At 43.8% G+C, this 288,358-nt stretch overlaps 2 long non-coding RNA genes across 2 annotated transcripts; one reads left to right on the top strand and one right to left on the bottom strand.

Annotated features, from left to right (window-relative positions):
• Positions 1-203,434: 203,434 nt before the first annotated feature.
• On the top strand, positions 203,435-204,116 carry LOC311242552. The gene is made up of 3 exons (XR_014620617.1): positions 203,435-203,554; positions 203,684-203,832; positions 203,978-204,116. It is a non-coding gene; the product is annotated as an uncharacterized lncRNA (long non-coding RNA).
• Positions 203,829-204,665, bottom strand: LOC311242553. Its single transcript, XR_014620618.1, has 2 exons — positions 204,525-204,665; positions 203,829-204,299 (listed from the first exon to the last, which is right to left on the bottom strand). It is a non-coding gene; the product is annotated as an uncharacterized lncRNA (long non-coding RNA).
• Between the last annotated feature and the right edge of the window lie 83,693 nt (positions 204,666-288,358).

The following is a 288,358-nucleotide window of genomic DNA, read 5'->3' as shown; positions in this document are numbered from 1 at the left end:
TGTGTATATTTCTCTCCCACCCACCCACCCCCTCCTAATGTACAGTCTCATCCCCATCATATGTAAATACACTCTGTCAAGATCTATGGGTAACAGTACTGTATATTTGCATATCATATATGTCACAAATGTAACAGTACTGTATGTCATGACATTCATTTCAGATATCCACATTGATGGTGATAGGAGTGTCCGGGACTGCACCAATAAAATGATGGACAGGTATTATTATATTATACTATGATTCTACTGTCACCATGTATGCATATGCTCACTACATGTATGTATTGCTCCATCTCCGGTACAGTACGGTACATGGGTGTAAAAAGTACCCAGAAATTATACTTAAGTGAAAGTATGGGTACTGTCTCAAAATCTGACTAAAGTAAAAGTCAAAGTATCTGGCTAAAAACACACTTGAGTAAAAGTAAAAAAAAGTCCTACTTTTAAATGTACTAAAAAGTTAAAGTAGTTTTTTTTGGAAAGGAATAGACCAGGGGTCTCAAACTCATTCCATCATCGGCCAAGTTTTCATTTTAACTATACATTGCCAGGTGAGTTAGTTGAAGAGGTGAGCCAATTAGTGAAATCATCAGCTGGTGTTTAGGCAAGGCTGGAATGAAACCAAGCAGACACTCTGCCCACAATGGAACGTGTTCTGTGACAGATAGACCATGCTGAATTGAAAGAACAGAGGACACTTTTTTTGCATTAAAAATATTTAATGCACTTCTCCATTGAAGGTAAACTAACGTTCACATCACAGCATGAATAATATCACAAAGCAAGCCTAGTAATGGACACAATATTTCTGACACTGTGATTACGTTCCCTGATGTCCATAGATGTCCCTAGATACCAAGAATATGCAAATGGCCTTGTAGAAGTGGAGCAATATTTTATTTACCTAGGTATATATTTTAGGCGGATTTTCACCATGGGTTAGGGTTATTTGTCATTTGACCTTGTCCCAATTATTATTTATTTTTTATTTATTTATAAATGCGTATGCTCCAAGTGGGGCATACTAACGGAGACATGTCTCAAGGGGGGTGGGAGGGAGGGAGGGAGGGGGAAATTTTTTTTATTCATTGTAAACTGCTAATTATAATATATTGAAAAAAATAAAAGGTTCAAATGCTTCCTGTCTTGTATCTCATCCTGTATCCATACGCCTGCAGTAGTTCTATCTATTACTCAATTGCAAAATTCTTATATACTATGATTCTACTTTCACCATGTATGCATATGCTCACTACATGTATTTATTGCTCCATCTCCACCCACTACAAACATGGGAACTCTCTAACCCCCAACGCCCCCCATCTCTCTGAGTGCTCGTCTCTTAGTGCGGACCAAGGTGGTGGATGTCTGTCTCGGGGTCTTGGCCAAGATTGCAGTGACTGTTCTACGTGCACCACGAGGCAATGGATCGGCTTCTTACCGTCTTCTGTCCGTGGTTTCATTGCTGGGTTAAGTACTTCTATTCTATTCACATATATGCTTACTAGAGGTGTAACGGTACACAAAATCCACGGTTCGGTACGTACGATTTTCGGGGGGGGAATACAAAAAAGATTGCTTTATTTATTTAACTATTAAACAATATAAAACGAATTGGCCATAATTTACTGTGCAACCTAAGGCTTACTGCTGTACAGTGATGGGTATCGTTAGGATTTTATCGATACTACTACTCTTATTGATACTGCTTAACGGTTTGGTACTTTATCGATACTCTTATCGGTTCTTTTTGCTTATTTTTTTGCAAGAAAAAGACAATTATTTAAGAACAGAATCGACATTGCTTTATTATTTATACAACTTTAATACTTTATAAATAAGTATTATAAATATAATTTCTTCAGCAACAGCAGCAGCAATGTTCTTTTATATAACTTTATAAATAAATATAATAAATGAATATAATTTCTTCAGCAACAGCAGCAACAATGTTTTAAATGTGTCTGACTCTGAATTATTATTATTATAATAAACAACAAATGCAAAAGGCTAACAGAAGTTCAAACAAACAAGATTAAAGAACCTAGAAAATTATCCTAACAGTTCTTATGCAGAAAAAACAACATATCTGCCTTCTTTAGAACGCTTCGCTCTATCCGCCATCACGACTCAGTGCATGCAGACTCAGAGGCAGAGCTGTCTGTGTGCAGCGCGCTTCAGCACGGGGACAGCACTTTCATTAAGGAGTACCTGTATGTATAAGAAGTACCCGTATGTGTAGCGACTCGCGAGGAGTGTGTAATAATGACTCGCTGCGGCTCGCTTCTCGTGCAGAGACAGAGAGGAGAGATCGTTCACAAATTTTAAATAATAATAATAATTTATCTAGAGTATCGATAGCAGTACCGATGACGTCAGAGCTTATAAATACTCCGGTATTTTCTAATATAGTACCGGTTCCCATTTAGAACCGGGGTCCGGGGGTAATCCCTACTGCTGTAACCTACTAATGCTTACCACTTGTATCTATTGCTATGTCCGCCCATCACAATCACGTGAGCTGTATTAACGCCTGTCCCGTCTCCCTGTCTCCCTGTGAGTGGCTGTCCAGGAGTGTTGGACGTCCCGTGCTGAAGACCGGGAGGATGCGACCCCCTCTGCGCCTCTCCGGCTGTCTCGAAGTGCCGAAGACTGGGAGGATGCAACCCTCTCCGGCTGTCTCGAAGTGCTGAAGCTGAAGACTGGGAGGATGCGACCCTCTCTGCGCCGCCCCTTAGCTCAAATAGATCTGCTATCAGCTCTATCTTTAATCTTCAAAATGTTCAGTTGCTATGTATGTGTGTGTTGGGCCGGCCTTTAGTATTTTAAAATAAAAAAAAATCTAAAAACGGCTAACTTTTGACTATTCCATGTTATTGATGTGTTAATGTTTAAACAATGCATTTTCAACGCTCATGCTTTAATGTAAAGTTTGGTAGACGTCTATGTCATGACGTTGAAACAACATCTAAGCTTAGACGTTCAAAACACGTCTAAGCTTAGACGTTCAAAACACGTCTAGAATAGACGTCTCCCAAACTTTCACTTTTCACCCCATTCTAGACTGATTTTAGACGTCTGTCATGACGTTGAAACAACGTCTAAACATAGACGTTCAAAAAACGTCTAAGCTTAGACGTTGAAAACACGTCTAGAATAGACGTCTACCAAACTTTCACTTTTCACCCCATTCTAGACTGATTTTAGACGTCTATGTCATGACGTTGAAACAACGTCTAAGCTTAGACGTTCAAAACACGTCTGGAATAGACGTCTACCAAACTTTCACTTTTCACCCCATTCTAGACTGATTTTAGACGTCTATGTCATGACGTTGAAACAACGTCTAAACATAGACGTTCAAAAAACGTCTAAGCTTAGACGTTCAAAACACGTCTGGAATAGACGTCTACCAAACTTTCACTTTTCACACCATTATAGACTGATTTTAGACGTCTATGTGATGACGTTGAAACAACGTCTAAACAGACGTTCAAAAAACGTCTAAGCTTAGACGTTCAAAACACGTCTGGAATAGACGTCTACCAAACTTTCACTTTTCACCCCATTCTAGACTGATTTTAGACGTCTATGTCATGACGTTGAAACAACGTCTAAGCTTAGACGTTCAAAACACGTCTAAGCTTAGACGTTGAAAACACGTCTAGAATAGACGTCTACCAAACTTTCACTTTTCACCCCATTCTAGACCGAATTTAGCCTAGACGTCTATGGGCCATTTAGACGTCTTTTAAACGTCTATTCAACGTAAAATTGCTCAGAGGGTGGCCTCAGAACCACATATAAATTAAAGTAGATTTGATATATTTAAATTTTCCCAACAGGTAATTAATACTCAGGGTAAATGATAATCATATTAGTCAGCAGCATGTCCATTATTTCTTGTGTTTTACACTTATTGTAAACATTTCGTTAGTCTACTATATCTAACTGGTTTACTCATCTTTATCGTCCATGAATGATCTTAGGTCTGCGGCAGATAGTGACGTCATGGCTCCTTTCGTTCGCTGCTCTCGCCCTCTTCTTTGTGTTCGCCACCTGTCCCTTGTCAGGTCTCTTTGTAGCTTCTCTCTTTCGTCGATTTGGACATGAATTCCCAGTTCTTTCAGTGTGGGAATTGCATCCACCAGAGAATCAAACACCTTCGTTCCCGATTCTGTTGTCATCCTGACTCCTGAGTCGTGCCGGGTATGGGCAATTAGCGCGTATCCCTTTTTCCTTCAGCTGTTTGATGACGTGACGCACCTGACCCCTCTTCTTTTGCAGGTCTGGGGAGTAATCGTGGTCAAAATAGATCCTTTTCCCTTGAAATGTGACGGGTTGTCCCCATGCGAGCTGTAATACCTGTTCTTTGATATTGAAATCTAGAAAGCGCACAATGATAGAGCGCGGGGGGGCGCTAGAATCTCTCGGTTTGGCCATCAGTGATCTGTGCGCTCTTTCTATCTTAATCTCAGACTCAAGTTCAGGTGTTACTTTCATGGATGTTGTCAATAGCTGCTTCACAAACTCTTTAGTATCCTTGTCCTCGCTACCTTCAGGGACTTGGTAGATCCGGATATTGTTGCGTCTGAGTCTATTTTGCAATTCTTCACAAGTTGCCGTCATTTCTGCATCTCTTCTTACAAGGTATTTGAGCGCCCTCTGGTGTCTCATTCCACTATCATCCAGTTTCGTGATTTCTGTTTCAATGTCCGTAATTCTACCGTCTGTTTTGTCAATCCATTCGGTTACTTGCGACATAGATGTTTCAAGTTTGCTCACTGAAGACTGAGTGGCATTGTGTGCTTCTTTATTCTCTCTCCTTAGATCTTTTAATTCTTTTAGAATCGCGGATTCCTCTCTCTCTGTTTCCTCGTCGGTGTCGGAAGAGCTGGTTTGACAAGCCTGTTCATCTGTGACATCTTTCTCATTTCCAGCGTCGGTTTTGGTATTTCTTTTAGCCTTTCGTTTCTTCTGGCTCATCTTTAGACTTCTTACCGTCTCACTCGTTAAATGTTGCTGACAATATCTGTTTGTTGGGTCGTTTATCTCGGGGGTTCTGAGGAGCTAGAGACTCAAGCTGCTACCTCGGACATCACACAACCGGAAGTATATCCACAGCCCCATCTCAGTCATGTACCACAGCCCCCTCTGTCATGTACCAGCCCCATCTCAGTCATGTACCACAGCCACCTCTGTCATGTACAAGCCCCCTCTCAGTCATGTACCACAGCCCCCTCTGTCATGTACAAGCCCCCTCTCAGTCATGTACCACAGCCCCCTCTCAGTCATGTACCACAGCCCCCTCTCAGTCATGTACCAGCCCCCTCTCAGTCATGTACCACAGCCCCCTCTCAGTCATGTACCACAGCCCCATCTCAGTCATGTACCACAGCCCCATCTCAGTCATGTACCACAGCCCCCTCTGTCATGTACAAGCCCCCTCTCAGTCATGTACCACAGCCCCCTCTGTCATGTACCAGCCCCCTCTCAGTCATGTACCACAGCCCCCTCTCAGTCATGTACCAGCCCCCTCTCAGTCATGTACCACAGCCCCCTCTGTCATGTACCACAGCCCCCTCTCAGTCATGTACCAGCCCCCTCTCAGTCATGTACCAGCCCCCCTCTCAGTCATGTACCACAGCCCCCTCTCAGTCATGTACCACAGCCCCCTCTCAGTCATGTACCAGCCCCCTCTCAGTCATGTACCAGCCCCCTCTCAGTCATGTACCACAGCCCCCTCTCAGTCATGTACCACAGCCCCCCTCTCAGTCATGTACCAGCCCCCTCTCAGTCATGTACCAGCCCCCTCTCAGTCATGTACCACAGCCCCCTCTCAGTCATGTACCAGCCCCATCTCAGTCATGTACCAGCCCCCCTCCCATTTATGTACCTGCACGACTGGCGCGGGGGGGGGGGGGGGTGCTTAGTAAGAGGTGTGATTGGGCCAGCCCAGTGTCAGTCAGTACTGTACCAATGGGCCGCTGTCCCAGCCTAGTAGTGGGCCGGTCGTTGACCAAAACAATATTTTCTTTTTCTTTTTTTCAATAGTTACAAATAGTTACCGAGGTCCAGACCTCTGTGACCTCATAGCTGGCTATGGCCATGCTACTGACATTTTGGATTAGATGTTATTTTAGATGTTTCTGTTCAAGTAAAATTGTATGTCGAAACAAATGCATACAGTTACATTGTCCAATTACCTATATTTATTCGTTTTTGGGTGGGAGCGCGAGCGGGGGGATTTCTGGCTGGTGAAAATGCTGAGTGGCTAGTGACTTTGGAAAACCACTAGCCACAGTGGCTGGTGAGCCAAAAAGTGAATGTCAAGCCCTGCACATAACCCTTATGAAGCAGCTCATGAAGCCCTGTCCACATGTTTTGTAGTCAAATTATTAGACTTTGAGTCTAAAAGGCAGACAGTATATTAAGTAGCACAGCAATTGCTGACTCTGCAATCAGCAACAGAGAATGAGGTCAGAGTACAAAACATGAAATGGACTTTTCAGTCAGGACTGTGCTACTGGCAGTGCATGTACCTTGTATTGTTGACATTACTAACACCATTGATCCCAGTAACTATGATGAGAGTACTTCCAGGTGTCACATGATCAGCTGTGATTTTATGGATGTTGTCATGTCAACATTTCTGTGTTGCAGACTCTCCTCTGCCTGCTATCATCATCAGACATGTCGTGGTGCTGCTGGCTCTGGTGCTGTCCTACACTGCCCTCTATTGCTATTACAAGGTACTGCATATATCTTTATTCTACGGTATGAGGTCATTCTACAGTATGATGTGATTCTACTGTCTGTTCCTTCGTGCAGAGAGGGGTGTGGTCCAGTTAATGAGTCTCTGTTGCTGCTCTGTCTCTCCAGGCCGCCATGAGGATGATCCTAAGAAGAGAGGAGAGCATTGGGGTGGATTACTAGCTCACGGCTCAAGAGTAGGATGGTTAACGAGACGGATAACGGGAGTCTACCCACAATGGCTTATAGATGTAAACAAATTCCAAGAACACATTTAGCCATCTATAAGATTTCTGGTATGAGTTGCTATAACATAACTTGATTTAGCCTCTTATCTGATTCTTTATGAATGGAAAACCAAAACATTTTCACATACCCTTCACACAATTTCAGAATTGGGAAAAACATTTCTCAATGCTTCTATGATATCTTGTTATGTTGCTACCTTTTTTATTTAACAAAAGTATTTGACGATGTGCAACTATACCCTCTATAATGTCACCATGGTGAGATGGACAATATTCTAAAGACCAGAATCACTAGTTGCTGAGCAACAGGACTTTGTCCTCGTCCTGCTGCATGGTGTTGACACTTCCTTTGTCCTGTCTCTCTCCAGGTTGGGGCAGTGGACCTGTCCTGTCTCTCTCCAGGTTGGGGCAGTGGACCTGTCCTGTCTCTCTCCAGGTTGGGGCAGTGGACCTGTCCTGTCTCTCTCCAGGTTGGGGCAGTGGACCTGTCCTGTCTCTCTCCAGGTTGGGGCAGTGGACCTGTCCTGTCTCTCTCCAGGTTGGGGCAGTGGACCTGTCCTGTCTCTCTCCAGGTTGGGGCAGTGTACGGCTTCTGGAGGCCGGTTTGGACTGTCCCAAGATTTGACACGTGGTCCACAATGTGGTGTAGATGTCGGCCACATGTCCTAAGATGTCCGCCCTTGTTCTGCCCTGAAGAGCAGCTGTCAGAATCTGTTGGCCTTGTTTTAAATGATGCAGCTGTGGCTTTAATTTAATAAAGGCTTTAATTCATCCTTCCTGAAACTCTAGTGCCTGATCTCTTCTTGTTCCCGACTTCATGTATAAACTGTAGGCCTACTGTAAACTGTACTGTAAAGTTAACTAGATTTTAGTTTAAATACTTGCTTTACCTATTTTTCTTCTGTGCTACTCAAAGAATTTGGGCTACTTATTATTAAAAGATAAGACTGTTTGGGCATTAACTCTTTAGTTGGGTAGGAGTGAACCCATAGATTGTTAATCCTCAGTGGTTTTGTTTTGAGTTTGTGAATTAAACTAGGATTCTCCACAACAAACTGGTCCAGCTGTCTGCTTCCAAGTGAGCCCTGGTGCAGGAAAATACATTTGGCTCATATCAGATCCTCATGCATACGACTGGCTATTAACATTTTTATTTAGTTATGTTAAATGACATTAGTGGCAATATGAAACTTGGATTTTGATAATTCATCCATTATCATTGATCACATTTTGAAATCAAACTTGAAGAGAATCTATATAGACAGTACTGCTTTGATTTGGGTTAAACTGCCACATTGGGGAGATTTTCTGGTTGCAGTACTTTAATGATCCACAAGATGTCGCCACATGATGGTAAATAAATGCCTACTGCACTTGCAACGTTACCTAAGGTAGATTGATTGATTGATTGAAAACTTTATTAACAGATTGCAAAATGGGTACAATAGAGTACGGCTCAATACACACAATTGTTAAGGGGATGCAGACGAGAAAGACTTTCGTCTTGTTTACATCAGGGTTTACATCAGGGACAAAATGGCATCCAAGGTAATAAAAAATGTCAACCAACGAACTTGATTCTTGTACCGGATCTCCTCTCTGGTATTGATTGATTGATTGAAAACTTTATTAACAGATTGCAGAATGGGTACAATACAGTACAGCTCAATACACACAATTGTTAAGGGGATGCAGACCAGAGAAAGACTTTCGTCTTGTTTACATCAGGGTCCCCCATTTTCAATTCATCAGGAATGGTGAATTCCTGCTGATGATTTCACTAATTGATGATTTCACCACTTCAACTAACTCACCTGGTGCAATGTATAGTTAAAATGAAAACTTGGCCCACGATGGAATGAATTTGAGACCCCTGGGCCCTCATTCATCAACGTGTCTTACGCACAGATTTGTGCTTAACCCGTGCTTACGACCATTTCTAAGCAAAGAGTGGGATTCATCAATTTCAACTTGAACTTGACTTCGTGCTTATGTCTACGCACAGCTCGGAGCACACTTAGCTGACGCCCAGTGGTAGAATATATTATTACAACAAGGAAATGAGCTTCTGTGCATTAGTTTCAACACTGGTTCTGTATGAACCGTAATTCATTATAGTTCATTGTAAAATAGCAACAGTAGTGTAATTATGGTCAAAACCCTATAAATAGCATTTGGAATAATAGATCTTTCTCTCAGAATGAATGCAGCATGGTTCATATAGCGTTATCGGAATATACGGGGTGTACTATACGGGGTGTACTCCGCGTAGCTCAACTTGTTATTATTTTGCGCACAGACCGCAGAAACACGGGAACGTTTTGATTATATTTAAAAGGCTTTACGTTAAACGAAACAAGTGGAATTTCGAAGCTGTAAGCAGAATACAAGTCATATGAACACCCACGATATAGTGTTCTTCCCCCTTTTTACTGTATAAGAAAGAATAAAAAACGCATTGCAATGACACCAGATAGTGGACAGACTATGTATATGATGGGATTCAAGTTCGCGTTTTTGTTGATCATAGGCATGCTGTCAGAGTATGATATCTTAATCAAACATTCTAGAACATTTGTCGTCACAGATCATGTCCTAATAGAACATAGGCTATGGCATGGTCCATCGTGATATTGTGTGGACTGTTATTACTGTACCGGTACCACCCATTGTGACAACAGCCTTGTGAGTCCCGCACACAAACATGATGGAATTCAAGTTCATGTATTGAAAGGCAGGCTACATCATACATGCAGTGAGATTCATTGTTCTTGTATATGCTCTCGTATTATTGTTTATATAGGCTACCCAATACTGACATCAAAATAGATTGTAGTATGCCTCTAGAAATCATATGCAGCAGGTAGAAAATTGACGGAAAATCCATCGCGATTTGGAATAAAATTGAGGAGAACTTTAATCCCTGGGTATTAATCAAACAACACGGGAAAAGGCAGTCATATTCCAGCGCAGTCTTTATTAGTGTTTGCGCTGCCCAGGCAGCAATGGTTAATAGATATCATATCCGACATCACCGTTCTCATAACACGCTTCCCTCGGCTTAGTCCATTTTTCCACATTTCATGGGGGTATTCCATTACCGTATATGGTTAATCGGGGCGGTTCTGGTATGCAAATACTTAAAACAGTGCACGAGCTCAAACGTAGGATCAAAGTCATATTCATCATGACAGGTGTGCGTAGAACCTGCGTACGCACGTGTGGTGAATCCCGATTCTTCTGTGCGTGCACTGATTCTACATTCTGTGCTTACGTGTGGAAATAGAACACTTTCCACGCCACGTTGATGAATGAGGGCCCTGGTCTATCCATTTAAAAAAAAAATACTTTTACTTTTTAGTACTTAAGTACATTTAAAAGTAGGACTTTTTGACTTTTACTCAAGTGTGTTTTTAGCCAGATACTTTGACTTTTACTTGAGTCAGATTTTGAGACGGTACCCATACTTTCACTTAAGTATAATTTCTGGGTACTTTTTACACCCCTGATGTCATGTATGTCATATATGTTACGATTAATTGAAAATGGGGGACCCTGATGTAAACAAGACGAAAGTCTTTCTCTGGTCTGCATCCCCTTAACAATTGTATGTATTGAGAGCTGTACTGTACTGTACCCATTCTGCAATCTGTTAATAAAGTTTTCAATCAATCAATCAAGGTAGTTTGCAGGCTGTTCGACGCGGAAATGCAATAGTATCCAGCTGCAGACCTTCAGACCAGCGCTTACAAGCCCCGCACATACAAGCCCCGCACATAGCAACCCCTCGCTTCCATTGGCTGATTTTGGTGACGTGATTTTGGTTCACGTTGCACGTTGCACTGCGGGATTGATTGATTGATTGATTGAAAACTTTATGGTGACGTGATTTTGGGTCACGTTGCACGTTGCACTGCGGGATTGATTGATTGATTGATTGAAAACTTTATTAACAGATTGCCGTATGATTTGGGTCACGTTGCACTGCGGGATTGATTGATTGATTGATTCATTGATTCATTGATTGATTGATTGATTGATTGAAAACTTTATTAACAGATTGATTGATTGATTGAAAACTTTATTAACAGATTGCCGAATGGGTACACGTGACCACAGGCCCTGATTGACTGATTGAAAACTTTATTAACAGATTGCAGAATGCAGTACAGCTCAATACACACAATTGTTAAGGGGATGCAGACCATGCAGTACTGTTACATTTGTGACATACAGTAAATATATACAAGGGGGAGGGAACTGTACATTTATGATGAATTGAAAATGGGGGACCCTGATGTAAACAAGACGGAAGTCTTTCTCTGGTCTGCATCCCCTTAACAATTGTGTGTATTGAGCTGTACTGCAGATATATTTCAATTGCCTTACTTATTTACATAAGTATTATAGGCCTACAGCAGTATTGTACAGACAGTCTGTGTGAAGTCTGTGTGGTTATCCAGCTGCACAAAGGCAGAGCAAGAGGCTCTACAGAGGGTGGTGATGATAAAGCCATGATAAAGACCTTCAATCAGCTGAAGGGGAATCCCTCCAAGCTGCTGTCAGCGCTACACACCTTCGGCCGCTCTGGTATCAGCCATGCATCAAAACGTGCACACGCACTCAGGCGAGTCGCTAACCGTGCTGGGCCAAGTATAGCGGCTCAACCCACCTCTGTTGCCCGTCGTAAAATGAAGCTCGGGGGTCGACGACGGCTCGCTGCGGGGAGGCCGAAGAAAAGTGTGGTGAGCACAGACCATCGCTATAGTTTCCCAACAGGAGTAAAGTCTGGAACGCACCACAGCCTGTCACAAGCAGTAGAGATGTGTCGTAGCAATCCGAAGTGACATTGACCACCAATATAGCATGTACATAAAGACCCAGTGCCTCATCCGTAGCTAATATTGCACTACCACAGGACCTAGCATGTCCTACCATGCTCTGTAAATAACTTATGTACATATACCGATATGCCCTACTCTGTTTACTTGTTTTATTGCACAATGTCGTTCTATTGGATTCTATTATATGTTATTACTATTGTATTATGCACATCTTTGCGGGCACGACCACCCGCATTTCATTTTTTTTTTTTTTTTTGATATTTTTTGCACAAATCTCTCCAATATTCAAAACATCTCTTTCCACATCACCATATGCAACTTCCAAGATTTGCCTTTTTCTTTTTTGTAAGAACATACAAAACATGTAAAGGACTCATACAAATACATTAACAACTGACATGGAAAATAAAAAAGACTTACGAAAAAAAGAAAAATACTATACATTGTGCGTATACATCCCTGATATATATACTTTGCATGTAGACCGATCTACCTGCGAGCAGGTATGTGCTGCATCCTCTATCGGGATGCCACCCTTCTCCATATTGCATGTGAGAGAAAGCGTCCCAGACACATGTAGGTGTGCATGATAGCATGCATGCATGTGTGTCTCCAACATATGTATGTGGGTACGTGTATCACGTAAGCATGTGTACATGCCTCACATGTGTGTGTGTGTGCATCTTCCAGGTATGCGACTGTACTCCTATCTCTTGTGTGTGTCTCGTATCCATGTGTGCCTCCGCCCCCTATGTGAGTGTATATCTCAGGTGTGCATATATATGTGCGTCTCAGCTACGTATGTGTGTGTCTCCTATGTACATGTATATCCCCCATATGTGTCAGTGAGAGCCTATACCTCAACTATGTGTATATGTAGGTGTGTGTATGCCTATTTCCTATAAGTGAGTATGTGCATGTATGTGTGCCCCTGACATGTATAACTTAGCCTTGTGCATATGAGTGTGTGTAAACCTATTATGTACACATACGAATATGTGTATCCTAGATACTTGTATGCGGCTAAACATGCGCATATGAGAGTGTGATAGAGACAGTGACCATTCCATAGATATACCATCCGGACATAAAATCCATGTACATACATATATAACACATTATAAAGTACAAGTACCATCAGATCAGATCCCCTTTTTCATATTCATCCTTGATATCATTGTAACCCCACCTTAATCATTTGTCCCCAGACCGTTCAGTCAGGTGTAGAAAACTGTCCCATAAACGTGTATGCAAATAAACAACTTGTGACAAATAAAACTCTTGACTTGACCACCAGCCTCTCTATCTAAATGTTATATTGTTAACTGTCTAGTTAGGCATTAACTGTGTTAATCTAAATGTTATATTGTTAACTGTCTAGTTAAGGCATTAACTGGGTTAATTAATCTAAATGTTATATTGTTAACTGTCTAGTTAAGGCATTAACTGGGTTAAGTGGGGAGTGCGTCAAATGTACAGTGTAAAATGTGTGTGTGTCCCCTTCCCAACCCCCCCCCCCCCCCCCCCCCACCTCCAATGTACAGCCCTCACCCAACCCACCCAACCCCACCCCACCCAACCAACCTCCTCCAATGTACAGTTTCTATGCCAAATGTATATACACTCCTTTTCTGGACACTTTTGTATCACAAACAGTACTGTATTTGCAAATCTGATATGTCATAAATGTATAGATGTAGCAGTACTGTCTATCTGTATGTCATGTATGTCATATATGTTATGATGAATTGAAAATGGGGGACCCTGATGTAAACAAGTCGAAAGTCTTTCTCTGGTCTGCATCCCCTTAACAATTGTATGTATTGAGCTGTACTGTACTGTACCCATTCTACAATCTGTTAATAAACTTTTCAATCAATCAATCAATCAATCGTCATGGTACAGTTTCAGTAAGTGGGGAGTGTAAACAAGTTGAACGCGTCACGTGAAATAACGTTACGTGAATAAACATATAACGTTACAATGTACAGTTTCTGACAGCTGGCTGTGTTGTGAAATGTGCATAACGTTATGAATAAACCGCGAAGTCACGCGAAATAACGTTATAAACGCGAATCTGGTAGTATATTTATTTGTATCTTCTTGAGATGATAACATTACATCCGCATTTTACCGCATGGCGAGCTAAACCAATCAGAGAGGGGCTTCGCTCAACCAATCAAAGAGGGGGCTGCAGAAATGGAGCCCAACCAATCAGAGAGGCGTCTGCAGAACCTCAGCCATTGGGTGGGACCCAAATCACGTCACCAAAATCAGCCAATGGAAGCGAGGGGTTGCTATGTGCGGTGCTTGTATGTGCGGGGCTTGTAAGCGCTGGTCTGAAGGTCTGCAGCTGGAAGCATCTCCGGAAATGGGCAAAGACACAGCTCGTCACGCGATTGGGCGCACATGTCACATGACCAGAAACGTCAGTGGCCAATCAGAGAGCGTCTCCGCAAACTGCGGCTACGAAAAGAAATAGGTCTTGCTCCATAGCATTTCCTGATACGTGGAACGGTTCTGGAACCGTCGGCGCTGAGGCTTCAACGTCTTCCTGGATTCCTCCACGAACGCTTTGTGTGTTTACAGTGTAAAGATTATCTTATAGCAGAACTCTACTGGAGCAAGACTTCACATCTGGATCAAAACGTTCTTCCTGAGAAAACAGATGTGGTAAATATTGACGTTGAATTTCATAATTAATATGTGTGAATAAATTAGAGAACCATAAATGTAAAGCCAGATGTACCTTTCAATAGCAGAGTGGACTCAGTGGCTAAACAGTCTCAACTGTCAGTTGAGACAGCTGCATCAGATAACAGCTGCAACAGTTATTTCAACCCCCACTCAAGCAATGACTAAATTAGAGAACAAACGACACCTTCTCGAACTGACTGTATGTAAATGCTGATCAGAGACAGCTGGGTTGACCACAGGGCAGACCAGTTTAGACTTGTTGAAGCATGGACACTAACTCACAAACAAAGTAATCGATTAATCAACTGTTTAGTATCAAAAGGTCTCATATGATGTCTGGTATCAGTCTTAGAAAGCACTGACTGTACTTGGATGATATTAGACATCTATAGCCATACCAAAGGGTTAAAGCGATCATGTCACACCCCCCCTCGTGAGACAAGCCAGGTCCCTTCATCTCAGCAAAAGATCACACGGACGTGGGCCACCGAAGGGCCCCTTCTGTCTCTGTCCCATCAACGTCGCCACAACCCCAAGGGGGGGGCTGCCAGCGCCCACAAGGACACCCCCCACAAGAGATCAACCCCCACAAGAAGACGCTGGATTGGACCAGCCATATCTATTATTGGCTAGAAATTATAGTATATAGGAGGGCCCTAAATGATAATTCGGGAGCTCTCAGGCCGGAACCACCCAAAGGGGGTCTGGGGGCTCCCCCACCGCTTCGAAACCACCCAGAAACTACTGTGAGCTGATGCATTCTACGTGAGTAAATCATGGGAAACATCAATGGTTGTTTATAGATTAGAGTAATGTACAGATCCCTGATCTGTAGACCAGATTTACTCATGTATAATGTGTACAGTAAACCATGTATGTTCAAATTATGTTAACCAAGTGACTGTTTGATGTGCAGTATTTAGGTTTGAGATGCAAACCTGATTGTGATATTTCTGTACAACAGACAGCTGTTAATATTCTCTGATCATCTGTTGTATGTAGAAGTCAACCTTCTATTCACCTTGGACTCCTGGCTCTGATCAAATAAATCAGCTGAGTTGAACTACAATTCTGGTTTGTCTGGCGTACACGTTTTATTCTTCATCTGCATTAAGCCAGATGAGGAGACCAACCATTCTATCAAGTATGAATCTTTCCTCCTCCTTCCAGATAACCAATCTCATTGTATTGTGCTACAATAACCTCAAATTATTGTATAAAGTCTGTGGGAATTTACTACAGAAATGGTGCCGTGCTGCCCTACCCTTTGTGTCTCCCCCTGAAAAGGTACGGTAGGGTCTTGTTATATGTATCATATCTGGACCGTGCTGTAGGTTGGGGACGCGGGGCAAAGAAGCTGGGGGGTTGCTGCGTTTGAAGTGATTAACGGTGGGCTTGTTGTCTGAATGGAGGAGGGAGAGAGGAACAGAATGAAGGTTGGTTGTGTACGCCACTGTTTGGGGCCCACGGTGAATATGGCTTCGGCATGAGTGGGTTGGGGGTTGCGGTGTCTTAGCTTGTGTGTCCGGAGGTATGACGATCGCGCTTGTTGTGCAGTGAACATGCAAACGTAGGCTTTTTGTGTTTGTGTGTTCATTCAGACACAGGAGGCCGGTCTCGGCCCAGCGGGCCACGGGGGTTAGTTAACTCGTATGGAATGTACTTTATGAACTATACGGGGGAGTTGCACCAAGAAGGGTGGTGGCGCACAGACTATCTGGTCATGTTGTAAAGGAAGATAGCGTCGCATGACGGCAGGTAAAAGGCTTTTCTTGCTAGGAAGCACGGTTATTCTGTTGTATACGACAGGGGCGCGTTCTGAGTATGTAATTGCCCTAAAAATTATTCTCAGGAAGAGGGCGCAGGTAAGACGAGGAGATTTGACTGTTCTGAAATGGAAGGGGAGCTGGGTCCAAGGTGCATTGTGTCCCTGCTTGTAGCTACAGAATAGGCGGGACGGGGACCGTGAGTGGGTCAGTATGGGCATAAATGCATCGGGCTAAGGGTTCTGTTACTTTTTCAGAACATACGAGTCAAGTATGGTGAAAGGTTGTTAGACCCTGGCATGATCAGCGCAGGGGTCTGTGCGATTGCAGGATTAAAACGTAGTAATTAATGGAAATGTAGGGTGCCGGCGTGTTCAGGGTGCGTTGTACGTTCTATGGTAGGATTGTAGCACAAATTAAATGTAGATATATTTGCCGTCCTTAGGCATAGTATCCTTTTTAAGCTTGAGCGAAACCGGCCTGTTGATTAATTACGTTCGCTGTGATACAAAAACGATTCGGTCGAACTGACTGATAAGTACTTAATGGTTTTGTTATGATATTTTAATGACCAACGGACATATTATGTTTGAGGCGAGTCCCTGCTGTTGGTTGGGGCTAGCTGGCTAGCTCTGTGGAAAAGTCCGCTGTGAAGCTGGGGACGTTACGATGGCGTTATGAGAGAATTGATTAAACACTGTGGCGGCGATTACAAGTAAGAGGCGGTTGAGACGCAGGGTGGCAAAATTGTGGCCGTTTTGAGGGTTATTATTAATGCGGTAACGTGGTAAATGATATTAAGGATTCGCTGCTTGGTGACGTCATAGTGTTGTGGAGAGTATGTAACGTTCGCGGTGCTATGGAGTGAGGCGGAGAAGGTAGGAGAAAGGGTTCGTGTTGAACTATGTGTGCGGCGTTGGTTGGTGTAAATGTTTTAAAAATTATTTTCTATTAGAGTGGTTGGCTATTTGAAGCTTGTGTGAATTGTTTATGCTTTGGATGGTACTGAGCGTATTGCGTGGATGAACGGATCTTGAAAGGCACGGCTCCCGTGAGGGCCTTGAACGTCGCATTAGAGCTGGCTAAAGCTAGTTAGCTTGCATGCCGTTGTTTTGTGGCGTTTGGGGGGCGGCATATGTTACGTTTCGAGTTTTGAGAAAGATGTTGGGGAAGGGGTAAAGAAACGTGATAAATGTCGTGGCAGATTATGAATATCGTGGCAGGTTATTATGAATGTCGTGGCAATTTTTGGTTGTCGTAGGCAACGTTATAACAGCCGCATCGGTTGCCACTGCGCATGCGCGGTACAACGTGGATTGGGTCTATTCGAAGTAGTTCGCTCAGGGGATAGGAATGGCGGGTAAGAGGATGTTCTGCATTATGTGATATGACGGAGTTTGTATATTGTGCATTGTATTTTTGTGTAAGCAGGGGAAGAGGGGTAACATGTATAGGGATTGATTAGAAATATGTACAGCTCAATACACACAATTGTTGAGGGGATGCAGACCAGAGGAAGACTTTTGTCTTGTTTACATCAGGGTCCCCCAGTTTCAATTCATCAGATAGTCAGTCAGTACTGCTACAACTACATACCAGATTTGCAGATTCAGTCACCCGTGTTAAAATTGTGAGTAGCTATGGGCTGAATTTGGAAAATGGCTCTACACTAGAGTTACACAATGCTTGCAGTAAAATCAATTTATCACATGTGTATGAAGAAAGGAGCATTTAGGACTAACCACTACAAGAGTTATGCTGAGATGGAGGATGCCTACATGTATGATAATTAGAGTTGATGGACATTTCCAGTTTTTTAAATTTGTGTAACATGTACAATTGTATGCTTGGAATAATGATGCTTTGTTTTATGTAGCTTGTATTAAGATGCTTGTATGGAATGCATTGATGTTGGAATGTCAGAGGTTGATACTTGTTATAGCTTTAATAACACTGGAGATTTAAATAGGATAATGTTTATATTATTTACTAGATGTTTTTGTAGTGGAATTTGATACAAGCCCGGTTGTGAAGCAGGATAATTTACTGATGCTTGTTTTAGATTGTTAAATCTTTAATACACTGTTAATATGGTTAGGACATGTGTTTATGCTTGTTTTAGATTGTTAGAATCTTTGATACAGTGTTAAAGTGTTGACACAAGCCTCCGACTTGTAGGATAATTTATTGATGGAGGCTTGCTGAAGATGACAAATTTTGACATGATTGTTTTTATTAATCCTTAATAATTTTATACGCTGGGGAGGGGGTTGGACTTCTCCCTGGGAATGTGTGATTAATTCAAAAACCAGGGGACAGCTGCCCCTGGGGAATGAAATGTGTGAGTGTTACCCTTTTTGGTGTTTACAGGAGGGCCCAAGGGGGGTCGTGCATACAGCGGTTGTTTACAATGGCTGTTTGTTCTTTTATGACAGGATGGAGTGAGATTAGGTGCAGCAGGAGAGGGTCAGAGGTGAAGATGCAGGAGACAGTTGTAGAGTGAGAGAACAGTTGGCAGTTATTTTTATGACGGGGGAAATGTTGAGACAGGAAGAGCGCTAATACAGAACACAGCTGGGTGAGTGAGTGAGACAATCAGGGAGGTAGTCGTTCAATGGGATTATGACTTTTGGAGGGCTAGCTTTTTGGTTAGGGGGAATAGCGGTAGACTCTCAGGGTACTAGGACTGCTTTGAGGTTCTGTCGTTGAGGGAGAGTTCCTAGACTCTCTCTGGCAGTAGGTATGAGTGTAGAAATTAAGTGTGAATTGTATTAGCCAGGGATGAGTGTAGCCGGATGAGAGAGTAGAAGAGATGAGCGCAGGGGAACTAACCCATTGTCGGTCTGTGGTTGATTAACGAGTGTATGAGAGAGATATATGTTTATAATATGAATGATTACTGGAGCTCGTAATTTTGGTTGAGCTGGGACAGATGGTATTTTTTATTTAAATTTAATTTTTGTATGTATGTGTGAGATTGAGATGTCCTTTAGTGAATGATTGAGCGGGGGATGGACTTTCACTTAAGGTGAGACTAGTCTTAAAAATAACAAAATGTGTTTAGGTAAGGAGTGTATCGAACCACTTGGGTTATACCATTATCATTTGTTTCATATCATTTGTTTTACTGCATTTGATTTGATTTCTGTTGAATGTTTTGTAGGGATGAGGTATTGAATTTAAATTTTTAGATTTCTTTTCTATTTTTATCTATGATTGTGTGGCCTGAATGGGTGTGAATGGAGCCTGTAGAGGGTGACTGTGCTGGCTTGAAAGGTGTCAAAATCACAATGACAGATGTGATGAGGTTTGGATGTAGGGTTTTAGATTTCTTTTCTTTTCTTTTTTAATAACCATTGAGGTGGTCTACATGTGAGATCTGTTGGAATGTTTTTTTGATTATTTGCCTTTTGTTTGTTGTTTCTCTGTCATGATCTGGGGAGAGGACGGTTGGAGCGTGAGATACATTGGATCAGATCAATGGCAGTTAAGTGGTCCCATTACGTTTTGCATAATGATTAACCATTTGGCGTCTCTTGAGAAATATTTGACATATTGTATAAGGAAAATTTGTTCTGTGTTTTTGTTCCCTTGCAGTTCAGTCGGAGAGGGAGGATGGACCATCACAAGTGGGGGGATCATGGGGAAAATGTGTAGGAATACATTTCATTAGATTATGACACGATGGTGTGACCCGTTCAGTCAGTTCCTGTGGGAGATTGTTGGATTATGAAGAGAGGTCGCTTGGGACTCTACCCCTCCTTCAATATAGCCCCAAATACAAAGGCCGGAGGTTGAGACATACCTCCAGACTGACGGAGTCGTTCGTCTGTAGATCCATGGAAATACAGTCATGGGACAGAATATGACGAGGTCCAGGCCTAAAAACAGTGGCTTCAGCTGAGGCTGGCCGACATGGGGTGGAGGGGGGGGGGGCGAAAACGGTCGGAGACTGTGCAACCAAAGCGTTGAACAAGGGCCTCTGTGTGATTGATTGGTGTGTTGGACGGGAAGTGACTGAACGGTAACAACTGGTATAGATTATGACACAACGCAAGAGTACTAAACTAAACACATACACAGAGTAAAAAGTAAGGTGTAGGTTATGGCCGACATGGTGAAAATTTTTTTTTCCCTTGCGTGGTGCTCCGCCCTCCCTGTCCGTCTGTGCGCAGAGGTGGTAAGGTTTATGTCCATAGGGATGTTCATAAAAGGGGGGAGAGGTGAGAAGACCAACTGAGTTGATTGTGCAAAATGTGATTGGGCTGACTTGGAAAAAGAATTAACAGGAGAGGAGAAGCAAAATGTATGAAAGAATGAAGAATAATCTCTGTGTCTCCACAGATCATGTCAACGGATACCATAATTTAAAAAAAATTGTGTTTTACTTTAATGTGTAATGTTTAGATTACATTGTTTTAATTGTTTTCAACAAATAAGCCTCTGGCTGTGAGCCCAGAGGAACAAAGCCTGATGATAGTAGGTGGTAAACACTGTTTCATTAAGGCAGAATAGGTTAATTGGGGAGCTGGATGAATGGGTCACCAGGATTCCCCGGGAGGGGGCCATAGTCAGGGGAATGTGGGGGAGAAAAGAAGAAGACAAGAAAAAACTCATTGATGATATGTACCAAAGAATAATGGAAAAAGAAATGTGAGAAAAAAGAAAAAATTGAGAAATTTGAAAAAAAATGATTTTTATTATTATATTGTATGGTTGGTATGTATAGAAAATCAAGTCAATATACAGTATGTGACAATGAGAATTGTCAAAGTGGGGAAATGTGGTAAATATTGACGTTGAATTTCATAATTAATATGTGTGAATAAATTAGAGAACCATAAATGTAAAGCCAGATGTACCTTTCAATAGCAGAGTGGACTCAGTGGCTAAACAGTCTCAACTGTCAGTTGAGACAGCTGCATCAGATAACAGCTGCAACAGTTATTTCAACCCCCACTCAAGCAATGACTAAATTAGAGAACAAACGACACCTTCTCGAACTGACTGTATGTAAATGCTGATCAGAGACAGCTGGGTTGACCACAGGGCAGACCAGTTTAGACTTGTTGAAGCATGGACACTAACTCACAAACAAAGTAATCGATTAATCAACTGTTTAGTATCAAAAGGTCTCATATGATGTCTGGTATCAGTCTTGGAAAGCACTGACTGTACTTGGATGATATTAGACATCTATAGCCATACCAAAGGGTTAAAGCGATCATGTCACACCCCCCCTCGTGAGACAAGCCAGGTCCCTTCATCTCAGCAAAAGATCACACGGACGTGGGCCACCGATGGGCCCCTTCTGTCTCTGTCCCATCAACGTCGCCACAACCCCAAGGGGGGGGGCTGCCAGCGCCCACAAGGACACCCCCCACAAGAGATCAACCCCCACAAGAAGACGCTGGATTGGACCAGCCATATCTATTATTGGCTAGAAATTATAGTATATAGGAGGGCCCTAAATGATAATTCGGGAGCTCTCAGGCCGGAACCACCAAAAAGGGGTCTGGGGGCTCCCCCACCGCTTCGAAACCACCCAGAAACAACTGTGAGCTGATTGCATTTTACGTGAGTAAAATCATGGGAAACACCAAATGGTTGTTTATAGATTAGAGTAATGTTGTACAGATCCCTGATCTGTAAACCAGATTTACTCATGTATAATGTGTACAGTAAACCATGTATGTTCAAATTATGTTAACCAAGTGACTGTTTGATGTGCAGTATTTAGGTTTGAGATGCAAACCTGATTGTGATATTTCTGTACAACAGACAGCTGTTAATATTCTCTGATCATCTGTTGTATGTAGAAGTCAACCTTTTATTCACCCCTGGCTCTGATCAAATAAATCAGCTGAGTTGAACTACAATTCTGGTTTGTCTGGCGTACACGTTTTATTCTTCATCTGCATTAAGCCAGATGTGGAGACCAACCATTCTATCAAGTATGAATCTTTCCTCCTCCTTCCAGATAAATCAATCTCATTGTATTGTGCTACAATAACCTCAAATTATTGTAGGAAGTCTGTGGGATTTTACTACACAGACATCAGACTGTGGACACCACAACATCTGTAAGTACCATTATGTTTACATTGTGTTCCTCTTGTGCTGCTTCCTGCAGCAGCGGCTCGAAAGGAGCCTTGAAGTTGTACAATCACAGTTTAATTCAGAACAAATGTCTAATGTTTTACATGTGTAGTACTTTACCATCTCCATGGTCAACTAACTGCTAGCATCTGCAGAGACATAATTCTCTTCACAATAATTATTACATTTCTGCCGATACCGTTAGCTCTATCGTAGCTGTAGTTTCACGTTTATTTAATTGTATTTGTCACATATAAGGTACTTGTACATTACAGTGAAATGCTTGGTTCTGTGTGGCCCCTGAGATTGTGCTTCATACAGTAAAAATGAACCAAATCCAGCAACATTTGGACGGAGCCCCAGAGAGACAGAACACTGCGGCTCCATCTGGTTGACTTGTTGTTGTTCACTGTTCACTGTGTTCAGCCAGACCGACGTTACGGGGAGCTGCTGCCATTAGAGGTTAACTTTGACGTGATATTAACGTTAGTTCTATCCGACCATTCAAAGTGTATTACATGCCTCACCGGGTTGTATTGCTATTCAAACAGCGAGGCATCGAGCTAACGCGGCTAACAACAATGGACGTAGGACCCCCTCCCCACCTACCATCCCCCCTCCACACCTACCACCCCCCCTCCCCACCTACCATCCCCCCTCCCCACCTACCATCCCCCCTCCACACCTACCACCCCCCCTCCCCACCTACCATCCCCCCTCCCCACCTACCATCCCACCTACCATCCCCCCTCCCCACCTACCATCCCCCCTCCCCACCTACCACCCCCCCTCCCCAACTACCATGGGATCTTGTTAGAAAGGGCGAAATCTGTAGGCAATGGTATATATTCATAAAGATACCAAATTCATCAACCGTACTGACCTGAACCATGATGAAATTGAATGAATGAAAACTTTATTAACAGATTGCAGAATGGGTACAATACAGTACGGCTCAATACATACAATTGTTAAGGGGATGCAGACCTGAGAAAGACGTTTGTCTTGTTTCCATCAGGGTCCCCCATTTTCAATTCATATAGACATTTATGACATACACAACATACATGACATTTATGGCGTAGGGACATATAGGTATTTAGTACTGATACATTTGTGACATAGGCGGTATTCAAATATACAGTACTGTTACCCCTAGATCCTGACAGAGTATATACATATGATGGGGAGGGGACTGTACATTAGGAGGGGGTGGGTGGGTGGGAGAGAAATATACATACGGCGGGGAGGGAATATATACATGCGGTGGGGAGGAGACTGTCTATTAGGAGGTGGTGGGGGTTTTGGGCATTTACGGTGGCCAGTTTCGAATTGCAGCCTCCCGTAGGTGCTCTTTAAGAGCGGTTTTGAATGTGGGCAGGGATTCACATTCCTTTACAGCTTTGGGTAGGGCGTTCCACATTGTTGTGGCATAATTGCGAAACGTGTTTAGTCCCTTGTTTGAGCTGAATCTGGGTTTAACATGATTTGTTGAGCTTCCTCTGGTGTAGTGGTTGTGGTGTTCACTGACCTTTGGGAAGTATTTTGACATGCACATGGGCACCCCGGTCGTATAGTGTATCTTGTAGACCAGGCCCATTGCAAGTTGCTGTACTCTGTCGTCTACTCTAAGCCATCCTAGGTTGGCAAAGTGGGCAGGGGTGAGGTGGGTTCTGGGGTTCAGGTCAAGTAGTAGTCTGACCAGTTTGTTTTGTGATGTTTGTAATTTTGTTTTAAGCGCCTTTGAGGTGCTTTGGTACCATGAGGTGCACGCATAGTCATAGTACCCTTGAATGAGTGCTCCTGCCAGAGTCTTCAGGGTATTCTTGTTTACCAGAGAGGAGATCCGGTACAAGAATCTAGTTCGTTGGTTGACTTTTTTTATTACATTGGATGCCATTTTGTCTGCAAACTGTTTGGGAGTGGAGAGGTCAGATCTAGCCTGGAATAGAGAACAGAATGTTGATTTTGTGATGAGTAACTAGTACAGTGCAGGGGTGTCCAGGGCCCAGACAGAGTAGAGAGCTGTGTGAGAGTGGTACCCGGACAGCATCTGTGAGAGGATGACAATCCTTATCCCCATGTTCAAAAGTTGAGCTCTGCAGATTAGCCTGGGCCCACTTCTATCGAGAACAATATATAAGGGGACTGCATGTTGTTTATATTCACTGTGCTGTTTACCATGGCCTCTCATTCAATCATGATATATATATATATATATATATATTTTTTTTTAAATACCTGTATAAGTGCAGTTGCCACTCTGATAATGGTTCTGGATATGGAGCAGGGCCAGAGTCACCCCAAGAGCTCAATCTTTGAGCTTGCAAGAATACGATAGACCCCTACCCTATTACACGGCCCCTTATTGACGCGTGTTATGCGACGCTCTACAGCTCTTTCGCTCGCAGAACAGCTGTTTCCGTATTTATAATATTGGAAACGCCACGCTGTGAAGCACCTCTGTATTAACGTCTGCTGCTAACGTATTTATAATATTGGAAACGCCGCGCTGTGAGCGCTGTGAAGCACCTCTGTATTAACGTCTATCTGCTAATGTATAATATTGGAAACGCTGCGCTGTGATCGCTGTGAAGCACCTCTGTATTAAATGCCGACAGCACCTCTGTATTAAATGCCGACTCATCAATCAATCAATAACAACATTAACGATAACGCCAAGCTGTAATAATAATAACCGGTTTAAAATGGATGGTGATTACCTCACGTTGTGGCTATTCTACTAATGTCTAACTATGAATGAACACAACACTCTAACTTAACATCTTTAGATAATAAAGTACTCAACCTCTACTGTCTAAAAATTGTAAAGTCAATTAACGACTGATGGCTGTTTGTTGTAGAGTGCGCGGTGGCAGACTTTGTCTGATACAGAATCCAGGAAATTAAGTCTATGTAACTAAAGAAATCCTGATTATACGTGCCCCATGTAAAATATTTAAACAACCATTAAGCAGTGTTGGGCAAGTTACTCAGGAAGTATAGGAGTATTTTGTTTTTAACACCTTTGAGGTGCTTTGGTACCATGAGGTGCAAGCATAGTCATAGTACCCTTGAATGAGTGCTCCTGCCAGAGTCTTCAGGGTATTCTTGTTTACCAGAGAGGAGATCCGGTACAAGAATCATGTCAGTCTTGTGCTTTGCCACACCATTTAGAAAAGTGCAGAATAAAAGTATCGCTTTCCCCCAAAAATATACAAGATACAAGATACTTTAATGCCACACATTAAAGGGCTGCAACTAATGACTATTTTGGTAGTCGACTAATCTGTCGATTTATTTTTTCGAATAGTCGACTAATCGAAAAACAATTATATTAAAAAAAAATATATATATATATATATATTTTTTTCTCACTACCTATCTTTGTGAAAGTGGCTTCTCAGCTCTGGTCCAGCTGAAGACAGAGCAGAGGAACAGATTGGACATTGAGCATGACCTCAGAGTTGCTTTGAGACTCTTGTCAGGACCAAACAACATCCCCAGTTATCCCATTAGTTCCCCCAAACTTACTGTCGGTCTGTTATGTTAAGCTAAGAAGTCTTCAGCTGGCTGGACCAGAGCTGAGAAGCCACTTTCACAAAGATGGGTAGTGCAAAAAATATATATATATATATATATATATATATAATATATATATATTTTTTTAATGACTAATCGACGCAACAATATCTCGTCGACGATTTTTCATAATCAACGTTGTCGATTATGTCGACTAATCGTTGCAGCCCTAAATGTATCATTTAAAAATCATTCCGGATCCTAAATGAATGTTGTTGTTTACATGTTGTTGTGCATGTATCCCTTCCCTACTTCCCATTTCCCCACGTGGAACACACCTAATACTTAGGATAAATTACATGCTAGTGCTCTGGTGCAACATTGAGTAGCTGAATGTTATCTATAGCACATTTAAGTCCAAACCTAAGAAAACTCCCTTTCAGTGTCTCTTTTGACAATGATTCTTGTACCGGATCTCCTCTCTGGTAAACAAGAATACCCTGAAGACTCTGGCAGGAGCACTCATTCAAGGGTACTACGACTATGCTTGCACCTCATGGTACCAAAGCACCTCAAAGGCGCTAAAAACAAAATTACAAACATCTCAAAACAAACTGGTCAGACTACTGCTTGACCTTACTCCTAGAACCCACCTCACCCCTGCCCACTTTGACAACCTAGGATGGCTTAGAGTAGACAACAGAGTACAGCAACTTGCAATGGGCCTGGTCTACAAGATACACTACACGACCAAGGTACCCATGTACATGTCAAAATACTTCCCAAAGGTCAGTGAATACCACGACCACAACACCAGAGGAAGCTCAACAAATCATGTTATGTCATAAATGTATAGATGTAGCAGTACTGTCTATCTGTATGTCATGTATGTCATATATGTCCTGATGAATTGAAAATGGGGGACCCTGATGTAAACAAGACAAAAGTCTTTCTCTGGGCCCTGTTTCATGTACGTGGTTCAACTAAGTCGATCAACATGTCCATTATCCAGCTTCAGTTAACCCGATGTTCAAAGCCGGGATTTTCCTGTTTCACAAAGGAGGATTCAGTCTCGTTAACTCAAGCCAGACTTGAGAGTCAGGCTCAAGTCAGGCTAGATGCGCGCTCCCGTTTTAGGTGGAAAGCCAGCACGTATCGATGGCAGAGACCCTGATTCTCAACGGCATTGATTGATTAATTGATTTAAGACTTTATTGACAGATTGCAATAGGCTCAATCGCCTCGCCGACAAGTTAAATGCGTTATCTATAGGCTAATTCTAAGTCCCTCATTACCTCAATCAATCAGATTATATTTCTTTAAACTTGCCTGCTGGATTGAATAATCAAATGAGATCTTGCTAGCGAAAATAACTAGTTAACTGTTATACAGAATTACGAGACGGCTTTCTTGCCCATTGATTGATGTATAGTCAATATTTAACTTATCTCCAATGTGGTCCAACGGGTTGTTCTTTTGACTTCCACACGGACGACCCGGGTTCAAGACCGGGGTCCTTCTTTTTGCAATATAGGAATAATTCAATTTGGTGCACGTTGAGAGCTATATAAAGAATGACATCCTCAATGCATGTAGATTTATAATATTTTAACTTAAAACCAGGCTACTTTGGCGTATAATCATTAATATTATATTCAAAAAAATCATATTGGAAACACGGGGATTTGAACCCCGGTCGGTGGATTGGGAGGCTTGAGCACTACCGCTGGGCCACTGGGCCAGATGGGATAAATTCATTGTTTATACATTAATGAACGAGAGACCCGTGTTTAGAATATCCTTTGTTTTGAATGAAGTTTATCTCTTTATCCTCATTCATTAATGTGACGTCAACGGCTCATTCAATTTCTCAAATCCGTCAAACAGCGCATCTCATCAGACATCTTAATCCCAGTTACAATTAAAATAACCACATCATGTGTACATCGCACGAGCGAGCGCCACCGTCGCCACGGTATATATAACGTGCATTATTTAGGACAAAGTGAATTTAATATCAGCATTTTGGGTCTATTTTACATTTCAAAAGCCCCCTCTGGAAGAATGGAGCACAAAAACGTAATTCAGAATGGTATAATGCAGATCGTAGACTGTGGGAATAGTTTCAGGAAACGGGCTGTCACTTCTTTGCGGGGGCGTGGCGATAGTTCAGGCTAACTTGAACTTGAACTCTGCTTTCGACCAGGCTCAAACTTTTGGATATGTTGTCATGGTGATTTGGAAAATCCAGGTACATGAAATCGGAAAGTCCGGCTAACCCAGTTATCCAGCTAAAGTTATCCGGCTAACTCAGTTATCCAGGTACAAGAAACAGGGCCCTGGTCTGCATCCCCTTAACAATTGTGTGTATTGAGCTGTACTGTATTGTACCCATTCTGCAATCTGTTAATAAAGTTTTCAATCAATCAATCAGGTAATACTTTATCTCCGTTGTTGAGCATGTACAAAAGAACCACATGCAGTCAGTAGTAGGCTTGGATGGTATCATTTTCTTCATACCGTCATAAGCTGCTGACATAATACCCCGGTATACGGTATATGACTTTCATTTTCATCAGCGGGGGGGGGGGGGGGGCTAACAATATACTCGTTATCACCATACATAACGCTTATATTGAAACACGTTGACATTAGGGCTGTTCTTTCAACCTAAAAGTGCACTTTCTTCAACCTCGAACCTAAATTCCGAAATTCCGAAAACGTTAGCTCCCAGTCCCAGAACGATAGCCACGTAACCCTCTGCTGGCACGTGCTGTGCACTACAATCAACTCCGTGTCAGTGTAATAGCAGTCTGTGACGTCACGGTATTGAGAATCATACCGGCGGGATCTCGAAATATCCTGGTATACCGTCATACCGCCCAAGCCTAGTCAGTAGCGTAAATCACTCTAACGTCGTCAAACTCCCGCTCCCATATTCAGCTATGTTACCACACTGACGTACTGCAGGTTACCGTATTCACTCTAATACTCTGACATCTCCCCCTTTTAGTTAGTGGTTAATGTTACCACCTGGAACTCTTTTAACATTTTGTTATGTGGTTAATGTTACCACCTGGAACTCTTTTAACATTTTGTTATGTGGTTAACGTTACCACCTGGAACTCTTTTAACATTTTGTTATGTGGTTAACGTTACCACCTGGAACTCTTTTTTAACATTTTGTTATGTGGTTAACGTTACCACCTGGAACTCTTTTAACATTTTGTTATGTGGTTAACGTTACCACCTGGAACTCTTTTAACATTTTGTCATGTGGTTAACGTTACCACCTGGAACTCTTTTAACATTTTGTTATGTGGTTAACGTTACCACCTGGAACTCTTTTAACATTTTGTTATGTGGTTAACAATACCACCTGGAACTCTTTTGACATTTTGTTATGTGGTTAACGTTACCACCTGGAACTCTTTTAACATTTTGTTATGTGGTTAACGTTACCACCTGGAACTCTTTTAACATTTTGTTATGTGGTTAACGTTACCACCTGGAACTCTTTTAACATTTTGTTATGTGGTTAACGTTACCACCTGGAACTCTTTTAACATTTTGTTATGTGGTTAACGTTACCACCTGGAACTCTTTTAACATTTTGTTATGTGGTTAACGTTACCACCTGGAACTCTTTTAACATTTTGTTATGTGGTTAACAATACCACCTGGAACTCTTTTAACATTATGTTATGTTGTTCTGTTTCGTTATGGCTTCGCTCAGCACCAGTTGCATAATATCTCGCTTCAGTGGATATGCACTGAATACATTTCAAAATGTACCTTTACATACCAACATCCATTTGACCACACCCCCATCTGCTGCCTACATAAGCAGGGGTGGGGCCACACACTCATCTCCTTCTCAAATTTCATCCACAAGGAAGTGCCTGTATACACCACTTGACGTGGAGAAAATATTAGTCTGAGGAAAGGAAAACAAGAAGAACAAGAAGAACAAGGAGATACGTTGACATTATATCTTTATTTTCTCTCTCACTATTTTCGAGAAAATACGGCGATATTGTCTTCGTCACTGGAGTGTCTGGAAGATGATGATCATTCTGTGTGACCTCCACCGGCTTTTCGTATTAGGGGCTCACGCCGCTGACATGCTCCCCATCTACAGTCCTCCTTGCTACGGCTGGATGGGTTTGGCCCTCCGGCCACACAGCTGGACTGTGGGAAGCACCGACTGTTGTGAGAAGCGGTTGTTTCCAGGATGGGTACGTACTGTTTTGCTTGCGAGCTCTGGTTGTTGTTGATGCTGTGGGGGTTAGCTGACAATTTACGAAACGCCGACTCCAGGCTAGGGTCCTCTGCTCGGCTTAAACGGCGGTCGGAGGATCTTGGTCTGACGCCCATGATGGTCAATCTAGTGGGCCGCGACCAGGTCTTGGTGATCCAAGGATTCTCGAGCGGATGCTTCTCTGTCCCGTGCAGGCCCCACCTTTCATATAAAAATGAAAGTATACCCTAACGAGGAAATGTGGGCATAGGATCTTCTTTATCGGGAGTTCCTTGCTCAAAGTCGGCTGCAGCCCGAAATGGGAACTGTGCTGGCCCTGCTGTATGTCTGGATCACCGTTGTAAACTGTGTTCTGACATTCTTTTTCTTTTCCCTCTTAGGGGAGGGACTTGGACAGCGGCCTGTCTGAAGTGTGGCTTGTTATGTCATTGTGTACAGTTCAGGTGATAGCTGCTTAGCTGGCGTGCTAGTTTGTGGACTACTGTGTTAGCCAGTCAGCTGTTAGCTGCGGCGCTAGCCCGCTGTGTTACCAGGCTAGAAAACGTTAGCTTGTTGCTATCAGTCGGATAGCTGCTTAGCTGGCGTGCTAGTTGTGGCTTACTGTGTTAGCCAGTCAGCTGTTAGCTGCGGTGTTGGCTCGCTGTGTTTACCAGGCTAGTAAACGTTAGCTTGTTGCTATCAGTCGAACGGCTGTTAGCTTAATGCTACACTGTTGAACGTTTTCTATGACTATAACTATGGCTCTGACACCATCAACCTCTTCAAAACCAAGCTAAAAACCCACCTGTTCACACTTGCCTTCACGCAACACGGCCCCGCTCCCAAGTAGCCCACCCCTGACTCTTTTTAAGCCACAGATTCCGTTGTTTTGTTTTGTTTTGTTGTTTGTTTGTTTGTTAATTTTAACCACATCCAATTGGACAGAACTTGCCTCCTTTTTTTATTTATTTTTATCTCTTATCTTATTTGTTTTTCTTGTTGTTACTATACACAGATCTTTTATGTATTTTATTATATATATTTTTTCAATTTTATTACTTACTTTTATTTTTTTTCCATCCTTTCCTTGTACAGTGTCCTTGAGTCTGAGAAAGGCGCTTCTCTCTTAAAATTCAATCTATTATTATTATTATTATTATAACATGCCTTAAACACTCTGACTACGACGTCATCTTTGACAGAGGATGTTAGTCGAACCTACACCGGAGCCCTGCCAGCGAGGACTGCGTCAAACATGGAGAAACGTAGCAGCAGGGTGGCGCAACGACGTTACCCTCGTCGTCAACACAGGGATGCTGTGTTCAACTTTGGTGCCCCGTTAGCCAGATTGCAGTTCTCTTGGCCTGCGTTCAGGGTAGGAAGGTCCCGACCGGACCTTAAACACTTCTTCTTTCCTTCCCTTCTAAATGTTTTGTAATAACGATGTTTTCCAAAACGTGTGTTGCTGCAATACATTGAGGATACGACGCGTGTTGTGTGTGAATTGTCTTGTCACTGGTATAGCTTCTCTCTCCATAGAAATCGGGTTGTTGTTTACATGTGTAAAAATGATCTGGTTAGTTGTGATGAGAACATGTGTGTTCATGTAACGTGAACTCACAACTAAGGGGGTTAATTAACCTATAAAGCTATGCTTAGTGACATGTGATTGAGGAATGAATTCTTTTCTCAGCCTGTAATGACAATGAACAGTGTGTTCACATATTAACAGGGTTACCTGTTCAACTTGGTCGTATCAAGGGTAAGGAAGGAGGGGTGATCCCCCCCGGTTTCCCTGGGGCTTCCCCACCCTCCTTTCAGACATGTTGTTTACAATATATTGTGTCACTGTGTTTGTGGGGATACGATGTAACCCTCAGCTTGATTGCTGGGGTTGTGCTTTCCACTTGAGAAACTATTTTCCTAAAAGAAAAGATTGTTTGGTCACTTATCATGTGTGCTTAGCAAGGCCTGTGGCCAATACATAATCGAGGATTCTGTATTCTCTCGTTATGAAAAACGGCGTTCCTCTGTAGCAAGAGTGTACTTTTGCCATTTTTTGTTGTGATGAAGGGTTGTGTGTGTCTTGTGATCTACAACTGGGTTAGGTTTGGCCACAGAAGCACATGTGTAAGTCTGGTACCGGGGCTCTTAAGGGGGCCCTCTCTGTTCTGTGTTTTTTCCTTATTAAAAATCAGATAGCAGGTTAGCACATGAGCTATGTGAAGCTGTTAGATACTTCATGTAGCAGACTATGACTGTGTCATGCTCTATTTGTCATTACATCGTATCATGGGTGTGGGGTCGTAAAGGGGTGAACTGGTAATCCTTCCCTCCCCTTTTCTGATTGGTCAGGGGTTAAAACCTCCTGTCCTTCAAGGTTCCTGTCACGTTGCTGTTCGGCACGTTACAGGGTAAGAGGGGGGGGGGGGTTCCTGGTCCCACGCCCTGGAAGATTGGGCGTGTGCATAGAGCCATATGGAATCCGTTTTATTATTTTCCAAATTCCATTTTATTTTTTCCTAAATTCAATTTTTTCCGTTTTAATATTTCAGAATTCTGTATTTTGCCTTTTATGCTCATTTTACCATCAGAAATAGTGTCTAATAAGTGGGAATGAATAAATGTCCACAATTGAATAAGATATAACAGTCCATTTAATGTTTTTAAGTGCTTCAACTCAGAAATACAGTTCAATTTTATACAATATTTTTCAATTAATATTGTGACAAAATAAAAATATTTCAAGTGTAAACAATAGATACAGCTAGCTACTACTGACATTATCACAATCAGGGCCGCCTGGGAGAAATGCGAGGCCCTGTGCGAGATTTAACGCGAGGCCCCCCCCCCCCCCCCCCCCAAAGGTAAAAAAAAAAAAAAAAATAAAATATATATATATATATATATATATTTTTTTTTTTTTTTTTATATATACAGTCAACATATTCTTAAATAATAGCGCTGCCCGAGGCGGGGCATGATACAGTCAACATATAGCAAAAGAGAGAGCGAGAGAGAGCTCCCGTTCTACAGTCAATATACAGTGTACAGAGAGAGAGAGAACATGTGTTTGTCATGTGTGTGTGTGTTAGAGAGAGACTAGAGCATGTATGACAGATTCAAAAGGACAAAGATCAAAAGAGAGAGAGAGAGAGAGAGAGAGAGAGACACATTGGAAAGAAATTGAAATGCTATTTGGCCCTAAACAGAGAGTACACAGTGGCAGAATACCTGAGCACTGTGACTGAAGATCCTTGAGCACAGCCTAGCCATCGAGAAAGGCCGCCATAGGCAGACTGTGTGTGTTAGAAAGAGAGAGAGAGAGAGAGAGAGAACATGTGTGTTTGTCATGTGTGTGTGTGTTAGAGACTAGAGCATGTATGACAGATTCAAAAGGACAAAGATCAACACTTAAATCCAACAAGAAGAGCAGGGTATACCAGAGAAACCAAAGCAAGGAGCCAATGGCCGACATCAGCTAAATAGGCTAGCCAGGTACTCTGTGACACCAGGCCACACACAGCTTTGGCCAATGGCCCAACGCTACACAAGCTACACAAGCTACACAAGCTACACAAGCTACACAAGCTACACCATTCACACACAGCACATGTCGTATCTCCAAATGTTGTGAAGTAGCATATGTTTTGCCTGGAAAAAAACATTGTTATTAACAAAACATTCGGGAGGGGAAGGAAGTAAGAGTGGGGTAATGTCATGACATTTTCATTAATCTTAGTTACCTGCACGAGGGCGCAGGGCGAAAGGCCGCGCAACACAGGTCTCCACGTTGACGAAAGGCCTCAGCGCGCCTCCCTCCACCTTCGCTCCCCACCCCTCCCTCCTGGTATAGTACGGGGGGCCACGGCTCCGGCCGAGGAGACTGGGTGTGGGGAGGACGTGGTGGGCCGACAGCCAGCCAGCCAGCCCACACATGGCGTCTGGCTAACAGTTAGCTCAATCAGGCACGTGGCTCTATGTAGCTGCATACAGCCAGGTGCTCTCACCACCAGCAGGCACACACCGTTAGCGTTAGCTACTAGTAGTATTAGCTACAGTAGTCGACCAGTTTGGCTCCAGAGAGAGAAAGACAGATCCACGGCGGGTATATAATCATATGTTGACTCACGGTCACTCACCATAACGCAGTATCAACGTCACGTGGAAGGAGACTTTCTTGGCCCCACGGTGTAATTTCTTCTTCTTCTTCTTCGAGTACTTTCCGGCAGACTGGACACCTTTCGGCGTATTGCTTCTTTTGAAAAGACATCCACTCGCCTCGCCTCGCTCCTCTGGATAGGTTAGCCGTTAGCTAAGCTAGCTACTAGCCAGCGACAGCATCATGGCGACTTGGCCCACGGTGTAATTCTTCTTCTTCTTCTTCTTCGAGTACTTTCCGGCAGACTGGACACCTTTCGGCATATTGCTGCCTAACAGATTTATCTGCTCACAAGTTCTCTTCTCCTTCTTTTGAAAAGACATCCACTCGCCTCGCTCCTCTGAATAGCGCTGAATTATCTACCTCGTGTGTCTTCTTCTTCTATTTGGTATTACGGCGGTCGGCGGACGGGCCGGAAACACTATCCTAAAATCTGTAGAGCAGCAAATCCGCAGAAACCGGAAAACTGCAGTCTGCAGAGCCAGGAAGTCAGACACATTCTACAAACGTGTCTAATGTGAAATATATAAGCATATAAGCAAAACTAGATTTTAGGTCTGTGATGAAAAAGGGCCTCGCGGGAAGGGGGGCCTCGCAAAAAAATAAAAAAAAAATAAAAAAAAATAATAAAAAATAATAAAAAAAATAAATAAAAAATATTTTTTTTTTATTTTTTTTTTATTATTTTTTTGCGAGGCCCCCCTTCCCGCGAGGCCCTGTGCGACCGCACTGCTCGCACACCCCCTGAGGCGGCCCTGGATAGGGTAAATACACAGTACACACTGATTGCAATTCTCACTGGGACCTACAAATTTCACACGTCACACACATACATACACAATGAAAACTATTAGTGCAACTTAGTTTACATGAATCGAAAAAAGCTAGATCAATTTAGATATAAAATATTTTTCCTTTACCAAATGGTAAAATAACATGATTATTTTTTTTATCTCAAAGTATCTTTCATAAATAAAAATATTTAAAACAATAAAATAATAATATTAATTAACAGCAGCTGGTCTAAATAATTTAAAGAAAGTAAAACGACCTCCTTATAACTGACATGGGGGCAAATTGGAGGCGAGTGGTGTTTTCCATTTATACTACATTCCAGTCAATTCCCTTTTGTCTGTCGAGTCGTACTGTAGATCGCTGACGTCGCTTTAAACTTAAAACTTAAAATGGCGGCCTCCATCACAGCATTACGCTAACGACATTAGCTTAGCGAACTTGCCACTGCACTTCTATGTGCGTAAAGTGTGCTAATAGTAACAAAATATCACAGCCCCTAAGACTGGGAGCGTTCTAACTCTACTGAGCATGTACCCAACATTATATGAAAAATAAAAAGTCATTATGATGTTTTAGTGTGCTTAAAGCGCTAAAGGGATTCATTAACAACTTATACTAGTAGGGTCCATCTCACTCTGTGTTAGTACTCATCTGTTTCTTTTCTTTTCATACCAACATTACCTTTTTAAGTAAACGTGGTGTAGGGCCAATTTGCCTATCTAAGCCAGAATACGTCTTTAACGCGCTCACACCACTTTGACTTGGGCTGTCTTGTTACTCACTGTTTGATGTTGTTGATGGTTGCGTCTTGATGGGTTCGAACCGGTTGAGTTTTATGGAAGGAGTTGTCCAAAAGTTTAAAATAATAATGGGACAAACAACGAAACAAAACAGGCTCCAGACTTGAACTAAAAGGTTTCAAAACAAACAGGCGCAGCAAAAGGGGTTCAAATAAACTCTAAATGATTCTAAACAAAGTCTTTCATTCAATCTGCGCTGTGTGTGTAGCGAGCGAGCGGTTGAAAATCTGTTTCTCGTCTGGCGTGCGTCTACACACAGCTGGGTCCTAATTAATAGAGGACCATGGTGCCATTTTTCAAGGCGACCAGTGGCGGCGCCATTTAGTCAAAAACTATTAAATCAAATGAAATGGCTCCTACACGTGGTCTTGTCCTTGTTGTATCCATGTGTAATGTTGATAGTAGTGGGTGTACACAGACAAAAGAGTATCTACGGGGGAAAGCAAGTCTGTGTCTTGGATATAGGTTCCAGGCTAATAAATGAGCTGTTCTCGCAGCCTAGCCATCCTCTTTAGCCTCTGTTGTCTTAAATGCTATGTTCTTTTGGTAGAACTCTTCGGCTGCCGCAGGAGTGTTGAGAGAGTAGCGGATTCCGTTATTGGTAGGGGTGGGACGATACATCGATACAGATCGATCTATTATCAATGATCCAATAGGATCGATGCAACGTAAAAAGATCGGTTCATATTGCAATACTCTTATTTTGAAAATCCTGTGGCGAGTCGTATCCGCCCAACAGCACAGCAGTAGCATGTGAAACGCAGTGTAGACATTTCAGCAGAGCAGGGCTACAGAGTGCCTATTTTGCCACCCGAAATAAGTCCCTGCTGTTTTTTTCCGCAATGGGTCAAATGCATCTAACATGCTTGCATCCTCGCCATTCCTTTATGCCCACGTCGCGTTAAAGACTGAAATGAATGTTAGCGTAAGCTAACTAAGCTAAGCTAACCCTGATCAGAGCCATAGAGAGAATAGCAGAGGTCCATTATTGGGGAATGGGGGGAGGGGCATTCTCCATTTCTGTGTGTGCGTTTGGAAAGACCAGATGAAGTCAGAAGAGTATATTATATTGATAGTAAATTTACTGAGGATGGACAGATAATGTTGATATTTAAACATAAAAAATACAATACATAATAAATGTATCATGATCATCATGCAACATAAAACAATTGTAGGAGCGGTTTGGGAGAGGAAGGGGTTTTAGGTTGCATGTTGTTGGTTACATTTTTTTTTAACTTATATATATATATATATCTAGGGATGGGAATTGATAAGATTTTATCGATACGATTCCATTATCGATTCTGCTTATCGATACGATTCTTTATCGCTTCCCTTATCTATTCCTGATTAAAACTTGACATTTCTGTCATTTATTGTTGAGCCCCCACCAAAATGGTCGCAATTTCGAGCCCTTACAAATGTAGTGACTCTGTGACACTCGTTCACCTTTTCCTGAGTCAGTTTACCCCGCTGTGCTAGCGTGAAAGGATTTTCCTGAGGTGCGCGAGAACCACTAGCTGCAGCCTCAGTCTATTGTGATCATCTAAAATGGATGAAATGGGAGAATATTTATACAGTGAAAGCATTCGTTTTCATTTAGGTTTTCCTAGTCAAGGAATAAAATAGTCTGCTATGGCTGCATGCGTGGCGCTAACGTTATTGTTTTAAAATGCACAACTGTCCGAAAAACATGGCATCGATAAGAGGAATCGATAGTCACGGAGGCATGCGATTCCAGGAATCTGACAATTAGGAACCGGTTCCGGTTCTCGATTCCCATCCCTATATATATCAAAACGTGGCACTTTACAGTGAACAGGAGGTCTATTTGTATTAAAAACAATAGATTGTTTTTCATTTAAATGTCCGGAAGAGCTCAAAAATAAAAATGTCAAATGATATTTCCGTTTCCTTTTTTGAGTTTATCTAAATGTTACTGATTGTGTTAAATGGGCATATAATATCATCTCATATCGATCGCAGGCACCTGAATCGAATCGTATCGTATCATGGCAGTCTTTGTGATATAGGCAAATATTGTATCATTGTCCAAAGAATCAATATCGTATCGTATTGTGATTCCCACCCCTAGTTATTGGTATAAGCTGTAGTCAAGAGAGACCTGGGACGCGGTTTTTAGCCTCGCGTAGCTTGGCTTTTAGTGCGCCATAAGCGGTGCAGAGCTTAGCTATTGCCGGAAATGGAAATGAGAAATGCTGAAATAACGTGAATTATTCTAAAAGTTCAAATTATTTTGTCTCATCTTGTTTTAGTCAACATAAATTAAGAGAGAATTTGTCATGGTTTTTGTGTCCTCAGTTGTAATCAACAATATTGCATAAATTAATTAGTCATGTCAGTGTCACATGATCTACATTAACGTGACGTCACAATCTCCATATTTTGTCATAATTTTCGTTGACAAAATTAACACTGGATGTATGCCCCTCCTGCCATATATCCAATAAATTAAGATCTATAAGTTATTTTTAAATAAGGACCTTGGCCGCTGAGGTTAAAGGGTGGGGAAGGATTTATCCATTGTGGGGTCTAATACCCCCAATTATAAGCTCTGAGGGGGTGCATGTCACTTTAAGAAAAAGGTTCACATAGAAGTTAGGGTCATCTTGGTTTGGACCATATACATTATCTTAACTGGCACCGACCCGGCCCGGGACGTTTTAAGGATTCTGGACACATCAGTAAAACGGAGTAGGTGGATCACTATGGCTCAGGGGAGGCTGCCTTCATCTGGTCGGCGTTGGAGTGTATGGTGAGCCCGTTCGATCGCAATGGATACAGTATATTTTTACTGTATTTGTTTACTGTATATTTTATTCCATTTTATTCTATTTTATTCTACTCTTATCTTCTTATTCTTATTCGTGACCTGTTCTGTCTAAATGTTTAATGTTGAGCGATTTGCAGTATCAAAATTCCCTCGGGATAAGGTCTAGTATTTTGGGGAGCCATACTTGTAGGACAGCGATAGCGTTTTTACCCTCCACACCTTCTGGGAAGACTGCCAGTCTTAGGTTCCGTCTTCGCTCTCTGTTTTCCAAATCGCCAAGCTTTTCTTTCAGACCGCTGACGACTTCCTTTGTATTTTTATTATGTTCGCTGAGGTCTTGGTGTAGGGAGTTGAGGCTAGCACTATAGCTAGCATGCACTTATTCTATTTCCTTAACACGGTGCCCTAGCGCCCGGTTGTCACTGATAAGACTTTCTAGCGAGACATTTAGAGAGTTCAACTTGAGTTCCATCATGGTTTGTATTCTGTCAAATACTTTTCCCAGTTCCCCAAGAAACCATGCCGTCGGGGTTTCACTGCTAGCCTCGGTGTTAGCTAACGTATTAGCCAGAGAGTTAGCGCCACTGTTGGGCGATGCAGTCGGCTTTTTGCATTTATCTTCCTTCACTTCAGGTTTTTTGGGTGGCATTTCTTTGTTAGAGATGTGGTTAATAATATTCACCAGCGTGAGTTATCATATACTTACATTAGGGATGCACCGATATGAACATTTGCCACCGATACCGATACCCATTGTTCAACTAACACAATCGGCCGATACCGATACCGATATTTGTGGCAATTTTTTATTTATTTTTTTATTTAAATTTTTTTTGTAATGTTTTCTACAACAACAACAAAGCGCGGCCGACGTTTAGCTTTTAGCTCCGCAGGATGACTAAATGAGGCATAATGATTTTACTGCAACGAATGTTATAATAAAACAAAGTCTTTCTAGACATGTGTCTGATTGAAAACTTTATTAACATATTGCAGAATGGGTAAAACTCAGGGCTCTGTGAGCAACGGAAGGAACTGAGCTAGTATGAACGCTTGCTACGTTCGGGTAAATAATATGCAGATGTTAATGAATGTGTAACACTAACTATATAACGTTAATGCCACAAAACGAATGCATTTGTTAATAATAAGTAGTAACTTTGATGCAGTAGCTTGTGCGTGTGTGGGCCGGGGCGGCGTTGTGCAGGTTGCGACGCGACTGAACTTTTTTTGCCATTGATGCAATTTGCAATTTGCAATTGATGGATATTTATCGGCTACTGCCATCGGCACATTCGAGCTTATCGGCCGATAGGCTGATTGCAGTCAACAAGGCACTTATCGGCCGATACCGATACCCGACCGATACATCGGTGCACCCCTAACTTACGTTAAATGATACGTCAAAGTTTTGTGTAGGAGCCCGTTCCACTACGTCCTTCCTCTACGCCGCCATCTTCATTCACTTTTAAATCACATCAATAACTACATTTGGAGCATAAACATTTTTTAGAACTTGAGAACGAATGCAAAACGCACAAAGAATCTGAACTCTTAATTGGTGTACTTCTCTCTTCTCCAGGTACAATTGCTGCATTGCTCCCCAACAACAAGCAGAGATATGAATGAGTCAAGGCCTCACTTCTGTGACCAGTGTGGAAAGCGCTTCATCAAAAAGGCAGCTTTTCTAATACACCAGCGCATTCATACAGGAGAGAAGCCCTACCACTGTGACCAGTGTGAGAAGAGCTTCAGTCAATTTGCAAAATTAAAGATTCACCAGCGTATTCATACAGGAGAGAAGCCCTACCACTGTGACCAGTGTGGAACGTGCTTCAGTCAATCTGGAGACTTAAAGATTCACCAGCGCATTCATACAGGAGAGAAGCCCTACCACTGTGACCAGTGTGAGAAGAGCTTCAGGCAATCTGGAACCTTACAGATTCACCAGCGCATTCATACAGGAGAGAAGCCCTACCACTGTGACCAGTGTGAGAAGAGCTTCAGTACATTTACAAAATTAAAGATTCACCAGCGCATTCATACAGGAGAGAAGCCCTACCACTGTGACCAGTGTAAGAAGAGCTTCAGGCAATTTGGAACCTTACAGATTCACCAGCGCATTCATACAGGAGAGGAGCCCTACCACTGTGACCAGTGTGGGAAGAGCGTCAAGACCTCTGGAGAATTAAAGAGTCACCAGCGCATTCATACAGGAGAGAAGCCCTACCACTGTGACCAGTGTAAGAAGAGCTTCAGGCAATTTGGACACTTACAGATTCACCAGCGCATTCATACAGGAGAGAAGCCCTACCACTGTGACCAGTGTGGGAAGAGCGTCAAGACCTCTGGAGAATTAAAGAGTCACCAGCGCATTCATACAGGAGACAAGCCCTACCACTGTGACCAGTGTGAGAAGAGCTTCAGTAACTCTGGAAACTTACAGAAACACCAGCGCATTCATACAGGAGACAAGCCTTAACCTCTTAAGCCTGACGAGACCGGTACCCAAAAGCGTCTATTTTTTTCCCAAACGGTGCATGCGTTTTGCGAATCTGATTGGCCACTGACGTTTCTGGTCATGTGACATGTGCGCCCAATTGCGGGACGCGGCAATTTCCGGCCTGCAAACTACCTAACGCCTAGTTTATCACTGGTTAAGCTTAGGCGACTCTTTCGAAGTTGGTTATGGTTAGAGTTTGGAATCAGGGCTGGCGTTCTATCGCCCTGCTCTAACACAAACTCTAACCTTAACCAACTTCGAAAGAGTGCCTAAGCTTAACCGGCGAAGAACTTGCCGTCACACGATAAGTGCACCAATTGGCAGTGGCCAATCAGAGCGCTAAACGCGAATGCGGAAGCACGCACCGTTTGGGTAAAGATATGTGGCTCCCCAAAATGACATCACGTCATAAATCAACCTCTCCAGACTGTCTGACAAAAGTATAGTTTTTTTCTCTCAAACGTATTCAAGTATAAACATCATAACCATGCCACAACAGCAGTTATAATGTATATTATCATCAATATGTTAGTTTACAAATAGGTTAAAGTGTTATTAGATAGATATCCGTTTTTCTGTTTTTTAGTTAGCAAAAGTCAGCCATTTTGAAAAATTGACCGTCCGGAATTGTAGTTTTTTTTTTATGCCATTTTGAAGAGGACATCGAGAGCTATCAATGAGCATTGGACATTTTTTTTTATATATCTTGTTACTCGGGATAATAACTAACTGCGCTCCAATATATGCCAATAACGTTACGTTTTGTGGTGTATAATCCTAAAATTTCTTTTTATTCATACACAAGTAATTGCTTGCAGGAAGCTAGAATCCGTTGGGTAGTGTAGTTTTTCGAAATTCCAAAGTTCAAGTTTCAAGTTTCTTTAATAGTTGTCATACAGAAGTACAGAATACTTTTATACAAAATGCTTCTTACTGTTGCGCTCCAGAGACTGTGCAAGACAAGATAAGTATGAAATAAAATAACATAGTAAAATTAGAAGTAAAAAAATTAGGTCACAGTGTTCAGTTTAGACATATGTACAATGTTCGATGCAGAATAGACGTAGTTACCATACAATATACAATACTGTGCAGTGTACTAAGCTCATTGAGAGCTCTGGATGTCCTCTTCTCATAATGACTACACCGCTAATTCAAAATGGCGGATCTCCACGGAAAATTACAACACATTTCAAAGACAAAAACTTCACTAACTGTTTCAGCGCCAAGCACGAAAAAAGTCGGGTTAACTCGCCATCGCTTGAGCGCCAATCACGAGAAATGTTGAGTGTTAATCGTTATTTCTTTTATTTGCTATATCCATTCATTTTTCATCCATCCAGCCTGACGTTATCATTGGGAATGGGTCTGAGCTTGCAAAAGGCCAATACCGCCGCCTAACGCCTTGCGGCCGGTATTGCACATCATTGGAATCCCTCTGGCTGGGGCTGTGCATCGATCTAAGAAGTCCGGTCCAGGGCCCTCATTTATCAACAAAGAAAGTGTTCTATTTCCGTTCCTATGCATGGAATTTAGAATGTGTGTACGCACAGAAAAATTGGGATTTATCACACATGCGTACACAGGTCCTACGCACACCTGCAAGTACTCCGTGTTGATAAATGCCACTTGTTCTATGCTTCACGCTCGTGCACAATTTTAAGTATTTGCATATAGAACCGCCCGTAAATTAACCATATACGGTAATGAAACACCCCCATGAAATGTGGAAAAATGGACTAAACCGAGCGAACGCGTGTTATGGGAGAAATACGCGACAGGCTGACAGACGTGTACATGGTGATGTCGGATATGATATCTATTAACTTCCTAAAGACCATTGCTACCTGGGCAGCGCAAACACTAATAAAGACGTTAACCACTGTTTGATGTTGGTGTCATTAATAACCATGCTGGAATTTTTCGTTTAGTTCGATTAATACCCATGGATTAAAGTTCTCCGTCAATTTGATTCCAAATCGTGACAGATTTTCCGTAAATGTTCTACCTGCATATGATTGAGGCATACAATCTATTTTGATGTCGGTAGGTAGCCTATATAAATTATATATAATAGCATAGCCTACATTATGCAACAGTAATTTGCGCATAACGCAGCAAGGCACAGACACGTCACACGGAGACCCGTGAAGCCTGCATACAGTAAACTAACTTGATCGTTAATATAACTGTTGTCCTTGTATCTTTACGCTTATGAAAACATTTAATAATATTTATAGGCTATAGGCCCTCGTTTGGCCATAATAGCCTAATCTCAAATGGCTAAATCTCCTCGCTGACGGACCCAGTATAGCCTATATCAGGGCTATTCAACTAAATTGTTCAGGGGGCCACATTGTCAGAAACCCAAGGGGCCAGGGGCCGGACTGCCACGGCGCCTCCCCGTGCTATGAATATATGTACACTTGACACAACACGCAACCACATTTTCACAACTTTTATTTAAAGGGGAACTATTTTACTATTTCTTTCACTATTTGGGCACTTTTACACAATTCCTGTGGGTTTATGGAACACCTCTGTAATTTTTTTTTTTTTAATTCATTGTTTTGTATTTCTAATCAAGTACTCAAAACAGCATTTTTCTACCTCAAGATCTTAAGCCGTTTTGAGCCTGGGCTCCAACCACAGTGGGAACTGTGTGGGAACTCAGCTGATTATCATGCAGCGGTGTCTCTCTGACATCACAAATCAGCACATTTTCAGATGACTCAGTTCAGTGAGGGTGAATATTGTGAGAGGAGAATTGGAAGAATGCGCCAATATGAGAATTAGAGACATAGATCATATTAATATAAGTCCACATAGCTAGGAAACAATGCTAAACACTGAAAAAGGCCATTTATAATATAGTTCCCCTTTAACTACATTGCAAAAGTAGTATACTTTTCAAAAAAAGTGCTTCATTTATGTGCCACATCTGCAACATCTCCTGCAAAAAGTGCTTCATTTATGACTGTGCAACAACTGCAACATCTCCTCTTCAACATTTAAATATAAAAATAAAATAAAAAACAAACAAGTGCATGATGTGCATCTGAACATTCTAACATCAACACTTGAACAAAAAAACACATTTATTGTGCAGCTGAGCTTATGAAAAAGTGCTTCATGTCTGTGCAACAACAGCAAATCACAGCATCTTATTAGCACTTATTGTCGACTCTTAACTCTCAAACATCAGGGGGGTGGGGGGCAGACAGGCCTAGCCTACATACACACATCTAATGAGAGCGATTGCACTTCTTTGACTGGGCAATGGCAGAGAAAGAGGGTTCATAGGAAGTGAGGGCTACCCGCAAACAGTGATGCAAATGCTCATTTGTCAAGGAGGCATGGTTGCTTGTTTTAATGGCATTCATGTGAGAGAAACTGGATTCACAGGTGTATGTTGAGCCAAACATTGTTAGCACAGATATTGCCAGCGTTTTTATTTTGGGGAATGTCTTGACATGAATACACTTTATCCAAAATGTTGTGGTGGATTCATTCTCAAGTGCCTGCTTCAGAGCAGATGATGCTTGCATGTCAATTATTTCAAGTTGCAGGAGACCTTCATCAATGTGAAGTGATGCAAGGAACTCTTGTCCTTTTGTGGAAATAGCAGCTACATTGGCAAATGGGTTGCTCACAAAATGCATCAATTCTCTGGACATGTCAAATTCATCAAATCGACTTGCAAAGTTTTCCCTCAATTTATCAATGAAATCTGTCATTAATTGAGTGACTTTTGGCTCAATTGTGCGTGTTAACGTTGACATGAAAAGAAAAAAGTAATTTTTTTTTTTTTTTATTATTTTTTTTTTATTATGTAATCTTTGGCGGGGGCCGCCAGTTGAATAGCCCTGGCCTATATCATATATGTCTCCACGGAATCGTGGGGCTCTGGGGAAGAAAGGTTGGGAACCCCTGCTATAGCTTATATCCTTCAAATAATGTTATAGGCTATTTTATTTACAGTAGTCTATTTATGATTTTTTCCATAGCCGGTCTCAGTTATGCTGTGGCTGAGACGGATCGGGATTAATGAAGCTGATGGGAGACTGCTTCTCGGCTACAAATTAAAGCCACGACTGAAAATAATGTACTTCCTTTCTTGACACTAGCCTACTATAACAATAATACGAGAGCATACAAGAACAATGAATCTCACTGCCATGTAGCCTACGCCATGTGTAGCCTGCCTATATGTGATCAATACAAACTTGAACTTGAATTCCATCACGTCTGTGTGCACGAGCTCACAAGGCTGTTGTCACAATGTAAATAAAAATGTGCACTGAAAAGTTACAGTATGTAGATGGTTGATTATTTCTATGGCAGTCAGTCAACCCTTGCAAAAAGTATGAGTTTTATTTAATGAATTGCAAACATAGCATTGATATATGCAAAAGCAAACTGGCAATAGAAAATATGTTAAAAATAATCTAGTTCCCTTAAAACTATTAAATAAAAAATATACAGTTTAGGTTAAAATAAGAATATGACTTTGCCTGGAAAAAAAGCAAATTGCACGCTCCATGGTGACTCTTTCTTGTGCACGAGTGTGCCCGGTGTAGATGCGCTCCTGTTGGGGTTGATCAGAGGAGTCATCCATGGCTTTAGTAGATAGCCCCGATCTCCTGCATTTAAGTGATATTTTAATTACAGATACCCCAGTAATAACATTACAATTGAATTCAATACAATTAGGGGTGCACCGATATATCGGTCGGGTATCGGTATCGGCCGATAAGTGCCTTGTTGACTGCTATCGGCCTATCGGCCGATAAGCTCAAATGTGCCGATAGCAGTCGCCGATAAATACCCATCAATTTGTGTAGCGTCAAAAGGCAAAAAAAAAAAAGTTCACTCACGACCTACCTGCACAACGCCCGCCGTCCCCCACACACACACACAATCTACTGCATCAAAGTAACTACTTATGATTAACAAGGCATTCGTTTTGTGGCATTAGCGTTATATAGTTAGTGTTACACGGACAATAACATCAGCATATTATTATTACCCATAGCAGCAAGGCATTACTCCGAGTCCGTTCATTAGCTCGGTTCCATTCCGTTGCTCATTCCGTACCCAACTACACATTCTGCAATCTGTTAATAAAGTTTTCAACCAGACAAATGTATAGAAAGGCTTTGTTTTATTATAACATTTGTTGCAGTAAAATCATTATGTCTCATTTGGTCATGCGTGGAGCGCCGGGCAGCTAACGTAGCTACGTTATTAGCTATTAGATGCAAGACTAACGTTACTGGTGAAAATGTGATTTGCGTTGGAATACTCCTTTGTCAACTTGCTGTACTTTGCTTGCAGGTCTGCAGTCATTATTGCTGCATTAACTTTAGCCAAGGTAACGTTATGGCTAAACCTTTAACAATAGTTAACGCTAGCTTTCGGTTAGCTGTTCAATGCTATTAATAACACAACTCCCCGTCAACACCCTCTCTCGGGAAGATGGCATTTAAGAAAGTATCTGCTGTTAAAATGAAGTGTTACACGTTCAATAACAAGCATATTATTTACCCGAAGATAGCCGTAAACAAGGCATTACTCCGTTAGTCCGTTCATAGCTCGGTTCCATTCCGTTGCTCATTCCGTACCCAACTACACATTCTGCAATCTGTTAATAAAGTTTTCAACCAGACAAATGTATAGAAAGGCTTTGTTTTATTATAACATTTGTTGCAGTAAAATCATTATGTCTCATTTGGTCATGCGTGGAGCGCCGGTCGGCGGGCCGGGCAGCTAACGTAGCTACGTTAAGTGTGTTCTGTGCTCTCGCAAAACAGAACAATGGCGGCATGCCCGGAAGTAGAAAAAATTATAAACGCTTGCCGATTGGTGGTAAGGACAGCAGGAGGTGGGTGCTAGCGGTGTGGCGTAATTGGCCGAATCGACTGTCAATCAAAATGGTTCCATTGCATTGGTTGAAAGCTCTGGTTGAGAGAATAGTATCCCGCTGCAGGCCGCAAGAATGGTTCCATTGCATTGGTTGAAAGCTCTGGTTGAGAAAATAGTATCCCTCTGCAGGCCGCAAGACGATACTGGGAGAGAGATAGTGATACCATAAACATATTTCTTGATGTTTCCTTTTTTTAAGTAAGTAAAGAGGCCTACAAATACAAACATACACATACAAATATACAGTAGTTTCATAAAAAAAAATAAAAAAAAATAAAAAAAAAAATTTTTTTTTTACAAATACTTATATACAAATATCGGTATCGGTATCGGCCGATAGTGTTAGTTGAACAATCGGTATCGGCGGCCAATTTTCATATCGGTGCATCCCTAAATACAATGCGTGCCTTCCTCCCGGCATGCAGTAACGACATGTATCAGGCAAATGCGCATCGCAACATTGACTGAGTGGAATCCCTTTCTATTCACATAACTGAATTTGTGATGGAGCTTTGACAGCTACATGGGTGGTACATAGGGATGTCCCGATCACGTGATCGGGATCGGCGTCGATCACGTGCTTTTCAGAGGCTCGGGGATCGGGAAAAAATAATAATAAAAATTGGCAGTCAAAAAAAGAAAATTTTTATTCAACAAACATGACCATGTCCACGTCTTAAACTCATACGGAGGCCTTAGTTTTGGTTTTAAATTACATATAATATATCATCATTAATGTATTTATTGTCACACAGAGCAGAATAATTGTCCACAACAAACACATTCCCCTTTAATTTACACCGTTGCAACAAACACATTCCCTTTAATTTAGACCGGCTACACGCTCCACATCACAACAACAGTACAACACGTCGCTCCCGAAACACGGTTAATATCCACTGACTTGAGCAGCTAGACTTAATGTCAGAGGTTTGGAACTAAGCATTTTAAAATAGAAAGTCAAGCCAGTTGCAATGTTTGCAAGGAGGACAGGCTGGAGGCGAAGTTTTCAGACTAACTTTTCACCTGGATGATAACGTGACTGAGGATTATCGTCGGCGTTTCAGACCAGAATTGACCATTACCTAAGTCGAACACTGAATGTATACTAATGTGCAAACATATATTGAAACTTTTAATATTTCTCATATGAAGCAGAAGCACATTTCTCAGGGTGAATGTAATAACAAAAGCGCCCCGGACTATAGGCAACAGATGGGCTTGTCTCGCTCCGCCAGTTTCTGACAGAAATGCGTCAAAATTGATTACTAATGTGAAAGATCGGATCGGAAACGATCGGATCGATAGATATTTAAAATCACATGATCGGGATCGGATCGGAAGCAAAAAAAGGCGATCGGGACATCCCTAGTACAGTAACAGTCCATTATTCAATCCATCTCCAATATATCACAATGGACCGTGCCGGTGGCCAAAGACCCGAGGGTGGAGAGGACTTGAATGTGCACGGGGATGGCATTTGTGCATTTTGTTCCACGCTCCAATTTGGGTCCCAAATTGCGGTACAAATCAAGGAGGTGTCTTGGGTATAGCGGACTCTAGTTAATATTATGTTCTCTCTGCAATTAGACTGCCCCTCATTCATTCCTATCTGCTATCTCTGAAAACAGTTCCCCGCGGAGCGCAGTCAGTGCACCCCGTAGTATTCCGATAACGCTATATATCATCATCATCATTTATTTATTCGTACATGGAATTACCACAGTCCAACAGTACATATTCATATAATTCACCAAATCCCATGGCAGAAAGGAACAGGAAGAAGAAAAATTCTTATATATACCTGCCCCTACACACACAACACACCGATACTTATTGTGTAAAACCAAACAAAATATACCCATTTTGCAAAAATGGAAACATCAACACAACCAAATTAAATCAACATCAACATAAATAAACGCATTTTGTGTATCTATCAGTCAAACTACATATTTAGGTTCATTCATTTACACACACACACACACACACACACACACACACACACACACATAAACCATGCTGCATTCATTCGGAAAGAAAGACCTATTCCAAATGCTATATTTATAGGGTTTGACAATAATTACACTAATGTCGCTATTTTACAATGAACTATAATGAATTACGGATCATATGAACACGTCAGTGTTTAAAGTAAACGAATGAATGAAAGTCCGTCTCATGGTGCGTGCAGTCTTCATATTCGACCGCTAGGCGCCAGGTACGCATGGTCTGAGCTGTGCGTAGATATACGCACAAAGTCAAGCACACGTTCAAATTGATAAGTCCCACACTTTGCTTAGAAATTATCGTACGCACGGGTTACGCACATATCTGTGCGTACACACCATTGATAAATGAGGGCCCAGGTTTTCCTTCTCGGGCAAGAGTAACGTTATAACACACGGATTGGGGGACACTGGATCAGCATGGATTCATGTGTTTTGGTTGAGAAACGTTGGATCAATAAACACGATCAATATTTGGAATGGCGATCAGGAATTGGATTAATCTTTTTGCAGTACATCAGATGTGAGGTAAGGACTCTATGTTACCAATCTTGGGTTAATTCGATGTTTCTTTCGTAACGATCACAAGTGTCTGTTAAGGCTGTCAAAGTTAACACAGTATTAACGCGTTAACGCCCCATTCTATTAACGCCACTATTTCTTTTAACTCACGATAAATGTTTAAGAAAAAAAAGAAAACAAATTTGTTGATCTGTTTTTTGCATGTTGACCGGAAGAAACTCACTGACAATCAACATGTTTATTAGATCCATAGCTATAATATTTAATATAGTTTTAGCACTCGCAAACACCGGCATTATCCCATTGAACAGAGCGCTGTTTACCACAAGGTAAACGGCGACCTCTAGGCGCGGAATGAGCTAATAACACTTTAACATATTGGTAAACAAACGTATTGATACAAATATACACTAGTATGACTGTGTTTGTGACATGGTTAGGATGTTTACTATTGAATACGTTTGAAAAAAAAAAGATAATTATGTCAGACAGTCTAGAGAGAATGATTTATGACGTGATGTCATTTGCAGTCCGGTACCGGACCGCACGAGTGGAAGAGGTTAACCCTTTCTGTGCCAACCACATATTACGTTTTTGGATTGTTTTTCCTTTTTTGTCAGGGACCCGTATGTTGCCGTTAGAAGGCATACTGCGGCACCGAGGGTGCAGTACCAGCCAGATCCTCCCAGGGGCAGTATCGAGAGTGCAGTAAACCCTGTTCCAGACCCTGTGTTACACTTGAAGTTCTCCGGCGCAGTTTTTCTGGGTCAGGCAAGTGGAGCGGTTCTCTCTATTGCATTGAAGCGCATCAAATATCCCCAATCTATATGTTGTGGTGGGTTATGTCGTAGACCAGATGGACATGAGATGAACCAGATGGCGATCAAACAATTGGAATATTATTTTTGGAATACTCTCGATCACAGGTAAGGACTATCTGACGTCAATTCTAGCTTGATCGTGCAATGTTTTTATACCGATCGTTTTTAGTGTTCAATACGAATGCCGTTACTGGCAATCAAATAATCAGAAACGACCCCCCCCCCTTTCATGCATTCATGATGAAACATAATACCTATTATATACATTTGATTTGGGAATAGTAGCGTGTCCAGGCAAGAAACGGCAACGCTTATAGTAGAATTGATGTACAAGGCTATTACTCAGCCTTTTGGGAATGACCCCAGACCACTCTAAAACTATACTTATATTCACCACAGTATAACACGGGAACGTATGGATGAACAAATTTATTCTTTTTCACATATTGAACGATAGATAATTGATGTCAAATGGGCCATAGTATTGTATCCATAGCTATAATATAGAATATATATATAGCTCTACAAACAAGGTGACGCACTCCTATCTTTTAAGGTCAAGATCAACTTTATTTATATAGCACATTTAAAATCAACCGAAGTTGTACCAAAGTGCTGTACAATACAAAAACAGAAATACTAAAAGAAATATAAAATACAGTACACACACAAAGTCATATAACTACAATAAAGTTTAAAAAAAAAACAATCACGACACGACCAAGGGATGTGTGGCTTACCAAGCCTCAGAAAGCCAATAAAAACAGGTGAGTCTTCAGCTGTGCCTTAACACTCTGTAGGGTCTGGGCAGACCTAATTTACAGTGGAAGACTGTTCCATAACTTAGGGGCAGCCACTACAAAAGCTTGATCGCCTTTAGTCTTTAGCCTAGACCTCGGGACATCTGAGAGCAGTTTACTTGCTGACCTCAGTGCTCTAGCAGGGGTACAAAGATGGAGGAGTTCAGCTAGATACTGAGGGGCCAGACCATTTAAGGCCTTGAACACAAACATGGCAATTTTAAAATCAATTCTGAAACGGGAGCCAGTGCAGGGAAGCCAGTACTGGTCTGATGTGCTCACGCCTCTTTGTGCCAGCGCGGCATTGCTACAACGGGACCCGTCTAGTGCTTGGTACTGATTGAGTTAAGTAAAAAAAATTAAAAAAATTAAAAATCCTTTTCTGGCTGGTGGTAATTGCATTTTATTTTTAGAAAATGTATCAATTCTATCAAATATGTGCTAAATATAGATGCAACTATGCATTTTTATGTTTTGAAAGATTGCGTCCCTCCCAAATATTCTTTGACATCTGTAAGCTTTGCAACTGGACTCACTAGTAAATACTGCATGCGGTTTAGGAGGGGTGGCTCCTAGGTTGAGCAGGGCAGGACGCAGAAAGAGACTATATCTCCTCTTGTGTTTGAAATTGAAATTAAATGAATTAGGATCGATGGTATTCAATAAAGTGAAATAAGCAACCAACATTGCAATTTTTTTTATTTTACATTGTGAAACTACCGTAAATCCTCAAATATAGGACAGGTCTTGTATTTACCTCAGCTGCAAAGAGCACCAGGCCTTTATTAGAGAGAGGCTTATATAAGAGGCAGGCCTTCATTTGAAAAAATGACACTCATGGACATAATCCCTTCATTTTCAGACTTTTATTGCATTATTATTATTATAATTTTTTTTTAATACGTACATTGTCTACATTTATTTAGACTAGCATTGGTATTTAAATATTGAGTGCAGTTGAGTAATTGTGAGATTAACGTAATTTGGAACAGTATAGGTTACGGGGTCCGCACGGACCATTTTGCGTGTTGTACCTTCTCGACTACTACCTTGTTCATAACATGCAGGCAATAGCTTTAGCTACTAACGCTATCATAGCATCATGATCTGTAATGTGTCAACTGGACAACGCCAGCCTCGCCTGCCAACGCCATATATATAGCGAACATTAACGTTTGCAAACGAAGTCAACTTCATCCAGCTGACACCACAGATCTAGATATTATGACAATGTTAGCTAGCGCTAAAGCTAACGCCAACCAGAGGGAAACGTTAATGTACGGTAGTCAGTGTAGCGGGAGGCAGCACTTGATTTGCATTGGCAAGAGTTTATCTCATTCTATATCACGGCACGAAAAATAAAATAAATACTTTTTTTTGCGACCTTATATTAGAGACCGGCCTGTATTTGTCTGCATGCATCAAACCCCCGTCCATTATAAGAGGCCCGTCCTTTAATCGACTACCCTCCACTATTAGAGGATTTACGGTATATAAATGTTTTACAATCCAAAATGTTTGTATTACAGAATGAGATATTGTAGAAAAAATTTGAATTTTGCAGTATTAATTACTGCTACTACTAGATTTGTTCCAGACTAATAAGTTAAAACGCTATCGTTAAATGTAGAAAAATCTAATTTTATTGTATTTTGTAATAAAGGTAAAAGTTATTCGAAAAAGGAGGCAAAGCTATTAATCAGTGACACCGAAATCAAATAAGTAACTTCAACAAAGTGTTTAGGGATCTTATCTGATGATAAACTCAATTGTAAAAAACACATGGATCATGTTTGTAAAAAAGCAATGAAGTCAGTAGGTATAATTAGGAATAATATAATAATGCAGGACCTGCTCAGAGGTCTTTAATTGGCATGCAATTATCCTCAACACACACACACACCGGAACACACACGCATGCATTGTCTCTGTAGGATCGCCGATGCGATTCGTCTCTGCGAATAACCCATCCCGTCGTCCTTCCCCCCCAAGGGCAGCCGGGAGCAGACAGGCGTCAGCGTGAGCCGCGCCAGGGGACCAATCCAAGTGCTCCTGTCCGTCTTCGTCAAGGACGCCACAGCGTTAGCGATCTGTTGTTGTGCATGTTTTTCCATTGGGTTTATCTTATCGGGGGGGAAACCCTTGCGAGCACGGGGAGAACATGCAAACTCCACACAGAAAGGCCTGGGAGATACCCCACCTGGGTACCTGGCATCATGGAAACCTGGTCCCCAAGCGGGAATCGAACCCTGGACCTTCTTGCTGTGAGGCGACAGTGTTAACCACTACACCACCGTGCCGCCGTTCAGGAAGGTGTGTTCATTGATAAATATATCTTTTTTTTATCCTGTATTATAGTCTGATCTTTCCTTACATATCTTATTGTAACATAATATGGGCTAGCACTCATTAATCTCATCTTCAAAAAAATATTTTACTTCAAAAAAGATTTGTTAGGGCGTCCATACTGACACAATTGGCAGTGTCAGCGGGTGGGAAAGCCGGTGGGGTGGGTCTTGGTCGTTGTAAACAGCGACTCCTACAGTTCGGTCGGGGCGCCTGCACAGCGAGGGAAGGATCTCGGGAAGGTAGTGTGACCCTTCCACACCTTACACCCCCAGTGAGAGTCCGCGCTGCCAGGTCAAAAGAAGCGGTGGGCTGGCTACACATGTGTCGGAGGAAGCATGTGATGTCTCTGCCCTCCCAGACCGACGGTAGAAACTAAACATTCTGATTGAGGTTAATTATTTTAAGATATGTATATTTGTGTACAAATGCATTTATGATCATCACAATCTACCAAATGGTTTTAATTATTTTTTTTCTTTTAATTTGGATTTTCATTCATATGTTACACGTCAGTCCAGGGACCTGCATATACCTTATTGTGGTACTTCCCTTAGGCAGTTCTCAGTGAGGTATAGAGGGTCCAATCTTTGGAATGCAGCTGATCCTATGCTGAGGAAATCTCCATCTCTGCTTATTTTTAAAGCAAACTACAAAAGAATTCTCATATCCAAAAGTAGTAGATAGATAAATAGGTCATACATGTAGGTATGCATTTGGTTATGTGGGTGGGTATAGGTTTGTAGGCAGGTGGGTGGGTGGTTATGTATTATTATGTACGCAGTATACAGTATATGCATGTATGTACTGTGTGTATGTATGTTTGTGTTAACACATCTTTTGAATGTATTACTGGTATTTAAAAAATAATATGTATGTTTGATTTTACAAAACAGGGGAAGTTCTCGATAAGCCTCTAGGCTTCTAAACTTCTTCACAATATGGTTATTATGTTTTGTTTTTTGTTTTTTTTACTTTTGTTTAACTCTGTGTTAATAAATAAATACAAATACTCATGAACGGTTCATTTTGGATGACGAGCAAACAGTTCACATACAGCCCCTCTGATTACTGTGCAGGTTGTCAGGTGTGCAGGTTGTCAGGAGTCCAGTGCATGTGTGAAAGGGGCTTCAGTGTGTTTTGGGGGGACAAGCATGCCACAGATCTTTTCCCCTCAATTTACTATGTGTGTGCATATGTGTATATGTGTGTGCATGCGTGTATCTAGTAATTCATGCATGAAAATAATCTCTTAGTTATATCAAGATTGTGCCATGAAGGCACTGTTATGTGTATATGTGATGTATTTACAATGATTACATGTCTCTGCATTTATAGTTTCTCATTGGGCACCATTCACGAGAAAAGTTGGGTTAACTCGCCATTTTCTTGAGCGCCAATCATGAGAAAAGTCGTTATTTCTTTAATTCGCTATATCCATTCATTTTTCATCCGTCCAGCCTGATGTTATCATTGGGAATGGGTCTGTGCTCACAAAAGGCCAATACCGCCGCCTAACGCCTTCCGGTTTTCCTTCTCGGGCGTGCAGTATCATAATAACACATGGACTGGGGAGACTGGGAGCAGCATGGATTATGTGTTTTGGTGGAGAAACATTGAATCAATAAACGCGATCAATATTTGGAATGGATTGGATTATTCTTTTTGCAGTACATCAGGTGTGAGGTAAGGACTCTATGTTACCAATCTTGGGTTAATCCGATGTTTCTTTCGTAACGATCACGCATGTGTGTACTAAGGGTACTAATCTTGTAGTTCCACTTAGATGGAAAGACATGCAGGACACAACTGCCATAGAAAATATTGTATTATGTGATGGAAGAAACTTCTTGATTTAAAACAATACAGCACTTTGGCAGAACATTTTCAATCTTTAGCAATCAAATGTACTGCAGTTCAGAAAGAGTCAACTCTGGGAGTGGAGACCACTAGGCACCTCCACTAACTTGTGTTTCAGAAACCCTGTTTAAATATGCTGATACTAACACATATACATGTGAAAAAGTAGAGCCAGGTACTAATATTGAATTGTGTGGCCAGGTAAACGAGAAGCCATTCTTCCTGTTTTCAATGATCAATATTAAGATCTGGGGGAAAGTCCAATGCCAGTGATGTATACAGATATCCAGGAGAGGTCATATTCCAGGTCGAGTTAACTTTTTTTTTTTTTTTATATATACAGTCAACATATTCTTAAATAATAGCGCTGCCCGAGGCGGGGCATGATACAGTCAACATATAGCAAAAGAGAGAGCGAGAGAGAGCTCCCGTTCTACAGTCAATATACAGTGTACAGAGAGAGAGAGAACATGTGTTTGTCATGTGTGTGTGTGTTAGAGAGAGACTAGAGCATGTATGACAGATTCAAAAGGACAAAGATCAAAAGAGAGAGAGAGAGAGAGAGAGAGAGAGAGAGAGAGACACATTGGAAAGAAATTGAAATGCTATTTGGCCCTAAACAGAGAGTACACAGTGGCAGAATACCTGAGCACTGTGACTGAAGATCCTTGAGCACAGCCTAGCCATCGAGAAAGGCCGCCATAGGCAGACTGTGTGTGTTAGAAAGAGAGAGAGAGAGAGAACATGTGTGTTTGTCATGTGTGTGTGTGTTAGAGACTAGAGCATGTATGACAGATTCAAAAGGACAAAGATCAACACTTAAATCCAACAAGAAGAGCAGGGTATACCAGAGAAACCAAAGCAAGGAGCCAATGGCCGACATCAGCTAAATAGGCTAGCCAGGTACTCTGTGACACCAGGCCACACACAGCTTTGGCCAATGGCCCAACGCTACACAAGCTACACAAGCTACACCATTCACACACAGCACATGTCGTATCTCCAAATGTTGTGAAGTAGCATATGTTTTGCCTGGAAAAAAACATTGTTATTAACAAAACATTCGGGAGGGGAAGGAAGTAAGAGTGGGGTAATGTCATGACATTTTCATTAATCTTAGTTACCTGCACGAGGGCGCAGGGCGAAAGGCCGCGCAACACAGGTCTCCACGTTGACGAAAGGCCTCAGCGCGCCTCCCTCCACCTTCGCTCCCCACCCCTCCCTCCTGGTATAGTACGGGGGGCCACGGCTCCGGCCGAGGAGACTGGGTGTGGGGAGGACGTGGTGGGCCGACAGCCAGCCAGCCAGCCCACACATGGCGTCTGGCTAACAGTTAGCTCAATCAGGCACGTGGCTCTATGTAGCTGCATACAGCCAGGTGCTCTCACCACCAGCAGGCACACACCGTTAGCGTTAGCTACTAGTAGTATTAGCTACAGTAGTCGACCAGTTTGGCTCCAGAGAGAGAAAGACAGATCCACGGCGGGTATATAATCATATGTTGACTCACGGTCACTCACCATAACGCAGTATCAACGTCACGTGGAAGGAGACTTTCTTGGCCCCACGGTGTAATTTCTTCTTCTTCTTCTTCGAGTACTTTCCGGCAGACTGGACACCTTTCGGCGTATTGCTTCTTTTGAAAAGACATCCACTCGCCTCGCCTCGCTCCTCTGGATAGGTTAGCCGTTAGCTAAGCTAGCTACTAGCCGGCGACAGCATCATGGCGACTTGGCCCACGGTGTAATTCTTCTTCTTCTTCTTCTTCGAGTACTTTCCGGCAGACTGGACACCTTTCGGCATATTGCTGCCTAACAGATTTATCTGCTCACAAGTTCTCTTCTCCTTCTTTTGAAAAGACATCCACTCGCCTCGCTCCTCTGAATAGCGCTGAATTATCTACCTCGTGTGTCTTCTTCTTCTATTTGGTATTACGGCGGTCGGCGGACGGGCCGGAAACACTATCCTAAAATCTGTAGAGCAGCAAATCCGCAGAAACCGGAAAACTGCAGTCTGCAGAGCCAGGAAGTCAGACACATTCTACAAACGTGTCTAATGTGAAATATATAAGCATATAAGCAAAACTAGATTTTAGGTCTGTGATGAAAAAGGGCCTCGCGGGAAGGGGGAACCTGGTACCCAAGCGGGAATCGAACCCTGGACCTTCTAGCTGCGAGGCGACCATGTTAACCACTACTACACCATGCCGCCATAGAACAAATATTATTCACCTGATGGTTTTCACTTCGAATTGGAGGTAAACGGATGGACGGGACTGAATGTGTCATTAGGAAGTGGAAGGATTTCAGGTCTGAGACTTGAGTAACGATAATCAATAGTTTAACATCAAATTCCTCAATAGGTGCTTAATCATGATTATTATGCCCTCTAAAGTAATTGCTTAACATAGAAATCGTATACAATCCATAAAATAAATGCAACACAATAATTGAAATAGTAATAAAAACAATAAATAACTAGTGGTAATGAATTAGATCAAATAAAATGAGCATGGTGAGACACAGACCAGTGCAGCAGTAAAAAGGGTCAAATTAAAATGGAATGTAAAACAACCATTTCAAATGAGCAACTGGTTGGGCTGATCTAATCCCAGCAACTGGTTTGGTTGATCTAATCCCAGCAACTGGTTGGGTTGATCTAATCCCAGCAACTGGTTGGGTTGATCTAATCCCAGCAACTGGTTGGATTGATCTAATCCCAGCAACTGGTTGGGTTGATCTAATCCCAGCGACTGCAAATACAGTCACCTAAAAGGTGAAATTCTTCTCTGTGATATCAACAACTTCCACATGCCCAGCATCAGGAGACTAAATGCACCCATGGGGCCTGCAAGCCCAGTATATGTTTACATGTATTTAAACATTTTAGGGAGTGGATAGGGATATGAGAGTGTTTAAGGTTACTAGGTTAGGGTACACTGTGTAGGAGGTCATGCAGCAGGTGATGGCTGTTCACCAGCTAACAGGCAGGGGGCGCACATGATTCATTTACAGTACAGGGTGTCCCAGGTGGGAGGAAGTTACAGCTACCACCATCAGGCTTCACCAGCTCAGCTACCACCATCAGGCTTCACCTGCTCAGCTACCACCATCAGGCTTCACCTGCTCAGCTACCACCATCAGGCTTCACCTGCTCAGCTACCACCATCAGGCTTCACCAGCTCAGCTACCACCATCAGGCTTCACCTGCTCAGCTACCACCATCAGGCTTCACCTGCTCAGCTACCACCATCAGGCTTCACCTGCTCAGCTACCACCATCAGACTTCACCTGCTCAGCTACCACCATCAGGCTTCACCTGCTCAGCTACCACCATCAGGCTTCACCTGCTCAGCTACCACCATCAGGCTTCACCTGCTCAGCTACCACCATCAGGCTTCACCTGCTCAGCTACCACCATCAGGCTTCACCTGCTCAGCTACCACCATCAGGCTTCACCTGCTCAGCTACCACCATCAGACTTCACCTGCTCAGCTACCACCATCAGGCTTCACCTGCTCAGCTACCAATAATAATAATGGATCAAATTTATATAGCGCCTTTCATAGAACCCAAGGTCGCTTTACAATCAGGACAAAAAATAGGGCAAGGAAAGTAGGGGGGGGGGGGGGAAAGGGGATGAGGGAAAGTAGGGGATAATGGACCTAATTTAATCTAAAACTAACTGATGGGGAAAGCCTTGGTGAAGAGGTGTGTTTTTAGAGCGGATTTGAAGGTGTCCAGGGTTGGGGCGTTGCGGATTTCGGGGGGGAGAGAGTTCCAGAGGGTAGGGGACGCCACGCTGAAGGCTCTGTCCCCAAAAGTCCGTAACCTGGTGCGAGGGATGGAGAGGAGACCTAGATCAGAGGATCGTAGGTTCCTGGATGGAGTGTACTGGTGGAGGAGATCAGACAGGTACCGGGGGGCCAGGGCATGGAGGGACTTGTAGGTGAGGAGCAGGAGTTTGAAGGTGATGCGGAACCTGACTGGAAGCCAGTGGAGATGGATGAGGGTGGGGGTGATGTGCTGCCAGGGCTTGGTGTGAGTGAGAACCCTGGCAGCTGAGTTCTGGACATACTGGAGCCTGTCCAGGGCTTTGCTGGGTACCCCGAATAGGACTCCATTACAGTAGTCCAACCGGGAGGTGACAAATGAGTGGATCAGGGTCTCAGCCACAGAGTCTGAGAGTGAGGGTCGGAGACGGGAGATGTTCCTGAGGTGGTAGAAGGCAGACTTGGTGACAGATTTGATGTGGGAGTGAAATGAAAGTGTGGAGTCAAGGGTGACGCCCAGGTTACGGACTTCGAGAGACGGGGAGATGGAACAGCCGTCAACGTGGAGGAGGAGATCTCCAACCTTCCTGAGCAGTGCCTTGGGGGCCACAACCATGAGCTCTGTCTTTTTGCTGTTGAGTTTAAGTAATTTGGTTGCCATCCAGGTTTTTATAGCGTGGAGGCAGTTGACTACAGACTGTGGGGGGAGCTGGGAGGATGGTGAGGTGCTGATGTAGAGCTGAGTATCATCAGCATAACAGTGGAAGTTGAGTCCGTGGTGACGTATAATCTGACCGAGGGGGAGCATGTAAATGGTGAATAGTAGGGGACCCAGCACAGAGCCCTGGGGGACACCGTGGTTGACTGGGGCCGGGGAGGAGGATGATGAGCCGCTGACGCTGACAAACTGAGATCTATTAGTGAGATATGAATGAAACCATGACAGAGCTGTACCGGTGATGCCTAGGTTGTCGGAGAGGCATTTGAGGAGGACTGAGTGGGATATTGTGTCGAACGCCGCGGAGAGGTCGAGAAGGATGAGGAGGCTGATGTGTCCGGAGTCTGCAGCAAGGAGGAGGTCATTAGTGATCTTGATGAGGGCGGTCTCTGTGCTGTGATGTGCTCGGTAGGCTGACTGAAGGGGTTCGTAGAGCTCATGGTTGGACAGATGTTGATGAAGCTGGGCGGTGACTGCCCTTTCCAAGGTTTTGCTTAGGAAAGGAAGGTTGGAGATCGGCCGGTAGTTGTCCAGCACCTCAGGGTCCAAACCAGGCTTCTTTAGGATGGGAGTGATGGAGGCAGTTTTGAAACAGGAGGGAACTATTCCAGATGACAGAGAGGAGTTGATGATGTCCGTTATGATGGGGCAGAGGGTAGGAAGGCAGGCCTTGACCAGTACCGTAGGCATGGGGTCGAGGGAGCAGGTGGAAGCTTTGGCTCTGGTAACCAGCTTCATGACCAGCGGAACATCCACTGGGGAGAAGGAGAGAGAGCACTGGGGATGGAGGGATGTAGCTGGGAGCATGTAGTCCGGCGTCAGGGGTAAGTGAGGAGGGGAGGGGGCGGGCACCATGAGTTGTTGGTGGATGGAAGTCACTTTAGCTTGGAAAAAGTCCAGGAACTTAGAGCAGAGGTCAGGAGCATCAGTGTGGGAGGCAGTGAGAGGGCGGAGGAGACGATTTATGGTTGAGAAAAGCGATCTGGGGTTATTTTGCTGTGAGGTGATGAGGGTAGAGTAGTACGCGGTCCTAGTCTTGGAGAGAGCCTCTCTGTAGGACCTCACGTGGTCGACGAAGGCCAGACGGTGGACGGTGAGGCCAGATCGCCTGGAGAGTCGCTCTAGTCGTCGACCCACTCTTTTCATAGAGCGGAGGTCAGAGGTAAACCATGGGGCAGGGCGAGGAAAGGACACATTCCGGCTTCTGAGGGGCGCCAGAGAGTCCAGGCTGAGGGAGAGGGCGGCATTGTAACAGGCCGCTAAGGTGTCCGGGGAGGTATCGGAGGGAACCGGGGCCATGTGGGTAGTGATGAGGTCAGATAGGGCTGATGCACACACTGACTTGGTGTCCCTGAATGTGAGGGTGCGCGTTGGGCGCTGCCTGGGCGGGGGGATAGGGACAGTGAAAAGAATGGCATGGTGGTCAGATACCGCAAGGTCTAGACACTGCAGGTGGGAGGGGGGGTTACCGGTGGAGCAGACCAGATCCAGAGTGTGACCTTTGGAGTGGGTGGGGCCCTGGACATGCTGCGTGATGCTGAGGCAGTCCAGAAGCGACAGGAAATCAGCGGCAAAGTTACAGTTGGTGGAGTCAACATGAATGTTGAAATCTCCGAGCAGATAGGTGGTGAGGGACCTGGAGCAGAAGGAGGACAGGAGCTCGGTTAGCTCTGACAGGAAGGTGGTGGAGGCTTTGGGGGGGGGGGGGGGCGGTAAATCAGGGCGAATTGAGGTTGAGGTTCAGGAGATCCGGAGAGAGAGAATGTAATGCATTCGAATGATGTGAGATCAGGAGTGGGGATCTCCTTGACCTGGAAGTCTGTACGATGGATGACAGCCAGCCCGCCGCCACGGCCCGTGGAGCGCGGTTTCTGGAGGTAGATGTAACCGGGGGGTGTAGCTTGGTTTAGTGTGATGAAATCCTGTTTATTTTGCCATTGTTACAAAGGGTCAGATTAAACCGAATATATTTATTGCTTGAGATCCCATGTATAATATTTGTATATCGTTTGATATCCCTTGTATATTCTTTGTACATATACATGGAATATCCCTTTACCTAGGTACAGGCCAGACCATAATATTCGTTCTCCTATTGGACAGCGACCCCCCTAGGCGCCAACGGCCATACCCCCAATGTCTAGTTCAAAGCCACCGCTAAGACATGTCTCAACATGCCCAGGTTTGCGCAGTAATACGAGACAGAACTGAGGTTGGCACTAGATTATTCACCTTACGTATAAATACGTTGCAGGTGGATACAGCAGTTAGTTAACCCAACAAGTTGAAGCCTTCACCACGAGTCAACGACCAAGTGAAGTGAGCAACCTTGCGTCTAAATAGAGCACTTAGAACCGCGTGCGAATAAAATAGTAAAAGTGTCAGAGCTTAGTGAAATAACGTCAAGTTCGACATAGTTTAATGTGAAGTACCGTGCACAGGAGAATCTACACCGGCGAATGCAGAGCCTTTTCCGGCTGGATTATATTGCCTTTGGTACTGTGGCTGCTGGAGCAGAGAACCGTCTACCCCACTGCTGTGTGGGATCTACCCGTGAGGAGCATCACTCGAGCCCGTCTCTAGGAAGAGGCTGGCCGGCTTTCATCTATGCTGTCGCGCATACTTGGATTATAGCTGCTGCTTTTGTCTGCCGATTGAGGGGAGTATATGTACCGCCTCCCTTAGCTGGAGCTTATTGATTCCTCGTTGATCCAGACTTTTGCATTCGAACATTCCTCTCCCCTGCTGGCTTACAACCGGAGGGAACCCCCTTAGTATCTCCAGCTGACCTACGAGTGTGCCTTATATAATTCTTATGCTACAGGTGGTATTCAATTATACCCATCTTAATATGCTCATGGACTTACGCTCTTGACCTACTTAAGTGTTCTTCGCCATATAAAGTACATAACTAAGTAGTGGTTTAATAATACCATACTCTCAATACAGTCAGGGAATTGTACCCCTCAGTTACAGCCATGTTTCAGTCAAACATAAAAAAAATCCAGTTTTCTTTCAGTGATGATATCATGGATGAGTAGTGCCTTGTTATTGAGGGAGCGAGTATTGAGCAGCATGAACGTGGCTGTGGAGGAGATAGGCAGAGTGGGAGGGGTGCTACTGTCTGAGCAGACCAGGGGCTTCAGACAGCTGGTGCGCACGTGAGGTGTGTTGTGATGACGTTGATGAACAACACGGAAGCGCGGAGCAGATACTACCACTGGAATAGTGGAATCTGTGCAGATGAGTTTGTAGCGGGATGCTCGATGTATATAGCGGGGGCGTTGAAGGAGTCCGAGTGATCTGATGGTATCCAGCCAGATTGGCGCAGCTGCGTTGAAAAAGCTCCGAAGTTGGTGAGAGGAGTATGTCAGCATATCGACCGGAGCAGCTAACCGGCTAACGACCAGCCACACACAACGAATCCAGCCTCGGGCAACAGCACACTGCGGTGGAGTGATCAAAACTCACGAACAATCCAGGTACATGTAGAGAGTTAATCCAGTTGGGGAAAAACATGTGATGGAAAAAAGATGATCCAAACCGAAAACCCAGGAGTAGAGGGAAGCCGGCTGGCTAGTTTGACAACGGGGCTAACGATGCTAACAGCTGACGCTGACAGCGGGCAGGTAGCAAACACTAGCCCAGCTGATCAGCAGAGAGGGTGAGTAAACACAAAAACCGGATAAATGAAAATTATCACACTGTTATGGCAAAGTAAAAAAGATCTGAATCTAACGTTAGCAGCCCAGAAAAAAAAATTTAGTAAGGGAAGGAACGTTAACTCAGTTGAGCGACTGAGAAGCGGCGACATCAAACGCCAGCGTCCTCTCAGCACCAGCACCATACATCGACCACCATCAGACTTCACCTGCTCAGCTACCACCATCAGGCTTCACCAGCCCAGCTACCACCATCAGACCAACATCTAACCATGGCACGGAAAGGAGAGGACTACGTCAGCCTATCACAGGTGCGTGATCTGCTAAAACAACAACAAGATGCCTACGTGGAGTTACTAAAACAGCAAGAAAACAACTTTAAGAGCTTCCTCCAAATCCTGGTAGATTCCACTAACAAGTGAATGGACGGTATAATCAAAAAGGTCCAGGACCTAAAGAGCAATGAATGAATGAATGAAAACTTTATTTAACAGATTGCAGAATGGGTACAATACAGTACGGCTCAATACATACAATTGTTAAGGGGATGCAGACCTGAGAAAGACGTTTGTCTTGTTTCCATCAGGGTCCCCCATTTTCAATTGGAGTCTGCAGTTCTCCCAAAAAGAAGTGGATGAACTAAAAGAGACTGGCAAGGAGTTGACTAACAAGAGCAAAGAAGCACAGATATAAATACTGTGTGTGAATCAGTCTTTTTAACGATGAGTGGAAAAGCAGACTGTTACAGTACCTCGAGGGTCAATCTAAACGGAACAATATAATTATAGCCGGCATTCTTGAGTCCCCACAGGAGAGCTGGGAGGAATCAGAGGACAAGGTCCATGAGATGCTCACTGTAAAACTACAGATGGATGAGAGGAGGATCGAGGTGGAGCGGGAACCAAATTCCTACAATTCAAGAACAAGATGGCAGTCCTGGAAAGACGCCATAAACTGAAAGGATCTAACATCTTCCTTAACGAGGACTAGACTGAAGCTGTAGCCAAAAGAGAAAATAACTGATCCCAGCCATGAAGGCCGAAAGGAGTAAAGGGAACATTGCATACATCAGATACGACAGACTTATTGTCCACCCTCCCTCCCAAAAGACTGAGAGAATGGATCCAAGAGACATCATGTCTGTATCCCATAATTTGGTGTTTTCTGCCAGCTTGTCTCTGTATTATGTCTGTATCTGTCAAACGTCATAGGAAACGGCTAAAGATAGCACATGTTAATATATGTAGCCTTAGAAATAAGCTTCAGGGTATTAATAATTTGCTGATATCAGACAACATTCATATTCTGGCCATTTCTGAAACTCATTTGATGATGATGATTGAAAACTTTATTAACAGATTGCAGAAAGGCTAAAATACAGTACGGCTCAATACACACAATTGTTATGGGGATGCAGACCAGAGAAAGACTTTTGTCTTTAAACTTGTCATTTTGGTCATTTGATCAGCTGGTCTTGAATGTCTATAAGTATCAATGATATTGTGAAATGTCTTACTTCTTACTAGAATAAAGTACTAGATAATCTGATTAAGTCCAGCCTCAGCCCTCAGCCCTTGTGTGGGTGAATGTAACAAGTACCTAACGTTTTCATTCCCCTATTATTTCATGCAGACTTTATTCATTGTTTTAAATTATTATTTTCTTTTAAGTTATCACTCTGTTTTGAATTTGATGCAAATTTGCAATGCATGAGGGTCATCCTTTTGTGTTAAATGGCTGCATAAAGTAAGCATTTGTTGACTCATGTTGATAAGAGTATTACAACTTGAAAAAGATCAGTTTAAGGTAGATTTAGAACAGATAAGAAATATGCGATTCATTTGCGATTAATCGCGAGTTAACTATGGACAATCATGCGATTAATCAGATAAAATATTTTAGTCGATTGACAGCCTTATTATTAAACTAATCTTACGGTGTTTGTTAGCTAGCTAGCCACATTCATTTAACATTAAGAAGCATAAACATGACCATTTTAATAATCACATTATTACCATTGTTGGGTTATGATCTGCGTATAGTGTGCATGTAAACACACTGAGGGCTAGATCCACAAAGAATGGATTTCACGGAGCAAGTTGCACCCTTACTTACAATTCATTATGAATTGAAAATGGGGGACCCTGATGTAAACGAGACGAAAGTCTTTCTCTGGTCTGCATCCCCTTAACAATTGTGTGTATTGAGCCGTACTGTATTGTACCCATTCTGCAATCTGTTAATACAATTTTCAATCAATCAATCTGCACGGTGATTGATTGAATGAACATTTTATTAACAGATTGAAATGTAGAACACAATTCATGTTCTACATTGCTGAGGCTGAAAGGAAGAAACTTAAACAAACTATTGCCAGCACAAAGTTCCTCTCAGTCATGAGTGATGGTTCTACAGACAGTGCTGTGATGGAGGAGGAGCTGGTGGATGTGAGATGTGCAAGAGCAGGGAAGGTGGAAGTGTGCTTTGCTGGGATCCAGTCAGTTGACCAAGCAGATGCCACCCACATCGTGGAAGCCATATGTCTGCTGATGGAGACAGTGTCAGGGAGGAGGGAGCAGGATGCTACAGGGTGCTGATGGAGACAGTGTCAGGGAGGAGGGTGCTACAGGGTGCTGATGGAGACAGTGTCAGGGAGGAGGGTGCTACAGGGTGCTGATGGAGACAGTGTCAGGGAGCAGGGAGGAGGGTGCTACAGGGTGCTGATGGAGACAGTGTCAGGGAGCAGGGAGGAGGGTGCTACAGGGTGCTGATGGAGACAGTGTCAGGGAGGAGGGTGCTACAGGGTGCTGATGGAGACAGTGTCAGGGAGCAGGGAGGAGGGTGCTACAGGGTGCTGATGGAGACAGTGTCAGGGAGGAGGGTGCTACAGGGTGCTGATGGAGACAGTGTCAGGGAGGAGGATGCTACAGGGCAGTGGAAGGAGAAGTTAGTAGCTTGTGGCACAGACGGAGCAGCAGTCATGACAGGAGTGAAGAGGTGTCGTCAGCCAGCTGCGTGGAGAGAGGTCTTATATTTGAGGGATACACTGCATGTCTCACCGCCTCCAGTTGGCCTACTCTGATGCTGTCTCTAAGAATGCCCTAGCCAGGAAAGTTGACGACCTCCTGAGTGGCCTCTACAGCTTTTTTTATCACAAAAGTAGCTTGAACAGGTCAAACCTAAAACAGCTGTGGGGAGATTGGCCTGAAGCCTCTGATGCCTTCAAGAATAGGGGGAACTCGGTGGTTGGCACATTTCCTGTGAGCACTTGAGCTGAGAGGCTATGGGCTGCACCACCTAGAGCAGGTATAGCAGGCATTCAGGATTCATTTTATATACAAAGAAATTCATTTAAAAATGTAATTTCACACTAATGATATGTATTTGTTTCATGTCATACACCGTCATCAGAAGCAGATGGGAATGCAGTGCAGAAGGTAAAGGCCAGAGGATTCCTCCATATTGTTGGAGCAGTCATCACATTCTCCTGCTTCCTTCATGACATGCTGACTCAGCTCAGCAGTCTGTCCCTGACTCTGCAGAGGGTTAGTGTTAGTGGTCCATGACTCTGCAGAGGGTTAGTGTTAGTGGTCCATGACTCTGCAGAGGGTTAGTGTTAGTGGTCCATGACTCTGCAGAGGGTTAGTGTTAGTGGTCCATGACTCTGCAGAGGGTTAGTGTTAGTGGTCCATGACTCTGCAGAGGGTTAGTGTAAGTGGTCCATGACTCTGCAGAGGGTTAGTGTTAGTGGTCCATGACTCTGCAGAGGGTTAGTGTTAGTGGTCCATGACTCTGCAGAGGGTTAGTGGTCCATGACTCTGCAGAGGGTTAGTGTTAGTGGTCCATGACTCTGCAGAGGGTTAGTGGTCCATGACTCTGCAGAGGGTTAGTGTTAGTGGTCCATGACTCTGCAGAGGGTTAGTGTTAGTGGTCCATGACTCTGCAGAGGGTTAGTGTTAGTGGTCCATGACTCTGCAGAGGGTTAGGGTTAGTGGTCCCTGACTCTGCAGAGGGTTAGTGTTAGTGGTCCATGACTCTGCAGAGGGTTAGTGTTAGTGGTCCATGACTCTGCAGAGGGTTAGTGTTAGTGGTCCATGACTCTGCAGATGGTTAGTGTTAGTGGTCCATGACTCTGCAGAGGGTTAGTGGTCCATGACTCTGCAGAGGGTTAGTGTTAGTGGTCCATGACTCTGCAGAGGGTTAGTGTTAGTGGTCCCTGACTCTGCAGAGGGTTAGTGTTAGTGGTCCATGACTCTGCAGAGGGTTAGTGTTAGTGGTCCATGACTCTGCAGAGGGTTAGTGTTAGTGGTCCATGACTCTGCAGAGGGTTAGTGTTAGTGGTCCATGACTCTGCAGAGGGTTAGTGTTAGTGGTCCATGACTCTGCAGAGGGTTAGTGGCCGAGGTCCATGACTGTACATGTTTAATATTTAAACATAATGTGATCATAAGATTCAGTCACTTGAAGTAGTTCTGTTCTGTCTCTTTGATAATGTGTAGACCTGGGCCTATGCTGAAGACAGTGCTGGGAACAAACCACTATGAGGCTGTCAGCCTAACGCCATGTGACGACCGCTCCCTGAACCAGTCCAAAGAGCAGCTCATAGACCTGCTGTCAAAGAGAATGGATGACCGGTTTGGAGATGTGAGCCATGGCATCCTGCCTGCTGCGAATAACCCGCTTCCAATACTGGCCAGATGCAGACCGAAATGCTGGGGAGTGCTTTGTGTGTTTTATATACAGAATGCCCTGGTTATACACAACATTACAACTTACTCATCTTATCTCATTGTCATCTTCTAACACATCTTCTATCTTCTATTGTTGTAGATTCTGGTGAACTCATCACGCACTTCAAACCTCTACTCCTGACATCTGGGGTGAATGTGGAACAGATCCTGGACCAATGGACTGTTCTCAAGTCAAGGCTGTACCACTGCAGGATCCCAAGATTCTGCGCAACATCTCCTGGCCTGAAGTCAGTCTGTGACAGCTTGGCCAGGAGTGCCCTGACATCCTCCACCTGGTCCACCTCATCCTGTGCATCCCCGTTTCAACTGCTGATTGTGAGCGGGGATTCAGCGCCATGAAGCAGGTGAAGAGTGACTGGCGGTCATGTCTGAAGAGCCAGACCCTGTCAGACTTGCTGACTGTGCAGCTGTCCTCTGCTTCAATCAAGGACTTTGATCCAGTCCCAGCCATTGAATTGTGGCATTTGGATAGCATCCGGTCTCGAAGGCCAGAGTTGATGGACCAGAGAGACCAGCAGAGGAGGAATCGGCAGCAGGATGAAGATTCAGATGAAAGCTTGGAGGACATTTGATCATTTGATCCCTTGACCCCCCCCCCCCCCCCGCATTACACTTCCTTAACATTAACATTAACCCTAACTTTATTCCTAATCCTAACCCTGACCTTATTCCTAGGTATTGAGTCAATTCAATGCAGTAAGTACATTGCAACAATGAGTAAGTACAATACTTGTTATACTGTCATTACACAAATAGCTACACAGGAGCAGAGAATGTAAAGTGTGACCGTCTGGGTGGTGGGATGGACGGGTGGGGACAGATGTTATTGGATTCGATGTTATTTTATCACACACCACACTACTGACATTTTGGATTAGATGTTATTTTTTAGATGTTTCTGTTCAAGTAACATTTTATGTCCAAACAAATGCATGCAGTTACATTGTCCAATTACCTATATTTATTACTTTTTGGGTGGGAGCGCGAGGGGGGGGATTTCTGGCTAGTGAAAATGCTGAGTGGCTAGTGACTTTGGAAAACCACTAGCCACAGTGGCTGGTGAGCCAAAAAGTTAATGTCAAGCCCTGCACATAACCCTCATGAAGCAGCTCATGAAGCCCTGTCCACATGTTTTGTAGTCAAATTATTAGACTTTGAGTCTAAAAGGCAGACAGTATATTAAGTAACACAGCAAGTCCTGACTCTGCAATCAGCAACAGAGAATGAGGACAGAGTACAAAACATGAAATGGACTTTTCAGTCAGGACTGTGCTACTGGCAGTGCATGTACCTTGTATTGTTGACATTACTAACACCATTGATCCCAGTAATTATAAAGAGTTTAAAGACAAAGTATTTAATGTATTTTATTGTAAATTACTCTAACTTGATGAGAGTACTTCCAGGTGTCACATGATCAGCTGTGATTTTATGGATGTTGTCATGTCAACATTTCTGTGTTGCAGACTCTCCTCTGCCTGCTATCATCATCAGACATGTCGTGGTGCTGCTGGCTCTGGTGCAGTCCTACACTGCCCTCTATTGCTATTACAAGGTACTGCATATATCTTTATTCTACGGTATGAGGTCATTCTACAGTATGATGTGATTCTACTGTCTGTTCCTTCATGCAGAGAGGGGTGTGGTCCAGTTAATGAGTCTCTGTTGCTGCTCTGTCTCTCCAGGCCGCCATGAGGATGATCCTAAGAAGAGAGGAGAGCATTGGGGTGGATTACTAGCTCACGGCTCAAGAGTAGGATGGTTAACGAGACGGATAACGGGAGTCTACCCACAATGGCTTATAGATGTAAACAAATTCCAAGAACACATTTAGCCATCTATAAGATTTCTGGTATGAGTTGCTATAACATAACTTGATTTAGCCTCTTATCTGATTCTTTATGAATGGAAAACCAAAACATTTTCACATACCCTTCACACAATTTAAGAATTGGGAAAAACATTTCTCAATGCTTCTATGATATCTTGTTATGTTGCTACCTTTTTTATTTAACAAAAGTATTTGACGATGTGCAACTATACCCTCTATAATGTCACCATGGTGAGATGGACAATATTCTAAAGACCAGAATCACTAGTTGCTGAGCAACGGGACTTTGTCCTCGTCCTGCTGCATGGTGTTGACACTTCCTTTGTCCTGTCTATCTCCAGGTTGGGGCAGTGGACCTGTCCTGTCTCTCTCCAGGTTGGGGCAGTGGACCTGTCCTGTCTCTCTCCAGGTTGGGGCAGTGGACCTGTCCTGTCTCTCTCCAGGTTGGGGCAGTGGACCTGTCCTGTCTCTCTCCAGGTTGGGGCAGTGGACCTGTCCTGTCTCTCTCCAGGTTGGGGCAGTGGACCTGTCCTGTCTCTCTCCAGGTTGGGGCAGTGGACCTGTCCTGTCTCTCTCCAGGTTGGGGCAGTGGACCTGTCCTGTCTCTCTCCAGGTTGGGGCAGTGGACCTGTCCTGTCTCTCTCCAGGTTGGGGCAGTGGACCTGTCCTGTCTCTCTCCAGGTTGGGGCAGTGGACCTGTCCTGTCTCTCTCCAGGTTGGGGCAGTGTACGGCTTCTGGAGGCCGGTTTGGACTGTCCCAAGATTTGACACGTGGTCCACAATGTGGTGTAGATGTCGGCCACATGTCCTAAGATGTCCGCCCTTGTTCTGCCCTGAAGAGCAGCTGTCAGAATCTGTTGGCGTTGTTTTAAATGATGCAGCTGTGGCTTTAATTTAATAAAGGCTTTAATTCATCCTTCCTGAAACTCTAGTGCCTGATCTCTGCTTGTTCCCGACTTCATGTATAAACTGTAGGCCTACTGTATCTAAACTGTACTGTAAAGTTAACTAGATTTTAGTTAAAATACTTGCTTGCCTATTTTTCTTCTGTGCTACTCAAAGAATTTGGGCTACTTATTATTAAAAGATTAAGACTGTTTGGGCATTAACTCTTTAGTTGGGTAGGAGTGAACCCCTAGAGTGTTAATCCTCAGTGGTTTTGTTTTGAGTTTGTGAATTAAACTAGGATTCTCCACAACAAACTGGTCCAGCTGTCTGCTTCCAAGTGAGCCCTGGTGCAGGGAAATACATTTGGCTCATATCAGATCCTCATGCATATGACTGGCTATTAACATTTTTTATTTCGTTATGTAAAATGACTTTAGTGGCAATATGAAACTTGGATTTTGATAAGTCATCCATTATCATTGATCACATTTTGAAATCAAACTGGAAGAGAATCTATATAGACAGTACTGCTTTGATTTGGGTTAAACTGCCACATTGGGGAGATTTTCTGGTTGCAGTACTTTAATTATCCACATGATGTCGCCACAGGATGGTAAATAAATGCCTACTGCACTTGCAACGTTACCTAAGGTAGATTGATTGATTGATTGATTGAAAACTTTTAACAGATTGCAGAATGGCTACAATACAGTACGGCTCAATACACACAATTGTTAAGGGGATGCAGACCAGAGAAAGACTTTCATTTTCAATTCATAACATTTATGACATATATGACATACAGAAACAGTACTGTTACATCAAGACATTTATGACATAGAAGATATACAAATATACAGTACTGTTTAAGAGACAGTTTCTAAAAGAGAGTATATACATTTGAGGGGGAAGAAACTACATTGGAGGGGGTTGGGTGGAGGGGGGGGGGGGGGGGTTGGATGTTTACAGGGGCCAGTCTCGAGTTGCAGCCTCCCGTAGGTGCTCTTTGAGAGCGGTTTTCGTCTCGGTATTCGCTCAGTAGTCAACTCACTCTCCCGATGAATAAGACATTAATGCTTTATATCAGCTGTTAATATAATTATTTAGTTAACAATCTGGGTCATGTGGCCAACTGATTCAATCATCTGATTGGTAACAGCTGGATGGAAAGTGGAGCGTAGGAGATGAAAGTTGGAAAGATAAACAGAATATTAAAACCAACTTGCCTAGAAAGCAGATAAAATAAACAAAGAACAGTCCCAAGCCCCAAGCACGACTACAGCCAGACTCATGCAATCTTTTATTGACGCCTTTCACTACCACACTAAAGGTTAACCTTTCACTACCACACTACAGAAGGTTAACCTTTCACTACCACACTACAGAAGGTTAACCTTTCACTACCACACTACAGAAGGTTAACCTTTCACTACCACACTACAGAAGGTTAACCTTTCACTACCACACTACAGAAGGTTAACCTTTCACTACCACACTACAGAAGGTTAACCTTTCACTACCAGTTTATTTTTTATATAAATCTACCTCCATAACATCGGTCTCCATTGGCCAGCAGCGTGGGTGAGTCATCTAGTCTTTATATCTGTCCAGCACGCATGTATATTTCCCCTAACGGAGTTGCACTTCCGCGTTCGGTTTGCGCAATCTGATTGGCCACTGACTCTACGCCCAAACAGCGCGCTACGCTAGTTCTGCTAACAGCCTGCAGCCAGCAGAATCCAATTCATATCAATCGAAATAACGTATTGTTTTCATCTCTCTATATTAACGTGATTCCATCAACACAACATAAATGTTCAAAACAAGACAGTTTGCATCACTTCCCACGGTTCTCTGCACTTATTCTACCGGTAGTGCGGTAGTTGTTGCCACCAGGGATGCAGTCGTAATATCAGAACTGCCTGGACGCCACGTGCACGCGCGCTCCCGCGCATACATGTTCCCTCGCGGTCGCACAGAACAGATGATTATTATGCATAAATAGTAGGAAACATGTTTGTATAGGAAATTACTAGTTTTAGTTTCGTTTTTGTAAATATTGCCTTGAAATAAAGAGGCTGAAAAAGGTAGCAGGATGTAGCCTTCAATATATAAAGAAATTATATTGTCAACAGATATGGTTGAAAAACAAACAATGTTTTAAATGTAATTGTAGATACAATATTGTAGTTACAATTTCTTTAATTGAATTAACTTAAACTAGACAAGTAAATACAAACTAAATTAACAATGTAACTTACAGTTTATAGAAGGACAGTTTCCTTCTGAAGCACAACTTAATGCCTCATCCTTCCAGTCGGGACCATTTGTCACATAGTGAGAGTTCCACAGATCATCTCTTTCTTTGTTATGTTAGTATTGGTATCCTATAATTATGCAAAGTCTAGGTGATAGATAAGTGCCGGGTAGTTGAAGACACCTGACGACCTGCGCTATTGTTATAAGACTGTGGGTACTTAGTACTGAGTGGAGCGCATTTTTGTGTGCGCGCGCGTGCACATCCGTCCGCGACTGCGCGTACTTCTGCTCAGAAAACTGCTAGGACGGCGTGGTACCCCGTTGGACCACCACTGCATCGCTGGGTACAACTCTAAAACATTACAGTAGAGGTCTGAGCTGCCTGACAGTGAAGGTACAACTCTAAAACATACAGTAGAGGTCTGAGCTGCCTGACAGTGAAGGTACAACTCTAAAACATACAGTAGAGGTCTGAGCTGCCTGACAGTGAAGGTACAACTCTAAAACATACAGTAGATGAGCTGCCTGACAGTGAAGCATCTTCTGAGCATCTATACAGACCTGGTGCACTTTTATAGATACTACGGTAACAACAAACGTGTCTCTTCTCCTTCCCTCCTCTCATCTCTTCTCATCTCCTTCCCTCCTCTCATCTCTTCTCCTTCCCTCCTCTCCTCTCTTATCCTTCCCTCCTCTTCTCCTTCTCTTCTCCTTCCCTCCTTCTCTTCTTCTTCCCTCCTCTCCTCTCTTCTCCTTCCCTCCTCTCTTCTCCTCTCCTTCTCTTCTCCTTCCCTCCTCTCATCTCTTCTCCTTCTCCTTCCCTCCTCTCTTCTCCTCTCCTTCTCTTCTCCTTCCCTCCTCTCATCTCTTCTCCTTCCCTCCTCTCCTCTACTCTCTTCTCCTTCCCTCCTCTCTCTGGTAATAATCCTTGGGAAATGGAGTCATCCAACAGGTGAAATACTAAGATAATTGTATTTATGGAGATTATGTTACCAATTAACGCAAAGCAATAGAGTCTTTATTTTTTTTAAACAAGTCATAGATGCAAAGTTCTTTACACAAAGTATTTCCTGTGAGTCGCCACTAGGGAGCAGAGCAGCTCATCAGTTACTGATTAGAGTTAGTGAGATAGTGGCATCACTAGTGTACGTTTCATTCTGAATAACACACCTAAACACACTCTCCTCTCTCACACACTTACACACTCACACACACATTCACCCTCACACACATTGTGCATGGCAATGTCTAAAGGTTTAGTAATAAACGCCCCTTCTGATTCAATGAAGGATGGTGTTGAATTGGTTTTTCTGCCCATAATATTATTTAAAGTACCCCAGAGCTTTTTTCCATCATGCTTTATATTATTTATCTTAGTTTCATAATACATTTTCTTCTTTTTCCTATTCAGTTTAGTCACATTGTTCCTTATTCTACAATATGTCTACCATTCAAATGAACTGCCAGATTTAATTGCTGCCACTTTTGCTTTATCTCTCTCACCCATACATTTATTTAGCTCCTCATCAATCCACAGTGCACTAACAGTCCTGACAGTTAGCTTCCTGACAGGTGCATGTTTAAGCATTATACAACGGCATGCAAATTTCTCTATTCTGATTGGCTGAAACAGTCCATTTACACGTATGTATCCTTCATAATCCACGCTCCTGGTCCCAGGACCCGCCCACCACCGAATCACATCACTCCGCCGGATCACTCCGTCGGAAAAAACAAGATGGCGGACAATAATCTTTAACAAATGGATATGTTGATAGCGTCATAACGACTAAATATAAAGCGATTCTGTCAAGGGGAACGTGTTAGTATTTTAAACAATGTTGGATGATGTAATTGATGGGTCTTGACTCAATCTAGAACAAAAGAAAAATCGCGGATTGATTGATAGATTAATTGATTGATTTAAATTTCTTCCTTCCTACTTTCCGACTGCAGCGTTCTCTCTCCGACGCTGGCGTACCCACAAACACACACATACACACACACACACACACACACACACACACACACACACATACACACACACACGCACACACACACTGTGACACACACACACACACACACACACACGCACACACACACACACACACTCCTGTCTGCAACAGCGGGGCGGGGGAGTCAGACTGAGAGAGAAGCAGCGCTGTTTTAAGTGAGCATGGTCTATTGAATTGATTGATTGGTTGATTGCTAATTTTATTACTGTACCCCTGGTTTCCAACTGGTTAAGTTTAGGCTAAAAGAAATAAATAAAAAAATAGGGCGAAGAAAACGTTTTTTTCCTATAGGGCAAAGAAAACGTTTTAATAAATTTTCAATCAATCATTCCAATAATACACAGTTGGATGTGTTAGTTGGTTGGATGCACTTCAAGCTGCTTCCACATGAGGCAACTTCTCTCAATCATTCCAATAATACACAGTTGGATGTGTTAGTTTGGTTGGATGCACTTCAAGCTGCTTCCACATGGAGTTGTGGGAACTACTTTTTCTGGCGGATGGTTTTTTCAATAAATCTTCGATTAATGTGTGTTTATTGTATAGAAATAAGGTTGGATGAATCTGGCAGTTGTATAAAAGCTTTACACCACGTGCAGTCGTGATTTGTGACCAATAAACCATGCCTAGGGGGGTCTAACGACCCTCGGCTGCGCCTCGGGCCTAACAACCACCCCTAGGCATGGTTTATTGGTCACAAACCACTCCTGCGTGTGATGTAATGCTTAATTACATCACACGCAGGAGTGGGTTGTGACAATTAGACCATATGCCTAGGGGTGGTCGTTAGACCCCCCCTAGGCATGGTCTAATTGTCACAACCCACGACTACAAGTGGTGTAATGCTTTTATACAACTGGCACATTCATCCAACCTTATTGCTATACAATAAACACACATTAATTGAAGATTTATTGAAAAAACCATCCGCCAGAAAAAGTAGTTCCCACAACAAAAAAAAGAGAAGTTGCCTCCATGTGGAAGCAGCTCGGAAGTGCATCCAACTGTTCTCAGTAGGACATCCAACAAACTAACACATCCAACTGTCTTTCAACTAGGCATCCAACAAACTAAGACATCCAACTGTCTTTCACCTAGACATCCAATAAACTAACACATCCAACTTTTCTTTAGTTTTTAACCTACTTTCTATAGAACTTCATTCTTAGATGCTTTTATAGAAAGTAGGTAAAACAAATAAAAAAATAGTGTTCTTTGCCCTATAAGAGTTATTTTTTTTTAAACCTACTTTCTATAGAAGCAGCTGGGAGGTGCGCTGTTTTAAGTGAGCGTGGGTTATTGAATTGATTGATTGATTGATAGATTGCTAATTTTATTACTGTATACCTTGTTTCCAACTGGTTAAGTTTAGGCCCTCTTTCGAATTTGGTTAAGGTTAGAGTTTGGAATCAGGGCTGGTGGTCTATCGCCCTGCTCTAAAGACAAACTCTAACCTTAACCAACTTCGAAAGAGGGCCTAAACTTAACCAGTTGGAAACAAGGTGTACAGTAATAAAATTAGCAATCAATCAATCAATTCAATAGTCCACGCTCACTTAAAACAGCGCACCTCCCAGCTGCTTCTATAGAAAGTAGGTACAAAAAAAATTATAATAATAATTGGCAATTAATCAATCAATTCACGCGATTTTTATTTTGTTCCACAATGACTCATGACCCATCAATTACATCATCCAACATTGTTTAAGCAACTAAGACATTCACCGTGACAGAATCGTTTTTCATTTAGTCTTTATGACCCTATCAACATATCCTTTCGTAACGTTTCCTGTCCGGTTTGTCCGCCATCTTGCTTTAATTCCTAAAACCACGAACGTGCGTTGATAGTGATGCTGTTGTGGGCGGGTCCTGGGACCAAGAGCGTGGGTTATGAAAAATACCCATGTGTAAGTTGACTGTTTCAGCCAATCAGAATCGAGAAATGTGCATGCCGTTGTATAATTATCAATAACTGGAAGCAGCAATTTCATGAACACATCAAGTGCAGCATCTGGGTCCCTCTCTTTACACACATCTGACCAACACATGTTTTTAACATCATCCACATCTGAATCACAGCAGAATTACTTATATGATCTCTTAAACACTATATTAGGCCCAGCCTTTGGGACTTTGGCTTCCCTGGATATAGCTACTAGATTATGATCACTGAATCCAATAGGTACAGATACAGCTTCTGAGCACAGTTCCCCAGCGTTAGTATAAATGTGATCGATGCAGGTCGATGATGCGACTCCCTCCTATTAGTCATCACCAGGGGCATTTTTAGGGTTAGAAAACATTGGGGGCTTCAGCCCGGGGGGGTGGAGGGGGGGGTAACCCCCGCCCCCTTTTTTTTATTTTGTTTTTTTTAAACACACAAATACGCAATTTTAGAGTAATAAGAGATGAATACTGAATAACTAGAATCATTAGAGGTTCTCAAAGTGAGGTCCAGGTCCATGAGAGGGATCTGGGCAGTCCCCATAGAAAATTCAAAGTTAACAGGACCAAATCATCAGTTTCTTATTTATTTATTTAGCCAGATAAAACATTGATCTGGTCCAAGAAGCCCCAACAGGAGTACAAATATATATATATATATATATATATATATATACTGTACATACATACACATATACACCAATAACAAAATAAAAACACAGTTAAGAATCATACACATAAGCAAATAAACAAACAAACAAACAAACAAACAAACAAACATATGCACAGCCTATGTACAAAATAAATAAACAGTTCATCTCTAGTCTTTACAGTTTTCTTCAATTGCATAAACACTCAAATCAAAAGTATTACACAATTATCAAAACCTTACACTCAAGGAGCAAAATATAGGCCCAGAGTTGCACCCCTACAATGTCAGCCTCACTTTTTGCAAAACAATACACACAGTGATTTGCAAAACACTAAACACACTTGCATTACATTAGACACAGAATGTCAAATTACCACACATATGAGCCAATTGGTTAAACACAGCCATCAGATGCACAAACACACCATTGCTTAATTGTAGATACACCAATCAGGTTTAAGCACTATAAAAATGCAGCAGGTGAGTTCACCTGTCTTCAACCAAAATGGAAGGAGAGTGAAGTACTGTACACAGAGAACGTGAAAATATACAATACATTCACCAAACACTACACAAGACAACCAATGATGCAGACTGATGAAAATATACATTTTCTCCCATTTTCCCAAATCAATAAACATGTCAACATGGAGAATCACAACAAAAAATTATCTTGCCAGTCTTGCTTGTCTAGTATTTTCTGTTTAAATTTTTTTACTGTAATTTTAACCTGTACTGGATACAGTATTTTATGTTTGTCTGATATTTGCTGAGCTTACAGTGTTATGCACATAGTAGCATGAAAACTGGGACATGTATTGTTGTGATTCTCCATGTTGAAATGTTGACTGATTTGGTTATATGGAGAGAACATTTATATTTTCATCAGTCTGCATCATTGATTTGGGTATATGGAGAGAAAATGTTATTTTTTTCATCAGTCTGCATCATTGATTTGGGTATAATTATGTAGATAAATAAATTATATTTTCATCAGTCTACAGCATTGGTCTTGTGTAGTGTTTGGTGAATTTATTGTATATTTGCACATTCTCTGCGTACTTCACTTACAGTACTCTAATCACTGAGAAGTAGAATTGCTAAATGTGTTTTAGGTTAAGCACAGCAGTGTGTGTAACTGGTTCAAACAGAATTAAGTCATATGAAACGTGTGTTTCATAAGGTAACAAAGTGTAGTTTTTATAAATTAGTGTATGGTTTTGTAACCTACTGTAATTCAACACTATCAGTTCTTTCTGCAGTGGTACAACTATTAACTATAGGTTCAAGGAGACTGGCTCTAAGAAAAAATACACAGGCACTGTGATCTACGTTTTACCTTTTATATAACTTAAAAGGGTTCACCAGGTTCAGTACATATTACAACATCATAGCTTCCATGCAATGGTCCACATTTATAGAAAATAATAAATGAAATAAAAAGGGTACCCAATAAAGTCTGTTTTGAGTGCACTCAATTAAACAAAAAGGGAACGGTTATTCTGTTCCTACCACCAGGGGCCAAGTTAAAGTTCACCAGCCGACCGTTGGGTGATGGTGAGTGGAGAAGGTCAATGAAGAAGACCACTTCAGTTGATGCAGATCCGTGTTCACTGAAGGGGGTAGCAAAAACCAATCAGGATTCTTCCATTTGTTTATCAGTCTTTCAATTGGCAATGGTTTCTCCTCCAATTCGGTCTTCAAGTCAGCTAGTCTTTTCTTCTCTCTTCCTTGTCCAGTTCCAGCACTGTTATGTCAGTGAACAGAATCACTGTGTTAACATTCTCCTTTCATCCAATATCCTGACTGGTTTTTGATTACACACTGTAGCTCCATATTAGCAATGAGTAGGAAATGCTAGCTAGCATGAACACGGTATGACTCACCGGAATCCTCTCTTTATCCTCTATCTTTCATCTTCTGTCCAAGTAGTTCTTCTGTCCAAGTATACCGTTTTCTGTCACTTTTCTAATATTCTCCAACTGCTCCAATATTCTGTCTCTAGCTTGCAGCCAGGAACAGTTTTCAACACGCTGCTCACAAGCAGGCTGTACCACGTAAATCTCAGGGGAGCGTCAACAAATTACTCTCTTCCAGGGAGCGTCAACAAATTACTCTCTTCCAGGGAGCGTCAACAAATTACACTCTTCCAGGGAGCGTCACCCAATTCACAGTCCATAATGAATGTTTCAGCTAGACAAGAAAATAGCATGGGCTACATAGTGTTTGGTGAATTTATTGTATATTTGCACATTATCTGCGTACTTCACTTACAGTACTCTAATCACTGAGAAGTAGAATTGCTAAATGTGTTTTAGGTTAAGCACAGCAGTGTGTGTAACTGGTTCAAACAGAATTAAGTCATATGAAACGTGTGTTTCATATGGTAACAAAGTGTAGTTTTTATAAATTAGTGTATGGTTTTGACAAGTGTTTAATTTAGCAAAGGATCTGAGGTGTTCTGATAATTGTGTGTGTGGTTGTGCTAATTGTGTGTTTTGAAACACCGGGCCCCATTTTCAAAATCATGCTTAGGCAATCGAAAAAAAACTGTATTGTGTGTTTCATTATATACATATGTTTCAGTCTTCTCATAAAAGAAATATTAGATTTTTGGGTCTTTTCCTGCCTTTGGTCCGCTTTGCATTCACATCTCAAATGAACCGCAGCAGGGTTCACTTGCAAGAGTGAATGAACTTTCACACCACCCCAAACCAACCGGACTATCCGAGGTTCGATTAAAGCTTATTATAGGACACTGGACATGGGTATGGATGGCTCCAGGTGCTGCTGCGTTAAAGTGCACATCTTCAATATCTGTACTATTTAAAAGCACAGTGCAGGACACACTCAAAGGTTATCGCACCTCAGAGATGGCAGTGTACATGTATGGCAGGACAAAGGCCATATGTAATGGCCTTTGGATTGAGGAACATACTACCAGCCAAAGGAGGAAGCAGAAAAGGATGGACGAGTATGTAGTTGAGTCATCTTGTGGCACAAGCTCAGACCTCAGCTCAGGAGATCAGCTGAGACAGAGACTGTTCTATCCAGTCGTCGACAGAATGCTGCAAGAGCTTGAGAGCAGGTTCTCATGAGTTGGATAACAACTTATGAGAGGCATACAGGCATGTTATCCAGCCTCAGACCAGTTTCTCTCAGTGGAATTGCTGCAACCCCTCACCACACATTACAATATCCAACTATTGCCAGAGGAGATCACAGTTGCAAAGTGTTTCCTGGTCAGGACAGGCAGAGATGCAGTCCCTACTATCCAAAGTGTCTTTTCCCTCCTGGATGATAATAATAATAATAATAATAATGCATTTGATTTATAAGGCGCCTTTCAGGACACTAAAAAAAAAGTCCACAAATCGGTGAACTGTAAATTAATCATGAATAGCCATCACCTGCTGCACAACCTCCTACACAGTGTACCCTAACCTAGTAACCACCCTCATAACCCTATCCCTAACCACTCCCTAAAATGTTGGTGTAACCCTGGTAATATTAACTAACCCTGGTAATATTAACCCAGTGGTTATCCTGTTAATATAAACGAAGTTGTTGTCTTATATAAATATATGTTATTATTTTGTATTTTGTATATCTTATTTACCTCTGGGTAATATGTTCTACATATACCATTATTTCATGTATGGGTAATATGTAGAACTCCTGTCTATGTGAACTGGGAACTGTGGCTTGGCCAATCAGGAAAAAGGTCAGGGTTGATGGGACTGGGTTTAACCAGGTGTGGTGATTGAGCTCTCGAGGACCAGAAAGTGAGAGGGTGAGAGAAGCAGGTGGAAGAGTGTGCAAATGTTTGACACACCATTGCTAAGTTGTATCCAGTATAGTGTTATCAAGTGTTCTGGCCTAGGACACACGCTGAACATTATATGTGATGTCGGGGAATTGTGCATGTTAAATAGGCATGCCTAATCAATTGCTCCACATTGGACTGGGTGTTGTTGAGGCTAGCTGGCTAAGCTAGGTAAACAGTAGCAGGCCCCGGATAGCTAACCCGGAAACCCACTACATTCGAGAACAGGATAAGCGGTCTGTGCTACCAGGGCCTGTACAGACTTCGAGAACAGGATAAGCGGTCTGTGCTACCAGGGCCTGTACAGACTTCGAGAACAGGATAAGCGGTCTGTGCTACCAGGGCCTGTACAGACTTCGAGAACAGGATAAGCGGTCTGTGCTACCAGGGCCTGTACAGATTTCGGGAACCAGATAGCAGTCTGTGCTACCAAGGCCTGTACAGACTTCCTCTGGCAGCGTGGGAGGCGCACCAGGGCCCTCATTCATCAACGTGGCGTAGAAAATGTTCTATTTCCACACGTAAGCACAGAATGTAGAATCAGTGCACGCACAGAAAAAACGGGATTCACCACACGTGCGTACGTACCAAAACCGCCCCGATTAACCATATACGGTAATGGACACCCCCATGAAATGTGGAAGAATGGACTAAACCGAGGGTGTTGTACACTGTCGGATATTATATCTATTAACTTCCTAAAAGACCATTGCTGCCTGGACACCGCAAACACTAATAAAGACCATTAACCACTGTTTTGCCGTTGCCCGTTAGTGTCATTAATGCATGCTGGAATAAGAATGCCTTTCTTAATTTATTTTTAATATTAATAATTATTATAATACAATAAAAGACAGCTCCGTCTTTTAATACACATATTGTACAGTAACGTCAAATAAATACTACAGTCCCCGCTGAAATAAAGGTTCTGCACGCACATACCAGCAGTGATCTACAGCATAAAAGATAGCCACTTTATAATACTATTCTGAGTAGATAATTCATCTGTATCGCAACAGAGTCACGGATCTGGTCGGGGCAGGTAGCATTATGTCGGGAAAATCCTTATGAAATAAACAAAAGTGAATTAAAGAATTTAAAAACAAAGTTTAGCATATTAAATCTTTTATAAGCTTTCTGAGTAGATAATTCATCTGTATCGCAACAGAGTCACGGATCTGGTCGGGGCAGGTAGCATTATGTCAGGAAAATCTTTATGAAATAAACAAAAGTGAATTAAGGAATTTAAAACGAAGTTTAGCATATTAAATCGTTTTATAAGCTTATAGCTTTTTTCGTGCTGATTTCAGAAGGGTCCAGCTGCAGAGCCGGAGAGCAACTCTCAGGGCCAAGATAGCACTTATACTATTTTGAGAGAGACAGCAGAGAGACAGACAGCAGAGAGACAGACAGACACTGTTCCACAGTGTGTGTGTGTGTGTGTGTGTGTGTGTGTGTGTGTGTGTGTGTGTGTGTGTGTGTGCGTGTGTGTGACTACTAGTCTAATAGTAGAGACTCAGCCCCCCCCCCCCCCCTCTGGACCACCTCCTAGTAGAGACTTCTCTAGGAAGAAGACGAAGATGAGGATTAAGGCGAGACACTGCAGGTGAATAGGCAAATATACTTCTTTTGTTGATTTTGAGATTTTGTTATATTTTGCTTCCTAAACATGTCTTCTATGAAACTAGTGACAATAAAACGTCAATAACACACATTTAGTTGTTCATTTTGCCTTATTGCATCCATAAATGTCCACATATTTAATGGGGAAGTGCCTCATTTGCATATATAAACATACATTTCAGAAAACGTCTCTACTAGGAGGTGGTCCAGAGGGGGGGGGGGGGGGGGGGGGTCTCTACTGGGAGGTGGTCCAGAGGGGGGGGGGGTCTCTACTAGGAGACTAGTGGTCACACACACACACTGTGGAACAGTGTCTATCTGTCTGTCTGTCTGTCTCTCTGCTGTCTGTCTCTCCGGCTCTGCAGCTGGACCTTCTCAAATAAGCACGGAAAAGCTTTTAAGCTCATAGCTCCAATTTGGGTCCCAAATTGCGGTACAAATGAAGGAGGTGTCTCGGGTAGTGGACTCTAGTTAATATTATGTTCTCTCTGCAATTAGACTGCCCCTCATTCATCCCTATCTGATGCTATCTCTGAAAACAGTTCCTGCGAGCGCAGTCAGTGCACCCCATAACGCTATATATATAAACCTGCATTCATTCGGAGAGAAAGACCTATTCCACATGCTATTTAGGGTTTGACAATAATTACACTAATATCGCTATTTCACAATGAACTATAATGAATTACGGGGGTCATACAGAACACGCGCCAGTGTCTTTATTTCCGCCGTTGGAACGAATGCATGTACTGAGGAGCGCTTGTGCGTAGTAACGATATTCTACCACTGGGCGTCAGCTAAGTGTGCTCAGAGCTGTGCGTACACATAAGCACGAAGTCAAGTTCAAGTTGAAATTGATGAATCCCACTCTTTGCTTAGAAATGGTCGTACGCACAGGTTAAGCACATATCTGTGCGTAAGACACGTTGATGAATGAGGGCCCAGGACTTCACATTGCATCGTACTCAATCTCCACTTTCTCCTTTCCCCCCACCTGAACACTGACTCCGGACCGTGAGTACTTTGGCTCGTTAGAGCTGAAGATTAAATGGGATTGTGAGTTTCCCATCAATCAGGCCTGCAACGGGGGTTTTTGTTTGTTTGTTTTTGTTTATTAGATGCCGGCTTAGGTATATTAGTATATTGTACTATTGTACAGGATATTTCATTTGTAATTAGCTGTATCATTAATGCCATTTTGGATATAGGTTTTCATTTATATTTCCTTTTTTGATATTGAGCACATGGTGCCTTTGAGTTTGAACCTGAGTACAGAGTAACAGCTCTGTTATTTTGTTTTCCTTTTTTGATATTGAGCACATGGTGCCTTTGAGTGACAATACTCTATTTATTAACTAACTAACATTTTCTTTATTCGGTAATGTGTATATATATACACACGGTGTATGTAATATATAACACTATATGTTCAATACAGATTATTTTTATATTTAAAGTTAAGTGTCTGGCTTGATCATTTCTATTTCAAATGTATTGATGTTATATCCCAAACAGATATTCGTATATTTGTATTATTAGATTAGTAAGAGCTAGGTGTTACGAACCTAGGGCCCTGCCCTCTAAGTCAACTGGGGTAAAAGGGGCTACATAAATGGAGGTTCCGGTGAGAATCTGTTTGGGTTTATAACAAAATATAGGTTAGAAATCAAGCCAGTAGCACCATAAAAGGAATTGTTTAATTTACAAAAAGAAAATATATATATTGTTTAATTTGCAGAAAGAATATATATTGTTTAATTTACAAAAAGAAAATATATGTATTGTTTAATTTGCAAAAAGAAAATAGATATGTTGTTTAATTTGCAAAAAGAAAATATATATATATTGTTTAATTTGCAAAAAGAAAATAGATATATTGTTTAATTTGCAAAAAGAAAATATATATATTGTTTAATTTGCAAAAAGAAAATATATATATTGTTTAATTTGCAGAAAGAAAATATATATATTGTTTAATTTGCAGAAAGAAAATATATATATTGTTTAATTTGCAAAAAGAAAATATGTATATTGTTTAATTTGCAAAAAGAAAATATATATATTGTTTAAGTTGCTAAGAGCAAAAAGAAAAAAAAATCTATAAATGGATAAAATGGACACTCAAGCTGCGCTTGTGATGGAGCTTAAAGACTGGTGCCGTGGGGAGGGATTAAATGTGGCTCATACGCTTATGGTCCTCATTTCAGAAGATGTTGATGTCACCAACATAGAAAAGACCCTGGAGACAGTAAAATGTCTGGGGCGAGTGCGTGTCAGAGGCAGGTCGTTCAGTACACAGCAAAAAAAGTTTATGATCCCGTGTGAATGTCGGGAAAAGGTAACGGGTGAGAATGTTCCCCCTGAAGTTATGCCTACGGATGGTGGCGAGGCGTGGCCTATAATCATAGTAGGAGAGACCCCCTCAGCCCCTGTGGATGATGCTAAATTCTACGAGAAGTTAGCAGGACTACTGTCTGTTATCTGGGACCTTGCCCACTCCATCAGGTGAAGAACAGTTTGAACACTGGTTAGAGCAAGCACGACTCATGGTAGAAGAAAGTGATGGCTCTGATAAAGTTTCAAGTTTCAAGTTTCTTTAATAGTTGTCATACAGAAGTACAGAATACTTTTATACAAAATGCTTCTTACTGTTGCGCTCCAGAGACTGTGCAAGACAAGATAAGTATGAAATAAAATAACATAGTAAAATTAGAAGTAAAAAAATGAGGTCACAGTGTTCAGTTTAGAGTTGTTCGATGCAGAATAGACGTAGTTACCATACAATATACAATACTGTGCAGTGTACTAATATACAATACTATATAGTGCAAGGCAGAAATGGAGAAATGGGACGAGGTGCAATTTAGGTACAATTCACAGTAGGTGTACGAGTTGTAGTGCAAATCCTTTATCAATAAATATAAAGTGTAAGTGTGTTTGTGTGATCTAAAGTGTGGAGAGTGGGTGCTGCAGTGTGTTGTTTGTTTGAGTGAGTGTGTGCGTGTGTGTGGGTGTGTGTGCTGTGTGCATTTGATGGTTGTTGCATAGTGATTATTGTTCGTTTAGCGATTATTGTTTGTTTAGCAGCCTGATGGCCTGGGGATAGAAGCTTCTTCTGAGTCTTTCTGTGCTCGCCTTAAGACTCCGGTATCGCTTGCCTGACCGCAGCAGTTCAAAGAGGCAGTTGTTCGGGTGGCTCGAGTCCTTAATAATTCTCTTAGCCTTCCCCTTGCACCGCTTGTTGTAAATGTTCTGGAGGGTGGGAAGCCCCCCTCCAATTGTGCGTTCGGCTGAACGTGTCACTCTTTGTAGTCTGCTACGGTCTTGTGCAGTGCTATTCCCAAACCAGGAGGTGATGTTGCCGGTCAGGATGCTCTCTATTGTACATGAGTAGAAGTTCCTAAGGATCTTCTGACTGACTTGGAACTTCCTTAGGCGCCTGAGGAAGTAGAGGCGTTGTCGTGCCTTCTTCACAACACTGTCAATGTGTGTGGTCCATGTCAAGTCCTCGGATATGTGGGCTCCGAGGTACTTGAAACTGTTCACTCTCTCAACCGGTGCCCCGTCGATGCTGAGGGAAGAGGCGGAGGCTGATGGAAAATCTCAAAGGCTCTGCACTAGAAATAGTGAAATCTGCACGAGCCAGCAACCCTGATGTTAGTCCTGGAGAATGCCTGGAAGCCCTGTAACATGTGTTTGGAACTGTGCAGTCTGGAGAAGACTTGTACATCTCGTTCCGAATGATGCAGCAGCAGCCAGGTGAGAAACTCTCTGACTTTCTGAGGCGTCTGGAGCAGTCACTAGACAAAGTGAGCCAGCGAGGTGGTATTCTACCAACAAATGTGGACAGAGCACGGATAGAGCAGTTGTTGCGAGGTGCAGTGGCCTCTGATCTAATGCTCGTTAATCTCCGCCTAAGAGAGAGGAAAGCAGCACCGCCTACCTTTCTTCAGCTATTGAAGGATATACGCTCAGAGGAAGAGTATGAGGCCTCAAGGAAGAAACTCTTCCCCGCTGTGCAGTGTGTTCCGGTGATGACAGAAATTGACGGAAAACAGGCTGAAATACAGAGCCTGAAAGCCGAAGTAAAGGAGCTAAAGTCCTTAGTTGCTGCAGTGGCGACTAGGCCAGACCGAGGCAGGCAAGATACTGGGGAGAACATGGCTCTCAATGTAGCCACACCCAGTGAGCTTCGTCCTGACTCCGAGTTAGCGGCGTTGAGGAAACAGATGAAGCGACTCCAAAACAAAGTCGACCAAAGAGTGACTCCCAGAGAAACTGCGGCTGCAGTCTCGACGTTGGACGTGTCAAGACCTGTCTCCAGCTATCCCCGAAGATCGCCAAAGGGTGCAGAGGAGAAATTCTGCTACCGGTGTGGCGAGGGTGGCCATTTTGCAGGGAAGTGTCAAAACCCTGAGAACCAGGCTAAGGTTATCAAGAGACTAATTCATGCCCTGAGAGTAGCAAAAGACCAGCAGCAGACAGGTAGTGTCACCCATGGTAACAAGAACTGTGAAGTGAAAAAGAGTGCAGTTACCTTACAGAGTCCATCTATCCCTGAGGGTTTGGTAGGGCCACCTAGCCTTGTACAGTTGAAGGTTAGTGGACAACCTTGCACCGCCCTGTTAGACAGCGGCTCCCAGGTGACTATAATTTTTGCACCCTGGTATCAGAAGTACTTATCTCATGTCCCAATCCAGCCTGTCTCTGGGCTAGCCCTCTGGGGTCTAAGTGAATCCAATATGAGTTACCCCTACCTTGGCTATGTAGTCGTAGATGTAGAGTATCCAGCAGAGGTGGTAGGTACTAGTCAGACTATGACAGTCCTTGCACTCATCTGCCCGAGCCCTAAGACTGCAGACCAGACATCTGTCATTGTAGGGACCAATGCTAGTCATGTAAGACGATTGGTGAAGCAGTGCAGAGATGGTGGGATTGATGTGACTTCGACCTTAGGCGTCCAAGCTTGTGCTGTAGGAGACCAGGCTACTTTGAAGCGCTCAGATGAGATGGTGGAGGGAGAAGATAGAGTAGGCTCAGTGAGGTGGAAAGGACCAGGTCCGTTGACTCTACCCCCTGGTGGTGATGTGCAGGCTGTGTGCAAAGTTGAGCTAACACAGGCAGTAGGCCAGGAGATCCTAATGCTAGACGCCTCACCAATAGCCCCTCTCCCTGCTGGTGTGTCACTGCAGCCCATGGTAGTGTGTAGCCAGGCCATGGACATGAACAGTTTCAGAGTCCTACTCAAAAATGACTGAGAGAAACAAGCATAGCAGTGGGAACAGTGATTGGGTATCTGCACCTGGTGGATTCAGTCACTGTCATCCCGCCCAAAGAGACAACCTCATCAGAGTTTGATGAGAGCAGAATCAACTTTGGAGACTCGCCTATCTCAGAAGAGTGGAAATCCCGTCTTCGCCAAAAACTGTCGCAAAGATCTCATGTCTTCTCCATGGAAGAGTGGGATGTCGGACTAGCTAAAGGGGTAGAACACCAGATCCGTCTCTCTGATCCTCGCCCATTCCGTGAGCGTTCACGACGACTGGCACCTGCAGACATTGAGGACGTGCGAAAGCACCTACAAGAGCTCCTGCAAGCCGGGATCATAAGAGAGTCTCGGAGCCCCTATGCCTCACCAATCGTGGTTGTGAGGAAGAAAAATGGAACAGTCAGGATGTGCATCGATTACAGGTTGCTCAACAGTCGTACCATCCCAGACCAATACACAACCCCTTGCATTGATGATGCGCTGAATGCCCTGACAGGAAGTCAATGGTTCTCCGTCCTCGATTTCCGAAGCGGCTATTACCAGATCGCCATGTCGGAGGAAGACAGAGAGAAGACGGCGTTCATCTGCCCATTAGGGTTCTACGAGTTTGAGAGGATGCCACAGGGCATAAGTGGAGCCCCAGCAACCTTTCAGCGGTTAATGGAGAGAGCAGTAGGTGACATGAACTTACTCCAGGTGTTGGTGTACCTTGACGACCTGATTGTCTTCGGGAGGTCTCTAGAGGAGCACGAAGAAAGGCTGCTCAAGGTCCTGGATCGCCTCGGAGAAGTCGGACTGAAACTCTCCATAGACAAGTGTCAAATCTGCCTGCCGAGAGTGAAATACCTGGGTCACATTGTGTCCGCCGAGGGTGTCAAACCTGACCCGGAAAAGATAGAAGTGGTTACCAACTGGACTCGCCCGACGAACCTGAAGACCTTCCAATCCTTCTTAGGGTTCTGTGGCTACTATCGGCGTTTCATAGCCAATTACGCTGCCATTGTGCGACCACTGACGGAGCTGACAAAGGGTTATGCACCCACGCAGAAGAGCAGAAAGAACGCCCACGATAGGAGTAAGGCGTACATCAAAGAGTCAGAGCCTTTTGGAGAACGATGGGATCAGCCTTGCACAGATGCGTTTCACCAGATCATACACTGTCTGATGCATGCACCTGTGTTAGCATTTGCAAACCCCCAAAAGCCTTACATCCTACATGTTGACGCTAGCTTGAAGGGACTTGGAGCAGTGCTCTACCAAGAGTACACAGAGGGCCTGCGACCAGTGGCTTTCGCAAGCAGAAAAGTGAGTGCATCTGAGCAGAACTATCCAATCCACCAGTTGGAGTTCTTGGCGCTAAAGTGGTCTGTAGTAGACAAATTGCATGATTATTTCTACGGAGCCAGATTCACAGTACGTACGGATAACAATCCCCTTACCTACGTGCTCACCACAGCAAAGCTCAGTGCAGTAGGGCATCGATGGCTGGCTGCCCTGTCCACCTATGAATTTGATGTACAGTACCGCCCAGGCCGACACCATATAGATGCAGACCTACTAGTGTTGTCAAAAATATCGAAGTATCGATAAATATCGATACTGAATATTTAAAACAGTTACGATACTCATTTCCCGAAATACCGATACTTTCTGTAGTATCGGTACCCGCTGGCAGTGTTCTACCGGAAGTTTGTTGACACGCTGTTCAGAGCACGCTTGCCCCTCCAGCTGTTCAGAGCACGCTTCCCCCTCCAGCCCTCCCCCTCACAGAGCGAGCCGTCGGCGTCTTCACTCTTCAGTAAACATTTTAGCTGAGTGAACTAAGATGGCAGATGCAGCGCCTCCACAACTTAAAGATAAAGAAAACAGCAGAAGTGCTGTTTGGAAGTACTTCGGTTTTGAAGTAAACACAGAAGGGAAAGTTAAAGATGTCACAATGCCCATTTGCAAGCGGTGTTACAGGGCAGTGCCAACGAAAGGTGCCAACACCTCAAATATGGCAAAACACCTGAAGGACCGGCACGCGGATCTCCACAAAGAAATGAAAGAGGTTTGTGACTGAAGCATTAAACCACTAACTCTAGTTTAATACAAGATACGTTGTCTACTGATGGCGCATCATATCAACAGCTGATTCGTTGTACGTTACAGCTATTAGCTAACGTTAGATAGCTACTGCTAGTCGTTCCTCTGTTAGCTTATGCTAGCTAGCCGGCTACCGCATGGAAACGGAGTAAAATTACGTTTAAACGTTATGTCGAGGTCATACAATACTACACTCGACACGAGGTTGGTTAACGTTACCAGCCCCGGAGAAATATCTCTCTCTAATGAAAATTGTTGTAGTCATATATTTTAGTCTTATTAACTAAAATATTTTAACCAAATAAAAAGCAGCAGCACTATTGCATAACTAAGTCATGTTTGCTATGTATTTCTTTCTTTAGAGAGAAACAACGGGTTTTAAAAGTCTTATATTTCTCTTTTCTTATAGTACCAGAGAGAAGCTGAGGAGAATCGACCAGCAACAGCACAGCAGCCTACCCTACCAGCATTACTTGAACAACAAAGGAAGTATCATGCAAACTCAAAGGAAACCAAGAAACTTAACAGGGCTGTAGCAGAGTACATATGCATGGATCAGGTCCCTGTCTATACTGTTGAGAAACATGGGTTCAGACAACTGCTTGGACAGTTAAATAACAAGTATTCCCTTCCTTCACGGAACCACTTCATGTCAACTGAAATCCCTGCCCTATATAATGAAACAAAAGACAAAATCATGGAGAGCCTTAGGGGGAAACCCTTATTTTCATGCACCACTGACTTGTGGACCAGCAGGGCCACGTCCACATTCATGGCAGTAACTCTGCAGTTTATTACAGAATCCTGGGACATGCAGAGCTGGTGTTTGGGCTGTGTTGGGCTGCACTCAGAGCACACGGGGGACAGTTTGAGAGAGGCGTTGGAGGAGATGGTACATGAAACATGGAAGCTGGACATGTCAAATATGGCTGGCAGTGGCATCACCACTGATAATGCCTCAAATAACAAGAAAGCATTTAAGCAGGACTTCACATGGGTCCCCTGCTTTGGGCACAACCTTCACCTAGCCATTAGCAAGGGTCTGGATATAGGCCGTGTGTCTGCAGCACTGTCGAGGCTGAGAAAGACTGTCTGCCTTCAGCAGGTCACCAAAGATGTCCCGACAGCTGAAGCAGAAGCAAAAAGAGTTGCAACTGCCTGAACACAAACTGATCCATGATGAGCCGACACGCTGGGACTCAGCGTATCAAATGGTGGCGAGATTGCTGGAACAGCAGCAAGCGGTCTGTTCAGTTCTAGCCGACGATCGGAAGAAATGGCACCTCATGCCTAAAGATTCAGACATTACAATTCTTGAGACTGTAAAAGATATATTGAGCCCTGTCAGCTCTTTCACTGATGCCCTTAGTGGTGAAAAGCACACCACACTCTCCTCTGTCCTGCCCCTAATTTGGAAGTTATCTTCAACTTTGACCATTGAGGAAAATGACAGCCTCCTCAAATGTGAACTTAAAGAAAATATTGGTACAGATCTCAACGAACGATATAACGACGTCGACGGGGCTCTGCAGCTGGTGTTGAACACAGCCACGTTTCTCGACCCAAGGTTCAAGGACAGTTTTGTTATGTTAAGAGACGAGGTCAAACGAAATCTGATGGACACTCGCACTGAAACAGGAAGACAAACACCCGCTCCTCCTCCTCCATGTGCCACTGCCATGCAACCACTACCACTACCAGGCGTACCAGCGAAGAAAAGTAGAACGGATCTGAAGGGACTGTTAACCAGCATACAGGGGGAAAAGAAGGGTCAACATGGTGGTGGCGAGGATGCAGAGGACGCAGAGGCTGAACTAAAAAACGAGTTCACAATATATGAAAAGATGCCTGAACTCAGCGCAGGAGACGACCCACTCGCATGGTGGAGGACACATGAGAGAACTTTACCTCACCTTGCCCAGCTGGCGAAAAAGTATTTGTGCATCTCTGCTTCAAGCTCAGCTTCAGAACGTGTATTTAGTACGTCAGGGCTCATTTGCAGTCCAAGAAGGGCACGGCTTACAGAGGAGCACATTGACATGCTGGTGTTCCTAGCAAAAAATCTGAAAGTTGTAAAGAAACTTTAGGCTAGTACATTATTACACTACTTGCACCACCTTATGTGTGATTAGTCTGAGGCCGTTGCACTACCTATTTAAAAAGAATTTAACTTGAAAATGCACTTTTTTTTTGTACTTGCACTTTAGTGCCTTTTGAATGTGTGCTTAATGCAAAAAAGTTTGAATTATTGTTTTAGTCATTCTGCTGTCTAAATGCCCTACCTCAAGAAGAATATTGTTTCATTTGCTAGTTGCTGGCTGCTACTTGAAAATGCATAAGATTGCAGTTTTTTTTTTACTTGAGGCCTTTATATAAGGTATGATAAGGTATAAGTACTAAGTAGGTATTGTGCATCGTTCGGTTCGAGTCCTACAGTTATCAGTACCCCCATCGTTCCTGACGTTATCTGGACGCTTATCCAGGCTGGTCAGACCCCTAGTGGTGATTGCATCCGAGGAGCTCCGGGTCAAGAGCGACTGGACCTGTATATTGGATTACTCTACCCGACGACGGCGAGCCTTCCACGGCTCTTATGCTTTATGTGTATCACTAGGTAATGTAGAAGGTATGAGAAGGTGGTATGAGAAGGTATTAGAAGGTGGTATGAGAAGGTATTAGTAGGTGGTATGAAGGTATTAGAAGTTGGTATGAGAAGGTATTAGTAGGTGTAGGTGGTATGAGAAGGTATGAGAAGGTGGTATGAGAAGGTATTAGAAGGTGGTATGAGAAGGTATTAGTAGGTGGTATGAGAAGGTATGAGAAGGTGGTATGAGAAGGTATTAGTAGGTGTAATGAGAAGGTATTAGAAGGTATTAGAAGGTGGTATGAGAAGGTATTAGAAGGTGGTATGAGAAGGTATTAGTAGGTGTAATGAGAAGGTATTAGAAGGTGGTATGAGAAGGTATTAGTAGGTGGTATGAGAAGGTGGTATGAGAAGGTATTAGAAGGTTGTATGAGAAGGTATGAGAAGGTGGTATTAGTAGGTGTAATGGTATGAGAAGGTAATGCACTACCTAAGAAGAACTTGACTTGAAAATGCATAAGATTGCACTTTTTTCTTACCCTGCCTTTTGAATGTGTCCTTATTGTTTTCACTAATGCAAAAAAAAGTTTTAATTATTGTTTACTACTACTAGTACTAGTAATTTTGCTGTTGTGAAGTTATATATGTTACACATATAGCCCTCGCCCTGTTATCTTTATCAAAACTGTTACCAACTGTAATACAAACAGTTCAGTTTGTCAGGTACATGCAACACAGATTACAGTGAGTGTTTACATCTGTCTGCTTGAGAAAATACTATGTTCTAACTTCTGCATCTGCAATAAAAATGATTGAAGTGAGATGAACAGTTCTTTTTAAATGTGTGATCTAAAGATAAACAAAGGGTTTTAAAAGTGTTATATTTATCTTATCTTATAGTACCAGAGAGAAGCTGAGGAGAATCAACCAGCAACAAAAGCTAAATTTGTTTAAAAAAAAAAAAAAAAAAAAAAAAAATATATATAATTTTTTTTTTTTTTTTTTTTGATATCGAAATGGTATCGAAGTATCGATACTTTTCAAGGTATCGTATCGAAGTCGAAATTCCAGTATCGTGACAACACTAAGACCTACTGTCCGGGATCATGCCTGAGGAAGAAACCAGTAATGAATGGGTGACTATCACAGACTGGAGTAAAGGCCATCGGCCAGCGAATCTCTATCCCTGAGACTCACGGCTGCCCACAGAGGTGTGTCAACCAGTTGGGAGCTTCCCCTCAGTGCATCCCAGACATCTATGCGTTTCCAACCCACTTGGAATCTGAGTCGTTGAGACAGATGTCAAAGCAAGAGCTTAAGAGAGCTCAGGAAAAGGATTTCGATATAGGACCTGCTATCAAGGCCGTGAAGCAGGGGAAATGGCTTGAAGATGAGGATGCAAGTCCAGAACTCTCTAAGCTCAAACGAGAGATGGGAAAGTTGACCATGAAAGAAGGTATGTTGTATCGGTTGAGCAAGCGACCTTCTGGAGATGTTGTCACTCAACTTGTACTCCCAAAAGAGTTCAGAGAAATAGTGTTGAAGGCCATGCACAACGATTTAGGACACCTTGGCATTGAGAGAACTGTCGACCAACTGAGGAGCAGATTCTTCTGGCCGAAGATGTCTGTAGAAGTGGAACAGTACATTAAGAACTGTGGAGAGTGCATCACTCGTAAGTCCCTTCCTCAGCGAGCAGCTCCACTACACCAGATCGTGAGCAAAGGTCCAATGGATCTTGTGTGTATTGATTTTCTCTCAATGGAACCCGACAGTAAAGGCATAAGCAATGTGTTGGTGGTCACAGACCATTTTACTCGCTATGCTCAGGCTTTCCCCACCAGAAGCCAGAAAGCACATGTCACAAAAGTACTGGTGGAGAAATACTTTGTACATTATGGCCTGCCAGCAAAAATCCATTCGGACCAAGGCCGTGACTTCGAAAGTCGACTGATCCGGGAGATGCTGCAAATGATGGGAGTACGGAAATCCAGAACCACTCCGTATCACCCACAAGGAGACCCACAGCCCGAACGCTTTAACCGCACGTTATTGTCAATGCTGGGCACGCTGAGTGAAGAAAAGAGGCGGCAGTGGAGTCAGCAAGTACCTTACTTAGTGCATGCATACAATAGCACCAAGTGCGACTCCACCGGATACTCTCCGTACTTCTTGATGTTCGGAAGAGAAGCAAGACTTCCCGTGGATGTGTGTTTTGGTACGTCGCCGGATGGCAAGGAAAGAGGTCACCACATCAAGTATGTGGCTAAGCTGAAAGACGACCTGCAAAGAGCCTTTAAACTAGCTTCTGCCGCAGCTGACAAAGTACACCAGCGAAACAAGAAGTCCTATGACAAGAGAGTGACCTGCCAAACCTTGGAACCTGGTGACAGAGTGTTGTTAAGAAACCTGGGGTTGAGAGGAAAACACAAACTCCAAAACCGATGGAGTGCTGTTCCTCACGTGGTGGTGAGCAAAATGCCCAACTTACCGGTTTACAGAGTGAGTCCTGAAGATGGAATAGGATGCACAAGGACCCTACACAGAGATCATCTCCTACCCATTGGACAACTGGTACGGATGCCAAGAACGGAGAGTGACCACAACACACCTGTGAAACCAAGAACTAGGGCAGGAACTATCAAGAAGCCAGGCCATGGACATGAACAGTTTCAGAGTCCTACTCAAAAATGACTCTCTGAGAGAAACAAGCATAGCAGTGGGAACAGTGATTGGGTATCTGCACCTGGTGGATTCAGTCACTGTCATCCCGCCCAAAGAGACAACCTCATCAGAGTTTGATGAGAGCAGAATCAACTTTGGAGACTCGCCTATCTCAGAAGAGTGGAAATCCCGTCTTCGCCAAAAACTGTTGCAAAGATCTCATGTCTTCTCCATGGAAGAGTGGGATGTCGGACTAGCTAAAGGGGTAGAACACCAGATCCGCCTCTCTGATCCTCGCCCATTCCGTGAGCGTTCACGACGACTGGTACCTGCAGACATTGAGGACGTGCGAAAGCACCTACAAGAGCTCCTGCAAGCCGGGATCATAAGAGAGTCTCGGAGCCCCTATGCCTCACCAATCGTGGTTGTGAGGAAGAAAAATGGAACAGTCAGGATGTGCATCGATTACAGGTTGCTCAACAGTCGTACCATCCCAGACCAATACACAACCCCTTGCATTGATGATGCGCTGAATGCCCTGACAGGAAGTCAATGGTTCTCCGTCCTCGATTTCCGAAGCGGCTATTACCAGATCGCCATGTCGGAGGAAGACAGAGAGAAGACGGCATTCATCTGCCCATTAGGGTTCTATGAGTTTGAGAGGATGCCACAGGGCATAAGTGGAGCCCCAGCAACCTTTCAGCGGTTAATGGAGAGAGCAGTAGGTGACATGAACTTACTCCAGGTGTTGGTGTACCTTGACGACCTGATTGTCTTCGGGAGGTCTCTAGAGGAGCACGAAGAAAGGCTGCTCAAGGTCCTGGATCGCCTCGGAGAAGTCGGACTGAAACTCTCCATAGACAAGTGTCAAATCTGCCTGCCGAGAGTGAAATACCTGGGTCACATTGTGTCCGCCGAGGGTGTCGAACCTGACCCGGAAAAGATAGAAGTGGTTACCAACTGGACTCGCCCGACGAACCTGAAGACCTTCCAATCCTTCTTAGGGTTCTGTGGCTACTATCGGCGTTTCATAGCCAATTACGCTGCCATTGTGCGACCACTGACGGAGCTGACAAAGGGTTATGCACCCACGCAGAAGAGCAGAAAGAACGCCCACGATAGGAGTAAGGCGTACATCAAAGAGTCAGAGCCTTTTGGAGAACGATGGGATCAGCCTTGCACAGATGCGTTTCACCAGATCATACACTGTCTGACGCATGCACCTGTGTTGGCATTTGCAAACCCCCAAAAGCCTTACATCCTACATGTTGACGCTAGCTTGAAGGGACTTGGAGCAGTGCTCTACCAAGAGTACACAGAGGGCCTGCGACCAGTGGCTTTCGCAAGCAGAAAAGTGAGTGCATCTGAGCAGAACTATCCAATCCACCAGTTGGAGTTCTTGGCGCTAAAGTGGTCTGTAGTAGACAAATTGCATGATTATTTCTACGGAGCCAGATTCACAGTACGTACGGATAACAATCCCCTTACCTACGTGCTCACCACAGCAAAGCTCAGTGCAGTAGGGCATCGATGGCTGGCTGCCCTGTCCACCTATGAATTTGATGTACAGTACCGCCCGGGCCGACACCATATAGATGCAGACCTACTGTCCCGGATCATGCCTGAGGAAGAAACCAGTAATGAATGGGTGACTATCACAGACTGGAGTAAAGGCCATCGGCCAGCGAATCTCTATCCCTGAGACTCACGGCTGCCCACAGAGGTGTGTCGACCAGTTGGGAGCTTCCCCTCAGTGCATCCCAGACATCTATGCGTTTCCAACCCACTTGGAATCCGAGTCGTTGAGACAGATGTCAAAGCAAGAGCTTAAGAGAGCTCAGGAAAAGGATTTCGATATAGGACCTGCTATCAAGGCCGTGAAGCAGGGGAAATGGCTTGAAGATGAGGATGCAAGTCCAGAACTCTCTAAGCTCAAACGAGAGATGGGAAAGTTGACCATGAAAGAAGGTATGTTGTATCGGTTGAGCAAGCGACCTTCTGGAGATGTTGTCACTCAACTTGTACTCCCAAAAGAGTTCAGAGAAATAGTGTTGAAGGCCATGCACAACGATTTAGGACACCTTGGCATTGAGAGAACTGTCGACCAACTGAGGAGCAGATTCTTCTGGCCGAAGATGTCTGTAGAAGTGGAACAGTACATTAAGAACTGTGGAGAGTGCATCACTCGTAAGTCCCTTCCTCAGCGAGCAGCTCCACTACACCAGATCGTGAGCAAAGGTCCAATGGATCTTGTGTGTATTGATTTTCTCTCAATGGAACCCGACAGTAAAGGCATAAGCAATGTGTTGGTGGTCACAGACCATTTTACTCGCTATGCTCAGGCTTTCCCCACCAGAAGCCAGAAAGCACATGTCACAAAAGTACTGGTGGAGAAATACTTTGTACATTATGGCCTGCCAGCAAAAATCCATTCGGACCAAGGCCGTGACTTCGAAAGTCGACTGATCCGGGAGATGCTGCAAATGATGGGAGTACGGAAATCCAGAACCACTCCGTATCACCCACAAGGAGACCCACAGCCCGAACGCTTTAACCGCACGCTATTGTCAATGCTGGGCACGCTGAGTGAAGAAAAGAGGCGGCAGTGGAGTCAGCAAGTACCTTACTTAGTGCATGCATACAATAGCACCAAGTGCGACTCCACCGGATACTCTCCGTACTTCTTGATGTTCGGAAGAGAAGCAAGACTTCCCGTGGATGTGTGTTTTGGTACGTCGCCGGATGGCAAGGAAAGAGGTCACCACATCAAGTATGTGGCTAAGCTGAAAGACGACCTGCAAAGAGCCTTTAAACTAGCTTCTGCCGCAGCTGACAAAGTACACCAGCGAAACAAGAAGTCCTATGACAAGAGAGTGACCTGCCAAACCTTGGAACCTGGTGACAGAGTGTTGTTAAGAAACCTGGGGTTGAGAGGAAAACACAAACTCCAAAACCGATGGAGTGCTGTTCCTCACGTGGTGGTGAGCAAAATGCCCAACTTACCGGTTTACAGAGTGAGTCCTGAAGATGGAATAGGATGCACAAGGACCCTACACAGAGATCATCTCCTACCCATTGGACAACTGGTACGGATGCCAAGAACGGAGAGTGACCACAACACACCTGTGAAACCAAGAACTAGGGCAGGAACTATCAAGAAGCAACACCGTATACCGTCTCCTCTTACAACAGAAGAGAGTGAGCCGACGTCTGACTCGTCCTCTGAAGTAGAGTATGTAAGGGAGCGCAGACCCTACAGTACCTACCTTGAAGGGATCCTGAAGAAAAGGACTGTGCGAGAGCCAGCTGTCGTCATCCCTGATGAAGAACCAGTCAGAGCTCCTGACACATACATTTACATATGAGGATGAACAGAGCGGAGAGGAGCCATCTCCTGAGTCAGAGTCTACTGAGTCAGAGTCTCCTGAGTCAGAGTCTCCTGAGTCGGGGTCGGACATACAAGGAGGGCACGCTAGCAGCTCTGAAGAAGAAGTTGTGCCTGAGACACAAACCAGGCCTAAACGAGCAGTAAAGCCAATAATTAGACTCACCTATGATGAGCCAGGTAAATCCAGAGACAAACCGTTGACCATAGTGCACAGAGGTATGGTTATAAAGATCAAACAACGTTAAGAAGCAAATGGGTCAACTCCTTAGTCTGTTAAATGTCGTGTCTTATGGGGACATACAGACCTTTGGAAGGGGGAGGGTGTAACCCTGGTAATATTAACTAACCCTGGTAATATTAACCCAGTGGTTATCCTGTTATATAAAAATAAATATAAGTTGTTGTCTTATATAAATATATGTTATTTTGTATTTTGTATATCTTATTTACCTCTGGGTAATATGTTCTACATATACCATTATTTCATGTATGGGTAATATGTAGAACTCCTGTCTATGTGAACTGGGAACTGTGGCTTGGCCAATCAGGAAAAAGGTCAGGGTTGATGGGACTGGGTTTAACCAGGTGTGGTGATTGAGCTCTCGAGGACCAGAAAGTGAGAGGGTGAGAGAAGCAGGTGGAAGAGTGTGCAAATGTTTGACACACCATTGCTAAGTTGTATCCAGTATAGTGTTATCAAGTGTTCTGGCCTAGGACACACGCTGAACATTATATGTGATGTCGGGGAATTGTGCATGTTAGATAGGCATGCCTAATCAATTGCTCCACATTGGACTGGGTGTTGTTGAGGCTAGCTGGCTAAGCTAGGTAAACAGTAGCAGGCCCCGGATAGCTAACCCGGAAACCCACTACATTCGAGAACAGGATAAGCGGTCTGTGCTACCAGGGCCTGTACAGACTTCGAGAACAGGATAAGCGGTCTGTGCTACCAAGGCCTGTACAGACTTCCTCTGGCAGCGTGGGAGGCGCACCAGGACTTCACATTGCATCGTACTCAATCTCCACTTTCTCCTTTCCCCCCACCTGAACACTGACTCCGGACCGTGAGTACTTTGGCTCGTTAGAGCTGAAGATTAAATGGGATTGTGAGTTTCCCATCAATCAGGCCTGCAACAGGGGTTTTTGTTTGTTTGTTTTTGTTTATTAGATGCCGGCTTAGGTATATTAGTATATTGTATTATTGTACAGGATATTTCATTTGTAATTAGCTGTATCATTAATGCCATTTTGGATATAGGTTCATTTATATTTCCTTTTTTGATATTGAGCACATGGTGCCTTTGAGTGACAATACTCTATTTATTAACTAACTAACATTTTCTTTATTCGGTAATGTGTATATATATACACACGGTGTATGTAATATATAACACTATATGTTCAATACAGATTATTTTTATATTTAAAGTTAAGTGTCTGGCTTGATCATTTCTATTTCAAATGTATTGATGTTATATCCCAAACAGATATTCGTATATTTGTATTATTAGATTAGTAAGAGCTAGGTGTTACGAACCTAGGGCCCTGCCCTCTAAGTCAACTGGGGTAAAAGGGGCTACATTTAAATACATGTAAACATATACTGGGCTTGCAGGCCCCATGGGTGCATCTAGTCTCCAGATGGCGGCACGGTGTAGTAGTGGTTAACACTGGCGCCTCACAGCAAGAAGGTCCAGCGTTCGATTCCCACTTGGGTACCAGGTTGCCGCGTTGCCAGTTACCCAGGTGGGGTATCTCCCAGGCCTTTCTGTGTGGAGTTTGCATGTTCTCCCCGCGCTCGCAAGGGTTTCCCCTCCCGATAAGATAAACCCAATGGAAAAACATGCACAACAACAGATCGCTAACGCTGTGGCGTCCTTGACGAAGACGGGCAGGAGCACTTGGATTGGTCCCCGGGGCGCGGCTCACGTTGACGCCCTATCTGCTCCCGGCTGCCCATGGGGGGAAGGACGACGGGATGGGTTAGGTGCAGAGACTCAATCGCATTGGCGACTGAGAAAAAGACAATGCATGTGTGTGTGTGTATCCGGGTGTGTGTGTGCCACTCCAATTGCCTGTCCAGTTTGTTGCATGCCAAATAAAGACCCACTAAAAGAGGTCCTGCATTATTATTATTATGATGATGGGCATGTGGAAGTTGTTGATATCACAGAGAAGATGTTCACCTTTTAGGTTATTTGCAGTTGCTGGGATTAGATCAGCCCAACCAGTTGCTCATTTTAAATGGTTGCTTTACATACTATTTTAATTTGACTCTTTTTACTGTGCTGCACTGGTCTGTGTCTCACCATGCTCATTTTATTTGATCTAATTCATTACCACTAGTTATTTATTGTTTTTATTACCATTTCAATTATTGTGTTGCATTTATTTTATGGATTGTATATGATTTCTATGAGCAATTACTTTAGAGGGCATAATAATCATGATTAAGCACCTATTGAGGAATTTGATGTTAAATTATTGATTATCGTTACTCAAGTCTCGGACCTGAAATCCTTCCACTTCCTAATGACACATTCAGTAAAGACCTGTCCATCCATTTACCTCCAATTCAAAGTGAAAACCATCAGGTGAATAATATTTGTTCTATGGCGGCATGGTGTAGTAGTGGTTAACACGGTCGCCTCGCAGCTAGAAGGTCCAGGGTTCGATTCCCGCTTGGGTACCAGGTTGCCGCGTTGCCAGTTACCCAGGTGGGGTATCTCCCGGGCCTTTCTGTGTGGAGTTTGCATGTTCTCCCCGTGCTCGCAAGGGTTTCCCCTCCCGATAAGAGAAACCCAATGGAAAAACATGCAGAACAGATCGCTGACGCTGTCGCGTTCCTGACGGAGATGGACAGGAGCACTTGGATTGGTCCCCGGGCGCGGCCCATGTCTGCTCCCGGCTGCCCTTGGGGGGGGAAGGACGACGGGATGTGTCAAACGCAGAGAGGAACGTTTCATCGGCGACCCAAAAGAAACAAATAGCATGTGTGTGTATCTGTGTGTGCCGCCCATCACATGTGTGTGTCTGTGTGTGCCGCCCATCACATGTGTATCTGTGTGTGCCGCCCATCGCATGTGTGTGTATCTGTGTGCCACCCATTGCATGTGTGTGTATCTGTGTGCCGCCCATCGCATGTGTGTGTATCTGTGTGTGCCGCCCATTGCATGTGTGTATCTGTGTGTGCCACCCATCATATGTGTGTGTATCTGTGTGTGCCGCCCATCACATGTGTGTGTCACTGCATGACGACATTGTCAATGTGTGCAATGAATAAAGACTTCTTCAAAGTCCAGTTTAATATACCACGCCTAACATGGCAGCGGAGATACACATACATCTGTCTCAAGACCAGTCCTGCATGTATCAACAAATGCGCATGTTGTTGTGAATTTATGTGTGCCATTATTACTACCAAATGTAATAATTGTGGAATATTCCTATAATGAGCTGTATGTGTATGAACCAAGCATCTCACTGTAATGTACCTGTACTTTATACGTGACAAATAAACTACTACTACTATATACTTTGTTAACATCTAATCTAGGTCCAAGGTAATTTATTATTTATAAAAGTAAGGCGTTACATGCTCCGCTTGATAGGAGTTAACTCGACCTGGAATATGACCTTTCCTGGATATCTGTATACATGGCATTGGACTTTCCCCCAGATCTTAATATTGATCATTGAAAACAGGAAGAATGACTTCTCGTTTACCTGGGCACACAATTCAATATTAGTACCTGGCTCTACTTTTTCACATGTATATGCGTTATTATCAGCATATTTAAACAGGGTTTCTGAAACACAAGTTAGTGGAGGTGACTAGTGGTCTCCACTCCCAGAGCAGACAATATTGATGGTTGACTCTTTCTGAACTGCAGTACATTTGATTGCTAAAGATTGAAAATGTTCTGCCAAAGTGCTGTATTGTTTTAAATCAAGAAGTTTCTTCCATCACATAATACAATATTTTCTATGGCAGTTGTGTCCTGCATGTCTTTCCATCTAAGTAGAACTACAAGATTAGTACCCATATATTCAAGGACTGCTCAATGATGAGAATAAAATGTACATGTATTGTTTAATGTCTATTCACTATAAACAAAACGTGAAAGATATATTGTAATATAATAGATTTCCTGTATGGTAAGATAGAGAGCCATTAAAAGAGATCCATCTTAAATGCATAAACATGTTACTTCAGAGTTACTTTGAGAGGATTATGTGCTCCAATATATTCCACTCTGCACTATTAACTCAATGGACGCCAAGGGGGCGCTGTTTACCTTCTGGTTAGAAGGCCATCGATGTAATGCAATGGGGAGAATGCCGTGTTTGCGAGTGCTAAAACTATATTAAATATTATAGCTATGGATCTAATAAACACGTCGATTGTCAGTGAGTTTCTTCTTCTTCCAGTCAACATGCAAAAAACAGATAATTCTTTCATACATACATTTCCGTTTTATACCGTGGTGAATATGAGTATAGTTCCAGAGCGTCTGTCTAATCACAAGAAACTCGAGCAAACCGTGCTTCAATGCATTTCCTTAGAAATCGTGGCATTTGTCGCTTGATTTATGAATCGTTCTGAAATAAACACTAGATTATCGGTATTATATGTGTCCTCATGCATGAACAGAAGCGGGGGCTGAAAACTCGCTTCTCTGTGCCTTGGTCAGCGCCAACCGCACGCACACACACATGCGTGATCGTTACGAAAGAAACATCGGATTAACCCAAGATTGGTAACAGAGTCCTTACCTCACATCTGATGTACTGCAAAAAGAATAATCCAATCCCTGATCGCCATTCCAAATATTGATCGCGTTTATTGATCCAACGTTTCTCCACCAAAACGCATAATCCACGCTGCTCCCAGTCTCCCCAGTCCATGTGTTATAATGATACTACACGCCCGAGAAGGAAAACCGGAAGGCGTTAGGCGGCGGTATTGGCCTTTTGCGAGCTCAGACCCATTCCCAATGATAACATCACGCTGGATGGATGAAAAATGAATGGATATAGCGAATAAAAGAAATAACGATTAAAACCCTACTTTTCTCATGATTGGCGGTCAAGCGATGGCGAGTTAACCCAACTTTTCTCGTGAATGGTGCCCAATGAGTTAATCTATAAATGCAGAGACATGTCATCATTGTAAATACATCACATATAAACATAACAGTGCCTTCATGGCACAATCTTGATGTAACTAAGAGATTATTTTCATGCATGAATTACTAGATACACGCATGCACACACATAGTAAATTGAGGGGAAAAGATCTGTAGCATGCTTGTCCCCCCAAAACACACTGAAGCCCCTTTCACACATGCACTGGACTCCTGACAACCTGCACAGTAATCAGAGGGGCTGTATGTGAACTGTTTGCTCGTCATCCAAAATGAACCGTTCATGAGTATTTGTATTTATTTATTAACACAGAGTTAAACAAAAGTTAAAAAAACAACATAATAACCATATTGTGAAGGAGAAGTTTACAAGCCTAGAGGCTTATCGAGAACTTCCACTGTTTTGTAAAATCAAACATACATATTATTTTTAAAATACCAGTAATACCGTCACCAAACCCCGGAGCGGCTCGATTCGCCTGTTCGAATCCAGCTCACAGCTCCGGGGTTGTCACCAGCTTGGCTGGCCGTTCACACTAATACAATTGGCAGTATTAGAGGGTGGGAGAAGCTGGAGGGGTGGGTCCGGGTCGTTGTAAACAGCGACTCCTACAGTTCGGTCGGGGCGCCTGCTAAGCGCGGATAGGACCTGAGTGGGATAGTGTGATCCTTCCACACGCTACGCCCTCTCAATGAGAATCCGCGCTGCCAGGTGAAAAGAAGCGTGATTGGCTGGACGTGTGTCGGAGGAAGCACGTGGTAGCCTCCACTCTCCCAGACCGACTGTGGGGGGTAAGTGCGCAGCGACCAGGAAGGGGATCGGGAATTGGCATACGACTAACATTGGGATGGGAGAAAATCGGAGGAAAATGTAGGGGGAAAAAGATCAATGAAAAAAGAAAAAAAAAGAAAAAATACCAGTAATACATTCAAAAGATGTGTTAACACAAACATACATACACACATATACTGTATACTGCATACATAATAATACATAACCACCCACCCACATAACCAAATGCATGCCTACATGTATGACCTATTTATCTATCTACTACTTTTGGATATGATAATTCTTTTGTAGTTTGCTTTAAAAATAAGCAGAGATGGAGGTTTCCTCAGCATAGGATCAGCTGCATTCCAAAGATTGGACCCTCTATACCTCACTGATAACTGCCTAAGGGAAGTACCACAATAAGGTATATGCAGGTGCCTGGACTGACGTGTAACATATGAATGAACATCCAAATTAAAAGAAAAAAATATTAAAACCATTTGGTAGATTGTGATGATCATAAATGCATTTGTACACAAATATACATATCTTAAAATAATGAACCTCAATCAGAATGTTTAGTTTCTTGAAAAGAGGAGCAGATCTTTTTCCCCCCTCCTTTTTCCGTTTTTCTCCCATCCCAATGTTAGTCGTTATGCCAATTCCCAATCCCCTTCCTGGTCATTGCGCACTTAACCCCCCCCCCCCCCTACCGTCGGTCTGGGAGGGCGGAGACTATCACATGCTTCCTCCGACACATGTGTAGCCAGCCCACCGCTTCTTTTGACCTGGCAGCGCGGACTCTCACTGGGGAGTGTAAGGTGTGGAAGGGTCACACTACCTTCCCCAGATCCTTCCCTCGCTGTGCAGGCGCCCTGACCGAACTGTAGGAGTCGCTGTTTACAACGACCAGGACCCACCCCACCGGCTTTCCCACCCGCTGACACTGCCAATTGTGTCAGTATGGACGGCCGACCAAGCCGGAGGTACCGCGGCAGCTGGATTCGATCCCACTGTCTCTGCGGTGGTAGACAGACGCTTAGTCCGCTGCGCTACCCGGCCGCCCTAACAAATCTTTATTGAAGTAAAATATTTTTTTGAAGATGAGATGAATGAGTGCTAGCCCATATGTTACAATAAGATATGTAAGAAAAGATCAGACTATAATACAGGATAAAAGAAAAAATCTAATTAAATACCAATGCTAGTCTAAATAAATGTAGACAGACAATGTACGTATTAAAAACAAATAATAATAATAATAATAATAATAATAATAATGCAATAAAAGTCTGAAAATGAAGGGATTATGTCCATGAGTGTCATTTTTAGAAATGAAGGCCTGCCTCTTATATAAGCCTCTCTCTAATAAAGGCCTGGTGCTCTTTGCAGCTGAGGTAAATACAAGACCTGTCCTATATTTGAGGATTTACGGTAGTTTTACAATGTAAAATAAAAAAAATTGCAATGTTGGTTGCTTATTTCACGTTATTGAATACCATTGATCCTAATTCATTTAATTTTAATTTCAAACACAAGAGGAGATAGCGTCTCTTTCTGCGTCCTGCCCTGCTCAACCTAGGAGCCACCCCTCCTAAACCGCATGCAGTATTTACTAGTGAGTCCAGTTGCAAAGCTTACAGATGTCAAAGAATATTTGGGAGGGACGCAATCTTTTAAAACATAAAAATGCATGGTTGAATCTATATTTAGCACATATTTGATAGAATTTCAATACATTTTCAAAAAATAAAATGCAATTACCACCAGCCAGAAAAGGATTTTTTTTTTTTAATTTAATTTTTTCTTTACTTAACTCAATCAGTACCAGGCACTAGACGGGTCCCGTTGTAGCAATGCCACGCTGGCACAAAGAGGCGTGAGCACATCAGACCAGTACTGGCTTCCCTGCACTGGCTCCCTGTTCGTTTCAGAATTGATTTTAAAATGGCCATGTTTGTGTTCAAGGCCTTAAATGGTCTGGCCCCTCAGTATCTAGCTGAACTCCTCCATCGTTGTACCCCTGCTAGAGCACTGAGGTCAGCAAATAAACTGCTCTCAGATGTCCCGAGGTCTAGGCTAAAGACTAAAGGCGATCAAGCTTTTGCGGTGGCTGCCCCTAAGTTATGGAACAGTCTTCCACTGTAAATTAGGTCTGCCCAGACCCTACAGAGTGTTAAGGCACAGCTGAAGACTCTGTTCTACGACATAACCCACCACAACATATAGATCGGGGATATTTGATGCGCTTCAATGCAATAGAGAGAACCGCTCCACTTGCCTGACCCAGAAAAACTGTGCCGGAGACATTCAAGTGTAACACAGGGTCTGGAACAGGGTTTACTGCACTCTCGATACTGCCCCTGGGAGGATCTGGTTGGTACTGCACCCTCGGTGCCGCAGTATGCCTTCTAACGGCAACATACGGGTCCCTGACAAAAAAGGAAAAACAATCCAATTCTCAAACGTATTCAATAGTAAACATCCTAACCATGTCACAAACAGTCATACTAGTGTATATTAATACGTTTGTTTACCAATATGTTAAAGTGTTATTAGCTCATTCCACGCCTAGAGGTCTCTGTTCAATGGGATAATGCCGGTGTTTGCGAGTGCTAAAACTATATTAAATATTATAGCTATGGATCTAATAAACATGTTGATTGTCAGTGAGTTTCTTCCGGTCAACATGCAAAAAACAGATCAACAAATTAGTTTTCTTTTTTTTCTTAAACATTTATCGTGAGTTAAAAAAAATTGTGGCGTTAATAAAATCGGGCGTTAGCGCGTTAATACTGTGTTAACTTTGACAGCCTTAACACAGACACTTGTGATCGTTACGAAAGAAACATCGGATTAACCCAAGATTGGTAACATAGAGTCCTTACCTCACATCTGATGTACTGCAAAAAGCTTAATCCAATTCCTGATCGCCATTCCAAATATTGATCGCGTTTATTGATCCAATGTTTCTCAACCAAAACACATGAATCCACGCTGATCCAGTGTCCCCCAATCCGTGTGTTATAACGTTACTCTTGCCCGAGAAGGAAAACCTGGGCCCTCATTTATCAATGGTGCGTAACCCGTGCATACGATCATTTCTAAGCAAAGTGTGGGACTTATCAATTTGAACGTGTGCTTGACTTTGTGCGTATATCTACGCACAGCTCAGACCATGCGTACCTGGCGCCCAGCGGTCGAATATGAAGACTGCACGCACCATGAGACAGACTTGGATTCATTTGTTTACTTTCAACACTGACGTGTTCATATGATCCGTAATTCATTATAGTTCATTGTAAAATAGCGACATTAGTGTAATTATTGTCAAACCCTATAAATATAGCATTTGGAATAGGTCTTTCTTTCCGAATGAATGCAGCATGGTTTATATATATATGTGTGTGTGTGTGTGTGTGTGTGTGTGTGTGTGTGTGTGTGTGTGTGTGTGTGTGTGTGTGTGTGTGTGTGTGTGTGTGCGTGTGTGTGTGTGTGTGTGTGTGTAAATGAATTAACCTAAATATGTAGTTTGACTGATAGATACACAAAATGGGTTTATTTATGTTGATGTTGATTTAATTTGGTTGTGTTGATGTTTCCATTTTTGCAAAATGGGTATATTCTGTTTGGTTTTACACAATAAGTCTATCGGTGTGTTGTGTGTGTGTAGGGGCAGGTTTATATACGATTTTTTCTTCTTCCTGTTCCTTTCGGCCATGGGATTTGGTGAATTATATGAATATGTACTGTTGGACTGTGGTAATTCCATGTACGAATAAATAAATAAATGATGATGATATATAGCGTTATCGGAATACTACGGGGTGCACTGAATGCGCTCCGCGGGGAACTGTTTTCAGAGATAGCAGATAAGAATGAATGAATGAGGGGCAGTCTAATTGCAGAGAGAACATAATATTAACTAGAGTCCGCTATACCCGAGACACTTCCTTGATTTGTACCGCAATTTGGGACCCAAATTTTTTCACATTTCATGGGGGTGTTTCATTACCGTATATGGTTAATTACGGGGGGTTCTATATGCAAATACTTAAAATCGTGCACGAGCGCGAAGCATAGAACAAGTGGCATTTATCAACACGGAGTACTTGCAGGTGTGTGTAGGACCTGTGTACGTACGTGTGATAAATCCCAATTTTTCTGTGTGTACACACATTCTAAATTCCGTGCGTAGGAACGGAAATAGAACACTTTCTACGCATTGTTGATAAATGAGGGCCCTGGACCGGACTTCTTAGATCGATGCACAGCCCCAGCCAGAGGGATTCCAATGATGTGCAATACCGGCCGCAAGGCGTTAGGCGGCGGTATTGGCCTTTTGCGAGCTCAGACCCATTCCCAATGATAACGTGAGGCTGGATGGATGAAAAATGAATGGATATAGCAAATAAAAGAAATAACGATTAAAACTCAACATTTCTCGTGATTGGCGCTCAAGCGATGGCGAGTTAACCCGACTTTTTTCGTGCTTGGCAGTGAAACAGTTAGTGACGTTTTTGTCTTTGAAATGTGTTGTAATTTTCCGTGGAGATCCGCCATTTTTAATTAGCGGTGTAGTCATTATGAGAAGAGGACATCCAGAGCTCTCAATGAGCTTTGGAATTTTGAAAAACTACACTACCCAACGGATTCTAGCTTCCTGCAAGCAATTACTTGTGTATGAATAAACATTTATTTTAGGATTATACACCACAAAACATAACGTTATTGGCATATATTGGAGCGCAGTTAGTTATTATCCCGAGTAACAAGATATATATAAAAAAAAAAATCCAATGCTCATTGATAGCTCTCGATGTCCTCTTCAAAATGGCATAAAAAAACTACAATTCCGGACGGTAAATTTTTCAAAATGGCTGACTTTTGCTAACTAAAAAACAGAAAAACGAAAATCTATCTAATAACACTTTAACCTATTTGTAAACTAACGTATTGATGATAATATACATTATAACTGCTGTTGTGGCATGGTTATGATGTTTATACTTGAATACGTTTGAGGAAAAAAAACTATACTTTTGTCAGACAGTCTGGAGAGGTTGATTTATGACATGATGTGAAGCCACATATCTTTACCCAAACGGTGCGTGCTTCCGCGTTTAGCGCTCTGATTGGCCACTGTTGTTTCTGGTCGCACCAATCGTGTGACGGCAAGTTCTTGCCGGTTAAGCTTAGGCACTCTTTCGAAGTTGGTTAAGGTTAGAGTTTGTGTTAGAGCAGGGCGATAGAACGCCAGCCCTGATTCCAAACTCTAAACATAACCAACTTCGAAAGAGTCGCCTAAGCTTAACCAGTGATAAACTAGGCGTTAGGTAGTTTGCAGGCTGTTAGAGCCGGAAATGGCCACATCCCGCGATTGGGCGCACATGTCACATGACCAGAAACGTCAGTGGCCAATCAGATTCGCAAAACGCACGCACTGTTTGGGTAAAAAATAGACGCTTTTGGGACGGTACCGGTCTCGTCGGGCTTAAGAGGTTAAGGCTTCTCTCCTGTATGAATGCGCTGGTGAATCTGTAAGGTTCCAGAGTTACTGAAGCTCTTCTCACACTGGTCACAGTGGTAGGGCTTCTCTCCTGTATGAATGCGCTGGTGTTTCTTTAAGTTTCCAGAGTTACTGAAGCTCTTCTCACACTGGTCACAGTGGTAGGGCTTCTCTCCTGTATGAATACGCTGGTGAATCTTTAAGTGTCCAGAGGTCCTGACGCTCTTCCCACACTGGTCACAGTGGTAGGGCTTCTCTCCTGTATGAATGCGCTGGTGAATCTTTAAGTGTCCAGAGGTCCTGACGCTCTTCCCACACTGGTCACAGTGGTAGGGCTTCTCTCCTGTATGAATGCGCTGGTGTTCCTTTAAGGCTCCAGATTGACTGAAGCTCTTCTTACACTGGTCACAGTGGTAGGGCTTCTCTCCTGTATGAATGCGCTGGTGAATCTTTAAGTCTCCAGATCGACTGAAGCGCGTTCCACACTGGTCACAGTGGTAGGGCTTCTCTCCTGTATGACTGCGCTGGTGTATCTGTAAGCGTCCAGATCGACTGAAGCGCATTCCACACTGGTCACAGTGGTAGGGCTTCTCTCCTGTATGAATGCGCTGGTGTATCTGTAAGCCTCCAGATTGCCTGAAGCTCTTCTCACACTGGTCACAGTGGTAGGGCTTCTCTCCTGTATGAATGCGCTGGTGTTGCTTTAATTCTTCAGAGGTCTTGAAGCTCTTCACACACTGGTCACAGTGGTAGGGCTTCTCTCCTGTATGAATGCGCTGGTGAATCTTTAAGTGTCCAGAGTTACTGAAGCACATTCCACACTGGTCACAGTGGTAGGGCTTCTCTCCTGTATGAATGCGCTGGTGTTCTTTTAAGGCTCCAGATTGACTGAAGCTCTTCTTACACTGGTCACAGTGGTAGGGCTTCTCTCCTGTATGAATGCGCTGGTGAATCTTTAAGTCCCAAGATCGACTGAAGCGCGTTCCACACTGGTCACAGTGGTAGGGCTTCTCTCCTGTATGAATGCGCTGGTGAATCTTTAGGTGTCCAGAGTTACTGAAGCGCATTCCACACTGGTCACAGTGGTAGGGCTTCTCTCCTGTATGAATGCGCTGGTGAATCTTTAAGTGTCCAGAGGTCTTGACGCTCTTCCCACACTGGTCACAGTGGTAGGGCTTCTCTCCTGTATGAATGCGCTGGTGTATTAGAAAAGCTGACTTTCTGATGAAGCTCTTTCCACACTGGTCACAGCGGTGAGGCCTTGACTCATTCATATCTCTGCTTGTTGTTGGGGAGCAATGCAGCAATTGTACCTGGAGAAGAGAGAAGTACACCAATTAAGGAAGGACGTAGTGGAACGGGCTCCTACACAAAACTCTGAGGTATCGTTTAACGTAAGTATATGATAACTCATGCTGGTGAATATTATTAACCACATCTCTAACAAAGAAATGCCACCCAAAAAACCTGAAGTGAAGGAAGATAAATGCAAGAAGCCGACTGCATCGCCCAACGGTGGCGCTAGCATTAGCGTGAAACCACAAGGAGCTAACTCTCTGGCTAATACGTTAGCTAACACAGAGGCTAGCAGTGAAACCCCGCCGGCATGGTTTCTTGGGGAACTGGAAAAAGTATTCGACAGAATACAAACCATGATGGAACTCAAGTTGAACTCTTTAAATGTCTCGGTGGAAAGTCTTATCAGTGACAACCGGGCGCTAGGGCACCGTGTTAAGGAAATAGAATAAGTGCATGCTAGCTATAGTGCTAGCCTCAACTCCCTACACCAAGACCTCAGCGAACATAATAAAAATACAGAGGGAGTCGTCAGCGGTCTGAAAGAAAAGCTTGACGATTTGGAAAACAGAGAGAGAAGACGGAACCTTTATTATCCCGAGGGAAATTTGACACTGCAAATTGCTCAACATTAAACATTTAGACAGAACAGGTCACGAATAAGAATAACAAAACAAGTCAAATTGCCTAAGATAAGAGTAGAATAAAATAGAATAAAAATGGAATAAAATATACAGTAAACAAATACAGTAAAAATATACTGTATCCATTGAGATCGAACGGGCTCACCATACACTCCAACGCAGACCAGATGAAGGCAGCCTCCCCTGAGCCATAGTGATCCACCTACTCCGTTTTACTGATGTGTCCAGAATCCTTAAAACGTCCCGGGCCGGGTCGGTGCCAGTTAAGATAATGTATATGGTCCAAACCAAGATGACCCTAACTTCTATGTGAACCTTTTCCTTAAAGTGACATGCACCCCCTCAGAGCTTATAATTGGCGGTGATTTTAACCTGGAATTAGACCCCTCAATGGATAAATCCTTCCCCACCCTTTAACCTCAGCGGCCAAGGTCCTTAATTAAAAATAACTTATAGATCTTAATTTATTGGATATATGGCGGGAGGGGCATACATCCAGTGTTAATTTTGTCAATGAAAATTATGACAAAATATGGTCGTCAGCAAAGATTTTCCCCCCGACGACAACAAGACGTGACGTCACGTTAATGTAGATCATGTGACACTAACGTGACTAAATAATTAATGCGATATTGTTGACTACAACTGAGGACACAAAAACCATGACGAATTCTCTCTTAATTTATGTTGACTAAAACAAGATGAGACAAAATAATTTGAACTTTTAGAATAATTCAGATTGAATGAAAGACTGAAAGAAAGACTGAAGATGATGATGATGGCGCCGCCCCGACCGGCTGCCTCTCTGTTCGCTCCGTCGAGACTGTGTTTACTTTTGTTAATATTTATAGTTTTTAGAGTTTTGTGCGTACCAACTGTTGGTGCATTTAATGTATATGACCGTCAGTCACTCATAGACATTGGATTACGGGAAACTTACCAACTGGATTACTCGCTGGATCAGCTTTCCGAACCACACCAATGGCCTGAAGAAATTCTCCGGAGATCAGGACCAGACCCTTTGTTCCCAGAGCCCAGGAAAAGACGACGAGGAAAGAGGGCTGGGATCCGAAACAGGCTGAGATCCAGACGCCACCGTACACCACTTCCCAGTATATTGCTAGCCAATGTACAATCAATAGACAATAAACTGGATGACATCCGAGCAAGGATTCAATATCAAAGAGACGTTAGGGACTGCAATGTCCTTTGCTTCACCGAAACATGGCTCACACCGGAGGTTCCAGATCACGCAATTCAACCAGCGGATCACTTCTTTATCCATCGAAAGGATCGGACATCATCAGAGTCCGGTAAACAACGTGGAGGAGGTATTGCCTTCATGTTTAACAAAAATTGGAGTGATCCAACGAACGTGAAGGAATTATCCAACCACTGCTCCCCAGAACTGGAATATATAACCATCAAGTGTCGTCCTTTCTTCCTCCCGAGGGAGTTAACGGCGATCGTCCTGGTCGGAGTGTATATTCCACCGCAAGCCAGCAACAAGGTTGCGCTCTCCAGACTACACGACGAGGTAAATAGAATACAAGTGGCTAACGTTAACGCCGCCATTTTAGTACTGGGAGATTTCAATAGCGCCAATCTGAGAAAGGTATTGCCCGACTTCTATCAGCATGTGACTTGCAACACCAGAGGCGGTAACATCCTAGATCACTGTTACACGCAATTTAAAGGTGGCTACAAGGCTCATTCTGATAGTGGCTTTGGCAAGTCAGATCACGCATCCATTTTCCTTTCACCAAAGTACAGACAGAGAATTAAAAGTACTCCCGTAGTCTCGCGAGAGGTGCAGAAATGGGATCTGACGTCAGAAGAGACGATCCGGTCAGTGTTTCACCACACAGACTGGATTGTGTTCCGCGACACAGATAAGGTGATGGAGGCGCAGTGTTCAGGGTAACAGAGCATGAGGTGAGGCGGACCTTTAAAAAAGTGAATATCAGGAAGGCAGCAGGTCCGGACGGCATCCCCGGCCGCGTCCTAAAAGTCTGTGCCGACCAACTGGCCCCAGTATTCACTGACATATTTAACCTGTCCTTAGAACAGGCTGTCATCCCCACCTGCCTGAAGAAGTCCACTATTATCCCTGTACCCAAAAAATCCAAGCCTGCTTGCCTCAACGACTACCGCCCTGTAGCTCTCACCTCCATAGCCATGAAGTGCTTTGAGAAGCTAGTAAAGGGCTACATCTGCTCCTCCCTCCCCATCAACATGGACCCCCTGCAATTTGCATACCGCCCCAACAGGTCCACGGAGGACGCCATATCCCATGTGCTGCACACAGCAGCATCACACCTGGACAAGAGGCAGGGGAACTATGTGAGAATGCTATTCATCGACTACAGCTCGGCATTCAATACCATAGTCCCCTCCATACTCATAGCCAAGCTCAGGGACCTGGGCTTGGGCTATGACCTCTGCCAGTGGGTCTTGGACTTCCTGACTGGCAGACCCCAGGTGGTGAGAGCAGGCAACTGCACCTCCTCATCCATCACCCTCAACATAGGGGCCCCCCAGGGCTGTGTTCTGAGTCCCCTCCTCTACTCCCTGTACACACACGACTGTGTGGCTCAGCGGAGTAGCAATACAATCGTCAAATTTGCTGACGACACAGTGGTGGTGGGCCTGATCTCTGCCAACGACGAGAGGGCCTACCTGGAAGAGGTCAAGGTCCTGGCGGGATGGTGCCAGGAAAACAGCCTCTCCCTGAACGTCAGCAAAACAAAGGAGATGATTGTGGACTTCAGGAGGTCGGGGGTCAAGGACTACAGCCCCCTCAGCATCGACGGGGCACCGGTTGAGAGAGTCAACAGCTTCAAGTACCTCGGAGCCTACATATCCGAGGACTTGACATGGACCACACACATTAACAGTGTGGTGAAGAAGGCACGACAACGCCTCTACTTCCTCAGGCGCCTAAGGAAGTTCCAAGTCAGCCAGAAGATCCTTAAGAACTTCTACTCATGTACAATAGAGAGCATCTTGACCGGCAACATCACCTCCTGGTTTGGGAATAGCACTGCAAAAGACCAAAGCAGACTACAAAGAGTGACACGTTCAGCCGAACGCACAATTGGAGGGGGGCTCCCCACCCTCCAGAACATTTACTACAAGCGTTGCAAGGGCAAGGCTAAGAGAATCATTAAAGACTCCAGTCACCCGAACAACTGCCTCTTCGAACTGCTGCGGTCAGGCAAGCGATACAGGAGTCTCAAGGCGAGCACAGAAAGACTCAGAAGTAGCTTCTATCCCCAGGCCATCAGGCTGCTAAACGAACAATGAATGAACACTACACAACAACAACCACCAAACGCACATAGCACACACATCCACACGCACACACCCACTTTAAACAAACACACTGTAGCACCCACTCCACACACTTTATAGCACACACCCACTTTAAACAAACACACTGTAGCACCCACTCCCCACACTTTATATTTATGGATGAAGGATTGCACTACAACTCGTACACCTTACTGTAAATTGTACCTAAAATTGTACCTCATCCCATTTCTGCTTTGCACTAGATAGTACTGTACATTAGTACACTGCATAGTATTGTGTATTGTATATTATATGGTAACTCAGAACATTGTACATATGTCTATACCGAACACTGTGACCTCATTTTCTTCTTCTAAATTCATGCTATATTATGTTATTATGTTATTTGATACTATCTTGTCTAGCACAGTCTCTGGAGCGTAACAGTAAGAAGCATTTTGTATGAAAGTATTCTGTACTTCTGTATGACAACTATTAAAGAACTTGAACTTGAACTTGAACTTGAACTTTGTTTAGAATCATTTTATTTGAACCCCTTTTGCTGCGCCTGTTTGTTTTGAAACCTTTTAGTTCAAGTCTGGAGCCTGTTTTGTTTCGTTGTTTGTCCCATTATTATTTGAAACTTTGCACAACTCCTTCCATAAAACTCAACCGGTTCGAACCCATCAAGACGCAACCATCAACAACATCAAACAGTGAGTAACAAGACAGCCCAAGTCAAAGTGGTGTGAGCGTGTTAAAGACGTATTCTGGCTTAGATAGGCAAATTGGCCCTACACCACGTTTACTTAAAAAGGTAATGTTGGTATGAAAAGAAAAGAAACAGATGAGTACTAACACAGAGTGAGATGGACCCTACTAGTATAAGTTGTTAATGAATCCCTTTAGCGCTTTAAGCACACTAAAACATCGTAATGACTTTTTATTTTTCATATAATGTTGGGTACATGCTCAGTCGAGTTAGAACGCTCCCAGTCTTAGGGGCTGTGATATTTTGTTACTATTAGCACACTTTACGCACATAGAAGTGCAGTGGCAGGTTCGCTAAGCTAATGTCGTTAGCATAATGCTCTGATGGAGGCCGCCATTTTAAGTTTTAAGTTTAAAGCGACGTCAGCGATCTACAGTACGACTCGACAGACAAAAGGGAATTGACTGGAATGTAGTATAAATGGAAAACACCACTCGCCTCCAATTTGCCCCCATGTCGGTTATAAGGAGGTTGTTTTATGTTCTTTAAATTATTTAGACCAGCTGCTGTTAATTAATATTATTATTTTATTGTTTTAAATATTTTTATTTAAGAAAAATACTTTGAGATACAAAAAAATAATCATGTTATTTTACCATTTGGTAAAGGACAAATATATTTTATATCTAAATTGATCTAGCTTTTTTCGATTCATGTAAACTAAGTTGCACTAATAGTTTTCATGTGGTATGTATGTGTGTGACGTGTGTGAAATGTGTAGGTCCCAGTGAGAATTGCAATCAGTGTGTACTGTGTATTTACCCTATCCTATTGTTGCCTTGTTGGTTAAAAAAAATTTAATAAGCTATTTAAATCAGAATATGTTCCATCTGACTATTTATCTATTATCTATCTATTGACCATTTCAAGTAAGGTTTGGTTACTATTGGGCTTCTAGCCTTCTACTGAACTTATTGTGAATAAGCTGATAGGGTTTTGGATAGACTATACTTAAAGAATAAATAGAATTGCATTATTTACAAGAGAATAAAATGCCTTTTTTTCCATTAACGAAAAATTTACAAAAATGTCATCCGTTTCAGTCGACTAAATCTAAACTAAAACAAAAAAGACTAAATCGAGACTAAAACTGACTAAGACTAAAATACTCAGACCTGTAGTTGACTAAAACTGACTAAACGAAAAATACATGAAGGTGACTAAATATGATGAAAACGAAAAAAGGAGCATTTGACACATGACTAAGACTAAAACTAAAATAGCTGCCAAAATTAACACTGCATACATCTCAACGTGGATATAGCTTCTACTCATACATGCACAACAACTACTCTAGGACTGACACCTTCTTTATACATGCAGCAAAACTCAATCTTGTTTCGTCCTGCGAATACTTAGCCATGACACACTCGGATCACGCTCCCCTTTGGCTCCAAATAGCAATGAGGGACTCTCACACAAATTCCAAACACTGGAGGTTTCCTAACTTTCTAAACAACGACAAAGACTTTATCAAATTAATTAACCAACAGTTGGACTGGTATTTATTGATAAATAGAAACTCCGCCTCTCCAGCTATAGTTTGGGAGGCTCTTAAAACCTACATAAGTGGAGAACATCCACACCTCCTTCTCCACTCCTTCCAAATACTGAATCGAGAACCTCATCCTTCATTCGGTCATATTTCTCTCCCATTACAGACGTTGAGACCCTGATACTGGTAACGTCGAACCGTCCAACTACATGCCAGCTAGACCAGTTACCCTCCCCACTCCTCCTGACCATAGCACCAGACATTCTCCGATGTCTAACTGCAACCATCAACTCCTCCCTCAACTTGGGGGTGGCCCCCTCCTCCCTAAAACAAGCAAATAATTGTTCTGGTGCGACCTCCCCCCCTCCCCCCCCTCTCTGTCCATTCGCTAGTTTGTCACTCAGTATGTGCCTTGTGAGTTGACAGTGACCATTATAACCAATCAAACGTGAGCTTGACGTTCTTACATTTAATGCTGATTTTAGATTGGTTAAGATTAGCCTTCAAGCCTCGCTGTCTTCTCTCATCCTACAGCAAGTTGTTGACGCACACACGTTCACACACGCTGCTCCCAGTGCTCTCATTGCCCCTGCCCCTCCCCCTCACAGACCCATCTAGTCAACATCTCTCATTCGCTCTGAAGAGAGCAGCTCCTCTTTCAACATCACTTAAGAAAATGACCCAGTAAACTATTCACTTTAGTTTAATGCACAAGGCGGTGTCTAACGTTATGTAGCTGGCTAGCTACTGATAGGCGCACCTTTTGTTCAATGGGGAATTTTTTTATGTACCGCATACCGTGGTATTTTTGCCCAAGGTTATCGTACCCTCAAAATGTCATACCGGCACATGCCTAGTCTACACTAAAGGCTACACTACTAGGTCTACACTACATAGTTTAAGGCTACTTTCAAATCAAATCAAATTTATTTGTAAGGCCCGACAACACACGTTAATGTCCCGTACACATGGGCCGTACACGTCTTCTTTAAACAAGTCAAGAAGAAACATCACAATAAGTCAAGAACAATACAAGAACACCATAAGGTCCAAAGAATTTCAAATAAATGCAAAATAAATAAATGCAACACTCCCAGACATACCCCACGCGAAGTTAAGGAAAAACTCACTAAAACCTAGCAATAGGAGGGGGTTAGAGAGTTCCCATGTTTGTAGTGGGCGGAGATGGAGCAATAAATACATGTAGTGAGCATATGCATACATGGTGACAGTAGAATCATAGTATATAAGAAAATTGTGAAATAGAGTAATAGATAGAACTACTGCAAGCGTATGGATACAGGATGAGATACAAGACAATAGCTCAGGGCCGTATGCCCCGTGGGGGCAGGAGAAGTCACTCAGAAGGTTCAGCTGTTCCATGGGACCGGTTGAGACAGAGACAGAGGTTAAAAGGTTCTCCCATGTCTGCAGAAAAGCAGACATGGGAGACATCCTAACTAAACTAGACAGATTAATCTAAGGGTCAGTCCCCGACCAGGTGAGATCAGGGTAGGTTGAAGGAGAGAGAGAAAAGATGGGTCTTAAGCAGGGATTTAAAAGCTTCGACAGAGCAGGCGCCCCTGACGATGGCAGGTAATTTGTTCCACAGGTAGGGAGCGTGGTAGACAAAGGCTCTGTGGCCGGCGGATTTCTTTTTAACCCTAGGAATCGATAGAAGCCCCGCATTTTGTGAGCGCAGAGCATGAGCGGGCAAGTATCGAGAGATGAGATCGGATAGATAGAGCGGTGCAAGCCCATTTAAAATTTTGTAGGTGAGGAGTAGCACTTTAACGTCAGATCGGGCTTGAATAAGAAGCCAGTGTAGGGCGGACAAAACGGGTGTGATGTGATGAAATGTTCTAGTTTTAGTTAGTATCCGTGCAGCCGCATTTTGCACGAGTTGAAGATTTTTGATGCTTGAATTAGGTAGGCCTGAAAAAAGTGCATTACAGTAGTCTAGACGTGATGAGACAAAAGCATGAATTAGGGTTTCAGCATCAGCCAGAGTTAAAATGGGGTGGATTTTTTTATATGTGCATTAAATGAGAGGGAGGAAACGAAAATGACTCAGAGGTTTTTTATGGTGGAGCTCTGGGATACATGACAATATCAAAGTTGATGGAGATGTCCTGAAACAGGCCTCTGTGGTTTGGGGGGCCAACAATTAACATCTCAGTTTTATCTGCATTAAGGAGTAGAACGTTTTGCGATATCCACTTTTTGACGGCAAGCCTCAAGATTTTGTAATTGGGAGGAATCATTTGGCTTAATAGGTATATATAATTGGGTGTCATCAGCGTAAAAATGAAATGATATGATGATATTGCCGAGGGGTAGCATGTAAATCGAAAATAACAAAGGGCCCAGGACAGAGCCTTGTGGGACCCTGCAATGCACTGGGAGGGTCTCAGATGTTAAATCATTATAGACCATGCAGTGTGTTCTATCAGTTAAATAAGATTTAAACCAAGCAAGTACGTGACCCCGAATGCCAACATGATTCTCAAGCCGACCTAGAAGAATCGAATGATCGATAGTGTCAAAGGGTTAGGTTTGAGTCAAGAGAGAGCAGTAAGTCATTTGTGAATTTGATAACCGCCGTTTTGGTGGAGTGTAAGGCTCTAAAGCCAGATTGAAAAGATTCATTAAGATTATTGTTTGATAGATCGTCAGTAAATTGCGTTGGAGGTGCGTGCGATATGGGAGCTACTAAAATTAGGGGGTGAAGCCTCGTTTAAGGGCAGAAAGTCATTAGGTTTAAGCCATGTCTCAGTGAGGCCCAATAAGTCGAGACTATGGTCTGTTATCAGTTAATTTACCAAAAGAGCTTTGGTTGGCAGAGAGTAGGGCTGGGCGATATGGCCTAAATATGATATCACGATATTTTCTGACCTTTCGGCGATACACGATACGCATCACGATGTTTTTCTTTTTTTCCCCAAACAATTCATTATGAGGCTTACCAAGACAGTATTTGAGTTTGCAAGCTAACATTAAAGACAAAATAAAATACCCATGCATTTAGCATTTTTATATTATATATTAGATTATTGGATTATTAGATTATATATTGCATATATTTAGCAATGAGATATTATATGATTTAGATATGAAATATGATGAATTGAAAATGGGGGACCCTGATGTAAACAAGACGAAAGTCTTTCTCTGGTCTGCATCCTCCAGTCCACTGTTGACTGTTGTTGTATTGAGCTGTACTGTATTGTACCTATGCTGCAATCTGTTAATAACGTTTATATTCATTCAGTCGGCAAACAGAATCATTTTGATTGACAGTCGCGTCTGCCAATTACGTCACATCGCTTGCACCCGCCCTGCTGTTCTTAGCACCAATCGGCAAGCGCGTATTCATTTTTTACTTCCGCCATTGGAGAGCTCAATGAAAACAACAATGGCAGCGGTAGCTCGCCGCGGCCGACGTTTAGCTTTTAGCTCTGCAGAATGACTAAACGACTGGAGGCATAATGATTTTACTGCAACGGATGTTATAATAAAAGCCTTTCCATACATCTGTCTGATTGAAAACGTTATTAACAGACCGCAGAATGGGCACAACGGAGTCAGCACGGGCTGAGATATGAACGGCTAATGCTTGCTATATCTAGGTCGACCTCGGTCGTTGCTATGTAAATACGCTGATGTTATTGAAAGTGTAACTATATAACGTCAATGCCACAAAACGAATGCCTTTGTTATCATAAGTAGTAACTTTTGATGCAGTAGTGTGTGTGTGGGGCGGCGCTGTTCAAAAGTGTCAACGTGTGGACCAGATTGACGCAACACAAGCCTCTTGGGCAAAACATCACGATATCCACGATACGTTTAAAAAGTGTATCGTTAATGAACTGTACCCGATATTTATATAATATCGTCATATCGCCCAGCCCTAGCAGAGAGCGAATGTTGATAAGGCCAACCTTCACGCACTCTGTATATTTAACAACGCGATTTTCAGCCATGCGGGTAGGTTTAATCGCAATTAAGTTGGCATGGTTTATCGCACAAGGATGAGCTGGGTAAAGCGGAGCGTAACGAGATATTCTAGTTTTGATTGGATATACCGGGTTAAGGATAAAGATAGAAAGAGAGGAGTGGGGAGCCTGGTGGAGGAGGGACCCAGCATGGTTAGGAAAGGTATAGGGATTGGCAGGCTCTATCGGTTTAGCATGACTAGCAGGCTCGCTACGAGCCTGTACCCTGGCATGCTTGTGGGGTGGCTGTCAGCCCGAAGTTCTATGTTTCCGGTCCAGTTCCCTACTCCCACTCACTGCGGATCTGAGAGCCATGTCCATACCCACGGAGAGCAGCCAGGCTCCATTCCAGTTGGGATGAAGGCCACCCCTAGCAAAGAGCTCCGGACGTCTCCAGAAAACATAGAAATTGTCTATATACGGAATCGTATTTAGGCAACAGTAACCTGTTTCACTGTTTCACTGCATTACAGTACTGTTATATTTAGGGCTGTCTTAAATGCTTCGAAGCTTCGTTCGATGACACAAGCTTTGAACATTTAAAAAAAAATCGAAGTTCTAAAAAAAATTAAAAATTAAAAAAAAGAGGTACAAAAAATCTTCCGCCTCCATTCCATGAAACGAAAGTAATCGGCGCCTTCCCGCCTCCCTTCCATGAAACGAAAGTAAGCCTCGACTCCACCTCTCTACAACAAGCACGTGGAGATTATCTGTGTTGAAAACAACAAGGACATGTGCGGCAGACATGTCGACGAAGAAGTCATCAGACGTGTGGTTACACTTTAAAATATGCAAAGACAATGCCCAAAAAGCAGAGTGCCAGATATGCCAGAAGAAATTGGCATATCACAACTCTACAACAACTTTGTCAAATCACCTAAAAAACGTAAATATCCTTGTTAATTAATTAATAATGTATGTGTGTGACGTGTGTGAAATGTGTAGGTCCCAGTGAGAATTGCAATCAGTGTGTACTGTGTATTTACCCTATCCTATTGTTGCGTTGTTGGTTAAAAAATATATATATAAGATATTTAAATCAGAATATGTTCCATCTGACTATTTATCTATTATCTATATATTGACCATTTCAAGTAAGGTTTGGTTACTATTGGGCTTCTAGCCTTCTACTGAACTTATTGTGAATCAGCTGATAGGGTTTTGGATAGACTATACTTAAAGAATAAATAGAATTGCATTATTTACAAGAGAATAAAATGCCTTTTTTTCCATTAACGAAAAATTTACAAAAATGTCATCCGTTTCAGTCGACTAAATCTAAACTAAAACAAAAAAGACAAAATCGAGACTAAAACTGACTAAGACTAAAATGCTCAGACCTGTAGTTGACTAAAACTGACTAAACGAAAAATAAATGAAGGTGACTAAATATGATGAAAACAAAAAAAGGAGCATTTGACACATGACTAAGACTAAAACTAAAATAGCTGCCAAAATTAACACTGCATACATCTCAACGTGGATATAGCTTCTACTCATACATGCACAACAGCTACTCTAGGACTGACACCTTCTTTATACATGCAGCAAAACTCAATCTTGTTTCGTCCTGCGAATACTTAGCCATGACACACTCGGATCACGCTCCCCTTTGGCTCCAAATAGCCATGAGGGACTCTCACACAAATTCCAAACACTGGAGGTTTCCTAACTTTCTAAACAACGACAAAGACTTTATCAAATTATTAAACATTTGGCATTTGTTCTTAATTAAACTGGGATTGTACAACTTCAAGGCTCCTTTCGAGCCGCTGCTGCAAGGAAGCAGCACAAGAGAGGAAAATAATGTCAACATAATTGTACTTACAGATGTTGTGGTGTCCACAGTCTGATGTCTGTTTTCTCAGGAAGAACGTTTTGATCCAGATGTGAAGTCTTGGTCCAGTAGAGTTCTGCTACAGAGAATCTTTACACTGTAAACACACAAAGCGTTTGTAGAGTAATCCAGGAAGACATTGGAAGCCTCACACGCAGGCGGTACCACGTGACTGATCAGGAAATTATATGGGGCAACGAAACGCAATGGACGCAATAGTATGCAACTGCAGAGCCGCAGAGCAGCGCTCTCAGGCCCGCTCAGCAGCGCCACCCACCCAATGGCTGAATTGGAGTATTGCACTGTGTGGGCGTTTATTTAGATCCGCGATTCGTTTATTTAAACTTTATTTAACAGATTACAGAATGGGTACAATACAGCTCAATACACACAATTGTTAAGGGGATGCAGACCAGAGAAAGACTTTCGTCTTGTTTACATCAGGGTCCCCCATTTTCAATTCATAATGACATTTATGACATACTCAATGCAGTACTGTTACATTTGTGACATACAGTAAATATATACAAGGGGAAGGGAACTGTACATTTATGATGAATTGAAAATGGGGAACCCTGATGTAAACAAGACCGAAGTCTTTCTCTGGTCTGCATCCCCTTAACAATTGTGTGTATTGAGCTGTACTGCAGATTTTTACAACAAAATATAACAATATGATGCCGCAAGTTCTGTTATATTTCAATTGCCTTACTTATTTACATAAGTATTAAAGGCCTACAGCAGTATTGTACAGCCAGTAACTATACTTTTGCTCACACAATATCTTGAATGAATGAGTTTATTTATTTCGTACTGTAGTGTATAGTATAGCAAATGGTTTTACTTTTATAAGTGTTACCCCAAATCTCCACACAGTAGTTAAGATATGGTATACTAGTGAGCAATATAGAATGTACAGTGATTTATCCCTGCAGATGAATGTAACCTTCTGAGTCTTGGCAAATAACACCTCCATGCAGTCTTTGAATGCTTCAATGCTGGAATCTGGAGCTCTGTATACACAACTGACACGTTTCTCAGATCTCTACTGAGATACAATCCATCAAGTTGTCAATGGTAGTTGACATGCATTCTACAACCTTATATTTGAGGCTATTTTTTATATAAAGGGCTACACCCCCATCTCTTTTCCCAATCCTGTTAATATAATTGAGTTCATATCCATTTAACTCAATGTCAACTATGATGAATTGAAAATGGGGGACCCTGATGTAAACAAGACGAAAGTCTTTCTCTGGTCTGCATCCCCTTAACAATTGTAAGCTGTACTGTACCCATTCTGCAATCTGTTAATAAAGTTTTCAATCAATCAATCAATCAACTATTTTCTCAGAGCTAAACCAAGTTTAGGATATTGCTATGAAAGGTTTATGGAATTGCTCCAAATATTCTTTAATGTTTTGATGGTTAGCATAAGCTTCTGCTGTTGAATTTTTAAACAATATAAAACTCAAAAGTATTATTATAATTCTTCTTATAATATTGAAACATAGCAGCAAATAACTCAGTAGTGCAATAATGACGTCATCCTCTCATGTTATTTAGACTTCATATCAATAGGGTTTAGCTTTGTCAACAACACAGGGAAGTTCTACAAACAGGCCAGAGGATGTACATACTGTATGAGTAAAATATATTCTTTATAGATTTCTCTTTGACCCAAATCAGCCATTGGGTGGGTGGCGCTAAGATGGCGGAGGTCTCGTGACCCAAATCAGCCATTGGGTGGGTGGCGCTAAGATGGCGGAGGTCTCGTGACGGTAGGTGGGGAGGGGGTCCTATGTCCATTGTTGTTAGCCGCGTTAGCTCGATGCCTCGCTGTTTGAATAGCAATACAACCCGGTGAGGCATGTAATACACTTTGAATGGTAGTGATGGCGAGATGAAGCTTCATGAAGCATTGAGGCTTTCCATCCAATTGTACCACACATGTGTCGAAGCTTCATGGTGCATTTGCTCTACTGTGCCATCAAGTGGACAATAAATGCAGAACAGGCAGAGTGATGATGATGCCAATAAACAAATAATAATGTGTCTGTTTTTCTAACAGAATGATGGCAGGGACAGAGGAGAAAGTGCTTGTGTTACTACAACATTCTATAATTTAATATAGTGTGTTTTTCTAACAGAATGATGGCAGGGACAAGTGCTTGCTTCATATACTTTTATTCAGAAAAAGCAACTCAAAATCGACATGCCATCCTGCATTTGGATCATACAGATGTGATCAGATTAGGCACAGCAATTTAGACATTACAGCAAGTTTATATGTAACGGAGATGATATCATATGGTCACCTTTTTTGCGTTGTGTTTAACTTTCTTCAATGCCCCGAGGGAGTTTAGAACCCGGGTCTGCCGTGACACGGGCGACAGGTGACAGCACAGACCGCTACACCAAGGTGAATTCACTCTTCATGACGTGTAAAGTGTGTCTTTTTAAGTGGAGTGAGTTTAACTCGCAGTACCGCTACTCGCCAGTCACTTCACAACGCTTGAAGTCCATCGTGACTGACAGTGCCTCGCGCTACCTGTTATATATATATATATTGGGATTATTAGGATACACATTTATTTGTCTTTCCCAGTACTCCACGGGATTCTCCAACGCAAAGAAACTCGTAATGAATTCCTATGTCGACACTTGTGTTGCGGGGATGTTCCGGGCAGGCTTGCAGTGCTCGTATCACTCGGTATCACGCTGTGATACCTCACTCACTGAGGCTAAAGTACGCGCAATCGCGCACGGAAATGTTCGCGCGTGTACGCGCAGTCACTCACACAAAAATCCGCTGTTCCCATTCGTTGTAACTAAGTGCCGGCTCGGCGCGGCCACCGTTTTTACATAACAAAAGCACAGGTAGTAGGCTGACCAAACGTCCTCTTTTGCCCGGACATGTCCTCTTTTCACGCCCTGTCCGGGGCGTCCGGGGGGGGGGGGGGGGGGGGGGGTTATTATTAATTCATCGAAATGTCCGGGGTTTCACTGTTTTTCAGTTTCAGTTTCACGGCCCTTTGCGAGCATCTGAAGGCTCGGGGCTGCATTTTTCGCCGAACATATAAATTACCGAATAAAGCGCTATTCGTTGCCGTTCGAATGCCATCTGGATCGCCAAAATCCGTGCCTCGGTTCTCGAGTTACATGCCGATATGTCAGGCATGCGACTTTTTACATGGCATTATCCAACCGGACTCCCGGAGAAGCATGCAGCTGCAGAGCCGCAGAGCCAGCGGCGCTCTCTGGGCCGCGCGCTGACGGCCGCGCTGTGAGGCAATAGTATCCAGCTGCAGGACGAGAGCATCAACACTCTCAGGACCGCAACACTTTAAGGCATAGATATATATAGAACACTAGATAGCTTGCCCGCGCTGCCGGCCAATGGAGAGCGACGTCACTGAACCGCCGCCATCTTGCTCCAGTTAGCCTTGAGTGAGAGTGAGTGAGCTGCACAGACAAAAATACTCATAACGGTTTGGTTTATTACAAGCATTATTAACGTGGCTATGATTCAAGCGGTTTGTAAAAAAAAAACATCTTTAAAAAAAAAATTTATAAGTATGCAGCAAAAAAAAAAAAAAAAATGTGCCAAAAAAACTGTGCATGCGCGCGCGTGCACATGCGCGCGCACGCTCGCGGAGCGTTTGACCTACTGTCAATTTGCCACTGCACCACTGGTTCCGGGGAACATAGGGATGATCCCGTGTTGGAGACGCGTTGCGCACCAACCCCGAAGCCATTTCCTGAATCAGTGACGCGGAGTGGGGCTTCGGGGGCGGTACCCCCGGACCGAGGCTTCGGACGTCATCAGTACGTCACCTGATACGCGCTTCGATACAGGCTCCACTTAAAAAAAGCTGGATTGCTCGACACAAGCTCCGGAGCCTCGCTTCAAACGTCACATCACTATTGAATGGTCGGATATAACTACCGTTAACATCACGTTAAAGTTAACCTCTAATGGCAGCAGCTCCCCGTAACGTCGGTCTGGCTGAACACAGTGAACAGTGAACAACAACAAGTCAACCAGATGGAGCCGCAGTGTTCTGTCTCTCTGGGGCTCCGTCCAAATGTTGCTGGATTTGGTTCATTTTACTGTATGAAGCACAATCTCAGGGGCCACACAGAACCAAGCATATCACTATAATGACTGTACTTGTACCTTATGTGACAAATACAATAAACGTGAAACTTGAAACTACAGCTACGACAGAGCTAACGGTATCGGGAGAAATGTAAAAGTTATTGTGAAGAGAATTATGTCTCTGCAGATGCTAGCAGTTACTGGGATTGTACAACTTCAAGGCTCCTTTCGAGCCGCTGCTGCATTGAGCAGCACAAGAGAGGAACACAATGTGAACATAATGGTACTGTCGTATATTTCTAAATGAAAACATGAATAAATGCAAGTGAAATGTATAAGGAAAATGATTTGAAAAACAAAATGCTACTTGATAGAAAGGTTATTTAGAAAACCATGTGAAGGTATTCCTGAGACCCTAGGGTAGAGGCGGTTGACTCCCCAGAAAACAGATGGCTGACCTTAAAGACAATAAAACTGACCCCTACCCTAAGTAAGGACTTTCAAGTTACGACATGGCAGAATGGTTAGGGGACAGAGTAAAAGGAGTGGTAAAAAGAGCCTCTCAGATAGACGAGTCAGCAGCACTCAAGTAAGGCCAAATGTTCAAAATGCATAAAGGATATAAAGAAAACTAATAAGGTTACATGTAGGCATAAACTCTTAGAAACTATTAGAATAACTTAGTCACAATAAAGAATAAGTATTGGTCAAATGTTCATCAGGAAAATAAAGTGTTCTATTAAAGGACGGGGAGATATGGGTTGTTGTCTGGACACTGTCTGAAAAAGTGAGTCACTGGCTAGACAATAAAGAATTATCTTAGTATTCTAAAATGCAATCACAGAATGGTAAATAGTTTGTAGATGGAAATAGCTCATGTTTTATTATTTATGCATCAAAAGCCAGTCTGTCTCCCCATAGACTGTGAAAACCGTTGTCACCAGAACCAACTGGTTGTGTCAGCAGAGGAAAATTGTGTAACATGTGGTCACAGGACACCCTCAGACAAGTTCTGCTGGAATGTGACAGGAATAGGCAGGATCTCCCCCCTCCCTCTCGCTCTCTGTCTCCCCCTCCCTCTCTCTCTCTCTCTCCCCGCGGATAAAAAGGGCGAATGGCGACTCACTACAGACAGGACTCACACCAAAAGGGGACCTGGAGAGACAGACAGACCTGGAGCGACACACACACCCGGTGACACTCAGAGGAGACGGAGAAGGATCCCTGCAGAGCCAAGCCGTGACACAGAGGGACTGAGACCCGATGACAGACGAAATCGCTTCGCATCAGGAGAAGCGCTGACACACCAGAAAGGACCTGAAGACCCAGAGACATGGGGACAGACGATGACAGAGATCGAATCGCAACTGGAGCGCTGAAAACCTCCACCGACAGAGGGAGACTCGCGACTCGACTCGCCACTCAGGCTACTGAAGAGCCGATGACTCAGAGAGCCATTGAGACCAGATGACCGAGCCGAGGTTCATAGCGGACTCCGCCGATACGAAATCAAGCACTCCCGGCCTGATCGACGAGGAGACCAGGTTGTCTTGACAACCTGAGACAGCGAACAGCACCGAGAGACGACAACAGCCAAACCAAAGAGACGATGTACTGTTTTAATTCCTAAAGCTGTTTTATTAATAAACACCGCCGCCCGTTGATTTTGACCATATCGTCAGTCTCCTCTTACTTGAAACCGAACATCTGAAAATACCTAAAACCATGCAGAGGAAAGGGTGAAATAGAACACTATACGATCAATGAACTTAGATAAGAGATACATGAATTAGATAGAGACACTTCAATTGGTGCCATGACCCGTCCTGCATTTGGCCAGTACCGGTTGAAAAACGACAGCAGCCACTTCTCAAGGACACGGAGAGGTTCTCTCCCCCTCATCGATGCTCTCTACGACTGAGGACGGAGGATCGTCACCGTTGCGACCGAGGCCAGTGGGAATAGGTAAGTAGTACTAATGTGTTTAAAATTGGTAAATGGTCGAAGCAGTCTCGCATTTTGGGGTTGCTATTGCATTAGGTAGAAATGAGTTGTAAATGGACCAGGATAATGTTGGTGTTGGAGGGGTACCGGGGTCCAGGTTTCACAACCTGGCTCTGGTCTCAGCCACACACCGGCGCTGCACTTAGAGATGTTCAGTTAGGATGCCTATAATTGGTACAAGGCCAAGTGAGGAGAGGAAATAGATGTCTGTATTTAGTTATATCAGTTTAGGGGATAGGCTTGGGATTAGGTAAATTATTTGAGGGTACCGGCGTAGGAGCAGTAGAACGGAGATTAGTCACAGATAGCGGGAAGTGGGACTGTGCGTGACGTAGTGGTTCATAAGAAGGGTAAAGAGGAGTAGTCAGATCTTAAAGAGTAGTAAATAGATAAACCGTGGTGTAGCACAGGGCAGCCTGGTTCCACGAAGAGAAAAGAGAACAGAAAACGGAGTGTAGAGTAGTATAGGATAACCGTGGTGAAGTTCAGGGATAGCCTGGTTCCGCGAAGAGAAATAGAGAACAGGGAGGTAATTGGTTGCTTTTTTTCCGCGCCATCATTCGCGGACTTCACTCTTAGAATCGGCACGTATAACAGACGAGTTTAGAAAGACGTTTTCATACAGATCTGTTGTAGTGTGACCCGACGGAATCTGCTTAAAAAATTCGCCTTTGGTACGGATTTTTGAGAAGGTATTTGGTCGATTTGGGGGTGAGACAGGTAAAAGCTCCCCAAACGGCGCTGAATATGAAGATTGAGAGGCTGAGAAGAGGAATGATGGGGGGGGGGAAAGTAACCTTTGGAGATAATGCACTTGTGGGAGAAATGCGTGGGGTAACTGCACAGGGGATTAGAACAATAGGAAGAATATTGTGTGAAATGAAGCAAGGAAATGCGTTTGGAATGAATGTGTGCATAAATGAATGGTATGTTTATGAATGAAACATTGTTTTGCTTAGTATATGTGTTTAAATGGATGAATGTTAGGAGCTCTGAGTGAATGCCAAGGTATTTTTTGTATTATTATGAACCAGGTGGCCAAGGCTGCAACGGAGAAACCACACCCCTGTCCTGCCAGCATTAGCTGGCGCGACGGGACTAGCGTGTGGACGCGGTGTTGCGTTTTCGAGTGAATTGAATGAATGACATGTGAGATGGAACCTAGGAGATGTGGAATGTGGGTTGAAATTTTTCAAATCGGGGCTGTAGAAGTTTAAAAGTAATGTAGTAAAGATCAAAGAAAACGGGGATTTTAGAGCCGATGACGTCACTGGAAGCGTCGGAGCTTGGGGTGCGTTTGATACTGTGTGTTTCGGTCAGGCGGGGCCAAGCGGGCGAGCATGCTAGAATGAGGATAATAATATAGGTTCTGTGAACGGGGGCTTAATAGGATTAAAGTTATGTTGCGGGGTGTAGCTGGGGTTGTGTAAACGTCGCGATGTGTTGTGCCGCTCGAGTCAACAGGACTGGGCCGTTTAGGAGAAGTGATGTTGGATGCTAAGCTAAGCTGGTGCTAGCGGCACTGAGCTAACGAAGCTAAGATGCTAAGCTAACTATGCTAACATGCTAAGCTACCTGTGCTAACAAAATAGCATGATTGAACTCTCGGGGAATCTCGCGTGTTGCTACTCTTTGCTAGTGCGGGATCTTAGAGAGGCGGTGGACAGGTACTTCCGGTGTAGAGGGTTCTGGGAATTGTAGTTTTGTGGTTAAGGTAGAACGTCGAGTTGACGTCTTGGGGTGGTTTACGTGATGACGCACTTGCGGGGGAGGCGGGGCGCCTCCTACAGGAAGTGGTGAGTGCTGTAGTGCGTTGGTGGTGATGATCGGACGTTCCAGCGGAGGGCGCTGTTGCCTCTTTTATAGTTTCACCTTTACAGGTGGAACGGGGTGCAGTTGGCAGTAGAGAAGGGTTTGTAATTATTATAAGTTTTGAGTAGCGACCATTTGTGGGGATTTATAAATTCTTTATGTTCGGTTTTTTCTGTTGTTGATGATGGGGGTGTTTACTGGTTTGATTATAGGTCTGTATTTGTTATGGGCCAGGTGTAATGGCGCTGGTGGGATTGGCGTGAAACCCCCCCCCCCCCCCCCTTTTTCCTCTGTCTCTTCCTCCCTCGTTCACACTCCCTCCTTCCCTCCCTCCCTCCCTCTCTCCCTCCTTCCCTCCCTCTCCCCCCCCCCCCCCCCCCCCGCCCCCCTCCGCTCCATCCCTGTCTCCCGGCTTAACTTTGTGAGGGGACAGGTGCACGAAGGGAGTTTTGTTTAGGATAGATTGCCTGGTTGATTGATTGATTGAAAATTTTTATTAACAGATTGCAGAATGGGTACAGTACAGTACGGCTCAATACACACAATTGTTAAGGGTATGCAGACCGGAGAAAGACTTTCGTCTTGTTTACATCAGGGTCCCCCATTTTCAAATTCATCATGGGCGTGGAGTATTGGTTATATTAATATAGTGTTACTTGCTAAAATAGGATTACATAAGGATAGATAGAATATTCATGATCATTTTTTTGGTCTGATTAAAGTTAAGGTTGATTTAGACGGATTTGGTAGTAGTTAATGTTGCATTGTGTGCCCCCCCCCCCCCCCCCCCCCTTTTCCTCCCCTTAGTCCCTGTATCCCTGTGTCCCTCCTTCCTTTTTCTTTTCCCTTCGCCCCCCCTCTGTCTATCCTTGTGTTTCGCCATCCCTAGGTTTGTGGTATGTTGTGGGGCATTTGGTTGTGGGGTTTATTTGTACTGCGTTGGTATTATGTATGTGAAGTAGGTACCGGATGGGCGCTGGCCTGTCTAGGTGCAGGTGGTGGTAGGATGATTTGTGATATTCTTGGTGTGGTGGAAGCTTGGGGTGATTCCGTTCAGGTTCGAAACTGAAGGGAGGACGCTTTGGGCTGTGAGTTGACGGTTCTTTGTATATTCAGAGAACTGGGTGAATATTGCGGTGGCATAGTGCGGGTGTCCGTGAGATTATTAACGTGGCCAGCTGTACTATGTGTCGGTCAGGGTTTTAGTGATCTAAGTTGCTAAAAGTTTATTGTTTTCCCTGATTAGGTGGTTGGTAGCAGTAGCAACACTGATTAATTTTTATTAAGTGTTGTGGGGGGTAATGGTTGTGTGTAAGGATTAGGGAGGGGATTAGGCACCCCGAACCTCTAGTCCTTAACAGGCGGCAGTGGGCTCGCAAGAGTCTGGGCGCACGTTAAACACATACTATAGTGCTGGGGAGTTACTGAAGGCCCTCGTGCGTAACGAGGTATGAAATAACATACCACTGTGGTACCGTCTAGTCGGCCCTGATGTCGCATGTAAGGTAAATGTTGGCACTGGGTGGTACGTGGGCGACAGTCCACACCTAGGAGCAGGGCGGTGCACCGTAGGGGGCACAGCTCCTGCCGTGAACAGGCTAGGCTGGCGAAAACGGTCAATATTTCCATGCCCAGAGCAAGCGGGGTGGGGACAAGACCGTCGGTTTCTAAACTGAGTGGCTGATAGGTACTACGGACAGTCAGCCGCTTGGGGTCCTGACTTGATGACGGACTATGAGGTCGCTATCGACTGGGTCGTCAGCCGGTTGGGAGAGCGTTATGGCAGAGACCATAAATGCACCTGGCTCAATGTACAGTCAGGCCACAGTAACCTTACTAGCCGATACAGGGTTAGTAGGCGAGTTGTGCTTCTGTGATCAGTGTTTTTGAAAAGAAAATGCTGGGAAGCAGAGGGATGAGGGGTGTCAATTCAGAGGAATCTGGATTGTCTCTCCTAAGATTGGAAAGGGGCCCAGCCTTAAACTGCACCTGAAGGTAAAATAAGGGGACTTCTTCCGTTCATGTGAGGAGACCTTACCGCCGGAAGTGGAGACCTGCATCTCTGTTGGGGGAGAGGGGCCGGCGTCGGACAAGCAGTCCTAAGAAAGGAGCTGGTTGTACCGTCGTAGCGGACTGCCTAAACCTTACGGGGAGAGGTGCATCTAAGTAGGGGAAGGAGTGCATCCGAACGGGAGGAGGGTACTCTTAACTGGAAGGAGGTTAAAAGGGTCAAAGCGGAATGAAATGGATGTAGTATGAGAAGTGAAGCGAAAGCGAATAATACATTTAGTCGATACGCTAATCGGGCATTTAAAAGTAAGAAATAAGGTTAGGATGAACAGATTCATCAAGCAAAGAGAGATTAGAATCAGATGAAGGACCAGGTTTACAAAGGATTATTAGACAATGGATAGGAAGGGGATTAATGATTATATTTCCCAGGAAATCAGGTGGAGAGAGCACACAGGATTGGAAAACTCCAGTGTTCCTGTTGAAGGAACGGACAAAAAAAAACAAGATAAGCTGTATCGTTATTTTTTCAAGCAAATCACACTGTGTCTCTTTAAAATATTAGTATAGTGTTTCCCGACATTTCCAATGCGTAACGAAGAGTGGAAATAATAAGGGAAATGCCACTGTATTAAGTCTGGATTTCTGCTTTCTTTCTGTACAGGTGCTCGGCCGGACAGGTGCTCTAAACGACTTCCACAACCATCTAGGGAAAACGGTTTTAAAGGCCTTGGTATAAGTATGAATGATAAGCCAATTATCAATCCTTGTCTGCACAGTAAAATTTTGACAGTGTGAGTGTTTTAACTCAAGTAAGTAGAAAATAGTGTAAGACGGAGAAATTTGTTTTTTCAAACGGTGATTACAAGAGAGTGTTGAAAGTGGAATGAATGACAGTAACATAGGAAGTTCACCTTAGTGGGACATTTGATAGGAACAACTGAAGCGTTAGATGCAATAACAATAGAATAACAACAACGACAATATGGAAGAGGGCCTTAGTGATCGGGCCATTGGGGGGAGTAGGCCGAGGGCCTCTGCAGACATTTCCCAGATAGACTATACCAGTGATGATCTGATTGATTTGAATATGGACTTCTCTCATGTGACCAGTACGACAGAAGGACTTGGAATGATGACTTTGATTCCAACACAGGGGAGTGAACCAGTGACAACGGTGTTACTCCAACCAGAACCGATTCAAGCTGGAGTGTCCATTGCAGGCGACTGCGGTTTAACCAAGGGGCAGAAAAAGAGACTGAGGTTACAGCCGTCCCACGAAGTCCACTCTGGCCGGATGGCTGGAACTGAGACCGACAGCAGGTATGGAATACACGAACAGTTTCTACAGCCCACCCAGGGACGGCAAGCCGCCGGTGCTGAGATGGGGGAAGAGGCAGCATACTATAGACAACAGAGAGCGTTTGTGACAGCGTTCGAACAACACGAGGCAGTTCATCGAGATCTGATGAAGATACAGCTGGAGATCGGTCAAGCCGCACACGAGACTCAGAGACTGGGACGAGAACTGGCGAGAAAGACTGTGCTACTAGAAGCGACAGCTGTTGAGATCATGCTTCGGGCGTCTGACCTAGGCCGCTGTGATCAAAGAATGCCCTGTGCTCTGTTGCCCGGACAGGGAACTGGGCCGCAACAGGGTGAACAGGACCGCAGGAGGGGTGAGTTTCCAGGCCCCTCCCAACAAGAGAAGGCCCGAGGAGAGGCAGCAGAAAAGGACAGGTATGCCCCTCTCTCCTCCAGGCAACAGGACATGCGACCAGAGGACAGGAGAGGGGTGGACCTGGAGAGGACGGTGGGAGGCCAGCCGAGAGACTGTGGGAGTCGTGGTAAACTGGGTGAACTGGAACCCCTGGGATGGCCGGCGTCGGCTGTGTGCTGGGGTTGTGGGGAGGTTGGCCATTTCGCTCGGTCATGTGACAAAGGGTGGAGGCCTCAGCGAACGTCCAGAAAGATGCAAGAGTCCAAACAGGGTTGCTGGGAATGTGGAGAGTTGGGACATTGTCAGAGGGGGTGTCTGCATAGGTCATAGGTTAATTAAGAGCAAAGCGGAAATGCACAAGCGGAGCTAATAGTGCTCGGGAAAATAGAGTTATTAATAAGTTAAAATGGGAAGAAGGACTGATTGGAACAAAAAAAATAGAATAAAAAATATATAGAAGCGTTGGTACATTAGATTATGAGTGGAAGCGACTAAGATGGATGTGCAACTAACAGGGAGAGATGAAATGACTGACAGATGCATGAGCCAATCGTACTAACAGTTAATTAATAGACAAATCATGGGTTTTCCTTTTTGCTACAGTGTGTCTGATCAACTCTTGCTGTGGCAGTGAGGAAAACGTAAGGGAGAATGGTATGGTGGACGATTTTTGGTATCTCCCACCTGTGCAGCCTGGCCCGGCTGCACAGATTGGAGAGAGAGAGAAAAATGGTCACCGCAATGGCTCTTGTGGTCATGTGAACTCTGAACCAGACGGTGTCAGAGAAGGGTTAAACAGTTGGGTTTTAGACAGGAACAATGGAACATATAATATTAGACAGAGTTAGAAACAAAGGACTATTTATAGTAGTGATTACAATACTTGATCAAAGGGTGGTCAAGGTTGAAAAAAAAAAAAAAAAAAAAAAAAAAAAAAAAAAAAGAACAACAACAATATTATTGTTTCATTACTTATTTTATTTCTTTTTGGATTTCTGATTTTGCTGTCTTAGTTTTGCGGGGGTATTTATGCCTCTGGATAATAGTTTAATTCTGTTGGATGGGTGTGTAGCATGTAGGCACTCACAGTTTTTTTGTTTATTTTTGATTTTCTTTGTTTTTGGTTGACTATATTTTTTTTTAGGAACTGGCTGGCTGGGGGGGTTCTCTCGCCGGTCAGGGGTAGCAGGTGGTGGTGACACAGCGAGACTGGTAGGAGGTCTGATATAATGTGCTGGAAACTGAGAATGGACGGGAGCTGGTTCATGGTTTGTTTTCCGCTCATTGAGACTCCAGATGTAGAATCTGGAGGCCTGTGTCACTTTTTGGGTTATGATAAGTGTTGGGGAAACATATTTCTCTGTCTATAAGAAAGCTCTGTAGGTTGTTGGTCGCAAATTGGCCAGACAGTGTTCATGTAGAGTGCAGACATGTGAATTTGATGATTGACTTATGGAAGACTCTGCACCGGCTTGTTGAAAGCTGGCGGAGTGTGTGTGATGTGTGTTTAAAGGGACTGTGGTTTGTTGACCATGCACATAGGATCTGTTGGTGATTGGCCTCGTCTAGAGCTGACTGTCCGGACCGGGGAGCTGTCGGGAAACGAGGTAATTGAAAGTGAAATGATGGTTATTCCACTGTCAAGGGTGGAGGTAGTTGTGTTGATCTTGAGATATTGAATCTAGTAAAACAGTACAGCACAAAAAGAAATGAGACAAAGATGATTTGATTGAATGCTAACGTAAGAAGCTGTGAAATACATAGATAATGAATTGGAGAAAAATGTATTGTCAAAATGCAGAACAGTAGAGAATGTATCTGCGAAAATAACTGTTTCCAATCTATTGTGTGTTTTGTAAATAATAATCCAAAATGCAAAAAGGACAGAGGGAAAATCTTTTCCTTCTGTGGAAAATCGGAGCAGTACCAGAGACCTGCATACAACGAAGAAGGGGCGGTGACTAGCACAAAATACAACAAGAAGAAACAAAACGGTCAAAAACGAGTTAGCAGTAAAGGCCTTAGGAGGTTTAAACAGGGATAACTGACAGGGATGAAAGCAAAGGATAATTGAGGCCTCAGTGGTCTTTTTAAGGAGTAAAAATGATTTATGTTGCTTGTTTGAATTTCCCTCAAATGTTTAGAGAGTTAATCTTTTAGTGGGGTGATGTATTAATCTTTTCTTGCAGAGTCCATTACACAAAATAGACATTTAAGCTAAGTACATGGATAAATATAGTCTTAAACAAAAAGAAGCTGAGAATGGTACGATCATCTCTTTGCATAGAGAGACGGACCTAGACTGGATGTCATAATAATAACTGATAATGTGTATAAACTGTGAAAGGAGGAAAAGGTAGGTGAAATGATGATTTTGTAACTGTACAGATGGAAAGGGTTTTGTAGTTCGATTTGGGGAAATTTTGGATTTTTTTGAAAATTTTAGAAAATATTAGCAAAAATTATGGATATGATTTTTAACATGTTTTAATTTAGAATATTGATGTTGTATAGGAGGTTATTAAACCCCCTAAGGGTGGATTGTCGTATATTTCTAAATGAAAACATGAATAAATGCAAGTGAAATGTATAAGGAAAATGATTTGAAAAACAAAATGCTACTTGATAGAAAGGTTATTTAGAAAACCATGTGAAGGTATTCCTGAGACCCTAGGGTAGAGGCGGTTGACTCCCCAGAAAACAGATGGCTGACCTTAAAGACAATAAAACTGACCCCTACCCTAAGTAAGGACTTTCAAGTTACGACATGGCAGAATGGTTAGGGGACAGAGTAAAAGGAGTGGTAAAAAGAGCCTCTCAGATAGATGAGTCAGCAGCACTCAAGTAAGGCCAAATGTTCAAAATGCATAAAGGATATAAAGAAAACTAATAAGGTTACATGTAGGCATAAACTCTTAGAAACTATTAGAATAACTTAGTCACAATAAAGAATAAGTATTGGTCAAATGTTCATCAGGAAAATAAAGTGTTCTATTAAAGGACGGGGAGATATGGGTTGTTGTCTGGACACTGTCTGAAAAAGTGAGTCACTGGCTAGACAATAAAGAATTATCTTAGTATTCTAAAATGCAATCACAGAATGGTAAATAGTTTGTAGATGGAAATAGCTCATGTTTTATTATTTATGCATCAAAAGCCAGTCTGTCTCCCCATAGACTGTGAAAACCGTTGTCACCAGAACCAACTGGTTGTGTCAGCAGAGGAAAATTGTGTAACATGTGGTCACAGGACACCCTCAGACAAGTTCTGCTGGAATGTGACAGGAATAGGCAGGATCTCCCCCCTCCCTCTCGCTCTCTGTCTCCCCCTCCCTCTCTCTCTCTCTCTCCCCGCGGATAAAAAGGGCGAATGGCGACTCACTACAGACAGGACTCACACCAAAAGGGGACCTGGAGAGACAGACAGACCTGGAGCGACACACACACCCGGTGACACTCAGAGGAGACGGAGAAGGATCCCTGCAGAGCCAAGCCGTGACACAGAGGGACTGAGACCCGATGACAGACGAAATCGCTTCGCATCAGGAGAAGCGCTGACACACCAGAAAGGACCTGAAGACCCAGAGACATGGGGACAGACGATGACAGAGATCGAATCGCAACTGGAGCGCTGAAAACCTCCACCGACAGAGGGAGACTCGCGACTCGACTCGCCACTCAGGCTACTGAAGAGCCGATGACTCAGAGAGCCATTGAGACCAGATGACCGAGCCGAGGTTCATAGCGGACTCCGCCGATACGAAATCAAGCACTCCCGGCCTGATCGACGAGGAGACCAGGTTGTCTTGACAACCTGAGACAGCGAACAGCACCGAGAGACGACAACAGCCAAACCAAAGAGACGATGTACTGTTTTAATTCCTAAAGCTGTTTTATTAATAAACACCGCCGCCCGTTGATTTTGACCATATCGTCAGTCTCCTCTTACTTGAAACCGAACATCTGAAAATACCTAAAACCATGCAGAGGAAAGGGTGAAATAGAACACTATACGATCAATGAACTTAGATAAGAGATACATGAATTAGATAGAGACACTTCAGTACTTACAGATGTTGTGGTGTCCACAGTGTGATGTGTGTTTTCTCAGGAAGAACGTTTTGATCCAGATGTGAAGTCTTGCTCCAGTAGAGTTCTGCTAACTGTCGGCACTTCCGCGTTACGTTGAGCTCATGGAGGCAGCCACAGAGACCGCGCGCTGATTGGCAGAGAGGGGACGTCACTCCACATTGGTTCTAGCCCCTCCCCCTTGACCAGGCTCGGTTGAGACGTGCGGGGAGAGAGAGAGAGAGAGAGAGATTGAACAGAATGCAGTTAGTTTCTCTACCTTTCTGTGAACTTCTAAAAAAACGGCATTGCAATTGATGAAAATGTTCTGATATTCTATAATCATATTTCAAATGCCATTATGTCCGGATGGCAGAATCAGTACTGTATCTACAAAACATTCTGTTTAATCATCTTCCCTTTATTAATTTACTTAGATTTCTTTGTACACGTGATCTCCCCGAGTTTGGCTTTGATGAAGAGCCAATAATGGCTCATTTATTGTTTGTTTTCACAGCTGGTGTAATTGCCAGTAGACAGTTACTTACTACAGCTGCTGCCCACATACATTTTAAATGGTTTGCTCCGCCCTCCTCGCTACATAAGCAGCAAGCAGAGACTCTCCAAATGGAGACTGTAGAGACTGTAGAGCTAACAGTTTAACACAACAAGCTAGAGACTGTGACTAGAGCTAACAGTTTAACACAAGCTAGAGACTGTGACTAGAGCTAACAGTTTAACACAAGCTAGAGACTGTGACTAGAGCTAACAGTTTAACACAAGCTAGAGACTGTGACTAGAGCTAACAGTTTAACACAAGCTAGAGACTGTGACTAGAGCTAACAGTTTAACACAAGCTAGAGACTGTGACTAGAGCTAACAGTTTAACACAAGCTAGAGACTGTGACTAGAGCTAACAGTTTAACACAAGCTAGAGACTGTGACTAGAGCTAACAGTTTAACACAAGCTAGAGACTGTGACTAGAGCTAACAGTTTAACACAAGCTAGAGACTGTGACTAGAGCTAACAGTTTAACACAAGCTAGAGACTGTGACTAGAGCTAACAGTTTAACACAAGCTAGAGACTGTGACTAGAGCTAACAGTTTAACACAAGCTAGAGACTGTGACTAGAGCTAACAGTTTAACACAACAAGCTAGAGACTGTGACTAGAGGGGATCATCCCTATGTTCCCCGGGTCCTATGTTCCTCGGGTTCTATGTTCCCCGCTTTGATTGATTAATAGATTGAACATTTTATAAATTTTTATTATTTTATTAATTATTAATGTCCGCCTTGTTTCGAACGGTTAAGCTTAGGCCCTCTTTCGAACTGGTTAAGGTTAGAGTTTGGAATCAGGGCTGGTGGTCTAAAATTTTCAATCAATCAAAGCGGGGAACATAGAACCCGGGGAACATAGGACCCGGGGAACATAGACATGCTCCCGACTAGAGCTAACAGTTTAACACAAGCTAGAGACTGTGACTAGAGCTAACAGTTTAACACAAGCTAGAGACTGTGACTAGAGCTAACAGTTTAACACAAGCTAGAGACTCTGACTATAGCTAACAGTTTAACACAAGCTAGAGACTGTGACTAGAGCTAACAGTTTAACACAAGCTAGAGACTGTGACTAGAGCTAACAGTTTAACACAAGCTAGAGACTGTGACTAGAGCTAACAGTTTAACACAAGCTAGAGACTGTGACTAGAGCTAACAGTTTAACACAAGCTAGAGACTGTGACTAGAGCTAACAGTTTAACACAAGCTAGAGACTCTGACTATAGCTAACAGTTTAACACAAGCTAGAGACTGCAGTGTTTCTGTAACTGAGGGGTACAATTCCCTGACTGTATTGATAAGTATGGTATCATTAAACCACTACCGCTTTATGTACTTTAATTACTGGCCATACAGTACATGATATATAAATATGATGAACACTTCCCACAATGAATCGGTTCCACACAAAGGTGTAATCAAGTATTTATTGCAGCAAAAGGTACATAATATACTTCTCTGTATTTTACTTTGGATGCGCTTATAAGGCAAAGGAATGTGCGTAGGCAAATCAATAATGAATGTCCATTCTCTGGTTACGCAGGAGGTAATTATACAACCTGAATCTTAGGGAATTATATCTATGGTACACTAGTAATATATAGCGGGAGATACTGGAAGGGTCCCCCCGGTTGTAAGCCAGCAGGGGTAGAGGATCTGTCGGTAGTAGAGAGTCTGGTCAACGATGACTAAGGAGACTCTGTAGGTGCCTAAATGCCTAGTCTGGTAATTAAGAGTAATTTCAGTTAATAGCAGTTAATAGAAAAGCATTTTGGCCTTGTATTTCATAGGATAAATAGATGGATATTATTATTATAGAAGTTAAAATGTTTTCTTTGTTGTTAGTTTGTTTCTTACAGGATATTTGGCTGATAGGCCGAGGGACTTTTAGTTTGACAGGATAACGGTGATGTCATTGATTACTGTCAGCTGCGGCAAGGTGACAGCTTTTGGTTTAGAAAGAAAACAACGCAGATTTTACCGGTGTTCAGGCCAAGTGATGAGAGAGTGGAGCCAGACAGTTTTTAGACCTCTCTCTCTGGATAAACTTTGTTAATCTCGCTGCTCTATATATAATTAGGAAACAAGAACGTGTAAACCCGAGTTGGACATTAAATAGTTGACACTACTTCGTGGTCGGTGCTTTTCTTGTGCGTGGATATGGAACGGGAGGATTCAAAGACTGAGAGCGTCTGAAGCTTACGGCATCAACAAGTTTCGGATACTACATTTTGTCTAAAAACTTGCTCATTAAAAACGGAACCTGGATTTGGACAGGCCTGACTGGAAAAAGGAACTTTTCGCGGAACGAAAGAAAAAAGAAGTCGTCAACAAGTAAGCTGTATCTTGTATGATTTGCCTGAAAGAAGACGTCAAACAGTAAGCTGTACTATGCTGTATCTTGTATAATTTGCCCGAAAGTGGCGTATCCCATTGGAGCTATAACTAACGTTACAGAATATGATCAATGAAAAAAAAGCATAACACTAACAGCTTGCGGTCTGGATTGAAAGTAAAAGTAATTAAACGCGCGTCTGGCTTGCGCGCTCTCCCCAGGTGACTGACATTTTACTAATTGTGGAAAGCGACTGCCGACCGGTGATTCAATAACTGTATCAATATGGAAGGAATTGAAGTCGGTGGCAAAAGGATAGTAAAATTGACGGAGAAAGCCATGCAGGAGCAAGCTGCTAAACGTGAAAAGGCACGCAAACACAAATTATCAACGCTAAATAACATGATGAAAGAAATAGTGATATTAAAGGAAGATGATGCAAACGTCAGCATTGTCAATAACAAAATGCGTGTTGATTTCAGTAATTTGCAACAAGAGCTAATACAAGTCAACACTGAACTGGGTCGTTTTGTGTCAGAGGAAGAATATGAAGCTGATCAGAAGAATTTTGAGCCTAAAATTGAATCACTGAATTTATTCTTCTGGAAATGTGAGGAATGGATGAAAGAGGTCACAAAACGATCTGAACCGGCTGAAGATGGTAACAATCAGGAAAAACCTATGGATACCAAATCTAAGTCTGGAACAGCAATAAGTAGACGCTCATCAGGCTCTCGCTCAACAAATACAATCAGACTGACTGCAGAGATGGAGCGAGCGGCTCTACAAGTAAAGGCCACCGCTTTAAATGAAAGGTTAGCTCTTGAGCAGGAAGAAGCAGACTGGTTAGCACAAAAACGATGCAAGGAGGCTCAACTACAAGCTGAGGAAGTGAGGTTTGAAGCAGAACAAAAAAAAAAGCTAGAAATACATGCAATGAAGACGGCTCTCGCTGAGTCAGATGCAAAAATGGGAGTTCTGGAAAATTATGAATGTACTACATCAAATGACAGGACTGTCTTAAACATTGAAAAGACAGACGAAAGAGAAGAGAGGAACTTCCAACCGCTATATCAGCGTGCCTCACTACCTCCCCCCAGTACACCAGAGGACGTGCAGCTTCCAGCAGCACCACTAACGACCAGCATATTAAAAGCAACAAAAAGGGAATTCAAAGAAGGATGGGAGCTTCATAGCCTAAGCAAGGCTATCTCCCAACAGGCGAATGTCACAGAATACCTCGTGAAGAATCACAAAGCTTCATTACTTCCTGAGCTCACCATTCCAACATTCACTGGTGACCCTCTAGAATACAAGACATTCATCAGATCTATGGAACATGGAGTGGAAGACCGCACCAGTGACAATCGTGACCGTCTACAGTTTCTGTTGCAGTACACAAGTGGACAACCACATGAGCTGGTCAAAAGCTGCATTCACATGGAGCCTACCGCAGGCTATACCAAAGCAAAACAAATGCTGAAACAGTTCTTCGGCGACGACTTCAAGATAGCGGAAGCCTACATCAAAGAGGCTGTGGAGTGGCAGACAATCAAGCCTGAAGACGGTGCAGCATTGCAGTCATTTGCATTGTACCTCACAGGCTGCTCCAACACAATGACGGATATAAGCTACATGGAGGACTTGGAAAACGCATCCAACATAAGAGCGCTGGCTAATAAGCTACCGTACAGACTCAGAGAATCTTGGAGAAGACACGCCTGCGACTTACAAGAAAGAACCAACAAAAGGGCAAGGTTCAAGGATTTCGTAGACTTCGTCAACAAGCAAGTTAGATACGCTCTACACCCGCTCTACGGAAACATAAAGGACAACACTACAGCCACAAAAGAACCAAGTCAACAGAGAACAAAAGAATACAAGACAAGGACACACAAGTCACAAAAGGTGTACGCTACAGCAGTTGACTCCCCCAAGGCTGAAATGACTAGAGGCATGAAGGAGAGCGACGAACGTGCAACACCAAAGACTCCAACCGCTGCAATGGACGCAAACAGCAAGCCCTGTGGCTATTGCAACGGAGAGCAGCATACCCTTACAGTTTGTAGAAAACTCAAGAGCAAACCACACAAAGAGAAGATAGACTTTCTAAAAGGCAAAGGTCTATGTTTTGCGTGTTTGAAACATGGTCACATGAGTAACAGCTGCACAGACAAAGTGCAGTGTCAAGAATGCTCTCGACAACACCCCACACTGCTTCACTACAACTTTAAAGATCGCTCTAAAGACTCTCAAGAGGAAGCGAAGTCAACGGAACAAGAAGTGACAAGTGCTCTTGTACAAATGATGGAGGCCTTCGGTGTCACTGGGGCCGGAAAGGAGGATTGCGCTCTCTCGATTATTCCAGTGCGCGTCAAGGCACAGAAGGGAACCAAGGAAGTAACGACATACGCGTTTCTGGACCCGGGTAGCTCAGCTACTTTTGCCTCAGAGTCGCTGATCTCACAACTGAACATGGATGGACGCAAAGCAAGCATCTTGCTGCGAACAATGGGATCAGAATCTGTTGTGGACACAAATATTGTGAATGGACTGGAAATAAGCAGCCTGGATGGAAAACAATTCATCGAGCTTCCAGAGGTGTTTTCTCGGAAAACCATTCCCGTCTCCAAGGAGAACATTCCCCGGCAAGAGGATGTCAGCCGATGGCCTCACCTAAAGGAGGTGAAGCTTCCCACTATCCAAGCTCAGGTTGGATTGCTCATAGGAGCAAACGTCCCGAAGGCAATGGAGCCGCTCCAAGTGGTGAGCAGCGTGCACAAAGGACCATATGCCGTCAGAACGATCCTAGGCTGGACAGTTAATGGACCGCTCAAAGGCGGAAGTGACGCAAGCCAGAAGAGCAAGCGGACAGCAGTGACCGCAAATCGGATCTCAGTCGCCAGGCTAGACGAGCTTTGGCAGCAGCAGTTCAAAGTAGACTTTCCGGACGCCGGACAAGATGAAGACATCGAGATGTCAAAGGACGATCACCAGTTCATGAATATGGTGTCACGATCCTCAAAACTTGTGGATGGACATTACAGTGTTTGCCTGCCAGTCAAGAACAAAACACTGTGCTTGCCCAACAGCAGATCAGTTGCCGAACAACGTGCGCTGAACCTACGAAAAAGATTCTCGAAAGACGACAAGTTTTGCACAGAGTACGTGGCGTACATGGATAATATCCTCAAGAAGGGCTACGCCGTGAGACTCGACAACGCTGATCAGGAGTCAGCAAAAGGAAGAAAGTGGTATCTGCCTCACCACGGAGTCAGACATCCAGTTAAAAATAATCTACGTGTCGTCTTCGACTGCGGAGCAAGCTTTCAAGGAACATCACTGAACCAGCAGCTTCTGCAGGGACCGGACCTGACAAGCTCCCTAATAGGGGTCCTGACAAGGTTCAGACAAGAGACCGTGGCGGTCATGGCCGACGTGGAGGCTATGTTCCACCAGGTCAGAGTCAGCGATGAAGACACCGACCTCTTCAGATTCCTCTGGTGGCCTGAAGGGAACTACGAAAAGAAACTCGTCGAACACAAGATGTTAGTCCACATCTTTGGTGCAACATCATCGCCAAGTGTCGCAACGTTTGCACTGCAGAAATGTGCAACGGATCACGAGGAAGAGTTTGGCCCTGAAGCAGCCAAAACAGTCAAGAAGAACTTTTACGTCGACGACTGTCTTAAGTCGACCGCCGACGAAGAGACAGCCATCACTCTTTGTGCTGGCTTACGAAAGATGTTGGCAAAAGGTGGATTTCGCTTGACGAAATGGTCGAGCAATAGCCGAATGTTGCTCAACTCGATCCCCGAAGAAGAAAGAGCCCAAGGGTTTCAAGACCTGGACTTAGACGAAGACAACCTGCCGGTGGAGAGAGCATTGGGGATCCAGTGGTGCGCCGAATCAGACCAGTTCAGGTTCAAGATCAACCTCAAAGATCGCCCGCACACTAGGAGAGGCCTGCTTTCCCTCGTCAGCTCTATCTTCGACCCTTTGGGGTTTCTCGCTCCAGTGGTGCTGCCCGCCAAGATACTCCTACAGGATATCTGCAGGCAGAAGTATGGCTGGGACGAGGAGCTACCAGATAACGTCATCCAGACATGGGAAAAATGGATCTCAGGACTGCAAAGGCTTGAGAACTTCGGAGTGGACAGATGCATCAAGACGAAGCAGTTTGGAGCTCCAGTCTCCGCACAGCTCCACCACTTCGCCGACGCAAGTCTAGAGGCTTATGGAACAACAAGCTACCTGCTACTGCGCAACGTGACTGGCGTAGTTCAAACTGCCCTGATGATGGCAAAGGCGAGGGTCGCACCCTTAAAGTCTCCAACCATACCAAGGATGGAGTTGACCGCGGCCGTAGCTGCCGTCAAGATGGACAAGTTTCTCAAGAAAGAGCTCGAACTCGAGCTGCAAGATTCTATCTTTTGGACCGACAGCACAGCTGTGCTGAAGTACTTGAACAGCGAAAGCACAAGATTCAAGACATTTGTGGCTAATAGAGTCATAGCTATCCTGGAGCATTCTCAGACCTCACAGTGGAGGTATGTCAATACCACTGTGAACCCCGCAGATCTCGTCTCAAGAGGACAGACTGTCGACGCATTCCTGAAGGAACAAAGCTGGCTGTCGGGACCAAGTTTCCTGCACTGTTCACAAGACCAGTGGCCCAAGAACCCAGATCCTGGAATGCTGGACGTCGATGATCTGGAGATCAAAGGAGTAGCTCAAGTGCATGTCATTCAGGCGGAAGAGCCGAAAGACGCAACAGGACAGTTGATGAACCATTTCTCATCCTGGACAAGGCTTAAACGCGCTGTTGCCTGGTTTCTGAAGCTGAAGGTCCTGCTTAAAGAGCTGAAAGAAGAGAGAAAGGCACCAGATGGAAAAAGCAAAGTGAGCCGGTTCAAAAAGGCTTTCCAAGGAACAGGCCTCACCTGCAAAGATCTAGCCGTGGCAGAAAAAGAAATTGTCAAGCACACCCAGAAACGAACCTTCAAAGAAGATTTGACAATGCTAGTGGAACAAGGAAGGGTGAAGAAAAGTAGCTCACTCTTCAAGTTGAATCCAATACTGGAGGATGGAATCATGAAAGTAGGAGGAAGGCTGAGCCGAGCGGCAATGCCTGACGAAGCCAAGCAGCAAGTAATCTTGCCCAAAGACTCGCACATCACAAGGCTTGTGCTGAGACATATTCACGACAACACAGCTCACGCAGGAAGAAATCACATGTTGGCTCAGCTGCGTCAAAGGTTCTGGATACCTGGAGCAAATGGAGCCATCAGACAAGTGCGTCACCTGCAAACGGCTACATGGAACAACTGGACAACAACTCAAGTTAAATGACATTTAGACGCCTTAAGTTTATATTTTTGGGTAATGGTTTCAAGGCTGTTGATAACAATTAGGGGCCGGTAATGTAGGTGCCTAAATGCCTAGTCTGGTAATTAAGAGTAATTTCAGTTAATAGCAGTTAATAGAAAAGCATTTTGGCCTTGTATTTCATAGGATAAATAGATGGATATTATTATTATAGAAGTTAAAATGTTTTCTTTGTTGTTAGTTTGTTTCTTACAGGATATTTGGCTGATAGGCCGAGGGACTTTTAGTTTGACAGGATAACGGTGATGTCATTGATTACTGTCAGCTGCGGCAAGGTGACAGCTTTTGGTTTAGAAAGAAAACAACGCAGATTTTACCGGTGTTCAGGCCAAGTGATGAGAGAGTGGAGCCAGACAGTTTTTAGACCTCTCTCTCTGGATAAACTTTGTTAATCTCGCTGCTCTATATATAATTAGGAAACAAGAACGTGTAAACCCGAGTTGGACATTAAATAGTTGACACTACTTCGTGGTCGGTGCTTTTCTTGTGCGTGGATATGGAACGGGAGGATTCAAAGACTGAGAGCGTCTGAAGCTTACGGCATCAACAAGTTTCGGATACTACAGACTCCAAGTACAGGAGACGGTGCAATAGTCTCTTGATCCACAGACGAATACAGCTGTTCTCCGTAGACTGTAGCTCCACAGTGAAGAAAGCTAGCCGGCCTCAGACTCTCTGAGGCGCAGACTCGACTGGTCTCCTCACAGGGTAAATCCAACACGTGTAGGCATCGGCGATTCTCCGCTCCATAAATCACAGGACCAAAACAAATATAATCCAGCCGCAAAGGGCTATGTAGTCGTCGGGTAGATTAATCCAGTGTACATGTCCACACGGTTCTCGTCTAGGTCTCCTCGGGTGAAAGCGCCATGAAAGCAGCCCAGCCTGGATAAGCACTCTAGCTGGTACGAGGAAGCGTTGGTGATGCTGGTCACTGTAGAACTTTAGCCGCACGATATACTATACACAAATAGACTATTACTGACTTAATAGAAATATGTCGCACTCGACGGTATAGCGCCAAACTCTGACAATTCAGTTATTAATTCGCACGCAGTCTCAATGCTCTATTTTGGGGCCAAACAGGCCATACTTCACCGCACGGAGTATCGTGGGTGAGGCTTCAACTTATTGGGTAACTCTACTTCTGTATTCACCTGCGCCATATTTATATGCACGGCGAACAATCTAGTGCCAACCTCATTTCTGTCTCGTATCCCTGGGCAAGGCCGGGCATGTACAGACATGTCTTGACGGTGGCTTTGAACCTGACTCTGGAGGCACGGCCCCGGCGCCTGTGGACCGCTGTCCAATAGGAGAATGAAATACCATGGTCTGCACTAGGCTAAAGGGATATTCCGTGTATATGTACAAGGAATATACAAGGGATATCAAACGATATACAAATACTATGCAATATATATCAATCAATAAATATATATATTCGGTTTAATCTGATCCTTTGTAACAGCCGCCTCCTAATTAGTCCCACCTAATTAGCTAAGCAGAGACAGATTAACCGCACTGTCCACTACTCAATGTCTGTTGTGAGGGGTCGGGCAGTTCACAAAGTCATGGGGTCATGGTCGTCATCGATAGTATCGGGGAGCCTTGGCAGTTCTATTAGCCTCGTCACGGGTCGGGTGTAGATCCGTCCTTGGACGAGCACTTCGGCTGCTCGGACCTTTCCGTCGGCACCGGTGATCACTTTGCTTACGCGGCCAGCCGGCCACATAGCTCGGGGTAGTGACTGGTCGATAATCATGACGACTGTTCCTTCTGTCAAATTGTCTCTCTCTTTCACCCATTTCTGGCGGGTCTGTAGAGACGGTAGATAGTGGAGTAGGAAGCTGTTCCAAAACTTGTCAGCCAATACTTGACTGTACCTCCACATTCTTCGGCCGTTCGCTTCTTCAGGCCTGTACATTGTCTGTGGTAGCGCGGGGTCCAGCCGCCCCATCAAGAGTGTGTTGGGGGTGACTGGGTCGACATCTGCTACATCACTTGAGACGTAACCGAGGGGCTTTGAGTTCAATACTCCCTCGATCTCCGTGAGGACTGTCATTAGGACTTCTTCCGCCACGGTCTGGGCCCCAAGCACGGCGTACAGGGCTGTCTTTATTGAACGTACTTCTCGTTCCCAAGTTCCACCGAAGTGAGGTGCGTTCGGGGGATTAAACTGGAAGTCAATCTGGGATGGAGCGAGGTGGGTCTTAAGTTCTGGGCCCATAGCTTGGAAGCTCTCTCTCAGCTCTCTTTCTCCGCCTTTGAAGTTTGTCCCGTGATCAGACAATAATATAGACGGTTTGCCTTTTCGCGATGTGAATCTTCGGAAGGCCATAAGGAATGAGTCTGTGCTCATGGTTGGAAGGAGTTCTATATGCATCGCTCGGGTGGTCATGCATTTGAATACAATACCCCACCGCTTCTCGGTTCCTCTTCCTTTCTTTATATACAGCGGGCCGAAACAGTCCATACCGGTGGAGTGAAAAGGCTTGTCGCCGAGTCGGAGGCGACAGGGAGGTAGGTCAGCCATCCAGGGTATACTGGGCTGCGCTCGCCACTTACGACAGTCTAGACAGGTTCGCTGGAAGCGCCGCACTGCTTCTCTCCCTTGCAGTATCCAATAACGACGTCTGATCTCCGCGAAGACTCTCTCTGCCCCGGCGTGATGCACATCCTCGTCGTATTTCTTTATGATCAGCTCTGTGACCTTGTGTCGGCTGTTTAAGACTATCGGGTACTTGACGTCATCCGGTAAGTCTGGAGCTCTCCGCAGACGACCACCCACTCTGATGAGACCATGGGCGTCGCTCTCGGGGGCTAGGTGGAGCAGTCTGCTGTCTGATGGGACGGGCTTTGCTCCCTGTAGACAGTCTAGCTCATCGGGGAACGAGTCTCTCTGGGCTCGTTGTAGTAGAAGAAGTTCTGCTTCTTCGTAGTCAGCTGCTGTAATGTCAGTAGTGAGCTGAACCTCTGGGTGGTGCCACAGGAATGTCTTTAGCTGCGCACTCTCTAGGGTGAGGCAATCGTCTATGTCGGGGTCTGTGGAGACGAGTGTGTTCAATCCACAGAACATAGATTTCTTGTTTTCGGCCTCCTCTTTACTCGCTTCCCGTGGGGTGGGTGTAGGCCACTCTTCTTCCGGGAGCTTGAGGAACTCTGGCTCGTCACTGTATAGGTTGTGACGGGTGAGGTCATCCAGGGACATTCCCCGGGTGATGACGTCAGCTGGGTTGTGTTTTGTGTCCACATACCTCCAGCTTGCTACTTCTGTTAAATCTTGAATCTCTGTGACTCTGACTCCCATGAAGACCTTGTATCTGCACGAATCAGACCGGATCCATGTGAGTACTGTCGTGGAGTCTGACCCCAAGATTGTTCTTTGCACCGGAATGGTGAGTTCACGTTGGATTAACGTGGCGAGTTGCGCTCCTGCTAGGGCTGCGCAGAGCTCTAGACGCGGGATAGATTGTTGCTTTCGTGGGGCTATTCTTGAGCGAGCCAGGATGAAAGCAGTATGTATTTCTCCTCCCTCCTCTCGGGCACGCAAGTAGGCCACCGAACCGTAGGCTACTTCGGAGGCGTCGCTGAAGACGTGCAGGTCCATCTGGCACGTCTCCGGCCTCACTGTGGGTGGGAAGTAGCTGCGGCGTATGTTGACACCTGGGAGTGAGCTGAGTTCCGTCTCCCACTCTCTCCATGTGGATGCAAGGTGTTCGGGTATGGGGTCGTCCCAGCCCTGGTCCTTGTCCCATAACGCTCTTACAATCATCTTTGCCCAGGTGGTGTAAGGTAGAATACATCCCAACGGGTCATATTGTCTGGCGAGTGTTCTGTATACACTCCGTCTGGTGGTCGGTAGTGCAGTCGACCTTCCCTGCTCCTTGGTCAGGGGTGTGTGTTTATAATGGAGCGAGTCTGTTTTGAAGCGCCAGACTAGTCCTAATGTCATTTCTTGGGCTTCTCCTGGGATGGTCGCCATCCAGGTCTCGCTGCTTACTGCCTTGTCCTCGGGGGAGAGGCTGCGCAATACTTGCGGGTCGCTGCTGGCCCACTGCCTGAGATCAAAGCCACCTTTGATCAGGGAGGCGCGGAGCTTGAGTAGAAGGGCCTCGGCTTCTTCTGGCGTCGAGACGCTTTGCAGACAGTTGTCCACGTAGAAACTATTTCCTACACTTTGTCGGACCTCTTCATCAGCTGCTGGGTCCTCTGCGACGTGCTTTTGCAGTGCAAACGTAGCACAGCATGGGCTGCATGTGGTTCCGAAAGGGAGGACTTCCCATTGATAGATGGCTGGTTGCTCATCCCCGATCCTCTCTCTCCATAGGAACCGCAGCAGGGGCTTGTCCTCCTCCACTAGTCTCACCTGCAGGAACATCCCTTTGATGTCGCCGCTGATGGCCACCTTGTCTTGGCGGAAACGTAGTAACACGCCTAGTAGAGAGGGGCCGAGTGTTGGGCCGGGCAAGAGCTCTTTATTCAGATTTTGTGATCCGATCTGGTAGCTGCAGTTGAACACAATACGATCCTTGCCGTTGTGGTGGACTTTGTGGTGCGGCACGTACCATGATTCGGTCGTCTGATCGGCCTCTTTAATGTCAATTTTCTTTATGTGTCCCGCTGTGATTAGCTTGTTAATCTCAGCGCGGTACACCGTCTCTTGAGCGGGGTCTCTGGCTAGGCGCCGCTCTGTGTTCAATAGATACCGCTCCGTCGCTTCTTTTGGGGCGTGGAAGGTAGGCATACCCTCTCGCCTCAGGAGTGGAGTTGCGTATCTCATCACTCCGTTGACTTTGACTCTCTTTGTCCCCTGCTCGAGGAGGGCTATAGCGTAAATGTCTTCCTTGGAACGAATGTCTTTCTTTTCGTTCTTAAAGGGCATTGTCTCTAGTGTCCATAACCTCTCGACATGCTGTAGGAGGGTGGTGTCTTCTTCTGTCACTCTGGAGTGGAGGCAACTAGTGGCTGCTGTTCGGTTAAGAGACTTAGCGAGGGGGCCTTGTAATGTCCATCCTAGGCGGGTCTCGACTGCTGCAGGACAGCCTCTGGGCCCTGTGTGGACCCGGTCAATCGGGACGATGAGGTCTGCATGGTCGGAGCCTATCAGCAGGGTCGGGGTGGCACCGTCTATGAGCGGTATAGGTAGTTGACGCAGGTGCACATATTTATCCATCAGCTTGGCGATGGGGTAGGTGTACTGCGACAGGCCTATTTCTTGGCTGGTGAAAGCGTTAGTAATCCTATACCGTCTCTCTGGCTGCCCGCTTGCTGCGATAGTGAAGGAGACATTCTCGCCCTTTATCATCTTTAGATCTCTTCTTATTGTCCGAATCGTCATCTGGTTTTCGCTCCCCCGCAGCCCCAGCTGGGCCGCAGCGGACGCGAGGAGAAGGGTCTTCTCTGACCCGTCGTCAAGGACGGCGTAAGTGTCCATGACCTTGTCTTGGTAACTCAGTGTTACGCGGACCACCTTTAAGAGCACCCGGGCGCCCCCGCTGCTGGCGGGGTCAATGTACATAACACTTGCCTTTGTGCTGCTTGAGGGTGCAGGCTTTCTTCTGTTACTGTCGTGTAGGACATCTAGGTGGGCTCCGTCACACCGACTACACCTCTTCTTTAAGCGGCAATCGGCACATCGCACATCGGTAACAGCGTCGGTTGGACTTTATCCATTGACTCACCTCGTCGGCGGTCATCTTCTTGAACGTGTCACATTGTGACAACCAGTGTTCCTTTTCGCAGTACGGGCACACCATCTTCCACTTCTCTTTCATCGAGGGGGTACTGTGGTTCTTGCTGCTCGGTACTGATTCTGATTGGTGCATGACGGTCACCAATCTGCGGCCATCGTTTGCTCTCCTAGGTCCCTCTCTGGAGCTTGGGGTGCTCCGCATGAACGTATCCAACCGTAGGCTGTTGACTTCTCTCGCCAGGAAGTCGGCTAGGTCTAGGAGGGATGGCTCGGGACCGTTAGGATCACGGTGGTCTCTTTGCCGCCTGAAGCGCTCTTGTCGGGCGGGCGGAAGCTTCTCTAAAATCCTCTCGACATTAGAGTTTGCGTACAGTTCGTGCATACCTTTTCTCTTTGCGCCCCCAGCATCCCTACCAGGGATTGTACCTTGATAGACAGGTCATCTAGTGAGCGATTGTCTGTGGCTGGGGGTAGGCGGTCAATATGCCTTATCTCTTGTATTACGTAGTCCCATATGCGTCCATATCTTTGGTCGAGTGCTGCTAGAGCCGCTGTGTATGGGGTAGTAGAGGTGGCATAGGCCAGCGCTATATTGTGCGCTCGGGGCACCTTGAGGTGCTTCAGTAGGATAGCATACTTGTACGGTTCATCAGCTACATCGGACATCATTGTCTCTAAGCACATTCGTAGCTCCGTGTACTGGGCTCTGTTCTCGTGGGTGAAGTCCGGAAACGTCGGTGTGCCAATGTATGATGCCATGGATGGCTGGCACATCGGTGAGCATTGGAAGAGGGGCCTCCTAGGCGAGTCTCCTCTTACGCCTCTTGGTGGGCTGGTACCTGCTGGGTACCATGGCCCGCGTATCCAGGTGCTGTTCCTCGGGGCTGGTCGTGCGTCAAGCTCACCCGTGAATTGAGTCGGGGGTCTGTAGCGCAGAGCCGCGGGGGTAGAGCCTGGGCTGTACTGGACCTCCTGGTCCTGTGGAGTACTGTGCTGCTGTCGGGCTTGACTCTCCTCCTCTCCCTCTTCTTCTTCCTCTGGCAGGTCCTCTAGATCCTGTAGTCGTCTATTTAGCCTCTCCGCGGTGTAGACCGTTTCTTCCTTGTAGCTGGGTCTCGCGTGGACCGGTCGGGGAAGGAGTTCGGAGGGGGGTATAGGCTCTCTCTGGTGGTCGGGCTCAGGGTCGCTTGATCGGGTAGGGGAGGGTGCCCTTGACCCTTGTCTTGACGAGTCCCTGGAACCCCGTGCGGAGGGAGGGGGTGTTGCCCTGGTGATCAGCTGCTCCATTATCTGCGCTTGTAATCGGTCGCGCTCGGCTTCGCGCTTGGTGAGAGCGAGGTCGCGCTCTGCTTCTCTTTGGGCACCGGCGCTGGGCTTCGGCGGCGGTGCGCTGGGCTTCGGCCCGGTCCCTTACCATATTCTCTTCCGTCTGAAGGCGTCTAATCTCTAGACGTATACGATCTTCGTCGCTCCGTTGCTGCGCCTGAAGGCGTTCTCTTTCCATGGAAGAATGTTCGCGCTCACTAAGCGTCTGTGCTTGGAGTCGATCGCGCTCTGTTGAGGCTGCTAGGCTGGCGAGGAATGCCTGTGCCAGCATCTTGTCCGCCTCGCTGGGGGAAGACGCTGGTTGAGGTGATCCGCTCCTGGCAGTACTCGTTGGAGATCTGTTCTCCTGTGGCGAGTCCTGGAGATCCATCTCCGGGGTGCTCTCCTCTTCTTGTAGCGGGTAGAGTTCCATCCCTGGAGAGCTGTCTTTATCCTGGAGCTCTCCGGGGACTACTTCTTCGGTCTTGGCGGGGGTAAAGTCATGTCGGGTCCCTCCTGGTCCCTACCGTGAGCTTGGTCAGTTACGTTAGAACCCACTAGGGCCTCTATTGGCGGGGTAGCCTGGTTGATAGGGTCGGACATAATTTTACTATCTACTTTTTCCGCGTTTACCGTCTGTAGAAAGCTAGGTAGTATATTGGCAACGTAATCCTCTAAGTACTGAGGTGTCTGCCGTCTACGCTGCGGGCGATCTACTTTAGGAGAACCGTTTTGTGGAGTGTTCATCATAGGCCATGTCAATATTAATACCACTATATTAATATTACGCTAGTTACCCTCCGGCTCGAAGGACCAATTGTAACTGAGGGGTACAATTCCCTGACTGTATTGATAAGTATGGTATCATTAAACCACTACCGCTTTATGTACTTTAATTACTGGCCATACAGTACATGATATATAAATATGATGAACACTTCCCACAATGAATCGGTTCCACACAAAGGTGTAATCAAGTATTTATTGCAGCAAAAGGTACATAATATACTTCTCTGTATTTTACTTTGGATGCGCTTATAAGGCAAAGGAATGTGCGTAGGCAAATCAATAATGAATGTCCATTCTCTGGTTACGCAGGAGGTAATTATACAACCTGAATCTTAGGGAATTATATCTATGGTACACTAGTAATATATAGCGGGAGATACTGGAAGGGTCCCCCCGGTTGTAAGCCAGCAGGGGTAGAGGATCTGTCGGTAGTAGAGAGTCTGGTCAACGATGACTAAGGAGACTCCAAGTACAGGAGACGGTGCAATAGTCTCTTGATCCACAGACGAATACAGCTGTTCTCCGTAGACTGTAGCTCCACAGTGAAGAAAGCTAGCCGGCCTCAGACTCTCTGAGGCGCAGACTCGACTGGTCTCCTCACAGGGTAAATCCAACACGTGTAGGCGTCGGCGATTCTCCGCTCCATAAATCACAGGACCAAAACAAATATAATCCAGCCGCAAAGGGCTATGTAGTCGTCGGGTAGATTAATCCAGTGTACATGTCCACACGGTTCTCGTCTAGGTCTCCTCCGGTGAAAGCGCCATGAAAGCAGCCCAGCCTGGATAAGCACTCTAGCTGGTACGAGGAAGCGTTGGTGATGCTGGTCACTGTAGAACTTTAGCCGCACGATATACTATACACAAATAGACTATTACTGACTTAATAGAAATATGTCGCACTCGACGGTATAGCGCCAAACTCTGACAATTCAGTTATTAATTCGCACACGGTCTCAATGCTCTATTTTGGGGCCAAACAGGCCATACTTCACCGCACGGAGTATCGTGGGTGAGGCTTCAACTTATTGGGTAACTCTACTTCTGTATTCACCTGCGCCATATTTATATGCACGGCGAACAATCTAGTGCCAACCTCATTTCTGTCTCGTATCCCTGGGCAAGGCCGGGCATGTACAGACATGTCTTGACGGTGGCTTTGAACCTGACTCTGGAGGCACGGCCCCGGCGCCTGTGGACCGCTGTCCAATAGGAGAATGAAATACCATGGTCTGCACTAGGCTAAAGGGATATTCCGTGTATATGTACAAGGAATATACAAGGGATATCAAACGATATACAAATACTATGCAATATATATCAATCAATAAATATATATATTCGGTTTAATCTGATCCTTTGTAACAGTTTCCCTATTATGCATTCAGCACTGAATCAGGACCGCCGCTGCTATGAACTAGACTACTACTCATTCCATTTGGGCTGTGGGGGGTGCTTAATGTCTGAAGGAGTCGACTGAAGGCTTCTTGTCCTCTGAGAAAGCATGCAATTGGTCACCAGATGGATACATCTTGATATTTGTCTAGTCTAGTGTGTTCATTAGACAGATCCCCAGAGGCCTGAGGGTACATCTGGAACCGACCATCGGGAGAAAGAACGAAGAATTTTGCCAAAAATGGTGTGAGATACTCAACCATTGCTCAAAGGACCTGATGTTACTTATCATCAGACACACCAAAGATGAGCTACCCGCAGTGAAATCATCAATCGAACGGCAGTCTGAGGAAACCAAGGCCGCCTGCAGCACAGCCGACTACGAAGCCCTTATCCAAGACATCGGGGCCCAGATGACCAAATACAAACAGGAGATACTGGAGATGAAACTCTCCAAATTCAGAAGGGATACCACCGACTATAAGAACGACCGCGTCTACCCATGGCTGACGCACGGACCGCGACCCCGCCCCACGAAAACCCATCCACCCAGCGACTGGTCAGACACCTCTGGCAGCGAGCGATCCCAGGGACAGGCTCCACAACAACGCCGTTTTTTCGGGCGGAGACAGCCCGGACCCCCGACAAGATCCTCGCAGAGACTACGCGACAGAGAACAGGAAGATCCACACGACACGTGGCCCGCACCCGGCGGGGAAAGAGGGGCAAGGGGAGGGAGAGGGAGGAATTGGGGCCAACGCAGGTGGTGAGACCATCACCCGAAAACCTCATCTTCAACCTCTCTTCTCACGTTCTCAATGACACTGAGAAACAGGTATTGACCAAGGGACTGTCGTTTGTTCCAACACCATTAATTGATTCGTTTACTATAAAAAAAGAAATGTTCCGTTTTTTCAGAAATGTTAAACTGAAAGCTTTTTTTGCTAATTCTGAATCCAATGTCTTACCAGATCCCAGTGTTAAAGTGTTCAGACCCAAAAGTACTTTCAACCCTATAGTCAACAATCACTCTATTAATGCTTTTTGTAGACTGGTAGAGGATGAAGTTGAAAATCAGTTTGTGGAAAGCGAACAACTGATTAATAGCAAGAGAAAAAACTTCTCTCAAACCGAAAGAAAGGCTGCAGACCAACTAGCCAAGAACAGAAATATCACCATTAAGGCTTGTGACAAAGGCGGTGGAATCTCTATAATGGATACGCCTAGATACAGTGAAAAAATCAAAGAGATGTTAACTGACACCAAATATTATAAGAGAATATAACTGAATCCCAGGAATAACTACAACCTAGAATTGAAACAGATAATCAAAAGAGCTGAAGAAAATAAATGGGTCACTGCAAAAGAAGCAAAATTCCTGGTGGACGAGTTCCCTATCACACCTGTCATCTATGGTTTAGCCAAGGTGCACAAATGCCCAAACGACCCTCCACTCCGACCTATAATCTCGGGGAGAGGATCACTCACAGAGAATGCCTCCAAGTTTGTAGACTACCACATCCAACCACTGGTTTGGAAACTTCCCTCGTATATAAAAGATACCTCTGATTTTCTATCTAAACTAGATTTAGTCAGAAATATTGGTGACTGATATCCTTGTAACCCTAGACGTTACTTCGCTATATTCCAACATTAACCACAACCTTGGTCTAGAAGCTTTGAACCATTTCCTAAGGAAACACCCAGACCAAACGCCCCCACATGAATTTATCATGGAACTAATGAAATTTACATTGAATAGAAATGTATTTATGTTTGAAAATACCTATTACCAACAGGAATATGGGTCTGCTATGGGATCCCCATCCGCATGCGCCTATGCGTGTTTATTTATGGGTAAGTTCGAGGAGGACTTCATTTACAACAATGTGTTATATGCAGGGCCGCCTGGGAGAAATGCGAGGCCCTGTGCGAGATTTAACGCGAGCCCCCCCCCCCCCCCCCCCCCCCCCAAAGGTAAAAAAAAAAAAAAAAAAAAAAAAATATATATATATATATATATATATATATATATATATATTTTTTTTTATACAGTCAACATATTCTTAAATAATAGCGCTGCCCGAGGCGGGGCATGATACAGTCAACATATAGCAAAAGAGAGAGCGAGAGAGAGCTCCCGTTCTACAGTCAATATACAGTGTACAGAGAGAGAGAGAGAGAGAGAGACACATTGGAAAGAAATTGAAATGCTATTTGGCCCTAAACAGAGAGTACACAGTGGCAGAATACCTGAGCACTGTGACTGAAGATCCTTGAGCACAGCCTAGCCATCGAGAAAGGCCGCCATAGGCAGACTGTGTGTGTTAGAAAGAGAGAGAGAGAGAGAACATGTGTGTTTGTCATGTGTGTGTGTGTTAGAGAGAGACTAGAGCATGTATGAGAGATTCAAAAGGACAAAGATCAACACTTAAATCCAAGAGAGAGAGAGAGAGAGAGAGAGAGAGAGAGAGAGAGAGAGAGAGACACATTGGAAAGAAATTGAAATGCTATTTGGCCCTAAACAGAGAGTACACAGTGGCAGAATACCTGAGCACTGTGACTGAAGATCCTTGAGCACAGCCTAGCCATCGAGAAAGGCCGCCATAGGCAGACTGTGTGTGTTAGAAAGAGAGAGAGAGAGAGAGAGAACATGTGTGTTTGTCATGTGTGTGTGTGTTAGAGAGAGACTAGAGCATGTATGAGAGATCCAAAAGGACAAAGATCAACACTTAAATCCAACAAGAAGAGGGTCTATACCAGAGAAACCAAAGCAGCAAGGAGCCAATGGCCGACATCAGCTAAATAGGCTAGCCAGGTACTGTGACACCAGGCCACACACAGCTTTGGCCAACGGCCCAACGCTACCCAAGCTAGCTAGTCGACCAGTTTGGCTCCAGAGAGAGAGAAAGAGAGCATAGGTCCACGGCGGGAATATAATCATAGGTTGACTCACCATAACGCAGTATCAATCCGGCGCCAATGGTAAAGTTGGAAGGAGACTTTCTTGGCCCACGGTGTAATTTCTTCTGATCCATGCGGCTTTTGAAAAGACATCCACTCGCCTCGCTCCTCTGAATAGCGCTGAATTATCTACCTCGTGTGTCTTCTTCTTCTATTTGGTATTACGGCGGACGGGCCGGAAACACTATCCTAAAATCTGTAGAGCAGCAAATCCGCAGAAACCGGAAAACTGCAGTCTGCAGAGCCGCAGAGGCAGGAAGTCAGACACATTCTACAAACGTGTCTAATGTGAAATATATAAGCAAAACTAGATTTTAGATCTGTGATGAAAAAGGGCCTCGCGGGAAGGGGGGCCGCGCAAAAAAATTAAAAAAAAATTAAAAAAAATAATAATTTTTTTTTTTCTTTTTTTTTTTTTTTTTTTTTTTTTTTTGCGAGGCCCCCCTTCCCGCGAGGCCCTGTGCGACCGCACTGCTCGCACACCCCCTGAGGCGGCCCTGGTTATATGGACCCCATATCAAATATTTTGTTTGTGGTCTGGTCAGGAAACGAAATAGAGCTGTCATCCTTTTTGTCATATTTGAACTCTTGTGTAGAATCCATCACTTTTAGTATGGAAAAGAGCCGAGAATCCATTCACTTCCTAGATGTTAAACTAACTAAAATTAATAACCTAATTGCCACAACTATCTACAGAAAACCAACGGATAAAAACAATCTCCTACAGTTTTCTAGTCACCACCCAGTGCCTTTAAAGAAAAGCCTGCCTGTAAGTCAACTATACAGACTCAAACGTATCTGTAGCTCCCAAGATGAGTTTCACTCCGAAATTGAAAATATGTTGGGACGATTTGATGAAAAGGGCTACCCAAAGCAGTGTCTTAACTCTGCCATGGCCACAGTAAACCAAATCGAAAGAAAAGAACTATTCTGAAAGAAAGAAAGAAAGAAAGAAAGAAAGAAAGAAAGAAAGAAAGAAAGAAAGAAAGAAAGAAAGAAAGAAAGAAAGAAAGAAAGAAAGAAAGAAAGAAAGAAAGAAAGAAAGAAAGAAACAGAACACCAGGCACCATTAATTATGTCCTTACTTATGATCCATTTAGTCACGTTATCAAGTCTACAGTCATGAAACACTGGCACATTCTATCATCGGATAGAACGTTAAATGATCGCTTCCAACACCCTCCACGTTTTACACATAAAAGAGCTACAAACCTGAAGGACCGCCTTGTCAGAGCGGACTCGTATTCAAAGCCAGAACCTTTTATTCATGGAAGCTTCCCATGTAGATCATGCACATCTTGCAGCCACATGATCAAAACAAACACATTTAACGACTCCCACACCGGGAAGAATTACAAGATCAGATCGCTAATAACATGTAATTCCACACACATAATTTATCTATTATTCTGCCCATGTAAAAAATACTATATTGGACAGACATCCCGCAAATTAAAAATCAGATTGAACGAACACAGAAGCAATATAAAGCGGACTGACATTAATTCCCCTGTGGCACGACATTTTAACGAAATGGATCATAAAATTAATGACCTCAAGTGCATAGGTCTAGAGATGGTTTTTCTTAATAGAAGAGGTGGCAACCATGAACAACTGCTTTTGCAACGGGAATGTGTATGGATTCATCGGCTCAAATCTATGTATCCAGTTGGGATGAATGAAGAGTTCAATTTGACTCCATTCCTCTAGCTATCATAAGTTATCTACTGTATAAACAAAAAACTAGTACACTGATTAATGAACGGTCTTACAACCTGATACCCCCAATGTACTGTTTTTGTTCCATACAGAGTTGTAAAGTAAATTATATATTGTATTGACATCGGCTCAAATCGATGTATTCCATCTGGGATGAATGAAGAGTCCATTTTTGGCTCCATTCCTGTAGATACTATCCTAAGTTATCTACTGTATGAGAGAGAAAAACTAGTACACTGTTTAATGAACGGTTTAACAACCTGATGCACCCCAATGTACTGTCTTTTTTTATTCCATACAGGTCTGTAAATATTGTAATGTGTATCAATTTGATGTTTTCATATATTACCATCATACACATTTATGTGATATTGTGATATTGTGATATCTACTTGTCAATCTAGCCCTGCTACCAATCATGACGTCAACCTAGCCTGTTAACTGTTAACTGATTGCCGATTGTTCCCACCTGGTGTCAAGTACAGCCTACTTAAGTTATGTTTGTTACAGTTGTCATTTACACACTGATGAAGGCCGGATGGCTGAAAACGTTTTGTGTCCTTTGAAAATAAAAACAACGATATTCAGAGTGCGGTCCCTACCTCCCTTTTTTTCATTAGACAGGTGAAATCCTCTTTCAGTGCCTCTGTGCCTGTTTTCTTAGGCAGTTAGCCTTGCTGGTATGCGCGCCATTAGCATTAGCCACGCTTATAGGCCTCTTTGCTTTCAGACCCCGTGTCGGGGTCTGAAAGCTCGGAATTGCTAATAAACATTTTAAATCATTTTTATAAACTGGTCAACACGGCAACACAGTGATCACAGCGCAGGCGCACCAGGCAGCCAAATACGGAAATACACGGCTCGCTCTGTGAGTACCACTCGTTTTATAAAAATGATTTAAAATGTTTATTAGCAACTCCGAGCTTTCAGACCCCGGCGCGGCTGTGTGTGAACTCCTAATTGTATGCTGGGTACCTTTGAAATTCATATCTGATATATTTCGGACCCACCCCGAGCTTATAAGCAGTGCTTGGTGGCCCAAATGAGCCTGCAAGCTATGGAGCTGCGAGTGACTGTGCGGATTCAAAAGCCCCTGGCTTGCACATCGCAGTCACGGAAGGGGCTAGGGGAGTAGGTGCTGGAAAAGGGACTTGATCTCGGCCGATTTAGTTCTGATCGATTAGGAATGGGTCGCGCCGTGTTCAGGAAACTCAGGCGCATAAAAGTATATTCGAGAGAGAGAGAGAGAGAGAGAGAGAGAGAGAGAGAGAGAGAGAGAGAGAGAGAGAGAGAGAGAGAGAGAGAGAGAGAGAGAGAGAGAGAGAGAGAGAGAGAGCGAAAAGAAGAGAGAAAAGGCGCGTGATTTTTTTCCGTACCTATGTTTGCGAAGATGCTCTCTGATTGGCTAGCCGCGTAGAGCGAAGACCCTCTCTGATTGGTTTAGCGCCGAAGGGTCTCTTCCACCTTGTAACAGTAATATATATTACATTCTCTGCTTCAAAGTGGTTATGCTTAGAGTTAAGGTTAGGGTTAAGGTTAAGGTTAGGGTTAAGGAACAACATATCAATTGTTGTTGAATATGCGGACGAGACCCTTCGGCGCTAAACCCATCAGAGAGGGTCTTCGCTGTACACGGCTAGCCAATCAGAGAGCGTCTTCGCAAACATAGGCTACAGAAAAAAATCACACAGAGAAGGCGGGCAGGAATTGATTGATTGATTGAAAACTTTATTATTATTTAAATTGTTTTTATTGGTTTTTTAAAGGTTAAACAACATTATATACATACGTACAAACATACATACAATACATGACTACATATAACCGCACAATACCTAAAATAAATGAAAAATAAAGTAGACAAAAATAAAATAAAAATACAAATAAAAATAGTAATAATAATCAAAGAAAATGTCATTGTTCCTATACAGGTTGTCACTTGCCATATAGACATTTCCTATCTAATAAATCACCGTCCTATGCCTAAGCATCCTCAGCCGGGAATTTTAGATTGAAATAATCCAGAAATGGCTGCCAAACTTGGAAGAATTTCTGGGTAGAGCCCCTGGTGGAGTATTTAAGTCTCTCAAGTTTTAGGTGTGCCATCACATCTTCGACCCAGCGTGGAGGAATGGCTGACTTCCAATTAAGCAAAATAAGGCGTCTAGCCAACAAAGAGGAGAAGGCCACAGCATCTGTTTGAGCGACAGATACCCTGATTTCGCCAGGGAGCACGCCAAAGACTGCAACCAAGTGGTTAGGGCTGATCTTCCTGTCACACATGAATGAAAATGTTTCAAAAACAGAAAGCCAGAATCGGGATAGTGATGGGCATGACCAGAACATATGGCAGAGAGTGGCTGGAGCCTGATGGCACCTGGGGCAGGTCGGATCCACATCCGGGTAGATCTCGGCAAGTCTGCTCTTAGAGAGGTGTAGTCTATGAAATACCTTGAATTGGAGTAACCCATGTCTGATGCAGACAGATGATGAGTGTATTATTTTAATTGCCAAAAATCGTCAGGGATTTCAAGTCCCATATCATTACCCCATGACTCCCTGATACGGTCCAGTGATGGGGATGCCATCTCTTGGATATCACTGTATAGTGAACTCACTATCCACTTTTGTTTTGGGTCTCCCTCTAGCCACTTATCCAGCCACCTGTCTGGTTGAAGTACAGGAAAAGAAGCAAAATATTTCTTTACAAAACCCTGCACCTGTAAATATCTAAAAAAAATTGAGCGGGGGATGTCATACCCGCCTACCAACTGTTCAAAGGACATAAAAAGCCCTTCTTTAAACAGGTCCTTCACCTTCTTTAGCCCCTTTCCGGCCCATGTTTTGAATGCTGCATCCATGAGTGAGGGTGTAAAAAGTGCATTAGATGCAATTGGGAGACAGGGTGAGGCTTGTTTATATTTAAAGTGAGTCCTAAACTGTGCCCATATACGGAGTGAGCCAATCACCATGGGGTTATTTGTGAGGCGCTTTTTACTGAGTGGCAGTGGAGCACACACTAGTGAGGATAGCGATACCGGGTGGGCGGAGTGTTGTTCCATGTCAACCCACACCATTCCGCCTCCCCCATGTGATGCAGCCATCCAATATGTCAATTTATGAATGTTTGCCGCCCAATAGAATTGTCTTATTCCAGATGAAGGTTGTAATAATTGAAAACTTTATTAACAGATTGCAGAATGGGTACAATACAGTAAAATACTTTCGTCTTGTTTACCAATGTACTGCAATAGCAGCTGGTAAAACTTTGGTGATTTATGAAATGACCGTTGTTATGTGTCCAAAGCCCGAAATAAAAAATAACTGAACTGAACTGAACTGAACCAGTCCCATGGCCAAATGATGGTTGAATGGCGTTATCTAGAAGAAAGCACAAACATAATTTATGTTAGGCCAGTACAGCTCTTGTCCATTATTCTCTTCAAATAAGGGTCAATAATAGGACAAGTAATATTTCTGTTGCACACAAGAAATTGGCCGCTCATCACCACAGATCAAACTGAGGTTGAGAAAGGGTAGGGACATCTCTACATTCTTAAAAGGTTATCATAAACCTGAAGTGGACCCAACACACAACTTGGCACGCATAACAACATGGCCTAAGCTTTGTGTATCCTCCGGTCAAATTCCTCCACCTCACTGAAACAATACAAAAGGACAACATAATACATTTTATTTATATAGCACTTTTCATTACAAGTCATCTCAAATTGCTTCACAAAAGATACATGCATATAGGAGAAGATAAAAAGTAATAATATAATAATGAATACAATACAAACATAATTATATAAATATTATTAGTAAAATAGAAAAATAAATAGTAATAAAATACAAAAATATCATAGAATTAGCAGTAAGATAATGTAATTGTTAGACTGAATGAATGAATGAATGAATGAATGAATGAATGAATGAATGAATGAATGAATGAATGAATGAATGAATGAATGAATGAATGAATGAATGAATGAATGAATGAATGAATGAATGAATGAGAACTTTATTTAACAGATTGCAGAATGGGTACAATACAGTACGGCTCAATACACACAATTGTTAAGGGGATGCAGAACAGAGAAAGGCGTTTGTCTTGTTTACATCAGGGTCCCCCATTTTCAATTCATAATGACATTTGTGACATACACAACATACATGACATTTATGGCATAGGGACATACAGGTATTTAGTACTGTTACATTTGTGACATATATGATATTCAAATATACAGTACTGTTACCCATAGATCCTGACAGAGTATATACATATGATGGGGAGGGGACTGTACATTAGGAGGGGGTGGGTGGGTGGGAGAGAAATATACATACGGTGGGGAGGAGACTGTACATTTGGAGGGGGTGGGTGGGTGGGAGAGAAATATACATACGGCGGGGAGAGATTATATACATGCGGTGGGGAGGAGACTGTCTATTAGGAGGGGGTGGGGGTTTTGGACATTTACGGTGGCCAGTTTCGAATTGCAGCCTGCCGTAGGTGCTCTTTAAGAGTGATTTTGAATGTGGGTAGGGATTCACATTCCTTTACAGCTTTGGGTAGGGCGTTCCACATTGATGTGGCATAATTGCGAAACGTGTTTAGTCCCTTGTTTGAGCCGAATCTGGGTTTAACATGATTTGTTGAGCTTCCTCTGGTGTTGTGGTCGTGGTATTCACTGACCTTTGGGAAGTATTTTGACATGTACATGGGTACCTTAGTCGTATAGTGTATCTTGTAGACCAGGCCCATTGCAAGTTGCTGTACTCTGTCGTCTACACTAAGCCATCCTAGGTTGTCAAAGTGGGCAGGGGTGAGGTGGGTTTTAGGGGTAAGGTCAAGTAGAAGTCTGACCAGTTTGTTTTGTGATGTTTGTAATCTTGTTTTTAGCGCCTTTGATGTGCTTTGGTACCATGAGGTGCAAGCATAGTCGTAGTACCCTTGAATGAGTGCTCCTGCCAGAGTCTTCAGGGTATTCTTGTTTACCAGAGAGGAGATCCGGTACAAGAATCTAGTTAGTTGGTTGACTTTCTTTATTACATTGGATGCCATTTTGTCACAGGAAAGATTTGCCTCTAGGATGGAACCCAGGTAGGTAATTTCATCTTTCCTCGTGACAATATTGTCACCCACTGTAACTGAGAAGCCGTCGGTCTTGCTGAGTTTGTTATTTGAACCGAAGAGAATGGAGTATGTTTTGCCCATGTGTAATGATAGTTTGTTATCAGCGAGCCATATGCAGATTTTGCCTATTTCCGAGCTGAGTTTTTTTTTCAACCTGCAACTTGTTCTTGTCAGAGACCAGCAGGGCTGAGTCGTCCGCAAACAGGAACAAGTTGCAGTCACAAGCTGACGACATGTCATTTGCATAAATTAGGAACAGTAGCGGTCCTAGTATGCTTCCTTGTGGAACACCACAGCTCACTGTGAGGGGGGGGGGATAGAGTACCGTTTACCTCCACCATCTGTTCTCTCCCCTCCAGGTAGGATTGCATCCAGCTCACTGATAAACTATCAAAACCAATTGCTTTTAGCTTGTCAATCAGAATGGAGTGATTGACAGTGTCGAAGGCCTTTTGTAGGTCCAGCATGACCATGCCGCAGTATTTGCCCGCGTCCACCTCTTGTTTGATGTGGTCGTTCAAATAGAGAAGGCATGTGTCAGTGGAGTGGGATGTTCTGAAGCCAGATTGGAATTCGTAGATGATTTTTTTTCCGCCAGGTACTTTTCGACCTGTTCGTAGACTATTTTCTCCATGACTTTCGAGATGGAGGTAAGAATAGAAACAGGGCGGTAGTTGCCTGAGTCTAATTTGCTGCCCTTTTTGTGCAGAAGGGTCACTCTCGCAATTTTGAAGTCCTTGGGGACTAGAATTCTTTATTTGTCATGCAGTTTAACACACACACGAGATGGGCGACCCACAGGAACACACACACACATTCACTGAGTCGCCGATGAAATGTCTCTCTGCACTTTTCCCATCCCGTTGTCCTTCCCCCCATGGGCAGCCGGGAGCAGATAGGGCGTCAACGTGAGCCGCGCCCCCAGGGACCAATCCAAGTGGTCCTGTCCGTCTTCGTCAAGGACGCCACAGCGTTAGCGATCTGTTGTGCATGTTTTTCCATTGGGTTTATCTTATCGGGGGGGAAACATGCAAACTCCACACAGAAAGGCCTGGGAGATACCCCACCTGAGTACCTGGCATCATGGAAACATGGTCCCCAAGCGGGAATCGAACCCTGGACCTTCTTGCTGTGAGGCGACAGTGTTAACCACTACACCACCGTGCCGCTGGTGCCACCAAGTTAAAAACCAAAACATATCACTGTTGGGTAAACAGAAATATTGTATTGCAATGTGTGAAAAATGTGCATTCTCTAATTGATCATTCTCTCTTAAGTGATCATTATATGATATTCTGTACCCGCAAAAAGACAAAACAAAAGGCTGGCTGTCACAAAACAGTCACATCTAGGGACCTCAAAACCTACTCTAGAGAGGCCTTTAACCTAGAACTGGAGAGCATGGACTGGTCAGATGAGCTCAGTGGTACACTATTGAAGAAACATGGCTTGGATTCAAAACCAAATTCTCAACAATACTTAACAACATGGCACCCCTAAGAACCACCAGGGTTAAACATTGCGCTGAGCCATGGATGCACACTGAAATACTAACCGCTATGAAAAAAGAGACAAAAAATGCTCGGAACTTCATAAAAGTCAGGCAAAGCTAGGCGGCTGAGTGGCGCAGTAGGCAAGGCGCTCGCCACTAACGCAGGATATGCTGGTATCGAGCCCAGCTCTCTGCGTTGCTACCGGCTTGGCCGGCTGTCATACTAACACAATTGGCAGTGTTAGAGGGTGGGAGAGCAGGTGGGTGGAGATTGGACGTTGTGGACAGCGACTCCTACAGGTCGGTTTGGTGACGCCGGTACGGCGGAAACAGGAAGTATCGGGGGCAGCGTGAGCCTCCCACGCGTTACTCCTCGCCACTGAGAGTTCGAGCTGCTGCGGTGAAAAGATGCGACAGGCTGCCTCCTCGTGTACCGGAGGGGACACGTGATGCAAGGCTTCTATCCTCACTACAGCCGACCAGTGGGAGGCATAGTCTAGCAACGTTTAAGACAGGGGAGGGAAGAATTGGAAATATGAAATTGGATTGGGAGAAAAATAGAAAAAATAAGGAGAAAAAGAGTATCAAAAAAATAATAAAAGTCAGAAGCTTACCAAAAGCTCAAACAGTGAACTCCAAGCCCACGTGGTTGAACAAAAAATTCAAAGAAACAGACTAAGAAATGACGTAAACACCATGATCACCATGATTTGGACCGTTAGCCCTATTCCTTACTTACCAATCATGATGACGATCAATAGAATCCTTTCTCAGCACGATCCATAGAATAGAACAGAAGTACTTTATTGATCCAGAGGGAAATTCAGCTACAGATCGCTCACTGTAAACCTTTAGGTCGTCACAATCACAAATCACAAATAAGAATAACAATACAGTCTGGGATATACATTCTAAATATGTGGGTCAAAAGTAAAAAGTCCAGGAAGATGACCAGAGTTTGTACTGTCACTCTGTGCTCAGTGAGGCAGGGAGGCACAGTGATGCGTTGTATAGTCTGACGGCTGTCGGAATGAAGGACTTCCTGTGCCGCTCAGTGTTGCATCTTGGGAGTCTTAGTCTAACACTGGACGTGCTCCTTCTATCATCCATGCTGTTCCTCATACATCAAAGTAGAGTTCAGTTGTCTTCAGTCAGCTGGTACAGACAGGAGTTTGACCCCATTGACTTTGCATTGGTTTGTAGCTCGTATGAGGAAACAGAATGTATTGTGCTGAGAGGACTCTATCAGCATCATCATGGTCAGTAAGAAACAGGTGAGAGGACTCTATCAGCATCATCATGGTCAGTAAGAAACAGGTGAGAGGACTCTATCAGCATCATCATGGTCAGTAAGAAACAGGTGAGAGGACTCTATCAGCATCATCATGGTCAGTAAGAAACAGGTGAGAGGACTCTATCAGCATCATCATGGTCAGTAAGAAACAGGTGAGAGGACTCTATCAGCATCATCATGGTCAGTAAGAAACAGGTGAGAGGACTCTATCAGCATCATCATGGTCAGTAAGAAACAGGTGAGAGGACTCTATCAGCATCATCATGGTCAGTAAGAAACAGGTGAGAGGACTCTATCAGCATCATCATGGTCAGTAAGAAACAGGTGAGAGGACTCTATCAGCATCATCATGGTCAGTAAGAAACAGGTGAGAGGACTCTATCAGCATCATCATGGTCAGTAAGAAACAGGTGAGAGGACTCTATCAGCATCATCATGGTCAGTAAGAAACGAAATGGCTGCATTTTTATAACAGCTTTTATCCAAAGCGCTTTACAATTTGTTCCTCACATTTTCTCCTTCACTCACACATCGACGGCGGAGGCAACTGTGCAAGGTGCCAACCTGCTCATCAGGAGCAATTAGGGGTTAAGTGTCTTGCTCAAGGACACTTCGACACGCTACCCTGGAGGAGTGGGAATCGAACCGGGAACCTCTGGATTACCAGACGACTGCTCTACCTCCTGAGCCACTGTCTCCCCCTTTAACTTCTCTGTGCTGTATTGTTGTCCTGCAGGCTCACAGGTTGCATCTCTGCGTCACTGAGCTTCTCACGGTGACCCTGGCCGAGTCCAGAGTCGTGACGTGGTCCTGTGTCTCCGCTCACCCCTGGGGCTCTCCCTGTCACGCCGCCATCCAGGACACAATCAGACAGGTCTGGGAGGAAGAGTTTGACATCTCCAAAAGGTCAACCGCACTCGACACCATCCAAACTCTCCTGCTGCGTCTGAGAGGCTTACCCAGAACACACCGCTGAGACAGGTGAGTTATTCCCTTTAGTCCCAAAACATTATTATAGACGGGCTGTTTTTGCTTTCTCCATAAAAGGTTTGAAACAATCTGTCCAGTGGTAAGTACATGTGGTTAGAAGTTCACTAGAACCATCGCTGCAGGTTCAGTAGACCACCAACCTGGTAATAACCTCATATAAACACTACAGTAGGACTAACATGTTAATAACCTCATATAAACACTACAGTAGGACTAACCTGTTAATAACCTCATATAAACACTACAGTAGGACTAATCTGTTAATAACAACCTCATATAAACACTACAGTAGGACTAACATGTTAATAACAACCTCATATAAACACTACAGTAGGACCAACCTGGCAATAACCTCATATAAACACTACAGTAGGACTAACCTGTTAATAACAACCTCATATAAACACTACAGTAGGACCAACCTGGTAATAACCTCATATAAACACTACAGTAGGACTAACCTAGAGTCACGCCCCTCATAAAAAAACCAACCCTGAACCCCACCGTCATAGCCAACTATCGTCCTGTCTCTCTTCTCTCCTTTCTTTCTAAAACACTTGAACGTGCTGTATCCAACCAACTTACTGCTTATCTCTTACAGAATGACCTCCTAGACCCCAATCAGTCTGGCTTCCGGACTGGCCACTCCACAGAAACGGCCCTCATTGCGGTCACAGAGGCACTTCACTTAGCAAAAGCGAAAGGCCTCTCCTCTGTCCTGATTCTCCTAGATCTATCTGCAGCCTTCGACACAGTCAACCATCAGATCCTCCTCGCGGCCCTCGCAGGAATGGGAGTGGCTGGATCTGCGCTGACATGGCTGACATCATACCTCAACGACCGCTCCTACCAAGTGTCATGGAGAGGGACTCTGTCGGCCACCCGCCCCCTCCGGACGGGTGTCCCCCAGGGCTCGGTCCTAGGACCCCTTCTCTTCTCCCTCTACACTAAATCACTGGGTAACATTATCACGTCTCATGGCTTCTCATATCATTGTTATGCCGATGATACTCAACTCTTCCTCTCCTTCCCTCCCTCAGATATCCACGTCTCTGAGCGGATCTCGGCCTGTCTGTCCGACATCTCCGCCTGGATGACGACCAACCACCTCAAACTGAACCTAAGCAAAACAGAATTGCTCCACCTGCCGGCCAAATCCTCCCCCCTGACCGACCTCTCCATCACAGTCGAGAATGCAGCTGTGACCGCGTCCCCGACCGCCAAGAACCTTGGTGTTGTCCTCGACGACCAGTTGAACTTCTCTGCTCACATTGCAGCGACAACCAGAACCTGCAGATTCCTCCTGAGCAACGTCAGAAGGATACGCCCCTTCCTGACAAAAGAAGCCACCCAACTCCTCATCCAATCAACAGTCATCTCCCGCCTCGACTACTGCAACGCACTGCTAGCTGGCCTCCCGGCCACTGCCACCAAGCCTCTTCAACTCATTCAAAACGCAGCGGCCCGCCTGATATCAAACCTACCGAAGTCGGCCCATGTCACCCCACTTCTTAGGGACCTGCACTGGCTCCCCATTGCTGCACGTATCCGCTTCAAGGCCCTCGACCTAGCATACCGTGCAGCAAAGGGAACCGCTCCCGCCTACCTCCGGTCAATGGTCTCTAACTACACACCCTCAAGACCCCTACGCTCTGCATCTTCTGGCCGCCTCAGACCTACTCCTATCCAAGCTCCCGGAGGGTCATCAAAGAGAAGCCGCCTATTCTCAGTCCTTTCCCCACAATGGTGGAATGAACTACCCATCCCAGTTAGGACAGCCGAATCCCGTCCAATCTTTCGCCGTCGACTAAAGACTCACTTCTTCAACCATTATCTGAAATGATTAAAAAAAAAAATAAAAATAAAAAATCTAACCCTGACTAACCTTACTGTCATGCACTTGTCCTAATAAACTAACCTACACTGTAACACGCAACACTTGATGAACATTGTTACTCAGCTGATAGAGTTGTACCCTTCTTGCTGTCTTGTCGTACAGAACTTGTAAGTCGCTTTGGATAAAAGCGTCAGCTAAATGACTAAATGTAAATGTAAATGTAACCTGTTAATAACAACCTCATATAAACACTACAGTAGGACCAACCTGGTAATAACCTCATATAAACACTACAGTAGGACTAACCTGTGAATAACAACCTCATATAAACACTACAGTAGGACTAACCTGTTAATAACAACCTCATATAAACACTACAGTAGGACTAACCTGTTAATAACAACCTCATATAAACACTACAGTAGGACTAACATGTTAATAATAACCTCATATAAACACTACAGTAGGACTAACCTGTTAATAACAACCTCATATAAACACTACAGTAGGACTAACCTGTTAATAACAACCTCATATAAACACTACAGTAGGACTAACCTGTTAATAACAACCTCATATAAACACTACAGTAGGACTAACCTGTTAATAATAACCTTATATAAACACTACAGTAGGACTAACATGTTAATAATAACCTTATATAAACACTACAGTAGGACTAACCTGTTAATAACCTCATATAAACACTACAGTAGGACTAACATGTTAATAACAACCTTATATAAACACTACTGTAACTGAGGGGTACAATTCCCTGACTGTATTACTAGATATGATACTTACTACCACTACCTTTGTACTTAATATTCGGCCACCCAGTACACGGCATAAATATATTATCATAAACACTCTCACGTAGATGAAACGGATCCAACACAAATGTACGAAGTCGAAACAGGTCTTTATTTCTACACAGCGATGGTGTGTAGAACAAGCACTTAATCACTTAATTACATTTATGAATTGAAATAGTATGCACTTTTATGGCAAAGAGTATTCGTCGGTATATCAATAGAGAATGTCCAATCTCTGAAGGCGCAGGTGGTAAATATACGACCTGGAATAGTTAAGGAATAACAGCAATGATACTTTAATGATTATATACTAGATACACTAGAGGGGGTTAATCCGGTCGCTTGTAAGCCGACAGGAGTAGGAGGGGGGGGGGGGTAGAATCCGGCTGCCTCGTCCGGCCAAGGGTATCCCAGGTGAACCCACTGTAGTGCCGTTCAATGCGCCGGCGATCCTTGGACCACAGATGAAAGCAGGTGGACTCTTTGTGGGCCGGCTCTCTCCGGTCCACGGGGGAGAGACGTGAAGCGACCTCGTCTTGCAGAGCGTCTCCTCACCTTGCGTCCTCTCCAGGGGGGGGGTTCCAACACACGGCAGTGTCGGGGGTCTTTATCCATGGAATAATCAAAGTATACAAAGCATAATCCGTGCCTGGGAAGGCGGGCTGTCGTCGGTAGAATAATCCGGTATACAGGTCCACTCGCTCGTCGGCTCTGGGGCTCCTCGGGTGCAGCTTCATGTAGGGTCAACCACCCTGGGTAAGCAGCCAGTTCTCTGCCCGAAACGATGGGGTGCTGACTACGGTAGTATTCTCACCGCACGAAGCACTATATATTAACAGACTATTATTAGCTTAATAGACTACGTCCAACTCGACGATATAGTGCCAAATATGACTATTCAAATATTAATATACACGATGTCTCAATACCGATGGTAGGCGAACTTGGCCTTACTCCCACACGTGGCGTCGCGGGGAGGCTTTACGTCTGTGACTCTATTGGAGGGTAAGAAACTGGACTGAAAAGAAAGTCCTACTTTAGTAGCACAGTATATATACGCACTATGAACAAATAGTCCCATTAGTGGTGCGGTAGCCAGATTCCTACGCGGAACTAGGACTTGTTCGTACATGTGGAGCGGTACGCTTGAACTGGGTCTGAGGGGTATGGCAGCCTGGCACCAAGGTCTCGACCAATAGTAGAATGGAGACTATTATGGGATGTTCAGTAGGCCAGAATGGATATTCAATGCATATTGTACAAGGAATATACAAGGGATATCAGGGAATATTAGAGAATATACAAATACAATTAAATATATATATATAAATAAATATATATATTCGGTTTAATCTGGCCCTTCACAATAGGTCCCAGACCTAATCAGTTAAACAGAGACAGATTAATCGCGTTGTCTATTTACACATAAGGGTTTGCTGTAGGGGTCAGTCAACTTCACAAAGTCATAGGGTTGTAGGGTCATGGTCATCATCGATTGTGTCTGGGAGTCGAGGCAGTTCTATGAGCCTTGCCACGGGACGGGTGTAAGTGCGACCCTGGACGAGCACTTCAGCTGCTCGGACCTTGCCGTCGGCACCGGTGATCACTTTGCTTACGCGGCCGGCCGGCCACATAGCTCTGGGCAGTGATTGATCAATAATCATGACGACTGTTCCTTCTGTCAAATTGTCTCTCTCCTTTACCCACTTCTGGCGGGTCTGTAGAGACGGTAGGTAGTGCAGTAGGAAACTGTTCCAAAACTTGTCGGCTAATACTTGGCTGTACCTCCACATTCGTCGGCCGTTCGCTTCTTCAGGCCGGTACAATGGTACATTGTCTGGGGTAATGCAGGATCTAGCCGCCCCATCAGGAGTGTGTTGGGGGTAACTGGGTCGATATCCGCCACATCACTGGAGACATATCCGAGGGGCTTCGAGTTAAGTACTCCCTCAATCTCCGTGAGGACTGTCATTAGGACTTCTTCCGCCACAGTCTGGGCCCCAAGTACTGCGTACAGGGCTGTCTTTATGGAGCGCACTTCTCGTTCCCAAGTGCCACCGAAGTGGGGTGCGTTTGGGGGGTTGAATTGGAAATCAACCTGTGCTGGAGCGAGGTGGGTCTTAAGTTCTGGGCCCATAGCTTGGAAGCTCTCTCTCAGCTCTCTTTCGCCGCCTTTGAAGTTTGTCCCATGATCGGACAATAGGGTAGACGGTCTTCCTTTCCGTGATGTGAATCTTCGGAAGGCCATAAGGAATGAGTCTGTGCTCATGGTCGGGAGAAGCTCGATGTGTATCGCTCTGGTGGTCATGCATTTGAATACAATACCCCACCGCTTCTCGGTTCCTCTTCCTTTCTTTATGTGCAGCGGGCCAAAGCAGTCCATACCCGTTGAGTGGAATGGCTTGTCACCGATTCGGAGGCGACATGGAGGAAGGTCAGCCATCCTTGGTATGCTGGGCTGCGCGCGCCACTTGCGGCAGTCTAGACATGTTCGCTGGAAGCGTCGTACCGCCTCTCTTCCTTGTAGGATCCAGTAACGACGTCTGATTTCCGCGAAGACTCGTTCTGCTCCTGCGTGATGTACATCCTCATCGTATTTCTTTATAATCAGCTCTGTGACCTTGTGTCGGCTGTTCAATACGATCGGGTATTTAATGTCATTCGGTAGATTGGGGGCTCTGCGTAGGCGACCACCCACTCTGATGAGGGTATGAGCATCGCTCTCGGGGGCCAGGTGAATTAATCTGCTGTCGGATGGGACGGGCTTTCCTCCCTGTAGACAGGCCAATTCATCGGGGAACGAGTCTCTCTGGGCTCGCTGCAGTAGAAGCAATTCTGCTTCCTCGTAGTTAGCTGCTGACATATCAGCGGGGGACTTGCACTCCGGGTGGTACCGCAGGAATGTTCTTTGTTGTGCACTCTCTATGGACGTGCAATCGTCTATGTTAGGGTCGGTGGAGGCTACGGTGCTCAATCCACAGAACACAGACTTCTTATTTTCCACCTCCTCTGGACTTGCTTCCCTCGGGATAGGCATGGGCCACTGTCCTTCCGGGAGTCTTAGGAATGCGGGCCGTCACTGTAGACATTGCGACGGGTGAGGTCATCCAGGGGCATCCCCCGGGTGATGACGTCAGCTGGGTTCTGTTTTGTATCAACGTAGCGCCACTCTGTTTCTCCGGTTAACTCTTCGGTTAAGTCTTGAATCTCGGTGACTCTGACTCCCACGAAGACTTTGTACTTGCATGAGTCCGATTTGATCCAGGCGAGTACCGTCGTGGAATCTGACCACAGGATTGTTCTAGACACCGGTATGGTGAGCTCACGTTGGATGAGCGTGGCTAGGTGCGCTCCGGCTAGGGCTGCGCAGAGCTCTAGACGTGGGATAGATTGTTGCTTGCGTGGGGCTATTCTCGAGCGGGCGAGGACAAATGCTGTGTAGATCTCTCCCCCCTGGTCTTGGGCCCGCAAGTAGGCTACTGATCCGTATGCGACCTCTGAGGCGTCACTGAAGACGTGTAAGTCCATTTTACATGTCTCTGGCCTCACCGTGGGTGGGAAGTAGCTTCGGCGCATATTAACGCCTGGGAGTGAGTGGAGCTCCATCTCCCACTCTCTCCAGGTGGATGCAAGGTGTGCGGGAATGGGGTCGTCCCAGCCCTGGTCCTTGTCCCACAATGCTCGTACAATCATTTTTGCCCTGGTGGTGTACGGTAGAATACATCCTAGCGGGTCATATTGTCGGGCGAGTGTTGTGTACACACTCCGTCTGGTGGTCGGCGCCGCCGCCGGCCTTCCCTGCTCCGTAGTCAGGGGCTTGTGTCTGTAGTGAAGCGAATCTGTTTTGAATCGCCACACCAATCCCAGGGTCATCTCCTGGGCTTCTCCCGGGATTGTAGCCATCCAGGTCTCGCTGCTGGCTGCCTTGTCCTCGGAGGAGAGGCTGCGCAGTACTTGCGGATCGCTGCTGGCCCACTGCCTGAGATCAAAGCCGCCTTTGATCAATGAGGCGCGGAGTTTAATCAGGAGAGCCTCGGCTTCTTCCTGGGTTGAAAGGCTTTGTAGACAGTTGTCTACGTAGAAGCTGTTCTTTACGCTGTGTCGGACCTCTTCGTCCGCTGCTGGGTCCTCTGCTACATGTTTCTGTAGTGCAAATGTCGCACAGCAGGGGCTGCACGTCATTCCGAAGGGGAGGACTTCCCATTGGTAGATGGCTGGGTGCTCATCTCCTGGCTTCTCTCTCCATAGGAACCGTAACAGGGGCTTGTCCGCCTCTACTAATCTCACCTGCAGGAACATTCCTTTAATGTCCCCGCTGATGGCCACCTTTTCCTGGCGGAAGCGGAGTAGAACGCCGAGTAGGGAGGGGCCGAGTGTGGGACCGGGCAGTAACTCTTTATTCAGATTTTGGGATCCGATCTGGTAGCTGCAGTTAAATACTATGCGGTCTTTACCGTTGTGATGGACCTTGTGGTGGGGCACGTACCACGATTCAGTGGTCTGGTCAGCCTCTTTAATGTCCATCTTTGTGACGTGTCCCGCTGTGATGAGCTTCTCAATCTCAGCGCGGTATACACTCTCTTGGGCGGGGTTCTTGGCTAAGCGCCGCTCCGTGTTCAGCAGGTACCGTTCTGTGGCGTCTGTCTTGGCGTGGAAAGTAGGCATTCCTTCTCGCCGCAGGAGTGGCGTGGCGTATCTCAACACGCCGTTGACCGGGACTCTCTTGGTCCCTGTCTCGAGGAGGTGAATTGCGTAAATGTCATCTTTAGAGCGAATGTCTTTCTTTCCGTTCTTAAAGGGCATTTGTTCCAAGGTCCATAGCCGCTCTACGTGTTGCAGGAGTGCGGTTTCTCCCTCTGTGACTCGGGAGTGGAGACATCTAGTGGCTGTACTTCGGTTGAGAGATTTGGCGAGCGGGCCTTGGAGAGTCCATCCCAAACGGGTCTCGACTGCTGCAGGACAGCCTCGGGGTCCGGTATGAACCCGGTCTATCGGGACAATGAGGTCTGCATGGTCGGAGCCTATCAACAGGGTCGGCATAGCATTGTCTATGAGCGGGATCGGTAACTTGCGCAGATGTGCATATTTCTCCATCAGCTTGGCGACGGGGTATGTGTACCGCGACAGTCCTATTTCTTGGCTGGTGAAAGCGTCTGCAATCTGGTACCGTCGCTCAGGCTGGCCGCTTGCTGCGATAGAGAATGAGACATTCTCGCCCTTTATCGTCTTCAAATCTCGTCTTATTGTCCGAATTGTCATTTGGGTTTCGCTTCCCCGCAGCCCTAGCTGGGCCGCAGCGGAGGCGAGCAGCAGGGTCTTCTCTGACCCGTCATCGAGGACGGCGTAAGTGTCCAGGACTTTATTCTGGTAGCTTAGTGTCACACGCACTACTTTTAGGAGTACTCGGGCTCCACTGCTGCTGGCGGGATCGATGTACATGACGCTCGCTTTGCGGCTGGATGGTGCAGGTGAAGGGCGCCGTCTGTTACTGTCGTGAAGTATGTCCAGATGGGCTCCATCGCACTTGGTGCACCTTTTCTTTAAGCGGCATTCGGCTGCCATGTGTGAGCGCGCACAGCGAAAACAGCGCTTGTTGGACTTTATCCATTGACCTGCTTCCTCCGCGTTCAGCTTGGGGAAGGAGTCACATTGCGCTAGCCAGTGTTCTTTCTCACAGTAGGGGCACACTATCTTCCACTTCTCCGTTCTGGAGGGGGTACTGTGGCTCCTGCTGCTCGGTACTGACTCCGATTGGTGCATCACAGTCACCGATCTTCTTCCATCATTTAGTCGTCTGGTTCCTTCTCTGGAGCCAGGGGTGCTCCGTCCGAATGTATCTAGCCGTAGGCTGCTGACTTCTCTCGCCAGGAAGTCTGCTAGATCGAGGAGGTTCGGTTCGGGGCCATTCGGGTCTCTGTGGTCCCTCTGCCGCCTAAAGCGCTCCTGACGAGCGGGCGGCAGCTTCTCCAGGATCCTTTCCACATTTGGGTTGGCGTAAAGTTCATGTCTCCCCTTCTCTCTTTGCGCTCCCAACATCCCTACCAGGGACTGCACTCTGATGGACAGGTCGTCCAGTGCTCGATTGTCTATTGCTGGGGGTAAGCGGTCGATGTGTCGGATCTCCTGGATCACATAATCCCATATGCGCCCATACCTCTGGTCCAATGCTACCAGCGCTGCTGTGTATGGGGTGGTGGAAGTCGCGTAGGCGAGCGCTATATTATGTGCGCGGGGTACCTTTAAGTGCTTCAGTAGGATGGCGTATTTGTGGCGTTCATCCAATACATCCACCAACATGGTCTCCAGACACATGCAGAGTTCTGTATACTGGGCCCGGTTCTCTTGGGTGAAGTCGGGTACCATAGGCGTGCCAATGTATGACGCTGACTGTGGATACATCGGCGAGCGTTGGGGGAGAGGCCTCCTAGGCGAGTCTCCTCCCGCTCCTTGGTATGGGCTGGTAACGGCAGTGTACCATGGCCCGCTTGTCCAGGTGCTGTTCCTCGGTGCGGGTCGTGCGTCGTGCTCACCCGGGTATAGAGTCGGGGGTCTGTAGCGCAGCTCCGCGGGAGTATAGCCTGGGCTGTACCGGGCCTCCTGGTCCGGTAGAGTACTGTGCTGTCTTCGGGCGTGGTTCTCCTCCTCTTCCTCTTCGTCTTCAGTTAGGTCATCCAGTGCTTGTAGTCTCTGGTTTAGCCTCTCCACAGGATATGCTGCTCCTTCCCGGTTGCTAGGTCTCGCTTGGACCGGTGGGGGGAGGTGGTCTGTGGGGGGTATAGACCTCGTCTGTTGGTCAAGTTCAGGGTTGTTTACTCGGCTAGGGGATGCCGCCCTGGAGGTGTGTCTAGACGAGTTCCTGGAGCCTCTGGCGGAGGGAGAGGGTGTTGTCCGTCTGATCAGCTGTTCTATTAGTTGCGACTGCTGTCTGTCGCGCGCTGCGTCCCGTTGAGCACCGGCTCGTTCTCGGGCTACATTCTCTTCCATCTGAATGCGTCTTATTTCTAGACGTATCTGCTCGTGTTCGCTTCGCTGCTGGATCTGCAGTCGGTCGCGTTCAGCAGCGGCGTTCAGGCTGATGAGGAAGGCCTGCTGTAGGGTCCTCTCTGCCTCGTTGGGAGAAGGCGGTTGTATAGGGGAGCCTTCCCTCGGGGTACTCCTTGCGGAGCCTTGGAGCTCTATCTCCACGGTGCTCTCCCCGTCTTCTTCCGTGCCGAGTTCTCTCTCGGTAGCGTTGTATTCCTCCCGGGACTCATCGGGGACTACTTCTTCAGTACTGGCGGGGTGTGAAGTCATGTCTGGTTCCCACTGGTCCCCACCGTGAACTTGGTCAGTTACATTAGAGCCCGTAGGGGCCTCTATGGTCGGGGTAGTCTGGGCGTTGGGGTTAGACATACTTTTACTTTCTAGTTTTACCGCGTTTACTGTTAGTAGAAGACTAGGTTGTTGACTGACAGCGTAAGCCTCTAAGTACTGAGGGAGCCGTCGTTCGCGCTGCGGGCGTTGGTTAGGAGGATCGTTTCGTGGAGTGTTCATCATAGGCCATTTCAATATTAATAACACTATATTAATATTACACTGATTACCATCCGGCTCGAAGGACCAATTGTAACTGAGGGGTACAATTCCCTGACTGTATTACTAGATATGATACTTACTACCACTACCTTTGTACTTAATATTCGGCCACCCAGTACACGGCATAAATATATTATCATAAACACTCTCACGTAGATGAAACGGATCCAACACAAATGTACGAAGTCGAAACAGGTCTTTATTTCTACACAGCGATGGTGTGTAGAACTTAATCACTTAATTACATTTATGAATTGAAATAGTATGCACTTTTATGGCAAAGAGTATTCGTCGGTATATCAATAGAGAATGTCCAATCTCTGAAGGCGCAGGTGGTAAATATACGACCTGGAATAGTTAAGGAATAACAGCAATGATACTTTAATGATTATATACTAGATACACTAGAGGGGGTTAATCCGGTCGCTTGTAAGCCGACAGGAGTAGGAGGGGGGGGGGGGTAGAATCCGGCTGCCTCGTCCGGCCAAGGGTATCCCAGGTGAACCCACTGTAGTGCCGTTCAATGCGCCGGCGATCCTTGGACCACAGATGAAAGCAGGTGGACTCTTTGTGGGCCGGCTCTCTCCGGTCCACGGGGGAGAGACGTGAAGCGACCTCGTCTTGCAGAGCGTCTCCTCACCTTGCGTCCTCTCCAGGGGGGGGGGGTTCCAACACACGGCAGTGTCGGGGGTCTTTATCCATGGAATAATCAAAGTATACAAAGCATAATCCGTGCCTGGGAAGGCGGGCTGTCGTCGGTAGAATAATCCGGTATACAGGTCCACTCGCTCGTCGGCTCTGGGGCTCCTCGGGTGCAGCTTCACGTAGGGTCAACCACCCTGGGTAAGCAGCCAGTTCTCTGCCCGAAACGATGGGGTGCTGACTACGGTAGTATTCTCACCGCACGAAGCACTATATATTAACAGACTATTATTAGCTTAATAGACTACGTCCAACTCGACGATATAGTGCCAAATATGACTATTCAAATATTAATATACACGATGTCTCAATACCGATGGTAGGCGAACTTGGCCTTACTCCCACACGTGGCGTCGCGGGGAGGCTTTACGTCTGTGACTCTATTGGAGGGTAAGAAACTGGACTGAAAAGAAAGTCCTACTTTAGTAGCGCAGTATATATACGCACTATGAACAAATAGTCCCATTAGTGGTGCGGTAGCCAGATTCCTACGCGGAACTAGGACTTGTTCGTACATGTGGAGCGGTACGCTTGAACTGGGTCTGAGGGGTATGGCAGCCTGGCACCAAGGTCTCGACCAATAGTAGAATGGAGACTATTATGGGATGTTCAGTAGGCCAGAATGGATATTCAATGCATATTGTACAAGGAATATACAAGGGATATCAGGGAATATTAGAGAATATACAAATACAATTAAATATATATATATAAATAAATATATATATTCGGTTTAATCTGGCCCTTCACAACAACTACAGTAGGACCAACCTGTTAACAACCTCATATAAACACTACAGTAGGACTAACCTGTTAATAACAACCTCATATAAACACTACAGTAGGACCAACCTGGTAATAACCTCATATAAACACTACAGTAGGACTAACCTGTAATAACAACCTCATATAAACACTACAGTAGGACTAACCTGTTAATAACCTCATATAAACACTACAGTAGGACTAATCTGTTAATAACCTCATATAAACACTACAGTAGGACCAACCTGTTAATAACAACCTCATATAAACACTACAGTAGGACCAACCTGTTAATAACCTCATATAAACACTACAGTAGGACTAACCTGTTAATAACCTCATATAAACACTACAGTAGGACTAACCTGTTAATAACAACCTCATATAAACAATACAGTAGGACTAACTTTTTAATAACCTCATATACACACTACAGTAGGACTAACCTTTTAATAACCTCATATAAACACTACAGTAGGACTAACCTGTTAATAACCTCATATAAACACTACAGTAGGACTAACATGTTAATAACAACCTCATATAAACACTACAGTAGGACTAACCTGTTAATAACAACCTCATATAAACACTACAGTAAGACTAACCTGTTAATAACCTCATATAAACACTACAGTAGGACTAACATGTTAATAACGTCATATAAACATGAGAGTTATAGAGTAATAGGAAACTAGGAATATCAGTGTATATCAGAGGCAGAGTAGGACGGGTCATTCCGTCATCATTCTAGGAACAGAGCCAGGGCGGGCACCGCTGACTCAGTGGACATCCCCCCTCACACGGTAACACAGTCATACTAACCATAGTTGTCACCTGTCACCTGTTTTAGGCCGCGTCCTAAAAGTCTGTGCCGACCAACTAGCCCCGGTATTCACTGACATATTTAACCTGTCCTTAGAACAGGCTGTCATCCCCACCTGCCTGAAGAAGTCCACTATTATCCCTGTACCCAAAAAATCCAAGCCTGCTTGCCTCAACGACTACCGCCCTGTAGCTCTCACCTCCATAGCCATGAAGTGCTTTGAGAAGCTAGTAAAGGGCTACATCTGCTCCTCCCTCCCCATCAACATGGACCCCCTGCAATTTGCATACCGCCCCAACAGGTCCACGGAGGACGCCATAGCCCATGTGCTGCACACAGCAGCATCACACCTGGACAAGAGGCAGGGGAACTATGTGAGAATGCTATTCATCGACTACAGCTCGGCATTCAATACCATAGTCCCCTCCATACTCATAGCCAAGCTCAGGGACCTGGGCTTGAACTATGACCTCTGCCAGTGGGTCTTGGACTTCCTGACTGGCAGACCCCAGGTGGTGAGAGCAGGCAACTGCACCTCCTCATCCATCACCCTCAACATAGGGGCCCCCCAGGGCTGTGTTCTGAGTCCCCTCCTCTACTCCCTGTACACACATGACTGTGTGGCTCAGCGGAGTAGCAATACAATCATCAAATTTGCTGACGACACAGTGGTGGTGGGCCTGATCTCTGCCAACGACGAGAGGGCCTACCTGGAAGAGGTCAAGGTCCTGGCGGGATGGTGCCAGGATAACAGCCTCTCCCTGAACGTCAGCAAAACAAAGGAGATGATTGTGGACTTCAGGAGGTCGGGGGTCAAGGACTACAGCCCCCTCAGCATCGACGGGGCACCGGTTGAGAGAGTCAACAGTTTTAAGTACCTCGGAGCCCACATATCCGAGGACTTGACATGGACCACACACATTGACAGTGTTGTGAAGAAGGCACGACAACGCCTCTACTTCCTCAGGCGCCTAAGGAAGTTCCAAGTCAGTCAGAAGATCCTTAAGAACTTCTACTCATGTACAATAGAGAGCATCTTGACTGGCAACATCACCTCCTGGTTTGGGAATAGCACTGCACAAGACCGAAGCAGACTACAAAGAGTGACACGTTCAGCCGAACGCACAATTGGAGGGGGGCTCCACCTACCGTGGATGGCACAACCCCGGACTACTCCCCACCCGTGGACGTCTCCAGCTTGGACGCTGACTGGGATCTCATGGAGAGACCTGCTTCTGTACATTTCAATATTCAACCTTGTCAAATGCCTGGTACCTAATTAAATACCCTAAACCGCCTCATTCTCCTGTACCTTGTGTTCTGCTCTTGGGTTCAACCTAGACGCCACCCTAACAGTACATAGATCTGTAAATCTGTACATACTGTAGATATGTAAATCTGTACATTATTATGTACATAGATCTGTAAATCTGTACATACTGTAGATATGTAAATCTGTACATTATTATGTACATAGATCTGTAAATCTGTACATACTGTAGATATGTAAATCTGTACATTATTATGTACATAGATCTGTAAATCTGTACATACTGTAGATATGTAAATCTGTACATTATTATGTACATAGATCTGTAAATCTGTACATACTGTAGATATGTAAATCTGTACATTATTATGTACATAGACCTGTAAATCTGTACACAAATCTGTAAATCTGTACATAGATCTGTAAAGGAGTACATAGATCTGTAAAGGAGTACATAGATCTGTAAAGGAGTACATAGATCTGTAAAGGAGTACATAGATCTGTAAAGGAGTACACAGATCTGTAAAGGAGTACATAGACCTGTAAAGGAGTACATAGATCTGTAAAGGAGTACATAGATCTGTAAAGGAGTACATAGATCTGTAAAGGCGTACATAGATCTGTAAAGGAGTACATAGATCTGTAAAGGATGCTGTACATGTGCTGTATAATGACAATCTAATCTAATGAACATTCTTATTGAGACGGTATATATTCTTCGATTATTTTATTTTATTTATTTTTTACAATTTGCATTTCTATTCTATTTGATTACCTACTAAACTACCAGACTTACCAAAGGGGTGACAGACTCCTGGAACTGTTATTTAAAAAATATCTCTGTGGAAGAATCGCTTTTGTTTGTTTTTAGACAATAGCTTAAATCTCACACTTCACCCGCTTCCCCCTCACTAGCCCCCACCCTTCTCAGACCACAAGGGAGCTGGGTGCCTCGACCTCTCAGTGTGGTTTCAGTGCCACCATGAGAACACACTCCTCCTAGCCAAGCTCATTGACCTACATGTACGTTGGTCCATGTGTTGCACTAATAAATCTACATTGATCATGAAGATCTGTCCACAAGCGTAAATGATTAATACGGTTCCACCACATTTCCTAACCACTAAAAATAGATGGCAAAAAAAAATAGATGCAGTAGCCATGCATGCCCCTAGATGGCACTGTGTGCAGTCATCCTATAATCTGTAATAACCCTACAGATGAGTAGTAAATTGCCCTCTGTAATTCTATTACATATATTATGGTAAAATCACGTCAGTGTCCTCACACACAGCACAGCACAGAGCAGCACAGAGCAGCACAGCACAGAGCAGCACAGAGCAGCACAGAGCAGAGCAGAGCAGCACAGAGCAGCACAGAGCAGCACAGAGCAGAGCAGCACAGAGCAGCACAGAGCAGAGCAGCACAGAGCAGCACAGAGCAGCACAGAGCAGCACAGACTGGTTGGACATCTCAAGAAGACTGTATCAGACCTTTTTAAATCACGTTTCTTTTAATACTCATTCCTTGAAACATATCCCTGAAATCAAAGAAAATATGAGTAACATAATAACATTGTTTATCTTAACCTTTGTCATCAACACCATTCGCGGTAGGATCATTTTCAATGTAAAGGAACATGCCAACATTATGGGAAATGCAGAAGATAGAAAGAAGATAGATACCAATTTCCTCTGTGCGTTCAGTAGGAAGTTATCCGGCTGCAAGCTAACCTAGTTTAGCCAAAGTAATCCCTGTGTGATCCTCAGTTTCATGTGTTCATGTTGTTAAGTGAGACAGAGAACCCGCAACGACTTTCCTCCAGTGTATCAACACTTCATTAGACTCTATTGTATCACCACTTCATTAGACTCTATTGTATCACCACTTGATGCAAACACCCTGACATCTTTTAAATCAGCCCTCAAAACTCACCTTTTCAATCTTGCTTTTGACCTCTAATTCTGTCGGTGTTATTTTATTTTATTTTTGTCATGTATTATTTTTGTTCTGTTTTCTGTTTTTTGTTTTGCCATAGTTTGTCTCTCCTGCCCATGTAAAGCGTCTTTGAGCACCTGGAAAAGCGCTATATAAAATAGATGTATTATTATTATTATTATTCATTAGACTCTATTGTATCACCACTTCATTAGACTCTATTATATCACCACTTCATTAGACTCTATTGTATCACCACTTCATTACTCTATTGTATCACCACTTCATTAGACTCTATTGTATCACCACTTCATTAGACTCTATTGTATCACCACTTCATTACTCTATTGTATCACCACTTCATTACTCTATTATATCACCACTTCATTAGACTATATTGTATCACCACTTCATTAGACTCTATTGTATCACCACTTCATTAGACTCTATTGTATCACCACTTCATTAGACTCTATTGTATCACCACTTCATTACTCTATTGTATCACCACTTCATTAGACTCTATTGTATCACCACTTCATTAGACTCTATTGTATCACCACTTCATTAGACTCTATTATATCACCACTTCATTAGACTCTATTGTATCACCACTTCATTAGACTCTATTGTATCACCACTTCATTAGACTCTATTGTATCACCACTTCATTACTCTATTGTATCACCACTTCATTAGACTCTATTGTATCACCACTTCATTAGACTCTATTGTATCACCACTTCATTACTCTATTGTATCACCACTTCATTACTCTATTGTATCACCACTTCATTAGACTCTATTGTATCACCACTTCATTACTCTATTGTATCACCACTTCATTAGACTCTATTGTATCACCACTTCATTACTCTATTGTATCACCACTTCATTACTCTATTGTATCACCACTTCATTAGACTCTATTTGATCACCACTTCATTAGACTCTATTGTATCACCACTTCATTACTCTATTGTATCACCACTTCATTACTCTATTGTATCACCACTTCATTAGACTCTATTATATCACCACTTCATTAGACAAAAAATGTAATCCAGTCTTTGGAAGCGTCCAAAAACGATAGTCAGGGTCACCAATGTAGGAGTGCTGAATGTGATATATGGTACTCGGGTTCGATTAAGAGCAGGGTGTTGAAGAGGGTTGTGATCGACTAATGATGTCTGTTGTGCATTCCTGACCTGACGCTTACTAAACCTGTTGCTGTGGCTACCAACTGAGCTTGTGTGTGTTGTCCAGTTATTGCTATACGGAACCCAGCCAAAACTACAACATGGTGTCAGAAGTGGCTGAATCTTCACTCTACGCACGCCGACCTCACGGATTATAAAACCCAGCGGATTTGCGGAGTGAGTGATGAACTTTTGTTGGGCTAGTTGTTGCTAACGCTAGCAATAGCGTCTGGATGGGGCAGCAGAGCACAGAACAGAGGAGATGGAGCAGCTCAAACCACCGTCATCGCTGCTACTCACGGGAAACCTGGCCGAGAATTGGCGCAGGTGGGAGCAGCGTTTTCAACTGTATATGACAGCCTCTGGAGCAATTGCAAAGGATGAAGAAATTAAAGTGGCCATACTGTTACACACAATTGGTGAAGATGTTTTGAATGTATTCAACACATTCACATTTGTTGGGGGTGACGATAAGAAAGTGGATGCAATCCTCAAGGCTTTTGAAACATATTGCAGCCCACAGAAGAATATTGTTTTTGAACGGTACCAGTTCTGGTCCCATTCTATGGCTGATGGGATGACAGTGGACAAGTTTGTCATGGAACTGCACCAGAAGAGCAGAAACTGTGAGTTTAAAATAAGTGAGAACGAAATGATCAGAGATAAATTGGTGTTCAGCCTGAATAATGCTGCTCTGAAAGAAAGGCTACTGAGGGAGAAGAATTTAACCCTTGAGAAAGCAGTAGATGTGTGCAGAGCATCAGAAGCTGCGAGGAGCCAGTTGCAAGCTATGCAAACAACACAGGCTGTGGGGGAATCATATGTGCAAGCCATAAGTAGAGCTCCAGCTCAACCAGAGAGGGGAAGATTCTACAAAGACAGGAGGACAGAAAAGAAAAACAGAGAGTGGATTGCACAATGCAACAAGTGTGGGAGAACACATGAACCACGCCAGTGTCCGGCTTATGGTGCTGTATGCCACAAATGTAACAGGCAAAACCATTTTGCGAGGATGTGTTCTACACCAGCTGACAGGACGGGCACCCAAACATACAGAACAGTAATAAGACGTGGTGTCCACGACATTGAGACTGAGGTAGATGTAGACTCACTGTTTCTAGGTACTGTGTCATGTGTGGAAGTGGATGCAGTCACTAAAAGTAAAGACACTGCATGGTACACTATGGCCAATGTGAGGAATGTCCCGGTCAAATTCAAGATTGACACGGGGGCGGATGGAAACGTGCTGCCTATGTCCATTGTAACGACATTTCCAGGTCGTATCCAGCTACAGCCCACAAGAACAGTGCTGGTAGCTTATGGAGGGAACCGTCTGAAGCCTGAAGGGACCGTGACACTGATGTGTGAAACTGCTAAGGCTAAAGCCAAGCTTGATTTCTATGTGATCAACCAGTCAACCGTGCCGATCATGGGCAGAGAGGCAAGTGAAGTACTGCGGCTTGTGAAACAAATTGATGCACTTGAGAAGACACCTCCAGCCACAACAGAGAAGCTGAAGAGACCTCCAGCCACTAAAGAGGAGTTGCTGGAGATGTACCCATCTCTCTTCTGCAGGCTGGGTGAGTTCCCGGGTGTACATCACATACACATTGACCCGGCAGTTACACCTGTGGTACATGGGTGCAGGAAGATTCCCCTTGCTGTCCTGGACGCGTGAATATTAAAGGCAACTTGTGTTCGGCTTTTCTCTGATTGGCCGCGACCCCCCGCCCCCACGCGCAGGCAAGCGGCAGCCCCTCCCACGTCGCGGCAGCGCGGGCAACCAACTTGTGTACCACTACCAACCAACTTAAGCTGCTGTACCAACCAACTTGTGTTCAGCTGCGGTAGCAGTGGAGCGCTGCTGACTGATTATTATGTTTCGCGTTTTTAACAACCAACTACCAGATTCACTCGTCACTGTACATCACCTTCGCGACAGCCATATTAAACACTCACTGTACATCAGTGTGGAACTGTACGCTGTAACGTTATATGTTATTTCGCCCGTGGAGGCTGCTGAAGCGCCAGCGGGGCGACGCGGTGGTTTTTCCCCGGCTTCCGTGCGCCGCCCGCGGCTTGATCCAGCTTCAGCAGCAGCAGCGGCGGTGCTCTGTTGTAGGAAGCCCTTCAATGACAGCGCTCTCATATTTTGCGAATGCATAAACTATATCTTAAATTATGGCTATGTGTCTAATATGGCTGTCGCTTATCAATGACTTCGCAACAGCCATATTAGACACATCGCCATAATTTAAGATATAGTTTATGCATTCGCAAATATGAGAGCTCTGTCATTCAAGTGGGTGGTGGCAGCATTACTTACAGTAGCGATGACAGCCATATTAGACACATCACCATAATTTAAGATATAGTTTATGCATTCGCAAATATGAGAGCTCTGTCATTCAAGTGGGTGGTGGCAGCATTACTTACAGTAGCGATGACAGCCATATTAGACACATCGCCATAATTTAAGATATAGTTTATGCATTCGCAAATATGAGAGCTCTGTCATTGAAGTGGGTGGTGGCAGCATTACTTACAGTAGCGATTTTTATTGTTTTGTCATGACCAAACATAATCCCAACATAGATAGGAGGTGTACTGTATGTCAAATGTCGGTCATGTGGTGGAAGAGTTTAGTACAGTCACACAACAGAACACCAGTGTTTCTAGTAGATATGTTTATTAATATAAATAAACACCTCTGTCTGAACTGGTTCGACCAGCGCTTCTGCCGCGTCTCTCAGCGGAAAAGGGCGTGTGCTAGGGCGGTCACGTGGCCGTGTGGCCAATCAGAGAAACGCTGAACGAAAAGCTGAACACAAGTTGGTTGCCTTTAATATTCACGCGTCCTGGACAGGCTGAAAGTCACACTGCGCCACCTTGTGGAAGCAGATGTAATAACCCCTGTGAATGACCCAACAGCATGGGTGAGCAGTTTGGTGGTCACAGAAAAAAAAATACATCACTCAGGGTGTGCTTGGACCCCTGTGATCTGAACAAGGCCATACAGAGGCAACATTACTCCATTCCCACTCTAGACGATGTCTGCTGCAAACTGGCAGGGAAATCTATCTTCACCATTCTGGATGAGAAGGATGGATATTGGCAAGTGAAACTGGATGAGCCATCATCTGAGCTGTGTACATTCAACACACCATGGGGCCGCTACCGCTTTAAGAGATTGCCATTTGGCATCAAGTCAGCCAGTGAAGTGTTTCAGCAGAAGAACAGTGAGACCTTCGGTGACATAGAAGGTGTACATATCATAGCTAATGACATGATAATCGCTGCATCCTCAGACCAAGAGCACGCTGAAATCCTCCAGCAGGTCATGAAGAGGGCACAAGCTGCCAATGTCAAGTTCAACAAAGACAAAATCCAGTTCAAAGTCGACACAGTGAAATACATGGGCCACATCATCACACCAGAGGGTGTTAAACCTGATGATGCAAAGGTGATAGCCATCGCCAACATGCCGGCACCGGAAGACAAGAAAGGCCTCCAGAGATTGTTAGGCATGACAAGATACTTGGCCCAATACATTCCAGGGGAAGCCACAATAACGTCTCCTCTGAGACAGCTGCTGAGAAAGGATGCAGCATGGCAGTGGGCCCATGAACATGATGCAGCGCTGGAAAGCCTGAAGGCTGCTCTCATTCAAGCCCCAAGTCTCAAGTTTTATGACAAACACAAACCCTTGACAATCCAAGCAGATGCGTCTAAAGATGGATTGGGGGCGTGTCTTCTACAGGAAGGCTACCCGCTGAGCTATGCCTCCCGAGCATTGTCAGACACAGAGAAAACTATGCTCAAATAGAGAAGGAGCTGTTGGCGATTGTGTTTGCAGCCAAGCGGTTCCATCAGTACATATATGGGCAGACAGTGAGTGTGCAGTCGGATCATAAACCTCTGGAAGTCATCTTTAAGAAACATCTAAGCAAAGCACCAGCTAGACTACAGCGGATGCTTCTCCAGCTGCAGTGCTATGATCTTGAAATCACATACACTCCAGGAAAAGACATGCATGTTGCCGACACCCTCTCTCGTGCAGTGGTGAAAGGGCACGTTGGAGATCTCACTGAGAATCTGTTTGAGGAGAAAGTGGTGTATGCGATGGAGGCCACTATGCATTGAGTGAAAACATCCTCAAGCAACTCCAGGAAGCAACTGCAGCAGACAAAGTGTTGCAGGCAGTGATACAAGCACACCAAAAGGGCTGGCCAGAAAGGAGACAACGCTGTGATGGCATATTACACCAATACTGGCCGATGCGTCACACAGTGAGCATCAGAGATGGTGTAGTAATAACGGAAGACAAGATCATCATTCCTCAGAGCATGAGAGCAGTAATCATGGATAAATTGCATCTTGCACACCAAGGTGTCCAGCGAATGAAAGCCCATGCCAGGAAGGTCCTATACTGGCCAGGAATGGCACAAGACATAGAGAAAAAAGTGGAAATGTGTGCCACATGTCAACAGATGCAGCCACAAAACCAAAGAGAACCTCTCCAGTCACATGAGATACCAGAACTGCCATGGATGAAACTGGGGACTGACATATTTGAGCTGCATGGACAACCCTATCTAGTGATTGTTGACTACCTGACCAAGTACCCAGAAGTGCTAAACCTACCAGACAAGACTGCCCACTCAGTCATACAAAGGCTGAAGTCAGTCTTCTCCAGAAACTCTGCGGGACGAGCCATGGACTCTGCGGGATGAGCCGCCTGCCCAGAACCAGCTCTCCCAGTCCAGCACGGGCGACTCCCCTACATGCCGCACCAGATCTGGGAGAGCTGTCGTGCCGCCTGTGAGATACAGCGACAGCGATTATGACACGAGCCAACGCTGAAGGTTGAGCTCCACCGGTGGGCTATGTTCTGTATCATCATTTCTCCTCCTGTGTAATATCTTTAGTTCCTTCCACCCAGTTATGTTATCCATGTTGTTATGTTAGGTTCCAGTACACGGTGTTGCATGGAAGCTGGTTGGGCCGGCAGAGTGCCTATCTGTGAAGGTCAGTGACTGGGAGGGCACCACTGCATGTGTAAAAGGCCCAGGTGAACACATGCACATTGATCAAATAGCAAAGGTCCATTGTCCATTGTTTGTGTTTTTCTTCTCTCCGATGTGATAGAGGTGAAATGTGAAGCATTTGTTATCGCCTAGGGAGGTCCCACCGTAACTCCTAAAGAGTTATATGATCACAGAGATGTGGTTGAGTACCGCTGTGAGCAGCTCACACTCATCAGCCCCAGGTTCTTAGTCAGCTCTTAAAGAGCACCTACGGGAGGCTGCAATTCGAAACTGGCCACCGTAAATGCCCAAAACCCCCACCACCTCCTAATAGACAGTCTCCTCCCCACCGCATGTATATATTCCCTCCCCGCCATATGTATATTTCTCTCCCACCCACCCACCCCCTCCTAATGTACAGTCCCCTCCCCATCATATGTATATACTCTGTCAGGATCTAGGGGTAACAGTACTGTATGAATTGAAAATGGGGGACCCTGATGGAAACAAGACAAACGTCTTTCTCAGGTCTGCATCCCCTTAACAATTGTATGTATTGAGCCGTACTGTATTGTACCCATTCTGCAATCTGTTAAATAAAGTTTTCATTCTATCATTCATTCATTCATTCATTCATTCATTCATTCATTCATTCATTCATTCATTCATTCATTCATTCATTCATTCATTCATTCATTCATTCATTCATTCATTCATCTCTTCAACTGGGAAGTGTGAGTCAGATCCACCTACATACAGGTGCAGTAGATCATAAGTCAACTACAAATCTCTGCCAGGCAGCAATATATATCTCTGTCATTTATATGATGAAGATCTGTTAGATTGTGAAAGAACACATTTTCCTTGAGCGCACACCGTGCCTCCCCCACCCCCCACACATGTATATTACATACGTGACGCAGACAAATGGGACAAGATGGAAAAGAAAACCCCTTCATATTAAATCTCCTGTGCAGCTGCTTCACAATAGATCATGAAAACCTAATAATAGGACAATAAAATACTTGTCCAAAGAATATTTGAGGATTCAGATACTTGGCCTGCTGTCTGCTTATGTGCAACGTTTCATCCAAACCGACCTTGTAGTTTGCGAGATTAGCTGCGGATACACACACAGACAGACACACACACACACACACACACACACACACAAAGACACACAGACACACAGACACACACACACTCACAGACACACACAAAGACACACACTCGCGCGCACCCGCACGCACGCACACACACACACACAAAGACACACACACACACACACACAAGGACACACAGACACACACACACGCGTGCACCATAGGCGGCGCGTGCGCATTAGGGCAGGGTAGGCTCCAAAAGGAACGCCCCCTTTTAGGAACGCCCCCTTTTATTTTTGGTCGCAAACTGTCCAGGGGTTCTGATTTCATATACACACACGCGTAACTAGGCTATACTACAGCGAGCCCCACTCATTTATATATATTGCAAATTAAGTGTTCAAATGAAGGCATCCAATAATATATTAACCATTGTCTTACCTTAATGCAGATAAATGCGACATCCAATATGATTAACGGTTCACTGATCATGAAATATGAACTACTATACAATTGCAATAGTATTAGAAAGGATATATAATAACAACACAACAAATTTGTTTCAAATTCAAGGACATTTATTAGAGAATCAAGAGGTTTATTCAGGGAAATGTCATGTGAAATGCGGGTGGTCATCGATTGTGCAAAATACAATAATAAAATAAAAACGGTATTAAGAAGACATAATGTGCATGATAAAAATAGACATGCTAAATTCCTGAGACGGCACTGGTTCCTATATACACTATTATACAATATATAATTTTAACTCCGTCATTATACTTATCTAAATAAACGTTCCAAGATGAACCACATCTGTTCCTTGCTTAAAGTGACTTTTACTTTCCTCCTTCCTTTAAGACCAGACATGTAGGTTATTATGAAATACTAATAATATCAGTAGTTGCAGTTGCAGTCAATATTGCACATTTTATTTGCAAATTAAATCAGTAACGGGCTGCGCGTTCTCTTCGCCAGTCTGATGTCTCTCTTCTCGTCTTTCGTCTGTGTTGCTGTAATGGGGCGAGAATGGGGGGGGGGGGGAGCGGTGACACAAATTAATTACTGTCCATGGTCCTGAATTTATACACACACACACACACACTAGACTACAGCGAGCCTATCCCCTTTCGTTAGATATACTGTAGTGCAAATTATGTGTTCAAATTAAGGCATTCAATATGATTTCAATCAATCAGTCTTACCTTAATGCAGCAATATGCGACGTTTTGTCTTGGCATCGTAGGCAGCAATGATCTCTTCTACTTCAAGTGTGCGTGTCAGATCACTTTCAATGTGAAGCAGACTCAGAGTTGACAGTCTCTCCTGGCGCATGGTGGTTCTTAGCCAGTTCCGGATGCGTCGCATTGCTGAGAAAGATCGTTCACATGTTGCTGTGCCTACGGGCAATGACAGAGCCAAACGGAAAAGCTTTTCATAATTTGGATAATGTCCAGACACAAGTTCCATTCTGATGTTTTCAGTGGATCCGTTTGGGATTTGTGTTGACACCATTCTCATCTCAGTCAGTGTGAGTTGGGGGTTGATGTTGAGACCTTTGCATACTGGCTGATCAGGCTCTCTGCACCCCCGTAATCACATTTGAACACAGCATCAACACTTTTAGCAATGGCCAGTGCCTGCGGGGAAAATCTGTCTCGACACTCGCCCAGAAGTGTGTCCAAAACAGGATAGAACAGCCGACTGGCCCATTTCTGTTTCATGGTTGTTGCTGTGCTTGCCTCGTATTCTCTCTGGCCTAGAGTGCTGGTGACGACGCTGTCTGCGAGAGCAGCTGGCTGTCTGACGGGGCGCTTGCGTGGTCGTCTCTCATCCCCGCTCTCGATCCAAACGTCAATTGACTGGCAGAATATTTGGATTTTGCTCCAGATGTCATCCCACTTTTGACTGTCGTCCCTCATGTTTTCGAAGTTTTTCATCATCGATTCCACGACACTTGCGGCTTTAGACAATGTTGTGTCTTTCCCTTGAAGTGCTGTGACCTGGAACCAACTGGCGACTGCATTCGAATTCAGATGTTTATACAAACGGATGCGTGCGATGTGATTGGTACAGACTGGATGCGGTCTGGAATGTCAACTGCCCATTGACACCTCCGTCGGGGCGACCCCCCCCCCCCCCCCCACACACACACACACAGAGTTTCAAGTTTCAAGTTCAAGTTTAGACACACACAGGCTGCCTAATTCTGCAGTATCATATATTATTTATATATAAATGCTAAATATTTACATCATGTACAGACAATGTACAAACAAACAATAATTCTACATATTAGGTACAGGCAATCATATGGTGTTAGAGTTCTGCAGGGATGTTGTTGACAAGTTATTTTTTAACCATGTTTTGAAGTGGGGGTGGGTGGGGGTGGGTGCCTGCAGGGCCGTCTGGAATGTTAAGTGTAGAGAGAGCTATAGTCTTCCTGGGGTCCACACAGAAAGACAACACAAAACACAAAACATAACAACATGAGATACATATGACAATCACAATTAACAATGATAATCTAAAAACAGTAAAACATTGTAGACATCATTAGAATCAGAATATTTTGCTCACATATTTAAGTAGTGCATTCTCAGGTGGTATTTGAAAGACACTTTACTATTCAATTTACTTTTGTTCATTGGGCAGTTATTCCAATGATTGATGGCACGATAAACAACAGTCCTCTTTAAAGCATTTGATTTTGGACGTGGTAACATAATCTGTCCATCATCGGCTGACCTAGTAAAATAAGAATGAACCTGACTGCATCTGACAATTTGTTTGTATAAGAAAACAGGTTGAGATGAAAAGACAGTGTTCCTGAAAAATTTAACTGTGTTGAAAACCAGCCTATTCTCCTTAGTGTGCCTTTGACTCAAAGGCTTTGAGGTGCTTTGGTATAGGTGCAAGCATATTCATAGTACCCTTGAATGAGTGCTCCTGCCTGCAGTCTTCAGACAGTGTATTCAGGACGTCTGGAATGTTAAGTGTCACCACACCTATCCATTGACGGACCCCAGCCCCCCCCCCACACACACAGGTACACAGGGGAAAAAAAATAAAGGATTTTTTTTTTTTTTTTTTTTTTTTTTTTTAAAGGGGCTATGCGTTATAAATGTCATTTTTCAGTCTCTAGCATTGTATTATAGTAATAGGAGTTCGTATCAATGTGTTTTTGGGCCTAAATACTATATTGACGAATTCCTCAGCTACAGCCCATCCCCTATTTGCCTCTAGTAAATCAGGTCATGTTGATTTGACGAGCTGGGCAACGTCACAGGGCGCTGTTTATAGCGCAAGGTGATGTGATTGGCTGTGTGGTTTTACCTAATGCCCGCCTCCATTCTTGGTACCTGGAGCCGATACAACCTGGAAACAGAAATTGCCGTCACTCGCCTCAATTTCACGATGAGCAGCAAACCCCGCAGATGTAATGTTCCTGGTTGTAGAGCTACCGAGAAGTCTTTGCACAGTTTCCCCGTTGATGCCGAACTTCGCCAACAATGGAACAAGTTCCTTTTTGGTGACCCTCCAAGTTCCGTTGCAACGTCTAATACTCGGGTTTGTACTGCACATTTCTCCGCCGACGACGTCACCAATCAAGGTATTTTTGATGCTGGAGTGGTCTCCATGTTGGTGCTAACCAAAAGAGCTGTGCCTTCAATACGCGACCCGACACAAGAAATAGTAAGTAGATATGTCGTGTGAGATATGTTATCATAAATACCATCTAACGTTATAGTAACTGCTGCTCTTTATAAAGTAACGTTATAGAAAACTATTGAAGCAAGCTAGTCATAACTTCTAAATAAAAGAACACAACTAGTGAGAGGTAAACAAGGTAACGTTATATTTAGTGGCTTGTATTATATTGTAATTGATTTACGATTTGGTAACTCTTAGGCCACCACAAGTTCCAGCGGCAATGTACGCCTTTCTCCTGCTTCAAGGGACTTCAGTTGCCAGACAGACAACCCAAAGATTCGTTCTGTTGGTACACAGCTTTCTATGAAAACACTTCGTTCGCATGTCAAGAGTCAAGGTAGGTTTGTAACTCAGTGTGATGTAATGTAATAATGTGTAATAATGTGACCCAGAATTGTTTAGATTGGCCCCCTTCACCCACCGCTTTCACCCAAAGCTGTAAAGGAATGTGGATTGTTTGTATAGTGTCCCCCCCCCCCCCCACCTCCAATGTAAATTACCCAGTATGGTTGTCAATATACAGTATATATACAGTATATACAGTCAAATGTATATACTCCCTTTTCTTGACTCCTTCAGTATCACAAACAGTACTGTATTTGCAAATCAAATTTAGCTCTAGTGTGGTGACCCATGTTGGCGTTACACAGGTCACAATGCTAGCTCTAGTGGTGACCATGTTGTTGTTACACAGGTCACAATGCTAGCTCTAGTGTGGTGACCATGTTGGTGTTACACAGGTCACAATGCTAGCTCTAGTGTGGTGACCATGTTGCTGTTACACCAGGTCACAATGCTAGCTCTAGTGTGGTGACCATGTTGGTGTTACACCAGGTCACAATGCTAGCTCTAGTGTGGTGACCATGTTGGTGTTACACAGGTCACAATGCTAGCTCTAGTGTGGTGACCATGTTGCTGTTACACCAGGTCACAATGCTAGCTCTAGTGTGGTGACCATGTTGGTGTTACACCAGGTCACAATGCTAGCTCTAGTGTGGTGACCATGTTGGTGTTACACAGGTCACAATGCTAGCTCTAGTGTGGTGACCATGTTGCTGTTACACCAGGTCACAATGCTAGCTCTAGTGTGGTGACCATGTTGGTGTTACACCAGGTCACAATGCTAGCTCTAGTGTGGTGACCATGTTGGTGTTACACAGGTCACAATGCTAGCTCTATTGTGGTGACCATGTTGGTGTTACACCAGGTCACAATGCTAGCTCTAGTGTGGTGACCATGTTGGTGTTACACAGGTCACAATGCTAGCTCTAGTGTGGTGACCATGTTGCTGTTACACCAGGTCACAATGCTAGCTCTAGTGTGGTGACCATGTTGGTGTTACACCAGGTCACAATGCTAGCTCTAGTGTGGTGACCATGTTGGTGTTACACAGGTCACAATGCTAGCTCTAGTGTGGTGACCATGTTGGTGTTACACAGGTCACAATGCTAGCTCTAGTGTGGTGACCATGTTGCTGTTACACCAGGTCACAATGCTAGCTCTAGTGTGGTGACCATGTTGGTGTTACACCAGGTCACAATGCTAGCTCTAGTGTGGTGACCATGTTGGTGTTACACAGGTCACAATGCTAGCTCTAGTGTGGTGACCATGTTGCTGTTACACCAGGTCACAATGCTAGCTCTAGTGTGGTGACCATGTTGGTGTTACACCAGGTCACAATGCTAGCTCTAGTGTGGTGACCATGTTGGTGTTACACAGGTCACAATGCTAGCTCTATTGTGGTGACCATGTTGCTGTTACACCAGGTCACAATGCTAGCTCTAGTGTGGTGACCATGTTGGTGTTACACCAGGTCACAATGCTAGCTCTAGTGTGGTGACCATGTTGGTGTTACACAGGTCACAATGCTAGCTCTAGTGTGGTGACCATGTTGCTGTTACACCAGGTCACAATGCTAGCTCTAGTGTGGTGACCATGTTGGTGTTACACCAGGTCACAATGCTAGCTCTAGTGTGGTGACCATGTTGGTGTTACACAGGTCACAATGCTAGCTCTATTGTGGTGACCATGTTGCTGTTACACCAGGTCACAATGCTAGCTCTAGTGTGGTGACCATGTTGGTGTTACACCAGGTCACAATGCTAGCTCTAGTGTGGTGACCATGTTGGTGTTACACAGGTCACAATGCTAGCTCTAGTGTGGTGACCATGTTGCTGTTACACCAGGTCACAATGCTAGCTCTAGTGTGGTGACCATGTTGCTGTTACACCAGGTCACAATGCTAGCTCTAGTGTGGTGACCATGTTGGTGTTACACCAGGTCACAATGCTAGCTCTAGTGTGGTGACCATGTTGGTGTTACACAGGTCACAATGCTAGCTCTAGTGTGGTGACCATGTTGCTGTTACACCAGGTCACAATGCTAGCTCTAGTGTGGTGACCATGTTGGTGTTACACCAGGTCACAATGCTAGCTCTAGTGTGGTGACCATGTTGGTGTTACACAGGTCACAATGCTAGCTCTAGTGTGGTGACCATGTTGCTGTTACACCAGGTCACAATGCTAGCTCTAGTGTGGTGACCATGTTGGTGTTACACCAGGTCACAATGCTAGCTCTAGTGTGGTGACCATGTTGGTGTTACACAGGTCACAATGCTAGCTCTATTGTGGTGACCATGTTGGTGTTACACCAGGTCACAATGCTAGCTCTAGTGTGGTGACCATGTTGGTGTTACACAGGTCACAATGCTAGCTCTAGTGTGGTGACCATGTTGCTGTTACACCAGGTCACAATGCTAGCTCTAGTGTGGTGACCATGTTGGTGTTACACCAGGTCACAATGCTAGCTCTAGTGTGGTGACCATGTTGGTGTTACACAGGTCACAATGCTAGCTCTATTGTGGTGACCATGTTGCTGTTACACCAGGTCACAATGCTAGCTCTAGTGTGGTGACCATGTTGGTGTTACACCAGGTCACAATGCTAGCTCTAGTGTGGTGACCATGTTGGTGTTACACAGGTCACAATGCTAGCTCTAGTGTGGTGACCATGTTGCTGTTACACCAGGTCACAATGCTAGCTCTAGTGTGGTGACCATGTTGGTGTTACACCAGGTCACAATGCTAGCTCTAGTGTGGTGACCATGTTGGTGTTACACAGGTCACAATGCTAGCTCTAGTGTGGTGACCATGTTGCTGTTACACCAGGTCACAATGCTAGCTCTAGTGTGGTGACCATGTTGGTGTTACACCAGGTCACAATGCTAGCTCTAGTGTGGTGACCATGTTGGTGTTACACAGGTCACAATGCTAGCTCTATTGTGGTGACCATGTTGCTGTTACACCAGGTCACAATGCTAGCTCTAGTGTGGTGACCATGTTGGTGTTACACCAGGTCACAATGCTAGCTCTAGTGTGGTGACCATGTTGGTGTTACACAGGTCACAATGCTAGCTCTAGTGTGGTGACCATGTTGCTGTTACGCCAGAGCAGGTCACAATGTGTGAGTGTGTGAGTGAGTGAGTGAGTGAGTGAGTGAGCAAAGTTATCAATAAATCCCTTGTTTGACTAAACTATGTTTTGTAAATAGGTGTTCAGGCGAAAGTCGTGTCGCTCTCGGTGGGGACACAAAATACTGGATACTGGTCTAATCAACAGGGACCATCCACGTCAACACCTGTGAAGGGGTTTAGACCCAGTAAAAGACCACGACTGGAGTCTGATGACGATGACGATGGAGTGACCGACAGCTCGATCGATGTTCCAGAGCCGCCGCAGGATTCCACTTTCAACATTGACTCTTTGATTAGCGAGCCCTCGATTCTAGCGTAAGTTAGTTGTTACAAACATCTCCATGGCCCGTAAAAATACAAAAGCTATATAGTTGTGCCGTGTTATTTATTTGTGTTTTTCTCGAGCAGGGAACCGTCAAAACCAATCTATGAGGTCCAGAAATACATCGTTTACGAAGACAGTCTACTGGAATTATTTCAACAGTGTCCGGTGTGCAATGCTCAATGTCATATCACCAAAACTACGCGAGGGACCTTCTTGGCTGTCTCCCAAGTTTGCCCCGGTTGTAAATACAGCCGTAAATGGGCGAGTCAGCCTCTCATCGGCATCACACCAGCTGGAAATATTCAGCTTTCTGCAGCAGTATTTTTCACTGGCTCATCTTTCACCCAAATGGAGAAGGTATTTGATTTGATTGATTTGATTGACAAGTCAGATATACATTATGTTTTTGTTTGTGATTCACACGTGCATATTAACAAAGCGTTATTCATTTATTCTTTTAGGTCCTAAATGCGTTACACGTCTCCACAATAAAGTACAGAGCGTTTCGGGAACACGCCAAGAAGTTCTTGGAACCTGCTGTTCTAAGTTTGTGGACCAAGGACCAAGACGTTACCCTCGCCAGATTAAGCGAGAAAGAAAGCGTGATAATCGGCGGTGACATGCGAGCCGATAGTCCAGGTTAGAAAAAGCTCCCCAATGACAAATTCCTACTTTATGAATACATTTTTAATATTGCACTACATTGATTGAAATTGTTATTATTATTTTCAACAGGCCACAGTGCTAAGTACGGAAGTTACTCTGTGATGGAACTCGCCACCAATCATGTCATAGACGTCCAACTAATTCAGGTAATTAACAAGTCTGAAGAGACACTGCACCCTTCATTGTGCTCAAACGAACACAAAGCTCTCGGTCTTGAATCTTGAATCGCTGTAGGTGTGAAGTGGTCTGGCTGGCTGTGTGTGTGAGCGGGGTGTGAAGTGGTCTGGCTGGCTGTGTGTGTGAGCGGGGGTTAGGAAATGTTAATTGTGGAATTTTGAAAAGGCTATTCCCTTCCTTGTTCCAGAGCAATGAGGTGGGAGGCAGCTACCATATGGAACTGGAGGGCTTGAGGAGAAGCCTCGCTCTTCTGGACGCCAAATCCGTGACCTTGGACTGTATTGTCACAGACCGTCACCCGCAGATCCAAAAGTACCTGAGAGATCACGACATCAAACACTTCTACGATGTGTGGCACGTGGCCAAAGGTATGTCGAAAGGCATCCCACATTCAATTCCACCCCTCCTACCAACCCCCCCCCCCCCCCCCCCCCCCCCCACCCACCCAACCAGTACTGTAATTGCAAATCTGGTATGTCAAAAAATGTAGATGTAGCAGTACTGTCTATCTGTATGTCATGTATGTCATACGACTGTTATGTAATGTTATGTTATGTTATGTAATTCAAGGTCTGTCTAAGAAGCTTGACAAAATTGCACAGGCGAAAGACTGCAAGGTCATAAAAAAGTGGCGCCTGCACATTTCAAACCACCTCTACTGGACAGCTGCCACGTCGAAGTCTGCCGATGAGAGGGTTGCTAGGTGGAAGTCATGTCTCAATCACATGATGAATGTACATGAACACGACGAAGAACCACTCTATCCGCGTTGTCTTCATGCTGACCGTGTATCAAGAGATAGTAGCAAGTGGGTTAAACCTGGTATGTCTGTCTGTCTTTCATCATGAATATATACTCAAAATATTTATTTATGTCCTCATTCTAGATTGGTGTGATTTTCAAATGTATACTTGCTTGAATAATTCTAATCTACTGTAATATACTCTAATGAAATATCTGAATGCAATTTCTTTTTTACTTTAGACTCAAAACCGGCCCACCAGCTCGAGAAGGTTTTGCTAAACACAAGGATCATCAAAGATGTCGCCAAATTGAGTCCACACCATCAAACGTCTTCATTGGAGTCCTATCACAGTGTGATTTTACGTTTTGCCCCAAAAAACGTGGTTTTTTCGTACATAGGAATGCTTTGCAGGTATTTTATATTGTGTACAAATGACTAATTATGGACTCCTGATTTGTCAAATAACTCATTATGTTGCATTAGATAACCTCAGATCAACTACAAATATATTGCTTGTGCTTATTGAAATTTTCCTTTCAGACTATACCTAGCTGCCATGCATTTCAATGAAAACTCAAATCGCCAGCAAGCCATAAACGCTTCTGGAGAGCCGGCGTACAAGATGAGTTTTCCAAAGGCCAAAAAAGGTGGACACACAATAAAACCAAGGAAAATCCCAGCGACATTCAGTAAGTAAAAATATCAACATTTATTATTGCACACACATGACCTATATAAATAGAAAAATATTTCCACTTACAGTGGAATACAATAAATTGAATAAATAATAACCTTTTTAACATGACAAAACAAATAACAATTTCTCATTTACAGACTATGTCAACCAGCTGATGGCGCTCCTGTTTGACTCCGTCGTTCGTGACCCCCAACAATATATCCAGGTGGTAGAGGCGATTGCCATCCCAGAACCTTTGTGCGCACAGTTCGACAGGCCTTCCATGGAAGAAGCGGTAGCCGGCTATGTGTCACGATTCAATCCTGTACCGGTCTGAAGCCAGTATAGACACCATCAACATCCGGAAATTCTGTGCGGATTCGAACCACGACACAGGATGGGATTACTACCCTCACTCTGCGGCCTAAGTAGCCGAAGCACCACGCGACAAAGCATCTGTACGCGATATATCTGAAACGGCTGAAGAAAATCAAGTATTATATTTATGCACAAATAAAATAAAAAAAAAAGCTGGGAAATAACCATTTGTCATGTCATGTCATTGGACAGTAGCAAGCATTGATTATATGTGATGTGCAATAAGGATTAGATTGTGTTTGCAAGAAAGATTAGTATAGTCTGAGAGATGCAAGATGGAGAAACACCTGTAAAAAAATATATAAATCTGTAATAAATATTATTTACTTATTGATTCCGCTTTCTGGTATCCGGCCAAAATCTGCCTTGTAGATATTAGTTGCCATTTGGATGGTATAGGGGTTGAAGCACACTGGATCCAATCCCGGATGATCAACCATGCACAGTAGTCCAGTTGGTTCCTGGTTAATTCGACGTCTGACCTATATATATAGAAAATTAAATCGTTAGCCATATGCATGGTTTTCAGTGCTACCAAGATGCAAGTTTGTGTTACTACTTTACCTGTGGAACTTCCATGCAGCATACATTCTCAGTCTCTGTTGGCATCCGTTCACAATTTCCGCACGTGCACCTAGTAGATTTGAGGGTGAATGAAATTATCAATCAATGGAGGCCAGAGAAAGACTTTCGTCTTGTTTACATCAGGGTCCCCCAATTTCAATCGTCAAGTACAGTTAGTGTCAGTCAGTACAATCAGTCACACTGTTCACAGAAGCAACAGTCAATCATCTTTATCTTTCAGTCACACTGTTCACAGAAGCAACAGTCAGTCATCTTTATCTTTCAGTCACACTGTTCACAGAAGCAACAGTCAATCATCTTTATCTTTCAGTCACACTGTTCACAGAAGCAACAGTCAATCATCTTTATCTTTCAGTCACACTGTTCACAGAAGCAACAGTCAGTCATCTTTATCTTTCAGTCACACTGTTCACAGAAGCAACAGTCAATCATCTTTATCTTTCAGTCACACTGTTCACAGAAGCAACAGTCAGTCATCTTTATCTTTCAGTCACACTGTTCACAGAAGCAACAGTCAATCATCTTTATCTTTCAGTCACACTGTTCACAGAAGCAACAGTCTCCGAGCAGAGACTCTCATCGGGACAGAGTGTGTGTTTTCGACGGGCCGCGCGCGACAGAAGTACACAACTATTATATAACAGTAAGTAACTAATAGTGCAATTAATCAACTTACCAATCGGAAACGATGTAACGTAAGCCTCGATCGCTGTTGTTTGGGGGTTAGTGTCAGTACAATCTAACGTTAGTGAGTGTGTGTTTTCGACGGGCCGCGCGCGACAGAAGTACACAACTATTATATAACAGTAAGTAACTAATAGTGCAATTAATCAACTTACCAATCGGAAACGATGTAACGTAAGCCTCGATCGCTGTTGTTTGGGGGTTAGTGTCAGTACAATCTAACGTTAGTGAGTGTGTGTTTTCGACGGGCCGCGCGCGACAGAAGTACACAACTATTATATAACAGTAAGTAACTAATAGTGCAATTAATCAACTTACCAATCGGAAACGATGTAATGTAAGCCTCGCTGTAGCAAATCGCCTTCTTCTTCTTCTTCGGGATCAAACTGTGGGTCGCTCTCTGGATCCCAAACATAATGTACAGCCATGTTGTATTAGTTAGTAAAATCGGTATATGTTTTTGCGTGTCGAAATAAAAACCTGAAACCTAAGACCTCAGACCTCTACCTGGATGGAATGACGGGGAGATGGGCGGAGCTATTTGGTGGGTGGCTGTCACTCAAAGTGTGGGTGGAGCCAAGCCAAATAATAGCCTGATTTCATGAGGCTGAAAAATGCTGGTTTTGAGTACAAGATTAGAAATATAAAACAATGATTATTTTTGGAATAAAAATTACACATGTGTTACATAGACTCACAGGAAGTGTGTAAAGTTGCCCAAATAGTGCTAGGAATAGCACTGCATGACACCTTTAAATAAATAAAAAATAATGTGTCGACTGGTCTGGGAAGGCACAGCCTGCCCCAGCCTTATACACCCGCCGCCCATGGCGTGCACACACACAGACACAAACACATACGAGTGCGACCAAACACATCATCTCCCCAGGCATATGCCGAGAACCAATTTATCCTACCACACATAGACTTACACAATTAGACTGATTTATACACTATAAGTTCTATTGATACACAAGTCTCACTAAAGGACAGAACAGCTGTTGTTGATTGTGAGCCACAGATGTGACGTGCAGCTCTCTCTCCTTTGACACTAACACTGTGTTGCTGACTGTGAGCCACAGATGTGACGTGCAGCTCTCTCTCCTTTGACACTAACACTGTGTTGCTGACTGTGAGCCACAGATGTGACGTGCAGCTCTCTCTCCTTTGACACTAACACTGTGTTGCTGACTGTGAGCCACAGATGTGACGTGCAGCTCTCTCTCCTTTGACACTAACACTGTGTTGCTGACTGTGAGCCACAGATGTGACGTGCAGCTCTCTCTCCTTTGACACTAACACTGTGTTGCTGACTGTGAGCCACAGATGTGACGTGCAGCTCTCTCTCCTTTGACACTAACACTGTGTTGCTGACTGTGAGCCACAGATGTGACGTGCAGCTCTCTCTCCTTTGACACTAACACTGTGTTGCTGACTGTGAGCCACAGATGTGACGTGCAGCTCTCTCTCCTTTGACACTAACACTGTGTGGGAGACAGGGCTCCTCACAAACACAGCTCTGTTGTTTCCTGTCAACGTGACAAAGTACTGGATGGAGGGGCAAGTCAGTGTTGTCACAGAAATAAATAGAAACTGGTCAAGTCCACATCCAAAATGCACAGGCAAGGGTTTTTGTCATCTGTTTCACAAAGCCTTTTTATTTTTAAATGGTAAATGGACTGCATTTATAATTGTTTTGCACTTACCTTGCACTCTGGTTACTCAATGACACTACATTTGTTAATCTAATCTCTAGCGTTGCATCATGTCTACAATGTACCTTTGGACATTGTTTGGTTTTCACAGAACAGCTCCAATGCACCACAGTCCACAACTCTCACAGACAAACAAAGTACAGAGATCAGCCAAACTGTACCGCGCATTATCTTTGATATTGTTTTATTGTGATTGTTATGGATTACATTTAAGCATTCATTATGGGTTAGGTCTCTGTATTCTATCATATTTCCATTTACCTGGTCATTTATTTGGTTATAGATCATTTCAGATGGCAGTCCACACCAATCAATATTCTAAACAAAATCACAATGAATTAATTTGTAATAAGGAACAAGTGTTCTTGCTTTACCGTCATTTCAGACATTGTTTCTGGATCTCAACCCAAAAAGCTGACCTACTGATTGCTATAAATAAATGTTTAACACACTGAGTTATCACCCTACCCAGACCAGGGGCTCCCACGCTCCCGTTCAGTTTGCTTTTATATATCACATTATTTTAGTCACCTCCCTGTTAGGAGGGAACAGTTGATAAAAACAACAAATTGGAGAATATATAGGTTTTGACTTTGTTAACTCTTGATTTGTCATTTGTATCTTTATACTCCACTTGTCAATCTCCTCTTTGATTAATTTTTTATTCAAATTTAATTCACTGCAATCACAGACCCATCATCAAAATGTCATATTTAACTTAATTTCTCATGTTATCGGCCAATCCAAACTCCTTCAGTTTTAATTAGATTAAGTTTCATTAACACCTGCAGCCTCCTTCTACCAGACATCCATCTCTAGCTGGTTCCTTAAAACGATGACATCATCCTCAAAGGTAAGTGCTGCCACCTTGTGTCAGCGTTCTATACTTACACCGTCCATCATGATTTATTCTCTTGATCAAGGGACTAATGGCTCAAACACAGGGCTGTAATTAAAAGGCCCCACGTGAAAATTCAAATTAATCTCTTTATATTTAATTGTACCTATGATTTGGCATGCAATAACTTATTTATATAAATTAGATTCGATTAAAATGCATTGTCATTATACAGATTCAGATTCCTTTATTGTCACTTATTTCAGTACTTTACAGCAAGAACAGTGAAATTCTATTTATTGTGGTCCCTCGACAATAGCAGCTTCTATCTTAATAATAAGATAGATTCTTAATGATAAAATAAGATAAAAATACAATACATTTAGCATAGAATAAAATAAGATGATTAAAATAAAGATGACTATATACAGTTCTAAAAGTGTGCAGTGCAGATCAGGATGTAGATATTATACATTTTAAATAACAAAGATGGCTATGTACAGTTCCAAAAAAATAGGTTTTGATTATTCACTGATGCATTATTACAGAAGCCTCGCAGCACAAGAACTGTGGTCATTTGGGGATGGAGACACATTCAGTGAAATAATCATTCAATTAAATAATAAATTAATGCATAACCAGTAGTAATTCAATGTTATGAACTGTGCTTTTTTATCAGTAGTAATTAAATGTTATGAACTGTGCTTTTTTATCAGTAGTAATTAAATGGTAGAACTATGCTCTTTTTACCAGTAGTAATTAAATGGTATGAACTGTGCTCTTTTTACCAGTAGTAATTAAATGGTATGAACTGTGGTATTTTTTTTTTTTAATCTCAGGTAATGTCAGCGTTTGTTTCCTTCAATATCCCAAAACGTTGTGTCTTAATGGAGAAAAGGCCAAAGCTGCTGCTGGAAGTCTGCAGGCCTGTGTACATTACCACCTGCTGTACAGAGCCTGGTGGAGCCACAGTGTCCTGCCTACAGCAGGAGGAGAGAACGGGTCAGGTAGCAGCAGCCAAGCAGCCAAGCAGCCAACCAGCCAACCAACCAGCCAGCCAACCAGCCAACCAGCCAACCAGCCACAACAGATCAGGTGCAGCAGCCAACCAGCCAACCAGCCACAACAGATCAGGTAGCAGCCAACCAGCCAACCAGCCAACCAGCCACAACGGATCAGGTAGCAGCCAACCAGCCAACCAGCCAACCAGCCAACCAGCCAACCAGCCAACCAGCCAACCAGCCAACCAGCCAACAAGCCAACCAGCCAACCAGCCACAACAGATCAGGTAGCAGCCAACCAGCCAACCAGCCAACCAGCCAACCAGCCAACCAGCCAACCAGCCAACCAGCCACAACAGATCAGGTAGCAGCCAACCAGCCAACCAGCCAACCAGCCAACCAGCCAACCAGCCAACCAGCCACAACGGATCAGGTAGCAGCCAACCAGCCAACAAGCCACAACAGCTCTACAGCTGGAGACGAGGCAAAGAGTGAAGCAACTAACGGCGATCCATCAGCGTCCAGAGTATCTGAGAGCGCGGTGATGCCGGCTGGTTGTAAGATGGGTGATGCGGGTGGGAGGAGTGATTTCCATGCCTGGGTTCTGCTGTCCGAGGCTCATGCCGGCCACCAGGCCACCCAGAGGGCCATGGTGGAGATCCAGGAGAGACTGGCCTCCATGCTGGCTGAGCACAGCCGAGCCCAGGGAACAGAGGCCAGGACTGGGGAGAGCCAGGCAGCGGATGCCCCCATCCAGACCTTCTCCACCACCACCACGTCCACAGACGGCCCAGGCTCTGCTGATACCGGGAGACGGTACGAGCTTCTAGCTCCAAGTTTGTTTCTTCCTTACATTCTTTTGGAAAAAGTACAAAATGGTTGGGTGCCACACTCACCATAAGAATGAATGTTTAATTCACTAAGATATACGGCGTAATGACATATCATGACATGTCAACAGTGGGAGGGACACAAAGTCAGACACAAATCCTGTTTCAGCATTTAAATAATAAATGAATGCATAATACATAATAAATTCATGCGTTTCAGCATTTGTCCCACAAATCCAGTATCAGTCAGGCTCTTGGTGTAAAGATGACAGCCATATGTCAGTGACTGGGAGGGCACCACTGCATGTGTAAAAGGCCCAGGTGAACACATGCACATTGATCAAAATAGCAAAGGTCCATTGTCCATTGTTTGTGTTTTTCTTAATAATAATAATAATAATAATAATAATAATAATAATAATAATAATAATAATAATAATAATAATAATAATAATAATAATAATAATAATAATAATAATAATAATAATAATAATAATAATAATAATAATAATAATAATAATAATAATAATAATAATAATAATAATAATAATAATAATAATAATAATAATAATAATAATAATAAATAATAATAATAATAATAATAATAATAATAATAATAATAATAATAATAATAATAATAATAATAATAATAATAATAATAATAATAATAATAATAGATTCAATTTGTACCGCACTTTATATTTGTGAGAATCTCAAAGTGCTACAGGAGATAAAGACAAAAAGGTAAATGAACAAAACAATTAAAATGAATAAAACAACCAATGAAATGGAAGAACATAAAAGTAAAATAAAATAAAATAAAATAATAATAAAATGAATAGAAGTAAAAAATAAAAGTAAAAGAAAAATTCAGGCAAAAGCCGTGTTAAAACAGCGCACCTCCGAGCTGCTTCTATAGAAAGTAGGTTCGTGGCTGCCACAGGCTTGCCCAGTGAGAGGATTCTCCGGCGCTGCAGCTGGACCCTATTGTGCCATGAGCTCAATGTAACGCGGAAGTGCAGTCAGTGGTCTATTGCGTTTCGTACCGTCGGCGCGTTTCAACGTCTTCTGGATTCCTCCACAACGCTTTGTGTGTTTACAGTGTAAATATCTCTTATAGCAGAACTCTACTGGACCAAGATTCACATCTGGATCAAAACGTTCTTCCTGAGAAAACAGACTTCAGACTGTGGACACCACAACATCTGTAAGTACAATTATGTTCACATTGTGTTCCTCTCTTGTGCCGCGACGCCATCTTGTTGGTTTCATTGTGTTCTTTGTTCACTGTGTTCAGCCAGACCGACGTTACGGGGAGCTGCTGCCATTCGGAAGCTAAAGTCAACGTGATATTAACGTTAGTTTGATTGAAATGTACGGGGGCAGGTTTCGAATAGCAGCCTCCCGTAGGTGCTCTTTGAATGCACTATGAATTGAAAATGGGAGACCCTGATGTAAACAAGACTAAAGTCTTTCTCTGGTCTGCATCCCACTTTCGCGGCCACTTGGATCCGTCTAAAATCACTCTAGAAGGCCAGCATTTCTAAACAGACTTGCATAGTCTGGACTCTCGATGCTCCTTGTGTTCAAACGTTGCTATTGGTACATATATGCATATGTATTGGGATTGCCCTCCTGTCAAGACTTTCTGGGAAAATGTAACCAATCAATTATCAGAATTTGTCTCTGACCATACCTATTGAATTGATTGATTGAAAAGTTTATTAACAGATTGCAGAATGGGTACAGCTCAATACATACAATTGTTAAGGGGATGCTTGCAGCCAGACCAGAGAAAGACTTTCGTCTTGTTTACATCAGGGTCCCCCATTTTCAATTCATCATAACATATATGACATACATGACATACAGATAGACAGTACTGCTACATCTATACATTTATGACATATCAGATTTGCAAATACAGTACTGTTTGTGATACAAAAGTGTCCAGAAAAAGAGTGTATATATACATTTGACGTAGAAACTGTACATTGGAGGAGGTTGGGTGGGTGGGGGCTGTACATTGGAGGTGGGGGGGGGGGGGGGGGTTGGGTAGGGGACACACACACACACATTGTACACTGTACATTGGAATACTGACAAAGCCATACTTGGTCATTTACTGTAACTAGGTTAGGACATTTGTAGGGGCCAGTTTCGAATTGCAGTCTCCCGTAGGTGTTTTTTGAGAGTGTTTTTGAAAGTGGGTAGTGATTCACATTCCTTTACAGCTTTGGGTAGGGCGTTCCACATTGATGTGGCATAATTGCGAAACGTGTTTAGTCCCTTGTTTGAGCCGAATCTGGGTTTAACATGATTTGTGGAGCTCCCTCTGGTGTTGTGATCGTTGATTGATTGAATTGATTGAAACGTTTATTAACAGATTGCAGAATGGGTACAGTACAGTACAGCTCAATACATACAATTGTTAAGAGGATGCAGACCTGAGAAAGACTTTCGTCTTGTTTCCATCAGGGTCCCCCATTTTCAATTCATCATATGACACACACGACATACAGATAGACAGTACTGCTACATAAACATTTATGACATACCAGATTTTCAAATACAGTACTGTTTGTGATACTAAAAAAATCCAGAAAAAGAGTGTATATACATTTGACATAGAAACTGTGCATTGGAGGAGGTTGGGTAGGTGGGGTGGGGCTGTACATTGGAGGTGGGGGGGGGGTTGGGTAGGGGGACACACACTGTACATTGGAATACTGACATACATTTGACATAGAAACTGTACATTGGAGGAGGTTGGGTAGGTGGGGTGGGGTTGGGTGGGGCTGTACATTGGGGGTGGGGGGGGGGGGGGTTGGGTACATTGGAATACTGACAAAGCCATGCTTGGTCTTTATTGTAACTGGGTTAGGACATTCGTAGGGGCCAGTTTTGAATTGCAGTCTCCCGTAGGTGTTCTTTGAGGGTGTTTTTGAAGGTGGGTAGTGATTCACATTCCTTTACAGCTTTGGGTAGGGCGTTCCACATTGATGTGGCATAACTGCGAAACGTGTCTACTGTCTAGTCCCTTGTTTGAGCCGAATCTGGGTTTTACATGATTTGTGGAGCTACCTCTGGTGTTGTGATTGTGGTATTCACTGATCTTTGGGAAGTATTTTGACATGTACATGGGTACCTTGGTCGTGTAGTGTATCTTGTAGACCAGGCCCATTGCAACTTGCTGTACTCTGTCGTCTACTCTAAGCCATCCTAGGTTGGCAAAGTGTGCAGGGGTGAGGTGGGTTCTAGGAGTCAGGTCAAGCAGTAGTCTGACTAGTTTGTTTTGAGATGTTTGTAATTTGGTTTTTAGTGCCTTTGAGGTGCTTTGGTACCATGAGGTGCAAGCATAGTCGTAGTACCCTTGAATGAGTGCTCCTGCCAGAGTCTTCAGGGTATTCTTGTTTACCAGAGAGGAGATCCGATACAAGAATCGAGTTCGTTGATTGACTTTTTTTATTACATTGGATGCCATTTTGTCACAGGAAAGATTAGCCTCTAGGATGGAACCCAGGTAGGTAATTTCATCTTTCCTTGTGACAGTATTGTCACCCACTGTAACTGAGAAGCCGTCGGTCTTGCTGAGTTTGTTATTTGAACCGAAGAGAATGGACTCTGTTTTGCCCATGTGTAATGATAGTTTGTTGTCGGCGAGCCATATGCAGATTTTGCCTAGTTCCGAGCTGAGGGCTTTTTCAACCTGTAACTTGTTCTTGTCAGAGACCAGCAGGGCTGAGTCGTCCGCAAACAGGAACAAGTTGCAGTCTCTCTTTGCGCCGCCCCTGTGCCCCAAATAGATCCGCTCTATCTTTAATCTTTCAAAATGTTCAGTTGCTATCGCTATTAGCTTTAGGGCTGCAACTAATGACTATTTTGGTAGTCGACTAATCTGCCGATTATTTTTTCGATTAGTCGACTAATCGAAAACCAATGTAAAAATAAAAAAAAAAAAAAAAAAAGGGATATTATTATTATTATTATTATTATTTTTTTAACTACCTATCTTTGTGAAAGTGGCTTCTCAGCTCTGGTCCAGCTGAAGACAGAGCAGAGGAACAGATTGGACATTGAGCATGACCTCAGAGTTGCTTGTCTACCATCACCCCAGACTTTGAGACTCTTGTCAGGACCAAACAACAACATCATAACATGATGATCCCATAGCAAATTAAAATAATGACTCATGAAACATTTGAATTTGGATCTTGCAACTTTAAATGAAATGTATTTGAAATGTTGAAGTCAAGAACAATACAGTCAGTCAGTGCATTGAGTCAAGTGCAATCACTCATAACAACTTAAGATAAATAAATTAAATAATACAAAATTGGAAGTGTAGTGCACTGTACTTTAAGTTTAAATAACTAAAATAATAATAAGAAAAAAGAAATAACTAGCAGCAGCATCTGCCCCCAGCACCACGGCTGATGGGGCTGTAACTTGGTCCAGGACCAGGAGGGGAGGGTGACGTACACTACTGAGTACTGACGTCGTGGAACAGCTGTAGGGGGAGACGGGGATGAGTCAGATCAGACAGACTTCTAGGTCTTTTGTTTGCTGGGTGTGAGAGGAGTCCGTGTGTGTGTGTAATTGTGTATGTGTGTGTGTCTTACTCTGATCGCTGAGTGAGAGGAGTGTGTGTACTGTACTGTGTAATTTGTGTATGTGTGTGTCTTACTCTGATCGCTGTGTGTGAGTGAGAGGAGTATGTGTGTGTGTCTTACTCTGATCGCTGTGTGTGAGTGAGAGGAGTATGTGTGTGTGTCTTACTCTGATCGCTGTGTGTGAGTGAGAGGAGTATGTGTGTGTGTCTTACTCTGATCGCTGTGTGTGAGTGAGAGGAGTGCGTGTGTAACTGTGTAATGTATTGTGTGTCTGTCTGTCTGATGATCATCATCTCCTGCAGGGGAACACAGTACACCAATTTCTTTAAATTGCAGTGAGTGCGAGCATATCGACATGCTCTGTACTTTAAATAACTACTAAAATAATAATATTAAAAAAAGAAATAACTAGCAGCAGCATCTGCCCCCAGCACCACGGCTGATGGGGCTGTAACTTGGTCCAGGACCAGGAGAGAAGGGTGACGTACTGACGTCGTGGAACAGCTGTAGGGGGAGAGGGGGATGACATGAGTCAGATCAGACAGACTTCTAGGTCTTTTGTTTGCTGTGTGTGAGAGGAGTCTGTGTGTGTGTGTATGTGTGTGACAGACAGTGGTGGTATTGGTGGTGTATGTTAGTAGTGGTGGTGGTATTGGTGGAGTTAAAATAAAACACCGCCATCTTTATTTAGCCTCGCAAAATTTATTTCTTATTTGTTTGCAGCAGGAACAAGTGCAATAAACAAAAGGATACATTCACTGTGTATTCTGCCTCATTTATTGAAGAAACAAAACCAACATCAATACAATTTACCACCAAGAGCGGAGAGTTTAGTCTCACAATTTGTCACACTGATTTGTTAAGCTTGTTGTTAGCTTACGTGCTAATGTGATTGCGTTTTACCATGGCTAGCGTACATAGCGTGATCAATATAACTCGCTATTGATTGTTTGTACTAGTAACGTTAATGCTAGTAGAATAGACACAACGTGAGGTAATCATCATCCATTTTAAACCGGTTATTACCTAATGTTAACGTTAGCAGAATAGACACAACGAGAGGTAATGTTAACGTTAGCAGAATAGACACAACGAGAGGTAATGCTAACATTAGAACAGACCCAACGAGAGGTTACATTAACGTTAGCAGAATAGACACGAGAGGTAATGTTAACGTTAGAATAGACACAACGAGAGGTAACGTTAACGCTAGCAGAATAGACACAACAAGAGGTAATGTTAACGTTAGCAGAATAGACGCAACGAGAGGTAACGTTAACGTTAGCAGAACAGACACAACGAGAGTCTGGTTAATGTTGTGATTGATTGAAAACGGTTTACTCTGGTTTGCTCAAAGCCCTCACTGACATAGCTATGCTCACGGAGCTCTCATTCTGTACGCCAGCGGCGCCTCCCCACACGGAGATGAAACGGAGTACTACATGCAGTGGAAAAGGAACGAAGTACCAGGTACCTAAAGCGAGTAGAGTAGAGTCGAGTAGGTACTATGCTAGCCCCTTTCGTGACTGTGGTTTGCAAGCCTGGGGCTTTTGTGACCGCAGTCACTTGCTTATGGGATGCGACCACTTTAGAAAATACCAACCATGCGTGAACGCGGGCGTGGGGGTGTGTCAAAAATATATCAGATATGAATTTCAAAGATACCCAGCGTACAATATGGGTTTAACACAGCTTTACAGTGGGGTCTGGAAGCTCGGAGTTGCTAATAAACAGTTTAAATCATTGTTACTCCACGAGTGGTACTCGCAGAGCGAGCCGTGTATTTCCGCCATTGGTGTCACCGCGCATGCGCACCAGGCATTTGGCTGCCTGGTCCAAGCATTACAGGCGGAAATACACGGCTCGCTCTGTGAGTACCACTCGTGGAGTAACAATGATTTAAACTGTACATTTGAGGGGGAAGAAACAGTACATTGGAGGAGGGTGGGTATGTGGCGGGGTTGGCTTGGGTAGGTGGGGAAAACTGTACATTGGAGGTGGTTGGGTGGGGGGGGGTGGGACTACATTGGAGGCAGGTGAGAGTTAGTTGTTCCGATACCGATACCAGTATCGGAAATGCCGCCGATACTGCCTAAAATGCTGGTATCGGTATCTGCGAGTACACGTAAATTCTAGCCTCCGATCCCATGACGTCATTTATCTCCTGCGGAGAGTGAGGATTATAAAATGAACGTGTTTTAAAGTGTGATGCTGTTTGTCATTTTAACAGCAGATACACTTTCTTAAATTCCATTGTCCCCGACAGAGCGTGTGACGGGGAGCTCGAACAGGATGTGTTTTGCTTGCTGGTGTTATGATAGCATTAGCTGAAAAGCTAGCTAGTTGGAACAACATCCGCCCGTTACATCAAATCAGATGATCGCCTGTCCTTTCTCCAGGACCTGACACTGTCCGTCTATCAACAATAATGCACCCACGGTGAATCATATTTAAGTTAAGTAGCTACTGACTAGCGTTAGCTGACTAACGTTATCAAATGTCAATGCGGGGAATACGAGCTAGGTCAGCTAGCTTAGCTTGATACCGGTACCGTGGCTAAAGTTGGTGCTATTCATAATCCAGCAATAATGGATGCAGACCTGCAAGCAAAGTACAGCAAGTGCCATAGGATAAGAGTCTGAGGCGGAGTCTCAAAAGAGAATGTTGAATATTTATTTTGCATCGAAAATCACAACATGAACGTAACGTTCTATCTGCTACTAGCTTACAGACTGGGTAGCGAGTGCAACACCGTCTAATGTCCGTGCGGATCATTGGAGTAGGGTATATCTGCAGTGCCGCAGCCCCATACTCATTGATTAATTATACTAATACTAATCTATACAATCACCTGTAGTTGAATAAATATCATTACTTTCTAGTTATTACTAAAAAACAGTATATATAAAACCGTATCTGTAAATTTTTTTTTTTTTTATGTATGCACTGGTATCGGATCAGTATAGGTATCGGCCGATACCCAAAGCTTAGGTATCGGAATCGGATCGGGAAGGAAAAAATGGTATCGGAACATCTCTAGTGAGAGTATAAGAGTTCGTTTGTTACTTTGTTTCTCGCATGCGCAGTAGTGCACCGCACAGTACAGGCCCCGACGCACAGTACAGGCCCTGGTCTGCGTCACTGCAGATTTACCCTATTGCCGCTCTATCCTCCATGAGCTCAACAGGGCTCTACAGTGCGACCATATTGCTCGCATATGCCCCTAAAAATATGTGTGCGAACCTGAAAAATCAATTACTCACACGCCGTGCGAGTGCAGATTACAGCCTAATTCGTTATTTTTTTTCTTCGCTGCGAGAATCGTTAAAAAACTACAAGTCCCACAGTTCACAGCCGCATAAACGTTCCAATCACAGTAGAGTTTCCTGTGGTCACGCGACTGGAAACTGAAAGTAATGATCAGCGTCTGTCTGAGTCAGACAATACAGCCATGTCGAAGCCCATTCATTTTTATTTTGTGCGAAAGATACCGGAGAATGAGAAGTCAGGCGAGGCAGCTCATGTTACAGAGGTGATAGTTAACGTTAACCAAGATACTGACGCTAGCCAGCATGCTAGCGAAGTTGGCCAAGCTAGCGAGGCTACACCCACTACTACCCCCACTGTAGCACCCAATGTACCCACTGTAGCTAGCGAAGCTACACCCACTGGAGCCACTGTAGCTAGCGAAGCTACACCCACTGGAGCCGGAGGGAAGACATACAAATTTAACGTGAATTGGCTAAACATTTTCCCATGGCTAGAGTTCGAAAACAATGTCATGTTTTGTAAATATTGCAAAGTAGGATCAATGCATTGCGATGCATTGTTACACCCCTACACCAAAGTAACTGGCCCACTGTGTATGTGTGTACAGCTAACTTGGCTAGCGTTATCAACCGAAGAGGTGGGCAATAGGGTCCAGCTGGAGCGCCAGACGGCCAGAGTGCGACTGTCAATCAATGGTCTACCTCAGTGGTTTTTATTTTAATTTTTTTTTGTCAGGCCACTGAACTTAGAAGCAGGCCAGGACAGTGTTTCTAGTTGTATTCTAAAATTCTATTCTATTGTATTCTAAAATGTGACTATATGGTTTTATATTAACTTAATAAATAAACAAAAACGAAAAATCTACTTATTTCAACGAACATTTCAAACTAAATAACAGATTATGCACATAAAACGCTGAAAACAACCGAAGCAACAATAGTATTTTAATGAGGCTATTATTATTATTATTATTTTGCAACAAGTTAGCCCTCTCATAAATAGCACATATAAATGAATAACTAACTTGAACTAACTTAATAGGATTGAAGTGATATTTGGCTTAAAAAATCGGTCGCCTGGCAAAAAAAAAAAAAAAAGACGATGTGCATTGGGCCGCGGCTCTCTGACGCCTTATTTTCTGGGCCCCGGCCTGAAAAGTTTGGGAACCCCTGGTCTACCTGACACACAAACTCATAAACAATGTTTCTGTACTGGAGGTGTACAGTATTTCAATAGGCAATCCTGAAAGGATTATTTTTCTAGAAGAGCAACACTAGCTCCCCCCTCTACTGATGGCCCTGGTGGTAAAGCCAGTGTCTCCTTTTTGTTCAATGTCACTGCCTTTCTTATTAGGCCTAGTTGTTGGCTACAACTTTGCCATAGTAGGCATTAATCACTTAATTAATAGTTCAAATGTCTGTGTCCCATTCCCGTTTGCACACGCAGATGATACACACACACGCACACAGTGGGCCAGTGACTTTGGTGGTATGTGCTATTGCACAGATGTGTGTCCCGTTCCCGTTTGCACATGCACGCACAGTACAAATATACATTTATTAAAAAAGAAAAGAAAAAAACGCTGTTACTTAAAATATTTTCACTGTGCTCCTAAATATTTTTGGGTGCTCCTAAATGTCTTTGTGTGCTCCTAAATTTTTTCATTTAGGAGCACCTGTGCCCCTAGTGAAAAAGGTTAGCGTAGAGCCCTGCTCAATGTAACGCGGAAGTGCAGCTGGTCTATTGCGTTTCGTACCGTCGGCGTGTGAGGCTTCCAATGTCTTGGATTACTCCACAAATGCTTTGTGTGTTTACAGTGTAAAGATTCTCTAGCAGAACTCTACTGGACCAAGACTTCACATCTGGAGCAAAACGTTCTTCCTGAGAAAACACACATCACACTGTGGACACCACAACATCTGTAAGTACCATTATGTTTACATTGTGTTCCTCTCTTGTGCTGCTTCCTGCAGCAGCGGCTCGAAAGGAGCCTTGAAGTTGTACAATCCCAGTAACTGCTAGCATCTGCAGAGACATAATTCTCTTCACAATAACTATTACATTTCTCCCGATACCGTTAGCTCTATCGTAGCTGTAGTTTCAAGTTTATTGTATTTGTCACATATAAGGTACAAGTACATTATAGTGATATGCTTGGTTCTGTGTGGCCCCTGAGATTGTGCTTCATACAGTAAAAATGAACCAAATCCAGCAACATTTGGACGGAGCCCCAGAGAGACAGAACACTGCGGCTCCATCTGGTTGACTTGTTGTTGTTCACTGTTCACAGTGTTCAGCCAGACCGACGTTACGGGGAGCTGCTGCCATTAGAGGTTAACTTTAACGTGATGTTAATGTTAGTTGTATCCGACCATTCAAAGTGTATTACATGCCTCACCGGGTTGTATTGCTATTCAAACAGCGAGGCATCGAGCTAACGCGGCTAACAACAATGGACATAGGACCCCCTCCCCACCTACCGTCACGAGACCTCCGCCATCTTAGCGCCACCCACCCAATGGCTGATTTGGGTCAAAGAGAAATCTATAAAGTATATATTTTACTCATACAGTATGTACATCATCTGGCCTGTTTGTAGAACTTCCCTGTGTTGTTGACAAAGCTAAACCCTATTGATATGAAGTCTAAATAACATGAGAGGATGACGTCATTATTGCACTACTGAGTTATTTGCTGCTATGTTTCAATATTATAAGAAGAATTATAATAATACTTTTGAGTTTTATATTGTTTAAAACTTCAACAGCAGAAGCGTATATGCTAACCATCAAAACATTAAAGAATATTTGGAGCAATTCCATAAACCTTTCAATATCATAGCAATATCCTAAACTTGGTTTAGCTCTGAGAAAATAGTTGATTGATTGATTGATTGAAAACTTTATTAACAGATTGCAGAATGGGTACAGTACAGTACAGCTTACAATTGTTAAGGGGATGCAGACCAGAGAAAGACTTTCGTCTTGTTTACATCAGGGTCCCCCATTTTCAATTCATCATAGTTGACATTGAGTTAAATGGATATGAACTCAATTATATTAACAGGATTGGGAAAAGAGGTGGGGGTGTAGCCCTTTATATAAAAAAATAGCCTCAAATATAAGGTTGTAGAATGCATGTCAACTACCATTGACAACTTGATGGATTGTATCTCAGTAGAGATCTGAGAAACGTGTCAGTTGTGTATACAGAGCTCCAGATTCCAGCATTGAAGCATTCAAAGACTGCATGGAGGTGTTATTTGCCAAGACTCAGAAGGTTACATTCATCTGCAGGGATAAATCACTGTACATTCTATATTGCTCACTAGTATACCATATCTGAACTACTGTGTGGAGATTTGGGGTAACACTTATAAAAGTAAAACCATTTGCTATACTATACACTACAGTACGAAATAAATAAACTCATTCATTCAAGATATTGTGTGAGCAAAAGTATAGTTACTGGCTGTACAATACTGCTGTAGGCCTTTAATACTTATGTAAATAAGTAAGGCAATTGAAATATAACAGAACTTGCGGCATCATATTGTTATATTTTGTTGTAAAAATCTGCAGTACAGCTCAATACACACAATTGTTAAGGGGATGCAGACCAGAGAAAGACTTCCGTCTTGTTTACATCAGGGTCCCCCATTTTCAATTCATCATAAATGTACAGTTCCCTTCCCCTTGTATATATTTACTGTATGTCACAAATGTAACAGTACTGCATTGAGTATGTCATAAATGTCATTATGAATTGAAAATGGGGGACCCTGATGTAAACAAGACGAAAGTCTTTCTCTGGTCTGCATCCCCTTAACAATTGTGTGTATTGAGCTGTATTGTACCCATTCTGCAATCTGTTAAATAAAGTTTAAATAAACGCATCGCGGATCTAAATAAACGGATCGCGGATCTAAATAAACGCCCGCACAGTGCAATACTCCAATTCAGCCATTGGGTGGGTGGCGCTGCTGAGCGGGCCTGAAAGCGCGGGGCCTGAGAGCGCTGCTCTGCGGCTCTGCAGTTGCATACTATTGCGTCCATTGCGTTTCGTTGCCCCATATAATTTCCTGATCAGTCACGTGGTACCGCCTGCGCGTGAGGCTTCCAATGTCTTCCTGGATTACTCTACAAACGCTTTGTGTGTTTACAGTGTAAAGATTCTCTGTAGCAGAACTCTACTGGACCAAGACTTCACATCTGGATCAAAACGTTCTTCCTGAGAAAACAGACATCAGACTGTAGACACCACAACATCTGTAAGTATGTTGAGTTGACATTGTTTTCCTCTCTTGTGCTGCTTCCTTGCAGCAGCGGCTCAAAAGGAGCCTTGAAGTTGTACAATCCCAGTTTAATTCAGAACAAATGCCAAATGTTTTACATTTGTAGTATTTTACCATCTCCATCTTTCATCACCATTAGATGGCTAACGTTAACGTGATATTAACATTAGATCTATCCGACCACAATTTTATTCCATGCCTCACCGGGTTGGAGTGCTACTTCCTGAGCTGGAGGAATGCCATTGGGAGACATCAAGTCACTTGACGTTGTAACAAGTTTTGATTGGTTCTGCAGCAACGCCCCTAGGTTCCGAGGTCTGTTGCGTTTAGCCATCAAAACATTAGTTTTCATAAAACTATGACCCAAAAACGGTTCCCAACAAACACTCCGATACTGGAAGCTACCTCTGTTGGCTCTATCGTAGCTGTAGTAAGTTTTTTTTCTTTATTTGTCACATATAAGGTACAAGTACATTAAAGTGAAATGCTTGGTTCCAAACCCTGAGATTGTGCTTCATACAGTAAAAATTAACAAAATCAAGCACAATTTCGACGGAGCCCACAGAGAGGCGGGACAGTGCGGCGCCATCTTGTTGACGTTCATTGTCAATGAATTGGTCGTAATAGATGGCGTTTAAAGTGAACTTGATTGATCTGCGTCGATAGAGGATACAATTCTTTGTGTGATATCTAGTTCTGTATCACACTAGCTCCCGCTCAGCGTCTCATTGCATATATCTCGCTTCAGCATATATACACTGAATACATTTCAAAATGTACCTTTAAATGCCAGCATTCATCTGGCCACACCCCCATCCGCTTACCTATATAAGCAGGGGTGGTGCCACACACTCATCTCCTTCTCAAATTTCATCACAAGCAACGTGTTGCTCATATGCCCACTTGACGTGGAGAAAAATATTGGCTGGAAGAGCAATGTTTAAGAGGAAAGGAAGAACAAGGAGATACGTTGACATCATATCTTTATTTTCTCTCTCACTATTTTCGAGAAAATACGGCGATATTGTCTTCGTCACTGGAGTGTCTGGAAGATGGTGATCATTCTAAAATCCTCCACCGGTTTTCGTATTGGGAGCACGCCGCTGCATGCCTCTCAACTGCAGTTCTTTGCTGTGTTGGTTGGGGTGAAACCTTTCAGGACACAGCTGAACTGTAGGATGCGCCGCTGTTGTGAGAAGCGGTGGGTTTCAGGTTGGTGAGTACTGTTTTGCTTGCGGCTCCACTTGTCTGTTAGTGCTATGGGGGCTAACTGACAATGTTTACGAACACCGGCCCCAGATTAAGGTCTTTTGTTCAGCCTCTTAGGCAGCAGCGGAAGACCTTGATCTGAAGCCTATTATAGTTTAACTAGTGGGCCACGACCATTAACACAGGTGATCCCTGTGTTTTCTGGACGAGTGGATGTCTCTCTGTCACCGTGTTAGGCCCCATCTTTCATATCCAAATGAGAGTATTCCCTCACAAGGAGATATGGGCATAGATGTTCATTAGCGGAAGATCTGTGTTCAAGTCAGCTACACAGGCCAGTTGGGTATTGTGCTGGCTCCGTCGGGTGTTGGTAAAATCACTGTTGTAAAACTGTGTTAACATCTTGTTTCTCTTTTCTCTTAAAAAGTGAGGAGGGTTTCAGAACGGCGGCCTGTCTGGGTGAGTGTTATATCATTGTGTACAAGTTCAGGTGATAGCTGCTTAGCTTATGTGCTAGTGGTGGCCTACTGTTAGCCAGTCAGCTGTTAGCTGCGGCGCTAGCCTGCTGTGATCACTAGGTGGCCTACCTAGGTTAGGCTAGGAAACGCTAGCTTGCTGCTATCGCTGCTTAGCTTACGTGCTAGTGGTGGCCTACTGTTAGCCAGTCAGCTGTTAGCTGCGGTGCTAGCCTGCTGTGATCACTAGGTGGCCTACCTGGCTAGGCTAGGAAACGTTAGCTTGCTGCTATCGGCCGAGGCCCAGCGCGGGGTGGCTCCGGCCCCTCGCGCGCCGCCGCGGTTCCCAACTCCCCTCTCCCTCACGGGGAGAGGCGGGGGCGATTCGAAGCTCCCCTCTGGTCGCGTGCGCCGTTCGCTCGGCGTCTCGCGGGCAGAGGCGGTAGCGACCGACGGTTGGAGCGGCCGTTAGCTTAATGCTACTCTGTTGAACGTGCTTTGATTATAACATGTTTTAAACACTCTTGACTATGACGTCATCTTTGACAGAGGATGTTCGTCGAACCTGCCCTGGGCCAGGACGGCAAGGACTGCGTCAACAAGGGGGACCGTAGCGACGGGATGGAGCGGCGACGCTGCCCAGATCGAACAACACAGAACGGCTGTGTTTACTACGGTGCCTTGAGACTGCACTTTGCTCGATCTACGCTCCGGGTAGGCAAGGTTTGGCCAGACCTTGTACACTTCTTCTGGCTTTCCCTTCTAAATGTTTTGTAAATAACGATGTTTTCCAAAACGAGTGTTGCTGCACTACATTTAGGATACGACGCAAGTTATGTGTGAATTGTCTTGTCACTGGTATTTAGCTTCTCCATGCAAATCGGGTTGTTGTTACAGATGTGAAAATGATCTGGTTTGTTGTGTTGAGAAACATCATGTGTGTTTATATGTACCGTGTACTCACAACTAAGGGGGTTAACTAACCTATAAAGCTATGCTTAGGCCTAACAAAAATAATAGTTGGTTTCAGGTTGGTTGTCAGTTTGGCCATGGGTAGGTAGGGAATTTATTTTATTTTATTTTTTTATTTTATTCTTTCCCACGGCGACTATGGATAGGGAATTTCTTTATTTAATTAAAATGTTCACAACAACATGGATGCATGTACTCTGCCAGCATGTTTAATATCCATAATACTAAATGTTTGACTAAGATTTCTATGAAACTTTATTCTAAAAAAAAAAAAAAAAAAAAAAATCGATTTTTTTTTTAATATATAATTTTTTTTAAAAACTCATAAAATATATTGGGTCGCACCTAAATCGGCAGGGTCGGTCGGCAACCTGAAACCAACCATTATTTTTGTTAGGCCTTAGTGACAAATGAGTAAAGAATGATTCTTTTCTCAGCCTGTAATGACAATGAACAGTGTGTTCACATATTAACAGGTTTTCCTGTTTTAACTGGCCGTATTAAGGGTAAAGTATGAGGATTGTGTTTCCCCCCGGTTCCCTGGGGACTTCTTCATCCTCCTCTCAGACATGTTGTTGCACTACATTGTGTCACTGTGTGGTAGGGATGCGATGTAACCCTTAGCTTGATTGCTGAGGTTGTGCTAAAACTGCTGGAGAAACTTTATTTTCCTAAAAGAAAAGATTGTTTGGTCGCTTTCGTGTGTGCTTAGCAAGGCCTGTGGCCGATACTAATCGAGAATTATGTATTCTCTCATTATGAAAAAACGGCGTTCCTCTGTAGAGTGTTTTTGCCATTTTTTGTAGGTGATGATAGGTTGTGTGTGTCATGTGACCTACAACTGGGTTGGACTGGCCACAGAAGCACATGTGTAAGTTTGGTACCGGGGCTCTTGGAGAGCCCTCTCTATTCTGTGTTTTTTCCTTAGTAAAAATCAGATAGCAGGTTAGCTCATGCGCTGTGTGAAGCTGTCAGACGCTTCATGGAGCTGACTATGACTGTGTCGTACTCTTTTTTTTTTTTTATTACATCGTATCATGGGTGTGGGGTCGTAAAGGGGTGAACTGGTAACCTTTTCCTCCCCCTTTTTTCTGTTGGTCAGGGGTAAACCCACTTGTCCTTCAAGGTTCCTGTCACGTTGCGGTTCGGCACGTTACAGGGGGAGGGAGTTTCCTGGTCCCACGGCCTGGAATATTGGGCGTGTGCACCGCAGAAATTCCCCCGCCATAGAGTACGTCACTGTGCGCGTCTCTGTTGGTAGGACTTCCGTGTGCTGTTCAGGTCCATGTGATGGATCTGTTTCGGGGGGTGGTCAGGGCTCCTCCTCACCAAGCTCCTATTCGGGCCTTCTGTGAGTTGGGACTCCTTCCGCGAGGAGGGAGCCTCCTTCAGAGTACAGAGCCTCCTCCTCAGATTGTCAAGGTGAGTGGACCCTCTAGAAGGAGTCCTACTCTATTGTGTATGTATTCGATTCAATTCGATTATTGAGTGTGTATGGGTTCAGTGCCTCCTCCCCGGAGAGCCCTAAAACCAATTTTTTACATGGCTCAGGGTGCAATATATTCTTTTCAATCTGTACAGCTCGCATGGGAAGTATCTCTGGGGATTCCCGTCTCCTTCCTATGGGAGGGTGGTGGGATGTAAAAATGTGAAAATGTTTTACCCCCGGCTGTGTAGACTGGGATACATACTGTTGGTGCTTCCTTCTTTTCTACTAAAAAGAGTTGGAGTTAGGAAGTATCACACCCCTCTTGTCGTTCCCCTGGGCGCCTTGGGGATTCAATGACGGGTCTAAATAGCCTGTTCATTGATGTGGGTGTGTCCCGACGCACGTATAGTGCTAGCTCGGGGTGTTCTGTAAACAGGCGACTGACTGGCACGCCTTGGTTGCTTGAGGTTAAAACGGCGTTTTTATAAAGCAACTGGGATGGAGGTTTTTCCTCTTACGACGACCAAATCCGACGACCTGGTTTGGTTATCGACGGATTCTCGTTCATATCTGGGGGATGATGACGGAATGGATCTGAACATATGTAGAGGGGTCTCACGCCTTGGGGGTTGGCCACCGGGCGCGGTTCGCCCGAACGTCTGGGTGACGCCTTCTTTTCATGTTTAAGATCAACACGCATATCTGCCCCTTCTCCTGGAGTAGGCATGTCGGCGTGGTTAGGGCACGGGACTGGTTCTGGTCACGCTGGTCCGGATCAGTTGAACCCGTTGTCCGCCGGGGATGCAGATCTGCTGTTCTGGTACCCTGAGGGACTGTGGCTTTTTTCAGGGGGAAAAATGCCAGGTCGGTCCGGGTGTCACAGGGTTAAGCACTATGGAGACCCTGGTTGGGTACGTTTTTTACTCAGCACTGTCGTAATGGCTTACGGCCATGCCAACCTGTACACGCTCGATCTCGTCAGATCTCGGCCGCTACACAGGTTGGTCCTGGTTAGTACTTGGTTGGGAGACCGCCTGGGGATACCAAGTACGGTGTGCTTGGGGCTGGTTCTCCATTCTTTTTCGCTCCTCTCTCACGCATGGCGAAGAGGGGCCTGTTGGGGTGGTCTTTGACCTCCTCTGGTAACCCTGTGCTTCCCGTATCGCCGGGCCCGGTCCGAAGTAATGTTTTGTCGACCCGTAGGCCTGGGTTAACCCTTTTTTGAAAAACTGAAACACTTGTACTGCGGTATAGCCGGTGTATACCCGCAGGTGTGTTTCGGAGTTTTTTCTTGAGGGGTTATAGGAACAACCACCGCATTGGGTAACACCAAGGTGGTTGATTCCCTGGTGTGTTGGAGCAGTGTCAACTCCCGGGTTCACCGGTTGAGGGTGCCCCTGCACGTTCATGACGTCTGCCAATCGTGTCAGCCTTCTCTGCCTCAACCCCTCTGGGTGGGTTTTAAATGGAGGCTTGGTCATGCAACAACGCCAGCCTACGCCCCTTCCGCCGGGGCGGCTGTGTTCAGCCTGTCTCGTCCGCAGTCTCCAGGCTAGGGTTAACAGCCTGTTGCCTGGTTTTTCCCCGGTGCGCTGCCTGCTTCCGTTGGTTAACCTTTTTTGTGTGCTTACGGCCATGCTGACTGCCTGTTCTGCAGGGTCAGTGTGCCAGGCGGTGTACTATTGGGGGGACAGGGCCCGCTCGGCTGAGGGGCCTTTTGTCCGACTACGCTGGCGATGTGGGGGGCGGGGTCACTAAGTGCCCACCTGGTGGGGTCTTGATGCTGGCATCATGGACTTCTCCGGGCCCCCGTTCCAGGGGGTCCAGTCCCTTTGGTGGGTCTGGGTCTTCCTTCGCGCTCCGCTGCTACGGCCTTGCCACGGGTTTGGGTTTGCCCTTGACCCCGTGATTCTGGGGGCAGTAACGAGGTTGTTCCCTCCACGGATGCAACATAAAACAATTGTAGGAGCGGTTTTGGAGAGGAAGGGGTTTTAGGTTGCATGTTGTTAGTTCAAAAAAACTTTGACTTATATATATATTAGAGCTGGGCCGTTAACGGCGTTAACGTGCTGCGTTAACGCTATACTAGTGTCGCGCGATAATATAATTAACGCATTAATCAACATTTTTTTTTAATTTATTTTTTTTACATTTTTTTTTTACCTTTATTTACCCAGGATAGGTTCGCTGAGCACAGATGCTCTTTTTCAGGAACGCCCTGCTTCACATTCACACAGTTCCATTCACACTGAGCTGCCCAGTACAACCACAGTTGACACCATTGGCCACTGAGCAACTCCACTGGAGCAGTTGATTCAAGCCATGTCACATAGTTCAAGTTTGAAATGATTCTTTCTGTTTTGCTCCTGAGAGTGCTAGATACTGTACTGTACTGGTAATATTATTTATTTGTGTTAACTTCTGAATAAAACAACTTATTAAACACAAGTACATCTTATTGAACATTATTTTGATATTTCATTACCAATTATCATAGCAAAACAGCTTTTTCAAACAGTCTGTAATGCATTTTGGAAATGGGAGATGGGCTCATGGTGTAATGGGCCACCTGGCCTGAGAAACATAAGGAGGAAAGAAAAAGTAAGGACTTACTTCTGGTCATTATTTGGGTAGAACACACATATTTTGAATGCCTTCGGCAGTTTTTTTTTTCTTTTCTTTTTTAGCCATTTTAATCTAGATTAATCTAGATTAAATCCAGGATTGCAGATAGATTAATCTAGATTAAAAAAATGAATCTATGCCCACCTCTAATATATATATATCTAGAGATGGGAATTGATAAGATTTTATCGATACGATTCCATTATCGATTCTGCTTATCGATACGATTCTTTATCAATTCCTGATAAATGTATCATTTATCTTAATAAATTGGAAATACAACAGAACTAAGCTGGTTAGAATAACAACATGCAACTTGACATTTCTGTCATTTATTGTTGAGCCCCCACCAAAATGGTCGCAATTTCGAGCCCTTACAAATGTAGTGACTCTGTGACACTCGTTCACCTTTTCCTGAGTCAGTTTACCCCGCTGTGCTAGCGTGAAAGGATTTTCCTGAGGTGCGCGAGAACCACTAGCTGCAGCCTCAGTCTATTGTGATCATCTAAAATGGATGAAATGGGAGAATATTTATACAGTGAAAGCATTCGTTTTCATTTAGGTTTTCCTAGTCAAGGAATCAAATAGTCTGCTATGGCTGCATGCGTGGCGCTAACGTTATTGTTTTAAAATGTGCAACTGTCCGAAAAACATGGCATCGATAAGAGGAATCGATAGTCACAGAGGCATGCAATTCCAGGAATCGGACAATTAGGAACCGGTTCTCGATTCCCATCCCTATATATATCAAAACGTGGCACTTTACAGTGAACAGGTGGTCTATTTGTATTAAAAACAATAGATTGTTTTTCATTTAAATGTCTGGAAGAGCTCAAAAATAAAAATGTCAAATGATATTTCCGTTTCCTTTTTTGAGTTTATCTAAATGTTACTGATTGTGTTAAATGGGCATATAATGTCATCTCATATCGATCGCAGGCACCTGAATCGAATCGTATCGTATCATGGCAGTCTTTGTGATATAGGCAAATATTGTATCATTGTCCAAAGAATCAATATCGTATCGTATTGTGATGAAACTGGTGATTCCCACCCCTAGTTATTGGTATAAGCTGTAGTCAAGAGAGACCTGGGACGCGGTTTTTAGCCTCGCGTAGCTTGGCTTTTAGTGGGCCATAAACGGTGCAGAGCTTAGCTATTGCCGGAAACGGAAATGAGAAAAGTGTCATAATTTTCGTTGACAAAATTAACACTGGATGTATGCCCCTCCCGCCATATATCTAATAAGATCTATAAGTTATTTTTAATTAAGGACCTTGGCCGCTGAGGTTAAAGGGTGGGGAAGGATTTATCCATTGTGGGGTCTAATACCAGGTTAAAATCACTGCCAATTATAAGCTCTGAGGGGGTGCATGTCACTTTAAGAAAAAGGTTCACATAGAAGTTAGGGTCATCTTGGTTTGGACCATATACATTATCTTAACTGGCACCGACCCGGCCCGGGACGTTTTAAGGATTCTGGACACATCAGTAAAACGGAGTAGGTGGATCACTATGGCTCAGGGGAGGCTGCCTTCATCTGGTCAGCGTTGGAGTGTATCGTGAGCCTGTTCGATCTCAATGGATACAGTATATTTTTACAGTATATTTTTACTGTATATTTTATTCCATTTTATTCTATTTTATTCTACTCTTATCTTAGGCAATTTGACTTGTTTTGTTATTCTTATTCGTGACCTGTTCTGTCTAAATGTTTAATGTTGAGCGATTTGCAGTGTCAAATTTCTCCCGGGATAATAAAAGTATTTCTATTCTATTCTATTCTATTCTATTGCCCGGACCATGCCGGCGGGGTTTCACTGCTAGCCTCGGTGTTAGCTAACGTATTAGCCAGAGAGTTAGCTCCTTGTGGTTTCACGCTAATGCTAGCGCCACCGTTGGGCGATGCAGTCGGCTTCTTGCATTTATCTTCCTTCACTTCAGGTTTTTTGGGTGGCATTTCTTTGTTAGAGATGAGCATGAGTTATCATATACTTACGTTAAACGATACCTTAGAGTTTTGTGTAGGAGCCCGTTCCACTACGTCCTTCCTCTACGCCGCCATCTTCATTCAGGCAACTGTTGGGTTATATATCAGTAAACGTTGGGTTATATCTCAGTAAACGTTTTAAATCACATCAATAACTACATTTGGAGCATAAAACATTTTTAGAACTTGAACGAATGCAAAACGCACAAAAAATCTGAACTCTTACGCACAAAAAATCTGAACTCTTAATTGGTGTACTTCTCTCTTCTCCAGGTACAATTGCTGCATTGCTCCCCAACAACAAGCAGAGATATGAATGAGTCAAGGCCTCACAGCTGTGACCAGTGTGGAAAGCGCTTCATCAAAAAGGCAGCTTTTCTAATACACCAGCGCTTTCATACAGGAGAGAAGCCCTACCACTGTGACCAGTGTGGAACGCGCTTCAGTACATCTGGAAGCTTAAAGAAACGCCAGCGCATTCATACAGGAAAGAAGCCCTACCACTGTGACCAGTGTGGAACGCGCTTCAGTCGATATGACACCTTAAAGAGTCACAAGCACATTCATACAGGAGAGAAGCCCTACCACTGTGACCAATGTGAGAAGAGTTTCAGTCATTCTGGAGACTTAAAGAAACACCAGCGCATTCATACAGGAGAGAAGCCCTACCACTGTGACCAGTGTGAGAAGAGCTTCAGTATCTCTGGAAATTTAAAGATTCACCAACGCATTCATACAGGAGAGAAGCCCTACCACTGTGACCAGTGTGGGAAGAGCGTCAAGACCTCTGGAGAATTAAAAATTCACCAGCGCATTCATACAGGAGAGAAGCCCTACCACTGTGACCAGTGTGGAACGCGCTTCAGTACCTCTGGAAGCTTAAAGAAACACCAGCGCATTCATACAGGAGAGAAGCCCTACCACTGTGACCAGTGTGAGAAGAGCTTCAGTCGATCTGAACAATTAAAGATTCACCAGCGCATTCATACAGGAGAGAAGCCCTACCACTGTGACCAGTGTGGATCGCGCTTCAGTCGATCTGGAGACTTAAAGATTCACCAGCGCATTCATACAGGAGAGAAGCCCTACCACTGTGACCAGTGTGAGAAGAGCTTCAATCAATTTGGAAACTTAAAGATTCACCAGCGCATTCATACAGGAGAGAAGGCCTACCACTGTGACCAGTGTGGAACGCGCTTCAGTCGATCTGGAGCCTTAAAGATTCACCAGCGCATTCATACAGGAGAGAAGCCCTACCACTGTGACCAGTGTGAGAAGAGCTTCAGTCAATGTGGACACTTAAAGATTCACCAGCACATTCATACAGGAGAGAAGCCCTACCACTGTGACCAGTGTGAGAAGAGCTTCAAGACCTTTGCCGAATTAAAGATTCACCAGCGCATTCATACAGGAGAGAAGCCCTACCACTGTGACCAGTGTGAGAAGAGCGTCAAGACCTCTGGAGAATTAAAGCAACACCAGCGCATTCATACAGGAGAGAAGCCCTACCATACAGGAGAGAAGCCCTACCACTGTGACCAATGTGGAACGTGCTTCAGTCGATCTGACAAATTAAAGATTCACCAGCGCATTCATACAGGAGAGAAGCCCTACCACTGTGACCAGTGTGAGAAGAGCTTCAGTCAATCTGGAGACTTAAAGATTCACCAGCGCATTCATACAGGAGAGAAGCCCTACCACTGTGACCAGTGTGAGAAGAGCTTCAGTACCTTTGCACAATTAAAGATTCACCAGCGCATTCATACAGGAGAGAAGCCCTACCACTGTGACCAGTGTGAGAAGAGCTTCAGTCAATCTGGAGACTTAAAGAGACACCAGCGAATTCACACAGGAGAGAAGCCCTACCACTGTGACCAGTGTGGGAAGAGCGTCAAGACGTCTGGAGAATTAAAGAGTCACCAGCGCATTCATACAGGAGAGAAGCCCTACCACTGTGACCAGTGTGGAACGCGCTTCAGTACCTCTGGAAGCTTAATGAAACACCAGCGCATTCATACAGGAGAGAAGCCCTACCACTGTGACCAGTGTGAGAAGAGCTTCAGTCAATCTGGACAATTAAAAATTCACCAGTGCATTCATACAGGAGAGAAGCTTTAACCTCTTAAGCCAGACGAGACCGGTACCGGTCCCAAAATGACATCACATCAGAAATCAACCTCTCCAGACTGTCTGACAAAAGTATAGTTTTTTTTCTCAAACGCATTCAAGTATAAACATCATAACCATGCCACAACAGCAGTTATAATGTATATTATCATCAATACGTTAGTTTACCAATAGGTTAAAGTGTTATTAGATAGATTTTCGTTTTTCTGTTTTTTTAGTTAGTAAAAGTCAGCCATTTTGAAAAATTGACCGTCCGGAATTGTAGTTTTTTTATGCCATCAATGAGCATTGGATTTTTTTTTAATATCTCTTGTTACTCGGTATAATAACTAACTGTGCTCCAATATATGCCAATAACGTTAAGTTGCTTGCAGGAAGCTAGAATCCGTTGGGTAGTGTAGTTTTTCGAAATTCCAAAGCTCATTGAGAGCTCTGGATGTCCTCTTCTCATAATGACTACAATCGTCATCATTCGATCGACGGCCGCTAATTAAAAATGGCGGATCTCCACGGAAAATTACAACACATTTCAAAGACAAAAACTTCACTGACTGTTTCAGCGCCAAGCACGAAAAAAGTCGAGTTAACTCGCCATCGCTTGAGCGCCAATCACGAGAAATGTTGGGTTTTAATCGTTATTTCTTTTATTCGCTATATCCATTCATTTTTCATCCATGCAGCCTCACGTTATCATTGGGAATGGGTCTGAGCTCGCAAAAGGCCAATACTAACGCCTTGCGGCCGGTATTGCACATCATTGGAATCCCTCTGGCTGGGGCTGTGCATCGATCTAAAGTCCGGTTCAGGGCCCTCATTTATCAACAATGCGTATTTCCGTTTCTACTCACGGAATTTAGAATGTGTGTACACACAGAAAAATTGAGATTTATCACACGTGCGTACACAGGTCCTACGCACACCTGCCAGTACTCTGTGTTGATAAATGCCACTTGTTCTACGCTTCGCGCTCGTGCACGATTTTAAGTATTTGCATATAGAACCGCCCGTAATTAACCATATACGGTAATGAAACACCCCCATGAAATGTGAAAAAATTTACTAAACCGAGCGAACGCGTGTTATGGGAGAAATACACGACAGGCTGACAGACGTGTACACGGTGATGTCGGATATGAAACGAACAGGGAGCCAGTGCAGGGAAGCCAGTACTGGTCTGATGTGCTCACGCCTCTTTGTGCCAGCGCGGCATTGCTACAACGGGACCCGTCTAGTGCCTGGTACTGATTGAGTTAAGTAAAAAAATATATATATCCTTTTCTGGCTGGTGGTAATTGCATTTTATTTTTTGGAAATGTATTGAAATTCTATCAAATATGTGCTAAATATAGATGCAACTATGCATTTTTATGTTTTGAAAGATTGCGTCCCTCCCAAATATTCAAATATTCTTTGACATCTGTAAGCTTTGCAACTGGACTCACTAGTAAATACTGCATGCGGTTTAGGAGGGGTGGCTCCTAGGTTGAGCAGGGCAGGACGCAGAAAGAGACGATATCTCCTCTTGTGTTTGATATTGAAATTAAATGAATTAGGATCAATGGTATTCAATAAAGTGAAATAAGCAACCAACATTGCAAAAAAGATTATTTTACATTGTGAAACTACCGTAAATCCTCAAATATAGAACGGGTCTTGTATTTACCTCAGCTGCAAAGAGCACCAGGCCTTTATTAGAGAGAGGCTTATATAAGAGGCAGGCCTTAATTTAAAAAAATGACACGCATGGACATAATCCCTTCATTTTCAGACTTTTATTGCATTATTATTATTATTATTATTATTATTATTATTATTATTATTATAATTTTTTTTTAATACGTACATTGTCTAAATGTATTTAGACTAGCATTGGTATTTAAATATTGAGTGCAGTTGAGTAATTGTGGGATTAACGTAATTTGGAACAGTCTATAGGTTGCGGGGTCCGCACTGACCATTTTGCGTGTTGTACCTTCTTGACTACTACCTTGTTGATAACATGCAGGCAATAGCTTTAGCTACTAATGCTATCATAGCATCATGATCTGTAATGTGTCAACTGGACAACGCCAGCCTCGCCTGCCAACGCCATATAGATAGTGAACGTTAACGTTTGCAAACGAAGTCAACGTCATCCAGCTGACACCACAGATCTAGATATTATGACAACGTTAGCTAGCGCTAAAGCTAACGCCAACCACAGGGAAACGTTAATGTACGGTAGTCAGTGTAGCGGGAGGCAGCACTTGATTTGCATTGGCAAGAGTTTATCTCATTCTATATCACGGCACGAAAAATAAAAAAAATACTTTTTTTGTGACCTTATATTAGAGACCGGCCTGTATTCGTCTGCATGCATCAAACCCCCGTCCATTTTAAGAGGCCCGTCCTTTAATCGAGTACCCTCCACTATTAGAGGATTTACGGTATATAAATGTTTTACAATCCGAAATGTTTGTATTACAGAATGAGATATTGTAGAAAAGATTTGAATTTTGCAGTATTAATTACTGCTACTACTAGATTTGTTCCAGACTAATAAGTTAAAACGCTATTGTTAAATGTAGAAAAATCTAATTTTATTGTATTTTGTAATAAAGGTAAAAGTTATTCGAAAAAGGAGGCAAAGCTATTAATCAGTGACACCGAAATCAAATAAGTAACTTCAACAAAGTGTTTAGGGATCTTATTTGATGATAAACTCAATTGTAAAAAACACATGGATCATGTTTGTAAAAAAGCAATGAAGTCAGTAGGTATAATTAGGAAGGTGTGTTCATTGATAAATATACGTTTTTTTTTATCCTGTATTATAGTCTGATCTTTCCTTACATATCTTATTGTAACATAATATGGGCTAGCACTCATTCATCTCATCTTCAAAAAAATATTTTACTTCAAAAAAGATTTGTTAGGCCGTCCATACTGACACAATCGGCAGTGTCAGCGGGTGGGAAAGCCGGTGGGGTGGGTCCTGGTCGTTGTAAACAGCGACTCCTACAGTTCGGTCGGGGCGCCTGCACAGCGAGGGAAGGATCTGGGAGAGGTAGTGTGACCCTTCCACACCTTACACTCCCCCAGTGAGAGTCCGCGCTGCCAGGTCAAAAGAAGCGGTGGGCTGGCTACACATGTGTCGGAGGAAACATGTGATAGTCTCTGCCCTCCCAGACCGACGGTAGAAACTAAACATTCTGATTGAGGTTAATTATTTTAAGATATGTATATTTGTGTACAAATGCATTTATGATCATCACAATCTACCAAATGGTTTTAATTATTTTTTTCTTTTAATTTGGATGTTCATTCATATGTCACACGTCAGTCGAGGGACCTGCATATATACCTTATTGTGGTACTTCCCTTAGGCAGTTCTCAGTGAGGTATAGAGGGTCCAATCTTTGGAATGCAGCTGATCCTATGCTAAGGAAATCTCAATCTCTGCTTATTTGTAAAGCAAACTACAAAAAAATTATCATATCCAAAAGTAGTAGATAGATAAATAGGTCATACATGTAGGTATGCATTTGGTTATGTGGGTGGGTAGGTTTGTAGGCAGGTGGGTGGGTGGTTATGTATTATTATGTACGCAGTATACAGTATATGCATGTATGTACTGTGTGTATGTATGTTTGTGTTAACACATCTTTTGAATGTATTACTGGTATTTTAAAAATAATATGTATGTTTGATTTTACAAAACAGGGGAAGTTCTCGATAAGCCTCTAGGCTTGTAAACTTCTCCTTCACAATATGGTTATGATGTTTTTTTAACTTTTGTTTAACTCTGTGTTAATAAATAAATACAAATACTCATGAATGGTTCATTTTGGATGAGGAGCAAACAGTTCACATACAGCCCCTCTGATTACTGTGCAGGTTGTCAGGAGTCCAGTGCATGTGTGAAAGGGGCTTCAGTGTGTTTTGGGGGGACAAGCATGCTACAGATCTTTTCCCCTCAATTTACTATGTGTGTGCATATGTGTATATGTGTGTGCATGCGTGTATCTAGTAATTCATGCATGAAAATAATCTCTTAGTTACATCAAGATTGTGCCATGAAGGCACTGTTATGTTTATATGTGATGTATTTACTTACCATGATGACATGTCTCTGCATTTATAGTTTCTCATTGGGCACCATTCACGAGAAAAGTTGGGTTAACTCGCCATCGCTTGAGCGCCAATCATGAGAAAAGTCGGGTTTTAATCGTTATTTATTTTATTCGCTATATCCATTCATTTTTCATCCATCCAGCCTGATGTTATCATTGGGAATGGGTCTGAGCTTGCAAAAGGCCAATACCGCCGCCTAACGCCTTCCGGTTTTCCTTCTCGGGCATGCAGTATCATTATAACACATGGACTGGGGAGACTGGGAGCAGCATGGATTATGCGTTTTGGTGGAGAAACGTTGGATCAATAAACGCGATCAATATTTGGAATGGCGATCAGGGATTGGATTATTCTTTTTGCAGTACATCAGATGTGAGGTAAGGACTCTATGTTACCAATCTTGGTAACGGCATGCACATTTCTCGATTCTGATTGGCTGAAACAGTCAACTTACACATGGGTATTTTTCATAACCCACGCTCTTGGTCCCAGGACCCGCCCACAACCGCATCACTATCAACGCGCGTTCGTGGTTTTAGGAATTAAAGCAAGATGGCGGACAAACCGGACAGGAAACGTTACGAAAGGATATGTTGATAGGGTCATAAAGACTAAATGAAAAACGATTCTGTCACGGTGAATGTCTTAGTTGCTTAAACAATGTTGGATGATGTAATTGATGGGTCATGAGTCATTGTGGAACAAAATAAAAATTGCGTGAATTGATTGATTAATTGCCAATTATTATTATAATTTTTTTTTTTACCTACTTTCTATAGAAGCAGCTGGGAGGTGCGCTGTTTTAAGTGAGCGTGGACTATTGAATTGATTGATTGATTGCTAATTTTATTACTGTACACCTTGTTTCCAACTGGTTAAGTTTAGGCCCTCTTTCGAATTTGGTTAAGGTTAGAGTTTGGAATCAGGGCTGGTGGTCTATCGCCCTGCTCTAAAGACAAACTCTAACCTTAACCAACTTCGAAAGAGGGCCTAAACTTAACCAGTTGGAAACAAGGTGTACAGTAATAAGATTAGCTATCAATCAATCAATTTAATAACCCACGCTCACTTAAAACAGCGCACCTCCCAGCTGCTTCTATAGAAAGTAGGTTTAAAAAAAAAATAGCTCTTATAGGGCAAAGAACTTTTTTTTCCTATAGGGTAAAGAACACTTTTTTTTTACCTACTTTCTATAGAAGCATCTAAGAATGAAGTTCTATAGAAAGTAGGTTAAAAACTAAAGAAAAGTTGGATGTGTTAGTTTGTTGGATGTCTAGGTGAAAGACAGTTGGATGTCTTAGTTTGTTGGATGCCTAGTTGAAAGACAGTTGGATGTGTTAGTTTGTTGGATGTCCTACTGAGAACAGTTGGATGCACTTCCGAGCTCCTTCCACATGGAGGCAACTTCTCTTTTTTTGTTGTTGTGGGAACTACTTTTTCTGGCGGATGGTTTTGTCAATAAATCTTCAATTAATGTGTGTTTATTGTATAGCAATAAGGTTGGATGAATGTGCCAGTTGTATAAAAGCATTACACCACTTGTAGTCGTGGGTTGTGACAATTAGACCATGCTTAGGGGGGGTCTAACGACCACCCCTAGGCATGGTCTAATTGTCACAACCCACTCCTGCGCGTGATGTAATGCTTAAACATGCACCTGTCAGGAAGCTAACTGTCAGGACTGTTAGTGCACTGTGGATTGATGAGGAGCTAAATAAATGTATGGGTGAGAGAGATAAAGCAAAAGTGACAGCAATTAAGTCTGGCAGTTCATTTGAATGGTAGACATATTGTAGAATAAGGAACAATGTGACTAAACTGAATAGGAAAAAGAAGAAAATGTATTATGAAACTAAGATAAATAATATAAAGCATGATGGAAAAAAGCTCTGGGCTACTTTAAATAATATTATGGGCAGAAAGACCAATTCAACACCATCCTTCATTGAATCAGAAGGGGCGTTTATTACTAAACCTTTAGACATTGCCACGAACAATGTGTGTGAGGGTGAATGTGTGTGTGTGAGGGAATGTGTGGGTGAGGGTGAAAGTGTGCGAGAGAGGAGAGTGTGTGAGGGTGAGTGTGTAGTGCGAGAGAGGAGAGTGTGTTTAGGTGTGTTATTCAGAATGAAACTATGACTAGTGATGCCACTATCTCACTAACTCTAATCAGTAACTGATGAGCTGCTCTGCCCCCTAGTGGCGGCTCACAGGAAATACTTTGTGTAAAGAACTTTGCATCTATGACTTGTTTAAAAAAAAATAAAGACTATATTGCTTTGCGTTAATTGGTAACATAATCTCCATAAATACAATTATCTTAGTATTTCACCTGTTGGATGACTCCATTTCCTAGGGATTATTACGAGAGAGAGGAGGGAAGGAGAAGAGAGTAGAGGAGAGGAGGGAAGGAGAAGGAGAAGAGAGTAGAGGAGAGGAGGGAAGGAGAAGGAGAAGAGATGAGAGGAGGGAAGGAGAAGAGAGGAGAAGAGAGGAGGGAAGGAGAAGAGATGAGAGGAGGGAATGAGAAGAGAGGAGGGAATGAGATGAGAGGAGGGAAGGAGAAGAGAGGAGGGAATGAGAAGAGATGAGAGGAGGGAAGGAGAAGATATGAGAGGAGGGAATGAGAAGAGATGAGAGGAGGGAAGGAGATGAGAAGAGATGAGAGGAGGGAAGGAGAAGAGACACGTTTGTTGTTACCGTAGTATCTATAAAAGTGCACCAGGTCTGTATAGATGCTCAGAAGATACTTCACTGTCAGGCAGCTCATCTACTGTATGTTTTAGAGTTGTACCTTCACTGTCAGGCAGCTCAGACCTCTACTGTATGTTTTAGAGTTGTACCTTCACTGTCAGGCAGCTCATCTACTGTATGTTTTAGAGTTGTACCTTCACTGTCAGGCAGCTCAGACCTCTACTGTATGTTTTAGAGTTGTACCTTCACTGTCAAGCAGCTCATCTACTGTATGTTTTAGAGTTGTACCTTCACTGTCAGGCAGCTCAGACCTCTACTGTATGTTTTAGAGTTGTACCTTCACTGTCAGGCAGCTCAGACCTCTACTGTATGTTTTAGAGTTGTACCCAGCGATGCAGTGGTGGTCCAACGGGCTACCACGCCGTCCTAGCAGTTTTCTGAGCAGAAGTACGTGCAGTCGCGGACGGATGTGCACGCGCGCGCACACAAAAATGCGCTCCACTCAGTACTAAGTACCCACCGGCTTATAACAATAGCGCAGGTCGTCAGGTGTCTTCAACTACACTACCCGGCACTTATCTATCACCTAGACTTTGCATAATTATAGGATACCAATACTAACATAACAAAGAAAGAGATGATCTGTGGAACTCTCACTATGTGACAAATGGTCCCGACTGGAAGGATGAGGCATTAAGTTGTGCTTCAGAAGGAAACTGTCCTTCTATAAACTGTAAGTTACATTGTTAATTTAGTTTGTATTTACTTTTGTAAATACAAAAGCAATTAGAAATTGTAACTACAATATTGTATCTACAATTACATTTAAAACATTGTTTGTTTTTCAACCATATCTGTTGACAATATAATTTCTTTATATATTGAAGGCTACATCCTGCTACCTTTTTCAGCCTCTTTATTTCAAGGCAATATTTACAAAAACTAAACTAAAACTAGTAATTTCCTATACAAACATGTTTCCTACTATTTATGCATAATAATCATCTGTTCTGTGCACACGCGAGGGAACATGTATGCGTGGGAGCGCGCGTGCACGTGGCGTCCAGGCAGTTCTGATATTACGACTGCATCCCTGGTGGCAACAACTACAGCACTACCGGTAGAATAAGTGCAGAGAACCGTGGGAAGTGATGCAAACTGTCTTGTTTTGAACATTTATGGTGTGTTGATGGAATCACGTTAATATAGAGAGATGAAAACAATACGTTATTTCGATTGATATGAATTGGATTCTGCTGGCTGCAGGCTGTTAGCAGAACTAGCGTAACACGCTGTTTGGGCGTAGAGTCAGTGGCCAATCAGATTGCGCAAACCGAACGCGGAAGTGCAACTCCGTTAGGGGAAATATACACGCGTGCTGGACAGATATAAAGACTAGATGACTCACCCACGCTGCTGGCCAATGGAGACCGATGTTATGGAGGTAGATTTATATAAAAAATAAACTGGTAGTGAAAGGTTAACCTTCTGTAGTGTGGTAGTGAAAGGTTAACCTTCTGTAGTGTGGTAGTGAAAGGTTAACCTTCTGTAGTGTGGTAGTGAAAGGTTAACCTTCTGTAGTGTGGTAGTGAAAGGCTTCAATAAAAGATTGCATGAGTCTGGCTGTAGTCGTGCCTTGCTTGGGGCTTGGGACTGTTCTTTGTTTATTTTGTCTGCTTTCTAGGCAAGTTGGTTTTAATATTCTGTTTATCTTTCCAACTATAATCTCCTACGCTCCACTTTCCATCCAGCTGTTACCAATCAGATGATTGAATCAGTTGGCCACATGACCCAGATTGTTAGCAAAATAATTATATTAAGAGCTGATATAAAGCATTAATGTCTTATTCATCGGGAGAGTGAGTTAACTACTGAGCGAATACCGAGACGAAAACCACTCTCAAAGAGCACCTACGGGAGGCTGCAATTCGAAACTGGCCCCTGTAAACATCCAACCCCCTCCAATGTAGTTTCTTCCCCCTCAAATGTATATACTCTCTTTAAAAACTGTCTCTTAAACAGTACTGTATATTTGTATATGTGGTAAATTCCCAAACATAGATCTCATGATCAAACTAATGTGTAGAAACAATTGGCCCTTAACTATAGTTCACATTGTGTCACCAAGACCTTGTGGTCACTCCAGGAGGGCATTTGCATATAGTGGCAGCTGGGGTAATACTTACTTCCCCTTAGGGGGTGTGTAAGAACAAAGGGCAGAAACGTGTGTCTCCTTTTAGGAGACATCAAAGGGCCAACTGGTCTGCCAAAGACAATGATTAGGTCACATATTGATGGCTACATGTGACCATCAAAGGTCTGATTACACACACACACAGACACACATAGAGACACATGCACACACATAGACACACACACACACTCACATTCACATAGACACACACACACACACACACACACAGAGACACACACACACACACACACACATAGTCACACACACACACACACTCACACACACATTTTCACACACACACACACACACACACACTCACACACACACATTTACACACACACACACACACAGAGAAGATCACTATTGAAATCCTTAATTTGAGCTCCAAACAAGCTAACTATTTCCTGGTATATTGTTCTTGAATTCTGAAGTCATTGAAGTAAGTTAAAATATAATTAGGTTTGGTCATACTTAAATTAGGTAATTAGTTAATGTGCCTGTTCTGTTTTCATTTATGTTCAATATGATTAATTGATTGTTATTCTATTAAGCTAACAGAATGATTAGATTTGTTAGATATTTTCTGAAAGTCAGTAGACTTAGTGATAAAGAAATATATCTGTGTTTATGTGGGCAATTGTAATTCAAATATAGATATTAGGAAATGAAAATAATGCAATGTTTAAGGTAGATTGTTAGTATTAAACAAAGGACAGTATATATTGTTGACTGTGTAAGGACAGCCTCCGTTTGCAGTTATGTGAAGGGGGTTGGGCTATTAAGCCAAACCCCTATTTTTCAAATACAAGCTTAGCAGGCCTGGGATTGGAGGAAAGAATGTGATGATGTCAGGGCGGCTAGGTGGTGTAGTGGGCAAGGCACTCGCCACCAGTGTGGAGACGCTAGGATTCGCGTGTTCGAATCCAGCTCTCCACATTGTTTTTCAGTTTGGCTGGTCGTCCGCAGTAATACACATTGGCCGTATTACGGGGAGGGAAACTGAAGGGTGGGGATCGAACGTTGTGAACAAGCGACTCCTACAAGTCGGTTGGTGCGCCTGCGCAGTAGAATCAGGAAGTGTCGGGGGCAGCGTGAGCCTCCCACGCGTTACTCCTCGACACTGAGAGATCGAGCTGCGCAGGTGAAAAGATGCGACTGCTGTTACCTCAAGTACCGGAGGGGACTTGTGCTATGTATGACTTAGTCCACATTGCAGCCGGCTTGTGGGAGGCAAGAAACAGCGTTCGTGACAGGGGAGGGTTGAATTGGATGATACGAAATTGGGATGGGAGAAAATATAGAAAAATGGGAGAAAAAGTGGATAAAAAAAAAAAGAATGTGATGATGTCATCAACTCCGAGACACTGGGCCTTGGGGATATAATGGGGTGTGCTGGGGGGAAGAAGGACTCTGAAAAACAACCCAACCGACAGGACAACACCTACCACCCATCCACACCAAGGCGGGCAAGGCAGCAGGCGGCAAGAACAAAGAACATCACTTTTGGAGGGAGAAACATAGCTTTACTTTGTTCACTAGCCAGAGAACAAAGCCATCAACAATTTATCAACTATCATTCTTTAATCTGATTTCTTAGATAGGGCGAGCGGCATAGTGCTCTGGTACCTTGAATCTTTTATAGTGTTCTTTATTGTAATTTGTATACACTCTTAAACTTTGATTAAACAACTGGTATGTAACCTCTTTCCTCCTAATTCCTTCTGCCTGCACCGCTCAGTTTGAAGAGAAGTGATTCCCAGAGCTTTAAAGTATTGAATCACAACGCAGAGTACTAACGCAACCCGGTTCTGAGCAGAGCAGAACCGAAATAGCTTGGGAAATCCACTTCATTTTGGTGCCGTACTTTAGAATCAGAGCGCTCGGTTTATCACCGCAACAAAAGTTTTTTTTTTTTTTTTTTTTTTTTTCACTTTTTTCACGTCGGTCAACGAGGGAATCAACTGATCGATCGATCGTCTTCAAGTGACTAGGAGGTTGCTAAGAGGTGAGTGTGATGATGTTTGGGTGCTCTATTCGAACCACGGAGGGGGTTGCTGAGAATTTAACCTCATGTAAGCATGATGTAAGGGAAAATTGAACTGAATGTTCTGGCTGGGGAGGGCGGCTCTGTAAACAGCGTGCGTAGTATGTCCTGAAGCAGGGTTTAAGCACACCGTGCGTGGTACATTTTAAAGTAAAATTTTAGCACAATAAACGGAGCGCCGCTGCCAGTCGGAACATTCAAGAAAGAAAGCTAAGTAGGAAACATGTCTAGGTTTGTGCTCAAGGTAAAAACCAAGGTAAACAAGTGTGCGTCGTATGTCTTAAAGTAAGGGCTTAAGCACACCGTGCGTCGTATTTTCTAAAGTAGAGATTGAGCACATATAGGTCTAGTTTAACCTTGGGCACGGCGGGCGTGTTAAAATTAGACTGCGTTAGGCTGTAACAAAAAATAGTACTTAATGAAAGGTCGATTAAAAAGCTATAGGAAACGATATGGTAAGCTTGAACATGCAGTATGGAAGTGTGTGCACTTTCGTTTAGTCTAGTGTTTACTGGTCGCGCTGCTGTGCGGCGTTCGAGAGACGGTAATGTGCGTAAATGCTGATTTTGTATTTTGTATTTGTGTTAGGAAGCGTGTATGAATGTATGGTTGGCGAATGGCTATGGTTAGTTGGCGAATGGCTATGGTTAGGAGTGATTGGTGGGACGTATAGAGTATAGTTGTGTTATTATGTAATTTAAGTCACCGGTTGGCCGTGGGGAAGTGTAATGGTAACGCCGGTTTTCCGGGGCCCGTGGAACGCAGCAGCAGTTAGCTGTTGTATTAGCCTCTGAGGCGCCGGAGGATACGGCGGGACAAATAGGCATAGGGTCAAATGTATAGGGTCGATCGATAGTGTCTTGGGATTACGGGGATGTGTAAGGCACTTAAAAGTTTTCATATTCGTGGCGGATAAAGTAGATGTGTAATGTTTAAGGTGATTGGGATTATCTAGACGGGGACCCGGAAGTCGTTCTAAGCTCGCCGGTGATGACGACAGAGGGGTCGAACTAGTGTTTTGCTGTTATGTTTTTATATTTCTATTTAGATCACTACACTGGCGTTTTGAGGGAAATAGGATTCTGTTGTGGGGAATGTGGTGTTATATTAACATTGCAAGGAGACGGCCCGCGCGGCGGGACGGGTCGTTGGGAAGCGTTTTTATGATCATGGGTGAAGCTAAGCTAATGCTACCTAGCCGCGCTAACGGCTAAAATGGTCGCCGGTTGTGACGTCGTAAGGGTGCACGGTCTGACGGCCCGCGACGTGGCTAGCGAAGCTAAGCTAACTGTGCTGACGTCATGGCATGACGGGGCTCTCGCGATGTCTCGCGAGGGGGCGTCCATCTTAGCAGGGGCGCCGGCGTCCATCTTGGGAGGGCACCAAGCGTCCATTGTTAAGGGGAGGGTGGAGTTTATTTAGGAATGCGGTAGCTCTTTCTTTCCTTCTCTCTCTCCTCCCTCCCTCCTCCCTCCCTCTCCCTTTCGCCTCTCTCCCTCTCACCTCCCCTCCCTCTCTTTCTCTTTCACCCCCCCCCTCTCTTTCTTTCCTTTTCTCACCCTCCTCCCTCCCTCTCTCTTTCACCTCCCCCCTCTCTCCCTCTCACCTCCCCCCTCTTTCCCCTCCCCTCCCCCTCCTCTCTCCTCTTTCCTCCCCTTCCTCTCTCCTCTCTCCTCCCCTTCCTCTCCTCCTCTCTCCTCTCTCCTCCCCTTCCTCTCCTCCTCTCTCCTCTCTCCTCCCCTTCCTCTCCTCCTCTCTCCTCTCTCCTCCCCTTCCTCTCCTCCTCTCTCCTCTCTCCTCCTCCTCTCTCCTCTCTCCTCCCCTCCTCTCTCCTCTCTCCTCCTCTCTCCTCTCTCCTCCCCTTCCTCTCCTCCTCTCTCCTCTCTCCTCTCTCCTCCTCTCTCCTCTCTCCTCCCCTTCCTTTCCTCCTCTCTCCTCTCTCCTCCTCTCTCCTCTCCTTCCTCTCCTCTCTCCTCCCCTTCCTCTCTCCTCCTCCTCTCTCCTCCCCTTCCTCTCTCCTCCTCTTCCTCTCTCCTCTTTCCTCCCCTTCCTCTCTCCTCTCTCCTCCCCTTCCTCTCTCCTCTCTCCTCATATTCCTCTCTCTCTCCCCCTTTTCTCTTTTTCTAGCTTTCTTGCTGTTCTCTCTCTCTTCCTCCTTCTCAGATAGGAGGCGTTTGGACAGTGCAGAGTATGGCATATAGTGTAATGTGTTTTATGGGTTGGAACAGGTCTGTTCCAAAGACCCCCACCCCCCCCTCTCTCTCGCCGTTCTACCCCCCTCTCTCCCTCTCGCCTCCCCTCTCTCTCTTTCTCTTTCACCCCCCCTCTCTTTCTTTCCCTCTCACCTCTCCTCCCTCCCTCTCCCTTTTCGCCTCTCTCCCTCTCACCTCCTCTCCCTCTCTCTCTTTCTCTTTCACCCCCCCCTCTCTTTCTTTCCTTCTCTCACCCTCCTCCCTCCCTCTCCCTTTCACCTCCCCCCTCTCTCCCTCTCCCTCTCACCTCCCCCCCTCTTTCCCTCTCCCTCCCTCTCTCTCTCTCTCTCTTACCCCCCCCTCTCACTCACTCCCCTCATTCCAACACCGCCTCTCTTCCATATATTTCCCCCCCCTCGGCCCCCCCGAAACGCTTTCTCTTTCTCTCCTAGTTTAGGGCCTGTATATAGAGGTTTTTTTTATGGGTTTCAAACGCGGTGTAGTGCTAGGTATATTGTTTATTGCTGTTTACTGTAAGGTTCAAAGGCGGTAGGTTGAGTTTGGGACTTATTATGCGTATGTTGTTGTTCCATATTCAGTTTTATTGTTATTTTTAGGGAATTTCTAGTGCTGGCAGTGGTATTGGCTGGCGTTGGCGCTACGCTTTGTTCGACAAGGCGCTCGTACTTCTTTCCTTACATTTGGACGGGCTCCGGCTGGTAAGGCGGGGGCTCCATGTCAGTTCATGTTGGTGGGCCGTAAGTCGGAGCATAATTACTCTATTCGGCTGCGCCTGCGATGGGGGTGTGGGTAGACAGTTCGTCGTGGCTCACTGTCTGCCTCCACGCTTTGTGCGCTGTGTGCGACTCGTCGGTGCTCGCTGTCACACTGCGCACATTTTTCATTTTACCAGGGGTACGGGGACTGCTAAACGTCGTGGCGGGGGTGGGCTCGCTGTCTGCCACCGCGCATTAACGGGGGTGCGCTATGCGTGCACTCGTCAAAGGCTCGCTGCCACACTACGCGCGTCGAATTATATTGTGTGTGGGTATTTGGGTGACTGGTTACGGTGGTTGAGTGGTGTCAGAGGTGCTGTATGTGTGTGGCAGTGGTTGTGAGTGGGATGATCTTTGAATATCCTTGAGTAGGGGGCCCGGGGTTTCGCGTTCCAGGTTCGAAACTGGGGGTGATGCCGTGGGCCACAGGACGAGGTGGCCAGTGGAATGTCATTGGTCGGCAGGATTTTCAATGTGGGGATGGTGTCGGCACCGGTGGTTATGAACGGGTTGTGTGACACTGTTCTAAATGCACGGGGACTTCAGTGACATAAGGCACTGGAAATTGATTTCTATTCCCGTGAGAAGCGCGTTATTTAACACCTAAAGGGTTAGGTGTTACGGGGGAAATATAGTAACTGTGTGAGATATTATGAATGGAAAATATGTATGTTACTGAGATGTAAAATGTAATATGAGCGAAATACATACTAGGCTTTCACGGACAGAAATAAATATAGTTACACATACACATAGTCATTTGCAAAGAACAATTAGAGTAAAAGTGAGATTATTCACCTAAATTACCATGTCCAATACAGATGTTTAGAAATGATAGGCTGTAAATAACAAATTTCTGATTGACCAACAGAAGGAAACGGCTGATGCAAAATAAGTTCCCCGGAGTTGTGTTAAGGAGGATCATGACAACAGGATTGAGAGTCTGGGTTTCCAATGGAGACAACTGGAAAAAGATTAAGGCTGTGTCATTGATAAATCAAAAACGAAAATTGCACAAATGCTCTCATGTGATCTTAGTATAGGAGATGCCCGACATTCCATGCTTAAAGACAAATGATGGATTGTGAATGGGAAATGTCACTGATAATTAAGTGTATTTTTTGCTTCTCTCTTCACAGCTGCTCCAGGACGGATGGCCAGCGCTGACAATTCCGAACCCCAACAGGGAAATCAAAGAGACTGTTGACAGTCAGGGGGTATAGTATCACAAGAGCGAGATTATCAATTCCTGTTTACACCAATATAGAAGTGTGAGTGAAATTAACTCAAGTTTGGTAAAAATAGTTTGAATACAGAGAAACTTGCTTTCCAAACGGTGACGTTACGAGTGTTTGAAGAAAGGTGAGAATGGAAAATACACAGATAGGAGCAACCGGAGGGTTAGATGCACTGACCATAGAAAGGGTAGACAATCTGTCTATTTCAACGACTGGAGATGTCACAATAAAAGTGACGAAAAGATGGCCAAAGATATTCAGGCCATTACAGAACCTTGTAGTTAAAGGAGGCCGGTATAGAATGCGTACCCAAATCAAGATAATGCCGATAACCTCTGCAGACATTACATTGACCGAATTGGACGTTAACTTGATTGACTGGAATGTGATCGACTCCCCTCTAGTGTCCAGTGAGACGGAGGGACTGGAAATAATGTCTTTTACTCCGCCACAGGGAGTCGTTGCAGCAAGCGACCCAGAGACAGCTGTATTACCCGAGTCAATCCACGCTGAAGTGTCCGTTGCAGATGACTGCCAGTTAAAGACGTGCCTCCCTCTCGAACAACAGCTAGCCGAGGCTAGACGGGTAGTGGACTATCTCCAAGGCCTAATCCAGTCCACACAGCCCGGAGGGGAGACAGGTTCCAATGGAGAACCAGATGGCCAGAGACGGGCCCAGTTGGGGCCACAAGGGGGTCCCGTGCCGGAACAACAACAAACCCCAATAGGACCACCCACGAGGTGGCAACCACGAGGCTACCGTGTGCGGCGGGTGCAGTGTTGGACGTGTGGGACCCTCGGACACATTTCTCGGGACTGTGCAGAGCGGGACCATCTATCCACAACAGGGCGTGTTTGTACAGAAACAGGTGGCGGGCCCCTCCCAACCACGGGCCCCTCTCAAGGAACTGTGACTGGACCAAATAGGTACGTGGCTTTCTCCTCCAAACAGGCTCCAGGGAACCATGGCGATGATGGTATACCACCAGGACATGTTCTGGGCCCGATGACCCCAGGGTCATCCGGTCACAGGCGGCTGACCCACCGGGTCCCACAACCCGGGGGAGACCGCCAGTGTTGTTGGATCTGTGGAGTGAAAGGTCATTTTCAAAGGTCATGTCTGCAGAGGCCACCGGCAGAATAAAAATATATGCAACTGACTAGGGTAGAGGTGGGATATATTGAATGATAAAATATGCTCCTAATTAGATTAGAATAAAAATAGAATAAAAAATAAATAGAGGTGTTAGGTGATTAGATTATGAATGAAAGTTACTAAAAACGGATGTATGAGTGACTGACAAATGCATGAACTAATCAGACTAGCGAGAGGATCAAATTATGTTAAACAGTTAATCAATATTAGACAGTGTGATGATGTGACACTGCGGCAGCTAGTGATCAGTAAATTATCCATGCTTGGTCAACATTCAGATTGATCAAAGGGTGGACTGCATGATTAAGAAATTAAAAAGACTCATAGTTGTTTCTAGTATTTTATAGTATTGATAGAAGCGTATTAACAGTTATGAGCAATAGGATAGGTGTTTATTTACTTTTATTTTTACTTCTCTTTTCTAGTGTGTTACGAGCAATTCCTGACTTAGGCAGGGAGCGTACATTTTGTTTATTCATTTGATTTCCCTTTTTTGTTTCTTAGTTAAAAATGAGCTCAAAAAAAAAAAAAAAAAAAAAAAAGCTCACGAGTTTGGTTTATTTTTTCATTTATTGGTTTGGCAGCGTTTTCTTTGTGTGTTTGGTTTTCTGTTTTCTTTCTTTCTGTATATTTTTTCTTAGGGTACCTGGCAAGCTGGGAGTGATCTCGACACATCAGGACGGGGTAGTATATGTCTGTAAAATGGACTGGGAACAAAGTGAAGGAACATGAGCTAGTTATGGATTTTTGTTCTCCGCCCATTGAATACCCAGTTTTAGGGGCTAGGGGTGTGTCGTGATTGGTGAAAGTGTTGGGAAGCATGATTCTCTGTACATTAATGAAGCTCAATAGGTTTGGTCGTTATTGGCCAAATTAGTCTTGTGTAGGGTGTGAACATGTGCAATTGATAATTGGCTTGTGGTGTGGAAGAGGTGTGTTTAAGGCGGACTGTGATTTGTTGCCATACACACAGGAGTACTGGGAGAGTGGAGGTGTCAGTGCTGACCGTCCGGTCCGGGTGCAGCTGTCCAGAGGACGACGGTAACGATGTTTGAATGTGTATTCCACATCGAGAGGTGGAGGAGTATACTGTTTTGACAGCATAATATAATGAGAGCCATGTGAATTTTTCAGAATTTTGAAAATTAATGATCTAAAAACCATGAAATATATAGATAAATGATTTGGAAAAGAAAGTTGTCAAAGCTCAGACCAGTAAAGAGAGTCTGAGGGAGGAAAATTATGGAAATTATGGATTCTCAATCAATTGTTGTGGTAGAAGTGACCTGCACTGTCCCCCGAAGCGATATATATTCACTGCAGGATACGGATGGGAGATTGGGGAGACAACAGCCATCGGTACTGTTGATCCAGGACACTGGCTAGTGTCTACCCAGCGGCTCCATGGGGAGCCACAACACTGCGGAGAACCAGGAGACGCCTACCTCTCGGGCCGGGAGAGTCTTGGCCAACGCAGTGACCGAGTCTTGAGGCTTCAGAGGGAAACGACAGACAACCAACGAGGAGACAGGCGGCTAGACCTCAGCAACAACTCCGGCTGTCAACAGAAGCAAGGCCTCAACCATTGACCAGGGGGTCAACCAGCGAAAGGGTCGAGCAGCCAGCGACGACCTCCCCACCGCTGTGACAGCAATAGAAGATACAGCAGGGGGCTCTACCCCCAAATAGAGGTCAACACGAGTCAAGATGTGCTCGACAGAAGATGGAGTGTGATGAGAAAGGCGATTTGCTTTCTAAATTCCACCTCCCAGAATGGGGAGTTGCACCCAGCAGTCGTGATACTGCGCCAGCTCTGAGCAATAAAGAGGAGGCAGGGTCAAATCTAGAAAACATGGACCCCCCTCCTCAATGCTCCAAGTCAGAATTTGACAACTCACAGTTGAAACCAATGGGAATTGATCTTGGTACGAGAACAGGTTGTTAAAGACTGTGCACACGATCACAAACTGAAATGGCTAATTTAAATTTTAGGATCTGAGTGTGGCAAATCAGATATATATTTTATCCTAATATGATTTAAAATGTCTTAAGTGTTATCTAGATAGTAGTGTGTAGAGATTGATATCTATGTTGGACATATTAAGGATAGGTAAACTATCCAAGTGGGGAACTGTGGTAAATTCCCAAACATAGATCTCATGATCAAACTAATGTGTAGAAACAATTGGCCCTTAACTATAGTTCACATTGTGTCACCAAGACCTTGTGGTCACTCCAGGAGGGCATTTGCATATAGTGGCAGCTGGGGTAATACTTACTTCCCCTTAGGGGGTGTGTAAGAACAAAGGGCAGAAACGTGTGTCTCCTTTTAGGAGACATCAAAGGGCCAACTGGTCTGCCAAAGACAATGATTAGGTCACATATTGATGGCTACATGTGACCATCAAAGGTCTGATTACACACACACACAGACACACATAGAGACACATGCACACACATAGACACACACACACACTCACATTCACATTCACATAGACACACACACACACACACACACAGAGACACACACACACACACACACACACACACACACATAGTCACACACACACACACACACACTCACACACACACATTTTCACACACACACACACACACACACACTCACACACACACATTTACACACACACACACACACACACAGAGAAGATCACTATTGAAATCCTTAATTTGAGCTCCAAACAAGCTAACTATTTCCTGGTATATTGTTCTTGAATTCTGAAGTCATTGAAGTAAGTTAAAATATAATTAGGTTTGGTCATACTTAAATTAGGTAATTAGTTAATGTGCCTGTTCTGTTTTCATTTATGTTCAATATGATTAATTGATTGTTATTCTATTAAGCTAACAGAATGATTAGATTTGTTAGATATTTTCTGAAAGTCAGTAGACTTAGTGATAAAGAAATATATCTGTGTTTATGTGGGCAATTGTAATTCAAATATAGATATTAGGAAATGAAAATAATGCAATGTTTAAGGTAGATTGTTAGTATTAAACAAAGGACAGTATATATTGTTGACTGTGTAAGGACAGCCTCCGTTTGCATTTATGTGAAGGGGGTTGGGCTATTAAGCCAAACCCCTATTTTTCAAATACAAGCTTAGCAGGCCTGGGATTGGAGGAAAGAATGTGATGATGTCATCAACTCCGAGACACTGGGCCTTGGGGATATAATGGGGTGTGCTGGGGGGAAGAAGGACTCTGAAAAACAACCCAACCGACAGGACAACACCTACCACCCATCCACACCAAGGCGGGCAAGGCAGCAGGCGGCAAGAACAAAGAACATCACTTTTGGAGGGAGAAACATAGCTTTACTTTGTTCACTAGCCAGAGAACAAAGCCATCAACAATTTATCAACTATCATTCTTTAATCTGATTTCTTAGATAGGGCGAGCGGCATAGTGCTCTGGTACCTTGAATCTTTTATAGTGTTCTTATTGTAATTTGTATACACTCTTAAACTTTGATTAAACAGCTGCTATATAACCTTTTTCCTCCTAATTCCTTCTGCCTGCACCGCTCAGTTTGAAGAGAAGTGATTCCCAGAGCTTTAAAGTATTGAATCACAACGCAGAGTACTAACGCAACCCGGTTCTGAGCAGAGCAGAACCGAAATAGCTTGGGAAATCCACTTCATATATCTTCTATGTCATAAATGTCTTGATGTAACAGTACTGTTTCTGTATGTCATATATGTCATAAATGTTATGAATTGAAAATGAAAGTCTTTCTCTGGTCTGCATCCCCTTAACAATTGTGTGTATTGAGCCGTACTGTATTGTAGACATTCTGCAATCTGTTAAAAGTTTTCAATCAATCAATCAATCTACCTTAGGTAACGTTGCAAGTGCAGTAGGCATTTATTTACCATCCTGTGGCGACATCTTATGGATAATTAAAGTACTGCAACCAGAAAATCTCCCCAATGTGGCAGTTTAACCCAAATCAAAGCAGTACTGTCTATATAGATTCTCTTCCAGTTTGATTTCAAAATGTGATCAATGATAATGGATGACTTATCAAAATCCAAGTTTCATATTGCCACTAAAGTCATTTTACATAACGAAATAAAATGTTTTAATAGCCAGTCATATGCATGAGGATCTGATATGAGCCAAATGTATTTTCCTGCACCAGGGCTCACTTGGAAGCAGACAGCTGGACCAGTTTGTTGTGGAGAATCCTAGTTTAATTCACAAACTCAAAACAAAACCACTGAGGATTAACACTCTAGGGGTTCACTCCTACCCAAGGAAAGAGTTAATGCCCAAACAGTCTTATCTTTTAATAATAAGTAGCCAAAATTGTTTGAGTAGCACAGAAGAAAAATAGGTAAAGCAAGTATTTAAACTAAAATCTAGTTAACTTTACAGTACAGTTTAGATACAGTAGGCCTACAGTTTATACATGAAGTCAGGAACAAGAAGAGATCAGACACTAGAGTTTCAGGAAGAATGAATTAAAGCCTTTATTAAATTAAAGCCACAGCTGCATCATTTAAAACAACGCCAACAGATTCTGACAGCTGCTCTTCAGGGCAGAACAAGGGCGGACATCTTAGGACATGTGGCCAGCATCTACACCACATTGTGGACCACGTGTCAAATCTTGGGACAGTCCAAACCGGCCTCCAGAAGCCGTCCACTGGCCCAACCTGGAGAGAGACGGGACAGGTCCACTGCCCCAACCTGGAGAGAGACAGGACAGGTCCACTGCCCCAACCTGGAGAGAGACAGGACAGGTCCACTGCCCCAACCTGGAGAGAGACAGGACAGGTCCACTGCCCCAACCTGGAGAGAGACAGGACAGGTCCACTGCCCCAACCTGGAGAGAGACAGGACAGGTCCACTGCCCCAACCTGGAGAGAGACAGGACAGGTCCACTGCCCCAACCTGGAGAGAGACAGGACAGGTCCACTGCCCCAACCTGGAGAGAGACAGGACAGGTCCACTGCCCCAACCTGGAGAGAGACAGGACAGGTCCACTGCCCCAACCTGGAGAGAGACAGGACAGGTCCACTGCCCCAACCTGGAGAGAGACAGGACAGGTCCACTGCCCCAACCTGGAGAGAGACAGGACAGGTCCACTGCCCCAACCTGGAGAGAGACAGGACAGGTCCACTGCCCCAACCTGGAGAGAGACAGGACAGGTCCACTGCCCCAACCTGGAGAGAGACAGGACAGGTCCACTGCCCCAACCTGGAGAGAGACAGGACAGGTCCACTGCCCCAACCTGGAAAGAGACAGGACAGGTCCACTGCCCCAACCTGGAGAGAGACAGGACAGAGGAAGTGTCAACACCATGCAGCAGGACAAGGACAAAGTCCTGTTGCTCAGCAACTAGTGATTCTGGTCTTTAGAATATTGTCCATCTCACCATGGTGACATTATAGAGGGTATAGTTGCACATCGTCAAATACTTTTGTTAAATAAAAAAGGTAGCAACATTACAAGATGTCATAGAAGCGGTGAGAAATGTTTTTCCCAATTCTAAAATTGAGTGAAGGGTATGAGAAAATGTTTTGGTTTTCCATTCATAAAGAATCAGATAAGAGGCTAAATCAAGTTATGTTATAGCAACTCATACCAGAAATCTTATAGATGGCTAAATGTGTTCTTGGAATTTGTTTACATCTATAAGCCATTGTGGGTAGACTCCCGTTATCCGTCTCGTTAACCATCCTACTCTTGAGCCGTGAGCTAGTAATCCACCCCAATGCTCTCCTCTCTTCTTAGGATCATCCTCATGGCGGCCTGGAGAGACAGAGCAGCAACAGAGGCTCATTAACTGGACCACACCCCTCTCTGCACGAAGGAACAGACAGTAGAATCACATCATACTGTAGAATGACCTCATACCGTAGAATAAAGATATATGCAGTACCTTGTAATAGCAATAGAGGGCAGTGTAGGACAGCACCAGAGCCAGCAGCACCACGACGTGTCTGATGATGATAGCAGGCAGAGGAGAGTCTGCAACACAGAAATGTTGACATGACAACATCCATAAAATCACAGCTGAAGTACTCTCATCAAGTTAGAGTAATTTACAATTAAATACATTAAATACTTTCTTTAAACTCTTTATAGTTACTGGGATCAATGGTGTTAGTAACGTCAACAATACAAGGTACATGCACTGCCAGTAGCACAGTCCTGACTGAAAAGTCCATTTCATGTTTTGTACTTTGTCCTCATTCTCTGTTGCTGATTGCAGAGTCAGGACTTGCTGTGCTACTTAATATACTGTCTGCCTTTTAGACTCAAAGTCTAATAATTTGACTACAAAACATGTGGACAGGGCTTCATGAGCTGCTTCATGAGGGTTATGTGCAGGGCTTGACATTCACTTTTTGGCTCACCAGCCACTGTGGCTAGTGGTTTTCCAAAGTCACTAGCCACTCAGCATTTTCACGAGCCAGAAATCCTCCCGCTCGGGCTCCCACCCAAAAAGTTATAAATATAGGTAATTGGACAATGTAACTGCATGCATTTGTTTCGACATAACATTTTACTTGAAGAGAAACATCTAAAATAACATCTAATCCAAAGTGTCAGTAGTGTGGTGTGTGCTAAAATAACATCTACTCCAAAGTGTCAGTAGTGTGGTGTGTGATAAAATAAGATCTACTCCAATAACATCTGTCCCCACCCGTCCATCCCACCACCCAGACAGTCACACTTTACATTCTCTGCTCCTGTGTAGCTATTTGTGTAATGACAGTATAACACATATTGTACTTATTCATTCATTGTCAGGGTTAGGATTAGGAATAAAGTTAGGGTTAATGTTAATGTTAAGGAAGTGTAATGTCCTCCAAGCTTTCATCTGAATCTTCATCCTGCTGCTGATTCCTCCTCTGCTGGTCTCTCTGGTCCATCAACTCTGGCCTTCGAGACCGGATGCTATCCAAATGCCACAATTCAATGGCTGGGACTGGATCAAAGTCCTTGATTGAAGCAGAGGACAGCTGCACGGTCAGCAAGTCTGACAGGGTCTGGCTCTTCAGACATGACCGCCAGTCACTCTTCACCTGCTTCATGGCGCTGAATCCCCGCTCACAATCAGCAGTTGAAGCGGGGATGCACAGGATGAGGTGGACCAGGTGGAGGATGTCAGGGCACTCCTGGCCAAGCTGTCACAGACTGACTTCAGGCCAGGAGATGATGCGCAGAATCTTGGGATCCTGGTACAGCCTTGACTTGAGAACAGTCCATTGGTCCAGGATCTGTTCCACATTCACCCCAGATGTCAGGAGTAGAGGTTTGAAGTGTGTGATGAGTTCCTCCATATCAGAGTCACCAGAATCTACAACAATAGAAGATAGAAGATGTGTTAGAAGATGACAATGAGATAAGATGAGTAAGTTGTAATGTTGTGTATAGCCAGGGCATTCTGTATATAAAACACACAAAGCACTCCCCAGCATTTCTGTCTGCATCTGGCCAGTATTGGAAGCGGGTTATTCGCAGCACGCAGGATGCCATGGCTCACATCTCCAAACCGGTGATCCATTCTCTTTGACAGCAGGTCTATGAGCTGCTCTTTGGACTGGTTCAGGGAGCGGTCGTCACATGGCGTTAGGCTGACAGCCTCATAGTGGTTTGTTCCCAGCACTGTCTTCAGCATAGGCCCAGGTCTACACATTATCAAAGAGACAGAACAGAACTACTTTAAGTGACTGAATCTTATGATCACATTATGTTTAAATATTAAACATGTACAGTCATGGACCACTAACACTAACCCTCTGCAGAGTCATGGACCACTAACACTAACCCTCTGCAGAGTCATGGACCACTAACACTAACCCTCTGCAGAGTCATGGACCACTAACCCTAACCCTCTGCAGAGTCATGGACCACTAACACTAACCCTCTGCAGAGTCATGGACCACTAACACTAACCCTCTGCAGAGTCATGGACCACTAACACTAACCCTCTGCAGAGTCAGGGACCACTAACACTAACCCTCTGCAGAGTCATGGACCACTAACACTAACCCTCTGCAGAGTCAGGGACCACTAACACTAACCCTCTGCAGAGTCATGGACCACTAACACTAACCCTCTGCAGAGTCATGGACCACTAACACTAACCCTCTGCAGAGTCATGGACCACTAACACTAACCCTCTGCAGAGTCATGGACCACTAACACTAACCCTCTGCAGAGTCATGGACCACTAACACTAACCCTCTGCAGAGTCATGGACCACTAACACTAACCCTCTGCAGAGTCATGGACCACTAACACTAACCCTCTGCAGAGTCAGGGACCACTAACACTAACCCTCTGCAGAGTCAGGGACCACTAACACTAACCCTCTGCAGAGTCATGGACCACTAACACTAACCCTCTGCAGAGTCATGGACCACTAACACTAACCCTCTGCAGAGTCATGGACCACTAACACTAACCCTCTGCAGAGTCAGGGACCACTAACCCTAACCCTCTGCAGAGTCAGGGACCACTAACACTAACCCTCTGCAGAGTCAGGGACAGACTGCTGAGCTGAGTCAGCATGTCATGAAGGAAGCAGGAGAATGTGATGACTGCTCCAACAATATGGAGGAATCCTCTGGCCTTTGCCTTCTGCACTGCATTCCCATCTGCTTCTGATGACGGTGTATGACATGAAACAAATACATATCATTAGTGTGAAATTACATTTTTAAATTAATTTCTTTGTATATAAAATGAACCATGAATGCCTGCTATACCTGCTCTAGGTGGTGCAGCCCATAGCCTCTCAGGTCAAGTGCTCACAGGAAATGTGCCACCCACCGAGTTCACCCTATTCTTGAAGGCATCAGAGGCTTCAGGTCAATCTCCCCACAGCTGTTTTAGGTTTGACCTGTTCAAGCTACTTTTGTGATAAAAAAGCTGTAGAGGCCACTCAGGAGGTCGTCAACTTTCCTGGCTAGGGCATTCTTAGAGACAGCATCAGAGTAGGCCAACTGGAGGCGGTGAGACATGCAGTGTATCCCTCAAATATAAGACCTCTCTCCACGCAGCTGGCTGACGACACCTCTTCACTCCCGTCATGACTGCTGCTCCGTCTGTGCCACAAGCTACTGACTTCTCCTTCCACTGCCCTGTAGCATCCTCCTCCCTGACACTGTCTCCATCAGCACCCTGTAGCACCCTCCTCCCTGACACTGTCTCCATCAGCACCCTGTAGCACCCTCCTCCCTGCTCCCTGACACTGTCTCCATCAGCACCCTGTAGCACCCTCCTCCCTGCTCCCTGACACTGTCTCCATCAGCACCCTGTAGCACCCTCCTCCCTGCTCCCTGACACTGTCTCCATCAGCACCCTGTAGCACCCTCCTCCCTGCTCCCTGACACTGTCTCCATCAGCACCCTGTAGCACCCTCCTCCCTGCTCCCTGACACTGTCTCCATCTGCACCCTGTAGCACCCTCCTCCCTGCTCCCTGACACTGTCTCCATCAGCACCCTGTAGCACCCTCCTCCCTGCTCCCTGACACTGTCTCCATCAGCACCCTGTAGCACCCTCCTCCCTGACACTGTCTCCATCAGCACCCTGTAGCACCCTCCTCCCTGACACTGTCTCCATCAGCACCCTGTAGCACCCTCCTCCCTGACACTGTCTCCATCAGCACCCTGTAGTGTAGCATCCTCCTCCCTGCTCCCTGACACTGTCTCCATCTGCACCCTGTAGCACCCTCCTCCCTGCTCCCTGACACTGTCTCCATCAGCACCCTGTAGCACCCTCCTCCCTGCTCCCTGACACTGTCTCCATCAGCACCCTGTAGCACCCTCCTCCCTGACACTGTCTCCATCAGCACCCTGTAGCATCCTCCTCCCTGCTCCCTGACACTGTCTCCATCAGCACCCTGTAGCACCCTCCTCCCTGACACTGTCTCCATCAGCACCCTGTAGCACCCTCCTCCCTGACACTGTCTCCATCAGCAGACATATGGCTTCCACGATGTGGGTGGCATCTGCTTGGTCAACTGACTGGATCCCAGCAAAGCACACTTCCACCTTCCCTGCTCTTGCACATCTCACATCCACCAGCTCCTCCTCCACCAGCACTGTCTGTAGAACCATCACTCATGACTGAGAGGAACTTTGTGCTGGCAATAGTTTGTTTAAGTTTCTTCCTTTCAGCCTCAGCAATGTAGAACATGAATTGTGTTCTACATTTCAATCTGTTAATAAAATGTTCATTCAATCAATCACCGTGCAGATTGATTGATTGAAAATTGTATTAACAGATTGCAGAATGGGTACAATACAGTAGGGCTCAATACACACAATTGTTAAAGGGGAACTCCAACATTTTGGGAAATTAGCTTATTTAACATCTTCCCTGGAGTTAGACAAGAAGATACATACCTTTTTTGTCTCTGTGCGTGCATTTTAGCTTTGGGAATAGACGCTCCGTTAGCATAGCTTAGCTTCATCACTGGAAGTGAGGCAGGACAGTAGCCTTACAGTGCCTTACAGTGTATTGCAAGGTCTGACATTGACCAAACTTGATATGCATGACCTTGGTGGGCTCTAGGTCAACTCCTGAAAAGGGGGTCAATGTCAGACCTTGCAATCAAAAGTTAGGGGGCGCACTGAAATTATGGCAAGGGTTATTAGCCCCCTAACTTTTGATTGCAAAGTCTGACATTGACCCCCTTTTCAGGAGTTGACCTAGAGCCCACCAAGGTCATGCATATCAAGTTTGGTCAATGTCAGACCTTGCAATACACTGTAAGGCACTGTAAGGCTACTGTCCTGCCTCACTTCCAGTGATGAAGCTAAGCTATGCTAACGGAGCGTCTATTCCCAAAGCTAAAATGCACACACAGAGACAAAAAAGGTATGTATCTTCTTGTCTAACTCCAGGGAAGATGTTAAATAAGCTAATTTCCCAAAATGTTGGAGTTCCCCTTTAAGGGGATGCAGACCAGAGAAAGACTTTCGTCTCGTTTACATAAGGGTCCCCCATTTTCAATTCATAATGAATTGTAAGTAAGGGTGCAACTTGCTCCGTGAAATCCATTCTTTGTGGATCTAGCCCTCAGTGTGTTTACATGCACACTATACGCAAATCATAACCCAACAATGGTAATAATGTGATTATTAAAATGGTCATGTTTATGCTTCTTAATGTTAAATGAATGTGGCTAGCTAGCTAACAAACACCGTAAGATTAGTTTAATAATAAGGCTGTCAATCGACTAAAATATTTTATCTGATTAATCGCATGATTGTCCATAGTTAACTCGCGATTAATCGCAAATGAATCGCATATTTCTTATCTGTTCTAAATCTACCTTAAACTGATCTTTTTCAAGTTGTAATACTCTTATCAACATGAGTCAACAAATGCTTGCTTTATGCAGCCATTTAACACAAAAGGATGACCCTCATGCATTGCAAATTTGCATCAAATTCAAAACAGAGTGATAACTTAAAAGAAAATAATAATTTAAAACAATGAATAAAGTCTGCATGAAATAATAGGGGAAAGAAAACGTTAGGTACTTGTTACATTCACCCACACAAGGGCTGAGGACTGAGGCTGGACTTAATCAGATTATCTAGTACTTTATTCTAGTAAGAAGTAAGACATTTCACAATATCATTGATACTTAGTCCTCCCTCCCTCTTGCCGAGAGCAGTCGCATATTTCTTTCCTCTCTCTAGACCTCCAAGGTCATTCCTCTCGCCGGCCCTAACTGCCTCCCTGACGGCGTGGATTCTACTCTTCAACAGACTTGGCTCCCTACTCAACTACAATGGATCAACTAGTAAGCTGGTCATTTGGAGCAATTGATCGAATTTTCTCTTCAAGGAAGCAAAACGCAGCTGATCCGCTGTGTCCAATCGGGACATATCAAGCGGGCTTTGCGATTGACAGTTGGAATAAATGGCGATCAATATGCCTGTTTTCTCTTGAAATTGAGGATGTTGAAGATGTGTACATCATCACAATCCTACTGATCGGCTTGGGAGCGATCGCAATCTGGATCTGGATTTGACAGCTGTGGCCAGACTGGAAGTCTCCCACATGGAACTTGTTAAAACCCACATGGAACTTGTTAAAAGACTCGCTGTCCATTCATCTGACGAACAATTGAGAGGTCAAGTCCTGCTGGGGGGCGCGCAGGACATTAAGAGCGCGACGGATCGAATTTGAGTCAAGAACGGTGCTTTTATGAGTCATTGTCTTCTACTGCACCTCAAGTCTGGTGTGGAACTGTGGAATGCCAAGGTCTGCCCGCCTGTCTCGCGGCCTCGGAAAAGGGAGTCAGACGAGATAACAACTGGAATGTGGCGTTTCCCTTCCCAATACCTCACCTCCCCCACCAGATCTGGCTCGGCACTCCCCCCCCCCCCCACCCAGACCTCCTCCCCTCCCGTGTTTACGCAGAGCGCCGTAAGAACTGTTTCTGGACGGCTGCCACATATGCGCGCTGTAGGAGTGGATCCTAAGACTGTCTCCCGACCCCACCTGTCCATCCCTCCCTCCCTCCCTCCCGCCACCTGGCGCGATGACACTTTGTTTAACTACTCTGTTGTTGATGCAGCCTGACTATCGCATATGGCGTCTCAGGCATTCTGTAGATGACATGTGTCAACAAATGTACATGTCTGTTTGAATTTATGCTGTGCCGTTGTTACTGTAAAAATTTAATGATTGTGATGTTGTTATTATTATTAATGAGACGATGAGCTGTATGTGTGTGTCGCTGGAATTTCCCCAAGGGGATTAATAAAGGAATATCTTATCTTATAGACATTCAAGACCAGCTGATCAAATGACAAGTTTAAAGACAAAAGTCTTTCTCTGGTCTGCATCCCCATAACAATTGTGTGTATTGAGCCGTACTGTATTTTAGCCTTTCTGCAATCTGTTAATAAAGTTTTCAATCAATCAATCATCATCAAATGAGTTTCAGAAATGGCCAGAATATGAATGTTGTCTGATATCAGCAAATTATTAATATCCTGAAGCTTATTTCTAAGGCTACATATATTAACATGTGCTATCTTTAGCCGTTTCCTATGACGTTTGACAGATACAGACATAACACAGAGACAAGCTAGCAGAAAACACCAAATTATGGGATACAGACATGATGGCTCTTAGATCCATTCTCTCAGTCTTTTGGGAGGGAGGGTGGACAATAAGTCTGCCGTATCTGATGTATGCAATGTTCCCTTTACTCCTTTCGGCCTTCATGGCTGGGATCAGTTCTTTTCTCTTTTGGCTACAGCTTCAGTCTAGTCCTCGTTAAGGAAGATGTTAGATCCTTTCAGTTTATGGCGTCTTTCCAGGACTGCCATCTTGTCCTTGAATCGTAGGAATTTCACCACGATCTGCCTGGGCCCGTCACTCGAGTTGGTTCCCGTTCTGTGGGCCCGCTCCACCTCGATCCTCCTCTCATCCATCTGTAGTTTTACAGTGAGCATCTCACGGACCTTGTCCTCTGATTCCTCCCAGCTCTCCCGTGGGGACTCAAGAATGCCGGCTATAATTATATTGTTCCGTTTAGATTGACCCTTGAGGTACTGTAGTCTGCTTTTCCACTCATTGTTAAGACTGATTCACACATAGTATTGGTATCTGTGTGCGCTTCTTTGCTCTCGTTAGTCAACTCCTTGCCAGTCTCTTTTAGTTCATCCACTTCTTTTTGGGAGAACTGCAAACTGCTCTTTAGGTCCTGGACCTTTTTGATCATACCGTCCATTCACTTGTTAGTGGAATCGACCATGATTTGGAGGAAGCTCTTAAAGTTGTTTTCTTGCTGTTTTAGTAACTCCACGTAGGCATCTTGTTGTTTTAGCAGATCACGCACCTGTGATAGGCTGACGTAGTCCTCTCCTTTCTGTGCCATGGTTAGATGTTGTCCTGATGGTGGTAGCTGAGCAGGTGAAGCCTGATGGTGGTAGCTGAGCAGGTGAAGCCTGATGGTGGTAGCTGAGCAGGTGAAGCCTGATGGTGGTAGCTGAGCAGGTGAAGCCTGATGGTGGTAGCTGAGCTGGTGAAGCCTGATGGTGGTAGCTGAGCAGGTGAAGCCTGATGGTGGTAGCTGAGCAGGTGAAGCCTGATGGTGGTAGCTGAGCAGGTGAAGCCTGATGGTGGTAGCTGAGCAGGTGAAGCCTGATGGTGGTAGCTGAGCAGGTGATGTCTGATGGTGGTAGCTGGCCATCTTGGTTGAGGTCTGCACAGTGATGTAGCTTACTGATTATCACTATTACCCAGTAGTATTCATTTATATATTTTATACCCAGTTTAATCACCTGTATACGTAGTATATTACTATTGCACTTTACCCTTGGGCCTATGTAATGGAATGGTACAGGAAGGGAAACTTCCTCCCACCTGGGACACCCTGTACTGTAAATGAATCATGTGCGCCCCCTGCCTGTCAGCTGGTGAACAGCAATCACCTGCTGCATGACCTCCTACACAGTGTACCCTAACCTAGTAACCTTAACCACTCTCATAACCCTATCCCTAACATGTGTGATGTGAATGGGCCGGGTAATGACGTCAGGAGCAGGGACTCAAGTGGCTGTCATTATTGAACTCAGGTGTTACTGATTGTGTGCGGGGATGAGACGCTGAGACTATTGATAAGCCAGTGGGACTCGAATATCGGGGTTGGAGCACTTCGCTACGGGCGGTAACCAGACTCTGTTGGGGCCCGGGGGGTGGGGTCGATCGCAGTCAGTTGACCGCCAGCGATGAAGACGGTTCAGCCAGCCGTCCACAGGTTCCAGTGGAGCAAGGAGGGGAGGCTTACCCTCCTGGAGACAGATAGGGACGGGTTATAGAGAGTACTGGCTACCTCGCTCCTAAAGAATATTACTCGGAACGTCCTCGCGGACGCCGAGTACGATTACTAGGTTACAACTACAAACCTGGTGGACCACCGTTCGACGGAGCCTTCTCCCGGAGAGTTGGACGGGGTCCAAAAGCACTTAACGGGCGAGTTAAGTCCAATGCTACCCACATTGCACTTAGTATAGGATCTTGTATTATGGCCTATTTTATAACTGTATACTGTGTAATTGGTATATATATTGTATCTTGTGTATCTTCTAGTTATATTATCTGTATTATATCGTGCCTCTTAATTAACCTGCATATTGGCTATTCCTTCATATGCCCTATTTATTATATAGCCCAGGCTGGTATATTTTATATATCGTGTGCCCAGTTGAAGGGGGACAGGGGAAGCAAGAGGGAGGGGTAATTAGGACCTGGAGAGTATTCCGTAATTAGTGGTACAGTTGATCTATTGTCTATGAGTGCCTATTTGAGAGGGTGGTTAGCGGGGCGTGTGTGTGATTAGGCATATACCTTGTATAAAGCGCAGTGCCTCTTAAAGAGGGTGTTTAGCGTGTGTGATAGGACATACCGTGTTCACATTTGCAGTGCCTCATATGGAGGGTGAGTTACGTATACAGAAAACCTTTACGGTACCCGATTATTCACCCCAATTAGAGACCCCTGGTCCCCTGTATGAATTACTTATGTTGTGTAATAATGTGTCCTATTGTGCATGAGGCCTGAGTACTGATGTACCTAGTGGGATGGTGGCGGAGGACGAGCAGCGAGAGAGGGTTGACTGGTAGCGTGAGGCGATCCCTAAATATCCACGTGGACCAGTTGGTCGGATAAAGTGTGTGTGTGACTATAATAAGTGCATTGTGTATGTACCGTACCTCATTCAAACTAAGGGTTGTTGCCTATATAAAAGTGTGCTGTGATATGTGCTCTACCTAGAGGTGAAGGGTTTACCTATATATAAGTGCTGTAATCTATAGTGTGCTTAACTTAGAGGTGATATAATTTACCTAAGGGACGCCTGTCTATACCTGCTGCATTCTCTGGTTCTGCTAAACCCGGTCATGTCTCCGGAGGGGAAATTAGTATCGGCTTCATGGCTGATATGTTTTAATTAATAGATCCCGTGTCCTCTGTATAATCGTTTAGCATAGGTACTTTTATGAAATAAAGTTGTTATTCCTTGTACCCCGGTTGTGCAGTTGGTTATTTCAAGGCATTTGGACAAATAGCAGTTTCCCTGCTACTAGCAGTTTCTCCTGCTAATGGTATAACTCACGTATTTATTACACATGTTTAAATACATGTAAACATATACTGGGCTTGCAGGCCCCATGGGTGCATTTAGTCTCCTGATGCTGGGCATGTGGAAGTTGTTGATATCAGAGAAGATGTTCACCTTTTAGGTATTTGCAGTGGCTGGGATTAGATCAGCCCAACCAGTTGCTGGGATTAGATCAACCCAACCAGTTGCTGGGATTAGATCAACCCAACCAGTTGCTGGGATTAGATCAACCCAACCAGTTGCTGGGATTAGATCAGCCCAACCAGTTGCTAATTTGAAATGGTTGTTTTACATTCTATTTTAATTTAAGCATTTTTACTGTGCTGCTTTGGTCTGTCTCACCATGCTCATTTTATTTGATCTAATTCATTACCACTAGTTATTTATTGTTTTTATTACTATTTCAATTATTGTGTTGCATTTATTTTATGGATTGTATATGATTTCTATGTTAAGTAATTACTTTAGAGGGCATAATAATCATGATTAAGCACCTATTGAGGAATTTGATGTTAAACTATTGATTATCGTTACTCAAGTCTCAGACCTGAAATCCTTCCACTTCCTAATGACACATTCAGTAAAGACCTGTCCATCCGTTTACCTCCAATTCAAAGTGAAAACCATCAGGTGAATAATATTTGTTCTATGGCGGCATGGTGTAGTAGTGGTTAACACGGTCACCTCACAGCTAGAAGGTCCAGGGTTCGATTCCAGCTTGGGTACCAGGTTGCCGCGTTGCCAGTTACCCAGGTGGGGTATCTCCCGGGCCTTTCTGTGTGGAGTTTGCATGTTCTCCCCGCGCTCGCAAGGGTTTCCCCTCCGATAAGATAAACCCAATGGAAAAACATGCAGAACAGATCGCTGACGCTGTCGTGTTCCTGACGGAGATGGACAGGAGCACTTGGATTGGTCCCCGGGCGCGGCCCATGTCTGCTCCCGGCTGCTGTGTATCTGTGTGTGCCGCCCATCACATGTGTGTGTATCTGTGTGTGCCGCCCATCACATGTGTGTGTATCTGTGTGTGCCGCCCATCACATGTGTGTGTATCTGTGTGTGCCGCCCATCACATGTGTGTGTATCTGTGTGTGCCGCCCATCACATGTGTGTGTATCTGTGTGTGCCGCCCATCACATGTGTGTGTATCTGTGTGTGCCACCCATCACATGTGTGTGTCACTGCATGACAACATTGTCAATGTGTGCAATGAATAAAGACTTCTTCAAAGTCCAGTTTAATATACCACGCCTAACATGGCAGCGGAGATACACATACATCCGTCTCAAGACCAGTCCTGCATGTATCAACAAATGCGCATGTTGTTGTGAATTTATGTGTGCCATTATTACTACTAAATGTAATAATTGTGGAATATTCCTATAATGAGCTGTATGTGTATGAACCAAGCATCTCACTGTAATGTACCTGTACTTTATACGTGACAAATAAACTACTACTATATACTTTGTTAACATCTAATCTAGGTCCAAGGTAATTTATTATTTATAAAAGTAAGGTGTTACATGCTCCGCTTGATAGGAGTTAACTCAACCTGGAATATGACCTCTCCTGGATATCTGTATACATCACTGGCATTGGACTTTCCCCCAGATCTTAATATTGATAATTGAAAACAGGAAGAATGACTTCTTGTTTACCTGGCCACATAATTCAATATTAGTACCTGGCTCTACTTTTTCACATGTATATGCGTTAGTATCAGCATATTTAAACACGGTTTCTGAAACACAAGTTAGTGGAGGTGACTAGTGGTCTCCACTCCCAGAGCGGACAATATTGATGGTTGACTCTCTGAACTGCAGTACATTTGATTGCTAAAGATTGAAAATGTTCTGCCAAAGTGCTGTATTGTTTTAAATCAAGAAGTTTCTTCCATCACATAATACAATATTTTCTATGGCAGTTGTGTCCTGCATGTCTTTCCATCTAAGTGGAACTACAAGATTAGTACCCTTATATTCAAGGACTGCTCAATGATGAGAATAAAATTTACATGTATTGTTTAATGTCTATTCACTATAAACAAAACGTGAAAGATATATTGTAATATAATAGATTTCCTGTATGGTAAGATAGAGAGCCATTAAAAGAGATCTATCTTAAATGCATAAACATATTACTTCAGAGTTACTTTGAGAGGATTATGTGCTCCAATATATTCCACTCTGCACAATTAACTCATTCATACATACATTTCCGTTTTATACCATGGTGAATGAGTATAGTTCCAGAGCGATTCTGTCTAATCTCAAGAAACTCAAGCAAACCGGGCTTCAATGCATTTCCTTAGAAATCGTGGCATTTGTCGCTTGATTTATGAATCGTTCTGAAATAAACGCTAGATTATCGCTATTATATGTGTCCTCATGCATGAACAGAAGCGGGGGCTGAAAAGTTGCTTCTCTGTGCCTTGGTCAGCGGCAACCACACGCACACACACATGCGTGATCGTTACGAAAGAAACATCGGATTAACCCAAGATTGGTAACATAAGAGTCCTTACCTCACATCTGATGTACATCAGGACTCCCTGGAAGAAGAGATCTTGTATCTCAATGGGACATTCCTGGATAAATAAAGGATAAATAAAAAATGTACTGCAAAAAGAATAATCCAATCCCTGATCGCCATTCCAAATATTGATCGCGTTTATTGTTCCAAGTTTCTCCACCAAAACGCATAATCCACGCTGCTCCCAGTCTCCCCAGTCCATGTGTTATTATGATAATGTCAGTCAGTATGTATGTCAGTAATGTATGTCAGTATTCCAATGTACAGTGTCCCCTAACCAACCCCCCCCCCCCCCACCTCCAATGTACAGCCCCACCCCACCTACCCAACCTCCCCCAATGCACAGTTTCTATGTCAAATGTATATACTCTTCTTCTGGATTTTTTTAGTATCACAAACAGTACTGTATTTGAAAATCTGGTATGTCATAAATGTATAGATGTAGCAGTACTGTCTATCTGTATTGTCATGTGTGTCATATGATGAATTGAAAATGGGGGACCCTGATGGAAACAAGACGAAAGTCTTTCTCAGGTCTGCATCCTCTTAACAATTGTATGTATTGAGCTGTACTGTACTGTACCCATTCTGCAATCTGTTAATAAACTTTTCAATCAATCAATCAATCAATGATACTGCATGCCGGAGAAGGAAAACCGGAAGGCGTTAGGCGGCGGTATTGGCCTTTTGCAAGCTCACACCCATTCCCAATGATAACATCAGGCTGGATGGATGAAAAATTTATATATAGCAAATAAAAGAAATAACGATTAAAACCCGACTTTTCTCATGATTGGCGCTCAAGCGATGGCGAGTTAACCCAACTTTTCTCGTGAAAGGTGCCCAATGAGAAACTATAAATGCAGAGACATGTCATCATTGTAAATACATCACATATAAACATAACAGTGCCTTCATGGCACAATCTTGATGTAACTAAGAGATTATTTTCATGCATGAATTGCTAGATACACGCATGCACACACATATACACATATGCACACACATAGTAAATTGAGGGGAAAAGATCTGTAGCATGCTTGTCCCCCCAAAACACACTGAAGCCCCTTTCACACATGCACTGGACTCCTGACAACCTGCACAGTAACCAGAGGGGCTGTATGTGAACTGTTTGCTCGTCATCCAAAATGAACCGTTCATGAGTATTTGTATTTATTTATTAACACAGAGTTAAACAAAAGTTAAAAAAACAACATAACCATATTGTGAAGGAGAAGTTTACAAGCCTAGAGGCTTATCGAGAACTTCCCCCGTTTTGTAAAATCAAACATACATATTATTTTTAAAATACCAGTAATACCTTCAAAAGATGTGTTAACACAAACATACATACACACAGTACATACATGCATATACTGTATACTGCGTACATAATAATACATAACCACCCACCCACCTGCCTACAAACCTACCCACCCACATAACCAAATGCATACCTACATGTATGACCTATTTATCTATCTACTACTTTTGGTTATGAGATTTTTTTTGTAGTTTGCTTTAAAAAATAAGCAGAGATGGAGATTTCCTCAGCATATGATCAGCTGCATTCCAAAGATTGGACCCTCTATACCTCACTGAGAACTGTCTAAGGGAAGTACAATAAGGTATATGCAGGTCCCTGGACTGACGTGTAGCATATGAATGAACATCCAAATTAAAAGAAAAAAAATATTAAAACCATTTGGTAGATTGTGATGATCATAAATGCATTTGTACACAAATATACATATCTGAAAATAATTAACCTCAATCAGAATGTTTAGTTTCTTGAAAAGAGGAGCAGATGGTTCAAATCGATCTGAGAGGGTTGCCAGTCTAACAAATCTTTTTTTTTTATTATCTTTTCCCCCCTCCTTTTTCCGTTTTTCTCCTATCCCAATGTTAGTCGTTATGCCAATTCCCAATCCCCTTCCTGGTCATTGCGCACTTAACCAACCAACCCCCCCCCCCCCCCCCCCACACTGTCGGTCTGGGAGGGCGGAGGCTATCACATGCTTCCTCCGACATGTGTAGCCAGCCCACCGCTTCTTTTGACCTGGCAGAGCGGATTCTCACTGGGGAGTGTAAGGTGTGGAAGGGTCACACTACCTTCCCCAGACCCTTCCCTCGCTGTGCAGGCGCCCCGACCAAACTGTAGGAGTCGCTGTTTACAACGACCAGGACCCACCCCACCGGCTTTCCCACCCGCTGACACTGCCAATTGTGTCAGTATGGACGGCCGACCAAGCCGGAGGTACCGCGGGCAGCTGGATTCAATCCCACTGTCTCTGCGGTGGTAGACAGACGCTTAGTCCGCTGCGCTACCCGGCCGCCCTATCAATCAATCAATCAAATCCTTTATTTAACCAGATACGCATCATTGAGAATAAAATCTCTATTTCAAGAGCGATCTGGCCAAGCAAGGCAGCAGAAAGTTTCAACATAAAAAAGAACATAAACATAGATAAAACATTTACAGCAAGCTCCAATTTCAGGCAAGTTATCAAACAGGCAAATGATCAAACATAGTTGCACAGTCCGAGGGAACTGAGTTCGTAGGATTTTTTGAAGAAAAATATTTTTTTGAAGATGAGATGAATGAGTGCTAGCCCATATTATGTTACAATAAGATATGTAAGGAAAGATCAGACTATAATACAGGATAGAAAAACGTATATTTATCAATGAACACACCTTCCTAATTATACCTACTGACTTCATTGCTTTTTTACAAACATGATCCATGTGTTTTTTTACAATTGAGTTTATCATCAAATAAGATCCCTAAACACTTTGTTGAAGTTACTTATTTGATTTCGGTGTCACTGATTAATAGCTTTGCCTCCTTTTTCGAATAACTTTTACCTTTATCACAAAATACAATACGTTTTTTAATTTATTTTTCGTGCCGTGATATAGAATGAGATAAACTCTTGCCAATGCAAATCAAGTGCTGCCTCCCGCTACACTGACTACCGTACATTAACGTTTCCCTCTGGTTGGCGTTAGCTTTAGCGCTAGCTAACATTGTCATAATATCTAGATCTGTGGTGTCAGCTAGATGAAGTTGACTTCGTTTGCAAACGTTAATGTTCGCTATCTATATGGCGTTGGCAGGCGAGGCTGGTGTTGTCCAGTTGACACATTACAGATCATGATGCTATGATAGCGTTAGTAGCTAAAGCTATTGCCTGCATGTTATCAACAAGGTAGTAGTCGAGAAGGTACAACACGCAAAATGGTCCGTGCGGACCCCGCAACCTATAGACTGTTCCAAATTACGTTAATCCCACAATTACTCAACTGCACTCAATATTTAAATACCAATGCTAGTCTAAATAAATGTAGACAGACAATGTACGTATAAAAAAAAATATATAATAATAATAATGCAATAAAAGTCTGAAAATGAAGGGATTATGTCGATGAGTGTAATTTTTTTTAATTAAGGCCTGCCTCTTATATAAGCCTCTCTCTAATAAAGGCCTGGTGCTCTTTGCAGCTGAGGTAAATACAAGACCTGTCCTATATTTGAGGATTTACGGTAGTTTCACAATGTAAAATAAAAAAAATTGCAATGTTGTTTGCTTATTTCACTTTATTGAATACCATTGATCCTAATTCATTTAATTTCAATTTCAAACACAAGAGGAGATATCGTCTCTTTCTGCGTCCTGCCCTGCTCAACCTAGGAGCCACCCCTCCTAAACCGCATGCAGTATTTACTAGTGAGTCCAGTTGCAAAGCTTACAGATGTCAAAGAATATTTGGGAGGGACGCAATCTTTCAAAACATAAAAATGCATAGTTGAATTTATATTTAGCACATATTTGATAGAATTTCAATACATTTCCAAAAAATTAAATGCAATTACCACCAGCCAGAAAAGGATATATATATTTTTTTACTTAACTCAATCAGTACCAGGCACTAGACGGGTCCCGTTGTAGCAATGCCACGCTGGCACAAAGAGGCGTGAGCACATCAGACCAGTACTGGCTTCCCTGCACTGGCTCCCTGTTCGTTTCAGAATTGATTTTAAAATGGCCATGTTTGTGTTCAAGGCCTTAAATGGTCTGGCCCCTCAGTATCTAGCTGAACTCCTCCATCGTTGTACCCCTGCTAGAGCACTGAGGTCAGCAAGTAAACTGCTCTCAGATGTCCCGAGGTCTAGGCTAAAGACTAAAGGCGATCAAGCTTTTGCGGTGACTGCCCCTAAGTTATGGAACAGTCTTCCACTGTAAATTAGGTCTGCCCAGACCCTACAGAGTGTTAAGGCACAGCTGAAGACTCACCTGTTTTTATTGGCTTTCTGAGGCTTGGTAAGCCACACATCCCTTGGTCGTGTCGTGATTTTTTTTTTTTTTTAACTTTATTGTAGTTATATGACTTTGTGTGTGTACTGTATTTTATATTTCTTTTAGTATTTCTGTTTTTGTATTGTACAGCACTTTGGTACAACTTCGGTTGATTTTAAATGTGCTATATAAATAAAGTTGACCTTGACCTTAAAAGATAAGAGTGCGTCACCTTGTTTGTAGAGCTATATATATATTCTATATTATAGCTATGGATACAATACCATGGCCCATTTGACATCAATTATCTATCGTTCAATATGTGAAAAAGAACAAATTTTTTCATCTGTATCCCGTGTTATACCGTGGAGAATATAAGTATAGTTTTAGAGTGGTCTGGGGTAATTCCCAAAAGGCTGAGTAATAGCCTTATACATCAATTCTACTATAAGCGTTGCCGTTTCTTGCCTGGACACGCTACTATTCCCAAATAAAATTTATATAATAGGTATTATGTTTCATCATGAATGCATGAAAGGGGGGGGGGGTCGTTTCTGATTATTTGATTGCCAGTAAAGGCATTCGTATTAAACACTAAAAACGATCGGTATAAAAACATTGCACGATCGAGCTAGAATTAACGTCAGATAGTCCTTACCTGTGATCGAGAGTATTCCAAAAATAATATTCCAATTGTTTGATCACCATCTGGTCCATCTCATGTCCATCTGGTCTACGACATAACCCACCACAACATATAGATTGGGGATATTTGATGCGCTTCAATGCAATAGAGAGAACCACTCCACTTGCCTGACCCAGAAAAACTGCGCCCGGAGACATTCAAGTGTAACACAGGGTCTGGAACAGGGTTTACTGCACTCTCGATACTGCCCCTGGGAGGATCTGGCTGGTACTGCACCCTCGGTGCCGCAGTATGCCTTCTAACGGCAGCTGCATTCCAAAGATTGGACCCTCTATACCTCACTGAGAACTGCCTAAGGGAAGTACCACAATAAGGTATATGCAGGCAGGGACCGAAACTAAAGCCCGCCGCCCGCCAGGGGCGGTCTGTTTTTACCTTTGGCGCATGACACTTAGAGGGCTGCCCGCCGTGTGGCGTGTAGACGTGTAGTTCATAAGCAGGCCCCTAAAAATATTTGTATGCGAACGGTAAAAATCAATTACGCGCACGCTGTGCGAATACAGATTATAGCCTCTCTCGTCTTTTTTTTCCTCCGCTGCGAGATCGTTAAAAAACTACAAGTCCCACATTGCACTCAAGCCAACGGTCCAATCACAGTAGAGTGAAGTGACTGGTTTCATGGGAAATAAAGCAAATGACCAATCGGAAGCTCTCATTTTTCTTGTTTACTTCCTGAAACTCCGCGATCAGGGCTCTCGTTTTCCGAGACACCAACTTATTATAGTCTCTCTTACCAATAGCAATAGATTTTAGAACACCTAGATTTATCGATAGCAATAGTAATATAACGTTAATGCAACAAAACGAATGCCTTGCTTTGTTAATCATAACGTTGATGCAGTAGCGTATGTCGGTGTGTTGGCTGTAACGGACATGACAATAACATAACGTGTACACATTAAAATTGCGATAATCTATTCTAACATTTTCAAATCGATGCAGTTGAATTTCCCCCTTAGGATCGATGCATTGTTACACCCCTACACCAAAGTCACTGGCCCACTGTGTATCTGTGTGTATAATAACTTGGCTAGCGTTATCAACAGCAGAGGTGGGCAATGGGTCCAGCTGCAGCACCGGAGTGCAAGCGATGTGATGTAATTGGCAGACTCGACTGTCAATCAATGGTCTACCTGACACGCAAACTCAAACAATGTTTCTGTACTGGAGGTGTGATTGATTGATTGATTGATTGAAAACTTTATTAACAGATTGCAGAATGGGTACAATACAGTACAGCTCAATACACACAATTGTTAAGGGGATGCAGACCAGAGAAAGACTTTCGTCTTGTTTACATCAGGGTCCCCCATTTCAATTAATCAGGAAAGTGTACAGTAGGAAAGTGTACAGTATTTCAATAGGCAACCCTGAAAGGATTATTTTTCTAGAAGAGCAACACAGCCAAAACAGACAGTGGAGCTGTTTGCAGATAGCAAACATTTTGACTTATTGCGTGGTGGCGATGTCTCGCAGATAATACAACTACAAGTATGATTATATAATATATATTTTATTTAAAAAAAAAATTTATATATAAAATATATATTGGCAGGTAAGAAATATGCTTGGCGGGTAGACTCTTCCCATCTACCCGCCACTGGCCGGTGAGTCAAAAAGTTAATTTCGCTCCCTGTATGCAGGTCCCTGGACTGACGTGTGACATATGAATGAACATCCAAATTAAAAGAAAAAAATATATTAAAACCATTTGGTAGATTGTGATGATCATAAATGCATTTGTACACAAATATACACATCTGAAAATAATTAACCTCAATCAGAATGTTTAGTTTCTTGAAAAGAGGAGCAGATCGTTCAAATCGATCTGAGAGGGTTGCCAGTCTAACAAATCTTTTTTTTGTATTATCTTTTCCCCCCTCCTTTTTCCGTTTTTCTCCTATCCCAATGTTAGACGTTATGCCAATTCCCAATCCCCTTCCTGGTCATTGCGCACTTACACCCCCCCCCCCCCCTCCTCAAGAGCGATCTGGCCAAGCAAGGCAGCAGAAAGTTTCAACATAAAAAAGAACATCACAATAAAATACAGATAAAACATTTACAGCAAGCTCCAATTTCAGGCAAGTTATCAAACAGGCAAATGATCAAACACAGTTGCACTGTCCGAGGGAACTGAGTTCGTAGGATTTTTTGAAGTAAAATATTTTTTTGAAGATGAGATGAATGAGTGCTAGCCCATATTATGTTACAATAAGATATGTAAGGAAAGATCAGACTATAATACAGGATAGAAAAACGTATATTTATCAATGAACACACCTTCCTAATTATACCTACTGACTTCATTGCTTTTTTACAAACATGATCCATGTGTTTTTTACAATTGAGTTTATCATCAAATAAGATCCCTAAACTCTTTGTTGAAGTTACTTATTTGATTTCGGTGTCACTGATTAATAATAGCGTTGCCTCCTTTTTCGAATAACTTTTACCTTTATTACAAAATACAATAAAATTAGATTTTTCTACATTTAACGATAGTTTATTAGTCTGGAACCAATCTGAGACACAAGATAAACCATCATTTGCTCCCCTAATTAATACTGCAAAATTCTAATTTTTTCTACAATATCTCATTCTGTAATACAAACATTTTGGATTGTAAAACATTTATATACCGTAAATCCTCTAATAGTGGAGGGTACTCGATTAAAGGACGGGCCTCTTATAATGGACGGGGGTTTGATGCATGCAGACAAATACAGGCCGGTCTCTAATATAAGGTCGCAAAAAAGAGTATTTATTTAATTTTTCGTGCCGTGATATAGAAGGAGATAAACTCTTGCCAATGCAAATCAAGTGCTGCCTCCCGCTACACTGACTACCGTACATTAACGTTTCCCTCTGGTTGGCGTTAGCTTTAGCGCTAGCTAACGTTGTCATAATATCTAGATCTGTGGTGTCAGCTGGATGACGTTGACTTCGTTTGCAAATGTTAACGTTCGCTATCTCTATGGCGTTGGCAGGCGAGGCTGGCGTTGTCCAGTTGACACATTACAGATCATGATGCTATGATAGCATTAGTAGCTAAAGCTATTGCCTGCATGTTATCAACAAGGTAGTAGTCGAGAAGGTACAACACGCAAAATGGTCCGTGCGGACCCCGCAACCTATAGACTGTTCCAAATTACGTTAATCCCACAATTACTCAACTGCACTGAATATTTAAATACCAATGCTAGTCTAAATAAATGTAGACAGACAATGTACGTATAAACAAATATATATAATAATAATAATAATAATAATAATAATAATAATAATAATAATAATAATAATAATAATAATGCAATAAAAGTCTGAAAATGAAGGGATTATGTCCATGAGTGTCATTTTTTTTTAAATTAAGGCCTGCCTCTTATATAAGCCTCTCTCTAATAAAGGCCTGGTGCTCTTTGCAGCTGAGGTAAATACAAGACCTGTCCTATATTTGAGGATTTACGGTAGTTTCACAATGTAAAATAAAAAATGTTGCAATGTTGTTTGCTTATTTCACTTTATTGAATACCATTGATCCTAATTCATTTAATTTCAATTTCAATTTCAAACACAAGAGGAGATATTGTCTCTTTCTGCATCCTGCCCTGCTCAACCTAGGAGCCACCCCTCCTAAACCGCATGCAGTATTTACTAGTGAGTCCAGTTGCAAAGCTTACAGATGTCAAAGAATATTTGGGAGGGACGCAATCTTTCAAAACATAAAAATGCATAGTTGCATCTATATTTAGCACATATTTAGCACTGTTTGCGAGTGCTAAAACTATATTAAATATTATAGCTCGTGCACAAGAAAGAGTCACCATGGAGCGTGCAATTTGCTTTTTTCCAGGTCAAGTCATATTCTTATTTTAACCTAAACTGTATATTTTTTATTTAATAGCGTTAGCGTTTTAAGGGAACTAGATTATTTTTAACATATTATCTATTGCCAGTTTGCTTTTGCATATATCAATGCTATGTTTGCAATTCATTAAATAAAACTCGTACTTTTTGCAAGGGTTGACTGACTGCCATAGAAATAATCAACCATCTACATACTGTAACTTTTCAGTGCACGTTTTTATTTACATTGTGACAACAGCCTTGTGAGCTCCCGCACACAGACGTGATGGAATTCAAGTTCAAGTTTGTATTGATCACATATAGGCAGGCTACACATGGCGTAGGCTACATGGCAGTGAGATTCATTGTTCTTGTATGCTCTCGTATTATTGTTATAGTAGGCTATTGTCAAGAAAGGAAGTACATTATTTTCAATCGTGGCTTTAATTCGTAGCCGAGAAGCAGTCTCCTATCAGCTTCATTAATCCCGATCCGTCTCAGCCACAGCATAACTGAGACCGGCTATGGAAAAAATCATAGACTACTGTAAATAAAATAGCCTATAACATTATCATAATAAATAATAATAATAATAGATCAAATGTATATAGCGCCTTTCATAGAACCCAAGGTCGCTTTACAATCAGGACAAAAAAAATAGGCCAAGGATATTATAAAGGATATAGGCTATAGCAGGGGTTCCCAACCTTTCTTCCCCAGAGCCCCACGATTCCTTGGAGACATATATGATATAGGCTATACTGGGTCCGTCAGCGAGGAGATTTAGCCATTTGAGAATAGGCTATTATGGCCAAACGAGGGCCTATAGCCTATAAATATTATTAAATGTTTTCATAAGCGTAAAGATACAAGGACAACAGTTATATTAACGATCAAGTTAGTTTACTGTATGCAGGCTTCACAGGGCTCCGTGTGACGTGTCTGTGCCATGCTGCGTTATGCGCAAATTACTGTTGCATAATGTAGGCTATGCTATTATATATAATTTATATAGGCTACCTACCGACATCAAAATAGATTGTATGCCTCTACAAATCATATGCAGGTAGAAAATTGATGGAAAATCCGTCACGATTTGGAATCAAATTGACGGAGAACTTTAATCCCTGGGTATTAATCGAACTAAACGGAAAATTCCAGCATGGTTATTAATGACACCAAAGGAAAACAGTGGTTAACGGTCTTTATTAGTGTTTGCGCTGCCCAGGCAGCAATGGTCTTTAGGAAGTTAATAGATATCATATCCGACATCACCGTGTACACGTCTGTCAGCCTGTCGTGTATTTCTCCCATAACACGCGTTCGCTCGGTTTAGTAAATTTTTCCACATTTCATGTGTTTCATTACCGTATATGGTTAATTACGGGCGGTTCTATATGCAAATACTTGAAATCGTGCACGAGCGCGAAGCGTAGAACAAGTGGCATTTATCAACACGGAGTACTGGCAGGTGTGCGTAGGACCTGTGTACGCACGTGTGATACACATTCTAAATTCCGTGCGTAGAAACGGAAATAGAACACTTTCTATGCATTGTTGATAAATGAGGGCCCTGGACCGGACTTCTTAGATCGATGCACAGCCCCAGCCAGAGGGATTCCAATGATGTGCAATACCGGCCGCAAGGCGTTAGTATTTGACTTTTGCGAGCTCAGACCCATTCCCAATGATAACGTGAGGCTGCATGGATGAAAAATGAATGGATATAGCGAATAAAAGAAATAACGATTAAAACCCAACATTTCTCGTGATTGGCGCTCAAGCGATGGCGAGTTAACCCGACTTTTTTTCCTGCTTGGCGCTGAAACAGTTAGTGTAGTTTTTGTCTTTGAAATGGGTTGTAATTTTCCGTGGAGATCCGCCATTTTTAATTAGCGGCCGTCGATCGAATGATGACGATTGTAGTCATTATGAGAAGAGGACATCCAGAGCTCTCAATGAGCTTTGGAATTTCGAAAAACTACACTACCCAACGGATTCTAGCTTCCTGCAAGCAATTACTTGTGTATAAATAAAAATAAATGTTGGGATTATACACCACAAAACTTAACGTTATTGGCATATATTGGAGCAGTTAGTTATTATACCGAGTAACAAGAGATATTAAAAAAAAATTCCAATGCTCATTGATGGCATAAAATAACTACAATTCTGGACGGTCAATTTTTCAAAATGGCTGACTTTTACTAACTAAAAAAACAGAAAAACGAAAATCTATCTAATAACACTTTAACCTATTGGTAAACTAACGTATTGATGATAATATACATTATAACTGCTGTTGTGGCATGGTTATGATGTTTATACTTGAATGCGTTTGAGAAAAAAAAACTAGACCTTTTGATGTCATTTTGGGTACCGGTCTCGTTGGGCTTAAGAGGTTAAGGCTTCTCTCCTGTATGAATCTGCTGATGTTTCTTTAAGCTGCCAGATTGACTGAAGCTCTTCTTACACTGGTCACAGTGGTAGGGCTTCTCTCCTGTATGAATACGCTGGTGAATCTTTAATTCTCCAGAAGTCTTGACGCTCTTCCCACACTGGTCACAGTGGTAGGGCTTCTCTCCTGTATGAATGCGCTGGTGAATCTTTAAATTTCCAGATTGACTGAAGCTCTTCTTACACTGGTCACAGTGGTAGGGCTTCTCTCCTGTATGAATACGCTGGTGAATCTTTAATTCTCCAGAAGTCTTGACGCTCTTCCCACACTGGTCACAGTGGTAGGGCTTCTCTCCTGTATGAATGCGCTGGTGAATCTTTAAATTTCCAGAGATACTGAAGCTCTTCTCACACTGGTCACAGTGGTAGGGCTTCTCTCCTGTATGAATGCGCTGGTGAATCATTAAGTCTCCAGAGATACTGAAGCTCTTCTCACACTGGTCACAGTGGTAGGGCTTCTCTCCTGTATGAATGCGCTGGTGAATCTTTAAGGCTCCAGAGGTACTGAAGCGCGTTCCACACTGATCACAGTGGTAGGGCTTCTCTCCTGTATGAATGCGCCGCTGGTGAATCTTTAATTCTCCAGAGGTCTTGACGCTCTTCCCACACTGGTCACAGTGGTAGGGCTTCTCTCCTGTATGAATGCGCTGGTGAATCTTTAAGTTTCCAGATGTACTGAAGCGCGTTCCACACTGGTCACAGTGGTAGGGCTTCTCCCCTGTATGAATGTGCTGGTGAATCTTTAATTGTGCAAAGGTACTGAAGCTCTTCTCACACTGGTCACAGTGGTAGGGCTTCTCTCCTGTATGAATGCGCTGGTGTATCTTTAAGTTTCCAGATTTACTGAAGCGCGTTCCACACTGGTCACAGTGGTAGGGCTTCTCTCCTGTATGAATGCGCTGGTGAATCTTTAATTCGGCAAAGGTCTTGAAGCTCTTCTCACACTGGTCACAGTGGTAGGGCTTCTCTCCTGTATGAATGCGCTGGTGAATCTTTAAGGGTCGCAATTGACTGAAGCGCGTTCCACACTGGTCACAGTGGTAGGGCTTCTCTCCTGTATGAATGCGCTGGTGTATTAGAAAAGCTGCCTTTTTGATGAAGCTCTTTCCACACTGGTCACAGCAGTAAGGCCTTGACTCATTCATATCTCTGCTTGTTGTTGGGGAGCAATGCAGCAATTGTACCTGGAGAAGAGAGAAGTACACCAATTAAGAGTTCAGATGGGCTCCTACACAAAACTCTGACGTATCGTTTAACGTAAGTATATGATAACTCATGCTGGTGAATATTATTAACCACATCTCTAACAAAGAAATGCCACCCAAAACAACAAGACCTCAGCGAACATAATAAAAATACAGAGGAAGAAGTCAGCGGTCTGAAAGAAAAGCTTGACGATTTGGAAAACAGAGAGAGAAGACAGAACCTAAGACTGGTGGTGTTCCCGGAAGGTGTGGAGGGTAAAAACGCTACGCTATCGCTGTCCTACAAGTATGGCTCCCGAAAATACTAGACCTAGACACCGGGCAATAGAATAGAATAGAATAGAATAGAATAGAAATACTTTTATTATCCCGAGGGAAATTTGACACTGAAAATCGCTCAACATTAAACATTTAGACAGAACAGGTCACGAATAAGAATAACAAAACAAGTCAAATTGCCTAAGATAAGAGTAGAATAAAATAGAATAAAATGGAATAAAATATACAGTAAAAATATACTGTATCCATTGAGATCGAACGGGCTCACCATACACCCCAACGCCGACCAGATGAAGGCAGCCTCCCCTGAGCCAGTGATCCACCTACTCCGTTTTACTGATGTGTCCAGAATCCTTAAAACGTCCCGGGCCGGTGCCAGTTAAGATAATGTATATGGTCCAAACCAAGATGACCCTAACTTCTATGTGAACCTTTTTCTTAAAGTGACATGCACCCCCTCAGAGCTTATAATTGGCGGTGATTTTAACCTGGAATTAGACCCCACAATGGATAAATCCTTCCCCACCCTTTAACCTCAGGGGCCAAGGTCCTTAATTAAAAATAACTTATAGATCTTAATTTATTAGATATATGGCGGGAGGGGCATACATCCAGTGTTCATTTTGTCAACGAAAATTATGACACTTTTCTCATTTCCGTTTCCGGCAATAGCTAAACTCTGCACCGTTTATGGCCCACTAAAAGCCAAGCTACGCGAGGCTAAAAACCGCGTCCCAGGTCTCTCTTGACTACAGCTTATACCAATAACTAGGGGTGGGAATCACCAGTTTCATCACAATACGATACGATATTGATTCTTTGGACAATGATACAATATTTGCCTATATCACAAAGACTGCCATGATACGATACGATTCAGGTGCCTGAATTATTATATTATATAATTATTATATGCCCATTTAACACAATCGGTAACATTTAGATAAACTCAAAAAAGGAAACGGAAATATCATTTGACATTTTTATTTTTGAGCTCTTCCAGACATTTAAATGAAAAACAATCTATTGTTTTTAATACAAATAGACCTCCTGTTCACTGTAAAGTGCCACGTTTTGATATATATAGGGATGGGAATCGAGAACCGGTTCCTAATTGTCCGATTCCTGGAATCACATGCCTCCGTGACTATCGATTCCCCTTATCGATGCCATGTTTTTCAGACAGTTGCACATTTTAAAACAATAACGTTAACGCCACGCATGCAGCCATAGCAGACTATTTGATTCCTTGACTAGGAAAACCTAAATGAAAACAAATGCTTTCACTGTATAAATATTCTCCCATTTCATCCATTTTAAATGATCACAATAGACTGAGGCTGCAGCTAGTGGTTCTCGCGCACCTCAGGAAAATCCTTTCACGCTAGCACAGCGGGGTCAGGAAAAGGTGAACGAGTGTCACAGAGTCACTACATTTGTAAGGGCTCGAAATTGCGACTATTTTGGTGGGGGCTCAACAATAAATGACAGAAATGTCAAGTTGCATGTTGTTATTCTAACCAGCTTAGTTCTGTTGTATTTCCAGTTTATTCATTTAAATGATAATTTATCAGGAATCGATAAGGGAATCGATAAAGAATCGCATCAATAAAATCTTATCAATTCCCATCTCTAGATATATATATATAAGTTCAAATTTTTTTTAACTAACAACATGCAACCTAAACCCCCTTCCTCTCCCAAACCACTCCTACAATTGTTTTATGTTGCATGATACATTTATTATGTATTGTATTTTTTATGTTTAAATATCAACATTATCTGTCCATCCTCAGTAAATTTACTATCAATATAATATACTCCTCCGACTTCATCTGGTCTTTCCAAACACACACACAGAAAGGGAGAATGCCCCTCCCCCATTCCCCACTAATGGACCTCTGCTGTTCTCTCTATGCAGGGTTTGTACACCTTTTCCAAGGCAAAATGCAAGCACTTTTCAAGCATTTTCAAGGTGCATTTTCAAGATTTTCCAGCATCTTATGCGGCTGTGGTAAATTAAATATTTACTCAATGATTATTTCACTTCTTCCATCACATTAAATCAGATGTTATTGTGCTATAAAGTTATAAACAACCAAAATTATGTAGACTTGGCATCATATATATCCTGGCTGAGCCCATGTGTTATGCAGTAACCTTACTGTATATCTGTATGTCGTGTATGTCATAAATGTCATGATGAATTGAAAATGGGGGACCCTGATGTAAACAAGACGAAAGTATTGCTCTGGTCTGCATCCCCTTAACAATTGTGTGTATTGAGCCGTACTGTATTGTACCCATTCTGCAATCTGTTAATAATGTTTTCAATCAATCAATCAAACGTGACGAGCCAGGCCAATTTTAGCATGTTAATTTATGGAATATGCAATCTAACAGCTAACGTGAACTTTACAGTAAATTACATGGATACTTTATTCTCCCCACAAGTAAATTGTTTTGCTATCTCACTGTCAGGAAACATTGTTTGAAACATGGCCCCCGTGTCATTACATGAATGGTAGGAATAGTGGCTGGTTACAGCTTTTGTTGCCCAGCATATTTCAGCTTGAAGTGTTGGATTAGAGGTAACAAATGATTTAATGGTGCCTGTGGTGTTGCTAGTTGACTGGTTCTTGGATGAGCCTGTGGATGGTAGAGGGGCAACTCCACTGCAAGCTACTCCACTGGCTGCTTCCACTGTACTGGCTCTCACTACACTGCTGCTTGTTGGTGTGGATGTAGCTGTGCTGCTTGATGCATTGCTTGTCTGCTGGAAATAATCCACTAATGCAGGACCTGGATTTAGTCGTGCTTTCATCAGAATTTGATGCTTCTTGCCTAAATAAAAAGGAGCAACATCATGTTATAAATAAAACAAAGTGTTTTAATTTAATCTCACTGGTTGCACTTAATTTTAAGAGTGTTTATTGTTTAATGTTGACATCTAATCTAAATGGATCATTATGATATTATGCATTTATATTTCATTTTCATTTATAGGCTACTGCCTATGAATTTTAGAGCCTAATGGTGGCCTGGAATGAACTAACTACATTATTATCCATGTAATTAACTGTAAAGTTCACGTTAGCTGTTAGATTGCATATTCCATAAATAAACATGCTAAAATTGGCCTGGCTCGTCGCGTTTGATTGAAAACGTTATTAACAGATTGCAGAATGGGTACAGTACAGTACAGCTCAATACACACAATTGTTAAGGGGATGCAGACCAGAGCAATACTTTAGTCTTGTTTACATCAGGGTCCCCCATTTTCAATTCATCATAACATTTATGACATACACATATACAGTACGTTACTGCGTTCCAACCAACAACTGCTCCACACCAGTCTCCGTAAATGTTCCGTTATAAAAATAAAATACCATTTCAATACACAACAAGTGAAAGGAAATTAGCTAACGTTGATTCGCCTAACATTAACGCTTTGCTAACTTACATGGTGCGTATTTCAAAACACTGCAGTGAAAACAGAGTCCGGTAAACACAAGTTTGTAATTCCAATAGTGTATTCTGCCTGGGCTGTTACTTGACTATTTCGATTATTGAAGTGGTATTTTTAAAACTAACATTTACGGAGACCGGTGTTGAGCACTTGTAGTGTCGAGCCAGGCTGAGACACGTTAATATTATGATCCATTACTAGCTTACCTTGCATGTGGCTCGAAAGTGCACTCTCCCCCATCGTAAAAATCTTCAAGTCCTTTCTGCATATTTTGCAGACGGCTACTCGAGCATGTTCTCCTCTTTTCAACCATGACTTATATTTGATATTTTCGAGCCAGAGCTCATTGAAACGACAGCCTCCCGGCATTTTTGACCACACACACGCGCGCGCTGTTCTCAGATGGCACAGCTAAAAACACTACGGGTCGAGGCGAGCCACATTTCATTTTGCGTGAAAGGCGATTGCAAAATAAGCTCACTCGAATCGCTCCGACTTATTTTATTTCTTTGTCTAAACAAACCAAACTATTCAGTCAGATAGCGATTTATTATTAAAGTATAAAGTGCAATTACAATTTCAGTAACTTTCCAGCACTTTATACACAATTCAAGCACATTTAAAACCTTGAAAACAGCACATTGAAATACAAGCATTTTCAAGGAATTCCAGCACCCGTACGAACCCTGTCTATGGCTCTGATCAGGGTTAGCTTAGCTTAGTTAGCTTACGCTAACGTAACATTCATTTCGGTCTTTAACGTGGCGTGGGCATAAAGGAATGGCGAGGATGCAAAGCATGTTAGATGCATTTGACCCATTGCGGAAAAAAACAGCAGGGACTTATTTCGGGTGGCAAAATAGGCACTCTGTAGCCCTGCTCTGCTGAAATGTCTACACTGCGTTTCACATGCTACTGCTGTGCTGTTGGGCGGATACGACTCGCGACAGGATTTTCAAAATAAGAGTATCGCAATATGAACCAATCTTTTTACGTTGCATCGATCCTATTGGATCATTGATAATAGATCGATATATCGATCTGTATCGATGTATCGTCCCACCCCTACCAATAATCATGAACGGAATCCGCTACTCTCTCAACACTCCTGCGGCAGCCGAAGAGTTCTACGAAAAGAACATAGCATTTAAGACAACATAGGCTAAAGAGGATGTAAAAAGAGTAAAAAATTCGATGCATAATTGCGGTGTATAGAATTTGATGTAAAAAACCATCATCCGGGCTACCCAGACAGGATAAACAATCGAGCCTGGATGCAATCGAACTGACTTCTGCCCTATCACTGCACGGCTTTGTCAGTCATGTGATCACACCAACCCGGGAGAAAGATGGCGGTATATATACATACGGTGGGGAGAGAATATATACATACGGTGGGGAGGAGACTGTACATTAGGAGGGGGTGGGAGAGAAATATACATATGGTGGGGAGAGAATATATACATACGGTGGGGAGGAGACTGTCTATTATATGTATGTATGTACAGTCTCCTCCCCACCGGACAAATGAGATTAATTCCGGTCATAGTTTATTGAGCTTAAAAACAATTGATAGGCAGGCTATATAAAGAATGACATCCTCAAGGCATGTAGATTTATAATATTTTTACTTAAAACTAGGCTACTTTTGCGTATACAGTCATTAATATATTCCAAATAAAATAAGTCCCTCGATACTCTGTGCTGCTGCTGACTTGAAATAAAATAGACCGCGTCTGTGGGCAGTCGGCCCAACACTAAACAGCAGTCTGTTATAATCACATTTTTATGAGCTAACGAATTCCGTTATATTGGACATTTGTATTAATTATATCAAGCGAAGAACTGAGAAAGCAGAGAGAGACGGCAACATTATCGTGTGGTTCAACGTTGCGTGATCGCTGAAACCAATGCCGATCTCCGCCTCCGAGCGAGGCGATGGACGAGTCCCAGTGGTGTGCAGCTGCAGAGCCGCAGAGCCAGCGGTGCTTTCAGGTCCGGTCTGGGGCCCGCTCAGCAGCGCCACCCACCCAACAGCTGAATTGCCAATGGCTGAATTGGAGTATTGCACTGTGCGAACACAGCTCCGTGTGCTCTGCGGCTCTGCAGTTGCATGCTTCTCGCAAATCCAGCAACAAGCTCCCGCTGACACATCGTTGTCACAGGACATTATGACCGGAGATATTTAAATATGTCGGACTTCACCAGATTTTGCCGGTCAAAAACCGGTAATTACCGGACAACGGAAACCCTGCTCCCCACCGTATGTATATATTCTCTCGCCACCATATGTATATTTCTCTCCCACCCACCCCCTCCTAATGTACAGTCTCCTCCCCACCGTATGTATATATTCTCTCGCCACCATATGTATATTTCTCTCCCGCCCACCCACCCCCTCCTAATGTACAGTCTCCTCCCCCCACCGTATGTATATATACTGCCATCTTTCTCCCGGGTTGGTGTGATCACATGACTGACAAAGCCGTGCAGTGATAGGCCAGAAGTCAGTTCGATTGCATCCAGGCTCAATTGCTTATCCTGTCTGGGTAGCCCGGATGATGTTTTTTTACATTGAATTTTATACACCGCAATTATGCATCGAATTTTTTACATTGAATTTTATTATGCATTCGAATTTTTTACATTTAATTTTTATTTCACATAGGTAAATTCGGAGCAAAACAATTCAGATACATGATTTTCAAAGGAACTATTTTCAATGCTATAAATTCGGTGTCTGAAAAAATTCAGATACATGTTTTCAAAGTAATTATTTTCAATGCTATAAATTCGGTGTCTGATCAAATTCAAATACTTCTGTCACTCATTTGCTTCCATATAAGGAGGTCGTTTTATGTTCTTTAAATTATTTAGACCGGCTGCTGTTAATTAATATTATTTTATTGTTTTAAATATTTTTATTTAAGAAAAATACTTTGAGATAAAAAAAAAATAATCATGTTATTTTACCATTTGGTAAAGGAAAAATATTTTATATCTAAATTAATCTAGCTTTTTTCGATTCATGTAAACTAAGTTGCACTAATAGTTTTCATTGTGGTATGTATGTGTGTGACGTGTGTGAAATTTGTAGGTCCCAGTGAGAATTGCAATCAGTGTGTACTGTGTATTTACCCTATCCTATTGTTGCTTTGTTGGTTAAAAAAATAAATAAGCTATTTAAATCAGAATATGTTCCATCTGACTATTTGTGAATCTATTGCCATTTCAAGTAAGGTTTGGTTACTATTGGGCTTCTAGCCTTCTACTGAACTTATTGTGAATTAGCTGATAGGGTTTTGGATAGACTATACTTAAAGAATAAATAGAATTGCATTATTTACAAGAGAATAAAATGCCTTTTTTTCCATTAACGAAAAATAGACAAAAATGTCATCCGTTTCAGTCGACTAAATCTAGACTAAAACAAAAAAGACAAAATCAAGACTAAAACTGACTAAGACTAAAATGCTCAGACCTGTAGTTGACTAAAACTGAATAAACGAAAAATAAATGAAGGTGACTAAATATGATGAAAACGAAAAAAGGAGCATTTGACACATGACTAAGACTAAAACTAAAATAGCTGCCAAAATTAACACTGCATACATCTCAACGTGGATATAGCTTCTACTCATACATGCACAACAGCTACTCTAGGATTGACACCTTCTTTATACATGCAGCAAAACTCAATCTTGTTTCGTCCTGCAAATACTTAGCCATGACACACTCGGATCACGCTCCCCTTTGGCTCCAAATAGCAATGAGGGACTCTCACACAAATTCCAAACACTGGAGGTTTCCTAACTTTCTAAACAACGACAAAGACTTTATCAAATTAATTAACCAACAGTTGGACTGGTATTTATTGATAAATAGAAACTCCGCCTCTCCAGCTATAGTTTGGGAGGCTCTTAAAACCTACATAAGTGGAGAACATCCGCACCTCCTTCTCCACCTCTTCCAAATACTGAATCGAGAACCTCATCCTTCATTCTGGCATCTTTCTCTCCCATTACAGACGTTGAGACCCTGATACTGGTAACGTCGAACCGTCCAACTACATGCCAGCTAGACCAGTTACCCTCCCCACTCCTCCTGACCATAGCACCAGACATTCTCCGATGTCTAACTGCAACCATCAACTCCTCCCTCAACTTGGGGGTGGCCCCCACCTCCCTAA

The sequence above is a fragment of the Notolepis coatsorum genome, assembly GCF_963971535.1.
Source record: "Notolepis coatsorum genome assembly, chromosome: 16".
Lineage (NCBI taxonomy): Eukaryota > Metazoa > Chordata > Actinopteri > Aulopiformes > Paralepididae > Notolepis > Notolepis coatsorum.
The sequence above is the reverse complement of the archived record's forward strand: the minus strand, read 5'-3'. Positions and strand labels throughout refer to the sequence as shown.